At 48.5% G+C, this 283,869-nt stretch overlaps 6 protein-coding genes across 12 annotated transcripts; 4 read left to right on the plus strand and 2 right to left on the minus strand.

Moving 5' to 3' along the window:
* Positions 1-3,455: 3,455 nt before the first annotated feature.
* Positions 3,456-32,535, plus strand: Ppa1 (inorganic pyrophosphatase 1). Its single transcript, XM_057751124.1, has 11 exons — positions 3,456-3,655; positions 6,932-6,990; positions 14,357-14,410; positions 16,169-16,288; positions 19,841-19,927; positions 21,606-21,732; positions 26,007-26,134; positions 26,502-26,587; positions 27,732-27,801; positions 30,418-30,460; positions 32,213-32,535. The coding sequence occupies exons 1-11, from the start codon at positions 3,592-3,594 to the stop codon at positions 32,242-32,244; spliced, it is 870 nt and encodes a 289-aa protein (XP_057607107.1). The 5' UTR covers positions 3,456-3,591; the 3' UTR covers positions 32,245-32,535.
* A 5,132-nt stretch (positions 32,536-37,667) lies between these two features.
* Positions 37,668-51,873, plus strand: Sar1a (secretion associated Ras related GTPase 1A). Its single transcript, XM_057751851.1, has 7 exons — positions 37,668-37,787; positions 41,855-41,928; positions 42,037-42,156; positions 42,573-42,638; positions 45,957-46,060; positions 49,116-49,247; positions 51,711-51,873. Exons 2-7 carry the CDS (start codon positions 41,871-41,873, stop codon positions 51,825-51,827), a joined length of 597 nt encoding a protein of 198 aa, XP_057607834.1. The 5' UTR covers positions 37,668-37,787; positions 41,855-41,870; the 3' UTR covers positions 51,828-51,873.
* A 4,413-nt stretch (positions 51,874-56,286) lies between these two features.
* On the plus strand, positions 56,287-69,612 carry Tysnd1 (trypsin like peroxisomal matrix peptidase 1). 4 transcript variants are annotated; one of them, XM_057751580.1, is made up of 5 exons: positions 56,287-57,489; positions 59,005-59,135; positions 60,325-60,510; positions 64,105-64,345; positions 67,475-69,612. In XM_057751580.1, exons 1-4 carry the CDS (start codon positions 56,321-56,323, stop codon positions 64,320-64,322), a joined length of 1,704 nt encoding a protein of 567 aa, XP_057607563.1. In that variant the 5' UTR covers positions 56,287-56,320; the 3' UTR covers positions 64,323-64,345; positions 67,475-69,612. The 4 variants fall into 4 exon arrangements, with proteins under 4 accessions (XP_057607563.1, XP_057607562.1, XP_057607564.1 ...); XM_057751579.1 differs by lacking the exon at positions 67,475-69,612 and having other exon boundaries at positions 64,105-64,949; XM_057751581.1 differs by lacking the exons at positions 60,325-60,510; positions 64,105-64,345; positions 67,475-69,612 and adding an exon at positions 59,879-60,309.
* A 2,606-nt stretch (positions 69,613-72,218) lies between these two features.
* Positions 72,219-91,010, plus strand: Aifm2 (apoptosis inducing factor mitochondria associated 2). 3 transcript variants are annotated; one of them, XM_057794668.1, is made up of 9 exons: positions 72,219-72,276; positions 80,253-80,451; positions 80,793-80,908; positions 82,015-82,134; positions 82,686-82,778; positions 86,257-86,365; positions 87,933-88,085; positions 89,302-89,502; positions 90,479-91,010. In XM_057794668.1, exons 2-9 carry the CDS (start codon positions 80,274-80,276, stop codon positions 90,628-90,630), a joined length of 1,122 nt encoding a protein of 373 aa, XP_057650651.1. In that variant the 5' UTR covers positions 72,219-72,276; positions 80,253-80,273; the 3' UTR covers positions 90,631-91,010. The 3 variants fall into 3 exon arrangements, with proteins under 3 accessions (XP_057650651.1, XP_057650649.1, XP_057650650.1); XM_057794666.1 differs by lacking the exon at positions 72,219-72,276 and adding an exon at positions 79,863-79,983; XM_057794667.1 differs by lacking the exon at positions 72,219-72,276 and adding an exon at positions 79,891-79,983 and having other exon boundaries at positions 80,240-80,451.
* A 1,888-nt stretch (positions 91,011-92,898) lies between these two features.
* Positions 92,899-128,782, minus strand: LOC130890588 (core histone macro-H2A.2). Of its 2 annotated transcripts, none has more exons than XM_057794669.1 (9): positions 128,458-128,782; positions 110,719-110,949; positions 107,547-107,653; positions 105,872-106,069; positions 104,597-104,707; positions 102,936-103,035; positions 99,424-99,513; positions 95,827-96,001; positions 92,899-93,734 (listed from the first exon to the last, which is right to left on the minus strand). In XM_057794669.1, exons 2-9 carry the CDS (start codon positions 110,888-110,890, stop codon positions 93,569-93,571), a joined length of 1,119 nt encoding a protein of 372 aa, XP_057650652.1. In that variant the 5' UTR covers positions 110,891-110,949; positions 128,458-128,782; the 3' UTR covers positions 92,899-93,568. The 2 variants fall into 2 exon arrangements, with proteins under 2 accessions (XP_057650652.1, XP_057650653.1); XM_057794670.1 differs by lacking the exon at positions 128,458-128,782 and adding an exon at positions 118,522-118,655.
* A 46,831-nt stretch (positions 128,783-175,613) lies between these two features.
* On the minus strand, positions 175,614-255,420 carry Col13a1 (collagen type XIII alpha 1 chain). Its single transcript, XM_057751810.1, has 38 exons — positions 255,416-255,420; positions 247,724-247,750; positions 244,844-244,879; positions 241,659-241,685; positions 239,547-239,597; positions 233,352-233,387; positions 232,786-232,812; positions 231,686-231,712; positions 229,866-229,892; positions 229,744-229,770; positions 229,004-229,030; positions 227,332-227,388; positions 223,187-223,294; positions 221,538-221,564; positions 220,509-220,544; positions 211,536-211,580; positions 210,248-210,280; positions 207,748-207,774; positions 205,274-205,360; positions 204,683-204,736; positions 203,540-203,584; positions 203,158-203,226; positions 202,279-202,302; positions 201,027-201,089; positions 200,088-200,132; positions 199,669-199,812; positions 199,013-199,111; positions 197,557-197,601; positions 195,051-195,092; positions 194,030-194,056; positions 193,574-193,654; positions 188,214-188,267; positions 187,185-187,238; positions 186,262-186,297; positions 180,885-180,971; positions 179,989-180,066; positions 177,387-177,425; positions 175,614-176,021 (listed from the first exon to the last, which is right to left on the minus strand). The coding sequence occupies exons 3-38, from the start codon at positions 244,856-244,858 to the stop codon at positions 176,019-176,021; spliced, it is 1,773 nt and encodes a 590-aa protein (XP_057607793.1). The 5' UTR covers positions 244,859-244,879; positions 247,724-247,750; positions 255,416-255,420; the 3' UTR covers positions 175,614-176,018.
* Positions 255,421-283,869: the final 28,449 nt, after the last annotated feature.

The raw sequence follows: 283,869 nt of genomic DNA on the forward strand, positions 1-283,869 counted from the left end.
CACACTCTTCCGACACACCAATGCAGTGAGTGCAAGGAGAATGAGGCCCTGGTTCCCGGGGAAAGGAGAGCAAGTAGGGTGGATGCATGTTTTGGGGCCTTGGGAGTGGGTGAAGGGGGTACAAGGTAAGATTATCTCTGAAACCAGTGGTCAAACTTTGGGTGTGAACTGTTAAGAAAGGACCATACATTGCTGTTAGGATATCTGTAAGGACTAGGATGTCAGCAGAAAACATCTGGACCTTGTTACATTTGATGGTCTTGCTCCTTAGCTCCTCAATTGACTACTTCTAGGGTATCCATTCAAATTCTGCTATTGCAGCACATTCCTAGACCTGAGGTCGGCCCTGGTCACTAATTGGTTAAGAGGAAGCCCCTTGTTTGAAATGGAGTCTGCAAAGTCAAGTCCTTGCACTACCACTATCACCATAGATAAAAGATCAAGATTTTAAATTCCCTTTGGTTGTTTCCTAGCTATAGACTTCAAAGGTGCTTTTCATTGTGCAAAAATCATTTGCTACAGTTTTCTGGGTAGAAGAAAGAGTGTTAATGCTTTCAACCAGAATCATTTTCAGCATGAGTATACTGCCATTTCTAATGCGTCTAAAACTTATGTTTTCACAAACTCAAAGAAGTCTTACAAGTTCCAGGAAATCGACCTGGATTCACCTCGAACAGGTCAGATGCACCCCAATTCCCAGGACCTAAACAGCTTATGCCTCCCCACCTTTCCCTGGTCTTGACACTCCCCTCCCCTCAATTACCAGAACCTAAGTAAAACATTTTTCCCCCTTAACTTTGTCCTCTTCTCCGCCAGCACTTCATCAGGTCCAAGAGGCACCGGACAGTTCCACGGAGCCTGGACAGCAGTGAAACAACCAGTACCCCAGGACGTGGTCAGCAGCCCAGCTTTCTCAGGTCCAAGATTTCGACACCCACAAATCAGCAGGAAGCAGTCTTGAGAACCCAGCGCCCCCATCCTTGTTCCATCTCTCCAGCCCCTAGCCAAGCTTCATAAAAAAGCATATTTATTTTCACTCGGAATGCAGAGGTAGGCAGATCTTTGCGTTCCAGGCTAGCCTGACCTACAAAGCAAGTTTTAGGATAGCCAAGGATACACAGGGAAACCATGTCTGGAAAAAAAAATATGTATGAGTGATTGGCCTCCAGTATGTATGTATATATGTATATACTGCATGGGTCTCCATTAACAGGGCACTAGATTCCCTGGAACTGGAGTTACAGAAGCTTGTAAACTTCCTGTGAGTGCTGGAAACTGAACCCTGTGTCCTCTGCGAGAGCACACAATGTTTTAGCTGCTGAGCCCGAGGCCCCTCCAGCCCAGTGTTTTAAGACAAGGTCTTACTGGGGAGCCTACGCTGGCATTGAACTTGTTATCCTCCTGTCTCGGCCTCCCAAGGGCTGGGATTATCTGAGCCTGCCACCAAGCCCGTCTGAACAAGGTCCTCAAGGCCTGTGGGGCTCATTACCCTTGCTAGCTAGGGAAAGTGACAATGCACAGGGCTGGGCGTTTTGCTAGAGTGACTACTGATTGGCTCTCTGAATATATTCAGTGGATCAGAGATAGTTCAAGTCCAGAGGTCAGGGAGATATAATCACCTCTCCTGGCTCTGAGGAACAGTGCATGTCGGCTAGAATTATTGTGTCATTTCTGTCCATCCAGTCAGAGAGAAAATGTGGGGTTTGTCCAAGAAAACTGGTTCCATCTGCTCAAAGGGAAAAAAACAAAACAAAAAAGACCAAGGGACACAATCAGAGGTGTAGCCCTTAATCTATTTCCATTCCCACTGGCTCCTGCATACTATTATGTGCAGCAATTCCTGTCTTCATGCCTAAATGTATTACCGACTAGGCTATTACTCTACAATATATCTTTTTTTTCCTCCCTTCATGTTCTAAAACAGTGTGGTGTTGTGTTCAAAAATAAGTGAGTCACAGCCTTCTGAAAATTGATGGGTGTCAGCCGGTAGAACAGTTGGGAGGAGGGACAGGGAGGAACACAAACTAATGAGAAATTTATCTTTTTTTTCCCTTGAGACAGGGTCTCATGTAGTCCATACTGACCAAGGATAACCTTGAACTCATGATCCCCCTGCCTCTACTTCCCAAGCACTAGGGCGACATGTATATACAAAACGTGAATCTAGAAATTAATTTTATTAGGTTTTCACTTAATACTTGGTTTATACATGCCATTTTATATAATACTGTTTTGAAATTAGTTTAAAGGAAATTGTCTTTAAAATACATAGCTAAACTGGGCAATGGTGGCACATACCTCTAATCCCAGCACTTCAGAGGCAGAAGCAGGTAGATTTCTGTGAGTTTAAGGTCATCTTGGTTTACAGAAAAGCTCCAAAACATTCAGGACTACACAGAAAAAAAATCTTGTCCCGAAAAACAAACAAAAATACATAGTTAAACAATATTTTGAAAAGAAATTCTGCCTATAATTTTTAAAGCAAAACTAGCTATTTTAAAATTTTTCTTGGGTTATAATTAGATTTGTCTTATTTTGAGACAGCCTCATACTACATATAGTATGGGGTGGCCTGGAACTCATTATGTAGCTCAGACTGGTCTTGAAGTTGTGGCAATCCTCCTGCCTCAGCATCCTGAATCTGGGGTTACAGGTGTGAGCCACCATACCTGGCCTATAATTAGACTCTCTCTCTGTGTCTCTCTCTTCATATATTTAACCTTATAGGACTGGGAAAGGTAGCGATGTACACAGCCTTACTCTTTGCGGAATGTGTCTGGCCTGAGCTGTTGCAGCAAAAGTAGGAAAAGAAGATCCAAGAAGTTAACGCCTGAGAGAAATGTCCTCAAGGGACTCTGGGTGTACTCCTGAGCCTTCCCAGTGGTTCAGTCTCAAATCCCAGTAGTTCTGGGGAGAGAAAATCTCCGCAATTGGGGAGGGCAGGAATCATCGACTTCGAACTGGTTCAAGCAGAACCCTCCCCAACAACACAGAAGTGAAACTGAGTCAGGGACATTAGTAAGAGCAAATTTACCCCATGTCAACCGATGTCAAAACTGAAGAGCGGGCACTTCGCTGGTAGCTCGAAGGCATGCCAAGTCACAGCCTATAATTTTCAGAGCCTGGTCAGCCAAATCCTGAACTTTAATAAAGACTGCGTGGGAAGCAGGTGGCTTATCAAGGCCTCCAGAGATAAGGAACTCCTCTGCAGGATATGAGTGGAGTCAAAGGTGAGCGTCCCGTGTGCGTTTGGAGAGTGATTTGTGCTGTATCTGCGGAGCCGCCAACAGGCTGACAGCTTCTAAGGTGCAGCCGGCGCCGGCACCGGCCACGTGGCCCAGGCTGAGAGCCAGGGGCGGTCCTGGGGGGCGGAGCTTGCGGAGGCGCGTCGGGCAGAGTACGCCTGCGCAGGCGGGCGGGGCGGGGGCAGGGCGCAAACGGAGCCTAGCATAATAAAAGGCACGGGGCGGAGGACCCGCTGGTGAGCTCTCAGTGCGCAGGCGTGGGCTTTCTCCTCTCGTCCGGCTGCAGAGTGTCGGGGCTGCGTGGTTGCGTGTGGCTGTGCAGCGGTGGCGGTGCGTCTCGGACACCATGAGTGGCTTCAGCCGCGAGGAGCGCGCCGCGCCCTTCACTCTTGAGTACCGCGTCTTCCTAAGTGAGTGGTGGAGGCGCGCGGCCCGGCCGCCCATTCATTCCAGACCTCTCGGAGCAAGCGGGAGGGCGGGCGGTGGAGCCGGCGAGGGCCTCCATCCCAGTGCCCACCGCGATCGCTCTCTCCATACATCCGAACGTGGGCCACGTGGGAAAGGAAACCACTGAGTCACCCTAAGAAGGTGCCCGGAGGTGACAACAGTCGCCGTAAGAGGATTGCTCTCAGAGCATCGCGGGCGGGAGGGCAGCGATTTTCTCAAGACCTTAATTCGATCCCGAGATGGATCGAGCCCTCCCCGGTGTTCTTGAGATGGGAAACTGAGGCCCAGGTCTTGCCGGCTCGGTCCTCGATGAAGAGAGCTCCTGTCTCGTGCGCTCGAGCCTTCTTGAAGCAGTGATGGCTGGGTGTGCTCCCGAGGAAATTGAAAGCTGTGCCTCCCCAGGCAGACTGGTGACGTATAGCTGAGGAGCAGGAGGGAGAAGAGCCAGGTCCTTAACCCCGGTGCAGGGATCCCTAGTAATTCCTTGCCCTCCACTCAGAAAGGTGGAGTCGCTCCGCCTACCAGGTCGTGCCACCTTCTGCCTTGTTGGTACTGGAAGCTACCTATCTGGGGCTTCTCTTTCTCCCAGCCCCCAGCTTCTAGGTATACATTTATGGTGCTAACTAAAGACTTTCATTTTGTAACCTCTTTACGGTTCGTTCGGAAGTGATGGACAAGGGTATCGTGGTCTGAGTGGATGAAGGACAGGGCAGTGGACGGTCCTGGAAAGATGACCAAAGTGCCTAGCAAATCGAAGTCTGGCGGAAAGGGACAGTGAACTCCTAAGCTTATACATCTCATAAAGATTAAACCACCGGGGGAAATCCGGGAAGGGTGGGCCTCACTTTAATTAATTACAGAATTAAACAATAAGGACAAAATGTAAGAACTTTGGTCTGGAAATAGTGTTGGCTCCAGAATTAATCGGTGTAACTTAGAGTGACCCTTTGGGCGAATCATTTGTCTTCAAGCTATATGCACAGAAGAAATACCTTTTTAAACTTAGATAATGTACTGGCGGTGATCATTTGGTTGTTAGTTGGGGGAAAAGCCACTCCTTGACTTTGGACTAGGCTAAAGTTTATCAAAGGGACTGTCTGGAACGTGGAAATACTAATAATTTAGAACCACTGTGTAGTTTAACTAGTCTGGATCTCTGAGCTTTTTAAAAATGTTAAATTTTGAGGGTGGTAATGGCACACATCTTTAATCCCAGCACTAGGGGGTGGGCAGAGGGAGTCGGATCTTTGAGTTCTGAGGCCAGCCTGGTTCCAGGACAGTTCTGGCTATCCCACAGAGAAACCCTGTTTTGAAAAACAAAACAAAAAGTTTTTTTCTTTTTTCTTTTCTTTTCTTTTTTTTTTTTTTTTTTGAGGGTGGTGGTGAGGTGGGGCCACAAGGTTTCCTGATCGGGTCAGCCTAGTTTTAATCTTGGCATCCTGCTTCAACCTCTCAACTACTAGACTAATAGGCCCAGGCACCACGCCTAACAGATAGCTTCCATTCCTAATAGAAATAATTTTAATTTTCTTCATAGTGTTACATTTTCCAGTTTCTTTTTTTTTTTTTTTTTTTTTTTTTTTTTTTTTTTTTTTGGTTTTTTGAGACAGGGTTTCTCTGTAGCTTTTGGAGCCTGTCCTGGAACTCCCTTTGTAGACCAGGCTGGCCTCGAACTCACAGAGATCCGCCTGCCTCTGCCTCCCGAGTGCTGGGATTAAAGGCGTGCGCCACCACCGCCCGGCTCCAGTTTCTTCAAAACAGATAAAAATCCAGTTTGAGCTGAGGACAGTGATGCATTCAGCCCTACACAAAATCATAACCTTGAAACCTTATGAAATTAATTTTGCAGTTTTGGGGGTGTGTGACTTGTTTGCAAGGTTCTCTTTGTGAGCCTTGTGGGTGACAGATGTGCTTGGCGATGAATCACAGAGTAGCAACTAATGGAAAGGACCCTTGGAGATAATGGATGTTCAAGGTCTGCTTTGATTTTTAGGCTTGAAGGAACACAATGGTGCAGACCTGCTTCTTAGGTTTCCTGTAGAATGGAAGGGAGGGTTTTGGTTGCTTGAGTCACGTCCCCAGCTCTGAGGAAGTTTTAAAACTACGCTTGTTTTCTTGTTTATTTCTTGGGGCAGGGTCTTATGTAGCCCAAGCCTGCCTCAAACTTACTATGCAGCCAAAGGAAAACCTTGAATTCCTGATCCTCCTGCCTCAGTCTCTCCAAAGCTCGGTTACAGGCATGTGCCACCAAAAGAATTACTTTTCAGCTAATGATAGTTCGTTCTATAGAAATTGCACGTGAAGAAGTCATCGTGGCTAGATCATTCTTACGGAAAGCTGTTATGTTGAAGCAGGTCTGAAGTGTCACCTAAAAGAGCATGGATTTCTAAGTTAATAAGTTGGTTGGTCTCTTTCCAGTAGGGAGTTCACCAAAGTTCTGTAAGCTGCTAGCTGTAATAAGATAAGTCAAAAGCAATTTGATCACCTTTTATATAGTAAACCCTTCAAGGCTGGGGGTGGGAGGAATACAATTAGGTGCTTGCTCTCGTAATAGGAATTAACACCACTATAAGCAGAAAGAACACGTAGGGTGAAAACCCGGTCCTGGGGAGGAATTGGAGAATATAAAATATGCACTAGATGTTTGTTTTTAAACAGGATCTCTCTTTTTCTCTCTAGCCCTGGCTGGTATAGAACTGATATGTAGACCAAGCTGGCTTCAAACTCCACAGAGTTCCTCTGTCTCCTGAATGCTGTCTTTTTGTTTTGTTTTGTGTTTTGGTATTTTTGAGATGACAGGGTCTCTCAAGTAGCCTGGCCTAGGTTGACTACAACCTTTCTCTGTGGACAAGCATGACCTTGAACTCCTCATCTTCCCAATTTTCTCAGCTGGAACGTGGTTTCCTAGTTTTTGTTTTTCCCCTCCAGTATGAGGACTGAGCCGCAGGACTTGCACATGCTGGGCGATTGTTTTACTGCTGAGTTCAGGAATAAAATCTTGATGCTTTTTGTTTGTTTTTTGAGACAGGGTTTCTCTGTAGCTTTGGAGCATGTCCTGGAACTAGTTATTGTAGACCAGGCTGGTCTTGAACTCACAGAGATCCGCCTGCCTCTGCCTCCTGAGTGCTGGGATTAAAGGCATGCGCCACCACCACCCATCAAAATCCTGGTGTTAAAAAGTGCTTTATAACAGTTTATATTATAACCATTCCTAACAGTTTTTCTTATTTATTTTTCAGAAAATGAGAAAGGACAGTATATTTCTCCATTTCATGATGTTCCGATTTATGCAGAAAAGGTAAGAATCCATGTCATTTGAATATGGTCCTTTTTCCTTCCTTCCTTCCTTCCTTCCTTCCTTCCTTCCTTCTTTCTTTCCTTCCTATTCTTTACATATTCTTGGATATCCTAGAACTCACTCTGTAGACTAGGCTGTCCTTGAACTCAGAGATTCACTTCCCTCCATCATGGGATTAAACTCCTGTACCACCACGTCTGGCAAACATGGGCTCTTGAATTAGATCCTGAGTTGTATATAATGAGTTTGCTTACATCTCAATAAACACTTGAAATACTTCTGCTGTCTTCCAAAGGTATGTGGAGTAAATGAGAAGGCAATATTAAACCATGTCATTGATTTAAAGAAGCAGCTAGAAACTGATGAAAGAATAGAAATAGAAGTTGTTAACTGCCTGTTTGTGTGTGTGCGCGCGTGTGTGTGTGGTCACAGTATGTGTGTTTGGAACTGAAGCTTTCCTACTGTGTTAAGGGTTTCAGATAAACCAGGTAGCACAGAATCTTGATTGTGGAATGTTTATTAAACAGTAGAAATTCAGTGAGGACAAGAAAACTTAGTACTTGTTTAGTAGGTGTTAATTTGCAAATCGCGTTAAGAAAGGTACATACACAGATCTGAAAAGAAGCGTCTGTTCTTGTACACCAATCAACTGCAGGAATCTGACTTTAGCACAGATTGGTAGGTTTACCACAAGTTAGTAAGAATCTTGAACATCCTTCTCTCCAGCCCAGGTTTTTATGTTTATATTACAGCCGGAGAAGTTTTTACTGTCCGGGAACTTGACACATGGGAGCTCTGATTTGCTTTTCCACTATTTAGCTTTTCCTTTAGGAAGTATGGTTTGCATCTAAGACAAAGCTTTTTGAATTGTAAAAGTTTCCCTCATTGTTGAACTTAATTAATTTTATTTATTTATTGGGGGCAGCGGGGTGTGTGTGTGTGTGTGTGTGTGTGTGTGTGTAGATGACGTGCAGGAGTTGATTCTCCTACCATAGGTTCTGGAAATCAAACCCAGGTTGTCAGACTTGGCGACATAGGTGTTTACCTGCAGGGTCTTCTCATGGGCTCTCATTGGCCTTTAGCTCAGTGTTAATACATGATCCGTGTAGACTCCATAGCACATGTAGGATAATCTTGTCAGGGTAAAATCTTCACCTCGTGCTCAAAGCGCTGCTGTTCTCTTAGATGGGAATAGACCTATAGGGCTGGTGAGATGGGTTGGGATAAAGAACACTTGCCCTGGAGGAAGATAACCGACTTCTGACCTGTACATATGTCATGTGTGCATACACGTACACACACAGATTGACATATACATGCAATAACTTTTAAAGTTGAAAAGAGTGAACTGGATGTATATACATTGAGTTATACTTCTACTAGGAAGTGTGCTGACATTGGGACACACTGGCAAGAAATCCAATTTGTAGGTAGCTTCAGAGGATCCTGTCTGACCTAGACCCCCTTCCCCTTTGGAGGCAGTGGAGCAAACAGGCCAATTATGTGGTGCAGTTACCGAGGGACCTCTAATTGGATGCCTTCCCCTGGGGGAGCCTCACAGTTGCGTCTATTCAGGTTCTCTGACTTGTTCCTTATGATTTCCTGAAAGTTGATATGAGTTGCTGGATCCTCCTCATCCAACTGTCTTGTTTGGTTAGCGTGAAGTATCTGTGTGTGGTCTCGTAGTATGCATGCCATACTGTATGGCAATAATCCCTTGGGCCCTACTTAGTCACGAAGACTAGGAAACAGGGAGTCTGGGTTGACTGCTGGTGCCGTTCATGGCACATGGGTGTGCTGAGAAGGGAAGTATCTTGTTAAAGAGCTGGTTTTCCACGTTCACAAGTGGCTGGACAGTGTTCTAGCCAAGGATCACTGTAGTGTGGCTCCATAGCAGTTTTAAGACACTCTGAAATAGGAAATGGAGATGGCATTTTGGTGTCCTGCGGAACATCACTTCTCAGACGGTGAGGTCTTGTACACCTGTTGTCTGTGATGTCATTATTTAATCTTTTTCAGAAGAGTACAAGACTCCTGTGACAGTGATCAGACCATTAGGGCCTTCCAGTTTCTGTTCACTGCCCAAGAAGCCGGAAAAGGTTCTTTTGTTTTTTAAGGAAGTTATTTAATTGAAATATAAATAAGGGTGTGAGTGACAGATGTTATTTTAGATTACAACAAAAAAGTGACCTGACCTATTACAAAAGAGTGACAGTGTAATTTTATCTTATTTTTTAACTTAAAAAATGTACAGTCTGTGTGTGTGTCTGTGTGTGTGTGTGTGTGTGTATGTGTGTGAAGGCACAAATGCCGTGGGTGTGTGTGAAGACAAAAATGCAGTGTGTGCGTATGTGTGTGTAGGAAGGCACAAATGCCGTGTGTGAAGGCACAAATGCTGTGTGTGTGTGTGTGTAGACAAAAATGCAGTGTGTGCGTGCATGTGTGTGTGTGTGTGTGTGAAGGCACGGATGCCACAGTGCACATGTGACAGTCGGGAAACGACTTGGTGGAGTCAGTTCTCTCCATCTTGTATGGGTTCCAGGGATCCTACTCCGGTTGCTAGCTTGTACAGCAAGTCCCCTTACCTCATGAGGCCTCTCCCTGCCTCTTCCTGAGCCACAAGAGTCTAATGTAAGTGTCCATGAGTAGTTTTTGTATGTAGTTGTAGGTTGTGAGGGTATATGCCTCTTAACAAGTGATGGTATACTTTTTTAACAACTCAGCTCCTTGGCAGAAAATGCCCAAAGACTTAGAGCTTTTATCCCACGTCAGGACTCTGAGGATATGGGGTTTGCTTTGGCCTTAGGCAGCAAAGCCAGCGAGATCAGGAAATTCTTGTAAATCAGGTGTCCTGCTGGATTCTGTCCAAACTCAGTGGGCAGTAAAGGGGAAGGCAGGGACTTTACTTGATTTTGTTTCGTCTTGTTAATTGTAGAAATGTCCTTTGTGTGGGAGTCTGTTTCAGTTTCACATTTAAAAGCAGTTGTCACTGAGAATGTCTTCTGAGACAGCATCAGAGATTAACAGAAAGCAAACCCAGAACAATGTAAAAGTCAACCTGCTGTGAACAGTACGGGACACTGGGTAGACAAAGATCAGTTTGGTTCTGGTTTTGGATTTTATTTCCTCTTGTTACTGAGGGCTGCTTACTAGGGTGTTACACTGTGATGGACACACACTCCACCACTAAGCTGTAGTCTTAGCCCTCTTTATTTTTGAGACAGGATCTTATTATGTAGTGTAGCTCATTCTGTGTCCCAGGCAGGGTTTGATCTCACCATCTTTCTGTCTCAGCCTCCCCAGGAGCTGGGATTAGAGGCAATTTGATCAGGCCCATTCTGTACAATGAAAGTTGACCTCAAACTACTGATAGCCCTGGCTCAGGTTCCTGAGTTTCCATTTACTCCCACCAGGATTACAGGCATACATTACCACACCCAACCAAGATCCACACCGTAATGCTCAACTCTCATGACTTGCTACCATAATTTTAGGAGTTTGGTGTTTCTCTGGGCTGTCTTTAAGTGCTCCTGTTGAATACTAGTACTGATGGTGGACTTCTGTTTCCCGGGCTCCTGGTGGGCCTGTATAAATATGAAGCTGTCTCTTTTCTTCCACTGCAAAAATAAATAAAGCCAAGCTTTTAATTAGATAGATTGAATGCTTAAATACTTAGTCATTACAAACAAGGCAAATTTGACAGCCGAGAACACAAAATCTTCCTTGATTTGTAAAGAAGAGAAAATAAAAGGTATGGTTAGAGTATCTAAGCAAATTTCGATCATTCTGTAGTAGCTGTGAAGAGGAAACAGGGCCTTGCTTGGTCTTAGTTCACCTGGCAGATGAAGTTGTTCCTTTACACAGGGGCCTAAGACCGTTTGTGTTTCTGACTACAGGAGTGAGTTTGACCAGCCTATAGCCACAAGGCAAGGGAGCTCCATTCCAGCCCCCTCAGCTAAACACTTGGAGTCTCAGATTTCCGGGCAGTTTGAGTTACTAGATCAGATGTGCTCACCCAGTAAAGCCTGTGCAAGTCTATCAAAGCCTGAGAACCTCAGAAATCTGAAACATTTATGGTCCCCACCGTCTTTACAATCATTTATGAGAGCAGATATGTGTAGGAATGTCCCTGCCGTGGTCAGGTCAGAGGACACTGTAGAATCGTTCTCTTCTACCACATGGGTTCCAGGAATTGAACTCAAGTTTCCGTGCTTGCTGGAAAGCATCTTTGTCCCATGAGCCCGCTCAGCAACCCTGCGCCAAACATTTTGCTACCAGAAATTTGGTATGCGTATTTTTTTTTGTTGTTGTTGTGTGTTGTTGTTTTTACTCTAATAGGGTTACTCTCTTGACTCCTAACAGTTTGTTGAGCGGTAGTCTTCTGATCAGTATAGATCACATTTTCTTTGGTTGATTTTCTTTTTCTTTTATTTGGCATGGCAGTCACAGAAGAGGCACCTGCTCAAGGTTACAACTCCGGATGAGTAAGCGGCACAACAGTGTCAGCTTCGGTCATTATTTTTCTCAAGTGGTCTCTCACCTTTCAACAAGATAATTCAGAAATTTATCTACTTTTTTATTTATTTTTTAAGTGTGTATGAGTGTTTGCTTGCATGTATGTACTGTCTGTGCACCATATGTGCCCGCCTAGAGACCAGAAGATCCCCCAGGACTGGAGTTACCGATGGTTGTGAGCCATCTTGTGGGTGGGTACTAGGAATCTAACCTAGGTCCTTTGAAAGAGCAGCCCATCTTGACAGTCTTTTATTTACCTTTAACTTCTTAGAACACATCCTTCTGTAACGTAATCTTAAGTGACTGAAGATTAAAGGTTAACTCCCCTGTCACTCAATGAGCAGTGAGCGAGGGAAACTTTCCAGAGATGGTGAAGCCTGGTACCTTTGTGAGAGCGCCATCATCAGGCTGAGTGTGGTGGTGCACTCCTATAATCCCAGCCGTTGGAAGGCTGAGGTTGAGTTTAAAGCCAGCTGGGTCTACATAGCAAAACCTGGTCTGAAATCAAGACCAAGTATGGCTACTGGGCAGAAGCATTTCCTTATAGATATGGTGTGAGCGGGCAGTATTAATTTTGGAGGCAGGGTCTCATGCAGTCCCTGCTGCCCCTGTATTTGCATGTAGCAGAGGACTCCCTCAGCTGCCTCTGCTTCCCAGCTGTTGGTTACAGGTGTGCAACACCACCCCTGGGTGATGAACTAAGAGTCCAACTCAAACCCAGACCCTTTATTCACGCTAGGCAAGCACACTGCCAACTTGAACACATAAGTTGCCCTCATTTTGTTTCTGAGACAAGGTCTCATGTAGCCCAGGTTTCTTCCAACCTACGACCAAGGACAGCCTTCAACTCCTGATTCCCCTTCCCATCTCCAAAGTTCAGGGATGATAGGCATGTGCCATCAGGTTTGGCTTATCCGGTGCTGGGGATAGAACCCGGGTTTTCATGCATGTTCAGTAAGTTCTTTAGCAACTGAGCCATACCCCAGCTTTTAAAAAATTGTTTAGCTTTGGAGTAGAATTCTTTTCTTACTATTTTTTGAGGATTTTTTCCTTCTGATTTTTCTCCTTTCTGTTTTTATAGTCTGTAATAGTAGGCAATTTTAGCATCTTTGTGTATTTAACATTTAATTTCATTAACGTGTTCAGTGTCGTTCCCAGGCTCAGGTCAGTGATTCAGCTCTCCCTGGTCATGGTCTGCTTTGTTGCCCTTGAACTCCCATCTCCGGTCACAGGCTCACACTGCTCTGCCAGGCACTGCCTTTTTTTTTTCTTTTTTCAGGAGTGAATTCTTTCCGTGATATTTTTGTTTTTTGAAATAGGGTCTCATGCAGCCCAGACTAACCTTGACTTGGTGCTGAACTTCCAGGCATTTGTCGTGTCCAGGCATTATATGCCATTCCTTAGGGGGTGGGGGGAGGACAAAGAGAAGAAAAATTTACCGCCAAGTTTTTTAGGCTCTCATTTAATCTTTCATGCTGCAACAGCGCCACCTTGTGAACCTTTGGGATATTGCTCCTGAGACCTAAACCCTTTCTATTTTGAAACTCTTGTCTTTGAGGGGGAGGGGGTGAGACAGGGTTTCTTTGTAGCTTTGGAGCCTGTCCTGGAACCAGCTCTTATAGACCAAGCTGGCCTCAAACTCACAGACATCCCCTTGCCTCAGCCTCCCGAGTCCTGGGATTAAAGGCATGCACCACCACCGCCCCGTGAAACTCTTGTCTTTTTTTGTGGTCCAGGATAGGATAGCTTCAAACTCATGATTCTCCTGTTCCCGCTGCCCTTGTTCTGGGGTCACAAATGGGTGCCACATCTGTCTGAAAGGTTTTACCTAAAAGTAATTGCAGATGGGTCATGGGTACCCTCGTGAAGGCTGTAGACGGAAATACTTCAGTTCACAGCGAACTCACAGATCAGACAACTCAGTGCTCAGTTTCAGCTAAAGAGCCTTTGTCAAATCCATATCTGACTTGATGTGTGCATTTCTAAGCTGCTGGCATCTAGGAATTTTCGCTTGTGAATGTATCATTAACTGAAATGTATTATACCATCTGAGCTATAATTATACTAGACCCCCTACCAGTTAAAATTTCAGAGTGCGCTCCAATCATTAATGTCGTCGAGCGGCTAGTTATGTTTGGAAGGCCTTCAGAAAACAGCCCAGTTTGGAGAATCACATCAGTAATTCAGCCGATTGATGTCGACATTGATGCTGAAGCAGGCCCAGGTTCTGGGCTGGTTCGGGGTTTGTCTTTTTGTTTTGGTTTGGTTTTTGTTTTTTTGAGACAGGGTAGCTTTGGGGCCTGTCCTGGAATTAGTTCTTATAGACCAGGCTGGCCTCAAACTCACAGAGATCCTCCTGCCTCTGCCTCCCGAGTGCTGGGATTAAAGGCGTGCACCACACCGCCCAGCCCAGGTTTGTCTTCCAGAGCTCCTCTCAGGAACTCCCACACCTCCTCTGAGGAATTATAGAACACTGAAGGGAATGGCAACAGCCTTTGGAGGTGACTTTCCTGAAGACAGCCTTCTCCAGAGAGAAATTTTCTTATATTTGTTTTAGAATTATCCCCTCTTTTCAGAAAGGTTCTTTGGAGAAACTCCCAAATACTTTCTTATGAAAAATTTCAAACACAGGAAAGTTCAGAGAATTACTTAGAGTGTTGGAACACCTACCACCTGATTCCACTCTCTGGGCTCCTGTGTTTGCTGTCTCCATCTACCGCTCTCTCCTACCTTTTGTTGATGCCTTTAGCTTCAGTTGTCAGATGGGATTAATTGGCCTTTGGAGGAAAGAGTGGAGACGCTGAAATAAGAATGGCAGGGTCTGCTCTTCTCACCGCCTCTGTCTTTCCAGGATGTATTCCACATGGTGGTTGAGGTCCCACGCTGGTCAAATGCTAAAATGGAGGTAAGAGATCATCAGACGTGTGTATTAGCTATGTATGGGTGTGTCTGTGAGTGTGCCGTGTTGTATGTTGAGGTCCCTGTGGAGGCCAGACAAGGGTGTAGAATCTGCTGTAACCCAAGGTACAGGCAGTTGTGAGCTGCCCAGCATAGGTGTTGGAACTGAACTGGATTCTTCAAGAACAGCAAGCTGTCTTAGTGCTGAGCTGTCTACCCAGCCCCCGTCTATTAGTTTTATATAGCCAACTGATTTGCATGAACATGAGAACCAGCCATACTTGTGGTTCCCTGTGTCTCGTCTCAGTCTGTTTCCCAGGTATGTCTCCCACTCACCCTAGCTAAACTTCCTCATGTGCTGGCGACAGATATGCCCTGACTCTTCCCCAGGCCACTGCCTCTGATGACCCAAAGCCAGTGTTAGTGTTTGCTTCTCTTTTTCTTATTTTGTCTTGCAATAAGCTGTCCCTGTGTAGCCCAAGCTGGCGTTGACTCCTTTCCATCCTCCTGCCTCAGCCCCCCAAATGCTGGTCTTCCAGGCATGTGTGGCCATACCCATCTCCTCCCCCTATACCTACCTGGATTTACTAATTTATTATCTTCCTGTATATATACATGGACGCCAGAAGAGGGCACCAGTTATTAACACAGATGATTGTGAGCCACCATGTGGTTGCTGGGAATTGAACTCAGGACCTCTGGAAGAGCAGCCAGTGCTCTTAACCTCTGAGCCATCTCTCCAGCCCTGTCTGGACTCCTCTTTAGCATCTCAGCTAGGAAGAGCTTTCTGGGCTTTGCTGAAGTTTCTTTCTTTGTTTGTTTTGTTTTGTTTTCCAAGACAGGTTTTCTCTGTGTAGCCCTGGCTGTCCTGAAACTCGCTTTGGAGACCAGGTTGGCCTCGAACTCGCCGAAATCCTCCAGCCTCTGCCTCCCAGGTGCTGGGATTTAAAGGCATGCACCACCACTGCCTGGCTGAATTTTGTTTCTTTCTGATGGCAGATGACATAGCTGCCTTTCCTTATTGACACTCTCCTTATGTCATTTGGATGTTGTTGTTGTTGTTTGACACTAGGTCTCTGTCATCCAGTTGCTTCAGACTCACTATGTAGACCAGGCTGGCTTCCTACTTACAGGATCTGCCTACCTGTCTCCCAAGTGCTGGGATTAATTAATTAAAGGCCTTTCTCACTCTGCTGAGCTCCGTTAGATTGTTTTTAAACAGTTACGACACTTGCATGCTCTCAGATGTTTGAATAATAGAAAGGAATACTGAAGTTGGATAATATGTATTTTGTACTTCTCCTAAAATTCTTGTTTTTTTTTTTAAGTCGCTTTTATTTGTTTTTAATAATTTAAGCACTTGTATATGTGTGTGGATGCTTCTATGCTGGCACACCTGTGGAGGACAGAGAACAACCTGTAGGTGTGGTCCTGGGGATCGAATCCAGGTAGTCAGGCTTGGCAGCACGTGTCTTTCCCTGCTGAGCCATCCTCCAACACAGTGCTTTTTCTCTTTACTGCTGGAATTTATCCCGGCCCATGTTACTTCTTCCTTTCTGCAATTAGTAAATTTTTTTTTCCTTTCTTGAGTGTTGTGATACACAAGTATATTTTCTGTAATAGTTACCGTGGAGCCATTAGTTCAGTTATCAATGTGTTAGGGATGAAACAAGTAATTAAGGTGGAATTCAGGGACATATATACATAATTGTTTCCTCAGATCCTATTCAAGTAGTGTATCACAGCCATCTGACCTTTGTTTCAGATTGCTACAAAGGATCCCTTAAATCCAATTAAGCAAGACGTGAAGAAAGGGAAGCTCCGCTATGTTGCAAACCTGTTCCCTTACAAAGGCTACATCTGGAACTACGGGGCCATCCCTCAGGTATGTCTCCAAGGTTCGCTGAAGATGTACTTGTTTAGCTTAGTAAAAATTAACTTGCTTTTTTGTTTTGTTTTGTTTTGTTTTGTTCTTTTGTTTTTGAAGGCAGGGTTTCGTTATGTAGTAGCCTTGGCTGTCCTGGAACTCGCTCTGTAGACCAGGCTGACCTCAAACTCATAGAGATCCGCCTGCCTCTGCCTCCTGAGTGCTGGGATTAAAGGTGTACTCCACCACCACCTGACCAAAATTAATTTACTTTTGTTCAAAAGTTTAAATGCAGAAAATATTTGCTATCATAGAGCAGAAAAGCATTGGGCAGAAGTATAACATTTTAATGCTCCATTGAATAGCTTATTTCCAAGGTTAGCTAAAAGGAATATGTTTCTGTTTAAATTCTGACTTTCTGAACGATTTCTCTCTGCGGACTGTTTGTAGACTACAATCTTTATAGATCTAGTAGCATGTGTGCTAAGTCAAGAGAGGATGGGTTAGCAGTTAAAGCCTTGCTTTCTAGCCAGGCGTGGTGGCACACACCTGGGATCCTAGCGGGATAGCCATCAGTTTGAGGAGACCATGGTCTAGATAGCCAGTTCTAGGATAGCCACAGCTACATAGTGAGACCTTGTCTCTGCAAACACAGCTAGAGCCGGTGAGATGACCCGGAAGTTGACGCCTAACACAAGTGTGGCAGCCTGAGTCTGATCCCATGTCCCGTGGCGGAAGGAGAGAAGAGATTGCTGCACTTGTCCTCCAACCTTCATGTGTTAGCCACGGCACGCATCCCCACACAGAATCACACAAAACACATACAGTCTAAAGTGGAATTACACAATAGCAGCTTGGGTTTCTAGTCAGATACCACATATACATGCAATCTCAGCATTCCAGAGGCTGAAGCAAGACCAAGAGTGTGAAGCCCAGCCTTAGGGCTGGAGAGGTGACTCAGTGGTTAAGAGCACTGGTTGCTCTTCCAGAGGTCCTGAGTTCAATTTCCAGCAACTACATGTTGGCTTAGAACCATCTGTAATGAGATCTGGTGCCCTCTTCTGTTGTGCAGATGAACAGGAAGATAGAGCACTCAAATAAGCTTTTTTTTTTTTAAACCCAGCCTGAACTTTAGCAACTTTCTTGTCACACACACACATTTGGGTCCACGGGGGTCACAAAAAGATGGGGACAGACCACCAAGTCTAATAAACCATAAGCAAACTTTATTCCAGGAAGGAAAAAAAAGCCACCACAGGGCTCAAAAAGCTTACAGCTAGCTGAGACCACAGTCAGAGATGAGTTTGTACGGCTGTGGCAAAGGCCGGTTTCTGAACCCACCTTCTTATAGTAAGGGGCACCAAGCATTAGGTCTGAACAAAGGAATTTTTAAAATCTCGAGGTAAAACTCAGATACAGATTGCCTTACTTTACAGTCTTCATTAACAGAGCTTTTCAGGTAAACTAGTGTTTGTACTTAATCTGTTGTCTTCCCTGGTATTTCCTGGTAGCGTTTACTGAAGCCCTGTGCTCTCCCCTTTGATGTTACCAGTTTCACATAGCAAGGAAAATGCAGAACCCAGAGGTCACGTATGTACCCACCTCCTAAAAGTTAACTCAGCTCGTATCCGTCCTTGATCACGGGTGGCTGGGGTGTCATCTTAGGCTAATTCTCAGTTTGCGAAAGGTGCTTTGGCCTTGCAAACAGAGTTAAGGGCTGTAAAGCGGAGTAACCCACTGTTAACAGTTAATCTTTAAGCTGCCGAGAAAGCTGCTGACAGCTTGCTCTCATTCTCCTAGGCTTACTTACAACTTTATATTTCTTTATTTCTACATTCCTATTTCTTCAACACAAAACTACACCAGATTTTGGTGCCAGACACACTAGTCTCCCGTGGTCCCTCGGAGTCATAAATCAAATATAACCTGTACAGCTATTTCAGAGGGCAGAGCCCTTAGTATCTGCCCATGTGCGTTCTTACTTCCGTGTAAGCTTCTGACTTCTCTTGAGATCAGATTCTTGATGGCAAAATAACGATGAGCTCCTGTGTTCTTAAACAGCCAGCCTTGTTTGTCACTCTATCCCCAGCACATAGTAGGTTCTTTCTTAGTGTTTGGATAAAGAGTCATTAGACTTCTATCTGTGGCCAGGTGGTGGTAGCTGTGCACACTGTCAATCCCAGCACTTGGAGACAAGCAGACAGGTCTCCAGGTTCAAGAACAGCCAGGGCTACACAGAGAAATGCTGTTTCATTTAAAAAAAGAAAAAAAAAAAAGGCTTGTATCTGTTATTAGATTAAGGGCATACGTTTGATCCTGTGACAGTTAGCACATGTTCAATTAGTTTTTTCTGTGAGTAATGGTTTATTCATCATTAGGTAGAATTATTAAGTGGAAAGCTTGTGAAACTCATAAGTTATTCAGCTATAGGTCAAACTCATCTAGTTTGTTGGGTAATCACAAAGTCATTTGTCTGCCCCAATTACACACTTTATTCTCCAAGTCAATTGCTTTGGTGTTTAGCTTTGAAGTATGACCCCTGTGGGGAAGCAGTGCAAAAGAGCTTCTTCCAGAGGCTGGCTTTTGCCTTCCCGTGTTGGAAGCAGCCTTCTTCCTTTATCTCCGTTCCCTTTGTTCTTTTTCCTGCGGCTGAATGGAGAAGCCAATCCAAGTCATGAATGTGTTGTACTTAGGAATAAAAGACGCTAACTAAACAGCTGCATTTTCCACCTCACACCTGGCAGCGCACATCCGCTCTTTGTGAGATGCTCTGCTGTGCCTCTGGCCCGCAATTTAGCAAAGAAAGAGAGCCAGTAATTTAAGCTTTTTAGCCTTGGCTCCCAGCCAGCAGCTTTCAACATCAGAGGGTATCATTTCCATCTGAGGTTTGCTGCCTCCTCACCTGTGTTGGAGAAATTTATTAGGAAGAGAATTCGGCTGATAGCAGAGTAAATGCCTAGAACAGTTAATCAACATGTTTTTTTATTTTCAGTGCTCGGGCTCAAATCCAAGGCCCTGCGCATGCTAGACAAGTGCTTTCCCATGAATTACATGTCCCAGCCCTTAATGTTTTTGACACAGCGTATTGCTGGGGAAGACCTCTGTGGCCTGGAAAGTGGGATCCTCCTGCCTCAACTCCAGGTGCTGGGATTGCAGGCATGCACCATCATACCTTGACGTGTTTGCACTTACGTAGGATCATCTTCTGGGTTTGGTTTTTGGGCGTTTGAGTTTTTTTGAGATGATATCTCACTATTAGCCTCGCCTAGCCTGGAACTCGGGGATCCACCTGCCTGCCTCTGTCTCCTGGGATCAAAGGCATCTCTTGACACACCCAGCTTCATTCTCTGTTTTGAAGCTTAGATCTGGTTTAGCATTGTATGCATAATAGCTCCAGTATTTAATTAAAATTCTTCTGTATAGTTAAAGTTCTTGAATGGAAATTGTAAAAGTTTTAAAAACAACTGAAGTTTATATTTTGCATCAAGACTCATGCTGCTGGTTAGTGTCAAGCCTCCTTGGTCAGCGCGGGTATCTGAATGGTATGCTTTAATCCTCACTTTGTTTCAGACATGGGAAGACCCAGGACACAGTGACAAACACACTGGCTGTTGTGGTGACAATGACCCAATTGATGTTTGTGAAATTGGAAGCAAGGTAATGAAATCAAATTTTTTTCTGTGATATTAAAGTGAAATTAATAAATCATACCAAATTTTATACTTAGTAAAATATGAAATATGAGCATTAGTGAAATAGTCAGGCTTCCTGGAGGATTTGGGATGATGAGTGACTGAGTCCAGCCAAATAGCCCTTGATGCTAGGGGTACTAGTGGAAGGCTTCTGTCTAATGGGCTGCTATTCTAAAATTCAAGATCGCAAGCTCAGCAAAGTAGTTAACAACCCAAACCAATATGTTACGTTTTTAATTTCTATCTGTGTTTAATTGTGGTCCTGGGGATTAAGTTCAGAGCCTCAAGCAAGTGAGACTTAATTCAGTGGCTTCTATGAAAGACAAAACGTTTTAAAGGGTGTGTCTAAAGCAAATCATAGAGGCCTTATTTAACACAAAGAAGCTATAAGAAGCACCCCTGAGTTGAGTTTCCATAACCTACGTGGCAGCTCACACCTGTATGTAATGTAACTTCAGTTCTAGTGGAGCTGACAACCTCTTCTGGCCTTTGCAGGCACAAGGCACACATGTAGTACATATGCATACATGTAGTCAAAACACACCATAAAGATAAATATATCTTTTTTTTTTTTTTTTTTTAAAAGCACTGGCTGATCTTTTTTTTTTTTTTTTTTTTTAAAGATTTATTTATTTATTATGTATACGACATTCTGCCTTGATGTATGCCCGCACGCCAGAGGAGGGAGCCAGATCTCAGTACAGATGGTTGTGAGCCACCATGTGGTTGCTGGGAATTGAACTCAGGACCTCTGGAAGAGCAACCAGTGCTCTTAACCTCTGAGCCATCTCTCCAGCCCAAGATAAATATATCTTAATTTATTTTTCTTTTTAAAGTATACAGAGCAAAGTGTAGTGGTGCATGCCTTTAATCTCAGCACTCGGGAGGCAGAAACAGGTAGAACTCTTGAGTTTGAGGCCAGCCTGGGCTATAGAGTGAGTTCCCAGACAGCCAGGACTATGTAGAGAGAAGGTGTCTCAAACAAACAAGAAGAGCACCGGTCCTGTATGTACTGTTTTCAACCTAAGTAGGACTATTTATGTGGCTGGCTTTTAAACTCCAAGAGCTGGGCATAATGACACAGATGGTGACCTAGCACCCAGAAGGCTGAAGCAGGCAGGTTTGAAGCCAGCCTGGGATAGCAAAATCTAAGCTATCCTGAATACACAGGGAAGCTGTGTCTCACAGACAGTGCTAGTGAGATGGCTCGGTGGGTAAAGGTGCTTACTATGGAAGCCTGCTGCCCTGAGTTTGAGCCCCACAGCCCATGAAAAAATGGAAGGAAAGAATCGATTCTAACACAGTTGACATGCATGCAATGCAAGTGGTTCATGGATAACCCCCTGCTTCCATCACACAGAAATAATAATTGGTTTCTGAGACAGGATCTTACTGTGTAGTCCTGGCTAGCTGGCCTTGAATGAAAAAAAAAATCCATCTACTTCTGCCTACTAAATGCTAGGATTCAAGGTGTGTGTCATCATGGTTGGCAATAAAAGTACTTTAAAAAAAGATAAAAAAGAAAACAAGTCAAGTAAGTGCAGAAAAAATTGACATCTTTCCTACTTATTATTATCACCAAAATAAAAGCTCCAGTTTCCCCCTTGTAGTGTGGTTTTGTTCTGACTCTGGTTATCTCGCAGGTGTGTACAAGAGGGGAGATAATCAAGGTGAAAGTTCTTGGCATATTGGCTATGATTGATGAAGGCGAAACCGACTGGAAAGTCATCGCCATTAATGTGGACGATCCGGATGCGGCCAATTATAACGGTAGGGAAATCTGAAGAGTGTACGGAAAACCTTCTAATCCTTTGTTGTTATTGTTGTCATCAGACAGGGTCTTTCTGTGTAGCTTTTGCTGTCCTTGAACTTGCTACACAGATCAACTGTAGAGGTCTACTGCCTCTGCTTCCCACCTGCTGGATGAAGGTGTTCTGGAATTAAATTACCATTACTGGCACATTTAACCTGTGATAATGGGATTGTAAGGTCACGCCTTCAAGCTGTTAGGCAGGAGGAGTGACACGTTCAACCATTGATGTTTTCCTACTACAGAACTGTTGGAGTTGAGCACTCCATCATAGTGCTTTTTATTTATTTATTTCAGTGTTTGAGATACTATAAAACTTGCTATTTTGAAGCATGTAGTTTTGCGGGGTGTAGGAGGCGCTTGTGCACTTGAAAGCCATAGATCAACCTCGGGTGTCATTCTTTAGGGGCTCTCCTTGCCTTTTGAGATAGGCTCTCTCCTGTCTCAGATACAGAGCTCTCCAGTTAGGCTAGGCCGGCTGACAAGTTCCAATGGTCTGCCCAGCTCTCTCTTTGCTGTGCCATCTTCCCTAAGAGCTGGGAATAGAACTCAATCTTCATGTCTGTTTGTGAAATCATCTACAGAGGCTCTCAGCCTCTCTTGTTTTGTTTTTGAAGAGTCTCAACCAGGTGGGCTTTAAACTCTCTGCCTGACTTTGAGAGTCTTTTTCTGCCTGTGTCTGTTATTCAAATGTAGATAACTTTAGGTGTGCCGCTACTCCTGTGGTTAGAATTTGGGAGGCAGAGCCAGGAGCATCAGTAGTAGTTCAGAGAATGATCAAGTTGAGGTCACGGTGAGCTACACAAGTGGAACCAGATGTCGTTTTACACACACACACATGCCTCCTGCAAAGGGTTGTTATATGTATTCCTAGGCAGGCCAGCAAAAGATTGTCTGAAGTTCACCCAGGTGCTGGGATTGTAGGTATGTATTGGGACCCACACATCTGGTCAGTCAAGGGGTTTGGAAGGCCCTCTCAGTAGTGATATCACCCCCTGGCATCCAAATCTGGGGTTCTTGCAACATTTACAGAGAGAAAGAAATCAAGGCTCCCTGGAGAAATGGTTGATTCCAATCTGGGGCAGGGACTGAAAGTGTAATCCTGGACCGACCAGTAGAACCGGTCATGACACGCTTTTAAATGCGGTAATGACGCATCCATCAAAGAGGCACGCTGAAATTTTGGATTGTAACCCAGAACAGATAAATAACCCATGAGACCACATAAATTAGTGAACAAATAAACAACTGAGGAAGATAAATCTCTAATGCAAAATTCCAAGTAGTTCATATAGCTGTGTTCCTCTCGAGGGGCAGAGCCTAATTCCTCTCATTGTGAGAGCTAAGAGTACAGTGTGGGGGAGCCCCTTTCCATCAGAGAAATACCTCCTCAGCCAGTGATTAAGGTCATCAGCAGGGAAGGGCTTCCTGAGCATGGGCCCTGGAAATGATGTGCTTTGTATTTTGGTGTGCCTGTGATCGCATGGACGCTGGGAGAACAGTGGTCCTTGAAATGCAGTGATAGAAGGTTTAGCTGTCTGCTAGAGGGGCCGTGTTTGAACTTGGTACGGTAGTATATTCAGGCCATTTGTTAGCCTTCTGTGTGCTGCTCTGATTGTGATGGGCAGGATCTGTGTTCACATGCTCTGGCCACAGTTTGTAGAGCTGAGCCACTCACTGTTTCAGCTTTGATTTGCTCAGGCTTTGGTTCCCAGCAATAGAGCTATAGACTCCTGAAAATTCCTGGGACGTCAGTGCCATAGTGTAAGCTGTGTGCTGTTTTCATTGTGTGTCACCTTAAGGCAGTATCTGTCTTCTCTGCTTGTCCCCATGCATCCCCTCCTTTTGCTGTTCCTGAGTGCTGTCGTTGGTAACAACTCTATAAAGTAATGTGGGGCCGGAGAGATGGCTCAGTAGTTGAGAGCACTTGTTGGTCTTGCAGAGGACCAAGGTTCGGTTCCCAGCAGCAACACTGTGGCTCACAATCCTTTCGAGGGAATCTGTTGTCACAGGCACCAAGCATGCATGTGTGGTGCTCATACATGCTAGCACAATAGTCGCATAAAATAAAATGAGTAAATCTAATTAAAATTTTTTTTTTTTTTTGGTTTTTTCGAGACAGGCTTTCTCTGTGGTTTTTGGAGCCTGTCCTGGAACTAGCTCTTGTAGACCAGGCTGGTCTCGAACTCACAGAGATCCGCCTACCTCTGCCTCCGGAGTGCCGGGATTAAAGGCGTGCGCCACCACCGCCCGGCTTTAAAATTTAAGTAATATGTTTTTCTGAGTTTTGATTTTTTTTTTTTTTTTTTTTTTCCGAGACAGGGTTTCTCCGTAGCTTTTGGTTCCTGTCCTGGAACTAGCTCTTGTAGACCAGGCTGGCCTCGAACTCACAGAGATCCGCCTGCCTCCCGAGTGCTGGGATTAAAGGCGTGCGCCACCACCGCCCGGCTTTTCTGAGTATTGAGAGCTGTTTTACAGAGCATGGCTCTTTGAGCCCTACTTTCTGAATGCTGAGATAACAGGTGTGCTCCTCTCCATCCAGTCCATGCCATCTAAGGGTGGAACCCAGGGCTTCGTGTAAGTAGGCAAGGCACTCTGCCAACTTAGCTACATCCTCCTCCTATGAGGGTAATTTCCCAGTTCACAAGCTTTCCATACTTTTGTTTGTTTGTTTTTTGAGACAGGGTCTGACTATGGAGCGCTGGCTGGTCTGGAACTTGATATGTAGACCAGTTTGATCTAGAACTCACAGAGATCCACCTCTCTCTGCCTCCTCCTTGCCGGGATTAAAAGCACGTGCCACCGTGCTTAGCTTGGTGTTCTTTAGGTAGATCAAAAATTGGACAAACTGGACTAAAGCTTTCCTTCTTACTTTGTTTTCTTTTCTTTCCTTTTCTTTTCTTCCCAAGACAGGGTTTCTCTGTAGCTTTGGGGCTTGTACTGGAACTCGCTCTGTAGATCAGGCTGGCCTCGAACTAACAAAGATCTACCTGTCTCTGCCTCCCGAGTGTTGGGGTCAAAGGTGTGCACTACTGCTGCCTGGTTGCTATCTTTTTTTCTTGTAACCCAGGAAGGCTCCCAAATGATGTGATTACTGGTGAACACCATTATGCCCAGCTTTAAAGACATATTGTTTTGTATTGCTTCGTTTTCTTTGTGTTGGGGGATAGTCTCACTGTGTAGCCTGGGCTAGCTTTGAATTCTACATCTGACTACTTCATTGTCAGTAATTCCTTGAATGTTGGAATTACAGCTGCATGCCACCATGCCCATCTTGACTTCTTAATGCTTCTCTTGCTTGCATGGAGCAGAAATTTTGTGACTTAAAATGCCTATACTATCAAGCAGTTCACTTGAGTTCAAAATGTCACTCATTGGTTAGGCAATTAACTCAATGGTGGATGCTCGCCTAACTTATACAAAGGCCTAGGTTTGAGCCCAGTGCCACAAAATAGTCGATTAGTTGTTTATTGTTGTTTTTCAAGGCAGAATCTCTGTGTATCCCTGGCTATCCTGGAACTTTCTCTGTAGATGAGGCTGGCTTTGAACTAGAAATCCACCTGCCTCTGACTCCTGAGTGCTGGGATTAAAGTCATGTGCCATCACTCCTGGCTTCTTTATCTATTTTGATTTTTCAAGATGGGGTAATTAATTAGAATGTAGTAATCGATAAGTATCAGTCTTTTGGTGTGTAATTAGCAATTAGCATGTGAGCCTCTGACATATAGCCTCAACTTGCCTTTTTTAGTATCTCATACCTCCTTATAGGCATTAGGCTACCTGCCAAACTGGTTTGATTATATAACCCTATTCATTGCTCTTGGCTCTACTAGCAGTTAGTCATGCTTGATCCTCTCTCTTCAGCTCTCGGTGTCAGAGCTATTCACAGACACTGGATGATTTTATTCTCAGCTCTGATATTATCTTGGCCTTTTTCATATCCTTCCCATGTCTCTCTCAATGTAAGCACTTGTTATTTTTGTTGGATGCCTAAATAATTTTTTTTTAAATATTTATTTATTATGTGTACAATATTCTGTCAGTGTGTATGCCTGCAGGCCAGAAGAGAGCACCAAACCTCATTACAGATGGTTGTGAGCCACCATGTGGTTGCCAGGAATTGAACTCAGGACCTTTGGAAGAGCAGGCAATGCTCTTAACCGCTGAGCCATCTCTCCAGCCCCCCTAAATAATTTCTTATGCATCATGCACTATGTTTATTTTCTCTCCTTAGATATTTCTGATGTGGAACGGCTGAAACCTGGCTACTTAGAAGCCACTGTTGACTGGTTTAGAAGGTATAAAGTTCCTGATGGAAAACCAGAAAATGAATTTGCGTTCAATGCAGAATTTAAAGACAAGGTAATGTATCTTTCAAAACTATAGTTTTAGACCATTTATATTGAGACTTATAATTAAAAGTATGTTACCATCTAAAGATTCATGAAAGAGGGGGTCCAGGAATATGCTTTTGTAGTAGATGCTTGCCTAGTATACATAAGACCCTGGACTCGATCCCTAGTACCACTCCCCCAAAAATCAATCATATAAGACAATAAAGATGCAAGATAGTCTTGGCCTTTTATTTAAGTGCTCTCTTTTTTAACAAAACTTTCTTTTGTTAAGTCACTTCCTGACTGAAGAGATAATATCAAATTTTGAGAAAATGTAAGTGATGGGAAAAGACCTCCGTTTTACCACCCCAATTAATGCCTGTTTTCAATTACAGAATTTTGCAATTGACATTATTAAAAGTACTCATGATTATTGGAAAGCATTAGTGACTAAGAAAATAGACGGGAAAGGAATCAGTTGGTAAGTGTTAACTCTTTTTCTATGTCTTTAACACACAGTAGTCCAGTTTATATTAAATGTTTTAGAGATTGTAATGTTTCCAGTGGTCAGGATCTAGATAGGTGTTTACAGAATCTTTGCTCTTATTGAAAGAACTAAAATAATGACAGAGTAAGTCTGTTCAGAGTGGAGCTATGATACCTATTAGAAAGGGGTACACTGTTTGATAGATTAGGTCGTACATGTACTTTCCCTATTGAACATGTCCGTTCTCATATATGCATGCCTAATTGTGCATGGTCTAAAGATGCTAAATAGGGGATTCTCTCTAAAAGGTTATTATATCTTCCTACCCATGTACTCAAAAGCAGTTTGTCAGTGGCTGTGGCTTCATTTTCTAGGAAGCAGGATCTAAGGACTCCCTGAGCTCTTTGGGGATCAATAGTTATTGACTTGTACTAACTGCCACCAAGAAAGCAGTCTTTACTATGCCACTATCTACCATGCTCCTTGAATTTACTCCCCATTTGCCCATTACTGTGTATAAGATTCCTTGATTGTCTAATCTATTTAGTGGGTAAGCCTTTGATTTTTTTTGTTTTGTTGTTTATTTTTTAGCTGTATAATCCCAAAGAATGGTTTAGTTTTTCGAGCTCTGCCTGCTTCTGCTTCCTGAGTGCTGGGAGTTAAGGCGTGTACTTTTTCTATCAGGAGTATCTGTATTTGTATTTCACCAACACTGATAGAGCAGGGTTTTTTGTTAGCTTCATTTTTTTTTTTTTAAACAGAATTGGGGGAGAAATGTTTCAGATTTTAATTTGCATTTCTCAGCTATTTAGTGAGCGCTACAGCAGATTTGATCTCCGATTCTTAAGAGATTTGAACTAAATCAGCCACAAGAGCTTGTGAACCTTAACCAGATAAATAATTAGGATGTTTAGGATAAGTAAGAACGTTTTCAATGAAACCGAATTTAAATGCTATCTGGTCTAGGCATGATGATACCGCCTTTAATCCCAGTATTCTCTGAGTTCCAGGCTAGCCTGGCTACATTATGAGACCTTGTGCTCCTCCCTCCCCACAAAGCCATCTGGTGTATTATTATCAACTTAGTTTTTTTGAATGAATGAGGAAACTGTGTTGTTCTTTTATCTTCTTACTATAGCATGAACACCACCGTGTCGGAGAGCCCCTTCAAGTGTGATCCTGATGCTGCCAAAGCCATTGTGGATGCTGTACGTGATCCTTTGCTTTTGAAAGATGACTCGCGGCTGAGTGATGGGTGATGGGTGCTCCAAGGGAAGAAGTACTTGTTGCAACAAGTATTCAAGTGTCATTTGTGTGCATATGACTGTGTGACATCTTGAGGTCAGATCTGTGAACACAGACAAAAGAATAGACATTTGAGAGGGGAAAGCTGAAGAATGGTCACAGTCAACCCTAAGTTGTACAGATACAAAGTAGGTGACTTGTAAAAACCAGAGTGATTGTGAAAAACACCCCCCCCCCCCCCGTGTGGGGAGACTCTCATTCAAGTCTCAGGATAACATGAATCCCCCCCCCCCCAAGTAACTCACGAGAGACCGTCCTTGCTGCAATCACTCGAGGTTTATTGACAGGAGCCAGTGCATTGGGCCAAGACTCATAACCCATGCAGGGGAGGAGTTCAACCCCGAGTTGCTGGGAGAAGGGGTATTTAAAGGAAGAAACTACAGCCCAGTAATCCAAAGGGGGTAGGGAGGGCATCATTGGAAAATTCTGAAAATACCAGTGATAATCACAAGGGGGTAACTCCCTGCTTCTCAAGATTATAATCTAACTTTATCTTCAGCTAGTTCCTGAAACAGAGTCACTGAACCAGCTAACCTAGATTTTTGGCTCTTCCCTTCCTGCTAGAGGAGTCTGGATTTATCTAGGTCTTTCTTGCTGAATGTACTCGGTACTGTACAAGTCCATCATCTGTCAAACCGTCTTCCACAAGAGACCAAATGGGAAGTTAGTTAGCTTGCTTGTAGCCAAGACCATGAGAGTAAGCACACTTCAGGAGTCATTGCAAGAGTGATGTATAGTACAAAACCTTCTCACAAGCCGGGCGGTGGTGGCGCACGCCTTTAATCCCAGCACTCGGGAGGCAGAGGCAGGAGGATCTCTGTGAGTTCGAGACCAGCCTGGTCTACAAGAGCTAGTTCCAGGACAGGCTCCAAAACCACAGAGAAACCTTGTCTCAAAAAACCAAAAAAAAAAAAAAAAAAAACCTTCTCACAAGAAGTACAGTCCAGGACAGCAGCTCTGGCTTTTATGGGATTTGTTTGTTTGTTTTGTTGTTTGAGATAGTCTCCCTGTCTAGTCCTAGCTACATAGAGTCTGCCTACCTCTGCTTACTGAGTGCTGGGATTGGCAGTGATGGCACATGCTTTAATCCCAGCACTCAAAAGGCAGAGGCAGGCGGATCTCAGTGAGTTCGAAGCCAGCCTGGTTTAGAGTGAGTTTCAGCACAGTCAGGCTTGTTTCACAGAAAAATCCTGTATCAAAAATACAACAACAAAACTAACAATAAAATAATCTGATTTGGATTCAGCAAACGATTGAGCTAGATCATTTGAAAATTATTTTCATTTATGGGGCTGGACAAGATGGCTCAGTAGTTTAGACCAGTTGCTGCTTTTGTCCCCAGGTTCTGTTCCCAGCACTCTATAGTGCCTTACAAGCACCTGTAACTCCAGCTCCTCGGGGATCCAACCTGGGCCCTTGCGTACACATGGTGCACAGATGTACATGTAGGCAAAACATTGATAGACACGAAGTAAAAATAAAGAAATTTTTTTAAAAATATTTATTTATTTATTTATTTATTATGTATACAATATTCAGTCTGTGGATGCCTACAGTCAGGAAGAGGGCACCAGACCTCATTACAGATGGTTGTGAGCCACCATGTGGTTGCTGGGAATTGAACTCAGGACCTCTGGAAGAGCAGGCAATGCTCTTAACCACTGAGCCATCTCTCCAGCCCGAAATTATTTTTTTTTAAAGAAAACATTCATTTATGCTATCAGGCAGCAAGCAAAAGCAAATGATGTCTGACTGACTTCCCATGGCCTCATCAATGGGTCATTACAAAGGAAAATGACTTGGTGATGAACCCAGGGCATTTAGATTCATCTTCGTTTACACAGGAATCCTGACAGTGAGATGAACAGGAAAAACAAAACTGGGTGAGGTGGCTCAGGAACGTTCTTTTGTGTGTGTTATTAAGAGACTTGGATGTGGGGTCTGGAGAAATGGCTAATTAGTTAAGAGCACTGCTTGGTCTTGCAGGGTTCAATTCCCAGCATCCCTACCGTGGTTTACAACCATCCATAATTCTGGTTCCAGGGATCTGACTCATGCTTTCATTTTCCACAGCCACCAGGAGTGCACGTGGTGCATGTACATATTAAGGCAAAATACCCTATACATAAAATTAAGTAGCTCTTTTTTAAAAATTGAAAGAGACTTGTATATAATGTATAATATATGATCTCTTAGCCCAGTGGTTCTCAACCTTCCTAATACTGTGACCCTCATGCTTTGGTGACCCCCCAACCATAAAATTATTCTATTGCTACTTCATAACTAATTTTTCTATGGTTATGAATCATAATACAAATATCTGACATGTGACCCCAGAGGGGTCACAGTCCACAGGTTAAGAACCCTGTCTTAGCAGATCACACTGTGTTGTTCCCATAAATTAGTTTTAGAGACTACAAATTGGTAGTCTCCTGTCTATTTTTCAATTTTACCAGTATACTTTTAACTTTCCCTCTAGGGGTTAGACTACGTTTTAATATTTTAATGTTTTATTTTAGTTGCCACCACCGTGTGAATCTGCCTGCTCACTACCAACAGATGGTAAGACCTGAGTCCACTACAGTTATTAGTTATGTGTCTGTATGAAATTATATATTACATATGTATTTTTTTTTTACTTGGAAAATAGTTACATACAGTCATGGGTATAAGTTTTGCTGTACGTTTATAATATGGAAAGCTTAAATCAAGCTAGCAAATCTATCATACTTATTTGTGGGCAAACATTTAAAATTACAGTTGTAGCTGCTTTGAAATATATAATGGGACCCAGGAGAGGATGGATAGATAGATAGATAGATAGATAGATAGATAGATAGATAGATAGATAGATAGATAGATAGATAAGTATATATATACTATATAGATATATATAGATATAGAGTGTGCTAACATGCTAGAAGATCTGTGTTTGTTCCCCATCAGCAGGAAGAAGATATTAATAGGCAGTACGTTATTAGTAGTATAGTCCTCATTCCCTTAAATAAAGCTGATTGCTGTGACTGGTGTTTGCTGTTCGATTAGCTCCTGTCTCCCCGTCCCATCAAGCTTCCTGCCGTCGGCCTCCAGCATCCCTTCCCCACTCTGCAGTTGCAGTCAAGCTGTTTGTCTTTTTGCGCCTGTCTTTCCTTTTCTTGGGAAGCTACGTTAAAGCTCTGCAGTCTGTGTGTGAAGGGTGGGAAACTTCGTGCCACCATTCTCTTTTTCTTCCCTCTTCCTGATTTGGGTACTTGTATCCTCCCTGTGGCCACTGTGGGAGGGCTCAGCGTGGGCTATATCCTACGTTCTATGCAGACATGCCTGCTTCACTTGGAGAAGTGCTCTAAACCCTCTTTCAATCTTGGAAATCTCTGTGATAGGTGAGGTACTGCATACCTGTAATCCCAGGCCGCTGGAAGCTGAGGCAGAATGTTCACAGGCTGAAGGCCAGCTTGGGTTTCGCAGAAGGACCCTGCCTTGAAAAAAAAAAAGGAAAGGAAAGGAAAAGGAATCTAAATTTCTTCTTTTTTTTAAGTCTGATGCTTTAAAAAAAAAAATTTAAGTTGCCCTGGTGGTGTATACCCTAGTGCCTAAGTGTTTGGGGATAACTTGGACTCTGTATTGAGTTTCCGATTAATCGAGACTATGTGAGACCTAATCTCAAAACAGGGAGAGAAAGAAGGAAGGGAAAAGAATGAATGAGGAGCCGGGCGGTGGTGGCGCATGCCTTTAATCCCGGCACTCGGGAGGCAGAGGCAGGCGAATCTCTGTGAGTTTGAGGCCAGCCTGGTCTACAAGAGCTAGTTCCAGGACAGGCTTCAAAGCCACAGAGAAACCCTGTCTCGAAAAACCAAAAAAAAAAAAAAAGAAAGAATGAATGAGGAGCTGGGCGGTGGTGGTGCACACCTTTAATCAGGGCACTGGGGTAGGGGAGGGGCAGAGACAGGTGGATTTTCATGAGTTCAAGGCTAGCCTGGTGTACCAGAACTTTCATGAGTTCCAGGACAGGCTGCAAAGCTACAGATAAACTCTTTCTTGAAAAAAGCAAACAAAACAAAGCAAACAAACAAACAAAAAAAAGAATTAGTGAGGAGGCCCCCGTATAAGCCTGTGCTAAGCATTAGCTTTTTGGCTGTAGCTTTGCATTGCATGTTCTAGAGGTCATGGATAGGAGCAGCCATGCAAAGGCCTGTAATATTCCTTGATAGGCCAGCATTCTTCTGCTGAGCTACATCCTCAGCTTACTCTTTGTTATAGGTTGATAATTTGTGTTCTTAGCAGAGACTAATTTGCATTTCTTTTTTCTGGCTACAGTGGATAAATGGTTCCATCACCAGAAAAACTGATGATGAGATGCCCTGGAATCCAAGCTGATCCTGCTGCATCCTCTTCGCCTGGAAGCATTAGATGCAAAAGTGTAGTAACGTTTCAAGGCTTTAAATTTCTGTAACTTGCCTAGTGAAGCAGATTCAGATTCTGCTGTAGCCAGTCCAATATGTTCAGAAGGTTAGCCATCCAGACACTTCACATCTCAACCAAGACAGCTTTTAACACATGCTAACTCTCAAAGCCGTTGGCGTGGAAGTACCACATATTGGATGTATATGTTTACTGTGTTAGGAAATAAAGTTATTTTGCTGAAACTTGGCTTAGGATATTTCTTATTCCAGCGTCAACATTACCAAGCTGGTGCGGGTACTGCAAAGTGTTAGTTTCCTAGCAGTAGTTCTAGAATTCCCTTTTACTAGATAAAAACTGCACAGTGGTGCGCACTTTTAACCCTCAAACCCAAGAGGCAAAGGTAGGCATATCATGAGTTCAAGGCCAGCCTGGTCTACTTTGCAAGTTCTGGGCCAACTCAAGCAGCATTGTAAGTGCTTATTTAGAAAAATAAGCTGTTTGTTTTGGGGCATGCGAGAATGGAATCTCTTGTGCATATAGACATTCTGTTCTATGCTTAGTTCCTGGGATCGCATTCCAAAGAAAACCCTATAAATTACTGTTGTGTTAGCAGAAAGCCAAACCTTTAACAAAAGTTAAAGTAAACGTGGCATTTACCTCTTTAATCAATAAACTGAGCCCTTCAGTCATTTTCTTTGCACTGTGGTTACCAGCCAGAACAATTTTTGATGAGTTCATGGCCTTTGGAGCTAGGAAGATCTGAGCTTGAATCCAGGCTGATCTTATCAGTTCTGTACACAGGCAAGGTACAAACCACTAAACCTGTTTTCCTCATCTATAAAAATGTCGGGTCATGACTTATAGTAAGCATTCATATTTATTCAATCCGAACTTTATTATCCTGTGTATGTGCAGGTGTTATTGGCGGCTAGAGGCTTAGTAACTCCTGGAGCTGGACTTCCAGGTGGTTGTGAGCTGCCTGACGTGGATGCTGGAAACTGAGCTCCAGTCCTTTGAAAGAGCAGTCAGTGCACACTCCTGACTGCCGAGCCAAGCTGTTTCCATTCTACCTTTTCTTTGAGGCAATCTCATTGGGCCTGGAGCTTGCTGATTTGGCTAGATTGGCTGGCCAGCAAGCCCTAGGGGTGCTCCTGTCTCCATTGGATGACGCACAAGGATGTCTCCCTGTTACTTTAGTTAGTCTTTTTGTCACGGCTTACGATGTTAAGCATCTCATGTGCTTATTTCTCACCTGTATCTCCTCTGTTAGTTTTATGTTACTGTGGCCAAATACTTGAGAGAATATCTAAAGGAAAAAAGGTTTATTTTGGCCTCACAGGTTTCAGGCCAAGCTTGGCTGAATCTGTTGCTGGGGGCCTGAGGTGAGGAATGATAAGACCTAATACTGATTGAGTGGAACCCTGTGGCAGTCAGGAAGCAGAAGCAAGAAGGGGCGGGGTAGAAGGTATAACTTTTAAGTTAATGTACCTGGTGATTGATCCCCACTTCTTACTCCACCATCTCCCAATAATGCCTTTGTGGGAATCCATCCAGGAATTATTGAACTAGAATCCTCAAGATCTCTCTCTAGGCTTAATGCTGTGGTTCTAGCAATTCAAGAGACTACACGACCCAGGCCTGCATGGATTAAGAGTGAGTTCAAAGACAACTTGAGTAAACTAGTGGGACCCTGTTTCAAAAATGATTCTAGGGCCTGAAGAGATGGCTCAGTATATATAGATGCTTGCTGTTCTTCCAGAGGACCTGAGTCCTGTTCACAGCACCCACATCAGATGGATTACAACCACCTGTAACTCCAGCTCTTGAAGATAATGACTCTCTTCTGGCCTGTAGGGCTCGGTAGGGACTGCATTCAAGTGCACAAACACAGCTAGAAAAAAAGCTTCTAGGGCTGGAGAGATGACACCAGCTGCTCTCTCAGAGGTCCTGAGTTGTGTTCCCCAGCAACCACATGGTAGCTCACAACCATCCATAATGATCTTTTCTGGCATATACATGCCAGCAGAACATGTATGCATAATAAGTAAATCTTGAGAAAAAAGAAAAGAGTCTAGATGGGCATGGTGCCATACAACTTTAATCTCAGTCCTTGGGAGGCAGAGGTAGATAGATATTTGAGTTCAAGGTCAGCCTGGTCTATATTTCTATATATCAGGTCCCAGGTTAACCAGGGCTTCATAGTATATATATACATACACACACGTGTGTGTGTGTGTGTGTGTGTGTGTGTGTGTGCCTGGTGTCTTTAGAGGCCAGAAGAGGAGGTCAGATCTGCTGAAATTGGAGTTACTGAGAGTTGTGAGCTGCCATATGTGTCCTGGGAATGAAATCTAGGTCTTCTGGAAGAGCAGCCAGTATGAGCCATCTCTCCAGCCCCCAAAAGATTTATTTTTAACTGTGTGTGTGCAGGGCAGAAGAGGGCATTAGATCCCCTGGGGCAGTTGTGATCCACTCAATCTGAAACCAAACTGAAGTCCTCCAAAAGAGCAAAACCATCTTTCCAACCCCCCAAAACTTACTTTTTTGTTGTTTTTTTAAACTTTTAATTGTGTGTATCTGTGTGCAGGTATATGGCATGAATGCAGTCCTGGGAAGTTACAGGATGTTGTGGGCTACCTGATGTGGGTGCTTGGAATCGAACTCAGTCCTTAGTGAGAGCAGTAAGTCTTCTTAATCACTTAGCCATCCCTCCAGTCCCAGTGTTGCTTAATCTTTAAACCTTGTTATAAAGGCTTAAACAGTGTGACTTTGAACAAGTAACTTAGCAAGCCACAAAATTACAGGAGCACACACTAGACACCTGAGCGCCACCCTCCTGAGCAGCCCATGCCCATGTCTTGGGTTCTGTGCTCTCTTTTTCTAAACCAATACCCCCCACCTGTCGTCTCAAACTTCGGTAAAGGAATAGTTTTTCACCTATGGGTTGCAACCCTTTGGAGTCAAACGACCCTTTCATAGAAGTCACCAAAGGCCATCCTAAAACACCAATATTTACATTACAATTCATAACAGTAGCAAATTACAGTTATGACATTGCATGGAAAATAATTTTCTGGTTGGGGTCATCACAAGAAGAACTGTATTAAAGGGTTGCAGCATGGAGAACCACTGTTCTAAAGCTTGTAGCCTCACTCTCTTTGGTCTGTTTAGTTAACTAGCTTTGTTTCCTTCTGATTCTTCTGAAATTCCTTTCTGCATGGTAACAAAGTATCTGGTTTTGTTGGAGTGGAGTGGGGAAAAGAACCCCGTCAGGCTACTGGAGCAGGACTGGTCTGTGTCTCTTCACCATCACTAAAAAGCCAGGCTGACCTCAGTTCCAGCTGTTTTCTTGCCTGTGCCTTCTGAGTGCTGGAATGTAGGTGCCTTTCACTACACCTTGCTGTATTGTTTTTAATTTTAAAATTGCTTTTATTATTTTGTGTCTATGGCGTTTTGCTTACATATATGTGAATTACGTGTTTGAAGTGACCTTGGAGGTCAGAAAAGAATGCTGAATCCCTTGGGATTGGAGTTACAGTTGTGAGTTGCCATATAGGTGTTGGGGATTGAACCCATCCTTAGGGGAGATGTGACATGTACTTTATTGCTTGGTGACCTCTATGCCATCTCTATGACTGAGACCACATCAGATCCTCCTTTAGACCCTTATGGTATAGAACCCATCTTTATGGAAGAAGTCAACATATACTTTGCAAAAGAGGTTTGATGTAGTCACGATTCACACTTTATTGTGCACATGGGATTGAGGTAATCGTTACTAGGAAACTTTCCCAACATTGTACTGTACTTTATGCCTAAAAAAGGAACTGCCTGGCATCAGACTCTAGAAGTTTGAACCAACACTGGCTACCTAAGTCGTGTTGAGCCTTTTTCCTTCTTACATCACAGGGGTTACTTTGCCAGTCCTGGTGGGTTCTGGGATTGAACTCAGGTTGTCAGTCTTGCAGCTTTGGGTAGTGTGATTGCTCATCTTGGTTGTTGACTTGACTACATCTGGAATTAACTAAGACCCAAGCAGCCGGATACACTTGTGAGGAATTTTTCTTGTTTGGATCACATGAAATGGGAAGTCCCACTCTAAATCTGGGCTACACTTTCTAGAGGCTGCCCACATAAAAGGACTTGGAAGAAAGAAGCTTTTGATTTTTCCTGTTTACCCCCACTCTCACTGGCAAATTCATCTGTTGGTGCTGAGGCATTCCTTCATTGATATTAGAACCTACATCACTGAGATTCCAACTTAGCCCCAAGGCTTTTGGCTCTCTAGCAGTTCCTAGATCCCCAGCGTCAGATTGGGACTGCTGAGGCATTCAGTCGGGTGGACTGAACAATTCCTCAATTCCTGGTCTTTCCCTTGGGAGACAGCCATTGTTGGACTGCTCAGATCACTGTAAAACACTTTAATCCATCCTCTTTTAATTATTTATGTATTTGGGGGCTGGAGAGATGGCTGAGCAGTTGAGAGCCTGGGTTCAATTCCCAGCACCCATATGGCCACTCCTGTTCCAGGGGATCTAACACCCTCCTCTGGTCTCTGTAGGCACCAGGCATGCATGTGATAACATTCTTGCAAACAAAACCCATACATATAAATAATTTTTTAAAGTTATATTTGTATATTCATTCTTTCAGCTCTGTTCCTTTATTATTACTATTGAGACAGGGTCTCACCATGTACCTCTGGCTGGCCTGGAACTCAGAAATCTTTAAGTCTCAGCCCTGGGGTTAAAGGTGTACAGCACAATGCCCGGACAGCTCTTTGAGAGCCCTGGCTAATCCAGACAGCAAGCCAGCGCCTTTACCTGATGGGCCATTTTGCGGGCCCTACTTAAATATTTTGTTCATTGTGACTATCAGTACGTACTTCACAGAACAGTAACGAGGGTTAAATTAGATGAAGCAACCCAGGTACTCAGTGTACTGCCTGGAACTGCTCAATAAACTCTTCCTGCTTTTTTAAGTTAAAAAAAAAAATAAAATAAAAAGCTTTCTTCCCAAGGCAGGGAAGACAACTTAAAACAATGTCTTGGTGGCATCCACCAAGGCTGAGGCCACCAAGGTCAATTCTACTGTCCTACAGTCTACCTATAAAAAGCAGCAGCCACCACTTCTGACGTCCCCGTGCGTCTGGAAACGCGCTGGGATTGGAAACCCCGGGCACAGAAGCCCTGGCCGCCTGACAGGCATTGCCACGTCTCGTGCTACTTCAGAGAGAGGGCGGGGCCACAGCCGGCGCGTACGTCACTTCTTGGGCCCGCCCCTCCGCGGCCTGAGTGGCTGGTAGGGCGGTACCCACCGGCCGAACGCCGTGACGCTGGAGGGGGCGAGGCCAGTGCGTGCCACGGAAGTCCCGTGGGAGGGGCGTGACGCACATCCGGCGCGTAGCTGGCGGTCCCGGGTACTGCTGCTCTGTGTGCTCTGAGGGAGGGTCGCGCCGCCAACCACCGCGGGAGGAGCTCCTCGGGCCGTGAGTCGGGGTCCCAGCAGAAGAGGCGGCAGTGGGGCACGGGGCTCGGGGATGGCGGCAGCGAAGGGCGGGGCGGGGGCCGCGGTGGAGGGGCTGGGTGGGGGGGAAGTGACACGCAGGCGGTTCCGCGGGCCGGCTCTGGGCGGGGACGGGCCGCAGCTGCGAGGTGGCGTGGCGGCGTTCGGGTTTTTGGAACGGCTTCGTGGTCTCGGTGGCGGAGGAGCCTCGGTCCTCGGTGAGGCTAGCTGGAGCGCTGGGAGCTCAGCCTTGGATTCTGCAGACCCGAGGGCCATGAGCCCCACGTTCAGCCTCTGGGCATCCGACGCCCTGTCTAGAATCCAGTGTTCGCTCCTTCCACCAACACCCTCGCCTTTTTTCCTATGCATGGGAAAATTCCCTCTGGGCGTGTATCGTAGATGAACGATACCATCATTTTTGCCCAGGCGAAGATGGTAACAAATACCCTTTCTCAGTATTCTCCTGTTCTGGTGTTTTCCCAGTATCTGGCTCCCATCTGCTCAGGTTGAGACGGAGGTTTAAGAGGAATTGGCAGAAAGCTGATCTTTGACATTTACCTCGCCGCAACGTAGAGTTCCTTAGGTTATAGCCAGCTGCTTTCTACCCCAGGTTCATCTGGAGGGAATACGTACAAGTAATGAGTACGTCTTTATTGGCCAGTGGTCATTTGGGGACTTCGCTTTTGTTTGTTTCCACCAGTCTTAATAATTGCAAGTTTTTACTTTAGGTTCAGGAATAGTGTTGTTGGTTTTAATGTTTTCTTAACATTCCATAGATGATAGAGTAGATAAAGAATAGAAAAAGAGAATGTTCTTTAGTAAAAATACCATCGTGTAGGTGGTAAGTTAGGGAAGTAAGTTTCCTTTTCGGAAGGTTTGTGACTGGAATTTTACGTTAGCAGGAAAGGCTTCGGTTTTAGGTGAGAGTTTTAAGTCCTTGGAGTTGACACTTTCAGCCACACAGCCTCGAAAAGGCAGGTAGCCTAATAGTGTCCACACCCTCGTCTAGTTAAATGAGGCGACTCAGAGATCCCTGCTTGAGAGAGTTGGGGAAAGGATGAAGTGAGAGATAGTGCAGGAACTGTGTAAATTCTAAGGTTGCTGGTACGTGTTTTGGTTCAAATCCTAAGATCTCAAGGATAGCAATCAGCAAGGCTGTTTACTCAACCTCGGACAGCAGGGCAACCCAACTCCTGGGATCTGGTAGGAGTCACTACTTTGTAGCATCACTGACGAGTTCATTTTGATACTTTTTCTATATCATTTTAGTGGAAAGAATTTATGGGGCTTTTATTTTTTTTTTAATTTTATTTATTTATTTCTTTTTGGTTTTTTGTGACAGGGTTTCTCTGTGGCTTTGGAGCCTGTCCTGGAACTAGCTCTGTAGACCAGGCTGGTCTCGAACTCACAGAGATCCGCCTGCCTCTGCCACCTGAGTGCTGGGATTAAAGGCGTGCGCCACCATCGCCCGGCTTTATGGGACTTTTAAAACAAAGATGCAAAGGAAAATAAGTTAGAAAATCAAAATAATTCAGTTACCACTTTAAAAAAAAATCCTTACGTGATGCATAAAATTAAGCAAGTGTAGAATACTTGCTTTCCTCTTCTTTGTTTTTTTGAAGTAGTTCGACTGTGGCCTGGAACTTACTATATATAGGCAAAGCTGCTACAAACTCAAGCTCATTTTTCTGCCTCAGCCCCCTAAGTGCTGTGACTAAAATTTACACCGCCCTACCCATCTTGGGAATACTTCTAAAAAAGTAGTAAAAAAATTTAGAAGTACCTATACTATTGGCAGCAAACCAGTACACGTGAATTTAGAAGTGCTGGATTGTGAGGCCTGACCACAGTGGGAGTGATAGCCTGTTAAAGATGAACTGTGTCTCTCCAAAAATAGAGTGAGAAAAACAAGGGAGAATGTTTCATTTGGGAAACTGTAGAAGAAAGGTATATTGTTTTATTTACCTGCAGTAAGTTTAAACTTAAGTATATACTTGTTACTGGACTTCTTAAAGTGCTAAGTTTAAAGATAAAGCTCTCTCTCTCTCCTCTCTCTCTCTCTCTCTCTCTCTCTCTCTCTCTCTCTCTGTCTCTCTGTCTCTCTGTCTCTCTCTCTCTCTCTCTCTCTCTCTGTGTGTGTGTGTGTGTGTGTGGTTGGTTGGTTGGTTGGTTGTCAATGCCAAGAATCAAACACAGGACTATGTATGTTAGCTAAGTATGCTTTCCTAGCACTGAGCTACATCTCAGCCTCCCCTCCCTTAAAATTTTCATTTATTTTTGGAGTTGGGATCTGTCATGATTCAAGCTGTCTTAGAGTCACTATATAGCTGAGGCTGTCTTTGAACTCCTAATACTCTGCTTCTGCCTTCTAAGTGCTGGGATTACAGGCACAGGCCACAATGCCCTGGCTCCAGGGTTTTTTTCTTTCCTTTCCCTTTCCTTTTTTTGGCGGGGAGGGGGCAGGAGAAGGCAGGGTTTTGGTGTATAGCTTAAGCTGGCTGGCCTTGAGCTTGTGATCTTCTTGAGCCTCTTGAATGGTGAGATCACAGGTGTGTATACTCTTCCTGGCTGTTACTTAACATATTAAATGTGTTCTGTGTTTCACAGTATTCTATCTGTACCTCTGACTAAACATTGTTCTTGTTTTCTGAAAGCTGAATGGAGTAAGCATGAAGTAGGTTCTAAGGTCAGGCCATAGGCTTAACTCCAATAACTAGATAGTTTGCTTTTCATCTGCATATTGGAAGAATATAGGTAAGGCTTCACATGGTAACTATTCAGGATGCTGAAGCCCTGGTGTTTGAAGCCAGCCTGGGGCAACTCAGCAAGATCTTATCACTTAAAAGATAAAAGAACATATACATGTATACCACTGTATAGACACACATATTTTGTGGGTAACCAATCCTCCAATTACTGTTCATGACAGTTTTGTCTGGTTGCAGTTGGCGGCATCTTGTATAAAGTTTGTCCTGAAAAAGTGTGGTTTTTCTTTTCCACGCTAAACTAAGGCACTGATGTAAACGTTCAGTTGACCAGGAAATGGATCTCTGAGAATCTTTACCATTTCTCAGTATTTCTAAATCCTTTCCTCTTATACACTTAGAGCTTATATTTATATGCCTGTCAGTAGCCTTGAGTTGTATATTTTTCTAAGTCTATAGGAAATAGAAAAAGTAGTGTTGGTGCCTGTATTAATTGACATGACTTGTGTCAGCAGTCCAGTGCTATGTAGTTGAGACACTGTTTCAAAAGAACAAATAAGATATTTACTTGCTTTGGAGCCTCTTGCTGTATTACAAATGAGTATGGGCAGGGCTGGTCAAAGATTTTCCTGCCTCTGTTTCCCAAGTGCTGGGATTAAAGCCCAGCTTGGTTTGATTATTAAAGCCACAGAATTCCAAAGAATGTTGCCAACTAGTAGGCACCAGTGGTTATCTAAGTGAATGGGCAGCTGCCTAGAGCGAATACGTCTCACAGTAAAGGAGGCGGTGCATGGACTCCTAGTTCTCTGAGTATCTGAATTTGCAGATAAAAAAATTCTAGAGGCTTCCCTTCATAGTGTAAAATCTGTTTCAAGGGGGAAGGAGATTAGTTGGTCTTTGCAAGATTGATATTTTTGTTTGTTTTTCAAGACAGGGTTTCTCTGTGTAGCCCTAGCTGTCTTATAAACTCACTCTGTAGACCAGGCTGGCCTCAAACTCAGAAATCTGCCTGCCTCTGTCTCCCAAGTTCTGGGATTAAAGGCATCCACCACTACCTGGCACAAGATTGATTTTTATTTTATATATTTGAGGGTTTTGCTTGCTTGCATGCATGCTTACCATGGAGGCTAGGAGGGAGTATTGAATCCCCTGGAACAGACAGTCATGAACAGTCATGTGGGTGCTGCAAGTCAAATCTGGGTCCTTTAGAAGAGCAGCAGGCATTCTTAACTGCTGAGCCATGTCTCCAGCTTTCCTAGTCTAGAAAACTTGGGTCTATGAACATGTACCATGGCCAGAGAATAAGGCACATAGAAAGTTAATTTTATTTTTATGTTTTACACAGGTTATAAACATCAATAATGTCTTTCATCTTTGAGTGGATCTACAATGGCTTCAGCAGTGTGCTCCAGTTCCTAGGTAAAGCCATTTTCATGAACTAAATTACAGGTTGCAATTACGTTGCCTCAATTTATACCTAAGGAACCTTTGGTGGGAAGAACATTAAGGCATTCTTTTCTCTTGTAGGACTCTACAAGAAATCTGGAAAACTTGTATTCTTGGGTTTGGACAATGCAGGCAAAACCACTCTTCTTCACATGCTGAAAGATGACAGACTAGGCCAGCACGTACCAACACTGCATCCCAGTAAGTTTCAGAATACCAGGTGAGACCTTTTGATGGTCAGTGTCATGTGTGGAGGCTGAGTCTCCAATTCATGTAATTCTGTTACAACTGAGGTGAGGACCCTGAAACCAGAAGTTTTTGAAGTTACTCTTGATACACTCAGGTCACTTACTCTGCATCTCTAGAACTTTGTCACTGACTTTGCTGACCAGTTCCGTAATGAGATACAGCTTCCATATCTGAGCTTAAGCAGAAAACTTTTGGAGAAAAGAAAAACAGAAGCTTTTAGCTTAAGACTATTTCCATTCCTGTGCCCTTTTAACAAAATGAAAATGTAATTACATTTGTATTAGTACTGGTTTTTAGTACTAGCACTTGGACTTTTGGTTGGAAGTTTATTTCTTTTGCCTTCTTGTTTTATTTTTTGGCACTTTTAGCCTCAGAAGAACTGACGATTGCTGGAATGACTTTTACCACTTTTGATCTTGGTGGACATGAACAAGGTAAGAGACCGAGTGAGGGTATTTTCTGAGACATATTAGCACAGAAGTGTACCACTTAACCTTTTTAAAATTAAAAATTGTGTGTGCACATGCATAGTGTATGGGGTGTGCATGCCATGGTGCTGGTGTGGAGGTTGGGAGACAACTTTGTAGACTTGGTTCTTTCTTCCACTTTGTTGGGAATCACCATTGAACTGTCTCACCAGCCCTCATTTTACCTTGTAAATTATTTGTATTTAGGATTAGAGTTTTACTATTTCAGTGAGGTTGTTTTGTCTACTTTTCTTTTAGAGACAGGTTTCATGTATGTAGCCCAGGCTGTCCATGAGTTCCCTTGTGCTCTGCTTTCACCTCCCAGGTGCTAGGACTGCAGGCATGCACCACCATGCCTGAGTGTTTCTAATTTTAATTGTGTTTTTAAAAGTGTAAATATACAGGGAATTTTGTTTGTTTATAGATTTTTGTCCAGATTTGCTAGTCTCTTTTAGTACATAGTGCTATTTATTTTATGAATCATTTGAGAAAGTTTTGTCTACTCAATGACATGTTGAGTAGTCTTGTTTTGGTGGTATTGTTTTTAAGATAGGATCTCAATATATAGTTTTGTCTAGCCTGGAATTTTGCATAGATCAGGCTGGCTGTAAAGTATCGTATTTATGTTTAGTTACCAAGTCTGTTTTGTATACTTTATTCAGTAGGATGTGACTATGTAAGAGATTTTATTAATTTTTAAATTTTAAATTTCTCAAAAATTTCCAGAAGAACACTGGGTATTTGTGATCCCTTTGAACTGGTATTTTGTGTGCTCTGCTCATTTGGGACAGTTGAGACATTTTCTAATACCTTTTTGCTCAGCTCTAAGTTCTTTTTGCCTTATTTGGCCTATGTCTCTGTCTCTTAGATTCCCATAAAGTGTGTTCTATGGATATTTGTTTATTTACACCTTTTAATTTACACCTATAAAATTTTCAAAATTATTTTATTTTTCTGGTTGCTTTGCCTGCGTATATATTTATGTGCTGTCCGTATGTGCCATGTATGCCTGGTGCCCACAGAACCTAGAAGAGGGTATTGGATCCCCCAGAACTAGAGTTAGAGACATTCGTAATCTATTAGGTGGGTGCTAAGAATAGAACCCAAGTCCTTTGGAAGAGGAGCCAGTGTTCTTAATTGCTGAACCATTTCTCCAGCCTTGTCAATTTTTTAAACAGTTTACTTTTATTTATAAAAGTTTTTTTGTGTGTGGGGGTGTGCATGTGAGTGTAGATACTGGCAGAGGCCAGAGGCATTGAATCCTCCTGAAGCTGGAGTTACAGACCGTGGTGCTGGGAACTGACCTTGGGTTCAACAGTACACACCCTTAACCACTGAGTGCGTCTAGCCCCTGCTGACTTATTTTCTGCTGTGCTGGGGATCAGATTCAGGGCCTGGTGCATGTTAAGTAAGTGGTTTACCATTGAGCCACACCCCCAGTCTCCCTTCTGTGTATTTTAGAGTTCTACAGAATGGGTATTTTTGTCTGATGGACCCTCAGTTTGTATTTGGCAAAACTCTAGGAGCAGGGGTGAGCTGTTTAAGACTTGAGAATATTCTGAGAAGACTGGGAAAAGAAACTAACTGCAATCCTGTGAGGGAGCATTTGAGAGGCAGAGACTCACTGAGGCCAGCCTGGTCTACAGAGTGATATTCCCACTGCAACCAGGGCTACACAGAGAAACCCTGTGTCAACATGAGAGGGAGGCGGGGAGAGAAATTTTTTTTAAATGAAGAATTTTTTGTTTGTTTTTTTTCCAGACAGGGTTTCGCTATAGTTTTATGTCCTGTCAAGGCGTGTACCACCACCTCCCGGCTTAAATTAAGAATTTCTTAATATAATCTTTTCTTATTTTACATAGCTATCCCGTTCCCACCCCACACCCACCTGCTCCCCATCTTAAGTACTGAACCTTGTCTCCAAGCCCTGAACTGATTTTGTTTTTAACTTTTTTTTTTTTTAATATTTATTGTGTGTGTGTAAGTATGTTTTCACGCTTCAGCACACCTTGGCGTTTAGAGAGCGACTTGAGGGAACCAAGTCTTTCCACTGTGTGGGCTCTAGAATTAGACTCAGGTTATCAGGCTTAGTGGTAGGTGCTCTTACCTGCTGAGCCGTCTCACTGGCTTCTGGCCCTGAACTCTTCTTGATCTTCCTACCTCAGGCTCCCAGCTGCCAGCACACACAGGTGTATGCGTGACTGCCATTTGAGAGGAGTTACTACAGTATTGTGCATCTTGATGATTCTTATTTGCGTGATTTCTTAAATTTTAATTTATAAAAGTCGCACAGGCTTGTGTAAACTGTCATGTGTGACAAGGAGTGAGAGTGAAAACTGCAGTCTCTGTCCCACTCCACTGTAGAGGCAGCCAGGCAACCCTGCAGATCTGCCTCCTTTGTGATCCTTGTGAGCACTGGAAATATAATACAATCTGGGTGTGGTGGCACATGTCTGCAATCCCAGCATCCCAGCACTAGGGACGTGAGTGTCAGCTTGGACCATGTGGGAAGGTCCTGTCTCAAAAAGCAAATTCCTTAAGTTGTGAGAATGTAGCTCACCAATCCTCACCCCCAATGCCCTGAAATTATAATACGTTAAAGCACTACTTTGAAACATTCACCATGTCTTGTCACAAAAAAGTAATCACATAAATGAATTATTTATTGCTGGCATGTTGGCACAGATCTGTAATTTCAGTAATGGGGATCTGATGGCGAGTTCAAGGCCAGCCCAGGCTGCACAATGTTGTGGGAGTATATCTCAGGACAGTGATAAACAGAAAGCATTGCTTAATTTTTGGAAACTGAGTACCTGGCCTGAGAGTTTCAAGTACCTACCAGGTCCACTTTTCAAGTCTGTCAGCACACATACAAATTAGCTATTAGAAATTACCATGGAACCAAAATTATATGAACAATTAAATCATATTATCATGTTTTAACTTGGAGGTTGCAAACAAAGGTAGCTCCAGGGCCCAAACTGGTGAGTTTATTATTTCCTCAATTACAGCATTAGGACTGGTGGAGATTTTGGCAAACTTTAACGAAGGGGACAGCCACTAAGTTACAGATGGGTATGGAGTTGCTAGGTTTATCCTTTGTCAAGAAAGGCAGAACCTCCTAAATTTTAAAACTCAGGATTTGCTCATAGGCCATCAATATGTATCCTCTGTTTCACTACCATTGGCAGCCAGGACGTGGTAAGCTCGGCAGATCTCAGTCTATAGACCATTAGGTTATTCCCTTGTCAACTGTTTTGTTGATTTACAAATTTTGTCTTTTAGCACGTCGGGTTTGGAAAAATTATCTGCCAGCGATTAATGGGATAGTTTTTCTGGTGGACTGTGCGGATCATTCTCGCCTCATGGAATCCAAAATTGAGCTTAATGTAGGTTTTATTTTATATATATCTTTTCCTTTCTTGCCCTTTGTGTTAGGAACTGCAATTCTAAGTAGTGCCAGTACTTAATGTGGTCAGAGTGCTAGAAGAAAGGATTTTAAAATCTGAGACATGGGGTTTGCCTTTTTTAAGATGTATTTATTTTATGTGTGTGAGTGTTTGTCTGAATCTATGCATGAGTGCTATGTGTTTGCCTGGTGCCTGCAGAGGCCAGAGAAGGGCACTAGATTTCCTAGAAATGGAGCTAACCAATAATAAACAATTATGAGCCATCGTGTGGGTGCTGGGATGGTTCTGGAAGAGCAGCCAGTGCTCTTAACAAACTGCTGATCCATCTCTCTAACCCAGTGAGATTTAGTGTTTCAGTGTCCTGAGGAATCTCAGCTTGAACTTGAATAAATAGTGTTTTATAGCCATATGATAAGGCTGCCTGATGGCTCAGGCTGCTTACAACACTCCTCATTTCCGCCTGTTGTCCCAGCCTAGTTAGTAGTGTTCCCTTGTTATGGTTGCTCTTTATGTAGTCTTGGTATAGTGAAACTCTGAGACAGTTTTTATACTTTAAAAAAAAGATTTATTTATGTATTACGTCTTTGGGTGTCTTGTCTGCTTGTACATCTGTGCTCCAGAAGAGGGTATCAGATCTCATAGGACTTCAGTTATAGATGGTTGTGAGCCTCCATGTGAGTGCTGGGAGTTGAGCTTAGGATCTGGAAGAACAGCCAGTGCTCTTAACCACTATGCCATCTCTCCAGCCCTGAGTTGTTTGTTTGTTTTTTTAATATTTATTTACTTATTATGTATATAATATTCTGTCTGTGTGTATCTCTGCAGGCCAGAAGAGGGCACCAGACCCCTTTACAGATGGTTGTGAACCACCATGTGGTTTCTGGGAATTGAACTCAGGACCTTTGGAAGGGCAGGCAGTGCTCTTAACCTCTGAGCCATCTCTCCAGCCCAGCCCTGAGTTTTTATATTTTTGAATCTACTTCTTCAGAGTCATATGATGGACTTTGGTGGTCCACTAGCATGCTCAAGTTTTTTACTCACTTTGGGTTTTCTCCTTTGTCAGACTTTCTGTAATGTTCCTTGTAATGCCTATTCCTTTATCTATATCTTGTCATTTTTATTTCTAAAATTATTTTGTATGCGTATTTGCATGCATGTATGTATGTGTACCACATGCATGCCTGGTGCTTTTGGAGGCCAGAAGAAAATGTCATATCTCATGGAACTGGAGTTATAGAAGATTGTGAGCTGGGTACTGAGAACCAAATCCAAGTCCTACAAAAGGAGTGCTCTTAATCACTTGGCTGTCTCTCCAGTGCCATCTCTCCATCTCTTTCCTTTTTTTTTTTTTTTTCCTCTTTGTTTTTTTTGAGACAGGGTTTCTCTGTGTATCCCTGGCTGTCCTGGAACTCACTCTGTAGCTCAACCTGGCCTCGAACTCACAGAGACCCACCTGCCTCTACCTCCCAAGTGCTGTGATTAAAGGCGGGCACCACCCCTGCCTGGCCTTTTATCTATCTGTCTGTCTGTCTGTCTATCTATCTATCTATCTATCTATCTATCTATCTATCTATCTATCTATCTATCTACCTACCTACCTACCTACCTACCCATCCATCCATCCATCCATCCATCCATCCATCCATCCATCCATCCATCCATCCATCCATCCATCAATCCCATGCTCGCTGGTGTTATGTCTGTGGAACTGGAGTTACAGACAGGTGTGCACTGCCATTTTGAATTGAACCTAGATCCTCTGGAAGAGCAGAGAGTGTTCTTACCCACTGAACCATCTCTCCAGCCCCTACTTTATTCTCTCTCTCTCTCTTTATACTCTTGATTTAATTTTTGCTTTATTAATTTGGTTGTCTTTTTTGGAGACAGTCTTGCTGTGTAGACCAGCCTGGCCTCTTCTGCAGCGTCCCAAATGCTGAGATTGTTAGAGTGCTCCACATGTCCAGCTAGTGTTAGCTCTTGCACTTGTTCTTCTGCTTGGTCCTCAATAGGCTAGTCCTAATGCTTCTTCCGTCATCACCTGCATGGTGGTGCCCTCATCCACACCTGCTGAGCTCCAGCCTCACAGTGCTGCCTACTAGATGGCCCTTCCCAAAGTGAAAGTAGTGATTGTTCTTCTCCAGCATCCTTGACATGCTCTGGGAACCTGTAAATTGTTGTAGATTCTCCTACCACCCTACATGCAGTGGCATGTCAGAGGGAACTTGTCACTCATCCCCCTGCTTGTTTCCTTTAATGGTTTTAATCACTTTCAGGGTAAAAGCACACACATTCTCCCAACTCTGCTTTCCTGTAGTGAGAATCAGGTATCAGGTCTTGAAATCCATGCCTGCATTGTCTCCTCTTTTGTCTGATATATTGTTTCAGACCCTTCCTTCAATTCTTCCCAGAATCCTTCTTGTTCAATCCATTAATTGCTGCTGTCTTACAGATCCTCTCTTAGGTGAGCACTGCAAATAGACAGTGTTTATCAGTTTACTGTCCTGAAAGTGTAGATCTGCTGACTTCAGGTTCACATTCTTTGGATCTAGTGCGATTTAACATTCGGGTTGTCGGTTGCCACCTGTTGCTGCACTTCTGTGTAAATGTCTTACTTCAGTTAAGCGTGCTCAGTGTGGCTTCTTGAATTCTCACACTGTTGCATAGCTATTGTTTGTGCCCTTCCTTCTTTTCACTTACCAAGTTCTGCCCTTCTGTGGAGCCTGGTTTCAATTCCACATCTTGGCTAAGATTTTGTTCAAGCATGAATTGTTATGCTAGTATTGACTTTCTGTCCTAGTTCATTGTGACACTCAGTATGTTCTGTTTTTGCCTTGGGTTTGTTAACAAACATGAACCCAGGGCATCTCACTTGTGATCCTCTTGGCACCTAATGCCAACATGAGCCATTCGTCAGATGCAAAGAGGACCACATGATGCCTAATCAAACAATAGAGGTTGGCTTTTATTACGTAATGAGCCTTCATTTTCTAAGTTGCTCACTTGGGTTTGTTTGCTTTTTTAATCCTGTTTTTAGGCTTTAATGACTGATGAAACAATATCCAATGTGCCAATTCTTATCTTGGGAAACAAAATTGACAGGACAGATGCTATCAGTGAAGAAAAACTCCGTGAAATATTTGGCCTCTATGGACAGACCACAGGAAAGGTAAGAAAAAGTCTTCAAGGAGGTGTGAGAGGATACTCATAGCACTTAAACATGGGTGCTTTTCCATTTTTATTTTTTGAGACGGGGTCTTTCAGTGTGAATGTTTTATCAGGACATATCCTTTAGCCATCATCCTCCCTATTCCCTCTCCTTTTTACTTTCCTCCTTCCCAATGATAGAAAAAGGGCCTTGAACCCAGGGCCTTGTACACGCTAAGTACTGTACCACTGAGCCATACTCCTACTTCCTTTACCTGTTTTCTAGTGCCTAATAATTGAAGAAATTGTAGAAATGGCAGTTTTCTTTTAATATTTTATGCGTATGGGTATTTTGCCTGTATATATGCCTGTGCACCATAAATATGCAGTGCTCACGGATGTCAGAAGAAGGTGTTGGATACCCTGGGACTGGTGTTAGAGATGGTTGTTAGCCACTATTAGGTGCTCATTATCAGGGCCTACTCTAACAAAACCAGCTGGATAGGAGCATGAGGAGCACGCTTCAACAGCTAATGTTTATTTATTTGGGGGTTTAAAAATATTAATTTTTTTTCAAAACTTTTTTTAAAAGACTATTTGTTAAGTATACAGTGTTCTGGCATGTATGCCTGCAGGCCAGAAGAGGGCACCAGATCTCATTACAGATGGTTGTGAGCCACCATGTGGTTGCTGGGAATTGAACTCAGGACCTCTGGAAGAGCAGTCAGTGTTCTTAACCTCTGAGCCATCTCTCCAGACTAAAAATATTAATTATTATTACTATTTTGGAACAAAGTCTATGTAGACCAAGCTAGCCTTGAACTCTTAGAGATCTGCCTGTCTCTGCCTCCCCAGTGTTGGGAATAAAGGCATGCGCCAGCACACTTGACTTCAGTCTTTTAAAGAATTCTTTGGGGCTGAGGAGCTGGCTCAGCAATTAAGAGTATGTCCTACTTATACAGAGAACCCAAGTTTATTTCTCGGTACCCATGTTGGGCAACTCACAACCACTTGTAACTCTAGCTCTGGGGAATCTGACATCAGTTAATGGCCTCCATGGGCACTGTATTCACCTGCACGTTGCCAATGACACACATACATATGCATAATTAAAAAATAAAAATATTTTAAAAATATTAGTTATTTATGTTTTCCAGGTATTAAGATCAAAGCACTCATTATCCTCGGTGCTTTTTGCTGATAGATGTGAAACTATTATCCCATTTTGCCAGTGAGGAAATAGTAGTTTGTTCAGGTTCGTATAGCAAATGGATAATAAAACCAGAAATAGAACTGGAATGTCCTACATTAGTGTGCCCTATAGTGCGAAGAGAGGCTCTGGTCTAGAAAAGCAGACTGTGACAAGAGAGAAAATACAGAAATATAGACCCGGTTCTTTCTGTATGTGGCATTACTTGTTCATTTATGGAGAGACCTGAGTCAACTTTGGCTGCCATTTTGTTTTTCTTTTTTTTTTTTAAACTGTCATTTATTTTATTATTTTTATGAGCTATAAATTTTTCTCAACTTCCCCTTTTCTCCCCTCTCCCCTTATCCCCTCTCCTATGGTCCCTGGCTGTCATTTTCAATGAAAGAATTTTTATCTATTGGGTTAGGTTGCCTAGCCAACAAGCTTCAGGAATCAACCTGGTTCTGTACTCTCTCAGCATGGAGGTCACAGATGTGTCCCACCATGCCTAGCTATGTGGGTGCTGGGGATCTCACCCTTGCGCATCAGGCACATTGTCCACTGAGTTATTTTCCCCTGTTCTCTGTCTTCTGCTTTTAAATTTTAATTGTCTATGAAAACTTTTTATTTTTTACATTTCCATTTATTTATTTTTTGAGACAGAGTCTTTCTGGGTAGCCTTGGATAACCTGGGACTGTAGACTGGATTCTGACTCACAGAGATCCACCTGCCACTGCCTCCAGATGGCTGGGATTAAAGATGTGCACCACCATGCCTGGCTTAGCTCCATATCCATAGTCTTGACTCATTATCTGTTTATTTCCAGAAATGCTTCCAGGCCAGGTGTGGTGCACATTGAGGGTAGCCCTGGGCTACACTGAAAACCTGCCTTTATTGCATGTGTGGGTGTGAGTGCTTCCTCCTCCTTTCTGTATGAGTGCTACATACACAGCAGTGTCTCCCATGCAGCCCAACAGTGTCTGTTCCTGAATGCTGTGTTAACGAATGTGCTAAAATGGTCAAGCTTATTTTGTCTGTCAGAGGACATGCTGGGTCCATGGGTCCCGGAAGTTCTTTTTACAATTCTCTTACATAACTGCCCAGGTGAATGTTGGGTATTCAGAGCATGTTTTCAGGATGAGGCAGTATGTAGAAGCTGTTAATTTTTATTCTGAAACTGGAGGCCGCAGAAGTAATCTGTATGGCCAGATACATTTTGTAGTTACTGTCTATGTTTATTTGTGCTTTTGCATGTGGAGGTCCTAACAGGGCTTTCTGGGCTTTTCCTCCCTTAGGGAAATGTGTCTCTGAAAGAGCTGAACGCCCGCCCCATGGAAGTATTCATGTGCAGTGTGCTCAAGAGGCAAGGCTACGGCGAGGGCTTCCGCTGGCTCTCCCAGTATATTGACTGATGTTTGGACAGTGAAAATAAAGAGTTTTTCTTCTGGACTGATCCTATTCACAGCTTCCTCATGGACTTTCCTAATACAACAAGGAAAGCTCTCCAACCATGTCTGGCGTTGAGAAGCCATGCATCTCTGTCTACGCTCATCGCCCAGTGGTGACATGTGCTCTTCTCCACTCGTGGGAAGTAACACTGCCTGCCTGCTGATGCAGGTCAGTGTGCAGGGACTTGGGCTGGCAGGATTTGCCAGGGAAAGCTGGGTGCCATCATGGGACACCTGGAAAGAAAAACACGTCTCACCACTGGTTGATTTCAAAAGAAAGTGATTCTATTTTTTAAAGAAAGTGTTGTTAATGTAATTGGTATCCCTTCTCTTAACTTTTTGAGTTCACAATTTACTTGGTCCAGATTTTCTATTCTTTTTTTTAAAACTAGTAAATGAAATTTAGGTACTTCATAAAATTATGAACAGATAGCGCGCTGGAGGCCAGAGCTCCGCTGTGTAACTGCCTTGTTGGAGGTGGCACCTGAGCACAAGTGCCAGGAGAGGACGGTGCCTTGGCCTTCCCGGGGCGGTCTCCACTGTGGTCAGGGGAGGCCCTCACGTGGAGTGGGAAAGCGTCATTGTTACATTGTCAGCTTTACTTGCAGTTTGCGGTCAACAGGTTTTGCTTTTATACTGTTGTGGAATTTCATTTCTGTGTAGCACCTTGCTTTTTTCACTGTAGATATAAAAAGTGACTTTTGCCTCATGGAAGAGTTAACGTCTCTCATGTAGACCCCATGCTAAGAGTGTCTCAGAAGCATTTGAGTAATTCTAGAGGGAAGACATGTTCTGAACAGGAGGGGACACAGGTCACAGTCAACAGCTTAAGGCTCTGAATTCTGTTGGTAGAGGACCTCTCCGTCTGCTCTGGTAGCAACAAGTGCACCTAGGAAATATTCAGTGGGCTCCTGTTTTCCACTCCAGTAGGAAGCAGAGGAAACATGAAATGGCCTTCCTGTCTGGCTCTGGGGCACCCCCTGGGAGCAGTGAGCACTGGCGGGAAAGCGGCAGTCCTCTGAGGATTATGAATGTGATATTTACAGCATTTCGTTGTCTTGGGTTTTCATGATGTTAACTTTATATTCTCCCCTTGTAGTAGATGAAAGGCGAGGAGATGGTCTGCAGAAGGGAGGGTGTCTTGCTTCTTGCTTCCCTTACTGCAAGGTGAGAGGTAGGTTCTTAGGTGAAAATTACGATTCTGCTGCATTGTGACAGGCTTGTGTCCTCAAGAGGATAGGGAAGATGGGTAGCACACTCCTGGAGAGTGAGTTCTCACATGTTAGTTTTGAGCACTGAGCTTGTGGGACAGTGTTCTCTCACGCTGCCAGGTTCCCAATGTAGAGGCTTGGTGAGTTATCTTGTCTGTAAAGTACATGCATTGTTCACCCACGAATAGGTGGAATGAGAACTGTCGGTGTGGAAAGGGTTGTTAAACCTTAATGAAGGAATCTAGCTGACGGCGAGTGAACTAGGGTAGGTACCTGGTGTGCTTTTCACTACCTTTGGCTAAAGGCTGCCCATATGGTCTCTGTCCAGGCACATAGCAGTGATTGCCTCAGTGTTGGTTTTCTTGTTTGTCTTCCTCATTTGTCCCTAATCGCCCTATAGCAAGCTAGAAGACTGGACTCTGCCCAGGGTGGCTCTTTGTGAAAGTGGTTTATTCTGGCCACTGGAGAAAGAGATTACTGAAAAGTGGCACCAGTCTGTTTCCTGCCCCACAGACACCATCTTAGGTAAGGTGGCCAGAAGAAGCTGCTGCAGTGAGCACAACTCCACCCGAGGGTCAGGGCCTCCGATGAACTGAGACTCCATTCTGTATATCAGAGTGTACATGTGTCCCATTTCAGCAAAAGTAAAGCTGTCATTTACAAAGGAAGGTCAGTCTGTATCCTAAGCATTTTAATAAAAAGCTAAAATGAACTTGCCTCTTTTTTTCATTGATTTGTTCAGAGTGGACGTGCAGTTTTCCCTGTGTTGGGAGGAAAAACAAAATTTTATTCTTACAGATAGGGAGAAAGGAAAAGGTTGGGCACTGATGGTAGCAAACGTACTGTTTGAGCGCCTTGCATATGCTGTGGACCTGAGGTTGGCCATCTCTGCTTGAACATACTAACAGCTCTTATTCCACAGCATTGGAGTGAATCATCACCTGTGATTCCGCCTTTACAGTTGCTTATAGAAAGCACCAGAGGAGCCAGGCAGTGGTGGTGAACACCTTTAATCCCAGCACTCAGGAGGCAGAGATGGCCTGGTATACAGAGCAAGTTCTAAGACAGGCTCCAAAGCTACAGAGAAACCCTATCTCAAAAAAAGAAAAAGAAAGCACCATAGGACAAAAAACAAAATAAAAATAATAATAATAAAAACCACAACAGGATTTTTTGTTTGTTTTGTTTGTTTTTCGAGACAGAGTGTCTCTGTATAATAGTCCTGGCTGTCCTAGAACTCATTCTGTAGACCAGGCTGGCCTCAAACTCAGAGCTCCACCTGCCTCTGCCTCCAGAGTGCTGGGATTAAAAGGTGTGCGCCACCACCACCTGGCCACAGCAGGTTCTTTAAGGCAAAGGAAGGATGGTGCTGGATGTGTCCTGTGGTCACCATTGCAGTGGATAGAGACTGTGGTTCTGTGGGCAAAGGGTATGTTTGCTGGGGCAGAGAGTCTAGTACCGAGGTCAGCCACCGACTGCTGGCTGACTGATTGCTGTACTGTGGTCTGCCTTAAACAGAAAAGTTTCATAAGGAACAGGGTATCGGAGGATTGAGGGGCATCCAGGGGAAATCGTTGGGTTCTAGAAAGTCTTAACTGCCAGGAAGTTGGGGAAAGAAGATCTGTGGTCACCTGTGTCAGCAAACCAGGACTGCTTACCCTGGGGTGGCTGCTTTAATTGCAGTTCTACCCTGCTCAGCTGTTTTTCTATATTAGCTAGGTTGTGTCCCCAGCTGCCTTGGAAGCATCAGGTGTGCTCACCGGGGAAGCAACAGCACTGTCAACTTTATTCGGAGAAGTTATACAACAAAGCAACAAGCGGCTATGTTTTCATTAATGCTCACAGTTAAATGCTAGAAGTCTTACTAGACATGAACACACTTTACTGACCCAAGCATCCCTCTCGAGCTGTGGCACTGCTCTAAGAGTGAAATCTCTCCAAACATACCTGTTCTCACCTGTCCTCGGACATGATTTGGGAAGTGGTGACCTTTTCTATTTTATTTACATGTATGTGTTAGCCTGCCTGAGTCTATGTACAGTGCAGCAGTAGACAGCAGGCACCAGAATTTTGCATTGGATACCCCGGAACTGTAATGAGAAGCAATTGTAAGCTGCCATGTGGGTACTGGGAACCAAACTAGGGTCCACAGTAAGCACAGTAATGGATGGCTCTTAACTGCTGAGCCCTCTCTCCAGTCTTGATTTTCACACTTGTGAATACTGGAGGAGCACAATTTTGTGATTCCATGCATGAAATTATAATTTATGAGGCTGTTAGGGTTGTGTGCTGAGTATTTGGAGGTGAATACTGCACAGTCCACAAAACCTGAACCATTTTCATTCTGGACTTTAAAAGACAAAGTATCCCCCTGGTCTAATGTAAATCCTGATCCGTGGTTAGAAACGTCATGTGAAGCCGGGCGATGGTGGTACACTCGGGAGGCAGAGGCAGGCGGATCTCTGTGAGTTCGAGACCAGCCTGGTCTACAGAGCTTTAGTTCCAGGACAGGCTCCAAAGCCACAGAGAAACCCTGTCTGGAAAACAAAAAAAAAAAAAAAGAAAAAAAAAGAAAAAAGAAACGTCATGTGAAATGTGCTTGCTAGTTAGTATAATGTATGGTTAGATAATTTAACCTATTTGTGGTAGCATACAGCTTTAATCCCAGGACTATAAAAGACTGAGGCAGAAGGATCGCCAAGGTTCGATGCCAGTGTGGGCTACATAGTTGGACCCTGTCTCAAAAACAAAGCTAGATTGGTGGTGTGAGATAGCTGTCCTACGAGCAATTTTGTGAGTCGTGTGCCCCCTGGTGGATTGTTATAGGATTTACTTTAAAATTCAAAGTAGACAATCCACCAAGGGTTCCCTTGGTTTATATTGTTCCAGCTTCAGGGACAGAGGTTGCTTACAGCTGTGCAGAGGCTGTGGGGACCACTAATATGCCGTCCAAGTACGAAATTCGACCAGGGAGTGACGCCCTCGTCGGTCTCCCTGTGCTGCTACACGTCTTCACCCAGGACGTTCCTCCTAAGAACCCCTTTCCCAAGAGCCCCAGGTTGGTTGGATAAACCAGAGGGCGGGGAAAGGATAAGCATCAGTAGCCAATCGTTACTCGGCGTCATGCCCAGCCAATAGAAACGGTCGTTTGGGGCTTAGCCAATCGGGCTCGACGAGGAGACCTGAGTCAGTGCTTGCGCCGGTCGCTCTGAGGTGACAGCCGTTGTGCGACGTCTTGGGGAAGCCATGGGGCGGCAGTGGGGACCCTCCATGAAGGTGGCGGAGCAGGCGGGCTGCGTGGTGAGCGCCTCGCGGGCCGGGCAATCCGACGTAGGCTCGTGGAGTTGCAGCGGGGTGATCCTGAGCCGCAACCCAGGCCTTGTGCTGTGTCACGGGGGCATCTTCACCCCCTTCCTGCGGACGGGCAGCGCGGCGCTGACCCAGACGGGTGCCACTTTCCTACCCGGTGACAGTTGCAGCGATGACCTACGCCTGCACGTGCAGTGGAGATCCACGGCTGCTAGCCCCGCCGGTCGCGCAGAGCAGGAACTCCCGGGGCTGTGTACGCCTCAGTGTGCAAGCGTGGGCCTCGAACCCGGCACCACCGGCCGGGTCCGGGCACGGCCTCTCCAGCCCCCGCGGCCCGCGCAGCTACTACTGCTGATCAGCTGCCCTGCTTTCCGCTCCCACTTCGCACAACTCTTCGGGGCCGAAGCGGCCGAACAATGGCACTTCGTGAGCTCGGCGCCCGACGATGCGGTGTCGGAGGAGGAGGAGGAGGACCAGCTGCGCGCGCTCGGCTGGTTCGCGCTGCTGCGGGTGCGATCGGGTGAGGCGGCGGAGGAGAGGCGGGGGCCGGCCGTGACCGTTGCGCCGCTGGGGACCGTGGCCAAGGGCACCCCGCTGCTGGCTTGCGGCTCTCCGTTCGGCGCCTTCTGCCCGGACATCTTTCTGAACACGCTGAGCCGCGGCGTGCTCAGCAATGCTTCGGGACCGCTACTGCTCACCGATGCGCGCTGCTTGCCGGGCACGGAAGGCGGCGGAGTGTTCGCGGCGCGGCCCGCGGGCGCGCTGGTGGCGCTGGTGGCGGCGCCTCTCTGCTGGAAGGCCCGCGAGTGGGTGGGCCTCACGTTGCTTTGCGCCGCCGCCCCGCTACTCCAGGTCGCTCGCTCCGCGTTGGCTCGCCTGCATCCGGGCTCCGCCTCCCTGGCGCTGCTGCTGCCACCCGAGGTGGGCTCCCCGTGGGGCCCGCCCCTGAGAGACTTCGGACCCCCGTGGGCAGCTGCGGCCGTGCTGGTGGAGTGTGGTACTGTGTGGGGTTCCGGAGTGGCCGTGGCGCCTCGCCTGGTGGTGACTTGCCGGCACGTGGCTCCCCGGGAAGCAACCAGGGTCCTGGTGCGCTCGGCCATCCCCAAGTAAGACCCAGGGCTGCCTCCCCTCACCAGGTACCAGTGTGGAGGCCATGCGGGACAATCTTAGTCCTGTAGAGACTGTTAGAGACCTCGGTTCATTTTGACACTGTGAGGATCTCCAGATCCGGATCTCCTAGTGGGCCCCCGTGGAACTTGAGCAATCTGCTAGGCACAAGCTGGGTGCCTTTGAGCCCCTCAACTAGCCTGAAACAGGGCAGCTCCTCTGTCTCTTTGCTTTTGCAGTTCAGGCCCCATTAAAGCCCTTTGACCAGGGAACACATACCATAAGGACTTAAACCCCATAAGACTACAGTGTAAGTGGTAAATGAAGGTCCCGAGGTGATGAGATGGCCCTACGCGGTGAGGTCCCCTTAGAGTCACCAGGGCTGCCCTGCCACCTGAAGATGAGGGTTATCCTAATGAAAACGGGCTTGGGCCGGTGCAGATGGCTGTGTTCTGAACAGTCTGAGTGACCCCAGAGCGCAGCTATGCGGGGACTTATCACTGTCGCCTTACTCCCTCTGTAGAGAGAAGCACCTTTACCCCCATTTCTCGCTCTGGCAGTGAGCCAGTGGCCTTGGCCTCCTGGCATGCTTTTCTATGTTCCTAGTTCCTCTGTAGCCCCAGGTGCGGAACTGAGGACTGAGTAGCACCTTGGCTTTAAGCCTGGCCCTCGCCTAACAGCCCAGGCCTTTCTGAACTGAGGTTAGCCCTGTGTGCTTTGCCAGAGTCCCCACAGGCGGCAAACCGAACAGCCATGATTTCATAGTGAAAACGGAGGATGGCTGTGTCCCCGGATTCCTCTCCCCTTGACTGCTGATCTTAAGGAACTTGTTAGGCTTTTCTGAAAGCAGCAGGGTAGATTGAGCTAAGGTACCCTGGTGTCTGGTCTACACGCTGAGTTGCTGAGTTCCAGGACAGCTAGGGCTACACAGAGAGACCTTGTCTCAACAAATAAACAAAAGACAGTCCTCGCCCCCATTCCTGCCCATCAATGAGTACAGAATCCTGGTAGGTTTGCCCTGGCTTCTTATTTGCTCTGTGACCTTTTGGAAGGTTGCTCATCCTCTCTGAGCCTCAGTTATACCATTTAAAGGAAATAATGCCAGTGCCTTGTTTGTAGGTTTAAGAAGACAATAGCCACAAGCGTCAACAAGGCCTGGTCACAGCACTCCCTAGGTATCCGGTGCTTGTTATGACAAGGCATAAGCAGTGTGTAGAAGCGCACTACAGTTTGTAAAGCACATCTGCTTAAGGTTTCAGGGCTGGCATCAATGTTCATTATGCTCTGATTTCAATTCATAACTTTTTTAAAAAAATAAGACAGAATCCTGTTATATAGCTCTGGCTAGCCTGGAACTCAGAGATCCACCTGCCTCTGCCTCCCAAGTGCTAGGGTTAAAGGTGTGTGCCTCTGAAACTAGCCCATCCCTTGACTTTTATTGTCTCTCATATTGCTCTCTCCCCAGTGCTAAGGCATCAGAAGGCTAGCTTGTCACTTGTTTCCTGTGTCCCCAGGAATGTGGCAATCTGGGGACGAGTGGTATTTGCCACTCAGGAGACCTCTCCATACGACATAGCAGTGGTGAGCCTGGAAGAGGACCTGGATGGTGTCCCCACGCCTGTCCCCACCGAGCACTTCCATGAAGGTAAAGGGCAGAGTCCAATGTGGTGGGGGACCCGGCCGGACTCCAGGGGGTCAGCGTTGACACTAACCATGCCAGACCTGGCAGCCAGCTCCTTTTCCCGTTCCTGCTTCAGTGAGTTGGGAGCTTCAGTGTAGTTTTGGGGGTTTTACTGTAGACTTCCGGTGTTTCAAGACACCCTAAGTGCTGAACTAAATGGATACCCTATTGAGGGTCTGCAGTAGTGTGGGATGGGGTTCTGGGCCTTGGGAGCCCCAGTGGCATGATTTAGGTGAAAGTCTGACCCTACTACATAAGTGTAGATGTACGTCATCCTTCCTTATTTTATAAAGTCTGACCCTACTACATAAGTGTAGATGTATGTCGTCCTTCCTTTATTTTATAAAGTCTGACCCTACTACATAAGTATAGATGTATGTCGTCCTTCCTTATTTTATATATTTTGAGACAGGGTGTTAGGTAACCCAGCTGTCCATACACATACCATATGGTCAAGGATAACCATGAACTTCTGATCCTCCTGCCTTTTCCTCCTAAGTTCTATTACAAGTGTATGATGTCACACCTTGTTTATGGGGTCCTGGGAGCCAACCCAGGGTTTGCGCATGCTAGGCAAGCGTTCCACCAGCTGACTTGCATCTCCAGTCCCAATTATTCCATTTCACATGGTGACAAAAGAGGTAGGTCCTCTGGGCTAGCAGCTCTGTCGCTGGTGTCCTTAGATCCTCAACTGCACCCTGTCTCAGTTTGCACCTTAGTCAAATGGGACTGCCGCTCCTGGCGTGGTGAGGACTGGTCATGACGTGCCTGTGAGGCACAAGCCTGTGGGGGAAGAAGATGGAGTTACCTTATGGCTGCCGTTACCATGTCTTCACTAAGAGATTTGGTCCCAGAGAGAAATAAATGTTTAGTACACATATGAGCTAGGTGACAGCAGCCTCAAAAGTGACTACCCCGTTTGGTGAGGGAGTTAGGACTGGAGGTCTGCCTGATGCCCCAGAGTAGTGGGTGGACCCATGCAACTGGGAACACAAAGAATTCTGCATCTCCCTGCAGGGTTCATGGGGAAGGTGCCCAGGAGTGTGGGAGGGGGTGAACAGGCGCTCAAAGGGGAGAGGACTAGACCTTTGGAAAGGGTGGGGAAGTGTCATAGAATGGAGGTCCCCAGCTTCTCTCCTTCCCTGTCTGGCAGGTGAGCCTGTCAGTGTGGTGGGCTTTGGTGTCTTTGGCCAGGCCTGTGGGCCCTCGGTGACCTCGGGCATCCTGTCGGCCGTGGTGCATGTGGATGACACCCCAGTGATGCTACAGACCACGTGTGCCGTGCATGGTGGCTCCAGTGGAGGACCCCTCTTCTCCACGCGCTCAGGGGACCTCTTGGGTAACTAGTTCCTTCTACTCCCAATATCCTTGTTGCCAGAGCCTTGATCCTGCCAGTGATACCCTGCATCCATCTTAGGAGCCCCTTCTGGGATGATGGTGGGCCTTGTTTCCAGAGTTAGTCCATGTTTTCAGCTATCTGCTGCTGAGCTGGGAGAGGGGCAGAGCTAGCTAGGCCTGTGGTCCTCTCCTGGACCTGGCCACTGCTGTGACCAGGTAAGTCACTAAATTCCATTTAGTCTTTGAAGTTTAGGAGCTGGGTTAGTCATGGGCGGGGTCACAAACTCAAAAGTCTACAGAGCTGGGCTTGTGAAATAGTGAATAAGATCATGAAGACCACAGGATAGAGGGACAGGCAGGGGTAAATGGACAGACACTACTTAACAGATTGACGTCAAAGCCAAGTAATGACCCAGGAAGTCTCAAGAAGAGAGGAACCTTTTTACCGTGTGTGTGGTTGTCCAGTCCTTGTTTTGCTTGGAGATAGGGTCTCCTGTTGCCTGAGATGGCCTCGAAAGTAATGTATAGCCAAGGATGGCCTTGAACTCCTAATTCTCTTGCTTCTACCTCCTAAATACTGGGATTGCAGGTGTACTCCAGTATTTAAGCTTTGGTGATGAAGTCGGGATTTTTTTAAGTCAGAGTTGGTTGAGTATTTGATGTGTAGCACCAAACACACCAATGAAGGGGCAAAACTGTTGTAGACTGTTATTCTAAAGCGTGTTACTTTGTTTATGCTCTGGAACATTTGTTTCAGGATGCAAAGATGTGTTTGATTAGATAAGATTCACCTGTGATCAGGAGGTTACGCCAGCAATTAGCTTACTGGAAGTGGTAGGGAGGAGCCGGGTGGAAAAGGGTTTTTAAGGAGGGCCAAAGAGAAGCACAGGGCTTGAGGAGGGACTTGAGGTGAGCTACTTGCTGTTCAGCTTCTCCGAGGAGCAGGATTCCACCTCAGTCTTTGAATCCTGAGTTCTTTAGAGGGACAGAGATTTTTGTTAAGTTCCCTTCCTAGCTTTGCAAGAGTCGGTGCCCAAGAGAGCAGAATTCCCATACACTGCGGCTCTCATGGTCTAACCCCTGCCAATTGCAGCAGAGTCTCAGTTGGCCGATTCGGACAGCCGTGGGTTAAAAGGTAGCCACAGTTTAAAACGAGGACAACACCAAAGCACCAAACTGGAGTCTGTTTTGGTAGCACAGCAAACAGCCCCTGCGTGGCGCCTCCCAGGTTGTGTGTGTGTGTAGCGCCGTTTGACCCTCGTGTGCTAGTCACTACTGCTTTTACCTTATTCTAGCTCCCGTCTCCTCCAGTGACGAACCTTACTCTTGGCAGTCTATATGTATGCTCTTATTTGAAGTTCTAGCATACGAGTAGAATTTAAATCTACCCCCTCGTGAGCCACGACTTTAGCAGGTGTCTCAACACTTGTGCGCAAGTTCTTTTTTTCTTTTTCAAGACCAGTCTCACTCTTAGCTAAGCTGGCCTTCACTCGCTGTGTAGCCTAGGTAGATCTTGAACTCAGAGCTGTCCTTCTGACCTAGCCCTTTGAATGCTGGAGTTGCAGCCATGAGCCATCACAGGCAACCTTACTTTTTTTAGCTTAATTTTTCTTTTTTTTAATTTAAGCTGGGTGGTGGTGGTACATGCCTTTACTCTCAGCACTTGGGAGACAGAGTAGATGGATCTCTGAGTTTGAGGCCAGCCTAGTCTACAGAGCAAGTTCTATGACAGCCAGGGCTACACAGAGAAATCCTGTAGGTAGGTAGGTAAGTAGGAAGGAAGGAAGGAAGGAAGGAAGGAAGGAAGGAAGGAAGGAAGGAAGGAAGGAAGGAAGGAAGGAAGGAAGGAAGGAAGGAAGGAAGGGGAAAAAAGTAAAAAAGGATTATTTTATGTGTGTGAATGCCTTACTTGCATGTATGTGTGTGCACCATGTGCATGCTGGTGTCTGTGGAGGCCAGAAGAGAGTATAAGATCCTCGAACTAGAGTTAGTGCCCCCCATGTGGGTGCTGGGCATCAAACCAGGTCCTCTGCAAGAACAAGTGCTCTTAACTGTGGAGCCATCTCTCCAGCCCCTTTACAGTGATTTTAAAGTTATTTATTACTGGTGTATGTATGTGTATCAGATGCAGGTGTGCTGTGGCACAAGCGTGGAGGTCCAGGGAGTTCTCTGGAGTAGAATTTCTCCTTCCATCAATGGCTCCAGGTGTCAGACTCAGGTCACCAGGCTTGTAAAGCTGGCACCTTGACCCGCTGAGCCACCTCGGCTCCCCGATCTTTGCATTATAGTGCCTGGCTGATAATGGGCATGGTGGTATATTCCCAGCACCGGAGGCATGAGGACTAGAAACCAGTGTCCAGTGAAGCCTAGATGTGGTGCATAGCCCTAAACTCAGCATTCAGAAGGCAGAGGTAGAAGGACCTTCGTGAGTTCAAGGCCAGGTTGGTTGTAACTTTTTTCTTTTAATGACAGACGATATTAATGAGGGCAGCGGCATGAAGGCACACAATGCATCTGTGTTTAGATAGTAATACACAGAAGCACCAATATTGAGTTGAGCCTTCTGTGATGATAAAGTGATTTCTTTTAAATATTTTTTTTAGATTTGTCTGTTATTTTATGTGTATGAATATTTTTCCTGCATGTGTGTCTGTGCACCATGAACATGCCTGGTGCTCACGAAGGTCGGAAGAGGCTTTCAGGTTCCTTGGTACTGGAGCTACATTGGTTGTGAACTGCCATGTGGGTGCTGGAATGGGTCCTCTGCAAGAGGAACAAATGCTTTTACCCACTGAGCAGTCTCTTTAACCCTTAAAATGCTCTTTAAAAAAACCAAAAAGCTTCTGAGGCTTCTTGCTTGGAGTTTCTGGGGCTGTGGTAAACACCACGATCAAAAACAGCGTGGGAGGGGAGGGCCCACCTTGCTTACACTTACTACACATCACATTACTTCCATCACGGAAGGCAGTCAGGACAAGAGCTCCAACAGGGCGGGATCCTGGAGGCAGGAGCTGATGCAGAGACCATGGAGAAGTGCTGCTTCCGGGCTCGCTCTCCAGGGCTTGCTCAGCTTGTTCTCTTAGAGCCCCTGGTATCACGGGCCAGGGGTGCCCCACCCACAGTGAGCTGGCTTTCCTGCATCAATTAAGAAAAGCCGCCACAGGCCGCTGTGTTAGAGGCATTTTCTCAACTGAGGTTCGCTTTTCCAAAATGACCTAGTTTGTGTCAAGTTGACATAAAGCAGTGTGAATCTGGCTCACTTGTTGTCTTTGGTTCATTTGGTCATTGTTTTCAGGGCCTCTGCACAGGCTGTGGGAACACACACTGAATCCTGCCCTTTGGGGCGGGAGAGAAAGATGACCAAAGGCGTGAGTTAGGCTGTTTTATATGGATGGTGTGAGAGAGAGAGCGTGACCAGTGGTGGGTAAGGTATGAGGAGCGGAAGCCATGGCAGGAAGCTCAGCACCTGTCACAGGGCGGGAAGGAGGGTCCAGACGCCCAGAGGGTCCCCAAGATTTCCTCAGGGAGAAGGTCCTCCCTGTGCCATGGACACCCCATCTGCTGCTTCATACCCACATTGCTCTCACCCCCACAGGCATCGTTGCCAGCAACACTCGGGACAACAACACGGGTGCCACCTACCCACACCTGAACTTCAGCATTCCTGTAACAGTGCTCCAGCCAGCCCTGAAGCAGTACAGCCAAACTGGCGACCTGGGTGCTCTCCGAGAGCTGGACCATGCCACTGAACCAGTCAGGGTGGTGTGGCGGCTGCAGCGGCCCCTGCCTGAAGCCCCGCGGAGCAAGCTCTGAGACCGTCCCTCTTCTGGGACAAGGTAGACCACTTTATGGCTGTGAGAAGTGGATGGATGTGGCCATGTGACATCTCAGTCACCTGCCAGGGCACACCCCGAGCCACCCCTCATCCGTACCCACTGACTGCCCGGGAGCAAAGTGCTGTGCAACTCGGTGGCTTTCTGATCGACTTGGGGGTGCTTTCTTGAGCCCGTCTCTTCTGTTTACCAGAGCTGGGCTCGGCATTGTCATTGTGCCTTCTGGGGATTGTAGTCCATAGGGCAGATGCTGCAGAAAGGGCAGTCCAACCTCATTCCACCCCCTATCCCTGTTTGGCATCTGACAACCCCTGTACCCAGCAGGTAGAGGCCTCTGCTTGGAAGTCCAGAGTCCCAGTGGCCAATAACAGGAGTGCCTTCCCATTGCCACACCAGTACGTAGGCAAATCCCCGAAAGCCACCTCGGCCTTCACTCTGACACAGTGCCTTCATTTTCTAGTCCAGAGCCTGGGACTCGGGGTCTTGTAGGTGGTGTGTGTGAATGGGGCTGAGGAATAAACACTTTGAATGGTCTTACTTCTGTATACCGGCTGCTTTTCCTTAAAAGCATAGTGGGGAACAGGCCAGCACCTGACAAAGAAACACGCTCCTGTGCTGTGCTTCCCAGCAGGTTCCACTGCTCTGTATTTAGTCTGCCAGCCTGGCCCCAAACCACATTCATCTATGCCACCCAAGGTGTGGAAAGGGTCCTGAAAAGTGCTGGTCTGGCAGCAGGTGTATGCAGAACGTCCTCAGTGTGCAGAGGTTCACGATGGGCCCCAGGTGTGGATGGAGTGGGAGAGCTGAGGGTGTGGCCTGGCGGTGGATCACTTCCCTGGTGTGTCGGACCTCGGGTTTTGGTCTCCATCCCCTACAACACACACACACACACACACACACACAAATAAACAAAAAGTGACTGGGGGCTGCAAACGTGGCTCAGTTGGCAGAACACTTGCCTAAAATTCAGAACTTGGCAGGCAGAGGCAGAAGATCTCCGTTTGAGGCCAGCCTAGTTTACATAGCTAGTTCCAGACCAGACCAGTTAGGGCTACACAGTGAGACCCTGTCTCTGTTGAAAACAAACACAAGTGTGTGCACATGCACATACACAAAATGATCTGTAAAATAGGATATTTTCCACATTCTGTTTACCAATCCTTCCTGCTGCTTCAGTCACCCAGAAGTTCACAGAGAGAGTCCTTTGTCAAGTGGTGAACTCTGACAGATGATTGTGAGCCACCTTGTAGGTGATGGGAATTGAACCTAGGTCCTCTGGAAGAATAGTCAGTGCTCTTAACTGCTGAGCCAATTCTCCAGCCCCTATATATATATATTTTTTTGAGACAGGGTTTCTCTGTGTATCCCTGGCTGTCCTGGAACTTGCTCTGTAGATCAGACTGGGCTCAAACTCAGAAATCCTCCTGCCTCTGCCTCTCAAGTGCTGGGATTAAAGTCATGGGTCACCATCACCTGGCCAAATCTTAATTATAACAACAACAAAAAATTGTCTCTAGTAGGATGTGGTGGTGAATATCTTTAATCCCAGCACTTGGAAGGCAGAGGCAGGTAGATCTTATGAGTTCAAGGCTATCTTGGTGTACCTAGTGAGTTCCAGAATAGCCAGAGCTATGTAGAAAGACCCCATCTCAAAAAAAAAAAAAAAAAAAAAAAGTCATGTATCCCAGGCTGGCCTTGAACTCTCTATGTAGCCAATAATAACCTTACACTTCTGATCATGCTGTTTCCACCTCCTGAGTGCTGGCTTTACAAGCCTGCACCATCTCTTAATCCTGACTGATCCCATATTCACTCAGCAGTTTCCCTAGACTTCCCTGTGAGGTAGGGTTAAGGCAGCCATGGCCCAAAGGCTCTCTGCACCCATACCTAGGCAATTGTTTCTCTTTGGAGGCCCTGGAGGCTTGAAGAAGAAGATAAAGATGCCTACATCTCTGACTATGGTCTGTGCCCCATGTATAGAGAACTGGAAGGTGCAACCTGAGCTTGTGGACAGATAAGATCAAGGCATTTTTAGGAGGACACTTAAGTTCCCTTTCAGCTGGAGGTGATTCCACGCACCAGTGTCTCCTAGATAAGATTGGTCACATGTCCCCACATCAAGAACATTGGACATGAAAGTTCTTTTTTTAATTAAAAATTAAGTAAATGTGTGTTTTGCCAGTGTGCATGTCTGTACACCACATCATGTGCCCAGTGCTCTCAGAGGCCAGAAGAGGGCATCAGATCCCCGTGAAACTGGAATTACGGGGTGTTGTGAGCTGTCAAGTTGGTGCTGGGATTTGAACTTGGATTCTCAGCAAGAGTAGCGGCCATTGCTCTTAACCACTTATGGAGACCCAAAAATGTGAGCCTATTCCACCTTGTCTGAAAGTCAGAGAGTTTGAGCTTATTTTTGCTCTCTCCAAGTTGTTAGCAACAGGTGTGGCTACACACGAGATTCTGGCCTAGGGTGTGGTTAATTAGCATTTTGAGTGTTGAAGTGGATCTGCTCCACCTGGGCCAAAGGTCGGAGAACTCGGGTCCGTCCCTTGTGTCGTGCTGACCAAGTCTGCTTCCCACTCCCCTTTTGGAGTGAAAGCCTGTGGAAGAATAAATGAGGCAAATTCAGTATTTACTGAATGCCCCTCCCGATGCTGTTCTATTTCTGCGTAATAATTCTAGTCCTTTTTTTTTTTTTTTTTTTTTTTTTTTGGTTTTTCGGGACAGGGTTTCTCTGTGGTTTTGGAGCCTGTCCTGGAACTAGCTCTTGTAGACCAGGCTGGTCTCGAACTCACAGAGATCCGCCTGCCTCTGCCTCCCGAGTGCTGGGATTAAAGGCGTGCACCACCACCGCCCGGCCTATAATTCTAGTCCTTACGCTCCTACCCTGGAATATAAGAGTTTTGTCGAAACTGGTTTTCAACACCACTGAACTATCTCTCCTGAAATCCTGTTTTCACACACACACACACATACACACGGTAGTCTTCACAGGGTAGTCTTGGGCAAGCTAGTATAAAATATCTTTAATCTGTTATATCACAAACATCTGGGTGCCAGGCACAGTGTTGAAATGCTTCATAGGAATTATTTTTTCTCATCCCCCCGCCCCCACTCTCTCTCTTTATACAGAGTCTCACTATGTAGCTCTGAGTGTCTTGGAACTCACTTATATAGACCAGGCTGGCCTTGAACTGACAGAGATCTACCACCCTCTGCCTCCTGAGTGCTGGGATGAAAGATGTAAGCCAAGAAAGATCTCTCCTGACTCCCAAGGCAATATAGGCCATTGAAGTTGCCCTTGGTGGCCTCCCAGAACTCGAAGGTGTGATACTGTTGCTGAAGATGGTACACACTTTGGACATAGGGCTTGGAGGAATCAGCAGGAACTGACCTCGAAGCCTCTCTGAGGACCAGCTCTCATAGTCCTGGAAGGTGCCAGGCAAGATGTCAGAGGAGGAAAGTAACCAGTCGTCCTGCCCGTCAGTAAAGCCTACAGATCCCAGCGGCAACCAGCAAAGCAAGACGTCCCCAGTGGTGTAACAGTGGCACTGTTATCAGCAGGGTAACCACCAGCTTTCTGAATTACACTAAAGGTCTACTCAATGGGCAGGAACTCTCCTCTGGTACAGCAGTCAAACAACTGTGGCCTGGACTCTGGAGGAGAACCCACTACCGCCATTTTTCCTAAACCAGTATCATTTCTTATCGAGAGCTGCCAAGTACCAGACACAGCACTCCCTCGGGGATCAGAAAAAGACTTCTACAACAAGCGAAAGCTGGCTCGTGAATGGGATCTGAGGGGTAGAACTGACTGACTCAGACACATTTTTCCTGCATGTTTATTCCTTGGGGGAAGACGAAAGAAGGGAGAAAAAGAAGCATAAGGGCATAAGGCATATAAGGGTAAAAAGGGGTGATCTTCACAAAGCTTGTCAGTTTATATAGGCATGCAGATAAGTTAACAATCCCGTAGGCGGTGACAATAGTATCAAGCATGCATTTTTACAGAGTCACAGGAAACCAGTGAACCTGGTAAGGAGGCACCTTACCTCTCAGAGCGGGCGTGGCTGCAAATTTCCCCTGAGGCTGGGAACACAGTGTTGGTAACTAGACTAACCTGTGGGCTTATTTTGCATTAGCATCTGGCTGGCTGAGTTAAAAGGAGTCTCTTCCAGGGGACTTTGATTTTGACTCCAACAGGGTGCCCATGTGAGGATTTTTCTCTCTAAAGCTAGTTTTAGCAACCCAGACCTTTTTCCTGTATAAACAGTTTATTTCCTGGGCTATGATCCTATGTTAGTTAAAATCAAGGTAAAGGGTGATATAGAAATTAGTAGCCTGTTAAGTCAGTGCAGAAGACTAATAGATCACACCTTCCTGAGTCTGCTATTAGAGCAGACATGTTACCTCCCATATGAGGCTCCTTTCTTATCAGAGAGTACTGTCAATAAAGAAAGTGTATGGGGAACTATTTTTTAAAATTGTTTTTATAGCGCTATACATTTTTCTCCGTTCACCTCTTCTATCTCTTGTGGGGGACTATTTTTATATAGATTTTGGCTATGAGAACAATGACTCATGCCATAACTTCATGGTATTGGGGTAGGTATCCAGTCGCCCTACAGGAAAAGTCAGGTTTATACACTGCTGGGATACTTATGGAAGGGAGAAATGCCGTGATTTCCCAAGATTTCTACAGAATTGGCAGTGGCTTATCCAAAGAACAGGTGTACCCATGGCTCTGCAAAAACGGGTTCTCCAGGTGGAGTGTCCGTATATGCTTCCCGTGGAGAGTCCAGTAAGTCAACTGTCCACTTACTGTGTAATACTTGTGGGCTCACCACAATTTCTGTCTTCTTCTACTTATTCTTATATCCACAGAGAAATATAGCTTTCACCATCAAAGTATAGTTTCCCATCAAAGAAACCTCCCCCCCCCCTCCAGCAATCTGGAGGCTCTTAGGCTATTACAGGAAGTCACAAACGGTCAAAAGGCAAAGAAAAACTCACCATGGAGTTCTGGCACCAACTGACACACTTACAGCACATCCTCCACACCTAAGGCTCAGGGAACATGAAGAAGAAGAAGGAAGGGGATGATTGTGAGAACCAGAGGACCGAGATGCTTGCTGTGAGAGAGTGTCTTTGAGACACGATGCCACCGTGAAACAAAGGCCGTGTAATGCCCACAGTGGTCAACATGGCAGTGTGGACGCGGGGAATCTCACAAGGCCCCATCTCTACAGTAAGAGCTACAGGCTCTTGAAGAGTCCAAGAATAAGAATATAGAAATATAGATTCCAAGCCGGGCGATGGTGGCGCACGCCTTTAATCCCAGCACTCGGGAGGCAGAGGCAGGCGGATCTCTGTGAGTTCGAGACCAGCCTGGTCTATAAGAGTTAGTTCCAGGACAGGCTCCACAGAGAAACCCTGTCTCGAAAAACCAAAAAAAAAAAAAAAAAAAAAAAGAAATATAGATTCCAGAAATAAGATTGTAAAAATAAATACAAAGTTGTAAGCCTAGGAGGAGAGCAGGTTGACAGCGGCCTTCTCAGCAGCTTAAGGATTAACTATTAACTGTGGGTTACTTTGTTTTACAACCCATAGCTCTGACTACAAGGCTGAAGCAGCCCTCTGCAAACTGAGGGTTGTTCTGCAAATTGAGGGTCAGGTTTTAGATACTCACCCCCCCCACCTCCCACTGCCGCCATTCCTGACCAGCAACTGATGTGAACTAACTTTTACCCTTCCCTGCTATACAGAAGTGGCAGTATCAGGGGAAGGCAGAGCTTCGGTAAACACCATCAGCAAGTACCAGAGAGAAACAATGGACTAAAGACAAACATTAGTTTAACTGGAAAACCCTGTTGATGCGTTAAAAGGAGGAGTTTGGAAACAGCCCATTGCCACAACCTTACAAATCCATCTCTGGCCTCAGCTAGCTGATAAGCTTTTTGTACCCCGTGGAGATTTATTTATTTTTACTTTTTTTTCCTGGAATAAAGTTTGCTTCTGGTTTAATAGACTTCGGTGGTCTGTCTCCATCTTTGTGCAACCCCCTTGGAGCAAACAGCTTTTACTTTGGAGCCTGTAGAGAGAGAGCTGATCGATGGCTGCAGAGAGAGAGAGACAGAGAATACGAATCAGGTTCCTTTAGGGAAAGGCCCCCTGCTAATGTTATATATTCCCAAATGGTTACATGTTCATAAGTGCAACATTAAATGAATTTAATGTTTGGTTTCTTCTGCGCTTGCAATGCTAGTAATATAGAAGAGATCAGGAATTTGAGAGGGACTTGGGGGACGTAAGAGGAGAGGGAGGGGAAATGGTGTAAATACAGGGCTCATGTGTGAAATTCTCGTCAAAATAAGTGTTCAAAGAGAAAAGGGAAATAGTATCTCCTCCTCCTCCTCCTCCTCCTCCTCCTCCTCCTCCTCCTCCTCCTCCTCCTCCTCCTCCTTCTCTCTCTCTCTCTCTCTCTCTCTCTCTCTCTCTCTCTCTCTCTCTCTCTCTCTCTCCACACACACGTCTAGAGACAGGGTCTTACTCTGTAGCCCAGGGTATGGTGAACTTGTGATCCTCCTGTCTCAGCCTCCTCGGTGGCTGCGGGCACAGACTGCACTACTACTGCGAGTACAGGCATGAGCTAGGACAGCCAGCTCAGACATGTAAGTGACCTCACAGACAGTTGCCTGCTGTTCCCAGGGCAGGGGACCATATCTACATTGAGACAGATGGCCTATCTTTTCTTTTTCCCTGGACTGTGGCTTAGAATGCTCTGACTTTCATATCTCTGTCACCCTTCTGCCGCTTTGCACGCATGCTCGCTCTCCTCCTCTCCCAGTGCTGACTTTAGTATGGGATAGAGGTCTCACACCTTTTTCAGCCTTCAAGTTTTCTCAGTGGTGGCGCACACCTTTAATCCCAGCACTCGGGAGGCAGAGGCAGGCGGATCTGAGGCCAGCCTGGTCTACAAGAGCTTGTTCCGGGACAGGCACCAAAGCTACAGAGAAACCCTGTCTCGAAAAACAAGCAAAAAAAGTTATTCTCAGCCGGGCGGTGGTGGCGCACGCCTTTAATCCCAGCACTCAGGAGGCAGAGGCAGGTGAATCTCTGTGAGTTCGAGGCCAGCCTGGTCTACAAGAGCTTGTTCCAGGACAAGAACAAAAAGCTTTTCTCAACACAATAGGTGACAAGAGATGTTTTTGGTGGTGGCAGTGGTTTAATGGTTTCATTTTCAGACGGGATCTCAGGAAGAAACTGGTCTCAAACTGTCTATAGTAGCCAAGGAGGACCCTGAATTTCTAATTCTCCTGTCTCCATCACCCAAGTTCTAGGATTACAGTCACCACCACGCTCTGCTTTTGTAAAGCTGGGTAAGGAACCTAGGGCATTCAGGATAGGCAGTCTACCCTACTGAGCGACTTCCCTAGTTTTGGGCTTAGTCCCATATTTCCCCAGGCCATCACCTGACCAAAAGATACACTTGTTCCACTCTCCTTGTTAAAGCCCCCAGTGCAGTAACCAGGGCTGGGCACACAAGAGGCGCTCAGCCCCCCTGCACATACATGAAGGAGGCACAGTAGAGCACACATACGTGGGGGTGGGGGAGGGTATAAGACCTACAGGTGTCTCCCAGAAACCCAGGCATAACTGGGGCGCGGGGCGCTGGCAGGCGGAAAGTCTAAGACGGCTGCAGCGAACAAAGTCTCTAAGTTGGAGGCGGTCAAGGTCAGTGTCAGGGCAGTAGGGATGGGCGGGACTCGGGGCGGCGCCGCAGGCCTAGGACAGCGATGGGCACGCCCTGGCCAGGGCCTCGGCGGGCGCCGGAAGACACGCGGACAGCGGCAGGTGAGGTCGCCTGGGCCCTTATTCCCGGGTGCAGCGGGGCAACGGTGGAGGAACGACAGGGACCACGACTTTGCGAGGAGGTGCCGTTGCCTAGGATACCCAACACCGACCCGTAGGACCGGATTCCCCACCCCTAAATCCCCCCCGCTAAGTCTTTCCGGGAACTTAGGGCCCTGTGGGGAGCAGGACGCTCAGGGGCGGCGGGGCAGGCGAGCAGGCAGGCAGGCTTTGTCCCGATCCCGGGAGGGGGTCTCAGACTGAAGGACTGCTGTGTCTGATCGCAGCGAGGAGACCCTTAGGGATCTCAGGGAAAGTGAGTGGGGTTGCCCAAGTGATCATCAGTTCGGGTGCATTGGAGGCCTGCTTCACCCTGCCCCCCTCCCCGCCCCCGCGAAGTCGGGGTTCTGCCAAAACAGGATCAGCCATGGCTGGATCCACTCTCTTCTCCTAGATCTCTTTGACCCCGGAATTTAAGGGGAGGAGCGGAAGGGCTCAGCTGTCTTAGGAGTCTCCTGCGAGAGAACAGGCGCAGACTGTTTGGGAAGGGACTTCTAGGTCTCCCCACTCAGCACCTATCCTCCAAGGCTGCCATCAGCTTCTAACATGAGCCATTGTCTGCTGCTCACACACCCCAAGTGCTCAGCCACACCTAAAGGAGTACTTCAAGGGGGCTGTATGTCAGGATCGACCCAGGTTGCCTCCTATTCACCAGGACACTGACCCCCAGTCAATGTTGGGCCGTTCCAGGACCATTCACCCATAAGCAATAGAACTGGGCCTATCAAGTACTTTACCATCAGTGAACTTTGCCTGGTGTTAGATGAAGGTGCACAGCGGACGGGGATGTGCAAGTCACGTGGGGCGGGATTTGAGTACAGGAGTGTCTGTTATACCGAAGCGACTTCCCTCCTCTCTTCGTTCTTTAGCACTGGGTGTTTTTCGAGAGTACATTTGGGAGTGCGTTCCCCAGAGTGCCCACTCTCAGCCTGGTCCCTGGTGTCCAAAGAGGGGAGCCATCAACTCTCTTCCCCAGTGGAAGAGAGACATCATAGCCCATTGAGTCACACTTCAGTAGCCTTCTGCCTCTCTTGGCCACTGTGGAGACAAGGTTATCCTGTGTGTCAGTGTTGAAATTGTCCTTGTATAAGCCAGGATGATTCAAATGACTGTGTGGTGTATTTGTGATTTTTTTTTTTTTAAGACAGGGATGGCCTGGCCTCTCGTTGGCCTGGGTGTACACAGCTCCTGTTCTGTGTTGTCTGAGGTTTGACCTCTTGACAGCTATGGCAGAAATGTGTTCCAGGAGTAGATTTCTGAAGGACTCTGACCCTGGGATCAGGCTGCATGGCAGAGAAAACAGGGCTGATAGGCAGGTTCAAGTGTGAACCACATCAGTGCATGTGTGCGTATGTTTTGGGAGATGAGGCAATGGTCCAATTACTTAGGAAAGGCTGTACCACTATTTTTTAAGGGGTGGGGGATGGGTAGGGGGACAGGGTCTCATGTAGCTCTTGGTAGCCTCAAACTTACTATGTATCCAAGGCCAGCCTTGAACTTCTGATCCTCCTGCTTCTCCCTGCTTCTCCTCCTGCTTCTTACTTGTAAAAGTGAGCTTCACCTAGTTTCTGTGATGCTAGGAATCAAACCCAGAACTTCGTGCACGTTAGGCAAGTGAGCCACCAGAAGAACTATGCTCCAGCACTTAAGACTTATTTTAAGCCAGGGGTTCTCAACCTGTGGGTTGCAACCCTTTTGAGTAGGGGAGGGGTTTCAAACAACCCTTTCACAGAGGTCACCTAAGATCATTGGAAAACACAGATACTTATATTATGATTCATAACAGTAGTAACATTACAGTTATGAAGTAAAAACGAAAATAATTTTATGGCTGGGTTTTTTTTTTTTTAAAGATTTATTTATTTATTGTGTATACGGTAGTCTTAGTACTCTGCCTGCAGGCCAGAAGAGGGCACCCAGATCTCATTACAGATGGTTGTGAGCCACCATGTGGTTGCTGGGAATTGAACTCAGGACCTTTGGAAGAGCAGGCGGTGCTCTTAACTACTGAGCCATCTCTCCAGCCCTATGGCTGGGGTTTACCACAGCATGAGGAACTGTGTTAAAGGGTCGCAGCATTAGGAAGGTTGAGAACCACTGCTTTAAGCTAGTATTTCTGAACCCAGTATTTTTAGTTGAGATTCTCTGTGCTTCCTTGCTGGGAATGTCTGAGAAAGTTAAACCTAGCATTCCCCATGACTCAGCAGTTCTCCCATAGCCATAGGCTAAACTTCTAAACATGGCCGTGTAAAACCTGGAGCACAGATGTCCATCCATGGCTGCGCCGTTCACAACAGCCAGGAAGTGAAGGCTAAGATGTTGAATCACCCATGAGAATGTGGTGTAGTCATATGATAATGTTATTTGGCCATGTGAAGGAGAAACAGACAGCATACAAGCCAGGGAAAGGAACCAGATACAAGAGGTTACGTGTTGTATGGTTCTGTTTGCACTAAACGTCTAGGGTAGGCAATCCGTGGAGACAGGTATGTTAGCCGCCAAAGGATTCTCTAAGACAGGGTCTCCGTACACATTCTAGACTGACCTCGAACTCTATCCTTCCACCTCTGTGCCCCCTGAGTGCTGGATTTACATTTGATGGTATCACACCGTAACAAAACTTTTCTGGATTGATAGTTGTAGTGGTTGTTCAATCTGGAAAGTGAAATAAAACCTGCCAATTTTCACTTTAGATGGTAACTCTTATATGCAAATTATATTTGATTAAAATCATATAATCATAGACCTATCCCACTATTTCCTTTTTGAGATAGAGTCTTACTCTATAGCCCTAAAATTCACTATTTGGTCAAGGCTGGCCTTGAACTTATGTTGATCTGGGATCACAGGTGTGATATACCATCACTGCGAGCTTCTTTGTGCAGCTTGTGCGTGTGTGTATGTGTGTGTGTGTGTGTACAAGTGTAGTCCTGAAGTTGACATCGGGCACCCTTCCTTGATAAGCACCCACCTATTTTATTTTTTTGTGGCAGGGTCTCTTTGTAGCCCTACCTAGCCTAGAATTCTCTATGTAGACCAGGCTGGCCTTGAACTTACAGAGATCTGCCTACCTCTACCTATGCCTCCAGAGTGCTGGGATTTAAGACCTGAGCCATTTCTGGTCTCTCTCTCTCTTTTTTTTTTTTCTTTGAGACAAGGTCTCTCCAAATCAGAAGCTCATTGATTTGCCTAGGCCTGCTGGCCAATCACCTTCAGGTATCTGTTTGTCTCTGCTTATGGGGTGCCAGAGTTGCGGGTCTGAACCACCAGCTCTTAAGTGAGTCTTTGGCATACACACTCAGAACCCACGCTTGCCTGGCAGACACTTCACACTTTCCTGAGACATCTCCAATCTCCACAGCCCTGTCTTGCTGTTGAAGCTTAATTATTTTTGCCAAAACAACACATGCTTTAGCAATGTGTAGCATGTTTAGAATGTTTAGCAATTTAAACAACAGAAAGCTAAGAAAGTAGAAGCCTCTTCTTAGCCTAGTATTATGGCTCAGGGAACTATGTCATGGTTCAGGGAACGGGGTCAGATCAGATAAAGGTGGAGCATCCTCCAGTGGCTAAGCTTTCTTTTTCCAAAATAGGATGAAAGTGACAGGGAACGCCAAGCTTGCAGCAATCACAAAAGTGTGCGTGCATACACCAAAGTGCTGTGTCTTACTGCTCGCAAATGGGGTGAAGATCTACAGGTGATGATCCTGTTGCCTGACTTGCCCATGGACAAGTCTTTCATGGAAAAATGCTGTTCGCTCTTGTTGTTGTTGTTGATGTTGATTTGTTTTTGTTGATTTGTTTTTCAAGATAGCGTTTCTCTGTAGCTTTGGAGCCTATCCTGCAACTACCTCTTGTAGACCAGGCTGGCCTCGAACTCACAGAGATCTGCCTGCTTCTGCCTCCCAAGCACTGGAATTAAAGGCGTTTGCCGCCACCACCCGGCGTGACTCTTTAAAAACCAATAGGCTATATGGGTGTGTGGGAGTCTCTTCTAGAGTCTCTCACCAATGGAGGTTTCTGTGGGTCAATGGAATCTTCCAGTGGTTACCATTGGCCCGGTCTGGCTGCCATATTAAGCACATTCATATACATAAGTAACGATCATTCATTCCAGGCATGTATTTGGAGCAACCACAGGGTCTGTAGCTGGAAGTGGAGGACTGCAGCCTAGGCCTTTGGTTTTAGGTGGCTGGCCAAGTAGGTTATGGCCCAGTGAAGAGGAACCTTGCTCTACCCCCACCCCCTACCCACTCCAGGGAGGGGCAGGCAAGAATGGACAGAGAAGAGCCAAGGACAATTAGTGTGTCCAAGTATTGGGAAACAAACTGGAATGTTCAAAAGAGTTGCTGGCCTTCAATCCCCCAAGTGAGGGTGGCAGAGGTCAGTGGAGGAGAGAGAAGGAAGATTCCAGAGAGAGCAGCAGGAAGTGAGAAACGGCCTCTTTTTTCTTGCCGCTCTTGATCCTCAAGGCCAGAGCAGCAATTTGGCTTTACTGGGGGCTGACTTGGTTGAGCGTAGCCAAAGTCTGCCCTTTGCGGAAGCAGCTAGGTGAGCAGGGAGGAGCTGAGGCATCTTGAACTTTTGGCCAGCTCAGTGAGGCCCTGGCACTCACCCCTTTGGGGGATGGCATTCTCTGGAGAGGCAAGGGGAGCTTTGTTGGCCCATCTGGCATGATGGGATCTTAGTGACATCTGTGCTGGCCTGTCACCTGCTCTCCCCACATTTCTGCTACATGTGCCTTGAACTCTTACTCACTGACTCGGCCCACACAGAAGCGGGCAAGTGGAACATAGCCCGCTGCGGTCCACCTTATGACCTTCCCTGTTTCTAGCCCCTGCTAATCCACTGGTGTCCATTCCTGCCTCCGACTGGGTACCTGTGTCTTCCTGGGCCTTGGTTCCCTGGGATATCCATCTTCTATTCAGTTGGCATAGTTAGCCTGCTGAATACTCAGAATTAGCTGGGGGCAACCCTCTGAGGAGTTAGAGGAGGAGAGGGAGTATTGCCTCCTGGGAGATTCATCCTGGTCCCAGTCCTGTCAGGGACTCAGTTTCCTAATCTGTTAGATGGGTAGGATGCTGAAGCCTTGGTATATTAGAGGTCATTTAGCCAAAGAAAGATAACTTTAAGTCCCCTCCAATCCCCTGATGCAGAGCCCCGCCCCCAGCACCAATGACAACAGTGTTGGGAGTTCTAATCATGAGCAGGGGGTGGGGGAAGGACTTGGGAACAGTCCCAGGGGTTTCCCTGTCTTGTAATCCATCCTATGTGTAGAGTGCTTCCCATTAGAAAGGGAAGGGGGCTAGATTGATGGCTCAGTGGTTAAGAGCACTGACTGATCTTGAGTTTCATTCCTAGCATCCACAGCTCACAACCATGTGTAACTCCAGTTCCAGGGTTCCCAGCATCCTCTCTGTCCTTCTCAGCATCAAGCATGCCTGTGGTGCACAGATATACATGCAGGCAAAACACAGAAGATAAATAAATTAATTAAAGAAAAAAAGAAAGAAAGAAAGAAAGAAAGAAAGAAAGAAACTGAGGCCCGAGAAGAGCTGGGTTTTCTCTAGCCACACAGAGGATCAGGTAACAGGGGGCCCTCCAGTGCCATCGTACCACCTGAGACAGTCCCTGATGGTCTGGGACATACTCCCTCACCGAGCTGGTCAGCTGCCTGAGCCCGTACTTCCAGGCTCGCCTCAGCATGAGTCTCTTTCTTTTCTCTGTATATGGGTGCACATATGTGTACAAGCACATGGAGGTTAAAAGTCAACCTTGTGTGTCGCTTCTCAAGAGATAGCCACCTTGTGTTTAGAGACAAGATGTCTCGCTTGGACCTGGGACTGACTCGCCCATTCTTCTAGGCTGACTGTCCAGTGAGCTCCAGGAATTCTCCTGTCTCTAGTGCTAGGATCAGGAGCACACACGACTACACCTGACTTTTTTTTTTTTTTTTTTTTTAAATATTTATTTATTTATTATGTATATAATATTCTGTCTGTGTGTATGCCTTCAGGCCAGAAGAGGGCGCCAGACCTCATTACAGATGGTTGTGAGCCACCATGTGGTTGCTGGGAATTGAACTCAGGACCTTTGGAAGAGCAGGCAATGCTCTTAACCACTGATCCATCTCTCCAGCCCATACACCTGACTTTTTATGTAGGTGTTGTGGACAGAACTGAAGTCACCTCCCAAGACTCCAGATGAGGCCACCAGATCTTATCATAGATGGTTGTGAGCCACCATGTGGTTGCTGGGAATTGAACTCAGGTCCTCTGGAAAAGCAGCAAGTGCTCTTAACCTCTGAGCCATCTCTCTCTTTTTTTTTTTTTTTTTTTTTTTTTTTTTTTTTTTTTTTTTTTTTGGTTTTTCGAGACAGGGTTTCTATGTGGTTTTGGAGCCTGTCCTGGAACTAGCTCTTGTAGACCAGGCTGGTCTCGAACTCACAGAGATCCGCCCGCCTCTGCCTCCCAAGTGCTGGGATTAAAGGCGTGCGCCACCACCGCCCGGCTGAGCCATCTCTCCAGACCCCCCCCCCCAAGACTTTTTTTTTAAGGTAGTCCCTATGTAGCCTAGACTGGCTTTGAACTTGCTGTATATCTGAGGATGACCTTGAACTTCTGATCTCCCTGCCTCTCCTACACCCCAAATGCAGGAATTATAGGCATGTACCACAGTGTGCCTTCATTCCTTCCTTCTTCCTTATGTCCCCCAAATGTCATTATTGGTACCCTGCCCTGAAACCCAGAGTAGCTGGGCCTCTCTGGCTGCTTTCTGTAGCTTTTCTGTCTTTAGTGTCTCCCTAGATGTCCCTTCTTCTGACCTAGCCCGGGCAGAAGGAGTATGATGTCCTTTGGTCTGAGACAGTACCACCCAGCAACCCTTCTGCTGTCTAGATCTCGGCTGGAGAGACTTGGCCCTCACGTGGATGGGTGGTTCTCTCCACACTAGCAAGCCTCAAGATCACGTGCTGGTCTCTGGGGTTCATTTGGGCTGGAGGCATAGCGTCAGACTCCAGGATCCTTCCAGTGATCCTGATAGCCTCCTGCAGGTGCCAGGTGAGTCCTGGTACTTCCCAGCTGCTTCTATCTCTGGACTCCACAGTTCTGTGTCTAGTGACCTAGATGGGCTCTTTCCACTTTAGATAGCTCAACAACCAGCCTGGGCCAAAGGTTGTAGAATGTTAGCTCCTGAGGCTCAACCAAGGTTTGCTCTCAGTGTGCTGGGAACTGGGTAGCCTGCCCCAGTCCAAGCAGTGGGCCTCAAACTTAGGCTATGCCCACTGCAGGCACGCTCCTCAGATGATCGATCTCTTGCTTCTCCTCTCAGCCTCCGTCAGGGCCTTGCTCTCCCTTCCCAGCACAGGGTCTACCAGATAGCTAGTGCTTTCCCTCCCCCCACACCCTGCTTCCTCACTGCAGACAGTCATTGAGATCCCCCCCCCCCCCCCCCCGCAGGTCTCTTCCGGTCACCACCACTGTATCTTAGGTCATACCTCCTCGATGTCCCCAGGGTGAGGGGTGTTGCTGCTTTGGAGTGACCTATCCCATGGTAGGCTGACTCCTCCCCTGTGATCTCAGTCTGTTCCTGGTGTTGCTACAGACTGCTGCAGACTGGAGAGCTTATAAGGAGCAGAAATTTGTTGGCTCATGGCTCTGAAAGCTGGAAAGTTTAAAGTCAAGGAGCCAACCTCTGCTGCACCCTCCCATGGGGAAGACAAGAAAGAGCAAGTACTTGAAACCTCAGAGTCCCACTTCTTAAAGTTAAATTTTTATGTACTTATTGCGTGTGTTTGTGTGTGTGTGTGTGTGCGTGCGTGCGTATGTGTCTTTGCTAGACTAGTCAGATTGGTTAGCTCTGGGTTCAACTGAGAGACCCTGTCTCAGAGAATAAGGAGGAGAGCAGAGTGATCGAGGAAGACTCCTGATGTCAGCCCGTCTCTTGCCATGGACACCCTGTTCTCTCATTTCCCTGAATCTGATGTAGTCTCTTCTCCCAGCCCAACAACACCCAGTTCAAGATGGGGTCCCAGGTCTCGGTGGATACGGGAGCTGTGCACGTGGTCATCGTGGGCGGGGGCTTTGGAGGGATAGCAGCTGCCAGCCAGCTGCAGGCGCAGAACATCCCCTTCATGCTGGTGGACATGAAGGACTCCTTCCACCACAATGTGGCAGCCCTCCGGGCCTCTGTGGAGAGTGGTGAGTTGCTCTTTTGAGAGCGTGGTCTTGTCACTGTTATGGGGTATGTCGGAGCTTGGGGGCATTTTCTCCATTTAGGGCAAGTTGCTCCAGGCCTTAGATTCATTCTTAAACTCAAGCCACTGGTCTTAAGCATCTTCCATAAAGAAGTGCCAGTTCTTTACAGAACTTCTTTATCAGAGCTTAGGGTCTTCTGAGGACCAGACGGGAACTTCAGGGCAGAGTGGACACCTGGGTATACCCACTGGCCTGGCTGTGGCCAAGAGCACCCCTGTGGGTATGTGACTTGGGAACGTTTCAACCCCGTTTGACCCTGTGACGTCTTCTGTGTCCGTTCCCAGGCTTTGCCAAAAAGACATTCATTTCTTACTCAGTGACCTTCAGGGACAACTTCCGACAGGGCAAAGTGATTGGCATAGACCTGAAGAACCATACTGTGTTGCTACAGGGCGGTGAGGTGAGTGTGTGGGGTGCCCGGGTGGGAGTAGCCCCCCTCAAGGCCAAGAGGAGCCATCTGTGGGCTCCAGGTCCCACTTTCCGCTTCACAGGACATTCTTGGTGACAAAGGCTCGGTCACAGCAGACACAAGCAGAGGGTGGCTGGGGTTACCCAAGCCTTTTCTACATGCCGGGCACTGTCCTGAGCCTTTACATAAGTGTCATTCTCCCCCTTTTGGCATGATAAATGGAAGAGTCTAAAATATCCAAGAGGAATTGGGGATGTGGCTCAGTTGGTAGAATTCTTGCCAAGTGTGCGTGAAGCCCTGGGTTTGCTCCTCAGCACTGAGCGCTGTAGGCGTAAATAAGGAAGTTCATGAGAGTCTGGGGAAAAGAATAACAAATGTTTACTTGGGGAACACTCACACAGTAAAGGTAGAGAGTCTCCCCTGTCCTCTGCTCTGTGGGCTCCCAGAGCTGCGAACGGAACTCTGACCACAAGCCGAGAGAGCGAGAGAACCCACTCCTAGCTCTTAAAAGCGATCATGTACTCAGACAGAAGACCACGCCCCTAAGTCCAGTACCCCCAAAGGCTGAATGAATTGCCACTCCAGAGCACAGTGGTACGTGCCACGTAATCCCAGTTACCTTGGAGCTGGAAGCAGGAGGTTAGAAGTTCAAGGTCATCCATGGCTACAGAACTGGGCTACACGAGACCCAGTCTCAAAAACAAAAGTCCAGAAGATTCCAAACTAACTCCACAATGGAGGTGCAAGTCTTGCTTACTGCCCCTCCCCTTCCCCAGGCAGTCTCCTGCTCCTGGCCCCTATGCCGGTTAGCTCTACACCCCATGCTCTCCTGCTTCCTTAGGTAATCTTTGCCTCCTGTACCTTATATGCCTCCCATTAGTGTGGTGTTTTCTCCTCCTCCTCCCCTTTGGGCTCTTGGCTGTACAGAGCTCTGAACATGAGGAGAGGTGGACCAGGGCGTTGCCTCATAACCCCAACCCAAGAAGCCTCTTTTCTGCAACGCTCCATGGTCCCTGGTGTCCAGCTGTTGGAGGCAGAGGCCCAGCCCTTCCGGCCCGACTTACTTAACTCACACATCTTTTTCTTATCCTCTTTAGGCCTTGCCCTTCTCCCATCTCATCCTGGCCACAGGCAGCACCGGGCCCTTCCCTGGCAAGTTTAACGAGGTGTCCTGCCAGGAGGCAGCCATCCAGGCCTACGAGGACATGGTGAAGCAGGTGCGCCACACTGACGAATGTGGGGCAGGGTGGGCAGGTTGGAGCACTGTGGCTCTGGAGCAAGGGGACTATCTGGGAGGACCTCATGGCTGCCAAAACAGCCTGCGAGCAGCAGAGAACTGTTAGAGAGACCTCAGACCTGAGTTTCTGTGTGTTGTGCTGGCTATGTCTCTGGCTCATCCCTCTTGTTGCCTCTTTATATATGCACGCCGCCCCTTCCACCTGCTATGCAGTACAACGCACTGGGCTCCGTGCTCCCACTTCCCCCATGGATCTGTGAAGGGAGGAGGAGACCCATCTGGAGCCCAAATATGGACGGAGCTCTGTTCTTCTTTAGCCAGGGTCCCCCTCACCCCCCATAGGCTGAGCCACTGTGCAGGCATACGGGTGTGCTTCATGGTCCTTCTTCTTCTTCTTCTTCTTCTTCTTCTTCTTCTTCTTCTTCTTCTTCTTCTTCTTCTTCTCCTTCTCCTTCTCCTTCTCCTTCTCCTTCTCCTCCTCCTCCTTCTCCTCCTCCTCCTCTTCTTCTTCTTCTTCTTCTTCTTCTTTAGATCCAGCTCTCAGAGTTCATCGTGGTGGTGGGAGGTGGCTCTGCAGGAGTGGAGATGGCAGCAGAGATAAAAACGGAATACCCCAAGAAGGAGGTGAGGTGGCCTTCTTGGCTATCTTTTTTTTTTAATTTATAATAACATTAAATAAATATGTATTTATATGTACATATATAATGTATTTACATATAAATTTATATTTATATAAATATATAAATTTATATACAATGCATGTATATATATATACATATATAATATCTGTGTGTGTGTACATGCACAAGTGCCATGGTGTGAGTCGGAGGATATCCTGTGGGAGTCAGTTCTCTCCTTCCACCCTGTCTCCCCTGGGATTTGAACCCATGTCGTCATGCCTGGGGACAAACCCCTTTACCTTTACCCATCTCCCACTCCAGCAACACCAGGACTTTGCTCGGGTCCTGGGAGGCTGGAGCCCCACATGCATGAGCAGAGTGTTTTCCATCTTGTCCTAAAGCAATCCCACATGCAGTCACTCCACATAGCGAGAAGAGCCTCCTGCTTTGGCTCCTGGCCGTATGGAGCTCTGAACGTGGGGAAAGGAGGGCCAGCGAGTTGTCTCATAAACCCACCCGCCCATGTCTCTCCTCCCAAGTGAGAGCCTTTGCGATGAGGCCTGGATGTTCTCTTTTTGCTGTGGAAGTTTCTTGGTATGTTTGATTGGCAGCCCTTGCCCTGGACAGCCACAGGGTGGTCATGTGGGTCAGCCTTAGCTCACGTGAGTGAGCCTCTTCGAGCCACAAAGAGCCTGTGAACAGCACTCCTCTCCCTGGGGAGAGATGGTCGGCTTCCACAAGGAAAATCAATCTGGCATAATTTAATTATATGCTTACTCTCTGACAAATGGCTGGAAATTATGGTGACTGATGGATGTAGTTAAAGCATTCATTTTGATTCACGCGTGTTACATAGAAAGCCCACCCTCCCCCGCTCGTTCTCAGTGCTTCTGCGATGAGCAGAGTGGGTCTCTTCCAACGCCGACTGATCTTACTGGCACCAGTGGGGTGTCCTGTGATACAGTTCAACTCCAGAGCTGCCTGGAATTGGCACATACACCACAGACCAAGGGCTCAGCTCCATAAGGCTGCTCCCACCTCAGATGACAGTGGAGTCGTAGGTCCCTGGTTAAATAACACTTCTGACCTAGCTATAAGCTGGGTTTCATAGCGGTCAGAGTGTCATATAGACCCCAGAGATACAGCTCGCTTACCACTGCTAGCTTACCACAAAAGAGGTCTTAAAGGACACAGATGGGGTTGGAGAGATGACTCAATGGTTAAGAGTTCATACTGCTCTTGCAGGGGTCCCAGGTTTGGTTCTTAGCACCCACATGTGGGGCTCACCCCACCTGTATTTCCAGCACCAGGGGATCTAGTGCCCTCTCCTGGACTGGATAGGCACTGCACTCAGGTGCACACATCCACATACAGACACATATACATGTAACTAAAACTAATAAAATAAACCTTTAAAGGACATATATGAACAACCAGATAAAGAGATCCCAAACACAGGGGCCTCTTTCTCCCTGGAGTTGGGGTATGCCACCTTCATTCATGAGGAGGATCTCCAAGTCTTGCAAGGGGATTTGAAGGCTTCCTCACTGGCTTGATGAACTGTGGAACTCCACCTCCAGCTCCCTGGGCTTCCTGGGAGATTGGGGCAGAGGCTGGAAGCTCCCACTGTGGTTTGATTCTGGTGGTGTTGTCCCATCAGATTGAATGATTCTCCTGTCACCCAAGAAATTCCAAGGCATCCAGTAGTTTGTCACTCAGAGAGTTACAAAGGTCACAGAAGCTCTGGGTTAGGAATTAGGGCCAAATATCAGAACAAATGATTCTTCCAGCACTACAAGGCTTCAGAGCTCTGTGTCAGCAACCAGGGACAGACCAGAATTCTTGTCATGTCACGGGGATAAAGACAGTCTGAAGTAGTACGTTTCAACTAACTCAGGGTAGGATCTATGTTGTATTAGTAGGCATGTAGGAGCACGTGTGTGATTGGAGTGTGCTGAGTTCCCTCCTTTACCACACTTTTATTAGGGCCGAGCATAGTAGCACACTTTAATCCCAGCACATGGGAGGCACAGGCAAGAGGATCTCTGTGAGTTCTAGGCCAGCCTGGTCTATATAGCGAGTCCCAGGACAGCCAGGACCATGCAGAACAGTGGTTCTCAACCTTCCTGATTCTGTGACACTTTAATACAGATCCTCATGTTGTGGTCACCCCCAGCCATAAAACGATTTTTATTGCTACGTCATACCTGTAGTTTTGATACTCTGCTGAACTGTAATGTAGGTATCTGATATTTCTGATGGTCTTAGGTGACTCCTGTGAAAGGGTCGTTTAACCCCTCAAAGGGGTTGTGACCACAGGTTGAGAGTCACTGAAGTAGAGAGACCCTGTCTCAAAAAAAAAAATTTAAAATTTTTATTTACTTTAGTGTGTGTGTGTGTACATGCCACATTCTGCTCTCTATGAGGAGATCATAGAACAACTATAGGAGCTGGTTCTCTCCTTCTACCCTGTGGGTCCTGGGTCCACACTCAGGTTGTCAGGCTTGGTGGCAATCATCTTACCTGGTGAGCCATTTTGCCAGCCCTCTCTCCACTAATGTGTTTTCTCGTCCATCATTACACAGTTCCTGAGTGGGACAGTTGAATTCTGGTGAGTCTCAGGAGATGTCAGAGATGGCATTTCAACCCAGTCAAGCCTTCCCCTCTTCTCCGCTTTCCCTTTCCGTCTGTCTTTTCTTCCTCTCCCTTTTCCTTCTAAGACTTCCTATGTGCTAAGCAAACATTCTACCTGTACGCTATGTCTCCAGCCCTCTTTTTATGTTTTATCTTATCTTATCTTATCTTATTTTGGAAACAGGGTTTCTCTCTGTAGCCCTGACTGTCCTAGAACTTACTCTGCAGACCAGGCTGGCCTCGAACTCAAAGATCTGTGTGCTTTTGCCTCATGAGTGCTGGGATTAAAGGTGTAGACCACCACTGTGCGGTCTCTTTTTACTTTTGGAGAGAGGATCTGACTCAGTAGCCAGTTGGTCTGGAATTCAGCCTGGCCTGAAACCTGAGATCCTCCTACCTCAGCCTCCACAGTGGCTGAGATTACAGGCCTGTGCCATTAGGCCGGAGAGGCAGCCTGATTTCCGAGTCTGACTTGGACGGTGGTCACAATCTGACTGCATGTCTTCTTGCTGAGACAGCAAGCGGATATGCCAATGAGGCTCATTTTACAACTAGAGCAGTGTTATAATCAGCCTGGTATGGGGTCGGAATGCCAGCAGCTTATATACTGATTATACAATTGCACATCCTGAAAACATTGTCCGTTTGCCTTAGGTGAGGTGTGGGTTTGGGGAGTAGCACATGGGGTGGTCCTCTGGTTCAGGGGTGCTGAGTCCTGAGAGGTGGCCTGGAGCCCTGGCTGCAGCGTAGAGTTTGTCTCCCATGCTCATTTCCTCAGTATTACATGGGAAGTAGAGGGGAGACTCAGGGCTCCCTCTCCACACCTGTGTTGTTTGTTTTTGTTCCAGGTCACTCTCATCCACTCCAAAGTACAGTTGGCCGACCAGGAGCTCCTGCCCTGTGTGCGGCAGGAAGTAAAAGAGATCCTCCTCCGGAAGGGCGTGCAGCTGCTGTTGAGTACGTGTGACAAGCCCCTCCTGTCCAGCCCCCACCTGCTGATACACTGCCCGTGGCCCAGCCGTGGCCACCGGTTGGGGCTGTAGCTGTGGTTCATCCGCTCAGGCTCCCCTCCTTCCCATTGTATCCAGAGAGCATCAGGAAGTCTCAGACGTGGGAGCCTGCCTGAGCTGTATCCAGCGGGAAGTCAAAGTCACAGGGCTACCGGCACCCGGCTGTAGTTAGGCACAACGACAGATAGGGGGTGCTATTCACTGACTGACTTAAGTGCCTCTAAAGGATCCGCCCCATGTTTTCATTTTTGACGTCTCTGTGGAAGATGGAGCTGGCATGTAATTTGAGGCATCGAGGGTGACTTTTTTTTCCCCAGTCTCTGTGTGGCCCTGGCTGTCCTGGAACTTACTCCGCCTCTGCCTCCTAACATTCCACCTGCTTCTGCAGCCTGAGTGCTGGGACTAAAGGCATACATCCCCACCTCCCTGCTTTTGGGTGTGGCTTTTGTTTGTTTGTTTGTTTAGAGCAGGAAGAGAGAGAAGCTCCTAGTATTTGGAGTGGGATGGCACCTGCGTGTCCCCTCTGTGTTCTGTGCAGAAGGGTATGAGGCAGTTGCTGTGGAAGCCCCACTCAGCTGTCATAGCCTCCTTTGGTGACTGGTCCCCGAGGACTGGAAGCACTTTCCTTTCAAACAGATCCCCTTACTTTCTCTGCCTTTGCCACATACCCATCCATCCATCCATCCATCCATCCATCCATTTATCACCCATCCACCCACCCACCTGTCCGCCCACCCATCCATCCATTCATCACCAATTCACCCATTCATCTATCCACTCATTCATCCATCCATCCCTTAAAATAATTTTATGTGTGCAGATTTTTGCCCGTGTACATGTCTATGTACCATGTATGTGCCCAGTGTCTCTGGAGGCCAGAAGAGGATATTAGATCCCCTTGAACTGGAGTTACGGATGGTTTTTAAACTCTATTTAGATGCTAGGAATCAAATCTGGGTCTCCTGGAGGAAAAAGTCCTCTCTCCAGCCCCTTCATTTTTTTTTTTTTTTTAAACTTTTGAGAGAGAGTATCTCATGTAGACCAGGTCGGCCTTAAACTGTGTCACCAAGGAGGACTGAATTTGTAATCCTCCCGCCTCCTTTTCCAGAGCACTGGCATACACACTATACGTAGTTTTTCGGGGCTGGATATAGAACACAGGACTTTCTGCACGTCTTGCAAGTACCCTACCAATTGAACGTTTTCTCTGCTTTCTGGTCTGTGCTATACTAGGGGCCTTCCGCTTAGATGGGACAAACAAGCTGCCCTTTGGAACAGGAAGGGGCCCTCTGTTGAGTAGCATTTCCTAGAACTTGGGAAGCTTGATTTCACTTCCCTTCAGCAGCTTCCGGGAACTTTCCTCCAGATGGATTCCGTGGGGTCGGCTGTCCACATTCTGCTCCGTGGGGGTGGGGCGGGAGAGCGGACTGAGGGGAGAGTCACCAGGGGAGTGATCACTTTCCCCGTGGTCTGCCTTGGTGTGTGCCAGCTCCCTGTCTCGGACCCCTCCACAGGCGAGCGGGTGAGCAACCTGGAGGAACTGCCTCTCAATGAGTTCCGGGACTACATCAAGGTACAGACAGACAAGGGCACGGAGGTGGCCACCAACCTGGTGATCCTGTGCAACGGGATCAAGATCAACAGCTCTGCTTACCACAGTGCCTTTGGTGAGTGCGTGGCCCAGGCGTAGCTGCCCCCAGCCGCCTCCTTTCTCTCTAGCATCCGGAGACACACCATAGCCCTTCCCACCTGGACCAGCACCCTGTCTCCTCTTATCCCATAGATCTTGAACTTTAAGTTCAGGTGAGAGGCCTTGCCTGCTCAGCTTGGAGGCCAGAATCTTCTGAGGTTAAGGGCTTCCACCTAGTGGACAGAGATGGAAGCAGGCTTCAGAGTGGGGAGAATGGTTTCCCTTCCTGATGCTTCCCATGAGGAAGCTGAGGAAGTCCCAGGTCAGGCTTTCCCTCTCCATAGATAGGTGTGCTGCTCTCTCCAACCCCAGACCTAAGCACCTGGTACTTCAGTTCCAAACCTCCGTTTGGGGAGGGTGGGGACAGTGACATAGCCTCATCTCTTAAAGCTCAATATCCAGATGCCAGAGGGATAGACGGTGGACTGATGTGTGTTTAAGCATCTACATGAGAGTGAGACTCAGTGGCCAAGCCCCATGATTGCACTGTATCCCCAGGCACCTGTCACCAATTGCTGAGCACCCTTTTCCCAACCAGTCTCTGCCGGATCCAGCAGGAAGTTAGTTTTCAGTCTAGAAGGAAAGCAGTCCACAGGGGTAATGGAGAGAGCACCCAGTTTACTATCTCAGTATTCCAAGGTATTCTAGAAGATACGTTGTTTTAAATCCCTTAAGGGAAGCTTATTGTTTCGAACAGGGCTAAATCTATTTTAAAATTTTGACGTGTGTTCCAAGGGCGGTTAAAGATCTGAAAGCCAGCCGGGCAGTGGTGGCACACGCCTTTAATCCCAGCACTTGGGAGGCAGAGACAGGCGGATCTCTGTGAGTTCGAGACCAGCCTGGTCTACAAGAGCTAGTTCCAGGACAGGAACCAAAAAGCTACGGAGAAACCCTGTCTCTAAAAAAAAAAAAAAAAAAAATCTGAAAGCCAGGGGACTTGTGAAGAGCTCTCTTTTGTATGAGGAGGCTTTCCGGTGCTCTGCCTCTGTTCTCGTTCTTGCCTCTTGCTCTGCCTCAGGCTTGACCTGGCAGGAAGGGGACTTGGACGGGAACTTCAGGCAGGATGAACAGCTGGTGGGCCTGTCACTTCCTAGCACGCTTCTCTGAAGTGACTGGACCCACATCCGGGACTTGTCCCACTGTTCCGAAGGTGACTTGACATGGCTGCTCAGGGGTGTCCTCTTGCCCAGCAGAGAATAGACTGGCCAGCAACGGTGCTCTCAAGGTGAACGAGTTCCTCCAGGTGGAAGGGCACAGCAACATCTACGCCATCGGCGACTGTGCTGATATCAAGGAGCCCAAGATGGCCTATCATGCTGGCCTGCATGCCAACATTGCTGTGGCCAACATTGTCAACTCTATGAAGCAGAGGCCCCTCAAAGCCTACAAGCCAGGTACAGAAAGCTTGGGCATTTGGCACTTGTTAAGTTTGGGGTTAGATATGCCGAAGGCTTTGGGGGCTGTAAGATGAATGACCTCTAGACTGCGGGTCCTGTCACAAAGTCTCTTTAAAAAGCAAATGTGTTATCGGGCTGTAGCTCAGTGGTAGAATTATTGCCTGGCATGAACTGAGGCCTTGGGTTTCATCTTCAGCATTGCTAACAGAGGTGGAGAGATGGCTAGACGCACTTTCAAGGACCCTAGTTTGATACCTAGAACACATTTGTTTGTTTGATTGTTTTCTTTCTTTCTTTCTTTTTTTTTTTTTTTGGTTTTTCGAGACAGGGTTTCTCTGTGGTTTTGGAGCCTGTCCTGGAACTAGCTCTTGTAGACCAGGCTGGTCTCGAACTCACAGAGATCCGCCTGCCTCTGCCTCCCAAGTGCTGGGATTAAAGGCGTGCGCCACCACTGTTTGATTGTTTTCGAGACAGGGTTTCTCTGTGTAGCTTTGGAGCCTGTCCTGGCACTTGCTCTGTAGACCAGGCTGGCCTCAAACTCACAGAGATTTGCCTGCTTCTGCCTCCCAAGTGCTGGGATCAAAGGTGTGTGCCACCACCTGGTTCTGAAACACATGTTTAAAAACAAAAAACAAAACAAACAAAAAAAAACCCCAAAGAAACAAACTAAAAAACCTGGGCATCATGGTCAATAAAAGATCCAGTCTTAAAAATAAAAATAAATAAATAAAAATGACTGTTACCTGAGGAATGACAGCCCGGGTTGTCATCCTCTGGTCTCAACATGTTTCCACATACATGTATACATAATCATATGCACACAAGACATGAACATAGGCACATACAGGCGCACCCACATACCCAGACATCTGACTTATTTTCTTAAACACGCACTGTTGCTCGTGGACTCTGAAAGCTTCATTTGTGGCTGCACCTCTCAGGTGTCACCTTGCTTTGTGTGTTTGCCCCCCAGGTGCACTGACATTCCTCCTGTCCTTGGGCAGAAATGATGGTGTGGGCCAGATCAGTGGCTTCTATGTAGGCCGCCTCATGGTGCGACTGGCCAAGAGCAGGGACCTCTTCATCTACACGAGCTGGAAAACCATGCGTCAGTCACCACCATGACAGGGAGGCTGCGTGGGAGTTGAGGTACCACTCGGAGGGGTGACGGACTGACCGACCAAGGACATCCTCCTGACAGCTGCCAAGAGCAAAAGCTCTTTGGGTCACGGTGTCAGTCGTGTGCTGGCTGGAAATACAACTTGTATAAAGCCCGAAATGAGAGACGGAGAGTAAAGAGGGAGACATTAAAAAAGAAAAAAAAAAGCCCTAGAAGATTCTTTCTGGATTTGGAAGGTCTGCTTGCAGCTGGGCTAGCTAAAGGGTCTTGGGGAGGCAGAGGCGGCTTTCTGTGCTATAGGCTTCTGTCTGTGTGTCCATGTGTGCACACGGATGCATAGGGCTTTGGGCTTCGTGTGCAGAGCTCCTGTAGGGCAGACCTGGGCTCCTCTAGCTAGTGTCCTGTCTGTAGTATAGTAAGTAGAGCCCACAGCATTCTGTATAGTAAGTAGAGCCCACAGCATTCTGTATAGTAAGTAGAGCCCACAGCATTCTGTATAGTAAGTAGAGCCCACAGCATTCTGTATAGTAAGTAGAGCCCACAGCATGAGACCAGCTGAAGAAAGAGTGTTGGCGTGGGGAGATGGCCTGTACCTGAGTCCCTCCTCACTTGGGGCGGGGAAGCTCATAGGTCCCACAGGAAGTAGGCTAAGTAGGTTATTAATAGGGGCCTCATTTTATTCTCCCAAACTTAGTATCTGCACTCTGCTCTCTCTTTCTTCTCCCCCTTCTCTCCCTTTCTTCCTCCCCGCCAAAACTCTCCCCCTCCCTCTCTCTTCTGTATCTACCTTATTCAGATTGGCCTTGAACTCCTGAGCTCAGGTGCTGCTCCTGAAACCCCCTTTAACCTTCATGAACCTTTATCTCCTTATTTATCTGACTGTAAGTCACAGGTACATCAACAGAGAGACAAAGTTCCCCTCTAGCTAGTCCATCTGTTGCTGAAATCTCTTCCCGGGGTGGGGGTGGGGGCATATAAGCGACATCTATCCGCATCTCCCAAGGAAGGTCCCAATGACAAACTGAGGCACGATTCTGTCACACTTTACTCTGGGGAACCAGTGAGTTTATTGGGGTTCCTTATGTAGTATCTGAGGGATGTGAGTGCTTCTCCCCACAACAGGCCAAGCCTGGAAAACTTTAACCAGCAGGGATGAGGGTTCCATAGCTACGGGGCAGCATAAATGGACCACCTTTCTCTTAGCCTTTCCTGGCCTATATGCTCAAGCCACTCCTTGGGTCCACATGCAATTAAGGCAGCGTTGCATACAACAGGTGGTAGGGGATTCACAGGCAAGGGTCTCTTGCCTCCCACCGCTCCACGAGGGGATAAAAACCATCAGTAAGGCCAGCTGGGACAGTCCTTTTAAAGGGGGAGCAGCTGATCTCCCTCCCCCCTTCGTCAATGGCGGTTGCTTGGCTCTGAGAACAGCCACTCCAACACCATGCTAGGAGGGTGAGGTTTATAAGGCTGGAGGTGCTAAGACAGAAACCTGGCTTGCCACTGCTGTAGAAATCCCAGGACGGCGACCGTGATTCAGGGAGAGTACCGGATGCTTGATCTTCAGAGACCGGAGGGACAACTGTGGACGATTCCTAGTGATTTCCAGGTTACCACCATAGGCTGCTGCTGGGGCTGGGGGCTGGGGAGCAGGGGTGGGGAGCTATTCTGCTGATTTCCCCGCCAGCTCTTGTCACTTGGGTCCTCACTGGCCATGATGTCTACTACAGACGGCTAAGGTACACGAATGACTTCTCTATCCAAGTGAGCTCGCCCAGCAGGGAAGAGCTGCTGGTGCATGGCCTAAATTGAGTGTCTATACCAGAAGAGACCGGGAAGCCTAGATTCGGGCTTGGCTCTCTCCGCTCTGCCTCTTCCTGTTTGCTTCTGGCCTTGGCCTCTGCTTTCGGGTGGCAGAGTCCTTGCCCAGCCTCCCTGGCACTTCCAGTCCATCCCCATTTGGGCTGTCGCTAAGGTCTGTTCTGTTCAGTTGCACAGGCTGGGGCTGAGACTTAAGTCTCTCTCCAGGGAATCATGACCCACAGACATTTTTGTCCCCAGCTCTGCTGTTGTGGATGCTAGCCAGCAGGCTCACCCTCTCTGAAGGCAGGACTGAACACCCACAGAAAGCCCGTCATGATGCTGGCTGACCAGGAGCCTTAGAGAGCGTAGTGGGACGCTAGGGTGACAGGCCTTGTGCAGTTTCTTTCCAACACTCTTGAAGAATCTGCCCGTGGAGACAGTCAAGAGGAGGAAATATGGCAATAAAGGGATATGTTATAAGAAAGACACTGGATCTTTTATTTTTTTTTCCTTTCATTTTTCTTTTTTCTTTAAAAAACAAAACCGAACAAACAAAAATCCCAAGGCAAAACCCTTTTAGGTGTAGTTACAAATATTTTAGGGGTCGGGGAGGGGACCCTATTATAGAAGAGAAAAGCACCCTAGGACGTCTTTCCCATCTTCTCTCCACTGAGGGAGACAGCCAATATACCCAAGTGGCTGTCATGCCCTCCTGACTTGGAAAAAGGAGGAACCAAACACTTAAGAACTTTGAAAAGACTTGTGTGTGTGTGTGTGTGTGTGTGTAAGAGAGAGAGAAAGACAGAGAAAGACAGAGAAAGAGAGAGTAAAAGCCAATGCTATAAATCTAAACAAGGTCTATTTTTATGTTTGTTTTTTTAAAAAAAGTTCTAAAACAACAGGAAGAAAACATATGGAAAAAAACCCTTGGTGGAGACCTGGTTAATTTCGGAAGAGGCCTTTTATAAAGAGAATATAAAATGCGCTGGGCCCCTTCCCCAGGCAGTCAGGCCCTGTTCTGCTGCCTCTGCTCCCCTCTCAGCCTCCCTTTGCTCCCCTGCCACGTCACCCGTCCTCAATCCTTTTAAAAAATAAAACCCCCGCTCTGGAGACGTGACCCTGACTCTTCCCACCGGAGAGCTACTTGGTGTCCAGTTTGGCCATCTCCTGTACGTAGATGCCGATGCTCTCGCTGTCAAACAGCAGAAAGTACACATTCTTCAGCGAGGACGCGCTCGAGTCGTCGAAGTGGGCTGAGATGGCCTTGAGGGTCACCTGGGCGGCCGTCTGTTTGGGAAAGCAGTTTCTATGACCAAACGAAAGAAGAGGCCATGTCATTTTGGTTCCTGTACCCACTGCTGTAATTCTTTCTTAGCTTGGGGAGAGGGACGTTGGTTTCTTTTTGTTCTTGTTTTGACAGGGTCTCACTAGGTAGCCCTGGCTAGCCTGGAACTCACTGTGCAGACCAGGCTGCCCATGAACTCTAAGATCTGCCTGCTTCTGCCTTCCAGAGTACACGGATTAAAAGGATGTACCACCACACCCTGCTAACAGTTTCTTCTCATTCTGGCCCTGGACCCTTGTTTGTATGGTGTGGAACTCACCAAGCACAGGGCCAGTTCACAAGTCACTGGCATGAGTCCAGGGGAAGACATGGGTTGGTGGAGATGTCCCTGCTACATACTAACCATATACGAAAGAATGCTACATACTTTCAGTCAAGGTCACAGAGCTGGTACATAAAGGATGTCCCAAATTTGAATCTGTGTCAGCCGGCTCAAGGATAAACTCTATTGATTTTACATTTATAAGACCATGTCTTCAAAAAGCAAACTTTTTTTTCTCTCCTTCAAACCAGATTATCCGACAAGGGCCTTTCATAATTGCTGGGGCTCAGTTGGTCAATGTCTGTGCCTAACATGCTGGGTTAGGTCCCCCAGTACCACATAAAGCAGGCAGGTGTCTGAAACAAACATGGGGCATGATGCGGGAATGGCTTGGTGGGGAAAAGGCTTGCCACACAAGCAGTGACCTGAGTTTCTCAGAGCAAATACAATGAGGCTGGGCATGGTGATAGTGTCTGTAACCCCAAAGACAGGTAGATCCCTGAGGCTGGCTGGCCAGTCAGCCTAACCTGATTGGTTAACTCAAAACCAATGAGAGAGTATTGGGAAAAAAAAAAAAGGTGGTAAGCCCACCAAGGCAGCACATAGCTTTACTGTGAGAGGCAGGCAGCTCTCTGTGAGTTCAAGACTAGCCTGATCTACACAGTGAGTTCCAGGGCAGTCAAGGTTACATAATGAGACTCCCCCCGCCCCCTTTTTTCTTTTTGGTTTTGGTTTTTCAAGGCAGGGTTTCTCTGCATGATCCTGGCTGTCCTGGAACTTACTCTGTAGACTAGGCTGACTTCAAACTCAGAGATCTGCCTGCCTCTGCTGGAATTAAAGGCATGGGCCACTGACCTCCAGGCCAGACCCTATCTCAAACAAAAAAGCAAAAAAAAAAAAAAAAAAAAAAATCCCCAAACCAAAACAACAGCAACAAAAACTCAAGGTGGTGGGGTGTGGCAATACACTCAGCATTCAGGAGACAGGTAGGCAGATCTCTCTGAGTTTAAGACTAGCCTAATTTACATTGTGAGTTCCAGGCTAGCCAAGAGACATAGTTAAGGCCCTTTCTCAAAACAAAAACAAGATGGGTATCTTAGTCATCCGAGAGGAGAAACCTCAATTGATGAATTTCCCAGATCAGATTGGGCTGTGGCTGTGTCTGGGAGGGATTGTCTTGATTGATGATTGATATGGAAGGGCCCAGCCCAAGATCCTTTGGCAGATGATCTTGGGTTGTATGAAAAGAGCTATCTAAGTAGAAGCCAGGGAGTGAGCCAGCATGCAGCATTTGCCCAAGGTTTCTTTATCAAACTCTTGCCTTTAGTTCCTGCCTTGATGTGACCCGGAAGTGTAATGCAAATAAACGCTTTGTTCTCCTAAGTTACTTCAGGACAGAATGTGTTATCACAGCAACAAGAATGTTAGTCACCTGAGGGATGACACTGGTCTCCACACACACATACACATATGACACACATGTGTACCCACACACACACACAGAACTAAAATGCTACCTGCCTTCACCCATGGTGTTTTTCTTTCTGTTCTGGGCATTGATATCAACAAGGCAGGAGAGCTGGCCCCAGGCTATGGAGACTTGCCACCCCAGGCCAGGGGCTTGTCTCTGTTTGAAAGATAGGAAATTGGGCTTCTTTCTCTGTTGTCTACCAACTTGCTAGCTGTGCGGACAGGCCCTGGCTGTGTCTTCTAGAATGGGCTGATGGAATGTGGCAACCTTAGCAGTCCAACAGAAAGGCTGGGGACGTCAACTAAGAAACTGTGTCCTACCTGCCACTGGGGAAAGGCGGGAAGGCAACGGACTTGAGCTTCTTGTCCTCGGCGGCGGACAGGCAGTTTTTGATGGTCTCTTCCAGCTGCTCTTCACATTTGTCGGAGCCCCACTGGGGGATGTGACAATGGATGACAAATTTGGCTGCGAGTCCACTGGATTGGCTGACGGCAGCTGGGACACAGGAAAGGGAAACACAGGAGGTTATTTCCCGAGTCCCACCTTAAAGCTGGGTGACGATCCTGGGCCTCACAGGTAATCCTGTGAGATCCTGGAGGACGGAGGAAGTGAAAGTGCAGGTGGCTGGACCCCTCCCTGCCACCGTGAGGAGTGTGTGGCAGGATGTGAGCTCTGGTCAGAAACCCTAGTCTGGGTGTTGATGAGACAAGTTTATCACAGCTGGTGACCTGTCCCCAGGTCCCTGGTCAGGAACCACCTCAGTGGATCCTAGCAACAGGAACATATCAGAATCACATCTGGGGTTGTGGGAGGTCAAGTAACGGCCATTCCCAAATGTCCGAATCCCTGGGTTCTTAACTGCCCCCTGACATGGCCAAGGGTACTTTGTGACTGCAGTTAAGGATACTGGAGATGGACTGCCAAGGTTGCCATACTGGTTAGTTTTGTTGACTTACCATGACACCAGGATTAAAGGTGTATGTTGCAGTGCCTAGCCTTTTTTTTTTAAGTTTTTCAAGACAGGGTTTCTCTGTGTAGACCAGGCTGTCCTGGAACTCAGTCTGTAGACCAGGCTGTCCTACAACTCAGAGATTCGCCTGCCTCTGCCACCCAAGTGCCGGGATTAAAAGTGTGCACCACCACCACCTGATAAGGTTTAATTAAAAAAAGGTTTTATAGGGATGGGTATTTGCCTGCATGCATGTCTGTGTATTGTATGTATACAGTGCCCAAGAAGACCAGAAAAGGGCAAATCCCTGGCACTGGAGTTAAATATGGCTGTGAGCCAGCATGTGGGTGCTGGAAACTAAACCCAGGTCTTCTGGAAGAGAAGCCAGTGCATTTAACTGCTGAGCCATCTCTCTAGCTCCTTCCTTCCTTCCCTCCCTCCCACCCCCCCTCCCTTCCTCCCTCTGTCCCTCCCGCCCTTAGGGTTTCTATTGCTATGAAGAGGTACACGCCATGACCACAGCAACTCTTATAAAGAAAACATTTAATTAGCTGGCTTATAGTTTCAGAGATTCAGTCCATTATTATCATGGTGGGACATGGCAGCATGCAGGTAGAAATGGAGCCGAGAGTGGAGACGGAGCTACATCTTGCTCTAGCAGGGAACAGGAAGTGGTCTGAGACACTGAGTGTGGATTGAGCGTATATGATATCTCAAAGCCCACCTCCACAGTGACACACTTCCTTCAGCAAGGTCATACCTTCTCTAACAAAGTCACATTATCCTAATAGCTACTCCCCATGATTTTGTGTGTGGGGGGGGTGTTGTAAACTGTCACATCCCTTCCCTCTCTCTTTTAAAAGAATTTTTATTCCCCTAAACATGGCCCCTGCTACTGATAGGCCTGGTGAGAACCTTGGCTACTGAGGAGTTTGAGGAAAGTCCTTGTGGCCATCAATCACCAGAAGTGACTTTTCTGTCCCCATGCTTGGTTGTGTCCTTCACTCCCAGTTCCTTTGCCCATCTTTTCTGAGCCACGCATCTGGGCAGCCTGGTAAGAGATGCACTGTAAGAGCCTGGGCCCCGCGCTTGGCTATAAATCTCTTCTTCCAGGGCCACACTGACATCTACAGCACAGTGCATGTGGCAGAGGCTCAGCATGGCTTGGAGAACATGCATGGGGCACATGGGCTCCCAGCAGGGTCTGGCAGGGGCAGCTGTGTAAAGGCCTGGACTGTAATTGGTCCTTTTACCAATTCTAAGAGGTAAACATTTTCTACTCGTTTTAGTTTCTTTGAAAAGGTTCACACACAAACCATCTGTAATGAGATCTGGTGCCCTCTTCTGGCCTGCAAGGATACATGCGGACAGAATATTGTATAGATAATAAATAAATACATCTTTAAAAAAAGTAAAAAGATGTGTGATCATTAAGAGAGAGAGAGAAAGAGAGAGAGAGAGAGAGAGAGAGAGAGAGAGAGAGAGAGAGAGAGAGCGCACACGCAAAGGAGAGAGAGAGAGAGAGAGAGAGAGAGAGAGAGAGAGAGAGAGAGAGAGAGAGAGAGCGCACACGCAAAGGCATACATCTCATGACTGCTGTCAGCCTGCAGGAGACCTAAGCTCTTCTAGAAATGAAATGCAGGCTCTTTGTCTGCTGAGGTCAGGTACCAGGAGCCTCTCTGTGTGAAGATTTAGGCCATGCTGGGCTGCCAGTCTTCAGAAGCATTGGCTTGCCGCATTCCCTCCCCCATCTTATCTGTGGTGGTTTGAATGAGAATGCCCCCATAGGAGCATGCATTTGAATGCCTGGCCTCCAGCTAGTGGAACTTTTTGGCAAGGATTAGGAGGTGTGGCCTTGTTGGGTGAGGTGTGCCACTGGGGGCAGGCTCTGAAATTTCAATTCCGTGCCATTCCCAGTTAGCTTGCTCTTGCTCATGCCTGTAGATCAAGGTGTAAACTCTCAGTTCCTGCTCCAGCAGCATGCATGGCGGCTGGCAGGCACGTTCCCTGTCATGATGGTCATAGACTCATGCTCCCAAACTGTAGCCCACCCCAATAAACTCCTTCTTCTCAAAGTTGCCTTGGTTGTGCTATTTTCTCACCGAAATGGAAAAGTATCCAAGATACCATCCAACTAATGCCAAGGTCGAGAACAGAGCTTGCTGCCCTTCTGTGAGGCAAGGTCAGCTGCTACCCACCTTATTTTGAAATTTTGATTTTTCTCTTTTTGGGGGGATTGTGTGTATGTGTGTGTGTGTGTGTATGTCCACATTCGTGCACGCACACACACACTAATGCATGCAGGTTACAGTATACTTACATTAGAGGGTAACCCCTGGGAGTCAGTTCTTCCACTCAGAGGCTCCCAGGGGCTGAGCTCAGGTTTTTAAGGCCATGGTGAGACCCTTCACTGGCTGAGCTATCTCATCAGCTCAAACTCCCATTTCCTTACAGATGGCCCATCTACCTCTCCTCTCTGGCAGCTTTAACAATTCCTCTTGATCAAAAGGCAACAGGAAGTGTACTGAGATACTGGGTATGGCTTGAGCATATATGAGACCTCAAAGCCCACCTCCACATGACACACTTCCTCCAAAAAGGCCACACCCACTTCAACAAAGCCACGCCTCCTAATAGTGCCACTCCCTTTGGGGGCCATTTTCAAACTACTACATTGTATGTGTGTGTAGAGGTTAGAGGGAAGTCTTGGTGTCATCCTCAGGGTCACTGTCTACCTCCTTTGAGATGGACTCTCACTGGCCTAGACCTCACCAAATAGCTAGACTGACTGAACAGTGAGCCTCAGGGAACCTCTAAGCCCATGACTACGAATGTGCCTGGCTTTTTAACGTGGGTTTTAGGGATGACATTTCCTGTTGTATGCAGTGACCATGAATGGGTGTGGGGAGGCTGGAGACTCTAAGGAAGGGGTTGAGTCAGGCTGAGACGTAGCCAGTCTAACACTTACCTTCAGCCACTTCCAAAGGGCCTTGGGATTTGCGAAGCTCCTTTACTGTTTCCAAGAACTCTTTACCCCCAGCCTTTTCCAAGGCTTTACCTACAAAGAACAAAGGGAGCTGTGGTGAACAACTTTTCAACAGAGTCATATTGCTGGGCATGTTAGTATGTCAGGAAAGTCTTAACAACCAGAGGTGCCATGTCCCATTTGTTACCCTGGTTTGCCAGTGGTCACTGGAGGCACGACAATCCTTGTTAAAGGACACACACACTTAGTCTCTTTTTTTCTTGTGTTGCCCAGCATGGAATCTAAGACACTTCTCCCACCCCCAACAAGCTGAGCAAATAATCTGCCACTGAACCACGTCCCAGCAAGGCAGAACACCCCAATCCGGAAAATCCCAAATCCAAACCTTTCACATGCCAACCCAACATGGCTTGTGCTAGATTCACAGAATAAACAGGCCATGGTGGCTCACATCTGTGTAAGAATTACACCAATTCCCAACCACTGCCGAGTGTGTAAAGTTGAAGGGGCATCATGAGAGCTGAGTCCTCATGAAAGGAGATCTAAGGAAACACTGGTCCAGTTGTCTTTTAGTGCTGGGCACTGAACCCAGCAAACACTCTGCGATAGAGTCATGCCCCTATACGGCAATTCTCAATCTTCCTAACGTTGCGACCCTTTAATATGGTTCTTCGTATTGTGGTGACTCCCAACCATAACATTATTTTCATGGCTATTTCAGAACTGACATTTTGCTGCTGTTATTCATCATAATGTAAGTATCTGTATTTTCCGATGGTCTCAGGCAACCCCTGTGAAAGAGTCATTCTACCCCCAAAAGGGTCTCTACCCACAGGTTGAGAACTGCCCAAGACCCTATTTCTTGAGCCTGAATGTCCTGAAGTCTCCAGATCTACCTTTGATTTAAACAGATAAACAGGCAGAAACGTGTTTAGTGATACAGCAGACAACAGAATCCAGACTAGGAGAAAACTGGTCTTGCTTCTTAGCAAATAAACTGCAAAAAGGTATGGGGGTGGGAGAGACCATGGGTTGAGAGACTTGCTCTCCCCTTTCATTTAGTGTGTGTGTGCATGGGTGCACGTGTGTGTATAGGTCAAAGGACAGCTTGGGTGAGTTACTGCTCTTCTACCATGTGGCTTCCAGGATCCACTCGGGTTATTAGGCTCGGTAGTGAATATCTTTACATTTTAATTTTTGTGCTGCAGATTGATTCTAGGGTTTCATGCAAATTAAGCACAGGTTCTACCACCAAAATACACTTGAATCCTCTAGCACAAGATTAAAAAGAAAAATAAACAAATCAGGGCCTGGGCTGGACAGGATGACTGGCTTACATGCTGGTGGTACAGGATGGGCATGTGACGGCATGTCTCCTAGTGATGCAGCAACAATAAAGATCTGTCTGTTAGGGAGTGGGCGTGAGCCGGTCTTTTATCCAGCCCTGTGCCATCTGGTCTTCAGACTGTATCCTCAATACGGATGAGGAAACTGAGATTCAGGGAGGTTAGGAAACACACCCGAAGTCACACAGCTAGGAAGCGATCTCTAAGTGCTTGGAGAGAGACCAGGGTGACTCAGAGGTTGCTCTCTCGCCTGTCTGCCTGTCTCTCAGCCCATCTCCTCCTCTGACGGCCATGAGGTCAGCCATAGGGGCCACCAGTGGGGTCCAAACTTGACTTTTTGCTTCCGCAACAGTGCACTTCACCCCACCTACTTCAAAACAGAGAAGCATCTCTTTTGATGTTTTGGACATAAAGATGCAGAATTATGAGGATGTCTGAAACAGGAACTTGCTTTGTTTGCATGGAAGGACATCAAGCTAATCAGAACTGAAGATTGGGCCACTAGGGGAAACCCTTCCACGGGGGTTGGGGGGTTTGGGGGGGTAGGGGCCTTCCCAAAATCAGAGCCGGAGATTTGGCCACTAGGGGGAGCTCTTCCACACTGGGGAGAGCCTTCTTAAGGGGGAAGACAACGTGAGGGTCTGTGGCATGCACACAGGGGAAGAAACAAGACTGTTTTGTAGTACTGTTATCGCCCAGTGCCATCCCACCGACTTTCCAGCATAGCAAGTGGCCTCTGGTGCCAGAGACATAGTGAGCCACCACCTAGGGTTGAGCTGCTAGCAATGGCTTTGCAGGGCCAGCCCTGGATCCCAGGGTCGAGGCCTTTTTTCCACCCCATTTAGCCTTTCAATGGAGGGTTTAAAACAGTTTTGTAATTGAAAATGGGCAACGTGGCAACAAATGGACCGGAGAGTGGCCACGATGTGTGCTGTTGTTTCTCATGCTTTTGACAGTTTGTCAGCTCCCCTTCTCAGCCCCTTTACCCCACTGCTTACAACTTCCTCCTCAGCTCATGGGGTTGGCACAATAATGCAGCCTTATAATTGCTTAGTCGTCCCCCCCCCCTTCGAGACAGGTTTTCTCTGTACCTTTGGAACCTGTCCTGGAACTCACTTTGTAAACCAGGCTGGCCTTGGATTCACAGAGATCTACCTGCCTCTGCTTTGCTTAGTCCTTTCTACATGCCCTTTATCTTTTTTAGGGGGAGATCATAACCCTCTGTCTGCTGAGGACAGAAATTACAGCGGTGTACCCGCTAGTTCCCATGTCTCTGTCTCTTTCCTTTTCACCAATAGCATTCTCGACATGTGAACCTAAAACGCATGTCAAGTTCAATCCAAAGCTTGTGCAACGACGTTTTGAGCAGCGCTCAGGATGGCCCTGCTTAAAAATGACCCAGGTGCTGTCATCAGTGCAGAATGGAACCCACACTGTGGCATACTCATGCAGTGAAATACCACACAGCCAAGACAATAAACAAACACACTCAGTAGCTTGGGTGGATCTTGCAGACGCTAAGTTGCGCTAAGGGAGCCAGGCACGAAGAGCATGTAGGGCCATTTAAATAAAACCCAAACCAAACCAAGCACTTCTGCGCTGTTAGAAGACCGCTCTTCTCTAGAGGAAATCAGGATCAGAGGTGGGGCCGGAAGGGTCCACTCACCAATGTGCTGGCTGTATAGGGGTCTTCACCCATGCTTTGAGACAAGGTCTCACATAGCTTAGGCTAGCCTCAAACTCCCTATGGGGTCAAGGACAATCTTGAATTTCTGCTGCATCTGCCTCCGCCTTCTAAATGCCACTACTACACGTGTGATACAGAATACCCGGTTCATGGTGTGCTAAGGGTTGAGCCCAGAACTCTGTGCACGCTAGGCAAGGACTTGAACCTGCTGAGCTCGGTCACTTAGAGAAAATGTCGTCAAGTTGTACACAAACGGTCCACCTCCATATAGCACCCTAAGAAAAACTTGACAAAATTTGTGTAGATTCCAAGCAAAGCCTGCTCCTTTCCCACCGGTGAGACCATTTTATCCCACAGAGAGACAGACATTTCCACATGAGATCTCAGGCAGAGAACAACAGAGTCCATGAGAACTGGACAGTGGGCTACACCATGACCCCTCTCCAAACCCCGGACCTTACCTATCTCTTCCTTGAGGTCGATTTCGGCTGTGGTTGGGTGGACGATACCCTCCACCCTCATAGAGCCAATATGGCTGATGTCACTTTGGGTCAGGGATAGCTACAATAGGAAGAGAAGACAGAGATAAACTCCCACTGAAAGTCATTTTAATTTAACTGTCACTATTATTTTCCTCAACTATTCAGGCTGAGGGTCAGCACAGGGGCTCAGATTCCTAGGTACTTGTTTGTTTTAGAGACAGGGCCTTAGGTAGCTTAGGCTGGTCTTGAGTTCAAGTCGATGCTTGCCCCCACCTCCTAATGCTGGGATTGAAGGCCTGACCTGCCATGCCAGGCTTCTGGGCATTTGTTTTTGGGCAGAGTCCTTTGAGCTCGGGAGCTCTTGAGACTAGCAGAGTGCAAACAGCCAGCCTCCACGGTCAGGAACAAAAATGGGCTCTTCCTTCCTCTCTCCTTCCCTCATCACATTTGTGTCTTTCGTTCCTAACCCTGTGGCCTTGGTCTCCATGGACACATCTTCTCAGAGGCTGTGTATGGGAAGCAGCCCGAGGCCCACTTTCTTCTCACCTCTGAGATAGTACAGAACATTTGGGGAGGTCATGCAGGATGGGGCGAGTAGACTCTGGGTTCCCACCCTGCCCTCATCTGTGATAATGCCTCCTCCCCAGTCCTTTTGTGCTATGGATGCACTCAAGGCCTTGTGTATGCCAGGTGAGTGCTCTATCCCAAGCTACATCCTCAGCCCGAGTACCACATCCTTGGGGTTGTCTTGTGTGGTTTTGGTAAAACAGGAGGAAGAGCGTTTCTCACTGTTTTCCCCGCATGAGTGGGAACTTTCTGATTCTCTAAATACAGTGGGGGAAAGTTCAGGGCCCTGGAGGGGACATACATCCCACCTCCTTGCATCTCAGTTTTCTTTGCATCAGAAACAAATAAGGAACCTGCTACGTCTCTGCTCCCCAGAGACCTTGTGAACCCCGACTGTCTGGATGGAGATACACTTGTTCGGCTGGCTGAGAACAGGCAGCAACCAGAGAGTTGACTCACTGGCTACTTCCCTGTGTGTCTTGTTCCAGCCCCGGCTGACTCGGGAGATAAACTGTCTGCTCAGTGAATTTGTCGCACATAGAGATGAATTATTTTCATGTCTGGCAGGATGCTGAGATGTTGCTGGAATCCATCCTGTTAGGTTTTTATTTTATTTTATTTTTTTCTGCAGCTCAGGAAGGCAGGCAGACTGAATTATTGACAAATAACTCATTCCTAGCACCCAACATAGTCAAGAAACATATATTGCTATTCTCTCCCTCTGTCAAATGACATTTAATCATGGAACCTGGGCCTCTTCGATCCTGGCTGGGAGTTAGCAATGGATTTTTCCTCATTGGGTGCAGGCATAATTGGGGCTTGGGGATTTCCCAGAAGAACCAGGAATGCCATCCTATCGACTGGATTCTATAGGATGACTTTAGTTGACCTTGGGGTTGACCAGCACAAGTTCTCGGCACCAAAGGCCTAGTTTGCTCTAGAAAAGCCTACGTCACTTGGATTTCCCTTTAAAAATGGATAATTCAAGAGCAGAGTGGAAAGGAGGAAGAACGAAGGACGCATGACGGCCCGTGAACAGTGGGGTATACAGAAAGGCTCACTGCAGCTATTACCTTCTGCCCCAGAACGAGGCTCTTGGAAGACAGGATGGTGAAACCGTCCCCCGGCCCATCTTCTGAAGTGGAATTTGATGTTCCTTCCTTATCGCTGTCCTTTGGTTTGGACTGTGGGTAAAAACCAGAGGGAAAGATGAGAAACAGTCTGGAGAGGCCTCTTGACGACCGTAGGACAGTATTTCCGTGGCGGCCATCCACTTGGGTGTGAAGGGAAGTGGTCAGGAGGTAAGTTCTGGATGATTTGTTTTGCAATGACTGTGGGTATCATGTGTTCTCTGCTACTGAACTATACTCCTGGTCCCTCTCTGCCCCCTCCCCATCTCCCATCTCCTACCTTCCCTGTGGCACCACTGGGAGGTGATAGGGCATAGTGGAAGTAAGTCAGGTCGTCTACTGGGTACCCTGGAAACAGATGCTGGGGCCCTGGTTTCTCCTCTTACAACTTCCTGGCTCTCGTGCAATGAGCAGTTCTATTCCTCCATACACCGTTGCCAAGATGTCCTGTCTGGATCTAGGTCCAGAGTAGTGAGGCCAAGTGAATATGAGCTTGATGCCTGTGACACCACGAGTCAGAGCGAACCTTTCTTCCCCAGAAGTTGAGTAGCTCAGCTATTTTGTCATAGCAATAACAACTGACTGATGCAGGCAGGAAGAGGGATCCGAGGAACTGGGCGGTGGTGGTGCACACCTTTAATCCCACGGGACTCTGCATGTCTATGAGGGATATTTTAATTGTCATTAATGCTGCCCACTGTGGGCAGCACCATTCCCTAGCAGGGATCCTGGACTGCATCAAATAGATGAGTATTCATTTATGGTTTCTGTTTCCTGTCTGTGGATGTGGACTAGCGGCTTCAAATTCCTGCATAGCCCCGGCTGTCCTGGAATGCCCTCTGACCAGGCTGTCTTCGAACTCAGAGCTCCGCTTGCCTCTGCCTCTCCAGTGCTGGGATTAAAGGCGTGCGCCACCATGTCCAGCTCCAAACTCCTGCCACCTTGACTCTTCCCACCTCTTAATGGATTATATCTTGAACTATCAGCCGAAATAAACTTCTCCCTAAAGTTGCTTTGGTGGGGGTATTTTATCTCAGCAGTGGGAAAGGGAACTATGACAGACACTAATCTTGCACGAGAAGGATGGGTTCCCAGGATGTCAGCACTGCTCAAAGGCCCCACCTCCTAATCTCATCCCTTAGGGGTTAGATTTCCATGGAGAAGCAGCGCACCTACGGCAGCTGTAATACCTAGCAGCTGAATTACTCCGTGACTCACCTTCTTGGACGTCCGTGGCTTGGCGGCCTTGGATTTCTTACCCCCTTTCTTGCCCGACGCGGCCTTCCTTCCTCTTTTCTCTGGGGGTGGGGAGAGGATCGTTTCTGACTTTCCTTTGGTCCCTCGTTTTTTGGCCAGCAGTTCAGGGTGAATCCTCGGCAGGACACCCCCACTGGCGATGGTCACTCCTTTCAACAGCTGAGAGAGAGGTGCAAAGGGCTGGTCAGGTCTGTGCTGGCTAACTCAGCACTGGCCAGACAAGACTTGAGACTGGCTTCTGCTTAGCCAATAAAGCCAATTACCACGCAGCTACGGCTTTCTCGTCCTGCACGTGCAAAGCATTTCTCAGCAGGTCTCAGGTGGTCTGCGGTGTTGCACAGAAAGCAAACAAGGCAAAATGAAAGGTTCAGAGAAGCTGAAACTGGGACGATGCGCAGGGCTCTGGAATCTCAGACGGCAACTCTTGTGGAAGATTATATAGATGGGTTACATCTGTTTATGCCGGGGAATGTTTGTTTAACGATGCAAAGATGTATTGCGTTCTTTATGTTGTATTTGTTTACCTCTGAAGCTGTGTTCCTTTGCCTGTCTAAAACACCTGAGTGGTGTAATAAAGAGCTGAATGGCCAATAGCCAGGCAGCAGAAGGATAGGTAGGGCTGACAGGCACAGAGTATAAATAGAAGAAAAAGAGAGAGGATCAAGAAAAGGAGAAGGAGAGGAGGCTATCAGGGGCCAGCTACCCAGCTACACAGCAAGTCACAGAATAATCAACCCATGATCATATGTTCTGCATATTTTAAACCAGAGGGTAGTGTGAACCCACAGCTCATCTCTGAACCACTAGTCACCCATATGTGACCAGAGCACTGGCATTTTGAGTGTCTAGAAACGTCTACAGCAAACGGGCAGCTGCTACAGCACTATAGATTCAGACAACAAGGGCTTGTGGATTTTCGTGAGCATGTCTTTGTTTCTCATTTTTCTAGCGATCGATTTTTACTACATTTTTTTGGGGGGAGGGAGTGATCCATGTATGATGGATTGGCAACTCTGATATTCCTTAGTTTGAGAAGAATGAACTCAGAAAATAAATAAAAATTCTCGCCGGGCGGTGGTGGCGCAGCCTTTAATCCCAGTACTCGGGAGGCAGAGGCAGGCGGATCTCTGTGAGTTCGAGACCAGCCTGGTCTACAAGAGCTAGTTCCAGGACAGGCTCCAAAACCACAGAGAAACCCTGTCTCGAAAAACAAAAAAACAAACAAAAAAAAATTCTCGTGCTATTTACCCACCTGCTTGTCTGCTGTTGGGGAGGAAGGCATTCACTTGACTGTGAAGGCAATCAGTTCTAATACATAAATAAGGAGTCTCCTGCTCAGATCCCAATGAAAATCCACAAGGTTGGAGTCAAGAAATGGCCAGGTATAGTATGTGTATGCAACGACTTGTATTTAATGATGAGACAAGGTCTTGAAAGCATGACAGAGTCTGTTCGAGAGTGGATTTCATCTTGACTATGAATGCACAACCATCTGGTGTGTGTGTGTGTGTGCACGCACGAGTGCACAGGTAGGGCTAGGAACTATCACAGGAATGATTGAAGGCTGACTGGGTTCACCCAGGAACGTACCTGGCAACTCACGCCCCACCCAGCTGAGCCGAGGGTGCAGCCCTACCTGGTTGAGCTCCTCATCGTTGGCGACGGCCAGCAGGATGTGTCTGGGGGCTATCCGGGCCTTCTTGTTGTCCCTCGCTGCATTACCAGCCAACTCTAGGATTTCCGCTGAAATTACAAGGGAAACTTTAAAAAAATTTAAATTTTTATTTTCGAGAGGGTTTCTCTGTGTAGCCTTGGCCGTTCTAGAACTAGCTCTTGTAGACCATGCTGGCCTCGAACTCACAGAGATCTGCCTGGCTCTGCCTCCTGGGTGCTGGGATTAAAGGTGTGTATCATCATGCCTGACTTTCCGTCTCATTTTGCAACTTTTCTTTCTTCATCACCTTTATCATTATAGTATCACTGTTACTGTAACGATTTGTCTTATTTTTAATTAGAGTTTTATTAGACTTTCTCTTCAGTTGTGGAGAGATTATTCATTTGCTTTAAAAAGTGTTTCTGCGGGGCTGGCAAGATGGCTCAGAAGTTAAGAGCCCTGGCTGCTTTTCCAGAGGACCTGCGCTCAGTTCCTAGAATCCCTGTCAGGTAGGGTGGATCATAATCTCCTATAACTCCAGGATCTAGCACCCTCTTTTGGCCTCCCTGTGGGATACACTCATATATGCGATATAGTCACAGATGCATACATGAATAAAAACAGAAAACCCAATCTTTTTTTTTTTTTAAAAGAATGAATAAGTTTTGTGTGCCTGTTTACAAATCCCAGCCCTTGGGTGACTATGCAGAAGGAGCCCAAATTCCAGGCCAGCCTGGGTTACACAGTGAGACTCAAACAAACAAACAGAGAAAATAAAAAATGAAAGAGTGAATTGTAATGAGAAAGTTATTTACTAGAAATCTGGGGCCAGTGGGCCAACACATCTCACTGATAAGGGAAGGGCGCACACATTTGCACAAACGTTCTGTGTGGAGTTGTGCAGACGGGCCTCTGTGGTTTGAAGGGTTCTGCTAGTATAATGGCATAAATACTCAGGCCTGCAATGAATGTGCCTTCACAATCAACCTAATGTCAAACAGAGTAGCCCACAAAGTTGCCAGCATCCAAAACAATCGATGGCAACAGTGGAAACTTGGCGCAAGAACGCTGTATCTACCAGGCAGAGGTGATTAACAAAACCATTAGAATAAAGCAAATGCCAGAGTTAAATATTTATATGGCATTTCCAGAATGGGAAGCACTAACGAGCTGCACATTCTTCTCATGCCTTTCCCAGAATACTCAGCAATGGCTAGCAAGTTTACTCACAGTTCACTGACACAGTGACAGTAGTGTGTGTGTGTGCGCACACGCGTGCGTGCGCACGCATGCGCGAGTGTGGAGGCCAAAGGCTGACATCAGGGTCATCCTCTATTTTTTTTACACCATACGCTTTGAGAGTCTCTCACTAAAATGAGAGCTTTCTCTTTTGGCTAGACTGACTGGCTAGTGAGCCTTGGGGTTCTCCCTGCCTTTCTTCCTCCCAGTGCTGGGGTGACAAGCCATGCATGGGTTTTGCACAGGTGTTGGGATACTAACTCAAGTCCTTACGCTTGCAAAGTGTGAGCCATTTATCTCTTCAGCCCCCATTATGTCATTAGCTGAATTAAAGATTGGGGCAGTGTAGTGTAAGAAGTATGAACGCACCCACTGGGCAGAGGGGAGAGATATTTTGAAATTAATGCCATATTAGATTATCTGGTATGAGGCTTCAGGTGACTCTCGGCTTTCTTTTCCCTTAAAAATTAATTGTAGATCTGGTTGGCCCGGCACTCACTATGTAGTCCAGGCTAGCCCCAAACTCATAGACCTCCATCTGCCTCTGCCTCTTGAGTGTTTTGAGTGCTGAGGTTAGAGTGGCCAAGAGGTTGCTTTTCAGCTGGGCGGATTCTCACGACACTTAACCTTGGTGTGTGGGAGGGGGCGGGCAGTGACAAATTGTGACATTGTCAGAGGGACTAATCCCACTTAGTTATCTACACGTTCATAGGTCTGACTTGTATAGATATCTTCTGTTCGTTTTTGAGACAAGGTTTCTCTGTGTAGTCCCGGCTGTCCTGGAACTGCTCTGTAGACCAAGCTGGCCTGTAACGCAAGAGATAAGACTGCTTCTGCCTCCCAGGCGCTGGGATTAAAGGAGTGCACCACCACACCCAGCTACATATATATTTCTTAAAAAGCAACCGTCCCATTGCTAAATTTTATTTAGGTTTAATACATGAGGACAACGTAAATGTCAAGCGGGATTAAGAAGTGCAGAAAGCACGTCCCCTCCCAGATGGAGCGGCACACACCTGTGACGCCAGCACTGAGGAATCTGAGGCAGGAGAATTGAATGGAATGTGAAGCCAGCTTGGTGAGTTAGTGAAGTACAGGCCAGCCTGGGCAAGAGAGACCCTGGTTCAAAACCGAAGCCTCTCTTCTTAGGGCTGGGGACATGACTCAATAGGTCCAGCACTCACTACACAAACATGGTGATCTGAGATTGTGTTCTTGTGTGTGTGTGTGTGTGTGCAGGGTCAAAGGTCAGTCTCAGATGTCATTCTTCAGGGGCTAGCTACCTCATTTTTGGGACAGGTTCTCTCACTGGGACCTGGAGCTTACTGACTGGCAAGGCTGGCTAGCCAGCAAGTCCCAAGGATACACCTGTTTGCACCTCTCCAGTGCCAGGATTTCAAGTGTGTGGCACTGTGCCAGTTTTTATATAAGTTTTGGGAACAAACTCAGGCACTCACGAATGTATGGCAAGCAGTTACCAACAGAGCCATCTCCCCAGCTTTTCTACTTTAAATATACCAAACCAACCAACCAAAAACCAACCAACCAAACAAGCAACCCTTGCCCTCCAGGATCTAACGAGCAAACTGTTGCAAAGTGAAGAGCCCCCTCTCCCTCTCTTTCCCAGAATCCTCTCTGCACTTTTCTTTGGGAGCTTAGATAGTCACCAATAGCATTTGCCACACTTTGCTTGGCAGGTATAGGAGAGCGGCTTAAATGTGGGCTCTCTGTCCTATATGGACCGACTTTCCAAAGCCCTGTCTCCTTCCCCAAAGCCTTCAGAAGTTGACCTTGGCCAAGCAGACCAGTACCATCATCACCCTCAGTATCTTTGAGCCAGGCACTGGGTGAGCCACAGCATCCAAATGTGAAGGTCCCCACCCTGAGTGTGAGGCCCCCTACAGGCTGGAATTACCTGCCAGGTACTCAATGACGGCAGCCATGTAGACAGGAGCACCGACGCTGATCCGGTACTTGAATGTCCCTTTCTTCAGGTAACGCATCAACCGACCTACTGGAAAGATGACACCGGCCCTGGCTGACCGGGACAGCTTGGACATTTTCTTCTTCCCACTCCGGCCTGACATCTTGCCTCAGTTTCCCTCTCAGCTTGCTGACACACTGGCTTCCTGGCACTTACACAATCCTAGAAAGGAAAGAAGGCAGGGATTGAGGGTGGCTGGGAACATCGGGGGCATATTAGTGGGACCTCAGGACACATTGTGACATGTCACCCTGGCTTCCAGCAGAACAGGCTGAAGGCATGAGTTGGACAGGGCCTCTGAAGGGCGTCTGCAGCCCCCACACAAGCATCCCTCCCCACAGGGCAGCCCTGAGCAGCAGAGGCCAAACGGAGCTGTCGTTAGAGGCAGAAGTCATGCTCCTTTGCCCAGTCGTGCAGGGCTGTGGGCAAGATGTCATTTCCTTGTCCCTAGAACCTGTGGAGGTTGCTCAGAATGAAAAAGGGATTTTGCAGGCACGATTAAGTTCTTCTTATTAAATACAGATGCTCAAATATTCAAGATTGGTTGTGAATTCCTCATTCTATTGCCTCCACCTCCTAAATGTGGAGATGACAGGAGGTTAGTGGGGAGGGAGAACGGGTTTAAGAAATGGGAGGGGGGATGACCGACAGTAATGGGGCAAATATGATCACGACCCATCCTATACATGTGTAAGACTGTCAAAAACATTTTAAAGACTTATGGAGTTAGGCCTTTGTTTTGTAAAACAGGTCTTACCATGAAGTCTAGGCTGACCTAGAACTCACTAAGTAGCTCAGGCTGGCCTTGAGGTAATCCTCCTGCCTTAGCTTTCCAAATGCTGGGATTATAGGTGTGATCCACCACACCTACGCAATGTATCGGTGGTTAAGAGCACTTGGCTGCTCTCTCCCAGGACCTAGGTTCAATTTCCAGCTGTTAGGGTAGCAAACAACTGTATGTAATTCCAATTCCAGAGGATCCAACATCCTCTTCTAACCTCTGTGGGTACTGTGTATGCACATGATATCATGATACACAGACATACATCCGAGTAATACACTCCATAGATATCACAGGCTGGCCTGGGGTTTTCTATAGAGTCCAAGCTAAGCCTAAACTCACGATCTTCCTGCTTCTGCCTCCCCATGACTTGGATGATAGGCGCATGCCGTTACGCTCAACTCAAGCATCGTTCTTAGCACACGTCATCCCTGAAGTGAATGAAGTGGGTTGGGGGTGATATATTACGTAATTCACCTGCATTATCTTTAAATGTTTATGTGTCAGTACTGATTTTCTGTTTTCTGTGTCATTTTGCCACCAAAAGATGTCGCTATTCCTCAGTGGAATGCAAGCATTAATGGCCCTAGGAAATTATCTCTGAAGGTAGGCCACAGGGATAGAACGATGTTGCGTGTTGAAAATGTCCATGACTTCTGTGTTCGTGTTGTCTGAAGCTGCTGCCCTCACACCTGTCTTGTGAATGCCCTCTGTCCCCGGGGAAGCCAGAATTGCAGACGGGAAGTCCCAACATCAAACGAGTTGAGGAGGAGGGCTCAGGAGCCAGGAAATGCAGGGAGCACCTGCCATCACTAGCACTGTCCTAGGAGCTGAGGGACTCTCAGCAATGGCAAATGTCCCTGTCATCTCACTGAGCATGTGTTAAGTCAGCGGGTGGTGCTCAAACACACGTGGCTCGCAGTGGAGAGGAAAGAACCCGGAGGGGGAGCAGGAGGCTTTGTGTATCCCTGGGCCATCAGCTCCAGCAGCTGGGGCTTCTTTGTCCAGCAGGGAAGGTGTCTCGCGAGCCTTAGCGTCTTTCTTTCACACATTCTAAGTTTTCTAAAATACACCTTCAAATTGTTTTTGCTCAAGAAGCTTAACCTCTAGATGAGGTCGGTTCTAAAGGGTTTGGAGAGTTTGATGGTGGAGGTGCATACATGTACTGCCAGCTCTCTGGAGAGAAAGCAGGAGGATTAGGAATTTGAGCCCAGCTTCATTCATGTGTGTGCGCGTGCGTGCGTGTATGTATATATGTATACATATACACACATATAAATAATTTGGAGTTCAAAGCTAGCCTGGGATCCATGAGGCCCTGTGTCAATAAAATAAGATAAAATAAAAACAAAAAACCAGTCCTCCACACAACAAACACACAAATAAACCTCTAAACAGAACTAAACCCCTCCAATCAGTTCAGGGTCAGTTCAGGTTTACAAAGATGCACAGTGAGCCTACTAAGCCAATTACATGCTTTTTAGTCACTGTTACAGGAACCCCCCGCCCCCAAGAGTCAGTAAATGTGGTCGCCAAGGAAACCACCTGAAAGGCCCACCACAGGGTAAACACATCCTGTGGATATGTTGTGTGCCAAACAGACAGGAACACCCCCTCCCTCACACACAAAACACACCATACACACACACACACCCCTTTCTAACACAAACCAGGACAGTTAGGCTTGCAAAATAACGCTACCCCGGGACTCCCCAGGATGAATTAAGAGAAGTCAGACCCTGTCCGAAAATTACCTAAAATTAGAAATTAGGATCGATAAAGCAGCGAGTGACTTTAGGGGTGCTTAAAATACTCACGAAGACAAATTAGCTGGGTAAGGAAAATCAAGGTGAGATGCCCCAGGGACATTGGCTGTGGTTTTCTAAAGGCTCTAAATGCAAGACTTCCTTCTGCAGCTTCAGGCTTCCTGTTGCTGACAGCTTGGCCCAGGGCTGGGGAAGCAGGGCCAGGTGAGGTCTATCTGGAAAATGACCACTTCATGGGGTGGTGGCATCATACGCCTTTAATCCCAGTACTTAGGGAGATAGAGGAAGGTGGATCTCTGTGAGTTCGAGGCCAGCCTGGCCTTCAAGCAGCCAGGTGCTTACCTGCAGGGTCCCTGGAATTTTCTAGGGCTAAGACACCCTGCCCATTGCTAGAATCCATGGGTGAAGTGAGGAGGGCTGCTGGGAGCTGAAAGGGGGTCCCAAGTCCACCAGGAAAGGAAGCCTCTCACCTCCCTACCACTGGAGAGCCTCTAAACCCTGGGACCACCTAGGTGTATCTGTGCTCTGTTTGTACTCCACAGAGAAATCATCCTAGCTTCCTCCTTCCCCAGGTTTCTTCACTCCACTCTATCTTGGAAGAGAAAGGAGTTCAAAGTTTGAATGAGTTTTGTATCCACAGCTTGTGAACTTGAGTCTGGGGTGGATCTACTGTATACAGCAGCTGTTCTCACCCTGTAGGTTGTGACCGCCCCCCAAAAGACCACTGGAAAAACACAGATATTTACACTATGACTCCTATCAGTAGCGAAGTTACAGTTATGACATAGCAATGAAAATAATGTTATGGTTGGGGAATCAACACAAGTCAAAGACTACATTAAAGGATCGCAGCTTTAGAAGGGTTCAGAATCTCTGGTCTAGAAAGAAAGACCCCTCAGTGGGAGGGTCCAAGCCCATCTGAGTACTAGTTAATGTTCACCCTTGTTTATTGCCTGCTTGCAGTTTGGCTCCCATCAGGCAGAGCTCATGGATGACAATCTATTCTGTTTATTTACAAGTTTGAGAGGAAAACACTGGCTGGCTGGAGCTCACTGTGCGATGATATGGACCTCCCAGGGCCCCCCCGGGGGGTCCCATATTCCAGGCTGCACATGGCATCTCTTAACGAACTTCAAGAAAGCCCTGACCTGCAGTTCATCTAGTTGGTCCATAGCTGGAGGACCCGGGGCGTATGATCTCATCACAATGGCCCTTTGACCAGGCTAGCTCTAAATGTACTCATAAGGAACCAGGAAATACCTCCTCAGATGCTAGAAGATCATCACTGGGGTATGCTGGGAAGGGGAGCGGGGAGTCTGCTGTTCTAGGGCCCAGAAGGGCAATTAGATTTTGTAGACAATTAAGGACAGATAATAAATTGCAGCCCTCCCTCGAATACAGGCGATAGACTCTCGCTGGTGTAGTTCACTAACTGCCATATTTCAGGAACTTTACGGTGAACCTTTGTTTTGAGACTTTTTTGTGATGTCTAGAATTGGCATTTGTGGTACAATCTGTGTCGTCAGGGCATCAATGAGACACGGTCTTATGGGTTGTTATTGAGCAGGAAACTATACAGATATTGTGGAATTTCTATGTCCCTGTCTGTAAATGTTTTCCATGGAACTATGGTTCCATGGTAGTAACTATGCCAAGAACTCGCCCTGGGGCCCTCAGTGAGCTCCCCCCTCCCTCACTGCAACACTCTGGGAAAGCAGGGGAGCGTTTGATCTTTGATGGGCCCAATCACTACCAGCTCATCATGGCTGGGGTTTTCAGACTCTCTCTCCTCTCTCTGTCTCTGTCTCTGTCTCTCCCCTTCTCTTTTGTGTGTAAGGGTGTGTAACTGTGTGTAACTGTGTACAAGTGTGTGTGTTATGTGCATGTGGAGAGCAAAGGTCAATACTGGTCATCTTCCTTCATTACTCCCCACCGCATTTTTTGAGACAGAGTCTCTCACTAAACCTGGAGCTCACTGATAAAGTCAGACTAGCTGGTGGATAAGCCCCAGGGGTCCGCCTGTCTCGACTTCCCCAGTGCCGGGATTATCAGCATATACCACTATGCCTGGCTTTTCAAGTGCTAGAGTTGTAACTCAGGTCCTTATGCTTGGGCAGCAAGGATACTACTGATGGAGTCCTCAGTGTCTTCCTTTTGGTGACACTTGATTGTGGCCAAGTGGGGTTCTTGATGGTTGCTGTAAACCAGAGATTCTAAACCTGTGGGTCTCGACCCCCAAAGGGCTTGCATATCAGATTTCCCGTATATCAGACATTTACATTATGATTGATAATAGTAGCAAAATTACAGTTATGAAGTAGCAATGAAATAATTTTATGATTGGGGAATCACCACAACGTGAGGAACTGTATTAAAGGGTCACATCGTTAGGACGGTTAGGAACCACTGCTGTAAATAAAACTGCCAGACGAAAGTCAACACGTAAAGCAGACGAGGCTGACCCATTCCACCTCTCGAGCGCTAGTGCAGAGCCCAACAGCTGCACGTGTCTTATCAGTCACTCATTGTGGCTAGGGCACACAGGCTGATTCAACCACTCAATAAATAGATCCATCAGGCATTTCTCCTGCAATAGTGGCCCACTGGGAACTCTGGAAGTCATGAAGCCTTGGATTTCTGTGTTTGTCTCATTGTCCACCAACTTAAACACGTATAGACATGCCTTGTCTTACAGGTTTTGTGTTTGTTTGTTTTTTGACTTGACAGAGGTATGACAGCTAGACAGATGCATTTGGTAGAAATCGTACCTTCAACTTGGCATTTTAATCTTACAGGCAAGCGATAACGCAGTTGGATGTTCGCTTGTGTTGCTGGACTGTAGCGAACTACAGTTCCCAGCTTGCCTTGCGGTCACAGGGGAGGAGGAAGCAGCACTGTACTGATTCCATGCTGCTGAAATGGCATTCTGGAGAGTGCAGGTGAATTCAAGGCTTTTCATATCTTCAACTACTGGAAGGGCTACTGGAACATAAGCCATCTGTTAGATGACAAACACCTCCTTGGGCTATCTTCAACTTACTGTAGGGCCATTGGAGCATATCCCATTTGTAAGATGGCAAACACCTGTAGTTATGTCTTGTCAGTGCGCTAAGGCTAGAAGCCAGGGTTCCAGATGTGCTAAGTGAGCACCAGCCCACGGAACAGCACCCCAGCTCCACGGCTTTGCTATATGTGGGTTTCTGTTTTAAAGACATTTTATTTAATACACAAACTATGGCATTAATGCTGCCCTCATTGTCTGCAGTACTGCAACTTGGACCTCAATAAGGCTTGTGTAGACAGTGTGGAGAATCCTCAAAACAACAACAATAACAACAACAACAAAAAAAACCTCACCAAGGAGCAACAAACAAGAATCATTCCAGAAAACAACAGCAAATGAAAGTGACGGCTGTGGATCTCAGTTTCAATGGATACATCTCTAACTACAATTCCTGCACCTTGCTGGGCAGCGGTGGTTCACACCTTTAATCCCAGCACTTGGGAGGCAGAGGCAGGCGGATCTCTGGGAGTTCAAGGCCAGCCTGGTCTACACATCAGGACAGCCCAGGCTACACACAGATAAACCCTGTCTCAAAAAACCAAAACAAAAAAAAACAAAAAACAAAAAGCAAAAAAACCCAAAACCAACCAACCAACCAACCAAACGATTCCTGCATCTAACGTGACCTAAACAAGGACAACACCAACAGACATCCCAAAGAGGAAGGGGAAAGCTCATGAGGCCTCGACCCTACATAAAGAACCACAGGCAACCAAGGGATGCTTAGAGCAGGAGAAATGCTGCTCCCCAGGGAAGAGTCCAACAATTGGTATCCAATATTAAATGGTCGGCCCTGAAAACATACATATAGGAGACATTATATAGACTGAGTAGATCGTCTTTATGCATTTAGGAATATGCACGCACACACATACATATATCCATTAACAGTTAAAGAAAATGAGGCCATGAATTTGGAAGAGAACAAGGTGAGGGGTAATTGGGAGGGTTGAGAGGGAGGAAAGGGAAGGGTGGAAATGACATAATTATATTATAATCACATAGAATAAAAAAATTAATCAGGGTAGTGGTGGTGCACACCTTTAGTCCCAGCACTCAGAAGGCAGAGATGAATGCCTTTCTGTGAGTTCGTGGCTAGTCTGATCTACAGAGCGAGTTCCAGTACAGTCAGGGCTATGCAATGAAGCCATGTCTCAAAAAACCAATCAATCAACAAATAAATGACAGCTGAACTCAGCTTCTTCACCAACACATTCATTTCTAAAGCTGATTTGCCTATGAGATCTGCGAAATTCTTAAATGACAATGACACTTCCAAGCTGGGTTCACCAACTAGAAATACTGTTATGCCAGCATTAGGAGGTGGAGGCAGGAGGATCAGGAATTCATCATCATTGTAGGTCCCATAGTGAGTTCTGGGCCAGCTTGGGCTACCTAATAGTGTGCTCTAAAAAAACTGGGCGCCTGAGAGATGGCTCAGTGGCTGGAAATGCGTGCCACAAAGCTTGACCTCTGTCATTTCCAGCACACAAATAGGCATGTGATAAACAGAAGAGGAGGAGGAGGAAGAAGAAAAGTTACACTTCTTCCAAAAGGCATTTATCATTTCTTCTATGTTACCTTTTCAAACAAAATTTTTCTATGTGTATGGGTGTTTTGTCTACATGTATGTTTGTGTACCATGTGTATGCAGTACCCAGAAAGGCCAGAAGAGGGTGTCAGATTCCCCTGGGAGTGGCGTTAAGGACAACATTAGTAAGCAAACATGTGGGTGCTGGAAACTGAACCCAGGTCCCTTGGAAGAGCAGCCAGTGCTCTTAATCATTGAGCCATCTCTCCAGACTCTTTATTTTGCTTCATTCTGAGATAGGGTTTTAGGGTGTGTGTGTGTGTGTGTGTGTGTGTGTGTGTGTGTGAAGACTCAGACAACTGGCAATGCTAGGCAACTGCTCCACCAATGAACTACATCCTCAGTATCCTCAGCTGAGGGCTTTGAAGAAGACTGGCGGCAGGGGGCTGGATACAGTCATTGCAACCATCATGTCCCAGGTGACGTCTGTTCATGTGTCTACACCATCTTGCCAAAGGACCTAGAATCCTGATACTGTTAAAATTCTCTTTTGAAATTCTTTGCTTCAGAACTATACAAGTCAAACACTCACCTCTGTTATCTGGAAGCAAGAAATAACACGTCGTACTGCCTTTCGATGATGAAAACGAATTCCTAAAAACCTTTTAAATACTGTTTTTTGAGACACTTTCAAACATGGAACTCCAGCATTGTCGCCGACGATCAGTAGACGGTGTTACAATTCCTTTAGTACCTGCGGCATTTCCCTCCTCTGTGGTACTGTGCTCCAGAATATTGTAGATTGTAAATATTTATGAAAAAAATGAAGCAGACGCCACCATGCAGTAGCTTTTTTCTGTCAGTTCAAAAATGTCCTCTGGGAGAATCAAATGAGATAAAATAGGACATAAAGGAATTCAATATAAATATACTAACTCTATGCAGAACTGCGTTTCAGAGGGGATGAAACAGGAAGCAGAGCCTCTTGACAGCTCCCACCTAATAGAATTCTAACATAGTTTGGTGTCTTATCCTGAGTATTGTATTAAGACAATAACAGTTTGTTAGCATTACTATGTAGCTGTAAAACTCATTTTCAGTGATACTAGCTACATCACTAGCTCTATTACACGTCCATTTAGGAGCTCTGAGGGCAAGCCATTACTGCACAAGTAATACTTTCCATGCCATTCTCTTCCAGGGCCATCTTTGAGTGACTGAGAACAGTCAATAATTTCATTGTCACATACATTAAAGTACAGCACCAATTTATCATGTAAAAAGCAACACTAAATGCAGTTTTATCAAAATGACAGGAGGATCAAATTAACCAAATTAACCAACCATAAACATAAAAAGCCAGCATTAATCCAATTGATTTTAATTATACTATCGGAAGACAAATTGCTCCCTTCTTAAAAAATGAATTTCCATTCGTGCTATCGAGGGGGAGGCTCGTGTGCGCTCTGTAATTCAGAGGCAGAGAACTAGGGCCACCTGGGTCATTCCAGAGAACATCGGGAGAGATGAGGCCTCCTGTGGGTGAATTGTGTGTTGGGGGGCAACGTGTGTGTGTGTGCATGCATGCATGCATGCATGCATGCAAGTGTGTGGGTGTGTGTGCACAAATGCATGTGGAAGCCAGACGTTAACTTCAGAGACTCTTATCAGGAGCTGTCCATCTTGTTTTTTGAGACCTGCATGGTCTCCTGGTCCAGGACTCATTTATTTGATGACGTTGGTTGGCCAGCAAGCCCCAGGGATCCACTGTCTCCACCTCCCCAGGACACAGATAACAACCATGCACCACCAAGCCACTGCCTTTTGTTTTAAAGATATATGTATGTGTGAATGTATTTTGAGACAGGGTTTCTCTGTGCAATAGTCCTGGCTATCCTGGAACTTGCTTTGTAAACCAGACTGGCCTCAAACTCACTGAGATCCACCTGCCTCTGCCTCCCAAGTGCTGGGATTAAAGGCGCGAGCTACCACTGCCCGGCAGAGGTATTTATTTTTATTTTATGTGTATGGGCATTTGGTCTGCATGCAGTGGCCATGGAGGCCAGATCATAGGCAGTTGTGAGCTGTCTTGTAGAGGCTGAGAATCAAACCCGGGTCCTCTGGAAGAGCAACAAGTGCTCTTAACCTCTGAACCATCTCTCCAGTTCTGATTCTGCCTCTTTTTTTTGTTCTGGGGATTAAGCTCAGGTCCTTGTGCCTGCATGGCAAATACTTCACTCTCTGAGCCATCTCCCTATTTGCACATGGTGACTTTTAACATGTTTATCTTGTCTTTGTTGAACCCAAGCTATGGTTTTCTTTAACAAGAGAAAAGCAGAAGCTGTGGCTGTGTTTATTTCTTCCCAGCTGTCCATATGCTGTTTTAATATAAATACATTTGGCCCTTAATGGTATTAGTTGGATGAAAGATGGCTAGTAATTTTGTTTCGTTTGAATCTGAGCTAAAAATGCACCTCAGATGAAAGTCACCCAGAAAACGAGTGAGTGTGCCTTTTAGATCTGTTTATTTATTAGTGTGTGTTCCAGGGGGTATATGCCCTAGGAAGCCAAGAGGGACGCTCTACGGAGCCTCCTTCCACTTTCACATGGGTTCCTGAGGCTCAGGTCATGAAGCTTCCAAAGGGTAAGCACCTTTATTCATGGAGACACCTCCCTAGCCTTGAATCTATTTATTGACGGGAAACAAAACCCAACCAACCAAACAAACAAGCAAAAAACCCTCAGTGTGTTTAGCCTAGCCACTGGCTTGCCTTCTTGCTCTTTAAGAGATGGACAAATGGGATTTGTCTGGGTTAACTGTCGTTTCCTCAAAATCTGATCGATTCCAACTAGTAATGGAGTTTCTTACAAGCAGCTTCTCTAGGAAGGGGACTGGTGTCGTCTGATTCAAGATCAGCCAGCTGCTCAGGGCTTGGGGTGAGGGTCGCATGTTGCTGGTGCTACCTGATCCACCAAGGCAGACACAGACACCTGACATCTGCCCTTATGCCAACAGTCTGACTGAACACAGGCAGCAGCTGTGGAGACCCCTCACCCATTCCTTTCCACCCACACCTCCCTACTCTCTTTCCCTTCCCTTAGAAGTGGCTGGGGCTGTTCTTCCTTCCCTCTCTCCCACCCTTCTTTTCCTCCCTTCCTCTTTAATACAGGATTTATTTATTTACTATGTATACAGTGCTTTGCTGGCATGCATGCTTGCAGGCCAGAAGAGGGCGCCAGATCTCACTACAGACAGTTGTGAGTCACCATGTGGTTGCTGAGAATTGAACTCAGAACCTCTGGAAGAGCAGCTGGTGCTCTTAACCTCTGAGCCATCTCTTCAGCACTGGGGCTTTTCTTTCTGTTGCAGCATTTTGGGCTGTTGGCAGGTGGCAGATTACAGTGTGTGCCCCTGCCCTCCCCCAGTCCCCAAATGCTGGCACCAGTGAAACTCCCATGGTTTTTGCCACATCATTCCCTCTGTTGCCCACAGAGACCCAATGGTGGTAGAGCTGTGGACCAAATCAATAGATTCTTTAAAGCTTTTCTTTGGGCCGGGTGGTGGTGGCGCATGCCTTTAATCCCAGCACTTGGGAGGCAGAGGCAGGCGGATCTCTGTGAGTTCGAGACCAGCCTGGTCTACAAGAGCTACTTCCAGGACAGGCTCCAAAACCACAGAGAAACCCTGTCTCGAAAAACCAAACCAAAACAAAACAAAACAAAACAAAAAAAAAACTTTTTTCTTTGGCATGAGCAAAAGCTCACAGGAACTCTCATAAGAGAACAAGATGGGAGGGGGCTGTCCTAGCTGGAAGGGGAGAGAGGTGCTTGAGAACTCTGCAGAGTTCTAATGGAGAATGTTGCACCTGCTGACCTCTGAGGCTTTCCCCAGAAAAGATGTTCCACAGACACTGTATCCAGGAGCCTGCGTGAGCATCACCTGATACAACCGCTGACACCAGGAAAAGCTGGCCGCATCCGGGAGCTTTCTTTCAAAGTCACTGTCATGTTTCTTGTGATAGCCACAGAAAAGAAAAACCGGCCTGAAAAGTCGACTTCACTGAGCACCAGCACAGTTTGGTCCCCACCCACCAGGACAATGATACACCTTGTCAATCATCAACAGCTAAAGGACACATTCTGTTTAAGGCGATGGCTCAGTCTGCAAGCATGAGGACCAGAGTTTGTATTCCCAGAACCCATGTAAAAAGTCAGATGCGATGTGGCATAGGGAGGTAGAGATAGGAAGCTCCCTGGGGCTCACTGGCCACCCAGCCTAGCTTTTTCTTAAAAAAAATCAGGTGATGTTCTAGGCATGGTTACACATCTTTAACCTCAACAGCAGGGAAGGCAGACACAATCGGGGCTCTCTGAGTTCAAGAACAGCCTGGTCCACAAAGTGTGTGCCAGGTCAGATGGCTGGTCAAGGCACTTGGTGCCAATCCTGATGACCTGAGTTCCATCTCTGGAGCCTACATGGTGTGGAAGGAGAGAATCAACTCCTGCAACTCCTCTAACACACACACACACACACACACACACACACACACACACACACCCCTTTGGCCTCACATATACACTCACACATACACACCTACAAACATGTTATTATACATACACCACATGTGCGTGCACACACACACATACCCAGAATCCAGCTGACGGTACGCAGAGGAATATATGAATGGATTATCTCTTGATTGAAATTCCGTGAGAATACTCAATTTGTAACTTTCTGGTGCTGATGGGGAAGGCGCTGAATTATCCTCTGACCTAAACATTTATGGCATCTATTGCAGAAGCTATTGGCCTTGACCTCTCTGTGGGCTACACCACTATTTAATTTTATGCTTTATTGAGCAGCAAGGGTTGTGGAAATTCTAAGTTACAATATTCTGTACATACACCACTCATAGTATTGCCCTGCATGCATAGGCTTGGGGCACAGAAGATTCGGATTTGAACTTATTAGGTTTTAACCTAATTCTTACAGAAACAACCATATTTAGGCATCTGAACTACGCCCCTAGAATCATGTCTTATATCCAGAAACAACACTCAAATTTTGAGGCAGATTGAGTATTATAATTTTAGGTTAAAAGAATATGGCTAAGGCTGCAAGATGGCTAGGCAGGTAAGGGTACTTGTTGCCAAGTCTGACAACCTGAGTGTGATCCCTGGGACACACATGGGGGAGGAGGGGAATGTCTCCTGCACACCATCTTCAGTCCCCTGCAACCATGTCCTCTGCATACATGTGGCACATGTATGCAGTAGCATGTGCACACCCACACACATAAATACCCACAAGAGATGCATGCCAACATTAAAGACCACGTTAGTGACTCTGTGACATCGGGGAATTAGCAGAAGTGGCGTCCCCAGGCTGGCTGGTGTCTGTGTGTGCGTCTAGCACCTATCCGTGTCACGGCACGGGAATTTTGACTTGAATTACTTACTCCACCCAAGGCCCAAATTGGCAATGCCAGTCAAATAAATCAGGCAAAGTGTGATGGATGCCGAGACGGATAAACGAACAGCGAGGGCTTCAGAGACACCACCAGATTCATCTCACTTAATACCCCGTGACACGACCGTTGAGAGCCGAGCGCTCGGTGGCTCCCTCGGATTCTCTTTATCTTTCATTTGTCACAGCATGGGAGGGGTTTCCCGGCGGTGATGCAAATAAGTTTTATAAATAAAAATTTTCATACTTCAAAAAAGTCTGCATAAATCAGCACGGAATCACTGAACTACAAGCACTTTTTTTTCCTTTTTCTTTTTAAATACACAGATAGAGCGTGCTGGCAGGTTTCCTGGGCTGGAGTCCCTCGGCACATCCTCAGCCTTTGCTTTCTTTTCTGAAGGGCTGGGATAGCAACATCAACGATCTGTGGCACCGTGGTCAGAACTAAATAAGTTCATTCATATCAAGTGCTCAGAATAGAGCCGGGCTGGCAGTGCATACGCCATCAAACATGAACTTTTAAATTCCTGCTTTTTAATTATTACGTTATATGTTTGCGTGTACATGTGCATGCATGTGTGTATTCATGCATGTACCACGACGTGCACGTGGAGTCTAAAGGATAATCTGCAGGACCCGGAGCTCCCCTTCCACCATGGGATCAGTCAGGCCATCAGATTTGGCAGCAAGCTCCTTGGCCACCGAGTCTACTCATTGGCCCTCAACATGAACTCTTTGATTTGTTTCCTCAAAAGAAGCTATTACAAAAAAATTTAAATTACATTCATTCATCCATGAGTGTGTATGTGTGTTGTTGTTGTTGTGTGTGTGTGCTGCAGTCTTTGTGTGGCAGTCAGACCCCTAAGAAGGAGGACACTCAGGATGCTCAAAAGTTGTCTTCTGCCTGCCCTCCCCACCCCGCCATGCACACACTAAAGCATAGTATATTTTTAAATTCCTTTACAAAGGCGTTTTCAGGTTTCCTCTGTATTTTGTGAAATGTAATACTTTTTCCAATACCCATCTTCCTGTCCAATTTAATCCCCAAGAGAAACCCCCTGCCTTCTAGCTGTTGCTGAAAACAGTAGCTTCCAGGGCTGCTGGAGGACTCCAGGCTGGGGTGGGGCTCAGCTGGCAGAGGGCTTTCCCAGCATCATGGACCTCTGTCTCAGTACTGCATGAACTAGGTGTGCCGCTGCACGTATGTGACCCAGAGACTGGGAGGCACAAGCAGGAGGATCTGGGGCTCAAGACCATTCTTGGCTCTTTAGAGAGTTCAAGACCAGCCTGGGCTACATGACACCCTGTCATGAAACCAAGCAAACACCCCCTACTTCTTTCTCCTTTCTCCCCTCCTCCTAAATTTCTCATGAACCTGTTTGGAGAATCATTCTGATGAAAAGCATTGTGGGTTTTTTTTTGTTGTTGTTGTTGTTGATCCTTCAATGGGAAGCTGGATAGGCCTAGACTCAGCCTTGCTGGGATAGCACATAAAATCTTGTTGGAGACGGAGGAGATGAGGGAGCACTTCTTACCTGGTCACTCAACCGCTTCCATTCAATCCCACCACCTTCTTAGGAAGCCTAGTCCTGTTCCTCCCTTCCAGCCTGAAAAACTCTAGCATTTTGTGGCTTTTCATACACATTATCTTATATTGTTTCCAAATGGCTAGTTGCATCTCCTTCCTGTCCAAGCAATCCACAAATTGCTTGGACAATGTGTACAATGTCAAAGGTCACACCAGCCTCTAGAGCTGTGACCCAAAGCTCTTCACGGTCCTTCAAATATCCTCTTTACACTTTCGACCCATTTGGGTGGCATTTTAATTTATAGAAGTCTACAGTTTCATTTTGCAGCCTGCAATTTGCCCTTTTCTTTCTTTATTAATAGTGTCTTGGTGATTTTTCTCTGTATATATACACCGGTTCTATTCTTTCTAACTGCTGTGTAGTATTCTAGAATGTGCGTGTGTGAGGGACTATGTAGCATCCTCACTACTGGCTGTTAGGATGTCTTCTAAGTGTTGAAACTACCTCAGCTCTGCCATGAATGTTTGCACACACGGAGCACACATGTCTGCTTCAGTGGGGTATACACCATGACATGGAGTACTATGGAAAGGACTTAGAGGTAAAGGTGCTTGCTGTCAAGCCTGAGAATTTGAGTTTGATACCCAGGACCCACATCATGGAAGATGAGAACCAACTCCAGTAAGTTGCCCTCTGATCTCCACACACATGCCACACATGCCACACACAAACACACACACACAATATAACAATATCAGAAGAAGAAATGAACTGCTACTTTGTAGCATGTACGTATTATATATTTAATAACGCTAAGCTCAAGGTTAGGGAGATGGCTCCATGGGGAAAAGCTCTTGAAACAAAAACATGAGGACCTGAGTTCAAATCCCTGAACCTGCATCAAAGCCTGACCAGTGTGAAGAGTATTTGCAATTCCAGTCATTCTTCAGAGAAATGGGAGGCAAAGTCAGAACTACCAGAAGCCCGAGGGTTAGTTTACCTGGCCTCCATGGTGGGTAAAAAGGCAGAGAGCCTGTCTCAAACAGGGTGGAAGGCAAGGGCTGGCACCTGGCATTGTCCTCTGACCTCTATATGGGTACCGTGGCAATGCGTACCCATTCACACACACACACTATATTTTTTTTTAAAATACTGCCACATTGTCTCTATAGACACTCACACCTCTAGGCAGTAGAAGGTACCCAAGTTCCCAGGAGCATAAACGATAACACTTTTTTCCCTCGCACTGCCTGTATTTTTATTTTTAATATCTCCTAGACCTGCAGTAGGACGCTCACTGAGAGTGGGGCCCTGACTTCCTTAAATCCGTGTTGCTCTCCCTGCTAGGACCTGTTTAAGAGTTTCAATTCAGTGAATGCGGGCTGGTCCATCCCTGGTGATCCCCGTCTTTTGCTCATCTCTACAACACACACTTTTCAAAAGCACTCACCAAGAAGGTAACTTTGAGGTTATTTCTTATGAATACTAATAAATTCTTAAGAGAATTCAATCTTTGCCTGGGCCTCTCTGTAGGAATTGATATCTTCCATTTAAAACTGTCTGCCACAGAATTCACCCCCTGCTTTCCTGGCAGGAGGTAGAGAAAACAGGGCTTGGCTGTCTTGGCTATAGGCAGCAGGGGGTCCCTGCTACCTGGGCACAGCAGACCAAAGGCACCAAACAAGCCAGGGCAGCAAAGAAAATGGGGTAAGGTTGGGATCTTTAGGACCTTCTGGATCCACAGAGGTTAAAGTCTCTTTATGGAGCTCTGAAATAGCAGAGACTGTCAATCTGACCTGAAGACTAAGGATGAGTGGAACCAGGAGAGGCAGACCCAGTGTCAGGGTGGGGCAAACTGGAGGAGAGGAAGACAGGTATTTTAGGAGGGAATCTGGAAGCAGCAAAGAGATTTTGCTGATGTGAATTATTCTATTAAGATACAATTTCCCACAGAGGGATTCCAATATTTCAGTTCCTTCATTTCAACATTTCTGAACCCAAAGGCACAGTCGGCTGATTCCGGAGCGCCAAGCATTTAGTTATGAGAGTTCCCTGTGGTGTAGGGGACAACTTTCAGTCCAGCAGACAGAGCGGACTGGTTGGGGATATTATGCACGGTTTAATTAGTTTTGAAACGATATAAGCGAAGACATTTTGCTCTGAATAACATTTCCTTTCCCCCTTACCTACTGAACCATTTTAAAATAGCAGCGACTGCACAACCCAGTGAGAGTGCAACTGTAGTCAACATGAACACGTGATCAAGGACGCTGCTTACCACTCTGGATTGATCACCCTAGGGCTCCTAGGGTGTTTGGCCTCTTGCTGTGAATTCCCCTGAAGCTAGGACTGCCAGCTCACCTGCAGAATGCTTTCCAGTCTGGGCTGGTTCCCATTGCGTCGCCCAACAGGCAGCAATCCACGCTTTGGTTTTTCAGCTTTTTTTCCACTAGCCCCTTTAACTCTCCCCTCACCCAAGAGAACTACGGCCCAAAGGCTGCGGCAATGGCCAGGCATAAATCAGGCCCATCGGTGGCCCATTTCACTCCTAGGCACGACGAGCAACGCTCAGCTCCTGGAGAAAGAGGCGCAATTGGCGTTTGGGGGGTTCGATGCCCCTTTGGTCATTGTTGAAAGGAACAAAGAGGGCAGGAGCTGAGGGCGCCCCCAAGAGGAAAGGCGTGGAAGGACATTCTGGGGAGCGATCAGGAGGCTGGCGGGGCTGGGATGCGGTGCACCTGGATGGCGCTCTGGCGGCCGGGGAGGCAGGGCGGACTCCAAGCCGCGGCAGCGGGTGCAACCTTTTCTTGACTTGACTTTGATTTCCCTCTTCTTGATATTACTAACATTATTATTGTTATTTTCCCGCGCAAATTAAGCAGCTGGGACCGGCAGGGCGAGCCGCACAGGGGCCGCCATTTGCCGGTGGAAGCACCGAGCGCCCCGGAAAGGGAACCCAAGGGGAGTGATCTGCCCCGCGTCCTCCTCCACCGCGGCGCCCGCAGCATCCCGGCTCCTCGCCCGCGCCGCCCCGGCGCCTCCGCGTCCTCTTCCATTGTCAGCCAGCGCCCAGCCCGGCACCCTGGAGGCCCTGGTCGCGCGCCCTCGGCCCTGGCGAGCCTGCGTCCCCCGCCCGGTCTCCTCGGCGCCCGGGCGCCTCCCTCCTCCCTCCCCTGCGCCCTAAGCTCCGCATCCTTGAAGCCCTGAGCTCCCGGCACCGCTAGCCGGGCCGCTGGACCCCGCATCTCCGCATCCTCTCTGCCTGGCCCAGGGTGCCTCGGCCCCTCGCCAGCTGCGGGCAACGCGCGGCGTCTTCAGCAAACCCCCCTTTTATCTCCCGAGGAAGCAAGTTGAACAAATCGATTTATTAATTTCTGTGGCAGAGGTGGGTCGGTGACCGGGGTGCGCCCGCAGGGCTACAGGGGGAGGCGCCGTGGCTCCCTTCGGCCCCTGCACTGCCCGGGCAGAGGGTTTTGTTTCCAGACCCCCGGCGCCCCCCGAAACAATGATGCCACGGGCATGGCGGGCTCACCTGGTGCTGCGCCGCGGGCTCCGGGCGCCCGGTGGCCTAGTGCGCGCCAATCCCCGGCAGCAGGTTCGGCCCGCGTGCCGCCGGTGTCGGGCAGGACTCTGCCTTTCTTGGGGTTGTATCTGTGCGTGTCAATGGCGGCAAGCGGCAGTTCTCCGGGCCGCGGATAGTAGCGGGGGGAGGAGGAGGAGGGAGAAGGGATTGCTCCTTCTCCACATAACCACCTCTAGGAGGAGTCGCTCAGCCTCATCCCCCGCCAGCCCAGGCTCCGCGACGGGTCCGGGGGCTTTCGTGGGGCTTGATGAGCTATTGTCCTTCTGCAGTGGTCACGATGGAACCGCCGGGCCTGCGCCTCACGGAGCTGTTGGCTGCGAGGACCCCGCTTCCCTAGAGCCCTGCACGGAGGCCTTGTGGTCACCAGTCACAGGCTCCGTTTAGCTCGACCCACCTTTGCTGGGAGAAAGAGGTGTGGGCGTTCATCTGCCGGTTATGGGGTGAGAAGGTGAACGCCAAAAAAGCCCACCTTGGATGCAGCTCGACCTGAAAATATTACCGAACCCATTACTGTGTCGCGCACGGCGGCCACAGGATCCGAGAATTTATACTCCTGCCTGTCCGCTGTTTATAAACGAAGACCCACTGAGAATCTGCTGTGTAGTGTTTGGAGGCACAGATGTTTGCTTCTTAGCGGATGAAGACCCGGCATCATTTTTTAAAAATTGGGTTGCTTTAATTTGCCGTCTCCCAACGGGTATGGAGGTTAGCACAAAGATAGTGTCTGAAGGTGCAGTTTTTATTAGTTTCCAGAAAATGCATTATGATGGCGGAGTGGTGGACAATATCAGGTGACACTGGGCATGTGTAGTTGCTTGGTCCCTGGTGGAAACCATGGCTCTCTTTTATACTGTGAAGCTTCTCAAGGGCACATGACTACAGGGCCAGTCACCATAAGCTTTCACTTGAATGGACCATACTGGTTTTCCCTTGGATGAATCAGAGAAGCCTGAAAGGCACAGCCTTTTGATATCTGCAAAAATAGGTGAAGCGAAATCTTCAGCATTGACCAAATAAATGGACGTTTCCCCAAACCTGAGACCTTTTGTGTGTGTTTGTTGGTATAAACTATTTATATTTATGTATGCAGTGGGGGACTTTGGGGTAACCGGTGCCTGTGATTGCCTGGGTGGGAAAGGCTAAACCACCCTACCACCCTAGCTCGGTGCCATTTCACCATTCCGGCAGCTGGCATTTTATAGACAGTGCTTTCCATTGAGGTTTTTAAGCTTGAGTGTTTGCTGAGAACCAGCCATCTTCCCGCTCTCCGCCACACTATGCCCGTTTTGCTATGCTGTAAATAAGTCTCCATTTTAATCTCCCGTGGCCAGGGCCCCATAGTTGAGCGGCAGGACAGTTTGAATTCTCATACCTAAACCCTTTATGCTTTCTGTGTATGACCGTCCGTCCCATCTTTTGTTTTGAAAATCCTTGTTAGGCCAGAAATCCAAGCAGGTCACGGTCCTCTTTCCAGAGATGTGCATTTAAAAGATTTCATATGGTCTCAGGTGTCTCTTACTGGCACCTTTGCATATTCCTTGAGGGAGTGTCCATCTTTCTTATTAAAAAGTCTTTAGGCCATTATTCAAGACAGTGGCAGCACCTTGTAGGAGAATTTGACAGTCACTCTGGCCCCCAGTCAGCCAGGCTCACAGAAATGTAACTGAATTATTACATATTACACTGGCACATAATAGTCACGTAATTTCTACTAAAAATGGTACATGTGGCTAGGTATGGTGGCACACACCTTTAATGCTAGCACTTGGGAGGCAGAGGCAAGCAGAAGTCTGAGAGTTCGAGGCCAATCTAGGCTGTATCACCATATAGGGAGACCCTGTCTCCAAAAAAAAAAAAAATTATTTTAGTGTGATTTTTATTTTAATTTCTTTCTCCTTTCTTCTTGCTACCCTCCTTCCCTCTTATAGTTGAGACAAAGACTATGTAGCCCTAGCTGGCTTGGAAATTGATATGTACACCAAGCTGGCTTTAAACCCACGGTGATCTGCCTTCCTTTGCCTCCTGGGTGCTCTCATTAAAGTTCATGCCTCCATGCCTGATTTCCTCTTCTTTTCCTTCCTTTCTTTTGACAGAGTTGTAGTGCTAATTCTAATTAGTCTTAATAATAAAAACCCGAAGCCAGATATGGGGTAAATGCTGGAAGATCAGAGAGACAAAGGCACAAGCCACAGACAACCCTTACCCTGCTAAGTCCTCAGCCAAAAGAGGGCTAAGCTCCTGTCTCCTCTCGCCTTATATTCCTCTCTCTGCCCAGACATATCACTTCCTGTCTGTCTGTACAGAACTTGAGACCTCTATGGTTAACTAGTGGCTAACTCCACCCTCTGATTTTCAGGCAAGCTTTATTAGAGCACAAACAAAATATCACCACACATAGTCTCAAGTTGCTCAGGCTGGCTTTGTACTTGCCATGTAGCCAAGGAAAACCTTGTCCTCTTGATCCTTCTGCCCCCAAAATCAGGGGTTATAGGCTGGATTTATACGCGCCCTCTATGACTTGTTTGATCTAGTATTTGCTTATGTGCTATCCAGAGCATCTGTGAAGTGTGCTGCTCAAGAGCCTCCCATTTCATTCCAGCAATGTCTTCAAATACAGACGCTCCTCCCATTTAAACTGCATAAGCTGAATAAGACAAAAGGGCAATGCACTTAACCTGCTGAGCACAGTGCGCTATGGCGTAGTGGTACTCTTTCCTGCCCTGCTCACCTGAGAGCAATTGCTCCTCATTCCTCCCAGCATCCCAAGAGATGCTCAGTGCCCATCACTAGTACAGAAGTGGAAATCCAAAAACTCCAGGAATGGTTCCTACTGAATGCTATTTACTCTTGAGCGATGGTAAAGCTGAGAAACTGTTAAGCTGGGGGCCAGCTCTAAATGATGCAGTCACTCCTATACAAGGGGCCACCAACTCCACAATACTCTGCTTTGCAGCAGAATCAAAACTTCATGCATCAAAACTTGGATAGATGCAATGGTCCAGCCAAGGCCACCCAGCAAACCATAGGCAAAGCTTCTAGAGCATTTGGAGATAACCAGGCAATAGCGTCTTTACCAACTCCAAACTTTGCAGGAAATATAGCAGACAAACCTACAACTTCCATTGGCCAGATGGAGTTCAATGGCTCATATTTTATCATGGGCTTTTAACACAAAACCAGAAACCCACCCCTGAGATATACACTGTTTATAGTGGTTTCCTGCCAATGGAAACATTCTTTCCAAAGGCAGAGGTGGGGGCATAGCTGGGGAGGGGGCTCATCTAACTTAGCAGGTAAACAAACCCTGAAGTGTCTGGGGAAAGTTGAAACTTTCAAGATTCAGCAAGGCCTCTCTCTCTCCCCAAGGTTATAGAAACAGTGAACAACTTGGAGCGAGGAGGCACTGGCCAGCTGGGTTGCAGAGCTATTTCTCTGCCTTGGGTTGCCTGCAAGTTACCCAGAGCTGCACTTTGGTGAGCCTTCATCAATGATGGGCGGGCTTTTGGGTGAGGCAGCTGCTTTTGAGTCGGAGGAGCAAAGGAAGTTTTTGCACGCAGGCATTTGATTGAAAGCCTCTTGGATCCCTCCCAGCCTATGTCCTCCAGGAGTAGGTGGTTAGCCTAATGGTAGGAGGTGGGTTGATGTCAGTTTTCCCTCGGAACATTTTTTTAACCCTTGACCTGTGTGTGAATAATGTGTTGAATCCATGTATTGATTCTGAGTTGATGCCACTAGTGACTGGGATGTGTAAGGTAAAAAGGCCAAGGGGAAACATCCTTCCTCTGGTTTGACCCTGAGTTCCAAGACTTGGTGTTGGCTAGTCAGTGTGGGTGGCTTTCCCTGCTAAGGGGAGACTCCTCTTGTAGACTCTGCCCCTAGAGACCTCCAGCTGCCAGGCTCTACCCCCAGACTACTCAGATGGCCAGGCCTGACCCCTCCAGGTAAGGCCTGACCCCCAGAGTTCTCTACAGGTTCTAATGGTCTTTCTCAGCAACCCTCCTCCCCTTCCAGGGGAAAGCGGCCAGGCCAGCCCTGGGGGGGAACCCTATTAATCCCTAAGCGTGCCCCAAAATCAAGCCACATAATCCTCCAATCCCAGGCTACTTTGGAAAGCTTCATCCATCCCCTCCCCCCCAAGAAACCCTATATAAACCCTGTCTTCTGCTCCTTTCCCTGCTGTGTCCTCCCAGAGCATAGGCAGCCACCCTCCTGGGTTTTTTCCTCCCAATAAATCTCTTGTGTGAGGCTTATTGTACAGTCTGACTTTGTGATATTCCTTGACTCCCAGCTGCCCTGATACTTTCCCCCTCCAAGCTTTGACACTTAACACTTGGAAATCCAGGCCCTGTCAGTGTTAACAGCCTAAGAATGTTTCAGAGGTAACCACCAAGCAGTACGTTCAGCCTAGCTGTACTTTTCCACCAGCTACTGGGCATGCTCCAAAGACCCTATAAAAACTCAGCCCTCTGTCGTCTCTCTTTTGGGACAGAGCAGCTGCCATTCTCTTCTTCTCCCCAATAAATCTCTTGTGTGAGGTTTGTTGCCTGATGTGCCTTTGTGGTATTGCTTGGCTCCCAGTGGCTAAGCTATCCTTATGCCAGAAAACCCCTTGTATTGGCGTTGTGACTGGGATGGGCTTTCCCAGTGCCTGTGCTCCCTCTTGGTGTTAAAGCTGGACTGGGACCCTGCCCCTCATTTCCAGTCCCACCCGCAACAGACTCACCTCCAGGCTCACTGATCACTTGGGATCCCATACACCAGTGGTAATCTGGTAAGTTTCCTCTTCCATCAGTGTAAATGCTTCCCCGAGTCTGAGGAATTGACGGGTGAGCATCCAGCACCACTCTCATCCTCTTGGAGGCAGAGGTACCCTCAGCCACAGTCTTTATAACTATGGCTGGCCCTCTTCACCAACCTCACTAACCCCCACCCTCAGAGTTGCAATTCTGTAGCTTCCTTAGGTCTGACTGGGCTATTGTGACCTTTTTCTCTCCCCTCCCTTTTCTGCCTCCTCCTCAGAGCTTCCTGTAATTCCACAGCTTTTCTGTGTCCTTGTAGCACTTATGATACTATTTGACCCTGTTCCTCATCCCTTTCCAGTAGACGAGACCTTGTTCCTGAGCAGGGCTTTTCATCGCCTTCTGGCAAGCCTTGAACCCTGCTACCAGATGCTGAGTCTCTGCAGGTGGTTAGCCCTGATCCCTGTTGACCCAACTGAACAGGTTTGTCTTTGTTCTGTCCTCCCTGAGTCTTAGGGATGCCCTTTGCAGCAAGCTGCTTCTATCTCTCTCCTCCTTCTCATTCATGGGAACAGAGTCCTCTTTACCCTCTCATCCTCCCTTGGGGTGCCTCTTAGAAAACCTCCAGCCTCTACCTGGTACCCGACCTGAAGGGCCCCAAACCAATTTACTTTTGCAATTGAACTCAACCTTAATATCCCTTAGCTAACCAGTTCAAATGGCCACCCAGTGGCACTCTAGATCACAGTATCATCCAGGACCTTTATAACCACTGCAAGCGATCAGGGAAGTGGGAAGATCCCTATGTCTAAGCTTTCTCTTCCCTCTGCTCTCCTGCCCCACCCAACTCCTTGCCATGAAGCCCAGGTCAGATGATCCCTCCACTACTTTTGATCCAGCTAACCAGCACCCCCCATATTGGCCTCAACCCACAGCTCTGTCTCTTCCTCTGTCTCCTTCAGTTTTCCTTTTAACCCTCCCTAGCAACAGGCTGCCCGAATCAACTCTCCCCGGCACCTACTTTTAGCCCACCTGCACTCCCTCTACCTCTCCCTACCTGGCCTAACCCAGCCACAGTTCTCCCTTTCCCAGAAGTCGCTGGGGTGGACAGCTTGGTCAGGGTACGTGTCTCCTTCTCACTAAGCAAATTCCCTCTAATAGAAAAGAGAGTGGGATCTTATAGAGCTAATTCCTCTGCCTTCATTAAAGAATTTCAATGTATTACCCAGTCTTACAACCTCAGCTTTTATGACAGTCACGTGATTCTCACCAATGACCTTCTCTCCAAGAAATGCAGGTGAGTCTGGAAACAGACTCATAAGTACAGTGCGCAGATAAAATTCACCAAACGAGCCGGGCGGTGGTGGCGCACGCTTTTAATCCCAGCACTTGGGAGGCAGAGACAGGTGAACCTCTGTGAGTTCGAGACCAGCCTGGTCTACAAGAGCTAGTTCCAGGACAGGCTCCAAAACCACAGAGAAACCCTGTCTCGAAAAAACAAAACAAAAAAAAATTTCACCAAACTAATGCTGTCTACCCTGTCAGGACTAAGCTGGTCCCTCGCCAGGACCCTGAATGGAACTACAATATGGGGGCATTCTAGCTAGGGGTCAGTTTATAACTGGTTTCCATAAGGCTGCCATTAAAGTAGTAAATTATGAAGAACTCCAAGACAAACATGAACTCCAGGACAAACATGAAAATCCATCTCGGTTCCTAAACCACCTTACAAGGCCCTCTTACAAGGTACCAATCTGGATCCTGAAAACCCCGATGGAAAACAACGCCTTATTACCTCCTTCTTCTCCCAGAGTTTCCCTGACATTAGGGCCAAACTTAGGTGCCTAGAGAGGGAACCCCTGACTCCACAGACAGAAGTTTTAGTGCTAGCCTTAGGGTATACCCATTCCTTCTTAGTGGAACCAACCTGTTCCATCCCCTTGCTTGGGAAATGGGGGCCTGTGTTTCCTTCACTCTCCCCATCCGCTCAACCTCAGTCTCACGAGCCGTTTCCCTCCTCCTTCTCCCCCAAGTAACACAGTTTTACATAACTTTTCCCTTGCTAGGCTTTCCAGGTACATCCCTGAGTATGGGACACCCCAAACCCCTCTATAACCAAACATTATCCCTCTCTTATCATCTAACTGCAAAACCCTTTCCCGCCTATCCGGGGGGAAAAAGCAAGATGTTGCCCACCTGCCTGGCTCTGGTTGTTTGGAAAGTTTTCTATGTCTGTTTTGGGTGGGTCTGTGTTTTCTGGTGTGTCTGTACGTCTTGTGGAAAATATGGGAGTAGACACAGAAATGGATCAGGTTCATTGAATCTATGAATGAAGACGGTGTTTTTGTTTCTGACTGGTCTCCTTGGAGCTTGTGTGCTTTCTGTGTTTTGTGTCTTTTGGTTTTGTGTTTGTTTTCTCTGCTGCTGCCAGCCACCACCCACCACCGCTAATGCAGTTTCTTCAAGACCAGGGCTCGGAATTTGAACCGCGAAAGCTTAAGTAATTGCTGAAGGTCTAAGAAAGTGTCTGAGGATGTGGAAGCTGGTGTTTTAAGGTGTGCATACGCAAGCTGTAAAGGTACAAGGACGTGATCTAAGGGAGTAAGAAATGTCTCGGATTTTTTCCCCCTCTATTTCGAAGGCTCAGAGCTTTACTACTGACCGGTGGAATTCTTCTGAGCTGGCAAAGCCCTGGCTAGTATTATCGGTCACAAGCTCAAGATTTTAAATGTCTTTTGGTTGTCGTCTAAGTATAGACTTAACTGTTCTTCTCATCATGCTAAAAACATCCCTGCCCAATATATATGTCCAGCTCTCTGGACAGAGGAAACATGTTCATGCTAAACTCAGAGCTTTTCCTATGACCTGAAGGTGTGACACCAGTTAGCTGCTTTTCTACAATGTAGATTTCAGTACAGATGGGTAATGCTAATATAGCTAATACTTTTATCAATTCTTTTTTTTTTTCTGTTTTTTGAGACAGCGTTTTTCTGTGTAATAGCCTTGGCTGTCCTGAAACTCATTCTGTAGACCAAGCTGGCCTTGAACTTGCAGAGATCCACCTGCCTCTGTCTTCTAAGTGCTGGGATTAAGAGCGTGCACCACCACCGCCCAGCTCTTTATCAATTCTTGTAAATAAAAAACTCACGTAAGCTTTGGGGAGTTGAGGGAGTCATAAGACTTGGAGCCCCGTCTCTCACAGGTCAACCATCTCCAGATAAGTCTATACAGATACTCTAGTCTGGGTCTGTTCCAACAGGTTTCTACTTAACCGACAGACACCAGGAATCAGCTGCGGACTATAAACTGCTCCAAATGGCTGTGAGCCCTGGACTTGCTGACAGCTGACGTGCCTTAATCCAGCCACTGTCATTGCTCCCTGTCTTCTGCTGGGTCAGCTAAGCAGATGCTTCTGATGAATGCCCCATTGTCTGAATCCCCTCCCGGCCTTTGACTAACATTCCAGCCTTCCTGGGCCCTGACAATGAGGCCCTAATTTCAGTAGAAAGTAGTTACAGAAGGGAATATGTCGCTCCTTATCCCCCATAAAAAGGCTGGAGCATTAGGTCAAAAGGAAAACTCCCCGGCACAGGGACAAAATGGCTATGGTGCTGTTGTCTTAGCAGGAAAGGTCCCTGTTCAAACCAAATGGACCCACATCTCTCAACAGGTGCACTCATTAGCGGAAATGGGTCTACAGTGTGCTAGGACACTCGACCTGCTTTCTGCAGGACAAGGGGTGCTTTGTGTGGCTTTGAGAAGAATTCCGGTTTCCATGCAAACCACTTGAGGACCATTAGAGAAAATTGGCTAAGATTGGATCTACTAACAAGGGAGAAGGGCGGCCTTTGCCTCTTCCTCAGGGAGGAATGGTAGCTTCTATGTCAACCAGTTGGGTATAGGAAAAGGCAAGACCTGCCAGCTCCAGACACATCTCCAAAGACGTAAGGACCAGCTTAATACCCTGGCTGGGGATCGCTGCTAGTCCAGTGTGGAGCTGGACACTGCCCTTCTTCACCTCTTCTTCTCCTCATCCTACAAATTCCTTTCTTAGAAACTTCTCGTCTAGATTTCTTCAACAGTAAATTTGAAAGATTTCTAACCAGACTTTTAAAATCAGTTGTTATTATGGGATTATCAGCCCCTACCTATGGAATCAGAGGCCTATGACCCCTCCCCTCCATTACACCCTGACAGTGAAGACCAAGCTTCCCCAAGGACTTTGACACCCCCTTACAGGAGGATGTCATCTGATGATAATGCCACACTCTTTCCTAACCCCTGAGTGAGGCTTGAGAAAAAGACCTCAGAGCCCACCCCCACAGTGACACACTTCTTTCAACAAGGCCACACCTCTGAATAGTGTCAACTGCCTTTGGGGGTCATTTTCTTCCAAACCACCACACCCAGCATACACGAAGCCCTGGGTTTGGTCTCCAGTGAATTAGTTGGGAATGGTGGCCCACACCTGTAAACACAGCATTTAGGAGGTCAAGGAAGGAGGACCAGAAGTTCAATGTTGTCCCTGGCTCCAAAGCATGTTTAAGATCGGCAAGGAAACAAACAGAAAGTTTCGTCCAGGAGGGACGTGGGAGCAGAGGAAACTTGGCCAGCTAACGGTCACATGTCGAAGGGAGCTTAAGTATATAGTGTTTCAGAACAGTGAACGACTGTGGGGTAGGAGACACTGACCAACTGAGTTGTAGAGAGATTTCTCTGACCCATGGAGCCCCTGGCAAGTTGTGCAGAGAGCTCCAGGGTTGCAGCTTATGTGAGCTGTTATGGGTGTCAGGGTGGTCGTTTTGGTGATGTAGCTGCTTTGGAGTGGCCCTGTGTGTAATCCATCGCCCATACTCTTGTTAGTGACCCCAGCAAAAGCTCATGCTTCACCAAGTTGGACGTAAGAACGATCCTAAGTTTGGTTTGTGGTGGGTTCCCTTCCTGGGGTAAGCGCGTTGTGTTTTCAACACCCCCAGACAGACAGGCATACAGACGGATGGAAACCGCGATGGACGTGGACTGTCCCGCATGCTATGTTAATTCCATCAGCACACTCACTAACATAACTCTTACGAGTAGTCTGGGGGTCTGAGGTTATGAATGAACCGCCTAGCTCAGCAATCACTTAAAGAATAAACACAGCTTTTGAAAATCTCTAGCAGCTGGGGAAGTGCGTGCAATCAATCAATCTTGTTAATCTTTCTTGTTAAAGCTGGAAACATGCAAAGCCTCTCAGGTCACTACATTTTTGAATGGTAGACGTGATTCATGTTAAACTTTCGTTTTCCTGTTCAAGGTATAAATCATTCATGGAGGGGGACAATATCAAAAATAAATAAAAGAGCACAGGCAATCATTGTGCTGGTGAACACTTTTCTTCCATCTGTGGCTAGAATTCATGTCTTGGTCTCCTAACAAGAGGAACATTTTACCAGTCCTGATTCTGAAAAACATTAATAAAAACCCGTCCTTTCTCAACAGCCCCAGTAAGGTTGCAGCCCCTACATCTAGGCTCAGAGAACGAGGTGGGGTGGTGGTGGGGGGGAGCAGTAAGGTTGTAAGAGCCAGAGGACCAGGATTCCTCTACTGGATAGTGTCTCCTAGATAGAACAGGGAAGCTGCACCCATGGAATTTCAACAGTACACATAACGACCAGACTAGCTGACATGCCAACATAGATGGAGAAAATTTACGAGGCTCTTCTCCTAGATGAGGAACTACACACAACGGTTGTAGTTTTCTCCAGGGACAAGGACCCTGTTTGGTTATCCAACCTCAAATAGTCAGCCCTAAACACATTGTACATAAGGACAACACTCCAGGGACTCAATGTTTTAATATATACATATTTACTTATATATATACACACACACATATATATATACATGCATATATAATAAAAGAAGAGGACATGAATTTGAGAGGGAGTGGAGGGACACAGGAGGAGTTGGAGAGGGGAGAGGGAGGGTAGAAATGATGTAAATACGGTACTTATCCATCAAGTTCTCAAAACATTAAATTAAAAAAAAAAACTAAGTATTGGGGGCTGGAGAAATGGCTCAGTGGTTAAAAGCGTTTGTTGCTCTCGCAGAGAACTCAGTGGTGCCTCGCAACCGTTTGTAACTTCTCCAGTTCTAGGAGATCCAACGCCCTCTTCTGGTCTCCGAGGGCACTGCATGCACGTGGTGCACAGACATACGAACATGAACAAATCTTTCAAAAAAGTACGTATTTGGCTGAAGAGATACCTTAGGGGTTAAGGGCTCTGGCTGCTCTTCCAGAAGACCTGGGTTTGATTCTCAGCAACCACATGGCAGCTCACAACTAAAACACCCATACAAATAAAATAAAATAATTAAAAAAAAAAGTACATATGAAAATGCCAAAGGGAAACCCTTTTTTCTTTGTATGGTAATTTAAAATAAAAAGGAAATCCAAGAGCAAGATATTTAGAGTTAGTAAGTGTCTAGATGCGCAGATATAAATATGTATTATGCATATTTGCGCACGAATGCGTAAATATTTGAAGTGTGTGTTACATGTGTGCAGCTCCAATGTGCATGACTGAGAAAGCATTAGGCTCGGAGTCAAGGCTGGTCTGGGTTTTGAACGAATCTACCAGCCACTTAGCATTTAAGTGATGAACTGTGTTTTGAAGCAAGATGAAATATTCCAGGTCTCTTAGATAGATTCACCATCAGTCCCAATTATGCAAAGTTGTGGTTAGGAAAACCGAGGCACATGGTAGCATGAAGTTTAACAGAAACAGAACTAGGGCTCGGGGAGCGTGCCAGCTGATAGCTTGCTCTGCTCCATGATGCTGCCTGGGAGATCACCCTGCTACCTCTAGGCAGGGCTCGTGATGGCGAGAGGCAGCAGGCATCTAGAGGACTTGGACTTCAGCATCTGTCTTGGCAGATCGGTGTAGTGTGAGCCATCACACACAGGAGGGCCTTTTCCAGTTCAGGCCCGTTCTGAAGAACGGGGGCATTGATTTTTTTTTTTCCTCCCAAACTACAAATGCTGAATGCCGTGGTAAAAATATAATTTATTTATACAAATGGTGTGTTTTCACAAAGGCCATCTGTCAGTTGACTCTCTGATCTACAACAAATCTGTTTGTTCCCCCAGAAGAAATAACATGTCTGTTGAAAAGGATTTGCGACCGACAGGCTCCTCGACACACAGCCTTGCTAAAATAGTAACTATTGATGATCTATTTACTTCTACTGGAGGGCTGTGAGTGGGAACTATTATATCTGAAGTATGGAAATTAATTTTTCATCCAAGCCAGGAAATGGAGCCCAGTTGCATCTATTAAGATTACTGCAAGGGAGCTGTGCCCCCTCCTAGAAAAAAATCTGCTCAGTGAACAGCTAAGTCCACACATTACAGTTTGCTGCCTGATGTCCGGAGAGGGTCGCAAGGTTGAACTGAAGCCCTTAGTTACTTTCTGGAGACGAGGACACTTTAAATTTTATTGCTATTTTTGAAATACGGGTGCACATAACACAACATATATGAGAAGGTCAGAGGACACATTTTTGGAATTGGTTTTCTTCTGCTGCTGTGGACAAGATGTCAGACTCAGGCCATCAGCCTTGCTCGGCAAGGACTTTTACCATTGAGTTTTTTTTTACCTTTTACCCTGCTGGCTGCAGCTACTCATAAATGATTCTGGCCGTTGGATGTCAAGGCGCCTCTGATGGTCCTCACTGGAAACTAAATTTTACCATTAAATTGAAAGAGAAGAGGGACTGAAGAGGTGGTTCACTGTGGTTAAGAGCACTGGCTGCTCTTCCAGAGAACCTGGGTTCAAGTCCCAGCATCCATATGGCAGCTCTCAACTGTCTGTAACTTCAGTTCCAGGGGATCCGGCATCCTCACACAGACATACATGCAGGCAAAACACCAACACATATAAAATAAAAATAAATACATTTTTTTAATGAAAGAGAAGGACATGGGGTGTTTACAGAGGAAATCTACTCCCTCCAGATAGAGAGCCCATGACAGACTGAAGTAAGGATACCACTAAAGTTCAACTTGGTGACCTAATGAGTTTTATTGAGTTTGCTTACAAGAATATGGCTGAGGGGTCAGTCACAAGAGCAGACATGACTCAAAGACAGCTACATCAGCAAAGACCACCCCAGTAATGGTGCTAACTCACAAAATCTGGTAACCTGGAGAGCATTTCACAGCCTGCAAGCAGCTCAATGAGTTGAAGAGTCTCCCTTCCAAGTGACTCAGTTGGTCTAAACCTCTTCCATATAGCTCCACTGATTTCTGCTTGATCCAGGCAGGTGGTCTGGTCTCACAGTCTTTACAGCTTAGGTTGTCTGAGAACGGCTCTCCTCTGTCTTTATTGTTGACTCTTGGGGGGGGGGGGAGACCTAGTGAGGCTGGTTGGTTTCAGGAACTTCCTGGAGCTATTTTGAGTTGTTTGCCTTCTGCCTTAGGGAGCTTCCCTGCAGGATGGAATGAAAGGTTAGGTGTGTGTGGCGGACCCCTTAAAAGCTCTTACCAGAGCTGAAACACACAGGACAGTATCGTCAACTGTTGTCACCTTGCTGTACATGAGCACAGTACCTAATATTGTGAGCAAATGCATACCCTTTGATTAATAGGCGTGTGCCACCTGGCACCACTGTGTGAGGTGAGTAGTTCTTGAGATAACCATTTTGCTTTTTCTTTCATTGTGGCAGAACACTGCTTGGAAAAGCAAGTTAGGGGAAGAAAAGGTTTATCTGGCTTACACTTCAGGCCATAGTCTGTCACTGATGGAAGTCAGGGCAGACGCTTGAAGCAGAACCATGGAGGAATCCCGCTTACTGGCTCACACTTACACATATGCTTCCTTAGCTATTTTTCAGCTCACCCTGCTTAGGGGTGGTGTCAGCTAACAACAGGATAAGCTGGCCTGCACATGCCCATAGGTGGGTAAATCCTCAGGTAAGACCTTCCCCTGAGATGACTGCAGCCTGTGTCTCGTTGACCGTTCAAGCTTACAGGACATCTTCCCTATGCTCTCGGCACTCTCCTGTCCCTTTGTTTCATCGCCTTTTTTGGTGGACTTGCCTCCTTAGATGGGACACTGGTGTAGCTCTTGGGTGCCCCTCAAAGGCTCTTTTGTTAAAGGTTTAGCTCCCAACTTGGAGCTTTCAGGAAATGGTAGAAATTCCCTCGACAGAACTAATGACAGACCAAAGTAAGAACACCGCCAAAATCTATGCTGACCAATGAGTTTGCTGTCTTACAGACACATGGGCGAGTGATTACTTAAAGACCCACGGCAGCTACCACACCAGAAACCTACCCCAGCCAGTGTGGCTGTTCATGAAAGCTGGAACCCCGGAGCTCTCAGCAGGATTTGCAGGCAGGTGGACAAGTGGGAACAACTCTTCAGTAGGCCTTACTGCTTATGTGATCTTGTGAATCTGGTAAGTTTCAGGGATTCTGTTGAGACTAACGAGTTGTCGACTTCCTCAACTTTTTAAAATAAGGGTCTCACTATAGAGCCCTGGCTGTCCTGGAATTCTCTCTGTAGACAAGGGAGGCCTCACGGAGATCCGCCTGCCTCTGTCTCCAATGTTGGGATTAAGGGTGTGTGCACCTCCACTTACTTCCCGAGTCTTAATGAAGTTCCCTTTAGAATGTCTTGCTTCCTAAAGAGCTTCCTTTCAGGGTGGAATGTTTTCAGGTCAAGGGGCATGGTCATATAACACAGAGCATGATGTCACTGAGGGGTATGCCGTCATACCAAGGGGACCTTGGTTTCTTTTGCTTCTGGGCCACGCCGTGAGTTGTTTCGCTTTAGCTCCTACTCCCTGCGATCTGCGCAGCGCTGCCACAGGCCTAAAAGCAGTAGCTACCTGATCATGGACAGCAGTCTCTAAAATGGTCAGCCAGAACCTTTTTCTCTTTATAATTTATCTCTTGTGTTTTGTTATAGTCATGAAATCCGACTCATCCAGTAGGACGTACTTTCCAGAAACAGCTTGGGAAAACTTACCGGCCTGGAAAATATGATTTGCTTGTAATGTTTCATCTGTGGCCATTTCGTTTGTCCGTGGAGAGTTATATCCTTAAACAGTTTTACTCTTGCTTTAGTGCAGTCTTGGCAGAGAGTGGAGATAAACTCAGAGAGCAGAGTTACATCTTGTTTACCCACTTTTCAATGCCCAGGCTAGCCCCAAGGATGGCCTTGAACTTATGATCCTCCCAAGTTCTGGGAGTACAGAGGCCCTATCATGTCCACCTTATGTAATGCTGGGAATCACATCCAGGGCTGTGATGCACACTTTGTTAGCTCTCTGCCAACTGACTCAACTCCAGCCCTGGCCTTTTTCCTTCATTAGTCGAATTCTTCAAATTAAGTCAGACAGCTCGATTGCACTTCCCAGGCTCCCTTGCAGCTGTGTATGATGGCACCACTGTGTTCTGGCTTGTTCTGCACACATTATTTGTGTAACTTTTAAATCAAGCTCTTAAAGGCCAGCGGCACATCTTCTTGCTCCCTGTCATCTGGCCGTGAGTGAGTGGCACGGGAGATAGTGTGGCCAAGGAAGGCTGAGCAATGGAGGAGAAGGAATGTGAGTCCCCACTGTCATGGTCCCCCTCGTCCAGCAAGGAAGATGCGCAACACTGGAGCTCTTCTTGCTAAGCAGTTTATTCAGGACCTTTTTACAATTATCTCTCTCTCTCTCTCTTTCCCTCTCTCTCCCTCTCTCTCTCTCTCTCTCTCTCTCTCTCTCTCTCACACTCTCACTCCTTCACTCTCTCCTTCTCTCCTCCCCTCTCCTCGGGCAAACCTCTTCCAGCCCTTAAGTAGGCCTGGGCCGCCAACCCCAGATTGCCAGGTGGGCACTGCCCATAGGTCCACGCATATGCAAGCAGCTGACAATCATTGCATGATAATAGTATAAGTCAGGCCTAGTTGATATTAGGAGTTGATTATCACAGAGAGCACTCGCTTTCGGGATCGCAGAGGGCGGGAGCCAGCACCATCAGGTGCGGATGGTGCGGCTCCACGCAGCTCTCTACACATTGCCATCAGGTGTGACTCCACACGGCTCTCTAAACCCTACCATTGTAGGGACCTTGGTCTTTTAATAGCCTTTATTATGGGGGAAAGAATGACACATCAACCTTATTTAAGGATCTCTCTCTTTTTGTTATTGTTGGTTTTTCAAGACATGGTTTCTCTGTGTAACAGTCCTGGCTGTCCTGGAACTCACTTTGTAGACCAGGCTGGCCTTGAACTCACTGAGATCTGCCAACCTTTGCCTCACAAATGCTGGGGTTAAAGGTGTGCACTGTCACTGCCCGGCTTAAGGGACTCTTAATATCACCTGCATTCTGCATTATTAATACCACGTGCCCCATAGCTCATAGTTGGCATGTCATGTTTTCTTTAGAATAGTTTGAATTTATTCTTTGCATATATGTTTACAATATTTTGATTATACCCTCCAACTTTCCCTTCCCACACACCCCACCTCCCAAATGCTTTCCTCCCACCTTCAAGTCTTTTTTTTTGTAATCCACTGAGTCTAGTTATTGCTGCCTGATGGAATATTGACTGATCTTGTTGGCTTGACCTTGTTCCAGTCTCGTGTAGGTGCCCACAGCTGCAGTGAGATCAAGAGTACAGCAGTCATGTCATGTCTGGAAGATAGCATTTCGTAGCACAGCACTCCTTCCTATCTGCTGCCTCTAGCATCCTTTCTGTGTCCTCATCTGCTGACTCTAGCATCCTTCCTGCGTCCTCATCTGCTGACTCTAACATCCTTCCTGTGTCCTCATCTGCTGACTCTAACATCCTTCCTGCATCCTCATCTGCTGACTCTAACATCCTAATCCTCATCTGCTGACTCTAGCATCCTTCCTGCGTCCTCATCTGCTGACTCTAACACCCTACATCCTCATCTGCTGACTCTAACATCCTACATCCTCATCTGCTGGCTCTGACATCTTTCCTGCATCCTCTTTGGCCATGTTCCTTGAGCCTTGAAGTCCCTTTTAGAATTGAGTATTCAACCAACAGTCATTTATTCTCAGCACTTTGAGTGTGTGCATCTCTGCATTCATTGCTGCCCACTACGGAAAGGGACTTCCATGGCCAAGGTGGAGAGCAGTACTCACCTATGTGTCTAAACATAAATATTTAGATGTGGTTTGATCACGTGTTCATTTAGCAAGACAACAGTATCAGGTTCCCTCTAGAGCCTGTGTTGGTCTGCCATAGGGCTCATTAATAATAAATGATAGAGGGGAGAACATGTTTCTCACGTGGTTGGATGAAGAAGTGTTAACACTCCTCCAATTTATTCTATCCTCATCTCTTCATTCAAGGGAAGAAGGAAGTGTATGGAGAGTACAGACTCAGATTTGGTCCCAGCTCGTGCACATGTGACCTTGGACAAGCAGCAGAGCCTCTGTGAGGCTGTTTCTTCATCTCAGAGCGATAACGGTGGCTGAAGAGGGGGCAGGCCACCAAGTTCTGCTTTTGTGATTATGCCTCTAAATATTTGCCCTATGAATCTGAAATGAATCTTTATTATGAATGTTACTTAATATGAAAACATGCAGTGTAGTAGTCACAGAAATAGCTGCTATTTATTAGGCATTTCCCACATGCCAGCAGCTGCAGAGCACTTTAATAAGGTGCTGATGTTGACAATAAACCCTTGTGGCATCTGTGCCATAACCACCGCTGTGTCTGTTTCTTCCTGAACTGTGCACAGCACACCTCCTTCCTTCCTTCTTTCTTCTTTTTTTTTCTTTCTTTTTGAGACAGGGTATCACTGTGTTAGATGCAGGTAGGGAATCAGTCTATACAAGGAACTTGAACATCCTTGAATTTTGCTATCTGCTTATGTGTATAGTTATTTCCCCCAGAGATAACTGCACCTACACACATAAGATATCTGTATGTATACAGACAAGATATAGTGTGTGCCTCACGTGACAGCATAGGATAAAATAGATACCAGAGTGATTGGACATAAGAACTTTTGCAGTTGTATTTTACATGGGAACTCCATGTCCCACTGTGAAGACTATAGCTGGATCTCTCTGTTGTTTGTAATTTTTTTTTCATAGAAAGATGTTTGTCATGGCCTTACAATGTGAGGCTGAGCTCCTATCATGATGGTCTTAAGAGGTGAGGCACTAGGGAGTGAGTTAGTGACTTTATAAAAGAGGCTGGGGTAGTGGCTTCTCTTTCTACCATTTGGGGTGCATCAGGAAGGTCAACCCACTGGCACCCCCATCTTAGACTCCCCAGTCTCCAAAACAGTACATAGTAAATTTTCTGTTTGTGCATTATCTGGTCTCAGGTGTTGTGTTGTAGCAGCCCCCCAAAGACTACGAGAACACTCTTTGAAGAGGGTATTCAGTATAACAGATGTGCCCAGACTCTCAGGGTGTGCTCACAGTTTTCTCTCCCTCTCTCTCCTTCTTCCTATGTGGCCCTAGTTGACATGGTATTCACTATATAGCACAGTCTGGCCTCAAACTCACAGCAATCCTCCTGCCTTAGCCTTCTGAGCACTGGCATTCTATGCGTTTGCTACCATGCTCAGCGCACATCGTCAGACCTTTTGGCTGCTCGAGTGTGTCACCGGTAAGTCACTTTGTCAGCAGCCTGACCATAGAGCAGGAGACATGAGGAGGCCTGACCCTCCTTGTAGTGTGCCCCAGCCCGCCCCTCTCTGCTCATTCATTTTCTCCCCTCTCATTGGAGGAAGTCGGTCTCCACCTTGTTCTATACGGTGAAGAAATCAATGTTGCTAAATTATCTGTCAGCTGAGCTGGAAGAGCCCCGCGGGAACCGGGAGGTTTGGTCACAAAGGGGACATCCCCCACTTCCAAGAGGCTGTCCCTGCTGAGGGACTCTGACAGACGCTGCTCCTAGAGACCCAGAACCCTTGAGTGGGAAGCAATCATGTTGAACAGAGGATGGCTGCTACACTCTGTGACCATGGAAATGTAGCCCTGGGAATCCTACCTTCAGTGTGCCCCCAGGGACCTGGACTGCTAAGGATGATCACCCTGGTCATTCACAAACAACCTCATCCTTCACAAACAACAGAGTTTGACGTCATATTCTTCACTTGTCTGCAGGCACTGTGAGTGACTGATTTCATTAGCTGGCTGTGCCTTTATCAGACACTCGGATTTCTGGCTCAGTATTCGGACTGTGCTGATTTTCTCTTCTACGGGAGGTGGTCTCTTGGTGACGCCAAAGGCTTGTGGTCCATCATCAGTCTTTGCAGAGTCTTGTTCTTGTTTGGGGTACAGCTAACAGAGGTTTTTGTTAGGTGAAATTGAGAAGCAGTATAATGTTCGATTAGAATATCAGAAACAGAGAATCTTCCAGCAGCATTTATAATGGTGGCGTCTCAGCCTCCTTGATTACAAAACAACCGTGAATCCTCCGAAGCACATCAGAGTCCCTCAGTGACATCCTAAGGGATGGAGGATTGCCAGATCTGACTTCAGGATTTTTGCCCCTCACCTGTCATCTCCCTGCCAAGCAATATCATTAGCCAGAACAGGAAGTTCTACACTGAAAGCCTAATATTATCTCTCTCTAATTTGACCCTCTACATAATTTATTTACTTTTAGAACACTTACTAATTTTGTTAAATTTTGGCTGTCATCAAGTATCACAAAGTCATTCAGACAGGAATAGCCAGGACAGATGTCATCAAAGAACTTAGGACCGTGAATTGGTTCCAAAAGTATGGATTTTGTTCCCAAGGAATGCATGATTTGTGAATGAAGTGTTTTCAAAGTGTTTGTTTACATAGGTTACAGCAGTGAATGAAAAAAGTGTTCTTGACACTCACGGAACAGTCACTGCTAAATCTTCATTTCAGCCTTTTCCATTTCTTCATCAAACAGAACTAAGTGGTCAATACTGGTTTTCAGCTTGACAGGATTTAGATTTAACCAGGAAAAGAATCCCGGGCATATTGTTTAGGGAGTTTCTAGGTTGGGATAAATGAGGTGGGAAGACCTGTCTAAATGTGGGCAGCACCATTCCATATGCTGGGGTTCCGGGCTGAATAAAGAGGAGAAAAGAAACAAGAAGCATGTGTTGGGCTCTGATGTCTGCCTGTAGCCTCAGCATTTCCAGGGACCTCACCCTCCAACTGTGTGCCTCCCTTGTGGACACATGCATCCCATCCCTAACCCAGAAGCCATCTTCAATTGATAACCACTGGCAAAGGAAAATTTTGTTTTCTCCAGGGGAGTCTCACAGGGGAAGCAAAGCCCCTCTTGAGAGGAGGTGGTCCATGGCCAACACAAAGTGCCATCAGCGGCACCTTTGGAAAGTTCTTTGTCTCATATTGTTAAGTCAGGCTGTTTTTTTCACCCCCTGCCTTACAGGTCCTTTGGTTAGATATCAGGGTGTTTTTTCTTTTCTTTTTTTTTTTTATGGGATGCCTGTGTGTGTGTCTTTGCATCTGTATTTGTTTCTTATGTTTTTTGTTTGGCCTTTTTTCTTGCTTGGTTATTTTGTCATTCTTATTAGGATTTCTCAGATGACTGCTTGTTTTCTCCTTCCTTCCTTCCTTTTTTTTTTCGAGACAGGGTTTCTCTGTACCTTCCTTTTTTTTTGAGACAGGGTTTCTCTGTGTATCCCTGGCTGTCCTGGAACTCACTCTGTAGACCAGGCTGGCCTCGAACTCACAAAGATTTCCTGCCTCTGCCACCTGAGTGCTGGGATTAAAAGCAGCTGCCTGTTTGTTTTCTAACAAGAGACAGAAAGGGTGTGGATCCGGACTGGAGGAGAAGTGAGGTGTGGAGAAACTGGGAGGAGTAAGGGGAGAGGAAACTGTTATCAGAATATATTATGGGAAACATTTTTCAGTAAATTAGAAATAAAAAGAGTCTAGGTTATCTCCAGCTATACAGTGTTTGTTTGGAGCCCCCGTTCATCCCTATGTGGCCCAGGAAACCCCATTTCTGTCTGTCTGACTGTCTCTCTCTCTCTCTCTCTCTCTCTCTCTCTCTCTCTCTCTCTCTCTCTCTCTCTCTCTCTCTCTCCCTCTCTCCAAACCCCACACACTCAGCAAGACTTTGAACAAAGGAAAGGTGCCCAATTCCACTGGATTCTTGGTGGCTACAGCAGCTTTCTCTTCTGGTGCCACCAGCTGACCAAGTCCCCACCTAGGCCATCAGCTTTTGACCATACTTGGCCCAAACCCAGTTTGTGGTGGACACATCATCACCCCTTGCCTACAGTCTATAAAATCTCCCTGCCTTAGCCCATTTCTCTGGCCTCAATCTCTGAGACCAAGGGACCTGCCTGGGAGTTTCTTTTCTCTCAATAAACCTGTTGCTATACTTTTCCAATCTGACTTGATCTGGTTTACTGTGTCAGTGGAGAAACTCACTATTTTGGACAGAAAACCTATTACATAGAAAGTTCTCAAAACAAAAAAAGCCAGCTGTATTTTTTGCCTTTTGATTATTTATGAAATTTATCTTTATTTTTGATTTTATGAAATTTTATTTTGGTAGGTCTTGTAGTTTGGGTTCCTTGGGCTTTCTGAATCCAGGGTTTAATAGTTTTGATTAGAATGGAAGAATTCCTTCTTTCTTCCCTTGAGCCCTTCCTTTCTTTAGTTTTTTTGAGACAGAGTCTTGCTATGTCGCTCAGCCTGACCTCAAGCTCAAGATTCTCCTACCTCAGTCTCATGAATGCTGGATTACAGGTATATGGATGCTGGATTACAGGTATATGGATGCTGGATTACAGGTATATGAATGCTGGATTACAGGTATATGAATGCTGGATTCAGGTATATGAGTGCTGGATTACAGGTATATGAATGCTGGATTACAGGTATATGCCCCAAAACATCTGGCTTCAGCCACTATTTCTTTTTATAAAAATTCTTACTAGGCGGTGGTGGCACACACCACATACCTTTTAATCCCAGCACTTGGGAGGCAGAGGCAGGTGGGTCTCTGCATTTGAGGCCAGCCTGGTGTACAGAGTGAGTTCCAGGATAGTCATAGCTGGGCTTGAAAAACAAAACAAAACAACAAAAACAAAAATCCCCTTATTATAACTAAACTTGGTTGTCAATATGGGAAGAAGGAACCTCAGTTGAGGAATTGCCCCCATCAGATTGGCCTGTGGGCTTGTCTTTGGGGCATTTTCTTGATTGCTGATTGCTGTAGGAGAACCTAGCCCACTGTGGGTGGTGCCATCCCTAGGCAAGGGGACATGGGCTGTGTAGGAAAAGCAGCTGAGCAAGCCAGGGAGAAAAGGCCAGTAAACAGAGTTACTCCTTCCTCGCTCCCTCCATTCCTCCCTTCTTCCCTTTTCTCTTTTCCTTCCTTTTGCTTTTTTGTGTTGTTTTCTGAGACAGAGTGTCTCCCCGTAGCCCTGTCTGTCCTGGAACTAGCTCACTATGGCCGGCCTCTAACTTACAGAGATCTGCTTGCCTCTGCCTTCCTATCGCTGGGCCACCACACCAGGTGCCAATGCTTTCTCCTTCAAGTGCCTGTCTTGAGATCTTACCTCCTCCAGTGATGGCTGTGACCGGAAATTGATCCTTTCTTCTCCAGTTGCTTCTGGTCATGGTGTTTATCACAGCCACAGAGAAGCAAGCTAGGGCCCCTTCTCCTTCTCTTCGGGACACGCAGCCACCCATTCGAAGGCTGGGATTTACTTTCTTGTCCACCAGTGCGGTTTCCCTCCTGTCTTTTCTCTCTTTGCTTCCGTTTGAATAATTTCCCTTTCTGTGTTTTCAAGTTGATGAATCTTTTCTTTTGCCAGGTGTAATACTCTCCTTCCTTGTGTGTGTGCCAAGTTTTCCATTGCTTTTAGTTTTAACCTCTAAATACATTTGAGTCTTTCTCACGTGATCATCGCTCGCGTGTTCAGCCATTCCTCTTGTTAGCTGTCTCGACAACAGCTGTAGCAACTGCTTCACAACGTCGCCTGTCAGTTCTAGCATTTCTGTTGTTTTGTTTTCTCGTCAGTTAAAGTTGCTGTTCATTCGTATACTGGGTCATGACCCCTCCCTCATACACGCACGTGTGTGTACATGCGCACACATGCACACACATACACACCACACACACACACACACACACACACACACACACACACACACATACACTGTGATTTTTGTCTTGCTGCTCCTGGATGTTTCACATTCTTGCAACACATTCTTGTGTTTTTTTTTTTTTCCCCCTTTCTGGTATGTAAGTTGCTTAGAAACTGCTGGGGCCTTCTGAGGCCTGTGTTTAAGCATTTCTGGGTGGGGGCTGAGCAGCTCTGGCTCCAGAGCCCATTTGGCCTCATGACTCAAGTCCTAGAATCCTCTTGCCCTGGTTAGCTTTCTTCCCACGGCGGGTGAGGCCACAGGTTTTGCTGGTGGGTTTCTGAAGATGCCCACCTTGCCCCGTGGGTGGCTCATTCCCAGGCTTTTGGCAGCTTCCATCCATACCTGCATTGGTGAGTGCCTCAGAGGTACCCTCTCTGTGCACCTGCCTCTCCCTGGCACAAGCTACTCGATCCGACTTCTCAGTTCTGTCTCCTCAACTCAGGGAGACTGTTGGTGGGAGTGGGGGGGCGTTTCCTGACTGGTCCCTCAGTCTGGGTCACTCTAAAGCCCATCTCATTTGTTACCCCTCTCAGTCAGTGCTCACTCTTTTTTTTCAACACCACTGTTTGAAGTAAGATTCAGCGTCCAAAGACAGGCTTTCCCCACCTCCTGCTTTATATTATTGGCCTGCTATCTTACTAATTGTGGTCAGGAGGATAAATCTGGTCTTCGTTGCTCTGTCTTCACCTGAACAGAAGACCTCATGCACCTTGTACCACTCACTTCCTCTTGGTGTTTAGCAGTTTCATCACCTAAATGTCTATGTCAGACACTATGGCTAAGGTGTCCCCATTACAAAGCGTGACCCCACTGCTCAGCCCTTTGACTCAGATCCAGTATAAAAATCATTGCCTTTAGTCTGCAGACTCCTTCATGCTCTCTTTTCAGTTTACCTAAAATGACCTGGTTTTCAGGAGTCACCCCTGTGACTGCATGTCTGCTGAAGAACTCTAGCATCTCCCCCACAGCCTGGACTTTGCTGATGCCCATGTGGGTCACACGCGGCTCCTGTTTTGGTTCAGGCACTGAAAAGCCAGACTCAGAGATTAATGGACTGGGCTTGGTATCACCAGCAGCTCCGCAGCTCCGCAGTGCTGTCTTCTCTTTCCTAGGATATCTGGTTATCTTTTTTTTTTCCTGTGACATTCTCAGCCATTAGTGTAAATGCCTAAAAGTATTAATTCATTGGAGATGCAAAAATGGTTATACTCTGATTCTTTAATTTCTTTTTCTTTTATCAGACAGAGAACCTTTATAAGGAGACCCGTGTGCTCATTACTGTTTGATTATGGGGGCATGGTTGATATGGGAAGGCAGAGTAAATGCCTCACTTGAGATAATGAATTGGTTTCCCGTCATTCTGTCACAGTCACCCATTAGTTTCTTTAAACTAAATTTTAATATAATGACGACTTCAGTGATTGATGAATTTTAATAAATTGTAACGATTGTCCCATTCCTGGCTGGTGGTGAGGGCTCTTCAAATCAACTCTGAGCCCTTCTTATAGCTTAATACCTCAGCACCCTCTTTCAATTTTTTTCAAAACATTTATTTGTTGTGGGTGGGCGATATGTGTGATGTGCCTCCGCCATCACGTGGAGGTCTGAGAACAGCTTCTGGAAGACAGTTTTCTCCTTCCACCACATGGGACCTAGGGACTGAGCGCAGGTCTTCAGGCTCGGCAGTGAGCGCCTTTGGTGGCCTCCTCACCAAGCCTCAACTTCTTCTTATGCAGACTGATGGGGAATTCTGGGTCCTGCTACTGCATTTCCACCGCTGGCTTCCCCTAGAAGACTTCGTTCTGTGTGGTGGTCTGAGTAAGAATGGCCCCACAAGCTCTTAGATTTGAGTGCTTAGTCACCAGGAAGTGGCACTACTTGAGAGGGATCAGGGGGTGTGGCCTTGTTGGAGGAAGTGTGTCACTAGGGGTGGGCTTTGAGGTTTCAGAAGCCCATGCTAGGACCAGTGTCTCTCTGCTGCCCGTGGATGTAAGCTTCTCAGTTACTTCTCCAGCACCGTTCCTGCAGCTGTGCTTCCGACATGACAGTGGACTAACCCCTGAAGCTATTAATTAAATGCTGTCTTTTATAAGAGTTGCCACGGTCATGGTGTCTCTTCACAAAATAGAATGGTAACTAATCATTTTCTTTAGAGGAAAATTGATACTTCAAGCCACGTAGGTATGTGCTGGGGACAGTCAGTGTGAGCAAGTTGGTCATTGCCTTCAGGTGCCTGCAGGGAGCAGAGCTTAGGTGTCTGTGGAAACATTTCCACTTCTTTTAAACGTTTTTAGAATAATTTATTTTTATTTTATGTGTATAGCTGTTTTGTCTGCATGCATGTCTGTGTACCACATGTGTGCCTGGTGCCCTCAGAGTCCAGATGAGGGCATTATATCCCCCTCAACTGGAGTAACAGACAGTTATGAGCTACCATGTGCATCTCCTATAAGGGTTCTTAACCCTGAGCCATTTCTGCAGCCCCACATTTTCCCTTTTAGAAGACTAAGTAATTCCTGAGTTCACGCAGCGACATTTAACCACACAACTATAACTCAAACTCTTGCAGATTGTACCTGGATCTTCTCTTTTCTCTACCGAAAAAAAAAAATCTCGTTTCTCAAGGAAACAAAACAGAATTAGAACTGAGTGGTGGTGGCACACGCCTTTAATTCCAGCACTTGGGAGGCGAGGCAGGTGGATCTCTGTAAGTTCGAGGCCAGCCTGGTCTACAGAGTGAGTTCCAGGACAGGCTCCAAAGCTACAGAGAAACCCTGTCTCAAAAAACAAAAAACAAACAAAAAACAGAATTGGAATAAGAAAACAAATTAGTATTTACAGTAACAAATTCCCTCTTTTACCTCGAATTTCCGCAGATGTTACCAGAAAGACAGCCAGCCGCAATCTGACCACCGTTGCTGTTTTCAGTTCTGTTGAGCATACATTTTCAGAGTCTGGACATGGCGTAGTCTGCCTTGTATTCATGAGGCCCTGGGCTGACCCTCAGCTCTGCCCAAATGCAGCAAACTACCCACCTGCCCGCCTCATTTTTACATGTTCTCTATATGATGCTTTCCTCTTAGCCTCAGTGTTACTCCCAGTAACTACATGCTGTGGCTTATCACCAGCCTGGGGACTGGTGTTCATGTAATGTTTGTGTGTTGACAAGGGTTTCTGTTCTCTATACATGGATGACGAGTTTGCTGCCTCTGAAGTGCTTGGTGCATGTTTTCACTCCACCAATGTCTTTGTTTAGAGACGGGGTCCCAAAGAATAGTCCTGGCTGCCCCAGAACTCACTATGTAGACCAGACTGGACTTGAACATACAGAAATCTGCCAGCCTCTGCTTCCCAGTGTTGGGATTAAAGGTGTGCACCATCACACCCAGGCCAGACTGGTCTTAAAAATCTCCCTCACCTCAGCTGCCAGATGCTGGGGTTACAGGCCTGGCAATCAAACTTTTTTTTTCCTTTTGCTCTGCCTTGCAATTTTTTTGTTGGGAACCGTATGTGATGTATAGGGTAACAGGAACTGTGGTGAACAGGCCTTCCATAATGTGCTGGGAAGGGTAGGTGTGGGGTGGGATTTGTATCAGGCCTCAGTCTCTCAGTGAGCCTGGGCCTTTGGGCTGTGAATATCACAGTGTTTCTCATTTGAGTCCATCTTTTCAAGTGGCCGTAGAATGTCAGGCTCTGACAAAGCCCAGGACATTCGGTTCTGGTTATACAGCTTCACTCCAGGACGGGCCTGACTAAGAGCTGAGTTGTTCTGTACATTTTAAAATCTCCTTGCAGGGGCTGGAGAGATGGCACAGTGCTTAAGAGCATCTACTGCTCTTGCAAAGGACCAGAGTTAGGTTCCCAGCACCCACAGCTCTGTAACTCCAGCTCCAAGGAATCTGACAGGCTCTTTTCCTGCCTCTTCAGGTATTGCACTATGAGCACAAGCTCACATACAGACACACCGGGCGTACACATCTTTTAAAAAAATGTAAAAGTAAAACGAAAGATTAAAAAAAACTAAAGACAAAATTTCACCATCACTTTTGCTCCCCACTCCCCGCTAGAAGCTAGAAGGTCCCGGGGATGAGAACAGTACAAGCGTGAACACTGTTGCTGAAACGGAATCCTTCTAGACCTGGAGCTCTGTGGCAACCCTGAAGCGGCCTCCAGGAATTCCTCAGCCCAGCTCAAGTTCCCCGCGCGGCTACAGCACGCCCCAGAGAGTCTGTCGGTGGGTTTTGTTCCGGCAAGTTCCAGTTCTCTGGGCGCTCTTCCGTGGGCACCCAGGGTCGTCCTGGGACATTGGTTGTGCCGGATCTAAGAACAGTGACTGGGACTGTGCTTGCTCAGCTCTTTACCTGCTGGGACGAAGCAGCGACCTCTGATCTCCTTACACCTCTTGGAGGAGTTTCTATTTCAAAGCTTCCCTCGTTTGCCCCGGAGGATTATGCAGTGTGATGGCTTACTCTCAGGTTTCTTCTAATTAAGTGTTTATTCCCAAAATATTTTCCCTTTCATTTTACCATTTTTTTTTTAAAAAAGGAAACTCTTTCCTGCCTTCTTTGTCCTCCTCCTTCATGTGTATGGATGTGTGTGCATGTGTGCGTATGTGTATGTATGTATGTGAATGTATGTGAGTGTGTGTGTGTGTGTGTGTGTGAGAGAGAGAGAGAGAGAGAGAGAGAGAGAGAGAGAGAGAGAGAGAGAGAGTTGTAATGAGCAATGTTAACTGGAGTTAAATGAGTGGTTCTGGCTTTCTAAATTGAACAAGCAGAGGCAAATGTGTCCAGCTCAGCAGACCCAGCCCGACCTTTGATGTGGGCAGTGATGATGTGTGGGTGAAGAGAAGGAAAAGCAGGGATACCGGGTAGGCAGGAGTCTGGGTGCTTCATCAGTGGGGTAGCCCTTGGGCAAGGGACTGAAGATAAGACTCAGGATAGCAGAATCTGCTGGTGAATGCCTGTAACCCCAGCCAGCTGGGAGGCTGAAGCAGGACTGCAAGTTCAAGTCCATCCTAAGCAACTTAGCAAGCCCCTGTTTAAAAAAAAAAAGCTCCGATGATACAGCTGAGTGACAAAGCCCGGCACGTGAAGCCTTGGGTTCAACTCCCGATATGGAAAAGGAAAGAGAAAAAGAAAAAGTCTGGTAAAAAGCGAGGCCTGGACGTGGAGAGAAAGGGGGAAGCTGAAAGTTGGGTAGCAGCTGCAAGCCGTCTTCTGTGAAGTCGCCCCCTCCTGGGCGCTGCCGGGCACTGCAGGGAGCACACGTGACTGTGAGGGCGGGATTCCAGGCTCCTTTACCCGGAAGTCACTGTCGCACTCCTCAGGCGCTCTCCCTGTGCCTCAAGGGATGCTGCGTTTAGGACCTAGTGCCCAGGTGACTGTCACATGCTGACGGGTACTCCGAAGTGACACGTCCTGGCCCTTCTGCCTACTGCGCAAGTTTCTTTAGGGACCAGGGAGCAGGCAGCCACGGCGTCATGGCTCAGTATTTCTTGCTTTATTTGTGTGAATACTCCGTTATATGCACATAAGGCCACTTTATTTTTCCATTTACTATTATTTTTTAATTGCATTTAATTTTTGAGCTTATTATAATTGTTTTTTAGTTCCACACATAAGCATCCTTTCCACCCTTCCTCTCTACTGTCACTGTTTCTGAGGCCCTGGCGTCTTAGAGTCCTTGTCCTTTTCTACTTTCTTGGCTTTTTAGTTATACACTCAAGCCTAGAGATCACCTCGCTCTAGAACATTTTCACCTGGGAACCTCATGATTTCCGCTTTCCTCAGAGCAGAATAGAGTTTCACTGTGTCTCTATACCGCATTTTCACTATCCACTCGCAGGCTGATGGACATCTAGGCGGCTTGCCTCTTACATTTTCTTTAAAATAGGGTCTTCGTACGCCTTGAACTTCTTTTTTTTTTATTTTTAATTTTTGGCGTATGAGCGTTTTGCCTGTATGTAGGTCTCTGTGCCTCATGAGCGCCTGGTACTCTCAGAGGTCAGACGAGGATGGCAGATCACGTGGGACTGGATTTACAGCTGGTTGTGAGCCACTGTGTGGATGCTGGGAATGGGACTTGGGGCCTCTGCAAGAGGAACATGTGCTATTAATTGTTGAGCTGTCTCTTTATTCACCCCCCACCTTAAAATTCCCTTCCCAAAGGAAAGTGACTCTTCATCCTCCCCCTCCAGCACCGACTGCCAATAATGCCTCAGCTAGGGGCGGGGCCTCGGGAGCCCCTCCCCTCTTCATACTGGAACTGCTTTTAACTGGCTTGATTTGTACAGATCGCACCATAGTTCCCACGAGTCCATGTGTCCAGCAACCGTGTCATGTCTGAGGACAGCGTTTCACAGCACACACACACACACACACACACACACACACACACACACACACACACACACACACACACAAACCTGCTTCGCTGAGTTTTACAGTCTTTTGCTTCCTCCTTGGGCAACACCTCTGCATTTCAGGAACGTTTCTTTCCCAGTTCCTTCCCTGCCCCTTTGATTAAAATACAAATCTATCTTATTAAAACGTATTTATTTTTATTTTAGTTGTATGGGGGTTTTGCCTGCACGTTTGCGGTGCCACCGCATGCACGCCTGGTGCCTGCAGAGGCCAGAAGTGAGCGTTGGATCCCCTGGGACTGGCTTTACAGGCAGCTGTGCGTGCACTATGTGCATGCAGTGCCCGTGGAGGCCAGGAGAGGGCGACAGAGTCTCTGGAATGGAGTTAAAGATGGTTGTGCTCTGCAAAGTGGGTAAGAGGAACCCAAATCAGGTCCCCTGCAAGAGCAGCAACTACTCTTAATTTCTTAGCCATCGTTCCAGCCCCCACTTTTTTGTTTTTTAAAAACATGGATGCTCAGGCTCGAAGTTAAGTGCTTTAGCCACTGAGCCATCTCCCCATCCTGCTCTTGTGTTTATTAGCATACTGCTTCACCCCACCCTTCAATTGTGTTTCCTTTCTCTCTTTGTCGTTTGTTCTTAAACACACATTCACTAAAACCTTCATCAGTTTACAGCATGCTTTAAACATGTAGCTAGTGTCATGCTAGGGCAAATCATTTTCTCCTGTTATGTTTACTTGTGTATTTGTTTAGAGGCAGCATCTCCCTAGGTAGGCTGGTCTCAAACTGACTGCCCTCTTGCCTCCACCCCCTGCCTCCTGGGATATTACAGGTGTGCACCCCCTCCCCATCTCTTAAGTTCCTTTCTTTCCCAGTCATTTTAGCGTGCCGTAGGCGGGATCCTGTCAGAACTCCAAGGTGTTCCGGTGACGTACAGGCAGAACAGGTGTTAATCCTCCCCCTAATAGACAAGCTGGGGAGATACTCTTGTTCATTCTCCTTTAGAAGTGAAAGGATTCTCCTCTGGACAGCCCGTTTGGTAGAATTTCAAGTTCACATAGTAGATGTATTAGGTCTGACGGATGTCATACTGTCTTGAAGTCATACCCGCTCCAGTCCTATCAGGGAATCTTTTGTTATCAAATTCCATACTATATAAAAATTCACAGTTTTGATAATATGACTGTCAATGCTTTCTTAATATTTTCAATTTTATTTCTGGAGAAGGAAAAAAAAAAAAACAAGCCCAGACTAGCCTTGAACTTAGGATCCCCCTTTGGGCCTCTGGAGTACTGGGGTTACAGATGTGTACATACCCGGTTGGTACACACCCAGCTGGCCTCATTACATTTAAAACTTAACTCCAGAAAAGCATCTCAGACACTGCACGGGTGCAGCTGAGAAGTCCGTCCTTCCTTCCTTCCTTCCTTCCTTCCTTCCTTCCTTCCTTCCTTCCTTCCTTCCTTCCTTCCTTCTTCCCTCCCTCCTTCCCTCCCTCCCTCCCTCCCTCCCTCCCTCCCTCCCTCCCTCCCTCCCTCCCTCCCTCCCTCCCTCTCTTCTTTTCTTTCTTTACCCCAAGACTGCATTTTTCTGTGTAACAGTCCTGGTTTGTCCCGGACTGTGGTAGACCAGGCTGATTTGAGCTCAGAGATCTGCCTGCCTCTGCCTCTGCCTCTTGAGTGCTGGGATTAAAGGTGTGCACCACCATGCCTGGCATGAGAAATACATCTTTTAAAAGAAATTGAGAAATCTGTTTTCACCCCTACTTGCCCTTTATTGTTTTCTGGACACTGATGGGCAGCAGGCCAAGAAGACTTTTTTCCCCACAATGGATGCTGGGAACTTGTTTCTTCTGGATTCTACCAAACAAACAAACAAACAAACCAAAAACAAAACCATGAACAGTTTAGTTAGCCTTAGCCATATGTCTCACTGTCTGTAATAGATCAGTGTCTTCCTTTCCACGTGAATATAATTTCTCTTACTAACTTCGGCAGGAACTTCATGGTTGAAGAACATGTTCTGGGTTCTCCAATCTTGAACATATGTTTATTTGGATAATTGAATGACTGTTTGGACATAGAGAGGAAGTTAAAATGATTACATTTATTTCTCTGTTTACTTGAGTATGTGTAGAGGTCAGAAGACAACCGTGAACCGTGAGAAGCCATTCTCTCTCTCCCCCATGTGGATCCCAGGAATCAAACTCAGCTTGTCAGGCGTGGTGGCAAGTGTCTTTCCCTGATGAGCCACCTCACTGGCCCCAAATTACGTTGTTTTAGAACACTGAAATTATTTTGAAATCATCTTCTTTTAGGTGTGTTTTTGACATAATATCAAACATTAGGAAAAAGCACAATATAAAGACCTGTCTGCCCTTTCACTTAGGCGTAGAGCTCTACATTTGTTTAAGTTTTTCCTTTCTCTTCGTCTCTGTCCATTTTTAACCATCTGAGAACAAGTCATAGCCACCTTTCCCTTTTCTTTTAAATATGTGGTATGTATCTTATTTTTTAAACAGTGTTTTCTTTATGATGCTTTCTGTGTATTCCATGAGTGCGTGTGTGGGCGGGCACATGTGTGGAGGTTAGAGGTCAGAGGACAGAGGACAACTTGCTGGCCTTGGTTCTTTTCCCACCAAGTGGATGCTGGGAATTGAACGCAGGTGGTTAAGCCTGTAAGCAGCTGCCTTTACTTCTGAGCCATCTCTGCATTTTCTTTCAGACAGGGTTTTTCAATGTGACCCTAGCTGTCCTGGAACTCACTCTGTAGACCAGGCTGGCCTCATACTCACAGAGATCCGCCTGTCTCTACTTCCTCAGTGCTGGGATTAAAGGCGTGGGCCACCCTACCAGGCCCTTTGTGTAGTTTCTAAGAGCGGGAATTCACCTTGCTGATCTTCAGTGTGTTCAGAGGCTGCTAGCCACGCTTGTTCTGACTTGACATTCATTCCATTTTTGTGCCTGTTTATTGGTTTCCTTATTTTGGATCAACCCTCCTGCTTTTCATGACTTTGATTATATTTATTTATTGTTTATTAATTTATTTATTTTTTGTTTTTTCGAGACAGGGTTTTGCTGTAGCTATCAAGCCTGTCCTGGAACTAGCTCTTGTAGACCAGGCTGGCCTCAGACTTACAGGGATCCACCTGCCTCTGCCTCATGAGTGTTGGGATTAAAGGCGTGCACCACCACTGCCTGACTTCATGACAGCCATTATTAGAGAGAGTCCGAGAACTTTCTACAGAATCCCTTCCAGAACAGTCTCCAGACATCTAATGTCACTAGCGTGTCTTTGGAAGTGGTGGGGCTGCCACCTCCAGGTGGCGAGCAGGCTTAACTCCACTTTCTCCACCTTTGCTTCCTCAAAGCTCGAGCAATAAACATTCTGCTTTGGGGGCGTCTGATCCCCAAAACTTGGTGACTTGTTCGAACTTGAAATCCCTGGAAATGCCATTCAGCAGCTCGTGTGGGAGAATCTGCTGCGTCGTCCAGTGATGCATGAGCTGGGGGAGCGATCTCAATCCAGCCTGAGTCATCCAGCCCTCTTCCCCGCAGTACAAACCAGATGTCCGAGAGACTGTACACTGCCTTTTCTCAACCACACTCAGCTGTCAGCAGCAACTCCAGTCACATCCTAGTGAAATGCAATGGCCCTGCTGTGTGTTCAGCTGTCGCTGTAGATACCAGAAGAGATTGAGAGCTCAGCCTCGGGAGGTAAAAGGCCGGGAGAGGTACAGAGCTTATTAGTGCTGTGGCCACATCCTGAACAAATATTCTGGTTTATTATTTAAACTGCTAAGGAAACCACTACGGCTCGGATACAATGGCCATATTAACTGATGCTTGGGAAGGGGGAGGGAGACGTGGTTCCTGTCTCCAGCACTAAGATGCCTCCATCCCGACAGGCTAGCTACAAACCCCAGAATGAGCTACAGGAAGTAGCCTCAGATGAGGTCCTAGGGGGTCAAAAGAGAGAGACTGCAATCCATTATTCTCAGAGCATCCTAACTGTCAGCGCATTGAACCACGGGGCCAGAGGCAAAGAGGTTTTCCCAGTTAACAGCTCCTCCCCCCCCCATGTGAAGGGTTAGGGGTGTTTAATTCAGAGGAATGAGTCCTGCTGGCGGTATAAACCTGGAGATTTACTGCTCTGCCCGAGATGAGCACAGCGGAGTCTAGGGCCAATGTCCTTCATCACATCTGCTTTTGATCAGTCCTGCAGATCTAGTTATTTATGTCAAAGAGTTCTTAGCCCCCAGCTCCATGGGGGTGGGGGGGTGGGGGTGGGCTCCGAGATGGTAAACAGAGACAGGAGAGGGGCTCAGAGGTCAGAGGCCAGAAGGTTAACATTCATATAGGGTTCCATCAATATCTGCCCAAGGGGGTTTTTCCTGATTGCTCATTTACCAGAGAAATGCAAGAGTTGAAAATGATGTGTTCTAAACATGTATGAGCTGGGCCCGCTCAACCACTAGAGCAGAGAGGGCTTTACAATAGTAGAAAACCAGCTAGGGTTTCGGCGGAAAGCTGTGGCTCACCTCTAGCACAGCCTCTTGGGTTACCAGTTTCCAGACTCGCTAATGGCTTGCAAGAGCTCCCGCGGCACTTTATAAAGTGCAGACAACTGGTAGACCTTTCCGGTCTGTCCAGGATGATAGGAATAATCAGCTTTGTTTCCATCTGCGGTTCCTCTCGATGTTCCATATAAATCTGTGCTTTTTGATCGTTCTTCTGAACGGGCTTTAAAAACCCGTGTCTGGTTCTCTTGTCGTATAATTCAGATAAAATCTTGAACATGTGTTCACTTGTAAAGTTGTATGACTTACCTCTTCCTGGACATTCTTGTTGAATACTAAATTCTTTCAGAGCCTGGCTGCTCATGGAAGGGCTCAATAACTCATTTCTTGTCTTTTTGAGAGGTAGCTATGGAGTTCAATTTTATCTGTCATCTATCTATCTGTCTGTCTATCTATCATCTGTCTATTATTCTGTCTATCTATCTATCTATCTATCTATCTATCTGTCTATCATCTGTCTATTATCTATCTATCTTTCTTTCTATCTATCTATCTATCATCTGTCTATTATCTATCTATCTATCTATCTATCTATCTATCTATCATCTGTCTATCTGTCTATCTATCTATCTATCTATCATCTGTCTGTCTATCTTTCTATCTATCTTGAGACAAGGTCCCATATAGCTCAGACTGGTCTTAAATTTGCTATGTAGCTGAGCTTCTGATTTTCCTGCCTCTGTCTCTAGAGTGTTGGGATTATAGGCACAAGTCACATAAATCATTTCTCCTCTGTAAGATGTGAGGGATGGGTGCCAACTTTGAAGGCTTTTTTTCCTACTCTGAAATGGCAAATATCCACGGTCAAGGTGATGTGGGCAACACCTCGGCTTGTTTTTGAATGGTTTCAGTTTGGTCATTTGAATGGGTAAAGAAGGAGCTTGTTCTGTTTGCCTGGACTATTCTTTGAGATTCCCATTTATACTTGATAGATTGTTAATTTTAGATCATTTGGTTATATTCCTCCTGGTTCTTCAAGGAATGTTAGAAACTGATACATTTTTGGCTAAACTAAGAACATATTCAAATCATAGGTATTAGAAGATCATTAAAACTTGTTTCTTGGGGCTGGATTGGTAGACCAGTAGTTGAGAGCACTGATACTCTTCCAGAGGACTCGTGTTCAGTCCCCAGCATCCACATGGCAGCTCACAACTGTCTGGAACTCCAGTCGCAGGGGATCCAACTGTTTGCAGGACACAAGCATACATGTTAGCAAACAGACAACCCCCCGTGATGACAGCAAAACGAAACATCACACACATATGCAGCACACACGCATAGATACACACTCAAATTAAAAAAACTTATTTCTTCTTCAAGTGCTTTTAAAGCCCATAAAATAATTTTGACTAGTAACTATGGGTCTTTAAAAGTAGCTACAGAAATTAATAGTACACTCAATTTCTTATTGGTTTCGTTCCAAAATAGAGTTCAAGCAAAAAAAAAAAAAAAAAGAAAAGAAAAGAAAAAAAGAAAACACGAAATAGGTGGAGGTTTCGCATCTATGAAGTATCTACCTCCCAACCAATGGAGACCTGGACAGACAGTTAAGATTGAGCAGTTTGGTGCCTTTGAATACAAGTTTTTACTTTCAAAGTATTTTGCATCTGCTACTCTGTTGCGTTTTAAAAGCCTGACAGCTGTTTTCACTTTCTGATGAAGCCCCAAGAGGTTAAGAGACTTCAGAGGGTCCGCACCTGTTAATGAAAGACGCCAAGCTCATCTGGGCTCCGGGCCCCTAATCCCCATCTCCTCAGCTGGCGCCATCTTCGTTCCATTAGTCAGGAATGGAGGCCTTCTTTAATCAGCCTCCGCCTCCTGAAAGATATTATAGTATATGATTTCTAAGAAGAAGAAGAAGGAGGGGAAAAAAAGCCAGAAAAGGAACAAGATGTAGATCATTTGTGATTTATTGCCCAGATCAGTTTCCACTTTAGAAAAGACAAGAACAAAATATACAGTCAGTATTTACATTTAGTTTTTTACAGTGCAAAATATTTACACCAGAAAGGATACAAAATGGCAGTGTGGAACTCTGGGAGACACAGTTGCAGCGGGGAGCTCTCGGCAGCCTCTTCCGCGTCTTCTGGAGTCTAGACTGACTTGGTGAGACTCCTGCTTGCCGGTGTTGCCGCGTTAGGCAGTTAATGTTTCCTCTTGGTATTTCTAGGCCTTTCCCAGATACCTGTGGTTAGTGTGCTTCCTCACTGACCTCCCCACATCTCTCTCGAGCAGCAGTTCTCAACCTTCCCAATGCTGCGACCCTGTAATACAGTCCCTCATGTTGTGGGGGCCTCCCAACCACAAAATTATTTTGTTGCTACTTCATAACTATAACTTTGCTGCTGCTATAAATCCTAATGTAAATATGCCATCCCCAGTGGGGTCGAGACCCACAGGTTGAGAACCAGTGCTCTTGCTTGCATGGGTTCATCTTTGACTTCTGAGATAGTGCTGTGGTTAGAGTCCCTGCCCTCCCACGGGTTTCCTGGGTGGGTGGGGGAACTAGGATCGCGCTCTCTCATTTTTCTTTTGGCAGTGTTGGGGATTGAACCCAGGGCCTTGAGCAGGGCAAGCACACACTCAACCATTGAGGTACATACACAGCCCAAATATGGTTAACTGTTTTTCTTCCTTCTTTTCTTTCAGGGTCCTCTTACTTAAAAGAGTGGTACACTTATCTGGGCAGTGGGCCAAGTCCCATTTCAAAGAACAAGTCAATTTTCACGGTGAGGTTTTTCCATTTGGAACATTTCAGTTGCAGCGAACTTTGATTCCTGTACTTGGTAAAGCTAAGGGTGGGAACAGGGTTGGATACTGAAGCCCCTGTTGTCCGGGAAGACCTTAGACCTGTGTCACACTTTGAGAGCTGGGGAGAGACCACACAGCCAGACCCTGCTGGGTCACAGGCAAATGAGTTCTAAGTTGAAGTCTCCACCCCCACTGGGTGCAGAAGAGGGAGCAGGGCATTTTAAGCTGTTGAGGCTGTGTATTAACTGGGGACACAGTGTCCCCTGTACTTGTGACATGCTGACCCTTAGCCACCTGGGATGTTTTTCCCTATGGCCACTTAACCTGGATATTATTGGACAGAGGAAACGGAAGAATCGGTCTCTGATCTGGAACATTCAAACACTGGCCAAAGGAACCACTGATAACCAGAAATCAATGTCAGAAATGGAAAGGGAGAGCCAGCAGAGAGCCCATCATGAAAGAGCGCCTGATCATGGTGAGTGATGTGGGGTGACCTTGAAAAAGGTCCCGTCATGAAAGTCAGAATCCATCAGCAAAGCGCTTTCCTTTGTCAACACAAAAAGGGACCAACTTTCAACGTGTCTAAGGGGATTAAAAAACAAGTTGGGTGCACCAGGAAAAAATAGAAAAAGTCAAAATGAAGACTATGATAAAATTATAGTAAAGATGATCAGAATAAAACAAAACAACACAAAGGAAGAAAGAAAGGGAGGAAGGAAGGAAGGAAGGAAGGAAGGAAGGAAGGAAGGAAGGAAGGAAGGAAGGAAGAACTTAAAGCATCAAGCTAGGCCAAAAGGGATTGGCGAGTGGGAACCCGCAGCAGAGCATCAGATTTAGGATGTACCGGCATGGAGAGTCAAATATCCCACCTCACCAAGTCCGTGAGAAACAACAGAAAGTCTATTGTTCACCATGGAAGTGAAACTCAGGGTAATGCACCAAGTGCACCAAATCGGAAAAAGAACTTTTCAGCGAGGGGGAAGCCGTGTATCGTCCAGAGGCTTCAATAAGAAGCTGGGAGACGGGCTTGAGACTCGGAGTACAGAGGGAGCCATTGCCTTTCTTGCGGTCCCGTTTGCCTGGCGAAGTGGTGTTTTCGCTAACTCACTGAAGTAGGATGTGAGACTCCATGTCTTAAACAGCAAACTATCAGACACATGGTCTTTTTCCAGTGGTAATCAGAGATGTCAAGGGCGACTTTGTGCTTGGGGGAGTCTAGTCCAGTCATGCAGGGTTGTAGACCGAGTTGGTGGGGAAAAGCCATGGTGGGAGGCACAAGACTTCTGTCCCAAAGGGCCTCATTTTTCAGTATTGTGAGGCTGGGTTTGAACCCAGAGCCATAGGATGCTAACAAAAGCCAGCAGGCTCTAAGTTATCAGCCAACAGCTTTCTCTGTCAGTATCCACCATGGACAAGGGCTCACGTGACACCGGCTTTACCATGGTCTTCTTCCAATCATATTCCCAGAAACGTCACTCTGTCTCACTTGGACCAGTGGCAACACCTCTCCGTGTCCCAGAAAGCACAGGCAAGTGTCTCAATTTCATCAAGCCACTTACAGACACGTTTTCTTCACTGAAGACACATGCGCAGAACTCAAGTGGTGGTGCGGGGACTCTGCGGAACCCCAGTGGTTCATGGGAAACACTGGGGATTCTTCATAGGGTACTCAACCGCCACAGAGCTTGCTTGTTTATTTTTGGCCGAGTTACAAACTAAAGAGCTGTTTTTGTTGTTGTTGTTTTAAAGTAAAAGAACCGTTGTTCCTTTGGTCTTCTCTTTATTAGAGCCCGTGCTCCGAAGGGAACCGAGGTTGCATTCCCAAGGAAAAGCAAAGGACATGTCTGGAGGCGTTCTGCATGGCTTTTCCAGCATGGGGGACAGCCGCCCTTTGCTCACGACCCTCCATCATGCATCGGTGGGCAAGTGGACAGCCACCAGTGTAGGCTGAGCAGAGCAGAGACGCTGCTTTACATCAGAAGGCACCGCTGCTTGCGTGGCTGGGAACAGTGACACTCGAGGGCACAAGGAAAATCAGAATGAAACCGGCAAAGTTCCCGAATATTACATCTGTTGTTCCTTTTTCATTTAAGCTCCGCTTGAAGCCGCCACCCTCCTCTATGGAGATAGGAGTCACAGATCCTGAGTCTGTTTCCGTGACAACTAAATTAAAAGCCTACAGGAAAGCTCTAGACTCCGCTTTTAATCATGAAGCCAAAACAAAGAAAAGGCAGAGAGCCTCTTCACCAGTCCTGGACTTAGAATGGAGACCCAATGTAAAGCCAATCCAAGCGTCTAGTTTCCTCTCTGATGGGGAACAAATTGCAATAGATCTGTCAGAGTCTGTCTAAAGGCAAGGACCAGGAAAACAGTCAAGGTCAGACAACTTTCAGACAGGGCTTCTTCCTCCCCAGGGGAACCTTGCAGAGCTCTTGGGCTGAACAGCAAGAAGTGTGGCGAGTGGGGGTGGGGAGTGGGGGGCTAGAGGCCTAAAGTGATGGGCACGGAGGCAAAGGATAGATCCAACTGATCTGGGGGTGAGATGAGAGAATTGGAAAGTGAAAAAAATAATAACAAAGGTGCCGAGGAGTTGCTAGGGTGAGGGGAGAAACCAGCAGGGGCTGCTGTGGGAGCAGAGGCGGAGCTAGTGAGTGCAAGGGCGAAGGGACCATTTGAACTGAGGACCAGCGGGTCATCTTCCTTCCGAGGAGGTGTGTGTGTGTGTGTGTGTGTTGGGGGGCGGGGAGGGTGTTGCTGAGTGCTTTGGAAACCATTGGTGAAGGCCCAGAACCAAGCAGGAAGGTCCATTCCCTAGGGTTCTGCATAGACGGCAAAACAAACTGTGGAGTCCAGGTGCCCGGCAGCTCAGGAGGGGTCCTGGGTGTTGGCAAGTGAACTCTTTTGCACCTGGGTTCTGCAGGGACAGCTGTGAGGAGGTGCCATGTTTCACTCCGGGGGCGGGGGACTCAGTACCGAGGGTCCCCAAAGGAGGTTTAGCGGAAGACAGCAGGGGTTCAGAGGAAACCCGTTCAAAGCGCACGTGAAAAGTTACTTTGCTTGACGGTAGACACAGAGATCACAGAAACACAGAAGTCTCCGGCTCCGCAAACTGGGTTCAAGTGAACGTTTTCTGCTTTTACTTGGAAGACCCACTGCCTGAAAAATGGGTGGGACCACAGGAAAACCAAAACCAAAACGAACAAATAATTCCTCTTCTATCCTGTGCCCAACCTGCAGCTCAAGGGCAGCTGGCGGCCCAGGGCAGTTATAAATTCTGCCCAATACAAAATCGTAAACTTATTTAAAATATTATGAGAATTTTTGTATTTGTTGTTGTTATCACTGACTGCATGGTTCTCCTGTTTGAACTTTATAGTCCACAACAACTTATCACAATGTCAGAAGTTTGGACCTGCCTATGACTTTCTCAAAGCCGTATTAATCCTATCTGCTGACTTGTGGGGCCGGTCAAATACACCTCTTGCTTTCATGATGCCATTCTGGAAATCAGTTTCTGATTTTTAGAAAAATATACCCAACCTTCAATTAATGGCACTGTAGTGCAAGAGACAAGGGAGTGAAACCCGCCCTGCTGGTGCTCTGGGGTGGTCACTCTGAAGCCTAAGACATCAGGTTGTCCTGATAGAGAGTCTGTCTAGGTGTATGAAGGAGGCAAAGGCTGCTGGGGAAAGGAAGCAGCGTCATCTGAGGAGTGGGATGGGTGGGTGGCATGTGGGTGAGGGTGGGGGTTGGGAGCCAAGGAAGAAGAGAACCTCATTTAACTGGGTTACTGGAATTTTAAAGCAAGAGGTATTTTTGCTATTATCATTATTTTTTGCATTGCTTACTTTTTCAGAAAAAGAAAAATAAAAACCCTATGGACATTTATGTTACTTAGTTTCAGAAAGCAGCTTCACAGATCCGTCCATCCTCATGTCCTGCCTAGAAATGAGTCCGTCCATTTTCATGTCCTACCTAGAAATGGGTCCATCCATCCTCATGTCCTACCTAGAAATGGGTCCGTCCATCCTCATGTCCTACCTAGAAATGGGTCCGTCCATCCTCACATCCTACCTAGAAATGGGTCCATCCATCCTCACGCCCTACCTAGAAATGGGTCCATCCATCCTCATGTCCTCCCTAAAAATGGCCCCATTTTTTCTACAGCCCAGTTGCTCAGCATCTAAATGGCTTGTCCTTCAAGTTTCTATGCAGGTGTGAGGGGAACCTCTTTGACCCCAATTTCACCAGAAAATGTGATGACCCTTCCTCGATGGAAGTTCTAGTTAAATCAAGTTTGTCTACAAAAAATGAAGCTGCTTGTTTTGTTTTCTAAACGCAAGAACATGCACTTCCGGCCCGGCCCCTCGGCACACGGGTTTCCAGAGCTAGTCTTTTGTCACTTGAAGGCAGGTAGCTTGTGCAGATGATGAAATTAGTATTCAGTCTGTGGAAGGTTCTTGGCCAATGTCCCCCAGAGAGCAGGCTGCTACTGCGGCAAACACAGAGACTTAATTACCGGAGACCACACTCTCAGCGGCCAGAGGAGTCTCGGGGCTGTTTACTTTGGCAGATGCCTCCGTACAGACAGTCTTTGGAATGAATGGAGTGCAAGTAAAATGACTCTTTGAAAATGGTTTCACAGTCTTTCTTACAAGGAGCTGGAAAGGTGACCAAGACATATGTCTTCTTCCGCTGTTGCTAGATACGAGTCGGGATTCATTGACAGGCGGTAGACTATCCAACTATATACAAAGATCTAGGATCCCGTAAGCCATCCACAGCCCCCAAGTCCATTTGCATTATATAGGGTGCTTTCACTTCCCCCACGCCCTGGGAATGGCAGGAGGGTTTGATAGCCAGTGGTTTGACTGTGGCAATCCCAGCACACCCAGTAGCCCTTCATGCCATGTCCAGGGCCACTACCTGGGACCATTGCCATGCCCAGTTACACACATGTGCCCTTGATTCCAAAAGGAATCTAAGATGGGTACGTGCGATTTGTGGGTAGTCCTTTTCATGGAAAAAAAACGCTACTGTTCCTACTGGGTGAGCAGATCCCCGAAAAGGGGGAGGAAGGAAGCTGCCACATGAAGATCAGAGCGGCACCCCTCAAGTTTAGGCATTATGAGTGGGAGGAGCCCCCTAAATGTGCTCTAAAGCATCAAAGAAAGATGCTGTCATGGGTTCAAAGTCAGAATCACCAGAATTCTCCAGTGTCTAAGCCTCTCCATCATGGGAGTCTTGGGGCAAGGCTCCTTTGAGATGTTAATGTATTCCAGATGGAACCTCTTCCCTTTGAGGGCTGCTGCCCTCAAACAGGCCTTCCCGTGGGGTGGTTTTCACTCCCTGCCTAGACCAGCAGTTCTTTGGATTCTAGTTCAATCTCCCTGTCAGAGGTGAGGGGACCTTTGCTGTCTACACAATGTCCACCTGCTGCCTGGACACCCGAGGCCATCAGTTCTGATTAGAGCCCTAAGTGAGAGAGGTGCTGAGGGCTGGTGACTGGATTTAGTACTTGGGTTATCATCAGTGTGACCCCCATATCTGTTGTCACCAGCGTAGTCAGTGACGCTGCCCTCCTTCACTCGGAAGCATTGTGGATTGGACCGGCACGCTCACTGGTGAAGTAGGGAGACAACGGGGGGGGGGGGAGGAAGTAAGGTGGTCCATGGCTTCCAACAGTTTTGCCAAAGCAATGGCACTTATTCCAGATCATCTTGAAATGATCTTGATTGTGACCGTGTTCCTTTGGTGTTGGCTCAGTAGCAGGTGAAGCATCACACCGTGTCACACAGGTGTGTGTGCATGTGTGTATGTCTGTGTGTGTAAGGTCATTGGCTCTGACGGCCAGGCCAGGCAGCTGCCATGATTGCTTACCCTTGTTTGTGAGTTTTTTCTTCTACATTCCTGTTGTTGCTTCCTTCCCAAGGCCAAGGCTCTTTTTGCCTCTGGCAAATGATGTTTGAAAAAACCCAGGAAGGGGCAGGATTAACAAGGCAGCCTCAAGAGGCATAGAAGGAACCTGTGGAGTTGAAGGAGCTGAAAAAGATGACAGGATCCAGGCCACAGCCTCCTAGGAAGGGTCCTTGGGGTCAGCACAGGAAGCTGCCAACTGCTTCTCCTGTAGACAGCTGCTTGAAGTTCTTGCAAGAAAGGAGACTCTGGGTGTCACACCAGCCCGCCTGGCTGCGGAGAGCACCAGAAACCTCTGCAGGGAGCAGGCCTGGAGGCCTGGGGAGGTCTAGCTGAGCTCCTGTGTGGAGAGGGCAGAGGCCTTGCTTTCCTGTGGTCACACTCCGATCAGCTCCTCAAACCAGGGCCTTCAAGAAGGCTTCTGCAGACAGCTGTTTATGCAGGGACAGATCCTCCATCTTGGTCCTCCTCCAAGGCTAGGCACTTTCCCCATGACTCAGGGCTGCCTTCACTTCTTGGCCACTAGCCAAGGACTCTGACCCTTGAGAAGGCACAGAGAAAGGGGTATTTGAGAAGGAGCCTTGCTGAGCAATGCCACATTTTATGGGCACCTCTTAGGACCAGAGATCTCCTGGACCCGGCTACAGTATAGCTGTAGCCAGACCACCGGTCCTCCGAGCAAGGATGGGATCTCTACCTCTCTCTTCCACTTCGAGCTGGTGTGTGTCCTCTGGCTTAAGAACCAAGAGGCATTGGGCTCATACTAACTGGAATAGTCAGTCACAGAAATGAGCCATAGGGCCACCTTCAGGTAAGCCACTAGCCCCTCTGTCTCTGCTTTGTAAATCCTTCCCAAAGACCTTGGGCTCTTCTTCCTGACCATGCTTGCCCCTGGCTTCCTCTGTCCTCTGAACTCTGAGCCCTAGCTGGCTGTGACCCTCCCTGAGCACTCAGCATACGTGGCTCCTCCCTCTCCAGGATCATGAACACATGCATGCCTCAAGTTTGCAAAACCAGCTCCATGCATGATGCTATTACAGTCAAGAGACTCCAGGCAGTGAGGAGCACAGGATGCCCTAGTGTCCACAGTCATCCCAGGAGCTGACCTGGAAGTAGAATCAGAGGACTTCAAGGTGTCAGAGATGACAGGGCCACAGGAGATCACCCAAGCCTAATATCCTCATCTAATCTTGGACATACTGTGGCCCGGGCCTCCCTAAGACCAGACAGTGAATGTTAGAGACGAGGACCAGAAGCCCAAATCTGTGGACCAGTCCATCGGCTGAGTCATGTCATTGCCATGTCACGTCCTATTTGTGACGTCAAGATGCTGGAAAGAGTGGAAAGCCTGACGAAAGTCATAGACGGGGTCAGAGGAGCATGTGGGGAGGGGCTGAGTTGCTCTTCAGTTTCCTGCTTAAGTCACCAGGTGCGGGGACAGTCATTACATGTGCCTTTGCTGAACTGCCTGCATGTCTCCACGAACATGAAGCTGGGCAATATGCCCCCTGTGGCAGAGCACAGGGCAAAGGCACTGGGAGGCTACAGTGAGAATCTTGAGTACTAATTTGGCCTGTGTGGATGTCCTTCCTCTATAAAACCATAGAACATTCTATTTTGTGGCTGCTGGGAGAATGACAGGTATATTGCTGTTGTTATATTTTACTTCTGAATGTGAAGACAGTGAAATTAAAGTGTTGGAAGCCCTTGTCATTGGGCAGGATGGGGAAGATGCTGGGGTGGGGTCATGGGGCTGTCCTGAAAGGACTCACCAGACCAGCTGGAGGTTTGGACCTGGCCTGGGTGGCTGCACACTTCTTCCCCACAAGGAGAGGACAGACAAATACTATCTGTGTCTGCTGGGATCCACTCTAGATCAGCAGCTTCCGTTTCAGACGGGGAAGCCGTTATCCAGGAGGAAGCCGGTATCCAGGAGGAGCTGCCTGATTTTCACAATAGTCTACTGGATGTTGCCCTGGGTTGATGCCTGTACAGAACCCGAGTCTGGGCAGCACGGTTCCATTAACATAACAGCTAATTAGTGTGAGTTCACCCTCACACCTGGCAGGTTCTTAGAAATGTGAAAGACGGAGACTGTGGGGGGGCAGGGATGGTTAGCAGTGTCTGTGTAGAGGGAATGTAAAATGAAAATAGGTCTGGAAAAGGAGGGAATTCCCAGAATCCCGTGTTGTTTTGAGGTTCCATTAGAAGCCCCAAGGGCACTCTAAACAGCTAACAATAGACCAGCAGGCCACATGGCTACACCCTAGTAATACTGACCTCTTCATCAACAGAGGCTTCCTAGGCTTAGGGAGATGGCTTAGTGGTTAGAGCACTTGCTGAGCAGGGATAAGGACCTGAATTCAGATCCCCGGAATAAACGGACCTCACATACACGCTCCCAGACTCAGAAGGCAGGGGCATGAGATCCCACAGAGCAACCTAGTGTTGCAACTAGCCATCTTGGTTTGACTGAGACACCTTGCCTTTTCAATGAGAGGTAAGAGGAATCGAGGTTGACCTGACATCAGCCCAGAGCCTCCACATGCCCACACACTTACGTGCATAGGTTCCCATACACAAGCAAACATGCACACGCAAGCACGTACTACACTAAGATACGAAAGTGGAAAAAGTTAAGGAAGCGGTTTCCTGAGACCTTACCAAGCAGGCACTGCGACAGGAAAACAATATAACTTTCTCCCTCTCCTTTTTTTTTTTTTTGAAACAGGGTTTTACTCTGAAGCCCAAGCTGGCCCCAAATTTACAATCCTTCTGCTTCAGTCTCTTGACAGCTCTATTTCTTGTGTGTGTGTATATGAGTGTGTATGCATATATGCATGTATATGTATGTGTATACACGTGTATGTGTATATATGTGTAATCTGTGTATGCACGTGTGGTGTATATGCATGTATATACACATGCATATGTATGTATATCTGTATAATGCATGCATGCGTACATGTATATGTATACACATGTATATATATGTGTGTTTACACATATGTGTATGAACAAGCGCTGCACCAGAAGACAATCTCAGGCACTGATCCTCAGAACCCACCTTGTTTTTATTCCACCAATCTGGGGTTTTCTGATTGGGCTAAACTAGCTGGCTGGCTAACAAGGCCAAGGGATCTACCTTCAGACCACGGGGATTCCAAGTATGTACCTCCACACTTAACCTTTTCCCAGGGGTTCGGAGGACTGAACTCAGGTCCTCAGACTTGTGCGCAGGCACGCTACTGACTAATCCACTTTTCTAGCACAAGGCTCCATTTCTTTAAAGAGTTTAAAAAACACTCTTAAGTTATGTGTGCTCATGTTTTGCTTGCATGTATGTATGTGGACCATATGCATGCCTGGTGTCCACGGTGGTCAGAGGAGGATGTCCATTGCCTTGGAACTGGGGTTACAGATGTTTGTATACCATGAGGGCGCTGGGACTCAAACCATGTTCCTCTGCGAGCACAGCGAACGCTCTAAGTCACTGAGCCGTCTCTCCAGCCCCACAACAAGTCTATTTCCTACAAAAGAGCTCACTAACACGTGATTGAGATCTGGCTGGTGTGGTGTGGGGTGTCTGTGTGATTCTTTTTTGCTGGAGTAGATTGGCACAGGTGGCAAAGCCCCCTCCTGCAACCAGCTGCGCTTGGATCTGCAGGTTTCTGTAAGGTCAAGTGTGCTCTGGCAGTAGCCATTACTAGTGGCTCAGAAGGGGGCATAGAAGTTTGAATGGGAATGACTGCCACAGTCTGGAGCCCTTAGAGTCCACTGGGTGGTACTGTTTGGAGAGGCTGATGGAGCGTTCTGGGGGTGGGCCCTTGCTGAGGAAGTCCCTCCTTGGGGGCAGGCTTTGGGCTTTTAGAGCCTGGCCCCACTTCCTGTTCCCTTTCTCCATTTCCTGTGTGTGGATGAGATGTGAACAGTCAGCTTCCTGCCTCCTGTTGCCATGACTACCCTAACATGAAGGACTCTACCCCTCTGGGCCTGTAAGCCAAAACCAACCTTTTGCTGCACTAGGTTGTCTTTGGTGATGATATTTTGTCACAGCAACAGAAAATATAAATATGGTAAAGAAACTAAAATGGCCGGGCGTGGTGGCGCATGCCTTTAATCCCAGCACTTGGAAGGCAGAGGCAGGCAGATCTCTGTGAGTTCGAGGCCAGCCTGGTCTACAAGAGCTAGTTCCAGGACAGGCTCCAAAGCTACAGAGAAACCCTGTCTTCAAAAACCAAAAACAAACAAACAAACAAACAAAAAACCCCAAAAAACAAAAAACCAAAAACCCAGAAAGAAACTAAAACAAACAAAATCCCTACCCAAACCCTGAAGCAGCCCTGGGGGAGGGGGGGGTTCTCAGTATTGCTGAACCCTCAATGCTCAAGTGATGAATTTAGGATTTGACATAGGGAACATGTCCTAAAAGGAGTCCCCACCCTCCTTTTGTTGAAGCTAACATTTCCCGATATTGCTCCACACTTCTGAGGGCTCGTGCCTCTGAGACTTCCTGCTTGCACAAGACAGAATGGATTTAATTTAGCGATTAATCAGGATCATAAATTGCCACATTTCATTTTTTTTTAATAATGAAAGTCCGTTAAAGTGTAAAATACTGTCAGATACATCTAGTCTGGCAAACGCCAAGTATCTCCACATTTCTGTGAATTCACACGTAAGCTTGCAGCACCTCTGTGCTGGCGGCCCTCTTTGGTGCTGGAACACAATAACTTATTAAGCTGTGATATTTAATAAGTGTGCACAAATATCATGCAACATTAGGAGCAGACTCACAGACAGGAAGTGTATTAGAAACAGATTTATACAAAAACGTCTTGTAAACAAAAGGGGAAGGGTTGCTTTCTGTACAAAATATGCAGGCTTTCCTCTTTCTTTTTCAATGATCTGTAAGATGCATCATACTTTGGGCATTTTCAAAAAGTGAAAACTGTATAAAAATAAATATCCTATGTACAAACACACACAGGCCAATCCGAGGTTAGAGGCGTCACTGCAAAACAAAACCAGAATGACAGCGAGTTAGTTTCAGGGCCTGAGTGCTGACTCCCCTGGAGGAAAGGGGGTGCGTTTGTCTTTGATTGCGGGAGAGTCTGGGACAGGGAAGTGAGGAGCATTAACCCTGCTAGAGGGAAGACCCTCACCTGTACTTTAAGACAGTTCCCCACCCCAAGGGAAACTCAACTTTCACCTGGAAGTCACTCCCGGATGTGGCCACTAGAGGGCAGTCTCTTTATGCGGTCTTAGAAATCACGCTATGCACTACATCTGCCCTGACGGCACTGGTGGCGTGAACCAGCAGACCTAGGGTTCTTTAGTTGCTTCTCGAACATGCTGTAGCTCTGGACAGCAGCTGTGGTTCCCCTGCTAAGTTCAACATGTTCCATGTGCTTCCCACCAGCAACAACCTTGAGGAAGAATCTTTGGGGACTGAGGAGGGTCTTATTTAAAGTTAGCTGTCTGAAACTTCTGGGTGAGGCTTAAGTGCAGATTGTATGTGTGTGGGGGGAGGATACCAACCCCTCAATGCTGAACTTTTTCTACGGCTTGTGTGCGCTTTAGGTACCCAGGTGTTCAGTCAAGATCTTGTCTGTCTCCCTAGTTTTTCTAGTCCTGTGCATCAACGAGATTTCTGAGTGCTGGGGGGTACAGGGGCACTGAGTGATCTCGTACAATTCTGAGTTACAGGCACAGGGCTGGACCGACTAAGCCTAAACTCTTGTGAGTGTGGGGCCATGAATTCTACAATGAGGACATACTGGTTGCCTTGGATGATGATGGAGGGGCTGAGAGGATGCTGAGTGGGCAGTGAGGTCCAGGGAGACAGCTGGCCATCTGCTGCAGACCATGCTGAGGACAAAGGCAGGCTTCTGTCTTTAGGCTGGGGAGTCCTGTGACTTGGGAGTTGTGGCTGAGAGGGCTGGCCTTGTGACGTTTGGCTGACTGCTTCAGTGATGGCAAGTGACAATGGCACTGTGAACCTGGTGATATCTTGGTATTTGGGATGCCTGCACCTCCTAAGTGAGTGGGTGCTGAAATCACATACATGTACCATCATGCAGGGTTTATGCGCTGCTCAGGATCAGACTCAGGGCTTTGTGCATGCTAAGCAAACATGCTTCTCAACTGATCTACACATCTGGTCCCTTAAAACATCTCAAAGTGTTCTCCAGGTGTGTGTAGCGAGTGGATATTTAATGCGTACCCCTCTCCCCTGCCAACCGCCAATGAAGTGGCACCATTTTTGACCCACATCTTGCTGTCTCATCTGCAGAAAAGCAGGATGGAAACTTTACGGCGCTGTTGGGAACGAGCTGCACCTTTGACCCCGAGCTGCAAGCGCCTCTGGGAATCTTACCTTGTTCCAGCAGCCTTGGACTGGTAAGCCATCTTCTCCCTGTGAGGAGGCAGAGAGTGCTTAGACTCTTGAGACAGCTGTGTAGATAGGTGACAACGACACAGACATTTCCATAGTCTCATTGAGATGCGGCCTGCCCACTGTTGGCGGCTTCCTTTCTTGCTCTGGGTCCCCTTAGAAGGGGTGGGAAGCATTTAGATGCCACTGTTTTTCCCTTTGGCTAATGGTGAACGTAGCTTCTGTGAGGCTAAGCGGGACTGCTGTGACCCGTGGGCTTAGCGTGTACAGAAGTCCACGGGTGTCCATGAAAAGCACAGAGGACCATCTTCCTTCTGGCTCGGTGGAGTGCTAAGAGCTCAGGTTACTGAGCAATTGGGCCTCCTGGTCTTCCTCTGCAAACCTCCCGAGGGAACGGTGAGCCGTGCGCCGTGGTCCCTAGCCTGCCTGAGCCTGTTTCTCTTCCTAAGCCATGGGAGGTGTCACCCAAACAGTCTCAGATAATGGTCACTAGGTGGGGACAGGGTGGCAAGTGACAGGCAGCCTCAGGGGGATTGCAACAGGCTCTTGGGAGGTCTTTCTGACCCTGCCTCAGATACTCAAATCTGGAGGGGAACGGGACATTCAGGTGGGAAGCGACTATGTATTGGCTGAGCAAGGCAGCAGCCCCAGGACGCTGTGCTTGTGCCACGGAACATTTACAAGCCTTCTTGGGCCTGACATTCTGGCCTCTCTGGCACACCCTGAGGCAGTCCTGGAATCTTCCAGAGGTCAGGTTGAGGGGAGGGCCAGGTGGACCCAAGAGCAGAGTTCTGGGTCTCAGTCTAGGTCTAGCGAAGGGCAGCCCATCCTAGAATTGCAGTCTCTGGGGTCTCCTCTACCCACCCCAGCAGGGAACCCCCCCAATCACCCGACATACATCACGTTTTGCCCCAGCCCAAAGAAACCTAGCATGCGCCAAAGTCATGTCAATAGCTTCCGTACCCCACTCCTGCCAATTCAAGACAAAGGACATGACATTATGTGATGTTATTGCAAAAGACACCGTTTTGAATGGTCAACCAATATTTATCGTTTCTCCTCTCGGCTTGACGAGGACTTGCAGGAGGTGGTGCATTTCAGTTTCCTGGTACCCCTGTCCCCTTCGCAGTCCATCCTGGCATGCCAAGTCACCCCACTGCCACAGTGCGGCACACTGCACACAAACTCTGGGAGGGAGCAGGGGCCTTGGAGGACCGCAGTGGCATTTCCATCCGCATGGATGGTGGCACAGAGGAAGAGCAGGCAGAGAGTGGGAAGGCCAAGGTGCCTAAGAGAAGTAAGAGTGCTCAGATGGGGGCGGGAGGGGGGGAGAGGGGCGGGGGAGGCGATTGGGGTCCAGGAAAGACTGCTTTTAATTCATGGGAGCGCTTTGGAAGCACCCATGCATGCGGCATGCTAGGGATGGAGGGCGGGGCCGACCCTATCAAGAGGCTGGCTTGCTACTCTGTGTGCTCGACCTGCGCAGGCTGGCTTTGCATTTGTGTTCTAAAACGTCTCTGGTGCTCGTGCAGGAACGCTATGGCCATCCATGCTTTTCATTCAAAGAGGACCTGGGGGTGACGGGGTGGGGATGTGGGGCAGGAAATGCTGCGTTGATAGTGGCTTCGGGATCTCCTGGAGAAATGGAAGCCTAGACTAGTGTTTGCAGGGTCAAGAGTTGTGTTCTGTTTCTTTTACACTTAAGAGGGTCATGCAGATACTGGGGAAGTTACCGTCTGGAACAAGACTGAGCCTGGGAAAAACCAGCACCTGAGTTTCAGCTCCAGACAAGCTCAGGGGTACTTGACTGCCTCCTACCTCCTCCTAACTACATTCTAGACCTTTCTACCTCTTTTTTTTTTTTTTTTTTCCTAGTGAGATACCTAAAGACACAGGACAGAGACACCAAAGGACAGCCTGCTAGGTCTTTAGCATCTAACACCCGATCCTGGACCACACTCTAGTTTTGATGCAGTCACCTGAGCCACGACCCAGGATCCTGGACCTGGAAGGATGGACAGGGTGACCCCTACCTCCACCTTAATTATATATAGAATGTCTCTGTCTAGAAGCATGCCTCGTGTCCCTTGTCAAACTGTAGGGGAGGGGTATGTTCGCATCTGGGCGTGGTTGGCCAGGTGACTGGCAAGCTCACTCTGTGGTTAGTTTGCTCATCTTGTGCATTCATGGCTAAGTGCACCTCGAGGAGGTGAAACAATCAGTGGTAAAATCATGCCCAACGAATGTGTTGCCCTAGCTTCCAGAATGGTCTAGATGCAGTTAGGCAATGAGGACTAGATGCAGCCAAGACTGGCTTTGCAGGGGCCTGGTTGATGTGTGTGTGTGGGGTTGCTTCAGAAGTAGTTGCAGCTTAGAAGACACCTGGCCACCGTGCATGCAGAGGACAACACAGTTGGGAGCGTCCAAAGCTCTAGGCAGCGTGGCTCTTGGTGTCTACAGAGTGAAGAAGCAGGAAGCAGGAGCCGGGAGAGCGGAACAAGAGGATCAGGAGGCACGCGGGTACACACCACACACGTGGGGTAGCCCAGATTGGCCACGCAAGCAAGGGAGGGAAATGCCATACCAGTGGGCATGGGGCATCCAGTCCGTCCAGCCCTGGTAGCCCCGGCTCCCCTTTCTCTCCTTTAAAACCTCGGTGGCCCTGTTCATAAAACCAATCACGACGATTACTGAGGTCGAAGTCAGCCATCTCCAGCTGGGGAGTGGAAAGGCCCAGTCCTAGCCTGGCCGGGATGCAGAACCTGATACACGCAGACACTTTATATAAGGGGAAGTGCAGCCATGGAACAAAGCCAGTCTCTTCTGCACTGAGACCCCGACCTGACACAGTCACAGAGCGTAGCATGGCTTTCAGAACCTTCCAGAGCTTTGAAAGTTCACTTTAGAAGCCAGGCCAATGCGCCAATTAATTACTGGCTTGTTGGGAAGGCTGGCTTGTTGGGGCTGTCTACCCATTTTGGTCTGCAGCTTTCTAAGTCTCATCTGGGCTGCTGGGCAGTGCACGGAAAGCCCTTTATCTGGCCCTGTTCCATTCAGCAGGGACTCTCAGTGGCCCTCAGGAGACTGACTCTGGGGTCTTGCAATCTGACCGAGCGAGGTCTGAGAGCCAGAGCTGCAGGCCACAGAGGCGGCCATGACACAAAGGACACAAATCTTGTGTGGGTTTGCAAAGCACACGGGGGCCAGAGCCTGAGACCTTCTCCCCAAACCCTTCGGGTCTCCTCCTTCCACCCAATCCATTGTTCTCAACCTTCAAAGGGGAGGGACTCAAAGGCAAGGGATTTAGCAGAATGGCTTGCAGCTGTGGCTCTGAGGCCCCCCTCTGCAGGCAGGACTGACAAGGCACAGACAAGCTTGGTGGCATCTGTGGAGCTCCGCTCGTCCTCCGCGCCTTTGTTCCCAACCCAAAACCCTGTGGAAAGAAACTCAAAACCATGCAAAGGAGGAACGAAAACATACCAGCGGGCACGGGGCATCTAGTCCAGGCGCTCCTTGGTCCCCTTTATCCCCTTTAGGCCCTCTAGAGCCTTTCTTCCCCCTCTCCCCCTGTAAGCAATGGTTTAGTCCAAGGTGAGGGGAAAAAAGACAACAGCAGCACATCATCAAAACTTTAGGATCATTCATGTGTTAGAGAGGAAACGGTGTATGAAAGGACAGGGGCAAAGTAGCTTTTCTTAACTAGGTTAGCACCCTGGTAGGATCATGGGACACACCCACCTCCCAACTCAGGTAGGGGGAGGACAGAGAGGTGGCAGCAGGGGCGTCTCCAAGCTGAAGTGGAAGGAAGAGCCCACTAAAGACAGAAGTGCCCAATTTTGCTGATCTGAAGTTCAGGAAAGGATGGGGGGGGGCAGGGGTACCTTCGATCTCTTTAACTGTTTAATCTTGAAGGGCTTTGGGCTGACAACCTCTTGCCCCAGTTAGGATTTATTTTCTTTTTAAATAGGTGTATGTGTGTGTGTCTGTGTGTATACTCTCGGGTTGCTTTCCCTTGTGATGTGTCTCTCTGGCTTATTCTCTTACATCATCACTACTTGAACTTGTACCGTTGAGCTGTCGTGATGGCCCAGCAGATAAGTGTTTGCCACCTAGATGAGTTCACTCCCCACCTGGTAGGAGAGAAGGGACTCCCGTGGGCTGTCCTCTGACCTCCACAAGTGCAGCTAGCTCAGGGAATTCATTTCTTTCTGGAGAGCGTCAGCCATCCTCCTCCTAAATGAATCCTATTTTCATGTCTTGGGGTTCATCTAAAGAAGGCTCTGTGGGCGGTGGTGGTACACGCCTTTAATCCCAGCACTTGAGAGGCAGAGACAGGCGGATCTCTGTGAGTTCGAGGCTAGCCTGGTCTACAAGAGCTAGTTCCAGGACAGGCTCCAAAGCTACAGAGAAACCTGTTTCCAAAAACCAAAAAAAAAAAAAAAAAAAAAAAGGCTCTGGAACATTCCTCTTAAAAGTCACCTGGAAATGAATTTGCGGTTAAATTTTCATGTGTCTTGGTCCTTTAAAATGAGCCACGTATGTCCCTAGGGAGTCTCCTGGGACACTCTCCTCTGTGGAAAGAGGGCTATCTCATGCCCAGAGACTTGGATATTGCTGCTCCATCATGGCAAGGCCAAAGGCACAGCTAGTTCTGCCACCTACTAACTTTAATGCCTCTGAGTTTCAGTTTTTTATCTGTAAAATGGGTACATTACACTCACTTCCAAAATTGGTGTGATCTGTGCACACGAAATGCTCACTGGTGGGATGCTGCATCACTCAGGAACGGAGGGTGGCTCCTGTCACCCACGGTAATGGCCGTCTCCTACTGCCTAGTGTGGGAACAGGGCTCCTGGAGAGGGTCTTGTGTCTTCAGCGTTCCTGCAGTTGTGGGCTAATGTGTGTTAAGTTTCTTAGGCAGTAGAGGTTAACAATAGTTCTGATGTTCCCCCAGACCTTTCAACAGGACCCCGATATTTTTGGTTTCAGAGGTCATCTGTAATTTGTCCACACAGTACTCTGAATGACTTTTCAGAATGATGGGTGTTGAGGAGGACATGTGTGTACGTGCAGTGAAATCCCTTGGGTCAAAGGCACGCCCACCAATGAGAAGGTCCTGGCAGGAGGATTCCCTGAGGGTGGCCAAGCTGAGTCCCCAGGTGTTTGGAAGGGAAGACCCTGGGAAGTGGCCCTAAGGAACGTGGCCCTTGTTCTATGAGGACAGTTTCTTAATGAAGGACATGGGAAGGTCTGTTGAAGGATTAGTTCCAGGTTTTAGAAGATTTGCCTCCAGGTTTCTGTGTGAGCCACCCACACTATGGGGCATCACCGCACATCAGGTGTTCTGGAAGATTCTGGAGCTGTCACTGCTTTCCCTACATGCCCCCTACCACCCACCCAAGAATGGGACATACAAAAAGTGCCCCACCCCCAGATCCAGCTGGTGAGAAGGGAGGGGCAGACAGTGACCCACAGAGATCTTTTAGACACTCCTGATGAACGTGGAAAACTGACTTCAGGAGACACAAGCCAGGGGGCGGGGGAAGGATGAGAGTCGGGGGTTTAGTGGGTGCACATATTGTGGAAAAAGAAGGAGGAGGAGGCTAGCCCAGGCCAGAAAGATGGGAGGAGAAGGGAAGGGAGGGAGCAGAAGGACTCAGGAAGGGAGGCATGCGCATAGCCCCTCCCCCAAACTCTCCCCCATCCCCAGGCCTGCACAGCAGAGTGTGGTAAGTCTCAGCATGCTCGGACCTTTTCCGCTGGCCAGCTTGCAGGCGGCTCTATAGCAACAACCAATCAGCCAATGTCCTGATAATTACATCGCAGGAGTCATGACACCCTTACCCTCTGACCCTTTTCTGTTGTTTCCACCGAGTGTTCTCTAGCCAAGCCTAGCCCCCCACTATGTGTAGCTGAGGATGAATGTGTGAACTCGGGGTCCTTCTACCTCTACCCCCCAAACTCTGGGATTACAAGCCTGGGGCGCTATGCCTGGCTTTGATCAGTGTTTCTGTTGTAAACATGGTTCCTGGGCCAAATTCACTCAGTCACTTAGAGACAAGAGAGGATGGGAAAAGGGTTCCCGCAGAAACAAGAGCAAGCACTCTTTCAGTGGTCTTGTGTATCCTTAATAAGCTTCTGGCTTTGGGTTTTGCCATTGCAAGGACCTACCTCATTCCATGAATGGGAAAGAAGAGTGGGGCTATTTCCAGGCAAGACAAGCAACTCTGTGTGTGTGTGTGTGTGTGTGTGTGTATGAGAGAGAGAGGGGGGGAGGGAGAGAGCATGCGTGCACATGTGTGCATGTGTGTACGTGTGTATGTGTGTACAGTTTGTGTGTGACAGCTCTTTCCTTTTATCACATGGGAATTGAACTCAGGTTGCTGGGCTTGGTGGTCCGCACCTTTGCCTGTAGGGCCATGTTACTAACCCAATTGTAAGATTTTAAGGTAGCATCTTCACTTAGGTAAGGTGGAAGAGATACCCAGTGCTTCTCCAGAAATGAGGAAGACCTGTTTGATGAGGGTACGTTCTGAGGGCTGCCTGTGGGAGCTACTCTCCAAACTTCAGGCTAACACTGGTTATTTCCCAGAGTCACCTTCCCAGGCAGCAGCAATGACTCTTTGAACCAGAACCTTGCCTTAGCTCCTGACATGTCACCTGGGTCAAAGAGTTCATATCCTATATCTCCCTCAGGGTCCCATTAGGGCTGGTGGCTCCATCAGGGCTGGTGGCCTAGAGGCCTGAATGAAGTAGTAAGCTTCAGAGTGTCTTTAAAAAAAAAAAAATAGCACATTTAGCATCCTGAGAGTTAACTCTCCTGGATGAGAAAAATGAGTTATTCTTTGATTTGAAACCTGCTGTTTGGGACAATTTACCTTCGTGATGTGACACATTGCTTCCTGACATCTGTCTGTCTGTCTTCCTTCCTTCCTTCCTTCATTATATACAGTGTTCTGCCTGCACGTATGCCTGCAGGCCAGAAGGAGGCACCAGATCGCATTACAGACAGCTGTGAGCCACCATGTGGTTGCTAGGAATTGAACTCAGAACCTCTGGAAGAGTAGCCAGTGCTCTTAACCTGAGCTATCTCTCCAGCAAAGCCTGAAAAGGCTTTCTTTTTCTTGGATTTCTGAGGTAAGGGTCCAGGTGAGTCTCAGAGGCTGTATAACCAGAACAGCCCTGACTTGCTGATTCTCCCGCCTTATGCCTCCTGAGAACTGAGATTACAGGTGTGTGCCATCTGCTGAGTTTTACGCAGAGTTAAACTGGAACCCTGGGCTTTTAGCAATTCTACCAACTGAGCTACACCTTCAGCCCAACTATGATTCCAATGAAGAAACATATTCTAATTTCTAAAGAGGATGGGGAAAGCTACCGAAGAGCAGGAAGGAGAAATGGAGGAGAAAGATTTCCTCCACAATTTCTGGGACTTCCACAGATAATGGTTCAGCATCCGAGACACCAAACTGGTCCATTTTCTCATCCTCCCTCACCTGTGACAAGGGCACCTTCCTGACCCTAACTCTCCACTACAACAGGAGGATTACCTTTACTTCAAGTGACTCAGTGCCTCCAGCCAACGGAAAAGGTTTTAAGAAGTAGGATTGAAAAATGTTAATTGAGTGTAATGAAGAAAACCAGAACATATTAGAAATGAGTCAGGTAGGTTTGTGTGCCAATGAAGAAACGGAATGATCAGGTTTTCTGAAGACTCAGGGACCAGCTCCACAGCTGAAGGTGGGTCAGTTTGTTACCGTGGGTTGCTATGTGCTCTTGCCATAGGCAGTCTGGTAGGGGTGCCTCTGCCTCCTCTCTCTTGTACATAGATTTGGGGAACAAGTTGAGTTGCTTTTGCATGCCTGCCGGTGAGGAGACTTTAGGCGTTTAGAAGTGCCCAATAAATACTTCTTAAATCGAGGAGAATGAATTTAACCGGGGCCAGATAGAAACAGACAGATTCTGACATGCTCTATTCCTGAAGATACGATTAGCGTTCAAAGATTAGCCAGGTTCTGGATTCATACGCTCTGCCTCTGCTTCACTGGGGGAACTCAATGCACTACGATTCCATGTTCCCGACAGCGGTTCTTTGCCTGCTCCTCCCCTTCCTTGCCATGTAAGGTCCACGAGCTTTACTGCCTGCTACAACATGCTCCTGGTCCTCGGGGCGTGCACTGCACACAGACGGGCACTGGAGGAGGCAATGGAGAGGGCTATCTCTCAGACAGATTATTGTTGCTGTGCCCAAATGCCCAGGGTCATGCCCATTATATGCTTATGGTGCTGGGGACAATTAACACGTCCTGCTGAAGACGGCAGGAGCCACGGGGAGGAGGGAGGGTCTGGAGGGTGCTCCATTCCCTGCCAAGTCTCCAAGAGAAATAGCAGCTGGGATTTTTTTTTTTTTTTTGGACTTGGCTGTCTGCTCTTGAAGCTGGAATTTATTTTCTTGGTCACCAGTGGTCTGGAATGCTTGACAAAACTAAGTTTCAGGAGGCAAAGATGAGGTGACAACGGGTCTAAAAATATCATTAAGGGGCCGGTTATCAGGGCAACGTGGAGAGGACTGGATGCGAGGCTCCTGTTACTGGACGGCCATGCTAATCTGACGGTTGCTGTGGGATTCATTTAGCCTTCTCTGGAACAGGGGAGAAATCCTGGCTTCAACCGCAGTACGAGGCCCCAGGCTCCCCGCATGTATGGCAGGGAGCCCCTCACTGGAAAGCCTTTCAATTTGGGATGATTTAGAGGGAAAGACTATTTGTTCTGTTAGGTCAGGAGTCTCCACTTGATCATTCCATCTCATCATGAAGACATTAGTAACCAGACCCCGAGTGCGAGGGCTCAGACTTACCCGGTTTCCTTTGTCCCCGGGTGGTCCGTGTAAACCCTGCATTAAATCAGAGAAACGAAGACATGTTAACGAGAAAACACGAAACGGCCATAAGGTCCTCAGGCTCAGAAACAGACGGATGCCCAGTTCAGTGGAGGTGGGCTCTATTACACCCATTTTACAGAAGGGGAACAGAGAAGCCAAGGCATCAAACAACTCGACTTAGAAACACACGGATTTAGGAGCAAATCCACGGACAAGGTTCTTCGTTTCCTTGCCCTGTCACCCACGTCCCTGCTGACAGTCGTGGTTTTCTGGGGTGAAGAAGAATTCATGGGGTGAAGAACGGGTTTCATGTTGCAGTCAGGGGTGGGGACGTGGGTACTCTGAGCTGAATGTTTCCACGGCTCTCCAGCCAGGCCCTCACTCCCTACAGCTGCCGAGACCCTCTTTAGACGGCAGAGCACCCTAGGGGGATGAGCGTTAAGCATCCACCAGTGCAGACACGCTTGTTTAGGCAGATGCACATGAACCTCGGGTGGACGGGGATACAAAATCCAGGCTCGTGAGAGACAGCCACTTGGCGTTTGCAGCCAAGCTCCAGGCAAATGCATTGCAGATGGGAGCCAAGTTCAGTCCTCGAGGCCAGCACCCCCTTTCTGTGTGGTGGGGGATCTGGATCCTAGACAGCAGAAGCGGTGGCACCTCGGGGACCCTACTGGACAGCACAGGGGCTGAAGTGGCAGGTTCCAGACGTGCTGTGATGAGCACCTGTCCCCTGCTGTGCCCCCCACAGGGACTTCTAGCTCCTCCTCAGTTAACTCTAGGCAGATTGTCTTTCAATCCTGGGTATGAGCTCCAGGCTCTGGGCTGTGTGTTTTGATCTTGCTTTTAGTTGTGGGGACAGATGGACAGAAGGAAACCTCTCGTCCCTGGAGACTTACAGGAAGCCCTGCTGCTCCCATTGGTCCTGTCATCCCTGGGTCTCCTTTGCTGCCCTGAAAGAGAGAGAAAGATGCCATTGTGCACGGTGGGTGGCTCCCTTCCTGTGACTGTTTTCTAAGTCCCTATGGGAAATATCTCTGGACCCTTGCCAGAGCCCCAGGGAACTGAGGTGTGTGTGAGGCAGAGTGCCCTGAGAACCCTTCCACTGTCTGTCCAGTACAGCCTGCTTCCTGGAAGGACGAGACAGTGGGGGAAGGAGAGCAGGCGGTGCAGCAAGAGAGGAGCTTTGATTCCTTCTTTGAAGTCCGTGCCATCATCATGGTGTGGCTAGTCCAGTCTCCCCAGGGGACCAATGATCTCAGAGAGGCTCACGGTCTATGTAGAAGCCACCCACTTCCCCACCACAAGCCTCTCCTGGGAAGGCAAAGGGCAGAGGGAGAAAGGTGTGGGTAGGACTGCAGATGCTCCATAGGGGTGGAATAGCGTGGAGTCTGCCCGCTAGGGATGACGGGTCCCGGGTGTGTGGGAACCTGAATGGCTGGGGGGAGTAGAGTCCTGCTCCCTACCCCAGAACTGAGCTGATCTGGTACCCTCATCCTCTTACACACTCATTCTGTGAGGAATGGGTCGGACTTCAGAAACTGCGGCTTGGCCACGGCCACTCAACACTAACAGTGGGAACCCTGCCCAATGTCCCAGCTTTCAGACTTACTGATATCATCTGGGGGCTTTTTAAATCTCGCAAGGCCTTCTTTCCTACCCTGTTTCTCTAAATGAGCCTAACAGAACCTGCATCCTTGAGAGACTGAACTGTGACAGGTGCCAAGGTACCAGAGGAGAGAGAGCTTTTCCATCTCACCTGTCTCCTCACAGCCATACAGGCTGCTACAGGGATAACCAGGAGTGATGGGCGGGAGCAGGGGTGAGGGCTGAGACCCCGGGGGATGGATCCCAAGTGCAGGGGATGAACAAGCCAAGCACAACCCTGCTTCCTGGTTTCCCAAGATCGCAGTTCACTGGGCACTCACCCTCTCACCCTTTGGTCCAGCTGGGCCTGGAACCCCAATTGGTCCTGGAGTACCCTGGGGAGGCGAAAGAAAGCAGAGGTAAGGGGCCAGTTGCTGGAGAGCCCTGAGGATCCCGCCCAGGACCTGAAGATGTGCAGAGCCTGAGTCCCCGTTTTCAGGATTGGCAAAGCCAGACTTGTTCAAAGAGGCCACTGGACTGGGCCACGATCCATTTTGGATCTAAGGGCCTTGGCAGAGTGTTCCGCCCCCCTCCTCAGAGCCAGATTCATGGGATGAAAGCCTCTCACATCACAGCCAAGCTTGCCAAGGATGAAGACAGCAGGACAGTTGCTGGGTTTGCCACCAACAAGCACTGGGGAGGGAGGTGACCCCACCCCAGGAGTGGGGACTTGGGGCTGGCGCCCCCCCTTGCTGTCACAGCTCCACATGCAGCAGGAGGGTCTTCATGCCACAGAGACCAATGCCGAGACACACTTAGAGGCAGGCGTGAGAGGGCATCCAGCACCCCTCCCCCATCCCACTGCAGACCCACAGATCCCCAGGCCTGAGGAACAGGCAAACAGTCATGGGTTAGTACCCTCCAATGTCAGAACCACACTGGACTTCAGGGACAGGTTCTCTCTTAACTTGGGGTCCCAGGGAGCTAGGGGGCACTTCAGTAGGCTGGGGGTTGCTTGGAGACAGAGCTGGGCTAGCTATGGAATCGGCAACCATTTCTCCCAGGTTCTCACCCGCATCCCAACTAGACCAAGTTTCTATTCCACAACCTCCTGTTTATTGGCCTCAGGATTTGTGTCCTCCAGACTGTGGGTCAAGGGGCTGCCCTAGAAGGATGCTGTCTGGTATTCTGAGTGTAGCTGGGGAAGGCAGAGGCATGGGCATATGGGAGAATGCAGATTGGCTGCACATGGAACCGTAGAGCCAGGAGAAGTTCTTGGTGTCCTCTGTGCCGTGTGGAGAAAGACAGTGGAGTGTGGCTCCCCCAGAGCAGGACTGGAGGAAGGTTCTCTGCCTCCGTGTCCCACAGACTCCACGGTACTGGAAGGGCTCCCCAGACTGACCCAGGCTTCAATTTCCCCTCTGGAAATCTAGGTCAATTAGGGAGTCTGTTCCAAGGCTTCCCGGGATAAATATGCAAAAGCTGGACCTGACCCCCAACTATCAGCAAGACAGGACACTCCATGGCTCTTTCATACAAGGAGACAGAGTTGGCATTCAGTAGGATGAGGCTCTGATGGGTTGCCTGGGCACCCTCCTACCTCTGAAAGCTCTAGGCTCTGCCCCACAACCCCGTCTGAGGTCTTGCACAACAGGACCCAGCTGGTTTTCTTCTCTCCCACATGGCTCCAGTCAGCCAACTATAAGCCTTGACTCTAGGGTGATAGGCCTTAGAAGGCTAAGAGGGAGCTTTGCTGGCTATCCAGGCATAGCTGGCTGGCTACCACTGGCTGGGCACACGGGCCTGGTATGGCTTCCAAGCTGGGAACCAATGCTGGCAAGTCCACAGGACGTTCTGTGCAGGTAAAGCAGAGGGCCCTTTCCTGTGGTCCTTCGGGACTGTGTGTCTGCAGAGGAGACAATGACAGCTCGCTTCTGGAATCAGGAGGAAAGAGGCAATGCGGTGGTTCACTTGCTCTATTAGAGACCCCTTGTTGTGCTTGCAGGGTGGCTTGGGTACAACCGACAGTAAAAGGCGTGCTTAAAATGCACCCACAGGACACTGAGCTAGACTGGCCTCTGAGCTCCTACATGCCGCTCCCATCCTGACCCTTCTACGTAGGCAGGGTGACTATGTGTGACTGGGAGGCCCTTGGGGGCAGACAGAAGATGGACAGATTTCACAGTCTGACAACGACACAGCGTGAAGGTCACACACAGACACTTGTGTTTGCTGGGGACACAGCTCAAGCCCCAGGGTGGGGTTCTCAGGCTGGACTGGACATCAGGGTCACTGCCGCTTGAGTGACTTCTGCTGTCCCACGCTCCGCGTGTCTGGTGTCCTGGAGTGCGCATTGTGGCCAAGGGATCTGAAAGAGCCTTTCTGATGTGGATGCGGAGGGGACTTCCTGGTGTCTATGGCGGGACAAAGCAGGAGCACTATCAGCAGGGGTGGGGTCGGGAGCGAACACGGCCACAGCAGGAAAGACAAGAGGGATCCATAGGCCAGACAGGGACGGGCAGGAGAAGGGTGACGGAGAAATGACACTCACCGGTGGCCCAGGCCTGCCGTCCAAACCTGAAGCTCCCTGGACAAAGGGCACGATTTGACCAAAAGGAAGGGAAGAAAGGGAGTGGGAGAGAGAAAAAGGAGACAATGGGGAGGGCAGAGGTGAGTAAGCGTGACTGTGGACAGACACGAGTGCCATCAACACAACGGGGGATCAAGCTTGGGAGGACAAGGGGTGTGTTTACACGGACACCGACAAGAACACGGAGACACTGAGGGCCGTGGCTGGCTGCTGAGCTGGCGTGAACCCTGGGGACAGATGCTCCGACTCTCCACAGCTCTGTCCCCCTCTCTCCCTTCACCCTGCAGGAACCCCTTATCCCAGGACGCTTTGGTGCTCAGAGAAGAGGACACAGAAAGGCATTCCTGGTCACCTGTGTGGATCCAGAGCTACGCTCCCTTTCCAGGGCAGGCTACATGGAGGGTTTCCTAGGGAGGGGGTGTGATCCCAACTTCTCTTGCACCCCTATAGAGATAGGCCATTTTGTACCTCCTGACCCCAGGAGCAATTGCGTTCTCTCTCTCTCTCTCTCTCTCTCTCTCTCTCTCTCTCTCTCTGTGTGTGTGTGCACGCGCGCGTGCGTGCACACAGGTCGGAGGACAACTTCTGGGAGTTGACTTTCTCCTTCCACCATGTGGGTTCCAGAAACTGAACTCAGAGTAAGTGCTTTTTACCCACTAACCCTCTTGCTTGGTAGGAATGGGGCCTTTTTGCTAGACCAGGCCCTGAAGTGGTCTCTGGGGTTGACAGGAGGGGACACCTAGCCAGCAAGCATGGAGTTCTTGAAAACTGTTTCTAACTGAGATTCAGACATGAGCCTCAGTCTCGCGATGGATGAGGGGAGAGACCAGAAGATGGAGCGCAAGGAGCTGGTCCTGGGAAAGGGTATTGGGTAGGATTTATTCTCAGTGTTGGGCTGACCACCGACTGTGGGGCTGACTTTGACCCCAAGCTAGAGCTGAGGTTCCCAACTCTGGCTGTGCATGTAGCATCTCTCCTGGGGTTCTGTTTCCAGATTCTGCGCTGGCCCCTCTTCAAGAATGGGGACCCTGGGTCAAGCCATGCTTAGAAGACTCCCAGCAGACTCCACAGCATACTGCACCACTGGGAGCTAAACAGAAGTGGGGAAGCCAGCAGGATAGGCCTGGAGAGGCTGCTACCTGCCGTCACATGGCCACGGACATCCAGGGGCAGTCTAGAAGCAGCCTGGAGCATCCATTGGCTGTGCAGATGCAAAGCCGCTACCAAGTGCTCTTGAGGGGTTTGGGTCAGAGGGCACGGGCCAAAACACTCAAGACCCTGGTGAGCCACTGGCATCACCCTTCCAGGGCTAGAAATGCTGCTCATCTGTTGCTCAGAATATTTATGGGGCAACTGCTTTTATAATGCCAGGCATCCAGCTGTAAGATTCAAATGTGCTGGGCTCTTCTCCCTTCCAAGCCAATGTCGGCTGAGCTGAGACTATTCTCACGAACACTCCGTGGTGCCTCCCCCAAAGGCCTTGGGAACCACAGTCTATGAACAATCTTGCTGCTTCTTTTCTGTTTGTTTTTGTAGGTGTGAGCGTGGAGACACACATACAGGTGTGGGCATGCACAGTGCACGGATAGGTCAGGGGACAACCTCCAGGGTCATTCCTTGGGCACCTCCTCTTTTTGTTTACGACAGGGCTTCTCATTGACCTGGAAGTTCTAGACAGAGCCCAGGTTAGCTGGCTGTGAGCTTCCAGGGATCTGTGGTTTCATCATTGCTGGAGATTAGAGGCGTGCACAGCTGCTGCCCAGTTTCTTTTTATTTTGTTTTGTTTTTGAGACAGGATTTCTCTGTGTAGTCCTGGCTGTCCTAGAACTCACTCTGCAGAGCAGGCTGGCCTCAAACTCAGAGATCCACCTGCTTCTTCCCCTGGAGTACTAGGACTAAAGGCTTCACAAGGGTCCTAGGAGTCCGAATAAGGCCTCACACTTAGAAGGCAAGCACTTGACTAAGTCATCGCTCCAGGCCTCTGTTGCAGTTTTCAAACTAAGGAAGGGATTTCTCCGTACACACGTACCAGAAACAGTTGGAGAAACAAACATTGAGGGGCTTTTCTGTCACTCAACTGGCACTGTCTTTGTTTACGTCCCCTGCTGGGTGGCTGGATTATAGGCATGGGGACCCCTAACTGAAGCCTGTCATGCTCACGGGGCTGTTGGTGCTATGAAGGTGAACAACAGGTGATCTGTGGTTGAAGGGGTCAGGAGGGTGCTTCCGTGTGGACTTAAGTCATTCCAGACAGGGCTTCTGCAAGGGCAAGCGTCTGTCTGCTAAAGCCATCACTCCGCTGTGGTCTGTCAAGCGAATCAGCTCTTAAGCTCTTCCTACAATAGCTGCACCAGCGAACGGGAAACGGCGCCTTTGGCCTCTGCCGTGTGTTTTCTATGACTTCATTGGTTTCCCATGGTTCCTCTGCTGTTTACAGCTACCTGAGGTTAGGGACTGGCTTGGAGCTGGAGACAGAGGAAGGCCCCTGTAGCTTCAATGGATGAGAAGCCTTTGGCTCAGTCTAGGTACTAACTCCATCTGTGACTTTAAGTGACCATCAGTACAATGACATGATAACTTGACGAAGTCTCTTTTAGCTCTTGAAAAGCAGATTCGGAGAGTGACACATGAGCCATCAGGCCACTGGGAGGGTGGGACAGAGACTCACTCAGCCTGATCTATACCTCTAGACCTGGGGTCTCCCTTGGGGCTATTTGGGATAGGCAGGGGGAGAAGAAGAGAATAGCCATTGCCATAGAGCCCCAAGTCTTCTGTGCTTACCCCTTAGGGCACACCTTTATGACTTCAAGTCAGGCCCCAGAAGGCCTTGAGGCTGACCTCGGGCCATTCTGGCTCTCCATCAGGCTGTTCCTCAGATGTGGACCCTATCTCAGTCAGCTTCATATTGTTCCAGTACTAAGACTAGGCCTGGGAAAGATGTTGCGGGCCCACCATCTTTCCCCACTATGAAAAGGAAGAACCCAGCACACTGGGATGCTCAGAACTGGATGCAGAGCAGTGTCCTCCCTGGTCCCTGCCCAGCAGTGAAGCCTCAGGGAGGGCTACCAAGGGCAGCTCCTTTCAGAAGACTTATGGCTCCCTGGTACTTACAGGCAATCCCAGAGGCCCCCGGTCTCCTTTTTCTCCCTGGGAACCCTTCTCTCCTTTGGAGCCATCTAGGCCTGCTTCTCCCTGCAGGAAGGGGAGACAGAAGGCAACAATGAAGGAAGGTGTCTTCCCCAGTCAGCCCAGTCTTGTGCTCTGGGGTCTTGGAGGCTAGGAGTGGCAGTCTTGCCCATCTTGAGGTGGAGGGAATTGTCTGGGTAGATGGGGCAAGAGTCTGATTATTTGCTGAGCAAGTCACTCAATGGAGTTCAGGAGGTGGATGGGGAAATTCACATCCCAAAGCAGGCCACGTGTCAGTGGTGGACGCTACAGAGACTATAGGACTTCATTCTGCCCCAGTGGTCTGGTTACGCCTCTGCGTGGTGCCATTTAGGGAGATGGATCAGCTAGGTCTTGGAAGCACGTCCCACCTACAGCATCTCCCATGTGGCCTTTTCTTACCTTTGGTCCAGGAACACCTTGGAGGCCCTGCATTGGGATGAGAACAAGAAGCATTAGGACTGCATGTGTAGGCGACCATGCATGGCTTTGAGGTGTACAGTCTCAGATCTCAGCTCTTGAGAGGTAGAGGGAACTAAGAAGGCAATTTGAGTATGGGCTTCCTGGGGTGGAGTCAGAACCATCTGCCCAGTCAGGGACTGCTACAAAATCTCTCTGTGGCCTCCCACAGCCGACTTGGGGTCTCACGGAGGGCCGAGGAGGCAGCTGTGAAAAACGGAGTAAATTGAAGTACGTAAAACACACGGGAGCCTCCGTTAATGGGGCCGACTATCAGTACTGTTGCAGGGACAATGGATGTCCCAGAATGTAAGGAGCAGGATGGAACTCCAAGAGGCACAGACCAACACCTGCTCACTTGAGGTGTTTGGGGGACCCTCTAGCTGCATCCAGCTGAACTGGTTTTAATGGGTCACTTTCTTAAAAATGATCTTGCTAACAGGAAGGAGAAAAGAGCGAGAATAGACATCTGATAGAAAAAGGGTTAAATGAATGTCAGGCAAAGCAGTGACAGAGTAAGTCTGTGGCTTCCATGCCAGCCAACCAGGCAGTGCATGGGCTTCCTGGTGTGTTTAAGATGGGAGGGAAGAGGAGTGGGGAGGGTTTGTGGAAGTGCCCCAAGGGGAGGGAAGAGGAGTGGGGAGGGTTTGTGGAAGTGCCCCAAGGGGAGGGAAGAGGAGTGGGGAGGGTTTGTGGAAGTGCCCCAAGGGGAGGGAAGAGGAGTGGGGAGGGTTTGTGGAAGTGCCCCAAGGGGAGGGAAGAGGAGTGGGGAGGGTTTGTGGAAGTGCCCCAAGGGGAGGGAAGTGGAGTGGGGAGGGTTTGTGGAAGTGCCCCAAGGGGAGGGAAGAGGAGTGGGGAGGGTTTGTGGAAGTGCCCCAAGGCTGAGGTTGAGTTCGGTACTGCCAAGGGGGAACCAGAGGGACAACCACGATGGCTGACATGCTACTGAGTCCTTGACACTTACGGGAGGTCCTGGAGGCCCCTCTGGCCCTGGTGGCCCCGGAACCTATAAGCCAAAAAGGGAAGCTCCGTTATGCTCTGTTATGGTCCTGGTCCAGCTAAGATCACGGGAGGATAGCAAAGCCACTGAAGGTCAGGCCAATACACATCCTTCCTAAAGGTGACTCACGACAGGAACCCAGGGCAAACTGTTAGTCGCACATAGAGTTGGTCCAAAACCATTTTCAGGAAACGTCTCCATAACCCTGGTCCTCTAGGTTGCCCTGAAACACTACTTAGCTAGCAGTAGATTGGTGCCATGTTGTGCATGGCAACCACTACCCAGGGAAAAAATGAGAGCCCTATCTTCTAGGTGGGGCATGATCTCCAATCTGCCCAGACTCCATCCCCTGCTATCTTCAACTCTGGCCTCTTGGCATTCGTGTGTTTCCTGGACCTTCTAGACATGTGAGTTTGAGGTCCTTGGTTTATGGGAGCAGACACTGGTTATCTGAAGCCAGGGGAGGCTGAGATGCCACTGGAGAATCATTCTTTGAGACTAGCTCCGCCCCAGGTTTGTCATGGGTAGGCCACGGACAGTTGAGGGCAGATGCAGCGAGAGAGATTCAGACTGGACAGGAAGACACCAGCATCTCTGGAACTGGGGTATTTCTGCTCAGTGGCAATCTCATTGTGAAGGAGACTGCCTTGAAAAGTTTCCTGTGCTTGGCTTGATTGTTAGCTTTGCCAACTTGACACAACCTGAGTCTCAGGGATTATTCACTTTGGGTTGATAATAACTGATGGATGTGGGAAGAGTCAGCCCACTGTGGGCAGCACCATTCTCTAGGCTGGGGCTACCTGAACTGCATGTATGGAGAAATGAAGCTGAGGGAGTGAGCAAGAAAGCATCCATCCATTTCTGTCTGTTCTTGACGGCGGACATAATGGGACCAGCTGAGTTAAGCTTCCACCACCCCGACATCCCTACAATCGTGGACCATATCTGGGAGGGTCAGCTAACTAAACCCTTTCTCCTCAAGGCGCTTTGTCAGGGTATTTTATCACAGCAGCAGAAATGAAACTGGGACACTCCAGATGGGGCTGTAGCTTAGTGGTAGAGCATTTGGCTAGCACGTGGGAAGCTCTACACACACACACACACACACACACACACACACACACACACACTTATTATTCTTATAATAATATATGGATCTGAGTATAAGAATGCTCGTAGAAACCCAAATCCCACTGAGCATGGTGATGCATTCAGGAGGCAGAGGCAAGCATGTCTCGGTGAGTTCGAGGCCAACCTGGTCTACAGAGTGAGTTCCAGGCCAGCCAGGACTACACAGAGAAACCCTGTCTTGAAAAATAAAAAAAAAAAGTTTAAAAGTAACACAGACTTATTAAATAGTTTATAAATGAAAGAGAAGTGAAAGGAGGAAAAATAATATATTTCTGTCATAGCAACTGAGAAGACTGCTAAGATTTTGCCCAATTTCTTCCCTCCTTTTGTGGACATGACAGCTATAGTTGTATATGTTTATGTGCTTACAAGGATACATAAGTATAATTTGGTTTCCTAGTTGATATGAAACAGATTTTTCTATTTTGGGGTGTGTTTCCCCATGAGCCCCCTTCCCTGATGACACACTGGCCCTTGGTTAGGAGAGCAACTGTCTCCCTGGACAGGGCCGAGAATGGCAGTTGGCACAAGGAAGTCCCTCAACCATGGACGAAGCTAGTACTGCTAGCTCGTCAGCTTAAGGATTTTAATTCTTTCCATCTCGTTAGAAACACGGTCTGTTTTCAATTTTGGCTTGAAATACTTCTGGAAGGAACTTTTGTGTGTATAATGCTTTTCCAGAATTTAGGATTAGCTTCTTTAGGGTGCAATTCATTCTTAAATAAGGAACAGCAGTAGCATACTTGGGTCCGTCTCACTAAACTCAGATGGGGCTGGTGACATTAAAGATGACAGGTCAGGGGACCTCGTGGGGGACCGTGAAGCTTGGTGGTCTCTGGCTTTGCTCTTGGGAGGCTTCCGGACTGCCCAGACCTTCTTACCAAACTCTCTCCCATCCCCAGGTTCTCCACTGCCTCCCCTATACAAACATGCACAGCACTCTCCATCTTCGGCAAAGCCTGTTTCCAGACTGATTTCTTGCTCTGTATCCTTCCCCTCTGCCTCTCAGAGAATCTTACTTCTCGGGAAAGCATTCCTCTGAAACTCTGTGACGACGTCCAACATGGCCGTTCAGAACTTGCTCGAATGGTTCAATCTCTGTGGCACAGCCAGGCGGTTCTATTTACTTTCCTATGCCTAGTGGAGCCTCAGGGTCTTCTCTGGGCACTGCGGGAACTGGTCAGTGTATGACCAGGGCTGCCTTGGAGCTCAGCACCTGACAGTTGCCCAGCTTCCGCCCTTCTCCCGTTAGAGATGCTAAGCCACTTGGAGAAAAACTGGTATTTCTAGTGATGCTCTTGTCAGGTGTTACACAGAAAGAAAAACAGGGTTGACCTACCTCTGCTCCTGGGTCACCTTTCTCCCCAGCTTCTCCTTTCTCTCCCTGTGGGCACAAAAACATCCCAGTGTGAGGGCTGCTAGCCAGGAGTTTGGCCACAGACCCACCCTCACATCTGTCATAAGCTACAAGTCTAGGCTGCTCCTGGGGAGGTGTACTGTAGCCAGCCTACAGGACCGAGGGCCAAGACGGCCCTGTGGCAATCGTCATCTTTAAGGGTCTGAGACTCTAGCAGTGGGAGCAGGGCCCTGTGTGCGGTTCCTGCGGCAGACATACTGCAGGGCGGAACTGTGGCTTGTTTTTCAGTCTTGGAGGAGGGAACGTGGCCTCATGATGCCTGTCACCCCTGTGACTATTTTACACACCACCACATACATGTGTTATACATAGGGAAATGTAACACATGCTAAGACACGTTATAGATATGTACACACACATAGACACATGTGTGCACATGGCTCTGCCTTGGTAGTTCTAGATTCTAGAAAAGTCCTCCTGATGACCTTCAAGAAATAAGACATTGTGAGGTGAACTGTTCACCATTGGGAGAGGCCACGTGGCTGGAAACTGTAGGTGGCAGGCAGGAATTGGGGGACTCAGTCCTACGATGGGAAGGGATCAGATCTTGTCAACAGCTAGTGGCTGGGAAGAGGACTCCAGGCTCCGGGTAAGGACAAAGATGGCTGATGATGTGACTGCAGTCTTGGAGACTCTGGCTGGGGACTCAGGCCTTGGCTCCTGAGCCGCAGAACAGACATACTGACAGAGCCGTGCTATTTTCAAAGCTGCTGTTTGTGATGGTTTAGGGCACACTGATAGACAGTGAACAGAGCTCAGGTCCCAGAGCCTCGGAGGAGCCCGTGGGGGAGGCGAACCGAGAAGAGACCATATCAAGTCCAGGAGCTCAGCTTCCATCTTGGAAGTCAGCATGCTGAGAAGCTGTGAGTCCTCTACCTACCTGCCTGGCCCTGCTAGGCAGACGTTCACCTTCAGGGTCCACTGAGGCACACCTGACCTCTGAAGCTCTTTTACTTTTTTTGTGTTCGTGTATGGGTGTATGGAGTCAGGATGTCAACCTCAAATGTCCCCTAGGTGCGTGACTTGTTTGTTTGCTTGCTCCCCCCACACTTTTGGGGGACCCGGGGCTCAATGATTAAGCTAGGCTGACTGTCCTGTACACCCCAGGGACTTGCCTGTGTCTTTCTAGTTCTAAGAGCAGAATTCCATGTCTGAGTTCAGCACCCTTAGGCTAAGTAGCACCTGAAGACATAAGCTACCACATTGTGTACTGAAGAAGCTAGAACTGTTTGGACCCAATCCGGACTCCAAGCCAGCTGACAGGCCTAGGCTAACACAGTCTGGCACGATGACAGGCACTCTTAGATGGCCCCTTGTTCATGCGCCCTCATCTGCAGCTGCCTGTGGACACCCTTGACACCCGGTCCTCTCGCCTTACTGTGAATCCTGGGAGCCCGATGGGCCCAGGTAATCCTGTCGCTCCGGGCCTCCCTTCGTCACCTGGTTCTCCTTTCTCCCCAGTTGGGCCGTCTAGACCCTACAGATCGACAAAGATCTCTGTCAGTGAAGCTCAGAGCCATCATGCTGAGCAAATGTGCCCATCTGTGGCATGCATACATGCGTGATTCCCTTCCTCCAAGGGTGGGTGGCCAAAGGTGGTGCCATTTCACGGATGGTACTACTGAGGCCTATAGCAAGCTCCTCAGCTAAGTCAGCAGCCTAGCTGGACTGGGTGGGGGGGCTCTTTTCCCATTCATGCAAACTTTTCTGATGTACGGCTTCCACATGCTTCTGTAGAAGCAGGCTCACAACCCTGCCTGTGTCTTTTTCAACAGTCCATGGGGGTTCCAGCAAAGGCATTGTTATTCCCATCTTACAGATGGAAAACCGAGGCTCTACAAGATTCAGACACAGATGAGGTTGGTACAGGACTCAGGTCTCCTGCGTGGGAACACTACAGGATACCAGCCTTCATAAAGTGAGTGGCAGTGAAGTCAGTCTTGGTTCTCTGAACTCAGGAGCAGCTGACAGCATGCAGAGCCCATGTCAGGCTGGAGGTGGTGCATGCAGGATGCCAGCTGTCCAGACACTTACCTGAGGGCCTGCTTGTCCTGTCTCCCCTTTCTCCCCAGGGCTCCCTGGGGGTCCGGTCTCTCCCTTCATTCCTGGAGGCCCATCCTTTCCTGGGGGCCCTTGAGGGCCAGCCGGCCCCATATCTCCTGGTTTCCCTCGAGGTCCCTATAGAAATATTAATGGCACTTCTTAGGGATATTAATGGAGAAAGGAGGGAGGGAGAGATCAGAAAAGAAAAGGCTTGGTGGTCAAAGGCTGGGGTCTCTGGCACTGAGTGGGGGCTCATAGAGATCCCCAGGCTGGCTCTGCCAGGTACAGCTGGAACCCCTCTTCCTGACCCTCCTAACTTTCCCTGGTTGGGCCTGCTCCTGAGCCCTCCTGCCCACACTCCCTGGGTGAGAACCACTTGCAGAATTCTTGCTGTAGACAGTGTTGTTTACCTTGTCCCCATCATGTCCTGGAGGGCCTGGCAGTCCAATCTCCCCCTGCAGCAGGGGCAACAGAAACGGTTTAGAGTAGAGACACTAATGCTCACCTCCTTGGTACCCTGCCCCTGCCCCCATAGCACCTGGAAGGCACACCTTTGATTGCCTTGGTGTCACAGATCAGGATCCCAAAGTATGGTGATGAGGAGAGCTGAGCGTTCTGTGACCCATGTCTTAGTCACAGTGTCACACGGCTGTCTCTGAGAGTCCTGAACATCTCAGAGCTCCTGGTCATCTTATCCCAACCCTACTGTCCTCACTGTCTACAGGGAGCTCCTATCCACTTCACAGCAATCTCAGACCCTTCCTCGTTTAGGTTGGGATCTGGGAGGATGTGATAATATGATGTGGGAAGGAGCAGAGGAGAGAGGCTGTTAATTCTACTGGATGCATCTGTAGTGACTTCCTGGAGAAGGGTACCTGGAGGAGGTCAGGCTCTCAGAGGCAGAGAGAAAACACAAGGTTTCTTCCCCATTGAAAGGGTTGGCGGAGGATGAGAATAATGGCAAAGGCACTGAGTGAGGGAGGTTGAGAGCTGGAAAGTGGTAACCTGGGTTTGGTGGCTGCAACCAGGGGTATGTTCCAGGTCCCACTGTATCTGAGGGCTTCTCTGAAGCACAAGACCAAAGACTAACTACCAGGGAAGAATGGTAGAGCTTGAGGCTGGGAGTGTGGGAAATGGAGTGAGTGGTAGGGTCTAATGTACAGAGAGGAATGACAGGCAAGTGTGGTGGTCCTGGGAAGATGGGAGGATCACAGAACATGGGAAGGCCCCATGATCTATCATGTGCTCAGGATGTATTACCCTTTCGGAATTTTAAACACCTCACACTGCCCCTCACCTTCCCAGTCCCCACCTCCCCAGTTTCCACCCCTCACCAGGGCAAGTCTTACCCTTTGACCTGGACTCCCTGGAGGTCCAGGTGGGCCTGTTTGTCCAGGAAGACCAGGAGGACCCTAGAAAGGAAAGGAAGAACTTTATAGCAGAAGGGGTGGCTCTCACCAGAGGGCTCTATGTGGTTTACAGGGATCAGTCACTTTCAAATGTAACATTTCCTCAGGTGTGTGTGTGTGTGTGTGTGTGCACACTCATGCATGCACACACAAGCTACAGCACAAATGTGGAGGTCAGGGGACAACCTTGTGGAAGCTGGTTCTCTTTTTTTCCCTGGATGACATTCAGGTCACCAGGTACGTACAGTAAACAGCTTCACATGCTGAGCTATCTCCCAGGCCCAACGCTTGGCTTTTTATGTGGGTTCTAGGGATCAAACTTGGGTCTTCGTGTTCAAAAGTCCAGCAAGCATGTTAACAACTGAGCTATCCCCTCTACCTCTAATGGCCTTTTAAAATAATATATTTTAATGTTCCCATATGAAGTACATTGGTTCTGGAACCTTGTGGTTTGTACCAGTGTCCAGGGATGAGGTGTCCCTGGAAATAGAGTTTGTCTGAGACAAGGTCTTGTCGGTGGCTCCAGCTGGGTCAGAATTTGCTACATAGACCAGGCTGGCCCTGAACTTGGGGGTGACGCTCCTGTCTCTGCCTCCTGAGTCCTAGGACTATAGGTGCGGGTCACCTTGTGTGTCATCCTGCTACATAGTTCCCAAATATTAGAGGAAAAGAGTCCCATACTTCTGGAACCTTGGGGCTCCTTTCCTTCTCCACCATGGAGGCTGGAGTTGGTGACAGTTGTCATAACTACAAATGTTTCCCTTGAGCCTGCCGCTGCTTGGCACATGTGCAGAACCCAGCATGGAATTGCAGGGTTTTTCCAGGCACAGATACTGAAATTGCATAGACAGCTGCTACTCATTTTCCAGAGAGAGAGGGAGGGAGGGAGGGAGGGAGGGAGAGAGAGAGAGAGAGAGAGAGAGAGAGAAACTGTGCCCCAGAGATGTTGTAAATACCATCCAGAGTTCACATTGTGCCTGTGTGAACCACTGTGTAGATGAGGAACTGTCACCACCAATAGCCTTGATAGAGGGACACACAGTTCCCTCCCCTGTCCAGGCTTGCTGCACTGTCTGCCTGGCATGGCCCAGAAGCTCAGTCCATGCCTTCTGGAGGTCAGAACTCTAGACTGTCCTCTCTATGCCCAACCCAGTGCCTGAGGGAAAACCAGGGAGGAATGCGTGCGACTCACCATCAAGGCCAGTGTCCTGATCTCCTGAAAAAAAAAAAAAAACCCACAGTCCAATTAGCTGGAGGACAACAGGCTCCAGCTGCCAGCCCTCCTCTGTAGTCCTGTCCCTCTGAAGGCACGGGGCAGAGAAGACCTCACAGATGGGCTCTTGGGGCTGTGCCACCCCCACACATCCCAAAGGGTTGTCATTTGGATGGAAAACATCCAGATGGGGGCTCTCAAAAGCTCAATGCTGTCCTGGGTGGACTAGACCTGCTTACTGTGGGCTGTGAGCTCTTAACTGAAGGCGAGAAGGGCATAGCACCCCTTTCCTTTTAATTCCTGCAGGGGCTTCCCCCGTTCTTTCTTTTTCTCCCAGAACCCAGAGCAGAGGCTGGCAAAGCACTTCCTTAAAGCTCAGCAGGCAGCTGACCTGTTGGCCCTGACAAAGACTCCCACACCTCCACACAGCCTCAAACACTGGAGCTCCGGAACTGTCTGGTCCCGAGTAAAGACGGGGTGTGGGGGCTGCCAGTCTAGTGGGCCGAAATGTGCTAAAAAAAAAAAACCCTTCAGCACATGGGACAGGTCTTCCATTTAGTGCCACCATGAGCCAGGCGTGAACGAATGTGCCAAGATAGGGGCACCTATTTAAAAGACGGGGGCTCATGAACTTGAAACAGGATGAAACCAACAGAAAACTGTGTTTCAGAGAGGCAGCTCCTACCAGGTGAAGGGGTGCCCACGAGCCATGAGCCCCCAGAGCACTGAGGGGTGGCATTTTATGGGAAGAAGGGGACTCCCAATGGCTCTTTGCTTGGCCAGAGCCAAGTTTAATCAGCTGGATAAGACTCCACTAGGACTTGGAGATCGCCAGCCTCTAGAGTGGAGCCCACTCACCTGAAGCGCCTCGTTGATGTTTCCATTGTAATCCACCATCTCTCCCTTCCCAGGTTCACCCTTGGCGCCCTAGAAAGCAGAGGAGAGCTCGGTCAGAGCCTGGGACAGGAGGGGCCGGAGAGCCTGCAGCCTATGGTGGCGGTCCCTGTAGCTGCCTGGACACGGGGTGGCACAGAGCATCCGGGGCTGTTTGCCAGGGTGCTCAAGGCCTTGTGGAAGAAATGAGCAGTGTGTGCTTAAGCTTAAACTACACAGGCCCAGAGATGGGTTAGCCACCACGGCTAGACCTCCCTCCTAGGGACAGTGCACGGTTCCCTTCCCACCTCTCCACAAGCTCAGGGTCAAGTCCCTTCGTGCTACAACTCCAGGTAGATGAACATACCTTAGGGCCAGCTGGTCCCTGCACCCCAGCTGCTCCTGGCTGCCCCTGTGGCAGACAAATGAGTGAGATGGTTGATAAGGCTGAACATGCGAACATTGATGTCCTCAAGTGAGCTACACTTCAGGGGTCACAGAAGGGCCAGGCAGACCATTCATCTTGGCTCAATCCAACAGGACAAACCTCCCTGTATGCTTCAGTGCAGGCTCTGCTCCCTTCCAGAAACATCCCTAACATTGCCCGCACTTTCTTCCTCTGAGTTTGAGTTCCTCGGGTTCTACTCCTTTTGCACTTAATGATATCCCTTTCTTTTCTGTCCTTTGTGTTGTTAGAGATTCTCCTCTGCCCCTTTGGCCACATCTCCCCAGTTCCCTAAACCAGTCACAACCTTGGCGGCTGGTTTCTAGTCCTTTGCTTCTTCTGACTTCCATTCTGCACTAATTGCAGGGGCTCATTTTCTGGTGTCCAGTGATGGCCTCAATGAGCCCATGTGACATTTTTTTAGGGACCACTCTCCCTGGGACAGAGGGAACCACAGGGCGAAACACGGAGTCCGGGGATGCCACAGCTAGAGGGATACTGATGTCCTAGGGTGGGCCAGGGGCTGGGGCTGTTCCTAATGGAAACAGGACCAAGTGACATGGAATAGATGGAACAGGGGTGTTAAGCGAAGGGCAAATCACACGTCTAGTTTTCCCATGACCTTTGAAGGCAAAACACAAAGTCAAAGATAAAGCGAACTTGAATGCTTTGTCAACTCAGCTCAGATGACCCTGCCACTGGCCCTCTGAGGAACTGTCCTCTGTGTCCCTCCCACCTCAGGAGGGATTCTGGTTATCATGGGCCTGTGAAAGAGGCAGGGAGAGCCGAGGAGGAGTTCTCCATCTAGATCTGTGGCTTGGGAAGCTACTGTAAGCCAGGGTTCAGACTTGTTCCCCAGCTGAAATGTCCCATTCTCCAGGTAGGCTTCTGCACACCCATTGTCTCAGCGGATGCTTCTCTTAGGTTCCAGTCACAAGATGGAATCAGGAACCATTGCTGGCTAGCCCAGGGTCAGCACTGGGGTCAGACTAGGGATGGTTGGTTTCCTGAGTTGTGTGTGAACACCCCTAGCCATCCTCATCATGTTGGATATGAGGGCTCTACCTTGTCTCCTTGTTGTCCTGGGGGTCCAGCCTGGCCATCCACACCAGCTTCTCCCTGGGAAGCAGAGAAAGAAGGTAAGGACACACTGGGCAGCCAGTTCAGACACTGGAGAGACAGAGGTCTGTTGGAAAGACACACTGTACCAGGTCCTGCCTGCCTGGGCAACAAAAGGGGACACGGAGGCCTTGGGAATCAGGGTAGAGATCCCTGTGAGTTCAGGATGGGCTGTGTCAGGAGAGACATGAAGGCAGAGGTCACTCTAGTACTTCTTTTAGTGGCCCTGGAAAGTAGACCAGGGTTTGGGGACACAGCTTTCTAACTCTCCTCCCTTGTATCAGAAGACATAGACACGGTGGCCAGGCATCCCCAAGTCCCCATTGAGACCCAAACTGTGACAACCTCATGTCCTATGACCCCAGGTCCGAGAACATGGGGTGGTGGTGCCACCTCTGGCAAAGTCACAGCTCCTGCTGAGTTAGGCTGGAGCTGTTTCTCTAGGATGCTGGGAAGGCAGCAACCGCACGTGCTTAACACCTTGCCCTCCTGGTTCTATCTACCTGATCCTCTTTGGGGATGCCAGCAAAGACTCACCTTTGGCCCAGGGGGCCCAGGGAGCCCTGGGGGGCCAGGCTCCCCTCTGCCTCCTCCAATGGCATTGCCTGCATCACCTTTTTCTCCCTGGGGAAGGAGAGGGAGAGAGATTGATTGATTGATTGAGACTGAGAACAGCTTCTTCAGGATGTCTGGGGAGGCAGTGCCCTACCATCTTAGAGCACTGCTCCCCTAGCCCTTCTTGTTTTGTTTTCAAGACAGGTTTCTCTGTGTGCCTCTGGCTGTTCTGGAACTCGCTCTGTAGATCAGGCTGGCCTTGCACTCACAGAGATCCACCCGCCTCTGCCTCCCTTGTGGCTCCCCTGGCTCTTCTCTTGTCTATCAGCCCCTCCTTGGCCTCTGCTTCCTGTTGGACCTCCATCCTGACTTATTCTTTCCTAATGCTCTTTGGATGGGCAATGGCTGACACCCCTGCCCTGTTCCCATGTGAGCCTGGCTCTTAGAATTCTGAGGATGGAGCAGAAATCCTGGACACAGTACACAGTTGAGTCCCCCTCTCCTGGAAGGGAGAGGAGAGCAGTTTGGAAAGTCAGAGCTTGGAAATTCCCCCTTGTATCCACTTTGCTGTTGCCTTTATGTCTGCCCCCTTGTCTCCTCCCCTCTCCCCCCTCCCCCACTGGCCCTTGTCTTTTCTGTTTGCCTTCTCTGGCCTCTAGACAGAACCCATAGGTCAGAATGTCCTTTTTAAGAAACTTGTGTCGTGGATTAAATTGTGTTCCAGGAAAGTTTGGTGTTGAAGTCCTAACCTCTAGTACTTCAGAAAATGACCTGTTTTGGAAATTGGGTAACTGAGGGTCAGTTAAGATCAAATATGAAGGGGATCACGGTGGAGGAGACAGGACCCCATTTTCCCATGACATCATAGGATGGGGAAGTCTGCAGACAGACAGATACACAGACACAGATACACAGCTGATTCGTGAAAATGGAAGTAGATGAGGTGAGGCTTCTGCAAGCTGAGGGATCATGAAAACTGTCCTAAATCACTGGAGAGCAAAAGGCTTCAGAACGTACCCCCACCCCCCACCCCTGCTCTTGGGCTCCTGCCTCCAGGGCTGAGAGGCTGGAAGTTCTGCTGTTAATTAATTTGGTCTGTGGACTGTTGATTCATGATTCCCTGCTTCAGCTTTGTTCAGTATGAAAGAACTCAGCTATCTGTACCCATGGCACAAATCACTGAGCCCTGTAGGGCTACTGGAACCCAAACCTCATTTCATAGGTGGAGTCAGTCTGCCCCATGGGACAGGTGACTTAGGACGGCCCCTTACTGAGCTAATGGCAGAGCCAGCCTCCTCCAGGTCTTGCATGGCCCTCCTGTTAAGGTGCCGTCTTCACTTTGCCTCCACAGCGTCTGTATGAGCCAGCACGGTGTTGTAACAAAACACCGTGCCTGGATGGCTGAGATAGCAGAGGTCTAATCTCTTATCATGCCCAACTGCCATCTGGGTGCCTGTGCGAGGGAGAAGGGACAGGATCTCCTGGCTGTCTTCTGTCTGTTCTCACTTGGCAAAGAGGAAGACTATCTTCTTCTGATAAGTCCACCAGGGCAATCAGGTTAGGGTCCCAACCTTGTGACCTCACTTAACCTTTATTATCCCCTAAAAGCCCTATCTTCTAGTACAGACACCTTGGGGCTCTGGGCTTCAGCATATGAATTTTGAGGGGCATAGTTCACTCCAGAGCAGTGTCCAATGGAAAGGCCACTCCACCCCCAACAACCAGCAGGGCTTTAGAAGTCTTGCCTCCAAGACTTCTAAACCATTGATAAAAGGTCATGGTGGTGAGGGGAGGATGGGGTGGAATCAGAGACCAGGGTTTCCAGACAACTATCCCCAGGTTCCCTGTAAACAAGAGGTGTTCAGATAAATATATGGGGATTGCATACTGTATTGGCTTTTCAGGATTTCCCAGAGCACATTAAACAGCCCCCCACCCCAGGAATCCTGCACGCCAGATAAGCACACATCCACTATTACTAGCTCTCTTTTATCCTTCCCTTGAACAAAAGTCTTGCCAAGTTGAGTGTGCTCGATTTGAGTTTGGGACCTTCCTGCCTCAGCCTCCCATGGAGGCAAGATTCTAGGCCTGTACACCTGGCCTGACTCCACAGAGGACTTTTTAACACAACGATTTTCAAGTTCGTTGGACATTTCTGTCATGCTACATCTGTTATTGTTCCAGATAAGATGAGACACCAGGTTGAGTGCAGTGGACAGTATATCACGGCCTCCCCACTCTTCCCCTTCCCCCATGCATGCAGGGGAAGCCCTGCTTGCATGCATAGCTGCCATGCATGCAGACAGGGCTAGGAAAGAGGAGATTCCTTGCAGTCTGCTCACATACAGCCTGGCTGGGCCTCAGGGGGAGAGAAGCAAATTGGTGGTCCCTGCCAGCCTCACCCCACAGTCAATCTCCTTTTTCTACGCCCCACAGGACTCCCTTTTCATCAGTACCTTGGCTCCTGGAGTCCCAGGCTCGCCCTGTATGGAAACAAAGAAGACCCAGTGAAGAGAGAGAGTCGAAGGGGGGGGGGAGGGGACGGGACAAGGGCTCTCTGCTTGGAGGGAGAGGCACTTCCTCTGCTCAAGGTAAACTCCAGGATAAAAGCATTCTGGGAGGCTGATTCCGGGGGTCTCATTTTTCCCTAGATCAGTGGTTCTCAACCTTCCTAATGCTTCATCCCTTTAATGCAGTTCATCACGTTGTGGTGACCCACAACCATAAAGTTATTTTTGTTGCTACTTCACAAGTGTAATTTTGCTATTGTTATGAATCATAATGTATATCTCTGTTTCCTGATGGACTAGGGCGACCTCTGTGAAAGGGTCAAATGACCCACAAAGGGGTTATGGTCCACAGGTTAAGAATTACCCAAGAACACACGGTCAATAAGACAAAACAGCAGTCAACTAAAGAATCTTCACCAACCCCACATCAAACAGAGGACTGATCTCTAAAATATATAAAGAACTCAAAAAACTAGACAACAAAATACCAAATAATTCAATTGAAAAATGGGGTACAGATCTAAACAGAGAATTCTCAACAGAAGAATCTCAATGGCCAAAAGACACTTAAGAAAACACTCAACATCCTTAGCTTTCAGGGGAATGCAAATCAAAATGACTCTGAGATACCATCTTACACTAGTCAGAATGGCTAAGATCAAAATCACGGATACAGAATGAGGGAACACTCCTCCATTGCTGGTGGGAGTGTAACTTGTACAGTCACTTTGAAAATCAGTATGGTGGTTTCTCAGAAAACTTGAATCAATCTACCTCAAGACCCAGCAATACCACTCTTGGGCATATACCCAAAGTATGCACACTTATACCACAAGGACATTTGATCAACTATGTTCACAGCAGCATTGTTTGTAATAGCTAGAACCTGGAAATAACCTAGATGTCCCTCAACCAAAGAATGGGTAAAGAAAATGTGGTACATTTACACAATGGAGTACTACTCAGTGGTAAAAAACGACATCTTGAAATTTGCAGGTAAACAGATGGAACTAGAAAAAAAATCATCCTGAATGAGGTAACCCAGATCAAGAAAGACAAACACGGTGTGTACTCAGTCATAAGTGGATACTAGGTATAAAGCAAAGGACAACCAGCCTATAGTCTATGACCCCAGAGAAGCTAGGTAACAAGGAGAATTCTAAGAGACACATACATGGATCCCCTTGGTAAGGGGAAATAGACAAGAACTCCTGAGAAAATTGTGGGTGTCTTTGGAGGGGGGAAGGGAAGGCAGAAGGGGAGGGGAAGGGGAAGAGAACATGAGGGGACGGGATGGCCGAGATGGGGGAAGGATAGAGAGAGAGAGCAACGAAAGAGATATTGTGATTGACTGAGCCATTATGGGGCTAGCAAGAAACCTGGCACTAGGGAAATTCCCAGGAATCGACAAGGATGACCCCAGCTAATACCCTAAGCAATAGTGGAGAGGGTACCTGAACTGGCCTTCCCCTATAACCAGATTGATAACTACCTTAATTGTTGTCATAGAAACTTCATCCATCAACTGAATGAAGCAGATGCAGAGATCCACAGCTAGCACTGGGCTGAGCTCCCAGAGTCCAGTCAAAGAGAGGGAGGAGCAATACTATGAGCAAAGGGGTCAAGACTATGATAGGGACACCCACAGAAACTACTGACCCGAGGTAATGGTAGCTCACTGACTCCAGACTAAGTGAGGGAACTTGCACAGGATCAAACTAGGTCCTCTGAATGTGGGTGACCGTTGTGTGGCTGGGACAGTCTGTAGGGCCACTGGCAGTGGGACCAGGATTTATCCTTGGTGCTTGAACTGGCTTTTTGAAGCATCTTCGGAGGGACTCCTTTCTCAGCCTAGATATGGGGGAAGGCCTTGATCCTGCCTCAAAGTGAGTGCTAGACTTTGTTGACTCCCCATAGGAAGGAAGCCTTATCTTCTCTGAGGAATAGATGGGGGTGGGTGGAAAGTGGGGGAGTGGGAGTGGGGGAGGGAGAGGGAACTGGGGTTGGTATGTAAAATGAGAAAAGATTATTTTAAAAATAAACAAAAAAAGAAAAAAGAAGAGAGAACTGCCACCCTAGAAGGATGGGCAGGTTAGGAGCATCCCAGGAGGAAGGGTGGTAGTGGTGACCCCTGATGAGCAGAGCTGCTGCAAAGATCAAGATGGGGTACCATTGGGCACCTCCATGGTTCCCACTGGCTTAGTTAAGGGTTCAGGGAAAAGATGTTGGCTCTTCTCTCACAGGCTTTGGAAGCCTGTGGGAGCTGGTTCTGAGTTTGGGAAAGACCTGGCTTCTCTCAGTGGCAGACTGAGGAGGCCCTGAATGGAGGCTGGAGACCTCTGTTCTCCCCCTGGGTCCCGCTGCCATGCCGTTGAGCCCCTGTGCCCAAGCTCTGTGGTCTCATGATACTCTGCCCCTAATACATAGAGCGACAGTGTCTACCAACCTTCATCCCGGCCACGGCGATCCCAGGAGCCCCCTGGTAGAGAAAAAAAAAATAGGCATGAGGGTCTCTGAGTTCAGAGGCAGCTAGCCAAGCAGCTCCGCCTGGCCTTTCAGCCTGCGCGTTTCTGCTGACAACCGCAATGCCCGAGTGTGGGAGAATGTGACATAATGAGCTTGGCACCCCAAGAGTGCACTTGAAGATGGAATATGGGCTGTCCATCTGCCGAACTACCGGGACTTCACTGGAATGTACAGTGGGGACAGTGAAGCTTGGGCTAGGTCCCTGTGGCCAAAGGCTGGCGACTACCGGGCAACACCATAGGAAGGCACTGGTTTCGCCAAAGCAGAGTGTACCCTTCCGTATAAGTGGGGCTACTGCCACTCACAGCTCTCTAGACCTCGGCCCTCAAGAACCGGGAGCAGACCCATTCCTTGCTCTGTGTGTCATATATGTGAGTATGCACATGTGTTTGTAGGGATACACCCCCATGGAAACACATGTGGAGGCCAGCGGTCAATGCCAGGTTCTTTCTCTACTGCTCTCTGCCTTAGTCTTTGAGGCAGGCTCTCTCCCTGAACCTGGCGCTCACTGGTTGTCTAGACTGGCTGGTCAGCAAGCTCACAAGATCCCCGTTCCCTCTTCCCAGTGTGTTATAGGTATGCACCACTCCATTTATGTGTAGTTGTACAGGCTGGTCCTGAACTCCTGATCCTCCTATCTCCACCTCCAAAGTGCTGGATCACGTGTGTACCACCACACCTGGTTTGCAAAATTCATTTTCATATTTCCCTAAGGCCACATACTTTGAGGTGACAATGTTGTTTAAAGTTCCATTTAGAAAAACCCAAGAGGGATTGGAGAGATGGCTCAGAGGTTTAGTGCACTGGCTGCTCTTCCAGAGGTCCTAAGTTCAATTCCCAGCAAACACACAGTGGCTCACAACCGTCTGTAATGAGATCTGGTGCCCTCTTCTGGTGTGCAGATAGAACACTGTATACATCATCATCATGCCCAAGAGGAGGATGTTGGGATTCTTGTTCTCTTTGGACTCAGGACCATACTAGAACTGATAGCTGAGGAGGGTTTTTATGATCCAGAAAGCCCAGGAGGCAACCAGAGCCACATCACACTAGCCTTACCCATGTTAGGAAAGACAGATATACAAAGGGGCGTGGTTGAGGGAGGGCTGACCCCATTTTTCCAACAGGTTGTGAGAAGGAAGGGATCCAAGAAGGAACTAAGGTTCCCAGAGTTTTGGAGAGGAATATGCACAGGGAGGGATGGGTACCTTGGCTCCATGCTTGCCGGGCATTCCTGGCATGCCCCGTTCTCCCTGGAAAGAGAAACCACGAGAAAAGGATCAGACTCAGCATTATGGCCCACAAGCTTGAGCATCCAACCCCCACGGGTTCAGGGGACCCTGCCATGGCAGCAACCACATGGGTCACTTCCCTCAGTTCTGTGACACCGTCTTGAAGGAAGACTCGAGTCACAGGTGTAGAGGAGAAAGAGAGAGATGAAGAGGAGGATATGGGTTGAAATGAACAAGAACACACACAGACACACACACATTAAACCTAACCAGGGAGATGCCCTTGAACTATATCTGCAGCTGAGGATGCTTTTGCCTCAATGATGCTGGGCCTGGAGTCAGCCTGTGGCAAGAGCAGCCATGTGGCTACTTATCTTCCACCGACATTTTCACCCCTAGCAGGTTTGCTAACATGGCGCCCATTGCTGGGCCAGACATGTACTTCTCTCTACTTTTACCCAGGGCCTTGCCTTCCCAAGCTCTTGGGGCTTGTGAGTTATTGTTCATTTTTCCAAGCCCCTGCCTGCTACTGCCTGGCCACACACGTGCTGCAGCTTTTCTGGGGTCTGTGGGCAGAGCTGTGCCATCTCAGCTCTGTCCCTCTTTACTTTCCAGGTCTTCCTCTCTCCCACAACCATCAGATCTACAGGAGCTGGGGGCACCAGGAAGGCACTCACACCATCATGAAACGGGTCAGGAGATGACATCCAGTGACAAAAGGGGGTGCTAAAAAAAGGGGAATCAAGACTCCAATCCAAATGTCTAGGGGACAGCTCTTTTCTCACGCTCTGAACCCCACACGGCACCCCAGTATGAAGATGCAGCAGGGCTCTGCCAGCCTGCTGTTGCCGGCCTCAGTGGTGCTGACGGTGGTGCGGGGGAAGGGAAGGCCAGAGCCCAGACACAGACTCCCACTGGGGCTCCTGCCTGGCCTGTACTGCTTCATCTGCTCCGACTCTCACAAGACGGCTCTGCCCTCCCTCTCCAACAGAGGCGAGAGCGACTCCCACTCTTCCTCCATGCCAGGCCCTCCCTACTGGTGTCTCCAAGTCTCCCAGCACATGAGCTAAATAGTGGGGCTTCCAATTCCCCGTCTCCACTGCCCACAGATAAAAGGCACGGGGGCTCCTGGGCTGCTGAGCCCGGTACTCTGAAGTCTGTGTCCATCCTTGTTTCCTGGTGAAGATAAACCACTGTGATCCTGAAAGTACCATCCACTTGCACGGCCTCACGACTCTCTGCTGCTTCCTCAGTTCAAAGGCATATTAGGACTCTGTGAGACCCCTTTACTGTCCCCACGCCCCAGTTCTGGGTCCTCAATTGTATCCCCTACCCCTAACACTGGACTGAACCCGGAGCTTCATGTGTGCTAGGCAATCGTTTTACTGTTAAACTCTATCCCCATGAGATGTCTTTACCTTTAATTTTGAGACATGGCCTCACTAAGCTGTGCAGGCTGGCCTTGAGTTAACTCTGTCTCCCAGGCAGGATTGTGAGCCCCCTGCCTCGGCTTCCTGATGATTCAGGGTCACAGACTAGGGTCACCATGCCCAGCTTGCTGTGCACTCGACATCTGTACACACATTCCTGTACAGTGTGTTCATCCTCTTCCAGCCAAGTGCCCGAGTTCTACAGAAACCCCCAACTTTTATGTCCAAACACCAAATAAATCCTCTTCCACCCTGACCTGCTCAGGGTGCCAGAGGGGTCCACACGGGCAAGTCTGCTCTATGGCCAGCAGAGGGTGCAGGAGGACCTTCTCTGAACTTTGCCATCTTGGCCACAGTGGTCTTAAAGACTTCTCAGGGTCCTCGGTGGCACTCATCTCTAGAGGACCAGGTCCCCTGATAAGATTCCAATGGACTCCACCCCTCTAACTTAGCCAGGAGGAGTCCCTCCCTAGTCCTGTGGTTCTCAACCTGTGGGTGGCAACACACTTTGGGGGTTGGTATCAGATCTTTACATTATGATTTATAACAGTAACAAAATTACAGTTACAAAGTAGTAACAAAGTAACTTTTTGGCTGGGGGTCACCACAACATGAGGAACTGTATTAGAGGTTCATAGCATTAGGAAGGTTGAAAACCACTGCCCTAGATAGAGTCCCTTTGTGTGTGCAGGGATGTTGGAGGGCTGTCACCTTGGGAAGGCCTGGCTGCTCAGAAGGTCCTGTTTGGTTTACTCTCAAGCTTTCTGCAAGGTCTCTGAGATCCTTCCCACCTCCCGTGTGTGACGCTGGTCTAGGTGTCAGCGTGACTGTTTTTCTCTCCGAGTCCACACTTCTTTTTTGCACAGTGAGATCAAACTGGATCCATTCCCCGCCCCCCCCCCCCCCCCCGCCACCCGCACTGCCCCCAGCCCCACCCTGGCTGCTTGCATGGCTCTGGGGAGAGAGATCAGTTAGAGCTGGGGAGGAGAGGTCTGGTCCATGGTTCCAGAAAAAGGAGTCTTAGCTTTGGATAGAAGTCTAGAAGGGGGTCTTGGTGGGGTTCCACTGTCCCCTCCTGTGCCTCCAGGATGGCCAAGGATGCTTCTACTGGGGAGAAACAGCCTGCAGCTGGAGGGCAGCTGAGAAGCCACGCACATGGGCTAACCCAGATCCTTCTTAGCTCAGCTAGCTGGCTTAATCTTGCCAAGGCAAGCCTGTGCACACAAAAGAACCAGCCATCCTTACTTCCTTCTCAGGAGTGGTCCTCTGTAGGGTGGCTGAGCTCCCTCTTCCTCACCCCCAGCCCCCCTTGGTTGATCTTGGTCTCAGGGCCTCAGGACTTCCCTCCCTCCTGCCCTTTCGCTGGGCAGGAAGCAGGGGCGCCTGGCTGACCCCACACTGGGGCTCTCTTCATGCATTAGCTTCGCTGCTCAGCTCCAGCCTAGGGGCTTGCCCTGTCTGACCTCTGGATAGGCCAGAGAGCATTGCTTCCTGGCTGGGGGCGAGGCACCCTTCAGGATCCAAGACGCTGCTCCGGAGGGGGAAGCGGAGGCTGGCGTGGCCATGGCTGAAGGACAGCGACCACACTTTGAAGCCATGGCATGCCTTTGTGAGATTTAGGGCCTCCTTTTCTATTGCCCTCTTGAGTTTTTTCAGTTCCAAAGGCGCAGGTGGAACTGTGCTCGGCTTGGCTCCGCTGGCTCAGTGCCGTGCTTTGTGGCTTGGATCTCACAGCTGTCCAAGCCTATGGTTTTGATTGCTCTCTGCCTCGCCTTTCCAGTAGGGATCCCAGAGACCCTCTGGTGGCGGTGGGGTTCTCCACTGCCCAGAATGCAATGACTGTGACTCCCAGGCAGCCAGTCACCCTTGGAGGACGCTGGCTCTTTAACAATGGGTGGAAGCTGCAGTGGGGAGGGGGGGAACTGCAGTCATTGTGGTTCAAGAGACACATGGTTAGGGCCGCACTAAGTGATCTTGAAGGCCTGTCCCAGCTCCTAGGAGCCCCCTCACGTGTCCCCACCCCCAGAATCAACAGGGTTTGTGTCCTTTGAAGTTTCTAGGAGGGAGGACCCATCCTCTCCAAGGATGACAGGATGGCACAAGCTTGACCAACGGGTGTGGCCTCCTAATTGATGATTTACTGTTTGTTGAACAAGCAGCACAGGGACTTGGCAAGAAGTCTGTCTGTCTGGAATAGGGATGGGGCTTCAATGTCAGCTCCGCAGCCAAGCAAAGGGCCGGCAGGCAGGGGAGATGAATGGCCTTCCCTAACTCGGGGCCAGGGCTCTCTTACAAGGGGCCAGTGACATGGCATCTTTGTTCTCTGCAGGGGATGGGAGATTGTCTGGCGAGTGGGCTGGGAAAGCTGGGGAGCTCCTGGGTTGGAAAAGCTGGAGAGATGAGGGTAGGAGACCTAATACTTTTCAAGGAAAAAGGTGACTGGGTTCCCACTTTCTCAGTTTCCCTGCCCAGAAGCAAGGACCCAAGAAACCATGGAAATCCCAGGTCCTCTGGTAATTAGGGCTGGCAGGGAGTGATCCAGGGAATTCCTGGGTCGAGTGCCCCATTGAAGGTTTGGGGCTTTGGAAGGATGGCTGGCTTGTAATCGCAATTTGAGATCGGTTGGTTGTGTAGTCAGTTCTAATTAATCTGTGGACTTTGGAGGGCAGAGCAGAGCCCAGAGGTCACGGAGTGGGGGCTGGGGCTGCCCCGTCCCCTTGAGGCCCATGTCTCCCTGTTCTTATCTGCATCCATTTCAAGAGTCTGGATGTCCTCACTGGGACTTCCCAACGTTGACAGAAAATGCTATATTCCCCCTGCTGCCTGGAAATGCCACAGGGAACTTGGGTCACTTGGACCCTCTGTGAGACAGAGGGCCACAGGGATCACTCAGAGTAGTGGCGGTTTGATAAGAGCTGGATTAGAAACAAGCATCAGCTCAACTATCTAGGGTCACTCCACTGGTCAGAGCACACTCTCAGTTCATCTAAACGAGGTACCCATGTGCCCCAACCTTCTGTCCTGCAAGATCTGAACCCAGCCAAGCTCTTGGTTTCCACAAAGAGGACATCTCAGCTGCCACCTCATGTCCTTCCTGGGAAGATGAGGGAGAAAGCCTTTTAGAACACTAATTTCCCTTGGAGACCCTAATACGCGGGTAGCAAAGTCATTGAGAGTAGTAAGGCTTTGGATTTAGACAGATCAGGTGTCACCACCTCCAAACTGTGGGCTAGAGGGAGGTAGACTCTGTGATCCACGTTTTGCTAGAGATTATCAAAAAATCCGACTTTCGGAGGTAGATTTAACAGAGACAGTACAATGGTGCACGGGGGCTGGGGATGAGGCTCAGTTGGTAGAATGCTTGCCTAGTATGCACAAAACCCTAGGCCCAATCTCCAGCACCACATACGCCGGGTGTGGGGCAGCACAGCTATAAAACCCCAGCACTCGGGAAGTCAGAAGGATCAGGTGTTCAAAGTCATCCTCAGCTACCTAATGAGTTTAAGGTTAGTTCAACAAGGGGGCGGGGCAATAAAGTGATGCCTGTGGAGTGCCTGGCACCCTGCCTGGCATGGGGGAGGGGTTCAGAGAATATTCACAACGCTGGTCATCATGCCACAGAGCTGTCTCCTTCAGAATGTGTGTCCAGCTATGGTCCTCTACAAAGACCCATGCGGATGGTCTGGGGTGCACCCAGCACAGTACTAACTGGGATGCACCAGGGGATGAGCTCCCCCATCAGGTTTGTAGGCTTGTGTCCCACACTAGCCTGAACGAGAGCTGAGGTTGTGACGTGTGATGTTCGAAACACGCTTTGTATTGTGCAGCGGAGTTAAGATGGATGCTCGTCATCAACTTGGGTCAAACAGGTACCACATGGGTATACAACGATATATGCAATGTCTAGGCAGGAGGGTGGCCCTGGGCAGGTACAGGGCTGCACAAGGGTGCCAGTCACCCTGGGTTTTGATCTCAAAGAGCGAGTAGTGACATAATCCTTGCTGTCCTGGCTGAGAGGACACAGACCTGGTCCAGCTGGTATAGTGATGGAGTTAGTGCCTTATCCTTATACTTCACAGGCTGAGAAATTAAACTCCACCTTGTGTGTCAAGGCTGGGAGGCAGAGCAAGCAGAGCTCGTGAGGCAGGTCCGTCTGCTACACCAAGGGCTCCCCTTCTCCCACAGAGACCTCGATGGGGCGGGTGCGTATGTTTCTCAGCTCCGTGTCACCATAACTGGTGGCCACGGCTCCCTTGGAGGGAGGGGGAACATCTTTCTGACATCCATGTTCACTCCTCTCCCAAATTAATTCCTCCTTCTTGCACCTTAGTGAAGCACAGAGTGGGAGGAAAGAAAGAAGACAGATGGGTAAAGGGGGGGGGGCACCATTTAGCCTTCCTCTCCTAGAGGATCCACAGGTGCTTTCAAACAGGCTGGAGAGACCGCGCTTCGGATTTTAGCATGTTCGCCAACCGTGAAACTTTAGGCAAAGTATTAACACCTGGGGGATAATGGTCTCTCAGCCCTGGCTCTGGTGAGGTTGGAGTGAGACAGAAGCCATTGCACTTTGGCTGAACTAAGACGCAGAGAATGGCCGCACTTGACCAAGTATGAATGAGTGACAATCGTTCCGTGTCAGGATGGAGAGGGAAGCGAGTGTCTGTTTGGGCGCGAGGACTGCAGGGGGGGTCAGGACACGATGGTCCCCGTGTGTCTGTCTCCTCGCAGGGGACCCCTCTGCTAGTGGACCAGGAGGCACGGAGGAATTGTCGATAGGACGAGGGCACCAGAAGAGGGAGAATGGCAGGGGTGTGGGGTGCTGAGGTTACCTGGGAGGTTGCTAGGAGGGGTGAAGGTCCAGAGATGTAGAGGGGGCAGTTACAGCCTTGGCTGTTAGAAATTATGAAAAGAGACTTCTATGGAGGAGCAGAGAGGCGTGGTCTAGCAAAGAGAGATGCCATAAAGAACTCAGCATGAGAGATGGGCTGAGGGGGCTCTGACTGCCCTAGACACAACTGGGGAACAAGGTGCCAAGAGGCTACGGCTCACAAAGCTCTGTAAGGCCTCCAGGAAGCCATGGCTTCCCTGAGCAAGAAGGGACTGTAACCTCAACCGCTGCAGACGCACCTGTTACCAGTCCAGGCCAGTGGTTCCAGGCCTCTGGCTCTCTCCCTGGCACCTGGCATGAGGAAGTATCTCGGAATCAGCTAGAACTGTTTTTTTTTTCCTAGAGGGTCACCATAGGATTTGTTCACGTCTAATCCCAGGAAAGCAGCATAGTCCCGTTCTGCCAGGCTAGAGTTCTCTGCCTGAGCCAGCGTCCTCTTCCCTGGGAGCTGCCCCTCCCTCAGCGGAACTGCGCCATTCCTCTGCAGATGCAGGGATGCCTGGATTGACTGACCCCTGCTACCATCTGCCCTCATGGAGGATGGACATGGCTCCAGGTCCCCCAGTATTGGGACACCCTAGCCCGCAGCTGGGCCCTCTCCAGCCTCAAGACGACTGTTTCCCACATTCTGTTTTGGAGGGATTACGCTTGTTTGTGGCGGAGGTAGACACTGCTGGTCACAACAGTCCCAGACAAGGGCATCGCCATGACCCTGGGGGCCCCTCTGACAGGCCTCCACCCCTTCACAGCTTGAAAGACCTGACCTGACTGCTAATGGGAAAACCGAGCTGTGCTGCGCCAGGAGGCAGTAAATTTTGTGAGTCTGAGTGAGTGGATGGAGGCAACTGTGGGGGCTGTAACTTCCACTTCCTGACACAATGCAAGCCTCTCAGTTTATGCAGAACTAATTAAAGATCTCTGGTGTCTCACCGCTTCCCCCACCAGGCACTCATAAAACACCACAGCTAATGGCAGCCTCCAGAACCAGAGTGGGGCGTGTACTCCTAGCTGAATGAGTCTCCTTTCCAAGATTTCTTCACCCACCCATACCTTTCCTTCCTACTGCATTTTTTCCCCCTTCTGGAAGGTTCTGGAGGATTCTGGAGCCTCCCAGCCAATGCCTGGGTATCCTTGTTGCATCTGGTACCATGAGAAGGACCCAGACCTGATTTGAATTCTTTGACTTCTCCTAGCTGAGACTCGGGTGAGCCTCAGTTTCCCCATGTTCTAGGTGGGAACAAATTACAACAGTTCCCAAGGGGTATAGGATTGGGAACAGTGCAGGCTGTATTACAGGACAATGCTTGGCCTACTGCTGGCATTCATAAGTCCTGGCTGTCATCAAAAGTATTATACTCTTACAGTTATTGTAGTAACTGCTTCCGGGCCCTGGCTCAAATAGTTTCCTTGACTAAAATACTATTTCCTTTCTGATCTGCTAAGGGATCGCTGAGGTCCGTTGCAAACAGTCAGAGAGCTTTCCTGCCCCTTCAATCCATCGGTCAGAAGTAGGTCTCTTCCCATGCTGCTGCAGGTAATGTAGCTATGTGACCCACTTGAGCAGAAGGTCCTTAGGAAGTGTGGTATGAGATGATGCTGAGAGGGTACTCATGCATTGAACCTTCCCACCTTGGAGGCTGCTCTGAGCCTACCTTGCTGTGGGGAAGCCTATCCAGCCTGATGAAAGGCACCTGGAGAGCAGAAGCCACCAGCCAGTACCACCCACAGGCCTGAATAAGGCTACCTTTACCCTCCTAGCTATCATATGGTAACCCCAGTGAACCCAGGTGGAACTATAGAACCCCAGGTCACCAACCCACAGAAACATAAGAGATGATCGTGATTTTAAGTTAGTCTATTTGGGATACTTTGTTACACAACACTAGCTAGCTGATACACCCACTCATATGGTTGAGCGCTTGACTGCTTTAATTCTTCCCACTTGGACTCTATCTTTCCACCCTGCTTTCAGAGTGATTTGTAATAGTAGCACTTAACCGTTAGCTTCTGCTAGGGCAATCTGGGTGGGAATGCTTGTCCGTCTGGCCTGAGAACTGCTCTCAAGCAGGGCTGGGTCTGTTTACACCCCCTTCTAGGCTCAGCATGGAGCTTGTGTTAGAGGGGCCCAGTATTCTGGCTGATGTAGGGGAAGCCCAGCCCAAGGGGGCGCGCTCGCCTCGGGCTAATGTTTATGTATAAATCTGGTGGGCGTGAGCCCTGCCGGTCCCTTTTTATTTCCTTCTCATCGCTGGAACCCTGGTTTTGTAAGCTCTCCCCTTCTTCCCCTTAATAAAGCTGATATTAAAGCTAGCCTGATTAATCCTATTTGCCGGTTGATTACGCCCCTACAGGCTCACCCAGTCCAGATACCAGACACAACCAGCCAGGCCATAAGAGACACATTCCCTTACTTGAGGTTGGATTCCATCAGCCCGCCGAGGCCCTGTCCCATCGGTTCCTGTCCTTTCCTGAATATTCAGACAATCTTATAAACAAGGAGGCACATATGGCTGGCACAGGTGTGAGCAGATGCTCTTACCCACCCAGCCCTGGCTGTGTGCACCCCTGTAATGAGGCCCCTCTTGGGTTCCCCATAGAAGAGGTAGTGTCCTCCCTCCCCCTCTTGCTTACCTTGCGGCCATGGTAGCCCTGGATCCCTGGATCTCCCTGGGGAGGAAAAAAAAAAGCCAAATGTTTTTTCATACCAGACCAGCTGGTGCTCTCTGCTACACAATGCCACCTTCTGCCTCCCAATGACCCCCCCTGGGAGGTCCTCCAGACCCATCTATTCCTGGAGGTCCCCCAAGGTCCCCAGATACGGTTCTGATGGCTGAAAGGTGCTGCAAGGGGTCAGCTGTTGGGACACCCGGGACATCCCGTTTTGGTTTTCCCAATGAATCTCCTTCCCAGCCCCTTCAGCTCCCTGCATCCATGTTTGCAATGCGGTGGCCACCCTCGGTGCTTTATACCCTCTGGTCCCCAGGGTTTCTGACTTCAAAGTGCAATTGCCTTTGCCATCGTGGGCTGCCAGGCAACATTTCACAAGGGATCAGATCACTTTGGAGGTTTTTCCATATTGGACAGTTTTGGGGACACTATGACCATGTCATGACATCTGTCTGCCTTGTGTTTTCAACTAGAACACAAACTCCCAGGCAGTCAAGATTGTGCTTTCTTCTTTTCTTTTCTTTTTTAATTCTTTAGAAAACAAAAACAACCTTTTTTATTTTATTTTATTTTATTTTTAAGACACGGTCCCCTGTAGCCCAGGCTGGCCTCTAACTTGCTATGTAGCCACATAGAACCTTCTGGTCCTCCCTGCCACTGCTTTCTGGTTGCAGACATAGGCATCACACTTTGGTTATGAAGCACTGGGGATTCAAACCCGGGGCCTCATGCATTCTAGGCAAACCCTCAACCACTATGCTACACCTCCAACCCTGGAGTGTACCTTCTATGCCAACCATAGAGCTTGCTTAGCCAGCTTGAGCACCCGAAAAAGGTGTTACATATTAGGATCAAAACAGTCCAAGAAGAGGATGAGATGTTTTAGAAATGGACCATGTTTAATCCATCACTCAGTTCCAGTCCCTCTCAGATGGCACCCCTACAGGGAATGCCTTCCCTAGAGCACCCATTATCACTTAGGGGAGCACTCACCTTTGCTCCAGGAGGCCCAGGTAAACCCTGTAGAAATAAGGAGAAGGTGAGTGGATAAGTTAGTCGTGTTCACAGTGGAGGCTGAGGCAGAGAACCCCAGATAGCTCCAGGCTGGAGCAGAGAACCCCAGATAGCTCCAGGATGTCCTGGAGAGTAACTGACACCTAGGGAGGGCACATGGGGACAACAGGCTAGCATCTCCAACTGGAGCCATGTGGGCACTGTGGGCAATTGTGCTGAGCTTGCCCACTGGAAAGTAGGTCAGTGGCCTGGGGCTAAATTGGCAGTGTGGCTTAGTAAAGATCCTTCAGTCACGTACCTCCTAATTTAGGCCCCTTGCTGGAAAGCTGACCTTGCCCAACAAAGCCCTGATCTTGCCCTTGGCCCTGAACCCCTGAAGAAGAGCCTGTTAGACCCCGTCTGCCACAGCAGCCGGCCATGGTGAGTTGGTGTGGGTACAGGGGCCTGTGGGTACCGAGGGAGAGACCAGGGGTGACTGGGTACTGTGGTCTTGGGTGGAGGTCTGGGCAGTAAATGTGGGCCAGAGAATGCCATGAAGTCTAGGTCCAGTCTGTTTCAACTGGTGTAAAATACACTCAGGGTTTATTCCTCTATAAATGATCTAAGAAAAAACAAACAACAATACACCCTGTTGTCATATAGAGAACAAGAGCCCAGTACTGGGTCGGAGGGTGGTAGTGGCAAAGCCGTGAATTTGGGGTACTTTGGAGGCTTGGTCTGGCTCAATTTTCTAAATTCATTTCCTTTCAGTTTTTCTGTTTTCCCCCTTGACAGACGGATGGGAGGTGTGACTAACCCCCACCCCCGCCGAAGTCCTGGGGTAAAACTGTGTAAGTATGCCCTTTTGGGACCAAGCTAAGCACAGGCTGTCACTACAGCACAGCCCTCCTAGTCCAATGGGAGAGTACGGTGGCCAGAGCTGTTGTCCAGGTCACAGGGACGGTCCATGAAGTCTCAGGATGGCTAAATGTCAGAGCAGCTGAAGGGCCTGGGCACGAACTTGAATGACTTTGGTGCCACCTCTTTCAAGCTACTTGGAAGACTTTATCGGCATTCTACGCATATATGTCTGCTATACTGTGGCTGTGGAGGACACGGTCTTGGCCAGAGATTGAAAATGAGTGAGCTGGAGGTGTATCTGCCACTTGTGGCACCCTTCCCCAGCAGCGGCAGTACCAACCCTCAGGCCCATGGATACAGGGCCCCACTGACTGGGAAGCTGGCCTGGAAGGCGGTCCAGCAGCATGGATCCTGCATTTACCTTGGAAGACATAGACATCAGAGGCCACCCCCAGTACCTTTCCAGAATCCACTGCCATGACTCTTGGTTTTCTTAAACTGCGGCCGAGGATAGATGGAAAAGACCCTTCAGACCCCCCATTTACTCTGCAGTGATGTAGCGCAGCACTTATTAAAGTGACCCATGGAGACCACGACTGACAAGGCCCTGCAGCTGTGTTGGTAGAGCTGGGAGGGCGAGCAGGCGAGCAGAGTCGCAGACATGGATGGTTTCTCACAGAGGTCACCCATGTTCGGGTCCTTGACAAAATGTTTCTGTCATTTTGGTTACTATTCAAGGTTTAGAGGCTTCTGGAGACGTCTAGGAAGCAAAAGGGAGAGATACTTACAGGTGGTCCTATAGGCCCTGGCAGTCCTGGGTGTCCCAGAGGGCCACTTGGTCCTGGGGGGCCTGGTGGCCCTGGAGGGCCTTGGATGCCAGCCTGGCCTTGTTCCCCCTGAAGTCAGAGAAAACTTGGATTAGCGAGAGGGTCTCAGAGCAGCGGTCAGACCCCACCCCCACCATGCGCCATGCAGCTGCCGAGGCCTCTGTGGACCCTGCTAGGAACGCAGTGGGGGGCAGTGGGTGGATGGTGAGGGTAAAGGTGGCAGTGATGGTGACTGCATGCAGGGGCTAACGGCAGCAAGGAGTGCTCCAAGACATCGGGTTGCTGAGCTGTGGGGGCTTCTAGCAGTCTTCAGGGCAGAGGACTTGGCAGTAGTGGCAGAAACAGAGAGTGAGAGATGGCCGCTGGCCTGAATCCAAGCCCTGCTCCTGGCCTGGCCCAGTGCCTGGGCTCAGCCCAGGTGGTCTGCAGCCTGCCTCTACCGCTCTCTGAATGTATGGAGTTTATCATCAGCCTTGGCCTCCCAGTGACAGGATGGGAGCACGGGGGTCCATCTTAGCATATGCTGGTTTTGACTATCTGTTCCAGAGGATCAAATGAGACCCGAGGTCAGAGGCCATGGGGTTTTATCTGGCTCACTTGTACAGTTGAGCTGGGCTCGTCAGTCAAGCCCTTGCTCTTTGGAAGTAGCCTCCAGCACCATCTGCTAAATGCATCAGTCAGGATCTTCTCTTACGTAAGCTTACCCTTGCGGCTAACTCGCGACCACCTTGTGTAACATGCATAATCAATATATATTTATCAACAGGAAACTGGCAGGCCTTCTCATGTCCCATAGTGGCTGACAGTATAAAACCCTAACTCCCGCCGGGCGATGGTGGCGCACGCCTTTAATCCCAGCACTCGGGAGGCAGAGGCAGGGGGATCTCTGTGAGTTCGAGACCAGCCTGGTCTACAGAGCTAGTTTCAGGACAGGCTCCAAAGCCACAGAGAACCCTGTCTCGAAAAACCAAAAAAAAAAAAAAAAAAAAAAAAAAAACCCTAACTCCCCAGAGAGTCTGCAGAGGTCATGAGGGCAGCTCCTGGTTCTGCTCTGGAAACCAGGGTCAAGGCAATACGGGGAAGTCTTGCCGGGCCACCTCTGTGTCTTGGACATGGACACAGCAACAGGTGGCAGCTGGATGTACTCCTCTGGGGAAGTGGTTCTCAACCTGTGGGTTACAACCCCTTTGGGAGTCACACTATATCCTGCACATCAGATATTTACATCACAATTCATAACAGCAGCAAAATTATAGTTGCGAAGTAGCAACAAAATGAGTTTATGGTCAGGGGGTCACCACAACATGAGGAACCGTATTAAAGGGTCATGACATTAGGAAGGTTGAGAACCACTGTTCTACGATCTTCTTCTACCAACTGGAAATGAAGAATATGGCCCATGGGGAGCAGGGAATGCAGCTACCATAAGATAATCATGCATGGTTCTGGTATGTATGTGTATGCACACGTGTGTGTGGAGGACACACACGTGTGCGTGTAGTCTTGATATCATTCCTCAGAGTCTGTGCTCATTTCTTTTGAGAAAGGGTCTCTCATTGGGACCTGGAGATCATCAGTTAGGCTAAGGTGGCTTGGCCAGAGAGCCCCTGGGGGATTCTCCTGTCTTTCCCATCCCAGGACTGGGATTATAGGCATGTGCCTGGAGGTCCGAACTCATGTCTTCCTGCTTGCCCAACAGGCACTTACTGACTGAGCCACCCTTTACAGCCCTCACAGTAGGACCTAGAATGCAGTAAATGTCCATCAAAGGGTGGCTAGAGCAAGCAAGTCTGCAAGTCACTGTGTGTGTGTGTGTGGCGTGTTCAGGGGCTCTACCTCACCTTCCCTCAAATGGGGCCTGTCTGCAGCAGGATGAGTGCCCATGAATGGGCCTGGCGCTGCTTTGAGCTGCCAGTGGCCTCCCGAGCAACCCTTGGAGCCCTGGAGGCTCTCGAGGATTTGGTGGGGTAATGCGATCCGCGCTCTACAAGAATGGGCTGAATGCTTAATAGGCTGCGCCTGTATCATGTGACTCTGTATTTTTAGCTGATCATTGGAGTGAGTTTTCAGCCTTATTCAGTCAGGGACTTGAGTATCCACGTTCCTTGGTTGTGGACTCACCAGGCAAGTAGCTCAAGGTCCTGCCACTCCCTGCTCCCAGGGCCCTGGGGACACCTGGGCCACAGAAGGCTGATGAAGGGTAAGACAGGCAGCCCCTGGCCTCATGTGACCTCAGACAATATGGGGCCTCAAAAAAAAAAAATATCAATGATGCTTTTTCCCTGGGAACCTGCTCCTGGTCAAGCCTCCTTGGAGACAACAAGGCAGAAGGCAGGAAAGTAGCTGTTTGCCTGCTGGTCGTGGGCCATGCCACTCTACAAACTCCCTCGCTCCTCACGTCCAGGCTCTGAGTGGTGAAACTCAGCAGGACGTATGCCTGAGCAGGGAGAGTGTGTGTTCAGGCGTCAGACATCTGGCTCTCATGTCCACTTCGCCTTCTTGCTGTTCCCGTGACTCAGTTTCCCTGCCCTATCACAGTCCCTGCACCTGTTCTTACTTTACTGTGGAGGGAGCTGAGGCACACTGGGAACAGGCAGAGAACCTGGGCATAAATCCTAGCTCTGTGACATCAAGCAGCTTACTGAACATATCTGAGCCTTTATCTCTGTATCTGCGCAATAAAGACAGTGGTATACCACTGAAAGACAGCATCAGGCCTGCAAACAGGATGTCGGAATGCCTGTTGTCGGTGGCTGTCAGGTGTCATGCTGTGGAGGGGCCTGTATACTGTGCCTTTCTGCTTTCATGGCAACACTGGGTCAATGATTGTCTAATTTGCGGTAACTGTTAGAAACAGGTTCTGGCATAGTGGGTAACCCCAGCTGCCCTGCCATGACCCTAAGATGTGCCAAGCCCCTGGGAAAGCTCCATGTGGTGTCTACCTGAAAGGTCCGCCTTTTAATGACAGGGGGTGGAGCCAGCCGCACTGAATTGAGGAGAGGCAACAGCTGAGGAGAGACAGGAGTTGCAAGGCCAGAGGTCGCAGGTATTCAGAGTGGTGCAGGAAGTCCCCAGAAGGCCAAGTGGAGAGAAGAGGAGGAGAGAGATCAGTGTGAACACAGCAGCAGGATAGACTTGGGGGAAGGGTGCGGTAGGCACCCCTAAGGCTCAGCTCTAGGGACAGACACAATGCTGATCTGGCTTTTGGCAGCAGCCTCATCTGTCCTTTTGAAGGCATGGCCTCATAAGTACCCTGCCTCAGCTCTGGCTACTGGCTAGTAGCCTCCTTGAGTTCCGGAAGAGGGGCTCTCCCTGACCAGACCCACCCACCTCTGAAGTCATACCAGGCCACTCGGGCCACGTAACACACCACTCAGCATTGCACTGCCCCACCCAGGCCTGCTGGGTGGACACCCGCTGCTGGGCTGAGGGTCGGGAGCCACAGAACGAGCTAAATTGGTGCGTGGAGTCAAGCTGGCGTGTGGTCCCTGTGGGTTCCTTTTTGGTAGGACAAGAATGGTTGACGTCAGCGAATCTGAGGACCACGGTCAAGGGAAGTTAAGCCTGGCCTCCGGGGTTGAGTTGGCTGAGGGTGTGGCTTGTGAGGCATTCACTAAGTACTGCTGAGGCCTCATTCTGTGGCTGGTAAGCTCAGAAAAGATGTCTTAGGGTGGTCAACCACTTCTAGGGGGACGGGCAGCTTCCGATCACATTATCTAACATAATTTTCATTTTGGGTCATTTTTGCTGCTTTTTGTCTCCTAGGCTGAACCTGTGGAGATGACCAGAAGGTTAGAACCCATATGAAGACAAAGTCCTTGGGGGGCCCAACCCCATGTGTTTAAGGCCCCTCAACTCGCCAGAGGCCCCTGGGCTGAATGTGAAGAACATCCACGATCCAGCCAGGCTGAAAACTCAGGGAATTAGGAGCCCATATGGGGTGGCCCTTCTAGGCTATTCCTGTTGCACACGGGGGCAGCTGCCACACACTGAGCCATGCAGAGCCCCATCCCCCCACGCTGGGCCCAGGGATGTGCGATGTTGTGCTCTGTGTCCAGGAAGCGTCTCAGCCAAGAGGGGCTGGAGCCCATCTAGGACCGACAAACCTTTAGGGCAATTATCGGGTTGGAGCGCAGAGCTGCCAGGACGCCGCCTGGGTGCTCCTGGTTTGGGAGGTAAAGGGAGGGGTAGCAGAGATGGGGTCATATGGAGCAGGAGAGAGCCCACAGACCTAGCAACCCTGCCGGATGCCAAAGGACTTCCCGCTCATTGCCTAGCTCTTTCCTTTCCTGCTAGACTAGCCAGGCTGTCCTGGGGACCTGTCAGCACCCCCACCTCTGCCCACCCCTTGGAAAGTCACAAATCTACTAAAGGCTTCCTAGGCTCACACTTCTAAATCAACTGGCCTGCTGGTTCGGTCTTCACTATTCCTCCTGTCCTTGCCTGCTTGAAGTCCTTAGACTATGCTTCTGGAACTTCCTACCACTGTTCCCTTCTCTGTTCTTGTACAGGGTTGAGGGGCAGAGATCATGCCCTCCCCAACCTAAGCATCCCCGCAGAATCAATGACACACTACAGAAGGTCTTGCAGCTGTGCTGTCTCTGTGCCAGGGGATGCTCTTTCTTTTGGGTAATACAGCCATCTTGTTAAGTCCATCGTTCCAAATAAACACAGCTGGCTTTCTATTGTTGTGTCAGGATGGAACGGCAGGACCCTACATCCCTGAATAGGCCTGGACCTCAAATCTATTGCTGCCTTACATACCAAACCATGCACAGCCTCTCTCTGGTCCAAGGACCCAGATGTCAGGGACCACCATGGTTTTCTGTGTCCTGAGAGGCTGGGTAGAGGCTGGCCATGCTAACCATACCTTCTCAGAGACCCTGGAGAGTGAAGTACATTCTGAGCCTGCTTTGTGGAGGGGGGTAGAAGTGGGGTATGAGTGGGGTGAAGGGGTATGATAGGCTCTACCCCCTAAGTTCTACCCGGCCCAGCTGTAGTAGCAGCCAGGGAAATAGATTGTGTGTTTCTAGGTACACTGTGGTCCCTATAGATGGAAGATCTCCCAAGATGATTTTTATACTTTCTGCCCAGCACTGAGCATGACAGGGCTGGGCTACAGGATGTCCCACTGGGGCTTCAGGGAGGAATTGGGGAAGGACTCTGCCCTTCCTTGTCTCCAGCAGGGCACAAGTGAACATTGGGTTCTGGAGACTTAGAGGAAACCAGGAAAAGACAAGGTCAAGAGGAACCATCTCAGTTCAGAAACATCCCACCCCATCCTAACACTCCTGCTGAGAAGGGTTTCCTGTGTTCCTAACAGACAAGATGCACACTGCCTCTAAGGATGCGGTGGCCAGATGATCTCTCCTCCTGGAAATCTGGGTCATGTGAGACCATGACTAACTCAAAAGTCCCTCATATTTGCCCTGGACTGCTGGACAAGCGCGCTCACGCACGCGCACACACACACTCTGCCTTACAGGACAGAGAGGCAACACCCAGCCCCATGCATGCCTCTTGGCCAACAGAGGGCAAAGCGAGACACACAGGAAACTCTCAGATACTTGTTCATCAGACAAACAAGGTCATATAGGATTCTGGCTCCATGCAAACAGACACAGTGACCACCCTGACACAGTGCCGAAAGCAAGTCATCGTCAGCTGTAGGGCGGAGCACACTGCACCTTATACAGGGTGGCAGGTCCCCCCACCCCAGGGTAATGACTGGGCTTGAGGATGGGTCAAAGGGCACCCTTAGCTTGAAGCATCACTTACCCGGTGTGGGTACTCGTCACACTGACCCTAGGGAGAGGGAGAGTCAGAGGTATTAGGTTCTTATTAGGGGAATCTGTACCCCATAACACACCATGCATCTCCTCACCCACTGGTAACACTGTCCTGCTTTGGGCCCTCTGAGGCAGATGAAGTGGTTCCCTCTCCTTGCCTCTAGTAAACAACAGGAGGAACCCTATAGGGCCAGAGTTCTGGGTACAGAGACAGGACCTCACTACATACCACCTACCACGATGGTAGGATTAGGAATTAAGTCCAGCTCGCTTGTCAGTCCATGCCCTGTGTTAGTACTCAATAGCCCTGATGGAACCAACAGACTTTATAATGGCAGTGGCTGGCAGGATTCCAGGAACATCTCCCCTAAGCCAAGAATGCCAGGCTCCTGCACCACTGTCCAGGGATAAACCTACCAATCTTGGTCAGAAAATGAACAAGACAGAGAATGCAAGAGGCCAAGAAAGTTAGGCCAGCAGGGTTCTAAGTTCATGTCATAGCGTGCAGGAACCCAAGGGACGGCAAGTGGACAGGAACAAACTGCGTGCAGGTCATCAGACCCAAGACTGATAGTGTGGGGGTGTCATTGTTTTTCTCTTACATACTAGGTATCTCCAGAGTTTTGTTTTTTTTTTTTTAAAAAAACCAACTCAGATCTGGAAGTGGCCTCTCTGATCCCTCTCTGCTCTGGCCCTGGTGAAGGTCTAGGAAGCCTCAATTGCACTTACCTTTTCTCCCTTTTGTCCCTGAGGGCCCTACAAAGAGAAGGAAATGACAGTGTCAGGGCTCAAATCCCAGGCCACATGGTACCCAACCTCCCTACTGGGGACAAGGAAGAGGAACTACTGACCGGTTGTCCTCGGGGACCCACCAGGCCCTGTGGAAGAAAACACACGTGTCAGTGGGTGGGTAGGTTGGAGACACGTGCCTGGTTGGGTTGACACAGATGTCAGCCTCCTAGGCACTTCTCAGACTGTCCCAAAGTCCTACAGGGCAGGACTGCCTAGGTTCAATTGGTCTAAGGTTGTATGGCCTTATATGCTAAGCCTCAGAGGGTGTGGCCAGTTGTTCCCTGTCCCCTTCACTCATTCCTCCAGACACTGACACCCCAAGGGCCCTCTGCATGGGAGGCTTGGGTGCCAGAGTATTTTACTCTGAAGGACTCTACATCCTACACCTGGGAGCCTCAGGAGACTCCAACACAGCCTGCTTCCAACTCTCCTGGCCACGGAACCAGAAAGTCTGGTCTTGTGGAATAGTTTAAGATGTGTTACATTGCTTTATGTGGTGGAACATTTGTTTTAATGATGCAAAGATATATGGCATTCTTTTATGTTGCATTTGCTTAACTCGGTGAAGCTGTGTTACTCTGTCTGCCTAAAACACCTGGTTGGTCTAAAAAAGAGCTGAACAGCCAATAGCAAGACAGGAAAAAAGATAGGCGGGGCTGGCAGATGGAGAGAATAAAAAGGAGGAGAAACCTGGGAAGAAAAGATCTAGTAGAGAAAGAAAGAGAACTCCAGGAGCCAGTCACCCAGCTACACAGCAAGCCAGAGTAAGAAGAAATGCATACAGGATAGAGATAAAAAGCCCTATTACAAAATGTAGATGGGATGACTTAAGAAAAGCTGGCTAGAAACAAGCCAAGCTAAGACTGGACATACATAAGTCATAAGAAGACTCCATCTGATTTATTTGGGAGCTGGGTGGTGGGTCCCCCAAAAGAGCAAAGGGTGAAAAACAACCATCAACAGACTTTGGAATAGGTGGGGCAACAATACATTTTAAGAGGCTCGTGGTGTACGGCAAACTGGGATGGACACCCTAATCCATGTTGTGAGTTCCCTGGAAGGCACAAGGGGACTTGGTATTTCTGTCAAGGTCGCCTAATTGTCCGGATCAAGGGAGAAGTGGGGCTCAGTGTCTGGTGAACTTTCAGGAGACCTCACTGACGCTCTAGTTGAGGAGGCCCATGCTGATGTATAGGTAAGAGGGCAGGACAGACTATGTGTGGGCTGACCCCTCTGGGGCAGGCTCTGCCCTTCCTCACGGGGCCGAAGATGAAGGGGCTGGCATCATCGCTGCCTCCCAGCGCCAAGAGAATGACAGTGTTCAGACATGGTGGCTCAGGGTATGATCATGGAAGGCTAGTCATTTCCAGTCCAACATGCTCTGAATTTGAACCCTTGCCTGAACTTCTGAGGTCGTTGTTAGCCCTATGCTGGCCGGTGGGAACTGCCTGAGTACCAGTCTCTAGGCCTCTGGGCACCTGGCTGAGTGGCCTCAGTGGGCCAAGATGTAGAGAAGCCTCCTGTTTCAGACTCACAACTGGCTCTATCTCGAAACTAGGAAACTGTGAGCAGGTGCACAGTGGTGGGACTTGAGAGTCCTGTATTGGAAAAAGCTCAGGCTGTGCAGTCTCGGAGCGTGAGCTAGTTACTAGTTGACCTGTTAAGTTATGTGGCACGGGTCAAGGGTGACACTCTGGCTGTCTCCAGTGCAGGAGATAAAGGACTTACCACGTCTCCCTGCACGGTGTGAGGATCTAGGGAAGTGAAGGGTGTACCCAGTTGATGGGGGTGACTGTGATAGGGCAGGCTTGGTCCCTTTGTGGGAGTGAGACCAGGCTAGTCCCCCACCTGTCTTGTGAAAGAAAGAGAGGGGTCTTACCGTCTCCCCTTTAGGTCCAGGGTGGCCCTGGAAGAAAAAAGATTTCATGTACATGGTTTAAACACGGAAGCCCTCACTCTTCCCGCTCCAGTATGTTCCTCCTTATGCAGTGCGGTTAGCTTCTTTTTGTTCTCAGGGCCACCTACCATTCACTCATCTGCCTAAACCCTAACCTGCAGGTTGACTGGGCCAGGGGCAGGGCCGTCTCCCCTTTCACTTTGCATGCTATATTAGTAGTTAACTGCTCTTCAAAGAAGAACAGAGCTGAGGGTGTCTCCAAGGACCCCAGCTACATCCACTATACACACCCAGGGCAGCTGTGCGGGGGTGGGGAGATAACTGACCTTGTGGTGAGTAGACGTGACTGCTGTAGCCTCTGGTGGTGCGGGAGAATTGTTTGTATTCTGTCAATCATGTTTTAAATAAATGCTGATTGGCCAGACACTCTGGGCTACATGTGGTTGTCTAGGAAGGTGACCAGGTCCCCACCTGAGGTGACAGGAGCTATCCGAGGGAGAGTTAGATGTTTATTACATCCCCAGGGCATGTACTTGTGGGGATTCCAAGAATTTTGGAGGGGCAGCCATCTTCCAATTGCTATGACTGTTTGGACCAAGAGACCAAGTCCAAAGGGTTAAGGTGACCAGAGGTGAATCTGAGTATGTATGTGAAGCCTCAGCTATGGAGGGGACCCCAACTTTGAGGAGAACAGGAGACTTCTTGGCACTTTGGTAGTACTGGAGCAGCCTGTGCCACTCCACCTCTCTACTGTCCCTGCTGCCTCCTTGCCTCCCCAAATTCCTGATCCCAGGTCCTTCAAGGAGCTGCTCACAGCCACCAAAGTCTACGGATGGTTTTTGCTCCACTCCCTGAGCATCCAGCCTGACCACCAGAGACTTTACCCTGCAGTAGCCCATTGAAGGCAGAGGTGACTTATACAAATGGTTCTCCCTCCTCTTCCCATTAGCCAGTTTTCTTTCTATGGAAATATCTTTCAATTTCCTGGGGTGTAGGAGGGCCAGGAGCCCCAGGTGAGCAAGCTGGGCAGAGGCAGGACAGAGCTCAGCTCAAGGGTCTACTTACCCCAAGAATCCACTTACCGGCTTGCCGTCAAGACCAATGGGACCCTGAAAAGAGAAAGGCTTGATGCAAAGGCCAAGTTTCCCAGGTCTCCTGCCCAGGAGGCAGCCCTGGAACAGTGCATTGCCTGAAAGCTAATATTGGTTAGCACCGACAAGTGGCTTCCCTGATTCTGCCCCCTGAGAACCTATTTAGGTTCCATGGGCAAGGGTTAAAGGATACTGCAATGGCCACCCTACTGCTGCTTCCCTGGTAGGCCTTTCTTCAACGCCTGACCAAAGGCTAACCAGCTCACTTCTCTGGCTCACCATCTGCCCACATCCTGGTATCAAATGGGATGTAGCAGCCGGAAGTTCATTCACTCAGCTGCTGCCTGGCCACCACTATCTATATAGATACCTTGGTTCTTTCTTGTAGCAGGAGCCCAGCCCTGAGCTACCAGCCCATAAAAGGTTACAGAATAGGTCCTTAGTGACTAGGAATCAGGAGGGAAACATGGCCTCAGAGATTATCCCGGTGGATGCACTTTAACCCAACCAGGCCCAGGACCTATCCATCTCTGCTAATCTTAGCTCTCTGTACTTACCGGAAATCCAGGGAAGCCGCGAGTGCCTGGCTGACCCTAGGAAAAACAGCAGCGAGAATCAGTGAGGAGCCAAGCCTATCCTTCAGGCTCATCTCTGTGCCCATCCCTGATTCCATGTTATCAGCTATGAGCTGGCTATGGGAGGGTGGAGAGGACAGAAGGGCACATCATAGCAGAGTTCCTGTAGGGACCAAGCTGGGGGGAGGGAAGGAAGCAGCCAGCATCCTCTGGGCTACTTCTAGAAGTCTCCAGGGACACGCCTCACTGCTTGGGCCCCCTGAGCCTTGACATGCAAATAGACAATAGACCAATGGGGCAATCAGGACAGTGCGGGGCTTACTCTGAATTGCACAGAGGTCCTGGACCAAAATCAAAATTTTCTTGATTTACAGGCATTGCTCATGGCTACAATCTAAGGCTGACGTGGAAGTCTGCAGAATTTAGCCTTCAAAACTGTTTTCAGGGTAGAAGGGGTCAGATTGTTCCTACTCTGCAGGCTTCTCCTAGCGGCTGGACCATCTCTGGATTGTCCCTGTCTCTCCGGGAGGAGAGACATCCAGGCTCATTTCTCTATAGGTGCAGAGTGCCACAGAGTCAGCTGTACGTTTCCTGGTCACAGCCCAGTGGCTAATGGTCAGGATTCCCAAGAAACACAGAGCTGTGGTTTCTGGTCTGAGAGGCTAACCCGAAGGTCAAGGGTACCAGAGAGAAACCTGAAGCCTGGTCACTCCTCTCCTTAGGATTCAGCAAGGACTTCCCTGCCTCTCGTATCAGTCAGGGTTCCAGCAAGTCAAAACACTTGCCATAAAGTCTGATGACTTTAGTGCAATCCCTGGGACCCACATAGTGGAAAGAGAAAACCGACTTCTACAAGTTGTCGGCACACGTGCTCACGTGCGTACAAACACACACTACATGTAATAAAAATTTGACTTGTGCTGTTTTTTTTTTTCCCCAGAGTCTCACTAAGTAGCCCTGGCTGCCCTGGAATTCACTATATAGACCAGGCTGGCCTCGAACTCAGAGATCCATCTGCCCCTGTCTCCTAAGTGCTAGAATTAAAGGTGTGTGCCAATGTGCCTGTTTTTTAAGATGAAGCCATCCCCCATTGCATCCCTGTGACCTGGTTACCTCCCTTCCTGTCTCCTCTATGCCTCTCTGTCTGCCCCAAATAGTGGATCACCTGCTTTTCCTGAAACACACGCCAGCTCTCAGCTTGGGGGCCCCCAGTTTACAAGACAGAGCCTCTTTCCAAGTATGGACTGTTGGGTCTGGAAGACTGAGTTCTAATCCAGCCGAAACCAACAACTGCCAAGTCTCCCCAAGCCTCAGTTTCCCCATCCCTAGAATGGGAATAACCAATGAAATCTCATCAGGTCACAGAACCACCCCCAATTCTGCTTGTAACACCTCTAGAAATAGAAGCTACGCCATTGAGCGCTTGTTGAATTAAGCTGACCAGAGGGGTACCAGAAGCCAGCCAGACTGCTTGTGTTTACTGTATGTCTGTATATAAGCTCGTGTGTCTGTGTGTGTGTCCATGTATACACAGGTATGAGCCTAGAGGCCACAGTGCAATGTCAAGTGTCTTCCTCTATTGTTCTTCTCATGAGTTTTACGGACAGTGTGTCTGTTCGCTGAAACCAGCGCTCACTGATCTGGCTAGACTGGTCAGTGAGTTCCACGGATCTTCCTGTCTCCGTCTCTGGTGCTGTGGTTACTGACACGTGCCACAGTGCCTGACTTTTCCTGTGTGTGATGGAGACCTGACCTCAGGTGCTCACCGCTGACAAGGTGAGCGCTATGCACTGAGCCACCTCCCCAGTGTCTTGGGACCCGTGGAGGTCTTAATCAAGAAGCAGTTTTCGAGAACAAGATCTCAACCCAGGGACAGTGTCTCTGCACTCATGTGCTGTGACCCTGAAATGTTTCCAGGCTCCCTGGATCCTTCCTGGGTCTGTGCATAAAATATTCAAAGGCCAATGCACAGGAAGGCCACCCATCTGGCCAGGTGGCATAGGACCCCTTGCCATGTCAGGGTCGGGTGCTGATCCACAGGGAACTGACTAGCTGAAGTCAGCTGCAGTCTCAGGATGGACTTGGGGCACGTGTCCAAACGCCAGCGAGCGGCGACACCACTCATATGTCAGAGGGCGCTGGCCTCTGTCCTCTCAAGGATAAGGGTTGCTAAGAATAGGCCTAAGGAGAAACCCGGAAACTGTTGCAACCTCTGAAACCTCCCAACGTAAACTTTCTGTAGCTGCTCTGGACACAGAGGGGCTGGAGGAAAAGGTCAGGAGGGAAGGGTTCCAAGAATCATCTTCATAACATCTCAGCTGTTATTTACGTGGCTGGGATAATCACACGCTCTGCTAATTACAGTGCTGGCTCCGGTAGGCAGCGCGCATCCCTCCAAGTCCGGGACTAACCAGGGCTTTTTCAAGGCTCTGGGAAGGAATGCTGTCATCGACCACATGGAAATGGGACTCTGCTTCCTGGAGAGGTTGGGCATGAAGAAGGCAGTTGAGGAGGCTTAGGACTGGACTGTAATTTACATCTCAATTTATGCTGAGCTTACGGCCTCTTCCAGTGTTTTCTGGTCATGCCGATGCCAGGCTGGGGAGCTGGCTGTTTGAGGCAATGTATTATTATGGTGTATGCTTTAATATGTTAGACTAGTATTATATATTATTTATGTAACACGTGTTATGTAAAGGGTATAGACAAGCAAATATATTTGAGACAGGATCTATGTTGCCCAGGCAGGCTCTGAACTCCTGGGCTCAAGGGATCCTCCTGTCTCAGCCTCATGTAGCTCAGGCTGCTTCAAATCCACTATATAGGTGAGGCTGGCCTTGATCTTTTGGCCCTCCAGTCTCCATCTCCCAAGTACTTACACGTATGCTTCACCAGGCCCAAATTACATCAGAACATCTTATTCGTCTTGATAGACTGGGTAGGATAGAGATTCACTATCAAGATAGAATCAGAGGCTAGGGAGGTGGCTCAGCTGGTAAAGCCCCTGCCTCATACAACTGATGACCTGAAGTTGATCCCTGGAGAGCATGGAAAGGTGGATGGAGAGAGAGCAGACTCTGTGAAAGTTGTCCTCTGATCTCCACATGACGTACATCATGACAGGAATGCTCACACGCTCACACACACACACACACACACACAGAGAGAGAGAGAGAGAGAGAGAGAGAGAGAGAGAGAGAGAGAGAGAGAAACCAAACTTTCTATTTTCCTTTTCCTGTCTCATGCCTCAACACCCATTTCAGAACAATCCACCTTTCTCTTTCTACTGCTAAATGACACTTTTATCACAAACCAAATTCAACCACAATTGACAACAAACAATTCAAAGACAAAAGGTGAATTAGATAGCATCTGCAAGGAGCTGATCTCAACAAACAGCTTTATTCAGACCAGGTCAGAAAAGATAACAACGTAACAGAAAGGATTAGTTAAGCCAGGCCATTAGGAAGTCTGTCATTCCAGCTACCCAGCAGGCTGAGACAGGAGGATCCCTTGAGCTCAGGAGTTCAGAGCCAGCCTGGGCAACATAGATCCTGTCTCAAATATATTTGCTTGTCTATACCCTTTGCATAACACATGTTACATAAATAATATATATAGAGAGATATAGCCTGGACCAGGGCATTTAGACAGCACTCACATCCACTCCCATTCAATGCGCTCCCACTGAGTACAGGGAGAGGCCACCTCTGTATGCTGTCACATTGTGTACCTCATTCACTTAACACAGTCCAAGGGCCCCCGGCCTTGGGATATATTTCCTGAACTCTTACGGAATCCTTTACACACATCCCTGGCTGCCGTCTCCAGCCTCATCCTTGCCTTCCCGTCCAGTCCTTTTTCTAGGTACTCCTCTTAGTTCAGGAGCTTGACACCCTCCTGACCCTTCTTCCCTGGGTGGACTCTGTAAGACCTTGAGTGTTGTTCCGCTATCCTTTCCTCCTAAAGCCTTTCCTTCCTGGACTGGCCCAAGCCCAGCGGTTCCCTTCCCCCATGTCCCTACTACTCCCTGCTGCAGCGCCCACTATCTGTACAGTCATGGCAAACGAGACCGTTGTCATAGGCCTGGATGGCAAGCTTTTAGAATCCCATCCTCTGCCCACACCTGGGGGGGCTTTAGGTTCCTGACAGACACTCAGTAGATATGTCTACCTGTAGGAGCAGCTCCTCGTGCGTGACGGTGGGAGCTCAGGTCCTTCGTACTGGTCCCCAAAAAGCAACTGGAGAGCCCATGGAGGGGATGGGCCCCTTGACATGCAGTCATCCCTAGCTTGGCCATGACCTGCCTAGTACCTTGGGGTCTGGCCTCCCATTCCCTTTCATACGGCTTCTATGAGGACACTCAGACACTAGATTCCCACTCTTTGGACCACTGGAATGGAGTCATCCTTCTCCAAGTGCCTGGATGGCCCCTTTTTCTGGGACTCTTGAGCAGCCTCCAGGAGAATGGGCAGGCAGCCCTTAAGAATGGCAAGGCTGGAGCCAGGGTGGTGGTGCCGCACACCCTTAACCCAGCACTCGGGAGGCAGAGGCAGGCGGATCTCTGTGAGTTCGAGGCCAGCCTGGTCTACAGAGTGAGTTCCAGGACAGCCAAGGCTACACAGAAAAACTCTGTCTTAAAAACCAAAACAAAACAAAACAAAAAAAAGAACAGCAAGCTGGTTCTGGTGAGCAGTATTTATCCCGGGCCTTTCCTGACAGAGTGCAAAGTCGCCTGTCTCCATGTCTCCAAGTGCCACCTAAGGCTTGCTTACTTGATCTCAACTCTTAATGTCAAGCAGACTTCTTGTCTGCCTATCTCCTGCTTCCACAGGCTGGCGCTGCAGGGGCAGTTGAGGGGTAGCCTGGTGTCTGATAAGGACTCAGGGTAGTTTGGCCTTCTGGCTGGTGATCAGTGGCCAGCGTCAGGGGACTCTGGGCATAGTCAGGACAACAAGTTTCACAAAACCAATGGAGGCACCAGCAAGGGCCATCTTCTTCCCCTCAAGGCGAACGTCCTCTCTATACAGCCACACTTCTGGCTGGAAGGAGCTCTTGGGACAAAAATACGCCTATCATTTACGAGCCTGGTAATCGATGTGGGCGCGAGATTCCCAGGTTCCTCCTGTGACGTGTTGGGATGTGGGGAAACGACACGCCTGCCTGTTCTGAAGGCCCAGCATGTGATTAGTGCCCGTCACTGTGACTTCCTAGTCCTCTGCTCCGGCGGGCCACTACCTTGGGGGTGGCATACAGATATCCTACATACCAGATATTTGCATTACTATTCGAAACAGTAGCAACGTTATAGTTATGAAGTAGCAACAATTTTATGGTTGGTGGGGTGGGGTCACTGCTCTGTGAGGAAATGGACTAAAGGGTCGTTGCCTTAGGAAGGTTGGGAACCACCCCGCTCCTCACTGTCTGCGCTCCCTGCTCCCCATGCTCCCTCATCATATGGCAGGTTCCTCACGCTCCTTATCAGGGAAAGGGAGGCCCTGACCAAACCCCTTCTCCCCTGTGTGCCTGTTTCTTCTTCAGACAGGCTGTACTAGACTATGCTGGATTCCCGCCCGCTCCCTAACACTGGTGAGTGGGCACCTTGGGTCCCCAGTTCTCCTCTTTCCCAATGTGCTAGCTTGCTGAATCCATCACCATCCTTAAGGAAGCATGTCAGAGGGAAGTCAGATGCTAGTTAACTCCCAGAACCTGGTACTGACAGTGAGGAGGAGGCTTAGGGTGTGTGGAAGGCGGTTTGGGGCTTCATTAGAACCAGGAGTAGTGCCTGGGATCAGTGAACTCGGACTGCATCATCTTCTCTTGATTTCAGGAAGGGGAGATTAGTTCCAAAGAAAGCCAGGGCACCCACCCAGGGCAGGCAGCGCCTTTCCCTCCTGTAAACAACAGCAACCGCCTCTCCTGCCTCCCAGCTGCTGGAGTCTTGCGGTGAGAGGCTAGGCCCTGGAGCCCTTCCAGGAGGCAGCAGTTTAGGTATAATTAGTCAGCCCGCTTTCTTTAACATCAACAGCAATCCTGAAGGCCAACAGCGCTGACCACACCGAGTGGGATGGCCACACCCGGAGGCCGGTGTCAAAGCTCACCCTCATCCCCCCAAAAGCTCTTTTCATTAACTCTCCCAACCTCCATACCCCCCCGAAAAGAACAGCAACAACTTACAGGGGGGCCTCGAGGCCCGATGATGGACATCCCCGCATCTCCAGGGGCACCCTGTAGGGAGACAGAGGGTGTATGGAGGGGTAGACAGAGGGGAGAGTAGTGGAAAAATGATGCGAAAGGGGACGGGGGAGCTGGCATTTGGGAGAGGGGATGCCAACCCCATAGACCAAAGGGAGCCCAAAGACAATGAGAGCCACGAAGGGCAGGTATGAAGCAGCGTATATGAACAGATATGGGTGGGGGAGGACAATGGGCTCAGGAAATGCAGAGAGGAGAGCAGGGTGCGTGACACTGAGGGGCAGGCAGGAGACACAGGGAAAGGCCGATCAGCAGTGACATTACACCCGTTTCACCTGGCAGCACACCCTAAAATGTTAGACAGGAATTACAAGACTAGAGGGTCAGAACCAACAATACCCCGGCTGTATTGGCCCAGCAGCCTTGAGTCCAAAGGCTGGATGTCCCAGAGAATGTTCCAGAAGGACGAAGGCTCAGCCCAATGCAGAGCCCCTACAGCATGTTCCAGAGCTACTTGGCTGGTAGTCCTCGGTGCTATTACAGTGGTTGAACCAGCTGGGTAAACATGGGGTGTATATGTGTAGGGGTCCCCACACGTAGGGGTCCCCAGCAGGAGCCCATAGCAAAGGCAGGAGGGGAATGAAAAAGCCCAGGGCCCTGAGTTAAAGTCATGGCAGCTTTCTGAGTTCACACAATGCTCCCGAGAGCTGGAGCTTGGAATGTTCTGTAGCCCTTGCTTGGTTAAATGTCTTAAATGTCCTACCTCACATACAGGCAGTGGTGGCTTCAACTCAGAAGTGTAGCACTGTCAAGTGGTAGACGTAGCTGGGGGCAAAATGCACACTTTGAAGGGAAACACTGCTCCTTAGCAACTGTGTGATTTGGAACAACCTAATTTATGTCTATGGTAGGGCAAAGAACATCTATCATATAGGCAGAATATGGAAACTGCATGGGATAGTACTGGGAAGTGTTGAGAAGTACCATGTGGTCTGAGGAAGGCAATATGTCTCTCCTTGCCAGTTTCACGCCCATAGGATGGGACCAATAGTTTTGTTCCATTTGGAAGACCGGCCAGCTCTATGGTCAGTAGCCTCAGCCTTGGAGTCATAGCACACGGGGCTGCTCTCCAGCTCCGTCACCTTCTAGTTGTGTGACCATGGACATGTAACTTTCCTTCTCTGTGCCTGGTACACAGAGGACTAGTAAAGCTTCCAGGAAGGTCTGTCAGTGTCAGCTGGGTCACTAGAAACAAGAAACTCACAGCGTGCCTGAGGCTGGAGTGTGCCCGAGGCTTGGAGCAACTATCACTGTTAGCGTTTGTTGTTACTTTGGGGATAGAATACTCTGTTGCAGAAACAGTGTGTGTGTGTGTGTGTGTGTGTGTCTGTGTGTTGGGGGAGTCTCATGCCTCCAGGCAGCGGCAGGAGGTAGGAAGAACATTATGAGTTTCAGGTCAGCTTAGTCTATGCATGGAGTTTTAGGCTAGCCTGAGCCACAAATCAAACTCTGTCTTTAATAAAAAAAAAAGGGGGGGGGCAGAAAAAAGAGGCCGCTAACACTGATATGTCCAGTGCCTATGAGGAGGGAAGAAAAGCTGAGGACCAGGAATCCCAGGTTCTGGTCCCTACTATGTTACAGCTGGGGACATCGGACAAACCCAAGTCCTTCCCTGGATCTTACTTTCTGTTCTGATTGGATAGGTTACACTCTGAAATCTCCAGAACCCACCAGGCTGCTTTTTCAGGATGGCCCCCCTCCTCTTGCTTCCCTCCATCCCGGGAATTCTGGCTTTCCAGGCAGGTGAAGGGTCCCTCTCTGTGACTCTGGGGTCCCCCTGGGCAGTCCGAGTTACACAGCAGTGAGAAGCCTGTCTCCTCTTGTCGGGGTGGGTGACAGTTCACAGCTAGGAATCAGAGCAGTGGGGTCCATCATGTGGTGAAGGCAAGTCAGGGCAGACACACTGAAGCCGGACAGCTGGGACCCTGCCCAGGAATCCCAGGGCTCCACACCAGGGTGTGGAGGATGGTAATCTGAAAGCCTCCCAGTAAGAGACAAGGTTGGGATGAAGGTGGAGGGGCAGCAAGGACTCACCTTCTCGCCTGGTTGACCTTTGACACCCTGGGCAGGCAGCCCCATGAAACATAGGGTGTGGGGTAGAGAGGGTCGGGGGGGGGGGGAGAAAAAAAAGGATGAGAGACAGACACTGACATAAGAATCCGTGTTAATGGCACAGCAACTGAGCAAAAGCAATCACCGTGAAATAAGAAACACAGCACAACAGAACACAGATGCAGGCACGCGACGGCCATCTCAGCCAGCAGGCACGGCCAGCTGCTCTCCATCACGAGGAGAGGAAACGGGGACCCTGTCCAAGTGCTGCGTGCACGTGTGAGCTAGCAAGTGAGTGAGTGAGTGAGATACACACACACACACACACACACACACACACACACACACACACACACAGAGACAGAGACCCAACCTAGCCAGGAAACCTCCCTGAGCAGCCAAGGTCCAATGGCTTGTGATCATGAACCCCAGGAGCTGGAGGCATGCAGGGGTGGGAGGGTAGGAGGTGGGGGGATGGGGAGGAGGAGACGTGACAACCACAGAAGGTGGCTACTGGGCCTGAGTGGTTCAGGTTTGAAATCCCAACTACTTGGAAACTGAAGCACGAAGAACACAAGTTCAAGGCCTGTGAGTTCAAGGACAGCTCGGTGGGATTCTGTCTCAAAGATAAAGTCTAGAGAGAGCAGGGGATTGAACCCAGTGGTAGGATGCTTGCCTCCTAAGTTCAATCACCAGCACTATAAAAAATGGCAGCAGTGGCAGGAAGCCGGAGACACAAATTCTGCCAGGATGGAGGGTGAGTCTAGTACACAAAGAAACCTGAATACCTAGTCTTGGGTCCCTTGTCACCACAGTGGCCAATGGACAGGCAGCCTCAAACTACCCAGCTTCCAACAGGCCAGTGGTGCCACCTCTGGTGAAGTGCAGGAATGACCCAGGAATTTCACACCTACTGGTCACTGGACACTCCAGTCCTTATCAAGTGGTTTATGCCAGGACCCCTAGTGAGCAGCCAAATGGGCCATCCCATGTTTAAAATAGCACCAGCAGCGAGAAGTTCCAAAGTGGTTGGGACGGAGATTTGCCCAGGAGGTGGGAGGCTTCCGGTGGCTCCCCTACCTCACCCCATTGCCACCACACAGGAAGCTCTGGTGGGGGGGGGGGGGCGAGAAACAGTAGCCGGAAGTACATGTTTCACTCAGCAGGACTTCCTGCAAGCCAGCTGCTGCACCCAGGGGGAAAAGCTCCCAACACCTACCTAACAGGAGCAAGGACCATATAGGTCAGTTGGCTTGGGTAGAGGATCAACTCTGCCTGCTTCCTGGGTATATTTACTCATAAAATGGGATCTTTAAGGCTGGAGCAGAGGCAGTGCCTTGCTAGGTGCGTACAACACAAAGCCTTGCGGAATGATGGAAGGGTCATGTCTCATCTCTGGATGGGATCCAGTGACAGCACACACGGACCTGGCGTCTAATGGGTAGACGGATGGAGCAGAACCATGGGGCAGGCAAAATGCCTGGCATCCTGGTCTAGAAGCGGTGTGAGCACTCCATGGAGGGGGGCGGGACTCCCACACTCTGACAGGTCTTGGTAGCCTTATGATACTGAAGAATGAAAATGCTGTTTGTACCCACTCTCCTTGGGTACCAAGTTTTGTTGACTGTGTGTGTTTGTGTATGTGTGTGTGTGTGTATGTGTGGCAGGGGTGAGGGAGCAGTGGGCAAGAGCTTCGAGGCTGCTGAGGTCCCCATAAGGTACCATTTACCCAGAAACTGGTAAGTACTGGGCAAAACGGCATTGACTAAGGTGACCCCCAGCGCCATGGAGGTGGCCTCTCATAGCTCAGGTTGCATGGAGGACCTGAACCAAACTCTAGAATGTTCCAGGCTTCTGGAGCACCCTCCTTTCAGCTGTGATATTAGGGGTGGACCGCCAGGGTCCAGGAGTCTGGCTGCCTGTGCACGAGTACCAGCTTAATCACTTCTTAGTGCATAACCTTGAGAAAGACATTTACCTTCTAAGCCTTGGCTTTCTCATCTGAAGTACTGGGGGACGGGAGGTGGGGTAGAAATGGTGACTCTCAGCATGCAGTTTTCTCAAGGACTGAAATGAGCTGATATGTGAAGGCTCTTTGGTTTGGTTTGATACTCAGCGAAATGTCAGTACTAGCAAGAATTGCCTAAGCTTTGGGTACCCCAACTCCATGCTAGCTCCAGCCATGCAAATTCACACACAGACGTCACATGCTTAAGGCCAATAACATCACAGAGTCACAGGCAAAGCCAGCAATGATGGTGGCAGGAGCACGCTGGAGGAGAAAGCTGAGGCTGGTGGGTAGTTAGCAGTCAGATGAGATGGGCAGCCCTGACTATGGCCACGTCCTGGCTACATCCTGAAGCAGGAACGCCCTTCACCACCTCAAGCTCTGTCTTTCTAGACCCTGGAGAGCTTCATCCTGAGGCTTATAGGACAAGCCAGGTGCCAGGGACTCAATGCCTGGATCCAGCCTTCTCATACCTCTGACCAACCATTCTCATCTCCCCTGAGCTCTTCCCTCACTTTCCACAAAGGAAATATTAACTGTATCCACTTATGGGGACCTAGAGGGACCGCCTAGAACCAAGCCCTGTCTTTGGCACTTCTGAGTATAGCATCCATCCACAGAGGACACCGGGGTAGACAGCGGCTGTTCTGAGGATGGTTGCGGGGGCAGCTGGTGTCTTGGAATACCTAGGTCTCGCTCTATCCCGTGTGTCTACTGACTTTCTTGCTTTTTTCCTCTGTTGCTCAGTGTTCTGAAGAGTATTTAGTCCCTGTGTCTTCAAGAATGCATTCCAAGACCCCAGCAGATGACAGAAACACTAGTTCGCACCAGACCTTAGTTATGCTGTGTCTTTTGGCACAGTAAGAAATTAAAAACAATAACTTATATTAAATAGTACAAGCTTAATATTTCCTACGAGGTTGGCCAGAGGCAGTGTCTCTTGAAATATCTGACTGTAGTAACTGAAATCATGTATGCAGGTGAACTACGAGGTGTTATTTCATACAGACTGGAGACTGGAATAATGTGTCTTCCCTTCCTTTTCCTTGGCCTTCCTGAAGTTGCCCTGGGTAGCACTTTACCTTGTACTGAGGATAAGCCAGCATGGAGAAGCAAGCAATGCTCCCCGCCCCAAGCAGGGACATGTGGGCCAACTCACCACACGTCCAGGCATCCCGATGGCACCCTTGTCCCCCTGATGAAGGAGGTGGAAATAGTCAATGTGGCTGCCACTTGCCAGAGAGTCCCATGCGCTCGTGTAAACCTGACTTGGGGACACAGCTAGGCAGCTTTGTTGGGGCAGCTGGGACAACATCTGGAGTGGCACCACGTGTCACGTGGACGTCACAGATGACATCCCAGGAGACCTCACTAACCAGTGTCAGGACCTCAAAAGCCTGGATGGAACCAGACTTCTCCATCTCTCACTTATGGTTTTCTGCACTCAAGCACGGTGCTATAGAATGAAGGTTACAACGGGAGATCATCAGCCTGGGCCTCAGTTTCCTTAGGTGTCTCCCAGGCCCTTTCCCCCTTAGGCTTGTGTCATGGCAACCCATCAGGGATAGCCAGAATGGGCTAGGAGTCATTATCCTTGACTTGAAGACACAGAGCAAGAAGAAGGACGAACGGCTTCCCTAGGTCTGTCTGCCAGAGCCAGAGAAGCAATGCCCCTGCTCTGCTACTTCCCCTTATGCTCTGGGGCCGTGCCCCGCCCCCTCTCCTCACAGGCTGCTCCAGCGTGTGAATTCACATGCTTTGTTTTGTAGCCAGGGTTACATCCTCTAACTCTGGAAATCTGCTTATGAAGTTTTCATTTGTCCCCCTCTCAGCAGAAAGTATTTTTTTGTAATCACAGGCATGCAGACATCATAAAAATCTGGGGTGGGGCCTCAAAGGATGAGGAGCAACAGGGTATAGAAGATGATGTCCAGCCGCCTGGATAGGAGACTGCCCTGAAATTCCCCTGGGGTGTGTGTGTGTTGTGGGGGTGTGTTCTGGGGTGACTCTGGATCTGCTGAGGCACAATGCCTCAAGGGACAAGCGGCATCCCAAGACATATGTGAGACGCATAAGAAACACTGTCAGTTCCTGTTAGGCTGACACTGTCAAGATCAAGAGTCTATGAGCAAAGTGTTCTGCTAAGAATGGCACAGCGCCGGTTGTAAGCACCGATCATTTCCCTAGCCTCCCTGAGTACCAGTCTTTCTGAGTGGGAGATGGAGGGTGAGAGCTTTGAGGTGGCTGAGGTCCTCATGGGATGCTCTTGCCTTATGCCGAGAACCTGACATCTGGTGACTGTTGGGCGAAATGGCACAGACTAAATAAAGCAGAAGCCCGCAGCCGCACTGTATGAATGTTTACTCTTCCTGTCCCTTATATGCTAATGACAGACCAGCAAGGGTGTACCTGCTCGTGGGCCACCTCACAACCCTTTGCATGGAATCCAGACCCTCAACCAGTGACATTGTCCCTCCCACTGAGGACACACCAGGCCTGTGCCTGTTGTCAGCTCTGACTCTGATGACCTCACAGTCCACTCACGCTTGGGCTCTTGAATGATATTACAGGGTGCTGTAGGTCTTGGATTATTTTTCCTTTCTTTTGGAAAATAATGTTCTTTGCAGCCCTGGCCATAAAAAGCTCGGGTTAGGGACAAGCATGGAAAGGCTAGTGGCTGGAAACTGGGCAGCATCCTCTGCTCTTTGAATCGCCCCCTAAATGCCTTTTAAAGGTGTAAGAAAAGCCCGCCCACATTCCTCTCAGTCACCTGACCATAGCCCTGCTTAGATTTCACAGGGACCAAGACACCCGCCCTATTGAGCTGTAGCACTGGGGGAATCTCAGCTAAACCCAAACCTTCTTCCACGTGTACCTGACTAATAAAGTTAGTAGTGATGAATTCTAGAAGCTGTTGGATTAGTTGAACGGCTATAGTATAATTTATATCCAGAAGGTTCCAGAATCCAATGGAAGTGGCTTTTAGCAAAGGGATACAGGGAAGACAGGTATCAAAGATACCTCCTGTAAGGCTCCTCCCCGGCATCCACTCCATATCCTGCCTAAGTACTCCAAAACCCATCTATGCCTTCCCTTAACCCCCTAAATGGACACAGCACCTTGTCTGAGCCACTCCCTGCTCCAAAGCCCACAGTATTTATATCCAGTCCTCATCTCATTTATCTAAACAGATAAATGTCTCTGAAGACTTTAAAGATGGTACTCCAATAAAGGTCAGGCATGGCCCAAAAGAAAGTACAGTGCTCAGCGGTGTGTGATAATCTATTAACAATCCACTATTGGGAAACTCAGACAGGCTGAACCATGCACATTACCCTCCTAAGCCTGAGACTCTGTCTTCCCATCACTAAAATGGATTTGGGAATACCCATTTCTCTGAGCTGTTACTGTTTTTCTCTGACTCATCGAAGGATTGAGGCTGGGGATGCTCAGAATGCCGGGACTTATTAAAGCTCCAGGACAGCATGGCTATTCACATGGCTTCTATCCACTTTTGTCCAAACTCCCTCGGGTTACTCAGCCTCTGACAACTAGGGAGAATCAAAGGGCATTCACCAGAGGGCACAGGAAGACTAGAACAGCAGTTTGAATGTTATCTGCCATGAAAGATGATGGGAATGACCCAGGGGTTGACCAGTTGTCCCAGTTCCCCCATTACAAAACTATCTAATCAGTGTTGGGAAGGTCTGCTACTGGGCCTGCCTGCATAACACCTTAGGAAGGTTGCCAAGAACTATAGTCATAGGTCCCAGGTATTCTCCAATGTTCCAAAATAGAGGGCATGGGAATGGTTTTACCCTCAGCTACAGATTAAACACTCCAGAGAGAGGTCACACTCAAGAGAATTGTAAGGAGAACTGGCCACCTAACTTAGCCAGTCAACAGACTGAGAAAGACTAAGTGATGGGGGCTGGAGTGTGGCTCAGTGCGAGAGTACTTGAAGCATGCCAGGGCCCCAGGCTCTATCCCCAGTGCCCACATGAAAAGGAGACAGAAAGATAAGAAATGAGTTACTTACAGGGAGTCCAGGTCTTCCCGTGGGGCCCTGAAATAAAGAGGTAGGGCGTGAACTTGATACAGGGCAGAATTATGAACCGTCAACGGGGTAACACTGCACCAGTCAGTTGTTACCTCAGGGAAGTTCCCGGTACTCTGGGAGCTTGTTTGTTATCAAAAATATTATTGTTATCAAAGCAATAATATTGTTTGTTATCCTTTCTGTCATCCATCCATCCACAAAGCCAAGCAACCAGGACCTCCTGTATGCCAGGCCCAGGAATAGGACAGGAAACAGAAAGATGATATGTCCCTTCCCATGACTCAAGGGTCACTGGGGCTTTGCCTCTCACTAGCATACCCGGTCTCTGAGCCCTTGTGTTTGGCTCCTTGTGGTTCTCTGGGCACCACTTCTGCCCACTAGCCCTGACTAGGAAAGAGTTGAGATAAGATTCAAGGGTCAGAGATAGTCAGGACTCTGTGTTCCTTGTCCTACCACAAAGAAGTAGAAGCCAAAGGTAAGGCAGAGCCTGCCATCTGTTATGATGTCCCTGGTGCATGGGATACATCTATACAGGCGACATGGAGCCAGAGAAGGGGAAAACCCACAGAGGACCATGAGGGAGCCAGTAGGGACTTGCTTTGATGTGTGAGACCACATAAGATCATCCATTCTGTGATTGGTTCATACTGGGGTGGGAGGTGGGAGCTGTTCTGCCTTCCTGATTTCTGGAACCCAATAGACAAAAGTCTCTATAACATGAGTAAGAGAAGAACACCAGCTAGGCCTATGTTAGCCTAGAATCATCCTGGCACTTGGGAGACAGAGGCATTAAGAAGAAGAAGTCTAGGCCAGTATGGGCTACAGAGCAAGACTCTGTCTCCAAATAAGCAAACATAAATAAAAAGGAATTATCCAACAAATATCCTAACAATTATACTTTCCTGTCCATCATAATAATATATGCTTGGAAACTCTCAGGAACCCACGACATCCAGGGAGTGGCATTTTTCTAGAGCTGACTCTGATCTCAGATGGGTTTGACTCAAAAGGGCTGCTAAGGTACTATAATAACAGCTACCCTCTGCCAAGAAGGGGGAAATTTCTGAGATACTCTCAGGAGCTGCACCTGCATGGATCAGTAGGACTAATATTGTAAAAAATGATCATTCTGGGAAAACACACAAATACACACACACACAACCAAACAAACCACAAAACCCAGGATAGCCGGGTGGTGGGGCGCATGCCTTTAATCCCAGCACTTGGGAGGCAGAAGCAGGATCTCTGTGATTTTGAGACCAGCCTGGACTACAAGAGCTAGTTCCAGAACTGGCTCCAAAGCAACACAGAGAAACCCTATCTTGAACGACCCCCCCGCCCCCCCCCCAAAAAAAAACAGGATAGCTAAAACAATCCTGAATAACAGAACTGCTGGAGTATCACCATCCTAGATTCAAACTGTATTGCAGAGCTATAGAAATAAAAATAGCATGGTCCTGGCATAAAGACAGATATGCTGATCATGGAATTGAGCTGATCAGTAGAATTGAACTGAAGATCCAGAGACAGGTTCACACACCTATGGACACCTGATTTTTGACAAAGAAGTAAAATATAAACATTGGAGAAGACAGCCCCTTCAACAAATGATGCTGGTCAAACTGGATGACTGCGTGTAGAAGAATCTATCACCCCACACAAAACTCAGCTCTAGATGCTTCAAGGACTTCAACATAAGACCAGATGCCCTGAATTTGATAGAACACTAAGACCAAGAGTTAATGCACAGGACCTCAAAAAAGCTGAAAAATTCTATATGGCAAAGCACACACTGTTATTCAGGCAAAGCTGCAGCCTATAGAGTAGGAAAAGATCTTTTCCAGTTGTACATTTGATAGAGGGTTAGTATCTAAAATACATAAAGAATTTAAAAAAGTGAACATCAGGAAACAATAACCCAATTCAAAAAATAAGGTACAGATCTAAACAGAAGGTTCTCAAAAGATGAAATGGCTGAAAAACACTTAGAGAAATGTTCAACATCCTTAGCCATTAGGGAAATACAAATTAAAACTACTTTGAGATTTCATCTTAACCCAGTAAGAATGGCCAGGATCAATAAAGCAAATGGCAGTTCAGACTGGTGAGGAAGTGGGGTAAGGGGAGCACTTATCCATTGCAGGGTGGGAGTGCAAACTTGTGTAGTATCTCTGGAACTCAGTGTGGCAGTTCCCCAGGAAGTAGGAATCCATCTATCTGAAGCTCTAGCTATACCACTCTTGGGCAAAGGACTCTCTATCCTACTATAGAGACACTTGCTCATCCGTGTTCACTGCTGCTCTATTCACAGTACTCAGAAACTGGAAACTGCCTGCCTGTTCAGCAACTGATGAGTGGATAATGAAAATGTGGTACATCCGCACGATGGAATGTTATTCAGATATTAAGAAAAATTAAATTATCAAAGTCGCAGGTAAATGGATGAAACAAGGAACCATCATCCTGGGTGAGGTAACCCGGACTCCAAGAGACAGATATTGTGTTTTGTATTATTTGTGAATGTTAGCTTTTAAGATTCCAGTATGTTTGTTTTAATCCAAATAACCACAGAGGTTAGATACCTAGTAAGAAACCACGGGGAGGAGAAGAGCTCTCAAGGAAGGGGAAATAGAACACAGTGTTATGGGAGGACAAAGGGGAAACCAGAGTAGGAGGATTAAATAGTGAGGGGAGTGGGAGGGCAGGGGAGTAGCAACTAACATAGAGGCCACTTGAAAGTGACACGGAAGCCTACTACTTCAGTAGCTTCTTAAAATATAAGTGAACATGAAAGGAATATAAATGGAGTTACCTAATAGAGGAGACAACATCTCAACTAGACATCTTATGCCACCAAGCCAAACCTCCAGTCTAGGAATGAGTTATATATTACTGAGATGTTGGCCAAAGGGGCCCCATGAGAATGCTCAAAGATCACAAGCTGTTGCCAAGGCTATCAGTTGCTCTCCCCAACCTGATGTTAAGGGCCTATTGCTGAAAACAGCACTTATGCCACTGGACACAGAGAAGTCGAGCTGGTACCTAACTAGAATCTTCATCCTGTTGACTAGTGTTCATGGCCCTGGAAGGTACTCTGCACACTACAGGAGGAGAAAGGTAAATGCTAATCCAGCTATAACCCTGTGACCTACAACAGCAAACTGTCTGCAAGATATACTTGTGTGATAGTGGCACAAATGCTATAGGAGTAACCAACTACTTTTTGTTTTTTGACTGAATTTAAGACTCACTCCATGAGTTGGAGCACCTGATCCTTCTTGGGTGGTCCAAAACCTGAGACTAGATAGGTCACGGGCCTAGGGGAAAACCTAGTACTATTATTCTGAGAAAGGGATATAGCAACAAAATGGCATAGTGCTTGCTATACCCATAGATGAGTGCTTTGCTTGACCCACATCAGAGAAGCTTCTTCTCAAAGTAGTCGGTAACTAACACAGAGACATACAACTGGACGATACGTATAAAGTGAGAGACTTTGGAGCACTCAGTCCGAAAAGGGGATGTCTTCACTGAACCTCGTCCCTCAAGGCTTGGGAATCTACAGAAGAGGAGGCAGGAAGAGTCTAAGAGCCAGAGGTGACGGATGACTCCAGGGAACAAAGTCTCCCAGACACAAGACTGAGGCATATGAACTCACAAAGAATGCGGCAGCATAAACAAGACCTACACAAGTTCAAGCCAGATGGGGGCCCAGAACTAAAGGGGAAGTAGACATGGGGTCCCACCCCTAACCAAGAAGCTATATGCAGCTGACACCAATGACAAAGGGGAAATTTCTCCATTGGAGGAAAACTGAGTATGTATCAGCCACACTTCAGCACAGGCCCCATGCCCAGGAGTACTTGGTCCACACAAAACAAATTCAGTGGCAATTCTGTGGACCTTTTGTTTCTCTTTGCTTTGTTTATGTATTTTTTTTTTTGTCTTGTGAGTCTTTTGCTTGTTTATTTTGATTTTCATTTTTGTGGGTTTTTTTTGTATGTGTTTCTTGATTATTTTTATTTTTGTTTGTTTTTGAAAGTGAGTGAGAGAGAAAAGAACATAAAGCTGGGTGGGAAGGGAGGTGGAGAGGATCTGGGAGGAATTAGGAGAGAAAAATACGATCAAGTTATAGGGTAAGAAAAAAAGGTTTTCAATTAAAAAAAAAAGTGCTGAGCCTGAACCCTGGCACACAGGGTGGAGGCCAGCACAAGTGAAGGTGTTTTAGTAGCGGAGGTAAAACCTTCTGGAACAGAAGCAAGTGCTGTGTGGTCAGCCCACCTGTGCTCAGTTTTGGCTCTTCACTTACGATGTGAGTGATGAGGGTGACCTTAGGGAAGTGACTTGGTTTCCTTGTGCCTTCATTTCCTCAGCTTGAGAACGGGAGAACAGGAACTGGGTAATCACCCGCCTTTTACGACAAGGTAACTAGTGTAACACTGAACTCCGGGAGGGACTCACGTACAACAAGTGCTAAGCAAAGGTTGGCATGAGCCATTCTTAGAAGGGGACAAGGGAGTGAGGCACAGGTTCAGGACAAAGCCATGCTTCACTGGATGTCCATGGCATTCCTACAAAACTGTAGACTGACTTTTGCAAAAAACAAACAAACAAACAAACAAAAAACCCTAATTTACCTTTTTGCATGGAACAACAGGGAACACGAAGCCCAGTTTTTCTGCCTCTTCTGTTCAGTTCCCCACCTCTATTTCCTTACCTAGTCTGTCCCCGTTTGCTTTCTGTGGCTGTAATAAAGACCATGGCTAAGACGGGAGGGTTATGTGGCTTACACATTCAGGTATCAGTCCATCATAAAGTCAGGATAGGAACTTAAGGCAAGAACGGAGGCAGAGGCCATAGAGGGGCATTGCTTACTGGCTTGCTTACCAGAGCTCCCTCTGTTTGTTTTCTTATACAGCCCAGGAACACCGGCAAGGGCAGCATTATCCACAGTGGGCTGGGTCCTCTCCCACTCCCATCACTAACCAAGAAGATAACTTGCCCACACATCAATCTGATGGAGGTATTTTTTTCAGCTGAGAGTCTCTTCCCACATGACCCTAGCTTGTGTCAAATTGGCAAAAACCTAACTAGTACATATTTTTAAATCCCTCTCTCCCAAGGTGAGGTGGGATGGAAATAAATAAATCAACAGGAATTACAGTTTCTTTTTTAAATCGGAGGGTGCTGTGTGCTCCTATAACTCAAGTGATGAGAAAAGGAGTGGGGGAAGACAGCTTCTTCCTTGGACACCAGAGTGGGGACAGTGGGAAAGGCTAACCTGCTACCCTTTGTTAACTCCTGCTGCCATATGGATGCATCCTCCATGGTGTGTGCCAACCTTGTGCCCATGGGAACCTGGGTATCCCCTCTGGAGTACAGAGCCAGGCCCTAGGAAAATGGTCCACAGGGCAGCAGGCGGGCATCTGCCCAACGCTCACCTCTGGCCACCAACATCCTTCCTTTGCAGGAAGCAGAGAACACAGGGCTTAGGAAGCTCCCCCATCCCTCTTCCTCCTGCTGCTTTTTAGTCTTTAGACAGAGCTGGGCAAAGACCAGGGGCCTCTCATCTGCCTCAAGCTTATTCGTACAAAGAACTACCTGGACCTTGTCCCTTGCGCCACAGCTCAGGAAGGTAGAGACTGTTGAGTGGGACTTGTACCCCACTTCCTTTGTCAGTCCCCAGAATCCAGGAGCGACAGTACCGACTCTGGCTGGGAACAGCAAGCCAGACAGTCTGACACAACTCTACGGATGCTAAAGTTTTTGCCCCCTCTGGAGTGTCCTAGGATGAGGCAGATGTGGACTCTCGTCTTTAAAAAAAGGAAGGGATACAGGGCCCCAAGTCAGCAGGTGGCCTGTCACAGTTCTTTTACAAAAAAGACAAAGTCTTAGGGAGCCTAGGCTGGCCTTGAACTCTCTATATAGCTGAGGATGACCTTGAATCTTCCTGTCTCCATCTCCCAAGTGCTGGGATTTATACTGGGGATTAAATCTGGAGTTCCACGCATGCTAGGCAAGCGCTCTACCAACTGAGCCACAACCCCAGCCCCTGCCATCTATTCTGGAAGATGGGTGACAGGAATGACCCTTTGACACCCCTAAACTAACCATGATAATACACTTCCTCCTTGACTGCTATCGGACAAGGTACTGGCAGGATTCTTGGGGTGGGGTTTGGGATTTCAGGGTAATCACAGAGTACTGAATAAAGGTCTCTTTAAGAATCAAGGGTGTCACTATGTTCATAGCAGCATTGTTTGTCATAGCCAGAACCTGATGCCCCTCGACCGAAGAATGAATAAGGAAAATGTGGTACATTTACACAATGGAGTACTAGACAGAAAAAAAAAAAAAAAGACATCTTGAATTCTGCAGAAAAATGGATGGAGCTAGAAAACATTATTTTGAGTGAGGTAACCCAGACACAGAAAGACAATTATCACATGTACTCACCCGTAGGTGGTTTTTAAACATAAAGAAAAGAAAAGCAGCCTACAAACCACAATCTCAGAGAACTTAGACAACAATGAGGACACTAAGAGAGACTTACATAGATCTAATCTACATGGGAAGTAGAAAGTAGAAAAAGACAAGATCTCCTGAGTAAATTGGGAGCATGGGGACCTTGGGGGAGGGTTGGAGGGGGAAGGGGAGAGGAGAGGAGAAAAATGTAGAGCTCAATAAAAATCAATTAAAATAAGAAAAAAAGGATCAGGTATGTCATGGGAGAGGGTAGAAGAGAAGAGGGGAGGAAGGGAGGGGAGCAGAGAAAAATGTAGAGCTCAATAATACCAATTAAAAAAAGAATCAGGTGCACTGGTTTCTCAATTAGGGTACTCTCTTCCTCTGGCTTCCATTGGTTCCTCACAGCCCCAAAGTCACCTCATAGCAACTCAGGAGGGAGGGCCAGGAGGGAGGGGTGGGGCAGAATTCAGTAACCTTGAGAAAGATCTGATGTGAAGTGGCTGGGCCCTTTCTGAGCCAGTACCCTCAGCTCTTTTGTCAGGCTATCAAATGCTGTCCCTCAAAGAGCATGTGATTCTGGCTTTGGGTCCTTTACCTTAGGGAGGTGTTTTCCTTGGGTTCTTCTCTGGGCGACTGGAAAAGGTCCAGCTTCCTGCCCACGCTGGGACTAAGGCCCAGAAGGCAGGATATGTTGCCTGTACTGCCACTGCCACCACCAGCCTCAGCCGCCCCTCGGGGCCTGGCCAGAATGGGGCTGCCCACGCAGGGGTGTGGGTGGCACTCCAGAGTCTCTCTAGCTTGGAGCTGTGTCCTGACCTGCTTTCTGCATGGCACAAAGACACTGGGAGAACCTAACTGGGTAATCTTTCTTCTTTCTGATAGCTAGCATTTCTTTGAGTGTTGCTAGTGTGTGTGTGTGTGTGTGTGTGTGTGTGTGCATTTGAAAAAGGTAGGACAAAATAGCCAAGAAGGGTTATGCCGATCTTCTAGAATGAAATGGAGGCCAGAAGGACAGGGTGGCCATTGTCTTGCCCTGAGGGGATGCAGAGTGCTCCATCTTTGTGGCACACAGGGAAGGACCCTCTTGGAAGACAGCAGGGGGCTGGCTGTCAGCGCCCCACCCAGGGCCCTGTTACCATAGATGACACAGGCCTTTGAGATGCACACGCGCACACGCGGGGACCAGCTGCGGCCTGTACTTACAGGAGGTCCTGAAAAAGAGAGAAAAGGGCTGGTCAGTGTCACTGCTGCCAGAGGGACACGGTGGGGAGGTCACCTTAGAAACAACATCCAAGAATTCTTTGGCAAACGGGTTTCCATCTGGTCTTCAAAGTTCCTCTTTTCCTGGCTCACTCTTGCCGGTGTAATCCATTTCCCCTTTATTTTGTCTCCCTATTTTTATTATTGGATGAGAAACGCAGGGCTTGGGACCCCAGGCTTAGTACGGAAGAGGGGTCTAGTGGTCCCCACCCCTCACCTTCCCGACTGTCAAACTGCATTCTTGGGGTCCTGCCAGTGTTCCAGGTTGTTCCTTGGTGGCCTCCAGTACATGAGCAGAAAGGTCACAGAAGACGCTGGAGAGATTGATGCTCTTAGCATGCTCACCACTCCTGCAGGCTTTCCCAGGACATGCAATGGAAAACTGGCAAAAGGAGCGGGGGTGGGGAGGGAGGGAGGCAGCCTGATGTCTATTGGCCTGGCCTCGTTTCTGTTAGGCTCTGAGTCAGACATCTTGCCGTCGTGGGTCTGAAGCCCACTACTGCTTTCCTAACACCCACTTCTCAGTCTTGGGTCCAGCCCTCTCTCTCCACGGACTCCCCTTTTCCTCCTCCCCCCACATTCCTTCTTCCTGCACTGGACTTCGGCAGCAGCCTGGTCTCATTACCAAGAATTACAAGTTCAAGCATTGTGAGGGTGGGAGCCAAGAGGGTAGGAGAGGACGTAGTGACAAGAGACAGTCTGGATGGCATTCCTGTAGAAGGAGATATGGAGGCCCCACGGTCCCAAGGGGAGGGGTCCCGGCTGTGCATCCCCTTAGCCCCTGCTGACCTGACTGTGTCAGCTTAGAGGCTAGCCACTTCTGTTCCCTTTCATGCTCTGCCAACATGGTCGCCTGATGCTTCCTCACTGGTTCCTTATGGCCCCAAAGCCACTTCCTTTCTCCCCTCCCTCATCTGCCAGTATCACTCTGTGTTCTGGTTCCCAACCAGGAAGAAACAGCCCATCTTGCGCTGGCCTCTGTCAAGCCATCATGTCTGGGTGAACAAAATGTTTCAATTAAAAACAACAACCAAAGGGAAAAAAAAAAAAAGGTGTAGTGGCTGGCTGGCTGGGAAGCTCGGGGCTAGATGGCAGGGTTCCAGAACAGGCTGGGGGCAGAATGGGTCAGGGAAGGAGAGCATCTGGGACCTATTAGGCTGAGGATGTCATCCAGAACCTGCAACTATCTCAAAAGTACAGGCTTCCTGGGCAGTCTGTGCCTCCTGGTTGGGGGGACAAGGATTCAACAGTGACAAAATTGAGCCTCTAGAAATTTTTGGATGGTTTGGCCACATGAAGGGCAGGCACACTGAGCCTATCAGGTCTGACAGGGTCCCAGCTCCTCGTGTGCAGGATTGGAGATGCTCCTGATGAGACAGGAGGGAGCTATGGTGGTGGACCTGATGCCGTTAGTAAACAGGAGAGCTGCCGACCCATGTCTACAGTGTGCCCTCACTCAGTAAGGCTGACGTCCTGCACAGCCTCCTGCAGCCCTCTGTAGGATTTCTCTTCAGCTCCCAGGGGCCTTGCTTCACCAGGCTGTCACCACCCCCAGCCCGTCACTCACAGGGTCTTCAGTGAGGAAGAAGCCCCTATGTTGACCCTGGGCCACAGGATGGTGTGTGTGTGTGTGTGTTTGTATGTATTTGTGTGTGTGTGTATGTATGTGTGTGTGTGTGTGTTTGTATGTGTATGTATGTATTTGTGTGTATGTGTGTACGGGGATTAGTAACAACAGTCACCTTGACACCTGAGAGACCAACCACTGAACATGTCTGTGAGGATGTTTCAGGATTCATCCTCTGCCCCCTGCCTACAGACACGATGCTTCCAATGACGGGAAGCTCCCACTGCCATGCCTTCATCACCGTGATGGATGATGGCCTCAAACCGTGAGCCAAAACAAATCTTTCCTTCCTGAAGTTGCTTCAGCCAGGTATTTTTTGTCAAGCCACAAGGAAAATAACTAGCAGCTGGAAGGGAGAAGGAGATGGCTCAGCAGGTGAGGGCTCTTGCTGCCAATCCTGATGACCCGGGTTTGATTCCCAGGACCCATATGGAGGATGGAGGGAACTGATGTGGATTAGACTCGGGGACCTGACAGGACAAGGCTTTGTCCATGATGAACACTTTCCTAGCCATGGGGAAGATGGAGCCTTTTCCTGATGGAGCCTTCTGGGAGATCTCCAAGAGATCCAACTGTTACCCTCCTACGTCTCATCTCCCAGGCCTGCAGCGGGGACCCCTGGGTTTCACCTTTGCCCAGTGTTGTGTTCACTAAACAGTGGACGGGGAGCTGACATATTTGCAATGTGTAGCAGCGCTGGCATGTGATATGTCTGTGCTCCTCAGTCATGTGACTCAGGACTGGGCCATCTTTCTGGTCAGGCACTCAAAGGACAGCCACTTTAAAGCATCATCAACTCCACTGTAGACAGACTAGGGACTGAGAGGCCCTGGAGGGTGGGTAAGGATGTGAGCAGAACCCAGCCTCCTGACTCCTCATCAGGAAACCTCCTACCAAAATTGTTCATCTCTCATGACCAGGGGAGGGGACTCCGTGAGCGACTGTCCACATCACCCCATGAGAAGAAGGAGGAATCACCTGTGCCTGCTGCAGGCCGTGGAACAGAGGGGAGATTGATGCAGATTGTCCCAGATAACCCAGGATGGGCTGCAACAGGATGCCCAGTGATGACCTACAGTAGACACCCAGAGTAGAAACCTGTGCAAGAACTTCCTCCTCATTCCTGTCACCTGCCACCTGCCACCGTGGCCTCTATGAGCAAGGCAGTCTTGCCTCTTAAATAGAAAAACAGGAGCAGACCCTGTGATGAAACCTGGGGTGGCCAGAATTCCGAGTGACCTTTCTCTAATAAATTCTGTACCACACTGTGGCTCTATAAAGATGGAAAACACACAGGCATTCCCTTTGAGGAAAGAAAACAGCTTTAAACAACAACTACACAAGTTATCTAAAGCCCGAGGCTAAGCTCTCTGAGTAGAGAGGAGGAGCTCCTTTCCTTCTGCTGAGGAGTTAGTGTCCTATGTGAGACAGCTGGAGAATAGCCAAGCAGCCCTAATGGATCGTGAGGACTCCTGAGAAAAGCCGGTAGGAGGAGGAGCCATTCATTCACGCATTCATTCATTCACTTACTCGATCAATGTTTACCATGTTCTCAGGGCCCTTCATTCACTCATGAAATCACCAACTATTCTGTAAATCAACATTACAGGCGATGCATGAAGTGTAACACTAATAGGGCCTCCATGATATCACATCAGCTCTTGGGATAAGCTTGGGGTGGGAGTGGCAGGCTCACCCCTACTCACTGATGTGGAATCTGAGTGTTCAAACCTGACGGCACATCACGATGTTGTCACCAGAGGAGTCTACGTTGGAGCACTGTGCAATCAAGTTACAAGGGGGAAAAAGCTAAAGTAAAGATTCCATTGTGTTTGGGAAAAGACAGGCTGCATTTGCCCATCCACTGGGGGTTAAGCAACTTGTCTAAGGTTCCCCGTGACCTCAGGCAGCACCTGGGCTTTTCTTTTTGTTTGTCTGTTTGTTTGTTTTGAGACAGAGTCTCTCCTCGGGTTTCTGGCTGTTCTGGAGCTCACCACAGACAGACCAAGACGGCCTTGAACTCACAGAGATCCTCCTGCCTCTGCCTCCCGAGTGCTGGGATTAAAGGTGTGCGCCACCAAGCCTGACCCGGCTTGCATCTCTTAGTCTTTTTTTTTTTTTTTTTTTTTTTTAAAGTTTTAAACTCTCCACTGCCTGCCTGGCTTTGAACTTGGCCTCTGTGAACTGTGTTTTCCCTGCTGGAATCAGACCGTCCTTAAGAGTTGAAGGTTCTGCCTAGCCCCTCTCCAAATCTGCTCCTGGTCCTAAGTAGAGCAAGCACTGAGTCACAGTGCTCAGAATTCAAAGTCACCCAAGCCATGTTCTGACGCAGCCTGATTGTTCCACACCTCCCACTGCCTGCCAGTCTCTACCAGGACAGACACTGGGTACCCCAGACACTCCAAGGACCTTGAGTTGTTTACAATAGCAGTCATACTCTGCCTACAGGGTGGCAACAACTTACTTGGGCTGTCTTTACTTTCAAGGGATTGCAGGCCATGGTCTAAAAACCCCAACATGGGGGACCCTGGTAAGGAGGACTGAGACCAATTCTGGGTAGAGCATCTGGATTGGTTGTCCCAGGAACATGCTTGATACAGTGAACCCCAATCTACGGGTTAGTAGCCTCTGGCTGTAGTTTGCCAGAGGTTCACAGCTGGTAAAGGATCCCTAAACCTAGTTCAGAACAGCCCAGAGCTCTGGGGGATAGCACAAGGCTTTAGAAAGTCTGACAACTGTTCAACATCAGCACATTTGGTCTCCTGTGAGTCAGCACAGAGCTCTCCTTGGCTGGGCGCTTCGGAACCTCGTGCATCGACAGCTGAAAACTGGCCACGATAGGAGTTCATGCTATAGAAATCAGTAAAAGCAGCAAAGCGGCCCCTTTCCCATCCCGTCAACCAGCTGTTAAACATCTGTAGCAGCCCACAGATCAGATCTATCACGCCTTCCTCAGTCACAAACATTTCCAGGCATTCCAGGTGAACGTGAGCAAGCCCTGGGGCCTGGGAGATGTGGGCAGCAGGTGTAGTGTCTATCTGTCTCTCTCCCTCCGTCTCTATTTCTCTGTTGTAGGAGTCTTCAGAGCAAAACGGCCAGCCACCATCTCCTTCAGACTAGCTATGTCTGCTTGCAAAGGTTTCTTAGAGCCAAGTGTGCTGACTACTGCTATCCCCTCCTAGAAGGAAGGGAAGAGGAGAGTCATTGACTCTCGTCCCAGATGCTAACTGCTCCTTTTAGTCTCCTGAATGCAGTTCTGCCCTATTGCACACAGCCTTGGGTGCTGGAGATGGTTAAGGGAAGGGACCGCCTGTCTATGTAGCTAGGAGGAAGCCACCATTCATGCTGGGTGAAAACTTTTCCATGTGGCTGCTTTGGGATCATTCAAGTTCCTGCCAGCAACCCCTGATCATGCTCTCTGTCTTTAAACCTAAACTCATAGGTTCCCCAGGAAGATCTTCAATGGAATCATACTTGTCTCTGGAACCTTCTGAGGGGAGGGGAGCTATTGTTTATGTCTCTCCAGAGAAGGAATTCTTTAAGCAGGTTTTCATACTCACAACAGACATTACTAATCAGTTGTGGCAGTTTGAATAAGAATGCCTGCCCCGTGGGCTCATATATTTGAAAGTGTAGTCACCAGGGAGTGGCGCTACTCAGAAGGACTAGAAGGCGTGTCCTTGCTGGGGTAGGTGTGGTCTTGTTGGCGGAAGTGTGGCACTGAGGGTGGGCTTTGAGAATTCAAGAGCTCAAGCCAGGCGCAGCGTCTTTCTCTTCCTGCTGCCTTTGGATCTGGATGCAGAACTCTCGGCTACCCCATGTGCCTGCATGTTTGCATGCTCCCCGCCATGAGGCTGATGGACTAAACCTCTGAAACTGTAAGTCAGCCCCGATTCAATGCTTTCCTTTACAAGAGTTGCCATGATCATGGTGTCTCTTCACCACGATAGAACACAGACTAAGACATCATTCTTTGTGACTTTTCCCCCCATGAGCCTAGACAAGGCTTTGAGATTTTTTTCTACTGCCAATCAGCAGGAACTGGCATATGAAACAAGGTCAAGCACTAGCCATTTGGGGGGTGTGGCAAGGGATGAGAGCTCTTTTCTGACTTCCCAGGGAGGTCTGGCTCTAGCCTTGTTGGGCAAGAGAAAGGCTCTGCAGCACGCCTCGTACCAGACTGGGATGATTTTGTATTAGCCTTTTTTCCCCTTTCCTACCCAGCTGTTTAGATTGGCAGAGAGGCGATTGGGGCTACAGCTCAGTTGGTACAGTGCTTGCTTGGCATGCAGAAGGCTCTAGGTTTTATCCCCAACATCATAAGAACAGATCATGGTGGCCCAAACTTGTAATCTCAGCTCTCAAGAGGATCGAAACTCAAGATCACCTTCAGCTACATAAGAAGTTCAAAGCCAACCTGGGATAGGTCAGATCTCCCATCTTAAAAAGAAAAAAAAAAGGCAGACTGGGGTATGAGCAATGAAAGTGTGGGGGCCAGAGAAGACCCCCAATTAGACCTGCCCCAACCCCAGAAGTCCTCATTCGACAGCTTTGTTCCCAAGAGCCCAGCTGAACTGTTGCCACCCCTAGTCCTCTGAGGGCAATTTTAGTGACCCCCCTTTCCTGTGGAGCCCATGATGTGAGCTCCCAGCCTGGCAGGATGCTCAGACCACTCTGCTCTTGGATGCCCTGCCCTTCAGCACAGGGACTGTCCTTTTCGTGTCCTTACTGGCTTCCCCACCTTGTTTGGTGAATGCCTGAGGATGAGCTCAGGTAGGTGGCTAGGAGGCGGCACAGGCTGTGCCAGGGCTGCGGACTCCCTCCTCTGCCTCCCTTGCAGCTTTCTCCCACCCCTCCCCCTTCTGAAGAGAACTTCTACTTTGTTCTAGCCAGCCTTTCTCCAGTGCCCACAGAGCGGCACATCTTCCCATACAACTCGAGACGTGGCTAAGAAACAGCTATGGTGAATGCCTGGGGCCAGGCACCCTTGTGAAGATGGCGAGGAGCCCACAGCAGAACCAGGGGACCCTATTGCCACCTCTGTAGTTTTATCTACCTCCAGGAAAAGCGGCCCTGAGGTTCTGGGAAGTGACTACAGGGAGCCACAGGCAGCAAGCCTGAGTGCAGGGCCTTCCTAGGTGAAGAAGGAGGTCAAGTCTAGTCTCAAAGGGGCCACTCTGAGGGAGGGAGAGAGGGAGGAGAGAAAGACCGAGGACTGAATTTAAGCCAAGTTTGGCAGCAGGCACCTTCACTGGCTGATCCATTTCCCCTGCTCTCAAATGGGCTTTTTAATGACTGCATCACACTGCCTAACCCACCATGGGTGGTGTCTTCCTGTCTTTCATCCCATTGCTCTCTTCTGCACTGTTTCGTGGTGTTGTTATAAGGTAATGTCACTATAATCCACACAGGGCAGATCGGGCCACAGGGGCTGTGTCTCCAGCCCACAGTCATGCCAGAAGCTGCAGAGTAGCGGTTCTCAACCTGTGACGTCTTTGGGGTCACATATCAGATATTACATTACCATTTATAACAGCGGCAAAATTATAGTCATGGAGGAGCGAAGAATAATTCTATGGTTGGGGCTCACTACACCACGAGGAACTGCACTGAAGGGTTGCAGTGTTAGGAAGGCTGAGAACCACTCCTGTAGTGGGATGCAGGACCCAGCAGGGTGGGTGCCCTATTGCCCCATTTTGCAGACGAGTCTTTTTCAGTACAGAGAATTTAAACAATTAGTTCAAAGTCACAGAGCTGGGAAGCGGCAGAGCTAGCACCTGGGACACTCCATGTTCTGAAGCTTGCCCTCCTGACCCCTGTATGTTATTTTTTCAGCTGTAAAAGCAAACTCGGAATCAGGCCTTAGACAGTGAGGGGAGGTTTAGACAGCTAAGGGGGAACCTGCAGGGATGCCTCTTCAGGCCCCTGAGAGTACGTGATGGCATCATCTCTGGGCCATCTTCCAGTCACTCCGTCTTTGTCCTAACACTGGCTCCCCCGCTGAGGTGGGAATGCTAACCCCATCCAAATTTGACCCATCCCGGAACAATGACAGCCACCCTAAGAGCACAGAAAGTCTCTTGTTGATCTGTTGGCGGGACAGTGCCACAGGCCACCCTCAGAAGTCCGAGGAATTCCCAAGGCTTTCTGGGAGTTTATTAGGCAGACCCGGATTCCCAGCTTCATTGCTGTATAGCAAAGATGAATAGGGGATTTGCTTTTTAAATGTACCACGTGTGTGTGTGTGTGCGCGTGTGTGCATGTGTGTACGTGTCCCATGGTCAGCGTGCGGCAGTCAAAGAACAATTCTGTAATCGGTTCTCTCCTTCCACCCTTCTGTAGGATCTGGGGATCAAATTCAGCTCTCCCAAGCCAAAACACTAGCCCACACCCTGAAATATTGTTGAAGAGATTTTCATTTAGACTTTGAACATAGAGGAAAAGTGACAAGGAGGCTTTAGGTAGAAAGGAGGCCATGTGGAGGCCATGAGTGTCACCTTCCCTCAAAGAATCACACTACTAGTGTCAAGAACACCTTGACGTTGCCTTGACGAGCTGTGCGAGCTTGGGCAAACTGCTTGCCCTGAGTTTCAGTGTCTGCATCCACTCTGTTGGATCCGGAGGAGCAAATGGGAGACGGCAAGCCAAGAGCCTTAGCGGTGCCTGGTTTAAAGTTAAGTACGCAATAAATGGCGCCACAGCAGCTACAGTGCTTCTAGGAGGCCCGAGAAAGTGGCATCAATTCCAGAAGCATGAGGCACACTTTGAGAGTTTTTCTCACATGCGGGCCACCATACATGATATTTTACGGACAGCATCATAGGCGGCCCCTGTGAGTCTTATATCAGCTGGATGCCAGTGGAAGCTCACTTTTACATTCAGGGACACAGCAGCACACAGAAAGATGTTTCCTGCTGGGGCCACAAGCTAGGGAGGGGCCGGGTGGTCTAGCTGCTGACCACCCTGTGACCGGCCTTTCTGAGGAGATGCTGAAGCTCTGGAAATGCAGACACAGCAGGCAGGACTCTGGGAGATTAGCGGGCAGGACGGACCAGGCTGGGTGAGCCCTGCCTGGTTAAAACAGACACAATTGATCAGTGTCCTCAGCTCCGGACAGCAGGCCACGCTGTGTCTGTTCTTGCTTCCTTGGGCCCCTGACACTTCCAGGCTGGGGTCAGCAGTGGAAACTCCTGAGTGATGGACTCTTGCATAGGTCTCACGGGTGGGAGAGATTACCCGGCTGGGTTCTGCAGACTCAGTCCAAGGGCAGGCATTGTTCTCAGGCTGAGCAGTTTCCGGGCACAGCCCCACCCACCCCCTCCCCAGCACAGGGCAGAGGGGCTGATGGCCACACACAGATGGGGATAGCAGTTCAGATGGGGGGGGATGGGCTGTGTGACGAAAATGAAAATTAATCACGGCTGGGGCTTTGCAGGGGTGGACTCGGTCAGCTCAACTCAGCTTTATTTTGATAAGAATCTGGAGTCCCAGGGTCTCTGAACTTGAACCTGTCTCTCTTGACTGAATCTCCCAGGAGCAGTGGGATCCTCCCATATGACCTACAGAGGTCTTCCCAAGGAGGGTGACTTCCTGCCCCATCCCCCACCTCACCTCGGGTCCTTCCCAGGAAGTCAGCAGTTATGCAAGCCAGGGTCCCCTTTCCATGACCCACAGGGACAGCCGGTTCTCTGGCAAAGGCAGCGTGTACATCTCAGGCCACACCTCCTCCTCCAGGCCGTGGATTCCAGCTCACCACAGTGCCGTGATAGTAGAAAGTTTCTCTTGTTATACTTGTATCTCTGTGCAGCTGTCAATCCATCTTTTTTTCCTACCTAGAACTCTCTACTAGGCTGTGAGGACTGTGGTGGACACAGGCTTTGCTCATCGCTCCAAGAAGAGCTGAAGATTAAGGGCTGTACATTGTGGGGCTTCAGGGAGCCAAAAGTAGGAGACGGGAATGCAACGAACTATGCATCGTGCAGCCGGGAGTCTGGGACAAAGCGCCACGGGCTTGTCTGTCTGCTCGAGATAGACTGAGCACCCTCAGTTGCAGTTGTATTCCCCGACCTTGAAAACACCCGAGAAAGTGAAAACCTAGATCTTTTGTACAAAACTCCGATTTCTAGATGTTGGTGCTGACTCAGCAACATCTGAGAGCCTTCTGCAAACCCAACAGAGCCGTGAGACCCAGCTGGTCTGCGGGTTCTAATTCTTAACACACGTTTGCTGTGGCCCTCTCAGATCCATGAATTCCAATCCCATGGCGGACAACTGCTGTCCTGGAGTGTTTGGCCAGCAGGTGCTGAATATGTGAATGAGCAATGGAAGTGTGGGGATGCGGGGCCCCGGTTTCTACCTCAACTACTTATCTGTGAAGAATAATGGTTGGTGCTTTCCTTGGGCACCATAACACCAGAGCCACATGGCCAAGCAAGTGGTCGGCAGGCTGGTCTGCTCTGGCTTGAAGTATTGCAGGGCTGTGCAGAGCAATTGGTTCTCAGCGAGGATTTTAGCTGCCTGCTGGCTGTGAGCACTTCTGCTGTTTTCCCAGTACTGGGGATTGGGGATTGAACTCAGGGGTTTGCATGCATGCTAGGCAAGGTCTCTACCACTGAGCTACACCCCTAGTCCCCATCCCCCCTCCCCAACACACACACACACACACACGCACACAGTTTTCTTTTTACTTTGGTTTTTCAAGACAGGGTTTCTTTCTATAGCCCTGGCTATCCTGGAACTCGCTCTGTAGACCAGGCTGGCCTCGAACTCAGAGAGCAGCCTACCTCTGCCGCCCAAATTCTGGGATTAAAGTTGTATGCTACCACCACCCAATTCTTTCTTTTTATGTTGGGACAGAGGCTCACTAAGTTGCCCAGGCTGGCTTTGAACTCCGACTGGCCTTGAACTTGTGGATTTTCTTAATGTTGTGCTTCATTTCTTTTCTGTCTCCTCTTTCCTCTTCCCCAACCCCTCATAGCCCAGACAGGCTTTGAACTCTCTATGTAGCTAAGGATGACCTTGAACTTCTGATGCTCCTGACTCTACCTCCCAAATGACGAATGACAGGCGTGTGCCACCATGCCAGTTATTTGTAGAGCTGGATTTCAAACCCAGGGCCTTGCTCATGCCAGGCAAGCATGCTACCAACTGAGTTACAATCCCCGTGAGAGAAAAAGATCATTCTTGACTGTCTCTCAGATAACTATATCTCAAGCAGCTGTGTAACATGCTCACGAGGCCATGGTCAAGGTGTGTACAACTGTGGCCAGGGAGCTCTAAAGAAAACAACCTCTGCCATTGAAGCCTGGCCCCCGCAATGGCCCCAGCAAACCTTCTGTGGCCAGGATGCCAGCTGCTTTGTGTGCTGCAGGAGGCAGGGCTCTTTCTATTACCCATTTTTGATCTTCAGAACGCGAACTTATCAAGTGTTTTAACTTACAAATGAAACCCCCAGACTCCATAGGAGAAGTAGCTCATCCAAGGTCAAATAAAAATGAATGATGGGTGTTGGAACCAATTGGAGTCCTGGCCTTCAGCTGCTTTTCCCTGCTAGAGCCTTCTGATTGGAGTTACTAAAAGCTGTGTCTTGAGGATCAGAGGATGGGCTTTTCACCTGTTGGCCCACTTGACTGCTGGGTATTAAAGCCTCCATTATGCTATGAAATAAAGGGCTTTGTACCAGTGATTAGACGTCCGTGTGTCTGTCTGTCTCTGTGTGTATTTGTGTATTTCAACCTCCAGCCCCTTGCCCGAAGCTTGCGAACTAGAGCGCAGACCGGGGCGCAGTGCGCTGCAGATGGGACTGAGATTTAAGTCTAGACCCAGGTGATGGCAAAGATCATCCTCATTCCATGCCTGCACATTGCCCAGAAAAAAAACAGAAGCCTTTCCTTCCTCACACCCAGGACAGTGTGCAGTAGCCATTGAGAAGAGTTCTGCTTCTGATTCATGCCAGTCTATTCTGGGATAGCAAATCCTGAGCACAATCCACTAGTCCCTATCCTGGGTTCCCTGAAGATATAACTAATCGATTTTGGCGCTGTTACTGAGACTTTGCCATAGCTAATCAATCAGAGTAGTTACACTCGATCTGCGTCTTAGGAAGCGTGTTCACATCTGAAGGGACAGCTTTGCCCAGGGTCTGGGGGCCAGTACAGGTGATTGTCTTTGAACCGAGAGGAGCTTAACCTATGGGAGAGGAGCCAGGGAAATTAATGCATGAAGTGGCACCCGAAGCAAGGTAGGCAGGGGCTGGATGTTGGTGGCATAGCTAGCTGTGTGACCTCCCCATAGCACCTTGGGGTGCAGAGCTCTGGAGTGACTGAGGAGCCAAGTAACTGAGTCTATCTGGGCTGAGAAGAGCAGAAATTGTTTGGGTCTTCCATTAGACTCTCCTTCTCTCCCTCCCTCCTCCTTCTTTCCCTCCCCCTCTCCTTTCCTCCTCCCTCCCTTCCAATTCTTTGTTTCCTGACATTTATTCATTGCTAAAGGAGCTCTTTAAAAACATTAAAGGCATCATTCCTGGTCCCATGCCCTGTTGCCACTAAACTATCTCCATTTTCTCTTCTCCCTCGGATGCTCAGGAATATTGTGGAATCAGTAGGAGCTTCTTTCTTTTTCCCCAAGGCAAACATTCCCCCCCGCCCCCATGCAGCTCTCATGGTTAGGAGCCCTGGATGCCAGAGACCAGGATTATACCCAGGACATGAGGACCATGGTGTCACAGCATCCAGGAGAACAAAGCTGTTCTGGTGGCTTCTACTCCTGTCAGACTGACTTAGGGAAAGATGCTGTTTGGAGGGGACCTGTATGGGAGGATGGTGGGGTGTGGTATCAGGTGTCAGTTCCCACCAATGGACTTTGCATCTGGACAGCCTGAGCCAGCTGCTCTAGAGGGCAGAGGCGTGGGAGTTGTGCATGGTGGAAGAGGCTGGGTGGTCTCTGCCCGAGGCACTAGGAAAGCACAATAAACACAGACCTAATGCAGACCCAGGCCTGACACGGCACCAGGATGGTAACGGTGACAGCTAGCCACATCTCCCTTGGGCTGAGCCTCACTCACCAGCTAGGAGCTAGGCCTGTAAGGTTTGGGCAGCCAGGCGAATTTCTCTCCCTACCCTGATGTTTCTAGGATGGGGTGGGTGATGAGGCTGCACTCTAAACTGAAGATGTCTGAGTTTGTTAAGGTTTAGCAGTTTCCTCTGAGGTTGACACATTCTACTCTACAGAAAAGCCCCATAAGCAGGAAGTTAAACAATTCAAAATAGCTTCAGGAAATCCCTAAAACTGACCAGATTCACTAGGCCCCTCCCTGCCAGAGCAACCAGTAAAAGCTGAGAGTCCATCTCAGGCTAAACCAAGCCATGCTGCAAAGAAGACTCTCAGACAAGCCAAGTTGCAAGAAGGCTCTGAAACCAGACCAACTGCCTGGAAGAAGTAGGAACCAGTAGAGCTGCCTACAAGAGGTTTAGAGCAGAGTCACTTGGAAAGGACAGCAGGGTCTCCAGGTTTCCCAGCTTCTGTGAACTATCACCCATGTTAGGGTGGGCCTTTGGTGATGCAGCTATTGTTGAATCATTTCTGCTCCTGTAAGTACCCCTCACCCATATTCCTGCAAGTAGCCCCACGCCCCCCAAAAAAACTCATTGCTTTACCAAGTTGGCTATTGATGGTGTCCATATTTTGGTCTGTGACGGGTTCTATTTCTGAGGTGAGAAGACGTGTGTGTTGCCATCTTCTCAGGGAAAAGTTTTTGTCACACAACACCAACTAAAGCCACTTAGCCTCTCTAATTGCCTAAGCCTACCATTTTCCTCCCTATCTTCAAAAGGGCTTTAGACAGCAGGTAGCTAGGCTCCCAGCATCAGGAGAGTAAGGGCCTAGTCCTCTAACAGTGGGTGACAGTTTAGAACTCAGCAAACATGGGTCCTGTTAGTTAAGTCCTGCCCTGACTAGACAGGCAGAGTTCTCCAAAGGCAGCTTCCTTCAAATAGGGGTCACTGCTAGAGAGACGCCAAGGCCAAAGACCCCATTTTGGACTTGTTCCATGGAGGAAAGAATGTGTTCATGGGGTGGCACTCCCTTGGGCAGTTTGCACACACATTCCAAGGTCTCTCATGAGGTCCTTAAGCGATATGTCCATATTCCCACCTGTGCCACTGGAGACAGACGGAGCAAGACTGAGAGCCATACTTCCTGAGACTCTCATTTGTCACAGCTGGGATTTGAACCCGGGTCCTGCCAACTGGGACGCTGCTGTCTGGGGTAGGCGCTACTTACAATGTATAGTCAGAGCTCCCAAAGAGCTTCAGCCTCACAGGGTCATGGATTAGCGCAGATTTCGCTTAAGGAGGGTTGGCATCTTTTTGTTCTTGAGCCAGGGTATCGTATAGCTGGTCTCAGGCTTGCTATGTGTCTAAGGGTGACCTTGAGCTTCTCATTGTCCAGGCTCCAACTCCTGGCGTGTGTCAACATGCCCATTTTATGTAGTGCTAGGGATCAAATCCAGGGCGTTATATGTGGGCAAATATTCTTGGGAAGGCAGACAGTCTTTCAGAGAGCCAAGGTCCAAAGGGACAGCCTTCTGCCTTACTCCACTGAGCCCATCCCATGGTCGTGGCCCAGTGACTGGTGACCAGTTGATGCTAATGTGTGTTCTAGTTACCAGCACTCCAGCTAATGGGAAGAGTGGTTAGTAAATCATCAAGCAAAACCAATCCACCCACTCTCCTGACCTCTGACCTCACCCAGGAGCTGGTTGTGGGACCACGGCTGTCCCAGGAGGCACTAGGGTAGAATGCATGTTTAAGGGAAGCTAAAATCAGCCAGGTAGTTCACCCAGAGCAAGGAGCCTGTAAGTCAGTCTGGAGCACTGACCCTCTAGCAGATGGGGGTCCCTTGGGGACTGTAGCCGCCAGCCTCCCTGGTGACAGGTTGAGGCATCCTGGGAAGACTGAGGGTGACATCACCCTTACCACAATAGGAGACTACAGTTGGCTTCTGAAGAAAGTGGGTTCCTTGACTACTAGGGTCAGAAAGTTGAGCAAAACTGGGGACAAGGGCTGGGCCAAGATCAAAAGATAGAAAGAAAAAGAGAAATAATATCCTTTTCATGTAATAAAAATAAATAATAATGGAACCTTGCTGTTGAGAGAGAAGAAAATCATGGCCCTCCCCAAAGACGGGGCTGGAGAGTACTGAGCTGGGTCCTGACCACAGACCTCGATGATAGGGGGACGGGGGGATGTGAGGTGACAGACGTGGTACTCAGTCCACAGACCTCATATGATGGGGGATGGGGAGATGTGGAGTGATAGAGTTGGCACTACAGCCAGAGGCTTCCTAAAGATCAGACAGGTGACTGAGGCATCTTGGGAGAGGTGGGAAGGAATCCAGAAGCGGACACTTTGTCCAGCCCTAAAGGGACAAGAGAGGAGCTAGGCCTGGGCACGGTTTTTCATTGGCTTGGGGTCAGGAAACTGCCCTTGATGGTATTCTCTCTCCCTGTGGGCCAACCCAACCCCAGCCCCCTGGAAGACCTTGGTGTTGAGATGCTCTTGAACTCTCTTTAGATTTCTTGCCTGACTTTGTGAAGCTACTGAGAATGCAAGCCATAAAAAAAAACAAAAACCTAAGATTTCTTTCTAGGTATTTATATGTATGTATGGGTGCATGAATTAGGAGGTCAGAGGACAACTTTTGGGAGTCAGTTCTCTCTTTCTCCATGAGTATGGGTCCCACAGATAAAAATCAGATCATCACATTGACCCAAAACACCTTTACCCACTGAGACATCCTGTTGGCCCCTCAAAGCCCTTAAAAATAGCCTTAATGTTTCCCTTTGGGCCTGGTAAATTGATTGAAAAATTTCTATTCCCCCCTTAGGTAGCAGGAAACATGGAGATGAGATGAAGCTGAGGCTGGGGTTGAGGTACCTTGGCTATCTGGGTACAGTGACCACTCTGGAAGCCCCATGGGGACACAGACACAGGAGTGAGAGCTAGCTGGAGGTGCCAGCCTGGGGCTGTACAAATGTCCACAGGACCCAGTAATCTGGAACTAGAAGGAGTGATGTCATGGCCCTCAGTTGTTCCTAAGGTGCCACCCTTGGTGAGGGAGGGTCGTTCCTCTACAGATGGTTTGCTTTAGTCTCCTAAAGGGTTGGGTGTGGGGCTGTCCTCTTCTGGTCCAGTGAAGCAGTCTAGTCCATTTGCCTGAACTGTGTGGGGAGGACCCTGGTTAGGTGACAGCTGAGGGGATGGAGTATCAGTCACCAGGCCTATTGTCTGGTCCCTCTCTTCTCCCTCAGAGCGATTTCCCTCTAGCTCTGAGCACTGGCTTTGCTTCCTATTGGGCTCCACCCCAGCCTGCGTGGGTCCAGGCTGGCTGAAGCAATGGCGATGATTTGCTTCAAGTCTTTAGCTTTCTTTATTCATGGACAACTTCAGCCGCATTACCGTGTGACACCCCCTCTTCTAGGAAACCTTGGACTCCACCCCTTTTCTTCCCCAGAACCTTCCAGTGACAGCTGGTTCGCCAACTTGAGCAAATGACCAAGAAACCCTCCGGTCAGACAACCCCACCATAGATGCCCAGGCACTGTTGAAAAGCGAATAAGAATGGAGCTGGGAGGAAAAGAGCTGCCTCCTGCCCATCTTCCAAGCACACAGGGTCCCAAGCTCCCCTGGGCTAGGGTCCAGCACTCAGAGAGAGTGACCCGAGTCTCTCTCTACTTCCTCCCTGTGGGCCAGTCCCATCCCCCTTGAAGACCTTGTTGTTGAGATGATCTTGAACTCTCTTTAGATTTCTTGCCCGACTTTGTGAAGCCTGCCATGTTTTTATCAGTCACAGATGGAAAGGGGAAAGGGAGAGGGACCAAAGCCGCCTTCCCTGCTGCCTGGGCGGGGCCCTGTCCCTGTCTCCTAGGGCTCCTGATGCTTGAGCCAGCGAGCGCCTGTCTCCCAAGCTGAGATCCTGCAGAGCACAGACCTGTTATTTATTGGGAGGCTTAGGGCCAGGACAAGGGCTGGAGGCTACAGAGGATTCTCGCCTGTGAGGAAGGAAGAGAGAAAGGGCAGAATGAGGGAGGAGAGGGGTGAGGAGGGGGAGAGGAAGAGGGAGAGGGAGAGGGAGAGAGAGAGAGGAGAGAGAGAGAGAGAGAGAGAGAGAGAGAGAGAGAGAGAGAGAGAAGCAGAAGACAGAAGGAAGGAAATACACAACTGTGTTGGGGAACTGCCATGTATATGTCCCCCAAACAAGGTGCTTTTAGGGAGACATCATTTAATAGACCACGGTTAGTGGCAGAACTGTGAGCAGTGCGGGGCTGTGTTTTGGAGACAGGATGGATGATGCTCAGCAGCAAGAAAGCCCAGGCCTGATTCTTAGGGCTGAACTTATATACACAGATGAGTGCTGATCCTCCCCCTACTCCCTCCCACCACCCAAGCTCCCCTCCCCCACCCCCCCCCCACCCCCCACCCCCCCATCCCCCCACCCCCGGCTTCTGGTCTTGGTTTTCTCCTTCATGCAGTGGAGCCAAGAATTCCTTTCTCTTAGGGTCTTTCCTAAGACTAAGCATGTGCCTGCAAAGTAGATGGTGGCTGCAAGGAAGAGGAGAGGATGAGGATAAGGATGACAGAGAGGACAGGCGGAAGGAGGGGAAGAAGGGAGAAGAAGGAAAAGGGAGGAGGGGGAGGAGAAGAAAGGAGAGGGAGGAGAAGGAAGGAGGGAAGAAGAAAGAAGGGAGGAGGAAAAAGGGAGAAGGGAGGAGAAGAATAGAGGAAGGAGGAGAAGGGAGGAGGAAGAAGAAGGGAGGAGGGAGGAGAGGGAGGCAGGGGAGAGGGAGGAGGGAAGGGAGGAGGAAGGAAAAGAAGGGAGGAGGGAGAAGGGAGGAGGGAGGAGAAGAAGGGAGGAGAGGAAGGGAAGAGGGGGGAGAAGAAGGGAGAAGGGCACAGATCCCAGAGGCAATGCTATGGAGAGGATGGGAAAATGGCAAAGGTTAGATGCATTGGAGCTGGAGAATTTCCCCACTTGGTCCCCAGGCTCAGGCCACCTTCAGCATCCTACAGGCACCCTGGGGTGGCCCCACCTGAGGACGACTGAGGCTGAAACAGGCCTCTCTGAACAGTCAACGTTGTTTCTGCTGCCTCTGCCCCCAAAGCCTTCATTTTGGGGTTCACCAGAACACATTGCACAGAGGAGCCTCCTGAGGAAAAGCTCTGTGTGCCTGCCCCAGGGGTGGGAGTGGGGGTACTGAGTCCTCTCCAGGGACTCCTGCAAATCAGAAAAAGGGCCCTGCGTCTTTAAGGAGGCGCCAGTTGGGAGTGCAGAAGAGAGGAAGGTTAAGACATTAGCGGGTGCTAACAAATTTAGGATGTGGAAGGAGTCGCTTCTTGGCTGTCCATCAAAGGAAGGATTGAATGTCCCTGAGTGTGGAGAGAGCAGGGCAGAAGGAGATGGGGGAGGGGTGCAGGAGGGTGCCATCAGACCAGGCAGGCTCACTCCCTGGGCAAGCCTTCCCCAGGTGTTGTGGGTGCAACAAGTTGGTGTGTAAGTGTGGCAGACCAGAGGCTGTAGGTCCCAGCACTGGCAGCCCCATGGCCTGTGTGTCACCACTCCTCCCCCATGCCCCATCCCCAGCTCAGGTTCTGTCCAAGCAGCTGGCTGAAAAGTGATCCTGGAGGAAGAGGCCCTTCCTGTTGATTAGGAACCCTGGGACAGTGTCCCTGAGCCCCCTCCAGGCCCACCAGACCCCTCCTCATTCAGGCTCCTGTCCTGGAGCCACTCGGCTCCTTGTCACCTACAACGGGGCAGCTCTTAACCTAGGTCTCTGTGAAATCCAGGGAGACCTGCACAGCTACCTAGAGAGAGACACAAACCGTGCCAGGAGCCTCCTACAAGGTTATTTCCGGCAAGGGCTGAAAGGAGGGAGGGCATGGGGGAGCCGTATCAGGTCCAGGAACAGTTCATTCATCCTTCCCTGGGGCGGGGAGACAGCGGTACTATCCTAGTCCCTGCCCTCAGATCCCCGTCTAGTGGGGGGGAAGAGAGATGAGAACAGAGACACCCTCAAACAGCGCACACATACAACAGCAGCTTTTGGAATACGATAGGCCAGTTCTCTCAATGGCTGGCTAAATGCAGAGTTCCAGGCCCAGCCTTGGGGTGCGTAGGGCCAACCTGGGGACTACACACCTATAATTCTAAGAACAGCGTGGGCTGTGGTTAGAGCAAGTGTGAGGGCAGGAGTCAACACCTAAGGCAGATGGCTGCTTCAGAGGAAGGAGGCAGGCAGGAGGCTGTGCGAGGAGGCTTGGGAGTGTGTGCTTGTCCCTCAGAGTCCCACTCGGGGAGTGAGGAGGGCTTGCTTGAATGACTTTGCAGTATGGAAAGCCTGTCCGGTTTGCCCAGTGGGGATGCTGGAGCAGCAGTGATGAGGGGGTAGTTCGGGGGGGGGGGTTAGGAGGGAGGAGGGACAGGAAAGCAGACATGGAGATGGCAAGGAAGAGGGTGGAATGCCAAGGACAGAGAGCCTGGCAGGGGTGGAGGCAGAGGAAGAGGAAGAACAATTTTAGGATGTGTCTGGAGATGCTATGCTAGGTAACAGTGAGTGCCTGACTGGGGACATACAAGGGGCAGCTGGTTCAAGAGGAACACAATGTATTTTCTTTGTAGGTTCTATGGCTATCCTGATGGGAGGTGGACAACCAGACCCACAGATCTGGAAGGCACGGAAGAAAAAAAAAGTGATCCCAAATTGAGGAGACTGTAACTTTAAGTCTGTGGATGTCCAGAGTTTGATAAAGAACATCCAAGTGGGACACATCCCCAGGGATGAGTGGCAGTGGCCTTCCTACACACAGTGCATCTGAAATTTGAGACTTCATTTTTCTCCATCCTATTAATTAAAAAAATGCTGATCACAAGTCATCAAATTGATTTCACAAGCCGCTAGGTTGTGACCCAAAACTGAAAAATACTGATCTCCATGGAAACGGGAGTCCCAGGGGCAGAGGCAATGAGTTCACTAAGAAGAGGGTGTAAGAGGCAAATGGGGCTCTGGGAACCCCAACACTTAAGGCCCTGGTCAGAGATACAGAGGCCGAGACACCTGAGAAGGGGGGGCATGAAAAAGTCCCACAGTATCCATCTCCAGCAAGCGGGATGCTTTAGAAGGAAAGATGAACACCTGTGGAGAGCCCTGCAGGGGACCTGGAGGTCAGTGGGGGTGTGACCTAGCGGTCACAGACACCCAGAACTCTCGACCCAGGAAGGATCTGCATAAATAGAGGCCTCAGAGGTCCCCTGGGACGTGCAGCAAAAGGACAACTAAGTCCCACATCAGTATGAGTTTTACCCAAGGAAACCCAGGACTCAATTGCTCACCCATGTCCCCTTGTCCCCTAGCCTGTGAGGACCTGCCATACTGCTCCTTCTCCTCAAAGTTCAAGTCTCTAAGGGTTAGGGTGAGAAATATGTTCCTCTCTCATGCTCAAGTTGCCTAGCTTTAAACAGGACAAATGTCAAGGCTCAAGGAGGGCCTGTCACCTCAGCAGAGTTGCTTGACACATACTGGAGACCTACTGTGAGCTAGGCCTGCAAGGTAGGGGATTTAACCTCTGGAGGTAGGAGGTGGAGACTATACCCCCTGGAAAGGAAGTGTGTTAGTCCCACAGAACAGAAATGAGTGTCACAGTGAGCTAGGACATTGTGTCAGGAGCCTGCAACACAGGGTCTATGGGGAGTGACAGCCTTGTGACTGAGTGGACCTGTGCAATGGTGAAGATTAGGGATGTTATCCTGGGCGGGGTGTGTGTGTGTGTGAAGAACTAGAGAAAAGAGGTGTGTGATGGCTCAGAGGCACCCAAAGACCCGGCAGCAGCCTGTTCTGCAAACAGATACGCTTCCAACCCAGGCATGACCATCATGTATGACTTCTCCATCCTCCACGGATGTCTATCCATGTGGACCACAAGCTATGGAAGTCGGGGCTGCACACAGAGCCTGAAGTCTGACCAACATGGCATTCTCTAAGAAAGGATCCCCAGGAACTCTGGGGCTCTCCTGGAGAAAATGCTCAGTATCTTCCACTGGATACTCATACTGCAGAGAGAGGCTGGGGGGTACATGTCAGAAACCATGGAAATATAAAGTATATGGCACTGACAATTCAGATGTCAACCTATCAGGGGGGTGACTCTCTGATGGAGGTTAGTCCTGTCCAGGCAAGGCCTGCAGGACCATCAACTCTGGAGACTGTTGATCACTTTTGCTAAAGCAGCTTGGTGTCTCCCCAATACCTGCACTGTAGTGTGTAATCTCATGTGATGTGCATATGTAATCTCAAGACTGCATCTCAGTTTTATGGGCACATATATCTGTGGGTGGTCAGAAAGATGACTTTTCATTAAATGATTTTGATATATAGAATATGCTTTATAACTAGATCTATCTGTCCCACAAGGACTGTAGACACTTAAAAGCCTGCTTTGTTCCTTTGGCTCAGACTAACTGCACACAATTAGTCCACTTTCATCTCAGAGCAAGTTCAAACTAGGCTAAAGGCTCTTTGTAAATAGAGCATATGTTTAAAACCTTACAGTTATGCACAAGGTCAGAGTCACAAATGTCCAACCAAGGTTGCAATACAAAGTACCCTAAGGAAAGCATGCCATTTCTTCACCTGCCAAGTCAGCTGACAACAGGCCTATGTCTCAAAGTTTGTCACTGGGCCCCTCACCCCTCTCTGGTCATAGTCTTATTCCTACGGAGCCTTGTGTCGCCATGGCAAAGGCTCAACTCCTTATCACTTACACTAGGAATGTGCTTTTGACCAATGAGAGGTAACTCTTAAAATTTTTTATTGCTTCAAAGCTCCTGTAAGGACAGTGCTTTTCGGCTAGAAGAGAAGAAGCTAGGAGGAATTAGAACTAGGACAGGAGAATTAGGATAGGGGTAAAAGAATAAAGAGACTTGCTCAGAACAGCACATGTGAAGAGAGTTCATTCGCCCTAAGAAAAGAGTTCCTTTTGCTTGCTGTAGCATCCAGTATGAACCCTGAAGAGGACCTTGGGGCTGGACCCCAAAGGACCTTGTTAGGTTTAGACTCATCACTAGTTACGTTTAGGCTCTAAACACATTTGGTGTGTTAGCAAGTCTTTCTGTTGAACTAGGAGTTTAACTTAGAGATTGCAGGTGTGTTGCTTCCACACCTGTCTATTGTAATGCTTGATGGTGACACTAATTGATATTAAATAAAGCTTAAATTGGGCATGGTGGCACATACCTATAATTTCAGAACTAGGGAGGCCAAGGCAGGAGGATCTCAAGTTCAAGACCAGCTTGGGCTACATACTACAACTCTGTCTCAAAAATCAATAAATAGCCACATGTGGATATAGTTCATAGGGATCTTTCAGTACAGATGAAGACTCATCTCAACAAGTGAAGAAACTAGGAAGTGATAAATCTAAGACTGTCTGGTATCGATCTACCCCTCAAGCCCCACCTCCTTTTCTTGCCTAGAGATTGTATGTGGAGCAAGAAGGGACCGAACATCATAACCAGCTACATATAGTGTGGGCAGGCAGTCAAACACTGACCACATGAACAGTGTGAAGATACCTGTCCTCTGGACCTCCCTAGACGCCTATTCTGCTGCCACACTGGGGGCTGCAGGAGACAACACCTTCCAACGCAGACATGCTAGGAGCCACTATTTCTTCACGGGTGTTTGATCCTAGGCTTAGCTCTGGAGAGCATAAACATTTCACTCACTGAACTGCTACAAGGGTTTAATTTGGCTGCGTCCTGGCACCAGTTTCCACACACGTGGATCCCAGGCATACAAGGGTCACTGCTCTGCCATTAATTCTACCATGGAGTCCCAGCAAGGCCCATCTGAACCCCATCTCACCCATGCATCAGAGCCCAGCAAATGCGGTAGGAAGCCCAGCTCTCTGCTTCCAAAGGGATAGTCCCTGAATGCTGGGATCTTACCCAGGGAGTTCTGAGGCTGCTTTGGACACCTAGCCTGCCTTGATTAGAGAGAGGTGTCATGGAGCCACGCAAAATAGCATTCAAATCTGTTCCCACTTTCCACTGGGGGAGAATGTCAGGTCAGAATGGTCCATGAGCATGGGCAGAGCAGTATCCAGGCTTGGAGAGGTCATTGCTGGGCAGGGATCCAGTGTAACAGAGCATCAGTATTCTACAGGGGCTAGGCATCAGCACTGGGATGGCTTGGGGTCTGGTCCCTGCACTGAGTAGAAATTAGTCCCAACTTTCACACCAATGCAGCCAGGCAATGGCCCTGCCCAGCATCCCTCAGTGGCTCCCTATTGTTCTTAGGATAGAGTTCCACATATCCCAGCTGTCGCTCACCTTCTGAATGTCAACCAATGTCTCTCTTCCTAAGCTGCCGACTCCAGCCACTGTTCTCTCTCTGTTCCTCATCCACCCCACTCTCTTATCAGCCTCGGGGTCTTTGAAGGTTCCATACCCTCCTCTCTTTGCCTCAGTAGCTCCTATCTCCATCTCAGAGCTCTGTGCAAGGGCTTCTCTCTCTCTCTCCTCTCTCTCTCTCTCTGAGGTTGTTGTTTCTTGTGACACCACGCAATTCTTTAGTCACCGCTGTGGGTCACTGTTGCCATCGATGGCAGATCCTCCCTTGCTAAGTCCTGAGAGGGGAAAAAATTCTGTCCCTAATGCTGCGACCCTCTAATACATGTTGTGGTGATCCTCAACCATAAAATTGTTTTTGTTGCTACTTCCTAACTTTTTATGTAATTTCATAATGTAAATATCTGAGTTTTCTAAGGGTCTTAGGTGACCCCTGTGAAAGGGTCGTTCGACACCCCCCAAAGAACCCACAGATTGAGAACCACTGCCCTAGAGTTCCAAGCCTAGGGTGCTTGGTGATACGTGATATCGAATGCTCATATGAAGGAATTAAAGATGTCACTGAGATGGGATGAAAGTTAAGACATTTTCTGGGCCTGGTCACCTTGAACTTGGAGAGAGCCTACACCAGGCCAAGTATAAGAGAAGACTGGGCACTGCCTGTCACTGTCCAGCAGGAAGCATAACACAAGCGTGCCACTTTGGCACTGCTGTGCTCAGAGATGCTCTGGACGGTTTTTAACAGTGAGTGACCTAAAGCTGGGGAAGTGCCCCTGGACTGGGAGGCAGGGGCCACCGCCACCTAGAGTATTTCATCTGTGACCCAGCCTGAAGGGTGAACAGAGCTCATGGCTAACAGTTGTACCTGGAGAAGAGAGGAGTGGGTGCAAAGGCCTCAGGGGTGGAGGCCAGCTATCTTAGTCCTGTGATGGTTGGACTGGTAGCTAGATTAGCGAGGTAGGGTCACACAGGGCTGCCATGTCTGGGTTAAAAAGTTCTGGTGCCACTGTGGGGTTTCAGCAGCGGGACGACACAGGATGAAGCATGGAGGGGAATGCTTCCCGTGGCAGTCTGGGCCCCTTCCAGCTCTGGCGCCTGGGGTCTGGGAGCCCAGGCTGGGCTAGGATAGGAAGGTTCCCTCCTCACTGCCAGCAGAGGCCCCAGGAGACTGATTTTCCTACTTGACGTCAACTGAAAGGTCGCAGAAATCCCAGTTTTCCTCTCAGGGGCCCTTTAGGGCCCTTCTTTCTGTCCCCTTACCCAGGTCCTGTAGCTATTCCATGAGGCTCACAGACATGACCACCGCTGGAGTCTCTTGAGGTCCAGAGACACCGTGAGAAGCAAAGCTTCTCAATGTGTCCTCACCTCACCTCACTCAGATTTCAAAGGGGGCCTCATCCTAGTATCTGGGGGTTGGGTGGAGGAAGGGCAGCCTGCGCTGTCTGCCAGGGTGGGAAGGGGATCTCAGGCCAGCTGGCTCCAGCAGCCCCCTCAGTCCTCCAGATAACAACCCCCCTGGGACTGCACACAGGCAGCCAGCGCTCTCTCCCTGGCCTGATCTTTGGCACCTAAGCCAGTATGTGCTGATGACCTGGAAGTAAACCAGAGTGTTCAGGCTCTGACTTCTTCCTCTAGCAAAGGATTCCACAGCGGAGGGATACAGCCTGCCAGGCCCTGGTCACTCCCATGCTGCTTGGCTGATCCTCTGTCTTCTTCATCCGACCACGTCCAGTTTCATTCCCGCCTGAAAACCTGCTCCGGCAGGTGAGATGGCTCCTCAGCCACACTCCCTCAAGCTCCACCCCGAGTGCCCCCATCCTCATTTACACTCTGTCCACCCAAGGGTGCAAGTCTGCAGGCTCTGATCTGTCTGTTTCCCTGTGTCTCATTCCCCAGCTAGCTGTCTACAAGGCCTGCCAAATGCCATCTGAAACCAAGCCAAGGTGTTCACCATGCTTCCTCTATCTCCTTCATTTCCCACCTGGACAACCACAGGAGACTTTTCTCTCCACTCTGCTCATGCCAAAGCAACAAGGAACAGAATCAGAGCCCGTGGCTGTTCCCATCTCCCCTGACCACTGTGAAACCTTACAGAGCCTTCCAAGTTCACTGAAGGAGACATTTCCAAAATCTACAGACCTGAGCCCCCATTGGCCATGGCTGAGCTGGCCCCACCACCTCTGTGAACCCCCCAGAATTCCTCACCCCCACACCATTCCTTTTAATAGGACCACTCAGACCTTCCTTTTCTTCTTCAGACACAAGGTAATTCCTGCCCCGGGGTCTTTGCCCAAGCTGTTTCTGCTTATCAAAGGGTCAGATCGATTTTTGCCTGAGCTGTTTCTGCTGACCAAAGGTCCAGATAGATTCGGTTACCTGACACATTTGACTGATACCATTACAGCGGCCTACGCCATGCTCTGCCCAAGCACTTCTCACAACCTGAGAATCGACTGTTAACTCTTGGGGTAGCTGGCTCAGTCATCAGTCCAAATGCCCCCTTCCTGTGGATGTCTCTGAACACGGTCCAGCATAGCTAGCACTGCCCTGCAAGTGGCCCTGCTGGAATTTTTCCCCTTGATCCAGTTGCAAACTTAAATACATACAATGTTTATTAGCCAACCATAGTCCAACAAAGCTGGGGGAAGAGGTGGACACCTTAAGGGATCTCCTTGGCTAATCTTCTTAAATAGTCAGTGTTATTTTCCTCTTTCCTCCCAGTCATCCCCATCCCTCTCCCCCTACCATCTTTCCCCCCTCCGAAAGGATCTTGTCGCTTAGGCTGACCTCAAAATCATTACGTAGCTCTGGAAAATCTTGAATTTCTGATCCTCTTGCTAGGATTCTAAGCACGCACCCTCTCGCTCAGTTTCTGCAGTGCTGGGAATCAAACCCAGGACTCCATGTCGGGAAGGCAAGCAGTCTGCCAACGGGGCTCTGTGTCACTGTCCTCTCCCCACCCTGCACAGCCCCTTCTTCGGTTTTGCATTTATTTCGTTTGTCTCTCCAGCTAGATGTGGCAGTTCCATAGGGAAAGATGCGCTCATCGGGTTGGTCCTTGGGACCCTGGAGCCCGGAGCCCCCTCATGGCAGGTGTTGACAGGTATTTGTTGAGCCTGTGAGTGAGCAGTCACCTGCTCTGGGACGCTGCTGTGGCCAGAACTCTCAAAACACCACAGCTGCCGCGTAGAGACTACAGGATATAATTGGTGAGGCATTTCCGGTGGCCACTGCTCAGAGGCCCAGTGGGGATGGGTTTCTAGAAGGCACGGGACAGGCCCTGTCCATCACCTGGTAAATAACAGCTGGCTCATCTGCCGCAATCCATTTCAGATCTTTCAGAGGTGCTTAACCCTTGTGAACTCACTGGCTGGGGCTGACAGAGCCCACTTCACAAACGTGGGAGTCGGGTGTTGGCAACGGGAGGTCACACAGTGCTGATGAGAGCCAGGCTAAGCCCTGTCTCACAGTGTGGACTTGAAGCCTTTGCCGCAGGCACACCCTGTTCGGGGATTGGCAGGTTCTGTGCATACGGCCACCCTCACTACAACTGACTGGCAGCTAAGAGGCTCGCCTGTTCACACAGAATGTTCTGGAAGGCCAGTCCTCAGAGTCGAAGTGTGTCAGAGGCATAGGAGGGAGGCAGTGAGAGTGTGGGTAGAAGCTTGAGCTGGGGTTCAGGAGAGCTCAGTGCCATTTACCTAGTACCTCCCGTGTGCCAGACTGACTGTTCTTGCCCCACTTTACAGTTGAGAAAGTTGAGGCCCAAGAGACTAACTCACCTGTTCATGGTAGGACAACTCTGGTAAAGTCTCTTAGCCTTTACCTGGGTTTAGTCCCTACCAGATCCAACCAGGCCTGCCTAGCTCAGACAGAGCGTGATGAGGAAGGCAGCAAGCTGGTTCTAGAGGACCCTGTGACATAAAGAAGGGGCCTCTTAGATGACTGGAAAAGGGGCAGGTACCTCCCTGCCCAGGCCAGTGTGGGTGGAGGGTTCAGGGGAGACCAACTCCCAGGGCCTCAGCTCTGTAATGAGCTGGCAAGGTGCACATGCAATCACACTGGCCACCAGCAGAGGCTATGAGGAAGCCCTGATGGCTGAACACTTGAGATGAGAGGTTGGTGAGGGTTGTGACTAGGAGTGGGGATGACGGGGGCAGTTCCTGGGCAGAGTTGAGGGCTATGCCCATGTGCTAGATGTGGCCTGCCTCATGGTCCCTTGTAACTCTCTGAGCATAGGCCCCTGGACCCATAGGGACCCTGGACCTTTAGTGTCACTGTGGGAACCTTCTCTGAGGACCCTTCAGGGCAGAGCTGGCTATGACCAGCAAGCTGGTCACCTCTGAATCAGAGCAGGGAGCTGCTAGCCTCCACAGCCTGTCTTGAGCACTGTGGCTCCTGAGGACAGATGTGGTCCAGGGCCCCTGGTCATGAAATTGTTTGAGGACCAATTAGGTGAATGAATAAGGGAATCCGTGGGTCCTGGGCTGTCAGAAACCTCTGCCTTGGACCTTACTTCTCTCCCGGAACAGGATGTCTCCAGCCAGCTCCCAAGATGGACCCTGTCTGTTCCCCCAACTAAGCAGTGAAGCTGGGAGCCAGCAAGCTAGTGGTTCCTGGAAGGTCTTATATTTCCTAAGGCTATTGGCTCAGGGCTGTCCTCTCACCCCTCCCATACCTCTGCCTTGAATTCTACATTCCTAACCCTATTGTCTCTGAGTATCTGGTACCCCACGCATCCTGGATCCACTCTCTACCCACAGGCAGGCCTAAGTAATTTGCCAGTGTTACCCACAGGCAGCTTAGCACCCTAAGAGTCCATGTCTAAGTCTGGGAGTCCAGCCATGCACTCCTGTATTGTCCGGATAGTTGGGGTGAGCGGGTAGCAGGAGGGAAGTCGAGCTGCTGTGGCTATCCTTTCTACCCTCACACTGCAGAGCCTAAGAGGAAGGTTTCCTGCATGAGATCCAGCTGTCAGGCATTTTCTCAATTAGTGATCAATGGAGGAGGGCCCAGCCCATGATGGTGGTACCATCCCTGGGTTGGTGGACCTGGGTTCTATAAGAAAGTAGATCAGAGGAAGCAAGTCAGTAAGCAGCCCTCCTCCATGGCCTCTGCATCAGCTAATGCCATCATCAGAGCTGCCAGCTATACCTTGAGGGCTGATGGGAAATATCTCCGAGGTGGTGATCCTGAGCGGGAGAAGATAGCCGAGGCAGAAGGGAGCCCATCTTGGGGGCCTGCTGAATCCAGGCAGGGTTTGTCCCCTGCATAATCGTCACCAACCCAGAGCTGGAAGTGGAATTCAAGTCCCCAAACCGACACATCATAGCTGTTGGAGGATGCCAAGGGAGTATTTATCAATAATATC

The sequence above is a fragment of the Chionomys nivalis genome, chromosome 19 (assembly GCF_950005125.1).
Source record: "Chionomys nivalis chromosome 19, mChiNiv1.1, whole genome shotgun sequence".
Classification (NCBI taxonomy): Eukaryota; Metazoa; Chordata; class Mammalia; order Rodentia; family Cricetidae; genus Chionomys; species Chionomys nivalis.

Coding starts and splice junctions, on each gene's coding strand:
- LOC130890588 (XM_057794669.1), bottom strand. CDS start 110,890: ATGTCAGGCCGGAGTGGGAAGAAGAAAATGTCCAAGCTGTCCCGGTCA. Junction 106,070..107,546: donor ACGATGAGGAGCTCAACCAG/GTAGGGCTGCAC, acceptor CCTCTCTCTCAG/CTGTTGAAAGGAGTGACCAT. Junction 99,514..102,935: donor CGACCTCAAGGAAGAGATAG/GTAAGGTCCGGG, acceptor TGTTCTTTGTAG/GTAAAGCCTTGGAAAAGGCT.
- Col13a1 (XM_057751810.1), bottom strand. Junction 203,585..204,682: donor CAGGACAACAAGGAGACAAG/GTAGAGCCCTCA, acceptor TGTCTGCCACAG/GGGCAGCCAGGAGCAGCTGG. Junction 186,298..187,184: donor TGGGAGCAGCAGGGCTTCCT/GTAAGTCTCCAG, acceptor GATTTAATGCAG/GGTTTACACGGACCACCCGG.
- Sar1a (XM_057751851.1), top strand. CDS start 41,871: ATGTCTTTCATCTTTGAGTGGATCTACAATGGCTTCAGCAGTGTGCTC. Junction 42,639..45,956: donor TCTTGGTGGACATGAACAAG/GTAAGAGACCGA, acceptor TTTGTCTTTTAG/CACGTCGGGTTTGGAAAAAT. Junction 49,248..51,710: donor ATGGACAGACCACAGGAAAG/GTAAGAAAAAGT, acceptor TTCCTCCCTTAG/GGAAATGTGTCTCTGAAAGA.
- Aifm2 (XM_057794666.1), top strand. CDS start 79,903: ATGGCTCTGAAAGCTGGAAAGTTTAAAGTCAAGGAGCCAACCTCTGCT. Junction 80,909..82,014: donor TGTTGCTACAGGGCGGTGAG/GTGAGTGTGTGG, acceptor TATCCTCTTTAG/GCCTTGCCCTTCTCCCATCT. Junction 82,135..82,685: donor ACGAGGACATGGTGAAGCAG/GTGCGCCACACT, acceptor CTTCTTCTTTAG/ATCCAGCTCTCAGAGTTCAT.
- Tysnd1 (XM_057751580.1), top strand. CDS start 56,321: ATGGGGCGGCAGTGGGGACCCTCCATGAAGGTGGCGGAGCAGGCGGGC. Junction 59,136..60,324: donor CACCGAGCACTTCCATGAAG/GTAAAGGGCAGA, acceptor CCTGTCTGGCAG/GTGAGCCTGTCAGTGTGGTG. Junction 60,511..64,104: donor GCGCTCAGGGGACCTCTTGG/GTAACTAGTTCC, acceptor TCACCCCCACAG/GCATCGTTGCCAGCAACACT.
- Ppa1 (XM_057751124.1), top strand. CDS start 3,592: ATGAGTGGCTTCAGCCGCGAGGAGCGCGCCGCGCCCTTCACTCTTGAG. Junction 3,656..6,931: donor TGAGTACCGCGTCTTCCTAA/GTGAGTGGTGGA, acceptor TTTATTTTTCAG/AAAATGAGAAAGGACAGTAT. Junction 6,991..14,356: donor TTCCGATTTATGCAGAAAAG/GTAAGAATCCAT, acceptor CTGTCTTTCCAG/GATGTATTCCACATGGTGGT.